Source organism: Pristis pectinata, chromosome 23, assembly GCF_009764475.1.
Source record: "Pristis pectinata isolate sPriPec2 chromosome 23, sPriPec2.1.pri, whole genome shotgun sequence".
NCBI classification, from domain to species: domain Eukaryota; kingdom Metazoa; phylum Chordata; class Chondrichthyes; order Rhinopristiformes; family Pristidae; genus Pristis; species Pristis pectinata.
In genome coordinates this window covers 14800417-15032182 of record NC_067427.1, presented here as the reverse complement: position 1 = coordinate 15032182, position 231766 = coordinate 14800417, and the positions used below count along the sequence as shown (strand labels likewise).

The 231766-nt window shown below is 41.6% G+C and overlaps 2 protein-coding genes across 2 annotated transcripts; both read left to right on the top strand.

Annotated features, from left to right (window-relative positions):
* The first annotated feature begins 9700 nt into the window (after positions 1–9700).
* On the top strand, positions 9701–71191 carry qsox2 (quiescin Q6 sulfhydryl oxidase 2). The gene is made up of 12 exons (XM_052037020.1): positions 9701–10024; positions 18683–18783; positions 20603–20651; positions 23447–23552; positions 25152–25242; positions 25920–26065; positions 28660–28803; positions 29496–29625; positions 41070–41192; positions 42797–42947; positions 56038–56226; positions 68110–71191. The coding sequence occupies exons 1-12, from the start codon at positions 9751–9753 to the stop codon at positions 68631–68633; spliced, it is 2028 nt and encodes a 675-aa protein (XP_051892980.1). The 5' UTR covers positions 9701–9750; the 3' UTR covers positions 68634–71191.
* A 17179-nt stretch (positions 71192–88370) lies between these two features.
* On the top strand, positions 88371–145604 carry LOC127582289 (LIM/homeobox protein Lhx3-like). The gene is given in 11 exon segments (XM_052037467.1): positions 88371–88375; positions 90130–90273; positions 93031–93164; positions 96091–96168; positions 97076–97247; positions 99501–99503; positions 121064–121148; positions 121150–121267; positions 122208–122359; positions 143446–143617; positions 145186–145604. Coding segments are annotated over 11 exon segments (1482 nt in total).
* The last annotated feature ends 86162 nt before the right edge of the window (positions 145605–231766 follow it).

The following is a 231766-nucleotide window of genomic DNA, read 5'->3' as shown; positions in this document are numbered from 1 at the left end:
CACATGGTAGGGGTATCAAAAACAAGAGAGTATAGGTTTAAGGTGGGAGGAAGCAGTTTTAAGGGCGATTTCAGGGGGAAGTTTTTTTTACACATGTAGTGGTTGTCATCCGGAACACGCTGCCAGAGGAAGTGGCAGAGTCGGATACAACAGTCAAGAGAAATTTAGACAGACACTTATACCGGCAAGGCATAGAAGGAGTATGGACCTAATGCTGGGAAATGGGATTAGTGCTGATGGGCAAAATGGTTGGTGTGGACTGGAAGGCACCTTTCTGTGCTGTACAACTCTATGACTCTATGAACTACTTGAGTTTACCAGCAAAATGTCAAAATATTCTACTACTAAGTCTAATAGCACAGAGCAAGATATTAAAATATACCCGAAGCAGCCTGAAAATGTTACAATTCCTTCCCCAGTATTACATTGGTAGGTTAGAAATGGGGTTCTAAATCACAGTCCATCTGCAGCCTCCTCCAGTAAAAATCAGCAGCCAGACATCAGCTGCAGGTGGACTTGCAGAATGGCTCAATCAGCTCTGCGCCCAAATGGAATGGCTTCAGATTATACCTCCTCAGCATGCAGCAGTCAGGGCGGTGGCAGAGTGACAAGGAAAGGGAATGAATGCTGGCTGGCATCCTTGGAATGGATGATAGGTCAATGTGAAATTGGGCTACTGCCAAATCCCATGTGATGCTTCAGCAACCTTTTGGGGAACATATGATGGTGTGTTGTGGACCTTTGCAAGCCCTTTAAGAGCTGGCATCCAGAACAATTGTAGGATCAGTCCAAACATGTGACTTTGGTCTTAGCTTCCACTGCAGCTGTCGAGGTCCTTTTGGGTCAGGCTCCTGACACTGTCTCTGCTCATATTGCTTTTCTTTATGTGTCTGGAGGGCCTCCTAGCCACTGTGAATATAGACTGTTTCTCCCATTTTCCAATATCCCCAGCATACCTTTCAGCCCAGCATTGGGGAACCATGGTGCCTGCCTTCTCCTATGTTCTTTCATTCTACTGTTTTCATTTCAGATTTCATTTGCATGGCGCTCTCAGCATCTGCTCCAGGTACAATGCATCTTGCAGTTCCTGAATCTGGGCTAGTTTTGTGCAATAATGACTGTATTGGTTAGAGCCAGCTGTCTGTCTGAGTGTCTCAATGTGGAGAGGGTAAAAAATAATTAAAGGAAGTCTCTTCCAGCTCCTTCCATGCTGCTGCCTTTTGGCTGCTGAGAAAGGTTACACTAAAGCTGTTTGAATGTCCATATTTAAATATATACCAGAGGTCCGTCAACCAGAAGGACAAGGCCAACACAGGGCCAGTGGAACTCCATCAGCTCTAAGTTGTTCATTAGCCTCACTCAGAAATACACCACAATTTCTTCACAGACACTCAGTTAAAATCCTAGAACTCACATACAACAGCAAGGTGCGAGTACCACACTACACTGATGGCAGGGACTGAAGAGCCTGTTCACCACCGTCTTCTGGAGGGCAGCGAGGGATGGGTGATGAATATTCATTGTGCCAGCAAAACAGACATCCCAAAAATGTTATTTTTAAATAATTTCTGCAAACAGATTCTTTATAATGCAGTAATTACTCAATTTATGAATGTTTGATTTATGAATTTTCACTGCAATGCCATTGACTCTTTGGGCCATGTGTCATTGATTTATGATACTATTTTTCACCATAATGATTAGTGCACCACTCTGTGTGTAGGGATACAAAATGCTTTAATACTTATATGCACTTTGCCCTGAATTTTCTCACTTAAAGAAAAATTTTCCAGTAACACATCAATTTAGCAAATTGTAATTGGCCTGTTATTTAAATTTTGTAAGCTCCCAGCAGTAACTTGGATCTATCAGAACCCTGAAAGCCAGCAGGAGCTGAGAAAATAGCTCCTTTGTAAGACAGGTACAAGACTTCAGATCACAAGAAAACATTGAGATGTTAAGTATGGCTGCAATAAGGGGGAAAACAGATAAATGCATATGAGAGAATGTAATAACAGAATGAACTGTTTTGGACTATTGGGACTAAACAAAGCAAGGCAGGAGGATGCTCTTTGATGTACATACAGCAACCCGGATCATTTGTGCCAAATGGCTTGTTTCTATTCCATATTTTATATGCAATTCAGCACGTTGGCAGTTGAAGGGTTAATGAAGAACTTGGAGAATTCGCAGGAAAGCAAATATAAGAAAGGGAGGAAGATGGAGATTTAGAAGAGGCAGGAGCTGTGTAACATTTCACCTATTTAAACTAATATATTAATTGAGTGTATAGCCCACCCAGTGGTACTGAAACTGGTCTTGGCTATTTCAATGGAACTGTAGTTCACTGGTACATTTTCAGCCAGCATGAGAATAATATGGATAGTACAGTTGACACAAGTTGTTGATGTAATGAAGTGTAATAAACCATGGAATGGGCAGAGAGATGAAAGATGGGATTTAATGCTGAGAAATCTGACATTTTGGTAGGAAAAGACTGAGAAGTGGCAATATAAAACTGGAGGGAATAATTCTGGAAAGGGTCAAAGAATACAGAGATCTGGGCATATTGTACACAATTTATTGGCGGGGCACATTGAGAAAATGGTTAAAAATGCAATGAGACCTTGAACTTTCTAAATGGAGGCAAAGACTAAAAGACCAATGAAGTCATGATGCACCTTTCTATAACCTGGTTTGCCCACAACTGGAATCCTGTGTTCAATTCTGTCACCATACTGCAGGAAAGGTGTGAAGGCTTTCAAGAGGGTGCTGAAGAAATTGATGAAAATAACTCCAGGTATAAAGGACTTAAATTATGTGAATGGACTGGAGAAGCTGGGGTTGTCCTCCATGCAACAGAGGAGGTTGCTAGAAGATCTATTGGAGATATTTAAACTCATGGAGGGAGTAGATCGGAAGAAACTTCTCCTATTGGCAGGGGACCAAGAATGAGAGGACATAGAATGAAAGTGTCATAAGAGATCTGAGGATTCTTGCTTTAACTGAGCATGTGGTTTGGATCTGATATATATTGCCTGACTTACTAGTAGAGGCAGATTCAATTGTGTCATTTAAAAGGGAGCTGGATACACATCTAAGAGGAAAGAATGTGCAAAGCTATGGGGAGAGCATGGGGGAGTGGGAGTACCCGGTTTGCCCTTGCATAGAACTGGTATGGACTTGACAGAGTAAATAGCCTCCTTCAGGCTGTAACCATTCTGTGATAGTCCATAGAAATAACCGCTGAGTGGATTATTCTTGTTCCTGAATCATTCACTCATGCATGAAATTAGCGTTACCAAAAGATGTGTTTTTGAGTGCTAATTTAGTCGTGTGGCTTACCTGAATTGTTCAGTCAAGCTAGTGTTCAGTGGTTGTTGTCTGTTCACAGGTGTTATATAATGTTCATTGTGGTGGAAAGTAAAATCAAAGAAACAGACGTGAACTCTGCTTGCACTCATGCTAGACTAGTATTAGATTCTTGTGTGTTTTATTTTAGATGGGTTTTAAACCAGTTAATATATGTTTATAGCACAGCAGATAATTAGTTTGGAATTTTCACGCTTAGCTTCTGAATACCTTCACAACTGTAAATGGTTCATCATTTTAGTATTTATTTGTATCCTTTATAACTTCACTATACTAACAGTAGCAAAGAATCTGATGTCCTTTCAATGGCCCTGTGCAGCTGTTTGGTATCCACTCAACGTATTCTCTGAAGGTTGTTATATTCAGATATGGCTCATGTCAGACTTTACACACCATATACATTCCTCAGTTGCAGTTTAAAGTGGTTACATATCTTTAAAGAAAATAATTTTCAGGTAATTTTTATTCCCCAGCATTTGCAGAAGACACAAGTAACTTGGACCTGGCTGTGCTTTGTTTTTCTCCCCCCTCTGTTTCCAAGACCAGGGATGCTGTTGCTATTACTAGCACCTCCCCTGTTGCTGTGACAGAGATCCACTCATTATAGCACATGTCTTTCGAGTCTGAAATTAAAACAGAAAATGCTGGAACTATTCAGCAGGTCAGGCCATGTCTGTGGGAAGAGAGGCCGAGCTAATGTGTCAGAATGAAAGATAATTAGAATTATACACGTGAAGTTACAACTCTAATTGTATGTCGTTATAACTATTAAACAATGATTTCACTGTAAATACTATTTTATAACAACTCAATTATTAAAATTATTCAGGTATAGAAAAGCAGTGACATTGGTCATGTTATGAGAATGGAGGGTTCATTCTGCATTTTGCTATTGATGACTTTTGGAAAGATGATCCTTTTCAGCTGCGGTGTTAACGGCCTCGTTACTCTGTCTGTTTCTCAATTTCAAAACAGAAAACTGACTTTCGTTGCACCTTATAACTTTGATACACAATGGCTGAACTATCAGGGTGATTAATGATTATGACAATGTCGTATCTTTATCCAGTTCAACAGAAATTAATATTCTATTATTCTTTCCTTTGAACTCAGCCTTCCTTGGTGCTGATTAGTGAAAGTTTAAAGACAAAGGTTAGATAAAACTGAGGTCAATCTTGGGCTTCCCAAGCACTGCTGAAACCTCTAACTTTCTGCAGCATTTCACTGCAAAAACCAAAGATAGCTTCTTGTTATTCTGCTCTGAGGCAAAAAATAATCAAGGTTAAATTTTAAATTCTTCACCATGTACTTCTGTCATTGAGTAATCTGTTGGCTGTTTTCCTGTTTTGCTATTCAGAGGTGATTTGCAGTGAGTTTGTATTTTATTTACATTATTCTTTTACTTTAACATTTTTAATTTTTAACAGAATTTTACTGTGATATATCTTATAATGGTAGTTCAGTTCATTTCTTCTGAGATCTTTTAAATGAGTCACTTAATTGCCTAAATCATAGTGAGGCGATTGTTGTATATAATGATAATGGAAACTTTTTAATTTAATGTATTTTCCTTGAAAAGTTCTTTTCACATTGTTTTTTTTAAACCATTTTTGTATTTTCATGAAATAAAGTTTGCAGTGTTTTGTTAACAGTTGGAAATAATTTTGTCCTTATTTTGTCCTGAGCTGGTTGAAAGATTGTTGCATTGGTAAAGTGAAAGGGTAAGACAAACAAAGGCATATCTTCTCTCTTAATTTGGTTGTAAACCTGTTGTCTCTCTTCTCATTCTCGTTAAATCAATTGGACCTCATTAAAAGAGCTTGAATGTGAGGGGAAAGAAGGAAACATTTTGGGTATCTTTTAAATAAATATCTGTATAGTCAACTTGGTTGAATCCTCAAACAAGGTCTATACACCCACAGGTTTCTCTTTTGTTCCCTGTCGCTATCAGTTCACGGTGGTTCTGATTGTGTAGTCTCAGATAAATGTTTTGTTGTCCAGAGAAAATGGATACTTCCACTTCACTAAGATAATTTTATTAAAATATGGTTCTGCGAACAATTTAAATGCATGATGGAATGATGACAACAGGCAGAGGCGCCAAGAAGTGTCTGCGTGGTTTTCCTCCGGGTTCTCCAGTTTCCTCCCACATTGCAAAGACATACGGGTAGGTTAATTTGGGTTTAAAAGAAAATGGGCAGCGCTGTAAATAAAATTAAAAAAAAAGAAAATGTAAGTTGCTTTGATTTGGTTTGGATATCAATCCTTTTAATTAAAATTATAGGAATAAGAAGCAGAAATAAAAAAAGTACCAATGTTATTGTTCAGCAAATTAGGAGCTCTGCTGGTCAGGATACAGTGGTCCTCCAAGACATGTAGGTGTTCAGTTAGGAAAAGGCAATTAGTTGTAAACTAAATTTATTTATCTGTAGAGATGCACAGGTAAACTGATAATCACCTCCCCCTGTGCAAAAGTTGCTATTCCTCTTTAAATCATAGAGTTAAATGGCAAATAAGACAGTCATTTAATTCATCATGCCTACGTGATCCATTAGAAATAACTATTTAGAATAGGTTAGATGCAACATTTCCCCACAGACCACCATGTATTTACCTTATTCCTTTATGCAAGTTCCTGTTGAATCTGTTTTGAAGAAATCTTTCACCTCTTCTGAAGAAGATGATGGTTCTGCTCTGGTCTGGCCAATGTTCATCCCACACTCAACATTATGAAAGAAAATGATTATCTGTTAGTCTATTGCATATTTTGGGAGTTTGCTGTGTACAAATATATTGTTTTTGTTTCAACATTATAATGAGTTATCACACCTCAAAAAGGTAGGTAGCTGGGGTCGGCGGGGGGGCCAGGTGGGAGATAAAAGGGAATGATGTGAGAAGCTGGGAGACTTCTCACCTTCCCCACCCACCTACCTACCTTCTACTCTTACCTGGACTCGCCTATCAACTGCTGGCTCGTGCTCCTCCCCCTACCCTTTTAATTCTGGCTACTGCCCTCTTCCTTTCCAGTCCTGATGAAGGGTCTCAGCCCGAAACGTCAACCATTCACTTCCCTCCATGGGTGCTGCCTGACCTACTGAGTTCCTCCAGCATTTTGCATGTGGTGCTCTGAATTTCCAGTATCTGCAGCCTCTCTCGTGTCTCAAAGTTACCAACATTTCTTTGTACCTGGATTGGGGAAAGGATCAGGATGACTGAAATATGTGAAGATAAAGTGTATTGAAGCAAAGCTCCATGTTATAATTGTTTCAGGTCAAGGGTCCAATCTGAAAGACTAGAATCAGCTATCAAAAATAAAGTTATATTAGGGACAGATTAAGAACACAAAGGAATAATCTGTATCAACTGTACTCGACAAGTATCCAATGAATTTCATGATGAACTTGTTAGCCTCTAAGCATAAAAGCTTTGTAGAATACAAGACCTCATTTCTTCAGAGCACGGCCTGTACCCTATCATACAAAGAAAATGTTGGAGAAAACCTAAAGCGATAACAAAGAAAGTATCTTTGAAATGGTGGAGTTTTCTGAATGGTTCTGATGTGAAGATAGCTGGCAACAGGAGTGGAGGATATAAATTAACAATAAACAGAGAATCAAAGGAAAATTAGAATCACTCAGCAGGTCTGCAGCATCTGTGGGAAGAGAAACAGAGTTAATATTTCAGGCTGAAGATGCTTCCTTTGGATATGGTAGATGCATATTCCAAGTGGATAGAAGCAGTTCCTATAGATACTTTTAATCTCAAGTGATGATTTCAAAGTTGAAAATGATATTTGTTACACATGTTCTTCCTGTATGGAGTTGCCTGTGATGGACAAGATAACAAATTCACAAGTGCTGAACTTGCTGATTTTCTCAGCAGGGTCACGCATGTGGCTGGATCTGCATGCTATCCAGCTTCAAACTGAGATATAAGCAGGAGTAGGTCATTCCTCCATTGTTGTCTTCTCTGCTTTTTGATAAAATGATGGCTGATTTTTCACCTGACTGCCACTTTCTTACACTAAAACCATACCATATGATCCTCATAACATTCAATAATCTATCAGTATGTCTTGAGGATATTCAGTGCCTTATCCTGCATAACCTTTTTGGGTAAATAATTCCAAAGATTCACTTCCATGGGAATGAAGACATTTATGATAAATGGTGGATAATAGCAGGATATTTAGAAAATTAAACAACCATCAAGAAGAGTCACAGTGGTTTAATGAAAGGGAAGTTGTGTTTGACAAGTTTGCTAGAATCCTTAGAGGATTTAACAAACTGGATAAATAAAGGGGACCAGTAATAGCAGTGTAGTTGGATTTCCAGATGGCATTTGATCAGGTGTCAAGTAAAAGATTACTGCACAAGCATGGGGTTGGGAGTAATGTTGTGGCACAATAGGGGAGTGGCCAACAGAAAACATAGTCTGGATAAATGGGCCATTTTCAAAAAGGCAATCCATAACAAGTGAGGTGTCACAAGATTCTTCACTGGGGCCTCAGCCATTTATAATTGATATTAAATTTTAATGACATTCATGGAGTGACTAAATTTGCTAATGACAGAAATATAGATGGATTAGCAAGTTGTGAGAAAGATGCAAGGAGCATGCAAAGGGATAGCTATAAGTCAAGTGAGCAAGAAGTAGGAGGAGGGAATACAGTGTGGGAAAATCTGAGGTGGTCCACTTTGGAAGGAAGAATAAAAATGCAAATTATTATTTAAATGCTGCAGTACAAAGGAATCTGGAGATCCTAGTACATGAAGCCCATGCAGGTTCAACAGGTAACTAGGAAGGCAAACTGAATATTGGCCTTTATGGCAAAGGGTATAGTGTATAAAAATAGGGATGTTTTGATGCAACTTTAGAGGGTTCTGGTGAGGCTGCAACTGGAGAAATGATCATTATTTTAGTCTCCCTATTTAAGGAATGATATACTTACATTGCATTGGTTCCTGGGATGAAGAGGTTGATAGATCATTTGAGGTTGGGCCTAAATTCACTGGAATTTAGAACAATGAGAAGTGATCTTATTTAAACATATAATCTTCTGAGTGGGATTGACTGAGTGGATGGTGAGAGGATATTTTCCTGAGTAGGGATTAGTAACAGTATGAGGTTGTCCATTTAAGATGGAGATGAAGAATTTCTTCTCTGAAGATTGTGACTTTTTGGAATTCTCTACCCCAGAGAGCAATAGGGACAGAGACACTGAATATATTCAAGGTAAAGACTGACAGATGTTTGAACTGCAAGAAAGTCCAGAGTAATAAGGAGAGACCAGGAAAGTGATGTTTTGGTCAAGATTGGATCAGTGATGAATTGTAGAGCAGGTATAAGGGGCTGCCTCCTCCTGATTCTTACATTCCAGGACTATGGGGAAAGAACATGGCATGGAATAAATTGCTTTTCAAGAATCTGGCATAGGTTTTATGGATGGAATGGCCTTTTTCCATGCAGTAACATTTCTATGAATGAGTCAGACGAGCTATGATTAACTGGCATTCATTTCCCCTTCTTCAAAAGATTTGAAAGCAAACATTTCACCTTATGAAGGGTCTCAACCCGAAATGCCGACTGTTCATTTCCCTCCATGGATGCTGCTTGACCTGCTGAGTTCCTCCAGCATCTTGTATGTGTTTCACCTGGGCAATCTTATCACAAGCATTCCCTTTGTTTTCTCCCCCACGCCCTCTCTGCAAACTTGCAACATGTTTGTTTTCTTGCATTTCCAGTTCTGGTGAAGGGTTATTAACCCCATCTCTCTTCCCACAGATGCTGCCTGACCTGCTGAGCATTTCCAGTTCTGGTGAAGGGTTATTAACTCCATCTCTCGTCCCACAGATGCTGCCTGACCTGCTGAGCATTTCCAGTTCTGGTGAAGGGTTATTAACCCCATCTCTCTTCCCACAGATGCTGCCTGACCTGCTGAGCATTTCCAGTTCTGGTGAAGGGTTATTAACCCCATCTCTCTTCCCACAGATGCTGCCTGACCTGCTGAGCATTTCCAGTTCTGGTGAAGGGTTATTAACCCCATCTCTCTTCCCACAGATGCTGCCTGACCTGCTGAGCATTTCCAGTTCTGGTGAAGGGTTATTAACTCCATCTCTCTTCCCACAGATGCTGCCTGACCTGCCGAGCATTTCCAGTTCAGATTGTTAGATTTCCAGCATCTTGCAGCTTCCAGCTTTTCAGGTTGCCATCTCTTTAAATGAAGCCACGCTTCGTGAGGTCACAGAGAGGGGGCGGGGGTGTCGACGGTTGCCTGGTGACGGACGCGCACGCCCCTTCGTGCAGCGTCACCCCGGCAGGGTCAGAGTTGAGCCTGCTCGGAGCGACTGGAGATCGTTGGCCGGCGCCGTTCAGACGATGGCCACGTTGTGCCGGGGGAAGCGCCTGAGCTGCCGCCGCGCTCTGCTCGCCCTCACCGCCGCGGCCACCTTCCTGGTGCAGCTGCTGCGCCACGGTCACGCCGCCCGCTTGTACAGCAGCCAGGACCCGGTGGTCATCCTGGAGGCCCAGGGAGTGAAGGCGCTGCTAGTGAACTCGTCCAGCGCCTGGGTTGTGGAGTTCTACTCCTCCTGGTGCGGCCACTGCGTCAACTTCGCCCCCATCTGGAAAGCGTTGGCCCGCGATGTCAAAGGTGAGTCCCACAGCACGGAGACCGACTCTGCTATTGTCCCGGCACCGGTTCTGAATGTGCCAGCCTCGTCCTCCTCTGCTTGTTGGATTACCAAAACCGCAAAGCACGTTTCAAGTTGGGGTTATTGCCATATGGAGAGGTATGGTGAGGCGCAGTTACAATGGAAAACTTGCCTGCGGCAGCATCGTGGGCTCAGACAACGCACAGAACATCAATTATACAAGATTGTGCAAGAAAATAACACAATCAGAGGGGAGTCCGTGGCGGTGCAAGAAGTGGTCCGTAGTGTTCCGTTTTGGAAGAGTTGTAATCTGCCCAATTGAGTGTTAGACAGACCAGAGTCATTGTCTTCAAGTTCTCAATACAAGCTCTGTCCTGATACACGGTTTTGACCCGAAATGTCGACAATTCCTTGCCTCTTACCCCCCCCCCCCCCCACAGATGCTGTTCGATCTGCTGCGTTCCTCCAGTAGATTGTTTGAAGCTCTGTACTCTTCTCATTAGCACTCCAGTCCTCTTTCCAGCCATATGTTGACCGTTGTCCATTTCTCATTCGCTTTTTTCTGATGGTATTTTGATTCGATTATAGTTATCACAATAATGACGAAGAATAAATGAATATTGTCTGCATCTGAATGGTTAGTTTCTTTGCTCCATACCTATTTGTTTACATTCTGTTTTTAGTTAGAGATGTTGAAACTAATGAGATGCATGAACATGAACTTCTGCATTCACCATTTAAAATAAGATTTCTTTTATGCTTTGGACTGCTTTTCTGAGAGATTGAAAATTTTCGACTAAAATGGGGGAGAAGAAGGTTTATATAATTGAAGCATTGTTGAGTTTTTTTTAATGGTACATCTCAGATCAATGCTGCTGTTTGTGTAGGAGGTTCCCTGAAAAAGGGAGGTAGAATAATAGGTCTACTTTTCTAGAATTTATCTATTATTCCTCAACTTTTTTTTTGGTCCTTGCCCGTGAATGAAATTGAGGGTTGCCTCTTCTTGGTTTTTATGATTGATGTTCATTTGAAGGCTAACATGCTTTTGCGGCAAATGTATTGAATGAGGACCTGGAATTTATATGCCAGAAATTTTATCTCCTTTGTGACTAACAAGTATGCAAAGTGTAGACTATGTATTTAAATGCAAATCGTTTCTTTTGTATTGTGTGGCAATCTCTTCATCTAGATCTTTATTCTTAGTGAGTTTGAGTTTAAAGTATTGTTACATGTTTGTTTTAGGCTTTGTAATCTGAGAAATTCATAAAAGCTTTTGGCATTGAGAGCTACGAATCTCTGGATGATGAGGTTGCTGATAAAATTGCTGCATACTCCCATTGTAGATAGTTTTGTCAACATTTGGTTATTGTACTGGCAGTATAGAAAATGTTGAAATGTTTTTTCATTGGTTGACTGCAATGTCACTGAAATACATGTTTATAATACTGAAAAATTGGGAATCATTATTGAAGAAGTACTAGCAGGATATTTGGAAATCTTAATGCAACTAAGCAGTATTGGTTTATGAATGGGAAATGACGTTTGACAAATTTATTAGAGTTCTTTGAGGATGTTAGAAACTGGTCGGATAAAGGGGAATATGCTGAATTTTGATTTTTGAAGGCACTTGATAAAATATAAAACATAACTCCATAGGTGGATTAGCTAACTAACAATAAACAGTTGGGATAAATGGGTGTGCATTTTTGGTTTGGCAAGCTGTAACTGTTGGGGTGCCACAGTGATCAGTGTTGAGACTTCGATTATTTGAACTCTTTATTGATGTCTTAAATAGAAGGGCCGAGACGATTTGTTTGGAAAAGTTAAATTGGTGGGCAAAAATATGGCAGGTGGAATATAATGTGAGGTTATCCACATAGAATAAAAGAGAGGCGAAATATTGATTAAATGAATGGAGATGATAAAATGCTGTTGAGCTGATGGCTCTCATAGAGTTGTACAGCATAGAAACACACCCTTCAGCCCATCGAGCACCCATCTACATTAATCCTATTCTGATCCCATTTTATTTTCCCTACATTCCCATCAACTCTTCCCAGATTCTCTCACTCACCTACACAATAGGGGTAATTTACAGTGGCCAATTACCCTATCAACATCACACCTTTGGGATGTAGGAGGAGACTGGAGCACCTGGAGAAACCCTTGCAGTTATTGAGAGAATGTGCAAACTCCACACAGTGCCAGAGGTCAGAACTGAACCTGGGACTTTGGAGCTGTGCAGCTGCATGTCTTCATATACATGTAGTAGAGCAAGTAATTAGGAAGGCAAGTGGGATATTGGCCTAATTTCAAGGGGCATGGATGTTATAGTCAGGAGGTCTGGCTACAACTGTATAGACCTTGGAGTGACCACCCCTGAAGTACTTTGTGCAGTTAAGAGTTCCTTATTTAAAGAAGGATAAACTTCCCTAGGAGGTATTTCAGTGTAAGCTCATAAGTTTAATTCTGTGCTGATGTGTTGTCTTTGAGCAAAAGTTGAACAGATTGTTCCTTTAATCATGGGAGTTCAGAAGAATGAGTGATCTTGTTGAAGCAATGGAGATTAATGCTGAGAAGATCTTTCCTTCATATGGGAATCTAGAATGAGGGGCATAGTATCTTTAATCTAGCTAAGTAACATTTAAGAGTTATTGGAGTGCTGGAATGAAATTGAAGGTCCTGGTGATTCTTAGTCTGGCTTTTTTAATCAGCATTTTTTTCTAGCAGTGGAGAGTATCTTGTATCTGGTGTCATTTGATGCTTGGTACTTGATGCCCAAACTATCGATGTAGTCAATTTAATAACAGGGACTCAGATTTTCTCTGCACAGACTGCTAACTTGTCACTTCTGTATGTTGGTTATATACACAGAGCATGTTGAAGATAAATTTCTTACTATACATTTGTAGCTGTACTACTAACTGGCAGTCAAGTGCTTAGAAGAATTATAATGATTATCTATAATGGTTGTCTTCACTTCCGGAGCTAGTGCTAAACAGAGATCCTGTTTCTTTCAGTTTGTGTTCAGGTGCTCTAATTTTTGTCAAACCTTATTGGTTGTATGCTGCCAGTGTTGCAAAAAATTGCAGTAGTGACAACATTAATTTTCTTCTGCATTCTCCCTCAAAAAAAATTCAATGTGACAGTTTGCTTGGGGATCAAGTTAATAAAAGCTGAAAGCATTGAAAGTGTACAGAAAGTACTCCATGAATTTTTTGGGATTTTCCATGCCCTCCCCACTGCAAAATATTGTTCCTTTTAAATCCCTAAAATTGTTTAAGGAATTTAAATTTCCCATTTATTTTGTACTTTAAATTAACTTGAAATGGTTACTTTCAATATAACTGGTATTTTCTTCAAAGTAACTTTCATTTAAATGATGAGCTGTGAAAATGCATTTTAAATGAAGAAGCAGATGTTGGATAAGCAGCTCTGGTTTTGCAAGCAGATGACTTAGAAGGATGCAATTTTTTTATTTTAGTTAAACAGGCTTGTATCGATTTTTTTTCCCCTGTGCATTCTCTGAAATTACTACTGACACTAAATTCCACAATTTTTTAAGTACATATATGGCCAGGGACAAGTGAAATTAAAGCAATGGAAGTTTTATGGACTTCAGCAGATATAGCAGCAGTTTTGTGCTTTAACTTCACTGTATTCAAAGTTTTCCTGAATTTAGTGTTCACTTACCCAGTGTACAATGATCCTGAACTTTGCAAGTACAGTCCACTTGTGAATATAAAAGAATTGTAGAAAATGAATTGAAATGTTTGAATTGAAGGTGTTTGGGGGGAGGGAATGCTGTGCTTTTTTTTGAATAAAATCTGGACATAATGCTAACACTGGGCTTTTGAAATATTGCCAGGCTCAAGAATTTTCAGATTTCTGATACTTGAGTCATGCAAAACTTTGGTAAATTCTGCACATCTCTCAAATGTTCAGAGACTCTGAATTTTATTAGCTTTGAGCATTTTTTTTGAGGGCAAAAACTTTTTCTTTCAAGTGTAACCCAATAGTAAACTCACTTGTATACTCCATAAATTTCTCTAAGTGAAAATTAAGTCCATTTTTGAACTTAAGCAATCTCATGCAACCTGCTCCATACATCCATTTCCCCTTTTCCCACTTCTCTTCCTCTTTCTCCCCACCCCCCCCCATTAAAAACTAAAGAGAAATCATTACTTTTGGTCTTTAGTTAGGAGTGGTTAAATTATACAAGCAAATTTGGCTACTGCTCATACAACAAAACTGTATCTTACCCTTGGCTTTCATTGTTGGGTGATATCCTATTTCTGTTCTCATGACTGTACCCTTATTTTTGCGGGCTTCTTTATACAGGTGGAAGAAGCAGTTGTTGGGGAGGCAGTTGCACTGAAATCGTGTTTTTCATTCCATTACAATTGTACAGAAGCTGTAACTGCCTTCCTCTCTTTTTATAAATGCATGTTCATCTGCTACAATGTGTAATTGAGGTTGATGTCTGTTTTGAGTCACTTGAATGGGGTGAATCTTATCCTCTTAAATGCTGTTAGTTGTACAGCAGATTACCAACAGGCTGTCCTATTCCTTTATTATGTTAACTTGATGTTTCAGTTTTGGTGGAAGTACTGAAAATTTCGGATGGTTCTGGCAACAAGAACTTTTGCAAGCACTTGCTTGATATCACAATCTGCGCCATTTGGCACAACTCTTACTCTACCATTTCCGTTAAGCAAGGGGACTGCTTCATAAGTTTAACTGGTGCTCCTCAAATGATGCAAGTCTTTTTATGTAATCCAGTCTTGTAGTTTGCCAATTATATAGATAGGGTTAAGCAATTTCACAACCAATGAATTGGATCCAAATTCTGTGGTCCTGCTAAATGAGTTGATTAGTAGTGGACAATTTAACTAAGTGGATGAGGAGGTTCCATGAATATGCCTATCTTCAAAGAGAACACAGCACATGATGTGAATGTAGAAAATAAAGTGGTAGCATTTGCAACCATCTTCAGCCACAACTGCTCGGTAGATGATCCACCTTTACTTTCTCCTGAGGTGCAAGGTGGTCTTCAGTCAATACACTGCACTTGAAAACAGAGATTTGTTCATGTACTTGGTGCAGCAGAGCTGAACCTGATTAGTATCCTGGCTGATATGCCGGAGAACTAGCTGTGTCTCAAATGTAACACATTCAAATCTGGCACCCACCCAGCAAAGTGGAAATTTGTTGAGGTATGCTCTATCCTCAATGCAAAGCCAAATCTGTTTTGAATCAATCATTTCCCTGTTTGTCTACTGTCATTCTTCAGTTCATTGACAGAAGATGTCACTCACCAACAACCTTGTGGATGCTTGGTTTGGACTTCCTGGAACCTTGATTTAAATGTGGATAAAAGAGCTAAATTACAGAAATTCATCAATGACTTCTGCATCCTTGTGCAGAACTCAACAATTTCATTACTTTTGCTGCTAATTCCACCCTGTCCTCTCCTTCATATGATCAACCTCTGACTCTTCCATTCGTTTTCTAGGTCTCTCTGTCTCCATCTCAGGAGATGAGATAAGCTACTAACATCTATTACAAGCCTATCGACTCCCATAGCTATTTTGACTACTCTTCATTCCATCCTCCCTCCTGTAAGAACCCTTTTCCATTCTCCCGGTTCCTCTGTCTCCATCGTATTTGCTCTGATGATGAGACTTTCTGTAACAGTGTCTCTGAAATGTCTTCCTCCTTCCTGAACTGCGGCTTCTCTACCATTGTTAAAAAAAAGTCCTTGACTGCATTTCATCCATCTCTCGCTCCTCTGCTGTTACCCCCCACACCTCTAGAACAAAACAAGGATAGAGTTCACTTGCTCCTCACTTTTCACCCCACCAGTCTCTGCATTCAACAGATCGTTCTCCACAATTTCTGCAACCTTTTGTGAGATTCCACCACCGGACACATCTTCCCCCTCTCCTACCCTTCCAGAATTTCAGACACCCATTAGAATGAAGCCTATTGCAAGCTTGAGGAGCGGTACTTCCTCTTCCATCTGGGCACATTACAGCCTTCTGGACTTAATATTAAATTCTACAACTTCGAGTAATTTGATTTCCCTGTCTGTATGAACTTCCCATCTGTGATACTGACTCAACATGTTTGTTTTTCCCCTCTGGGAGTGGTGGATGTGCCCAGCCTGACCTGCCATGCTTTTCTCAACTCCCTACATTCTTTTTTCTATGTTCTCACTCTCTAACCACTCCCATTTACTCACTGACCAGATAACCTCATTTACAGCTTATCCCCATGGTCACCCTGATTTTACCCCTTCAGAGATATCCTGCATCTTAACGAGTTTCCCTTGTCTCCTTCTCTGTTCTGAGGGAGGGGCTTCAACGTGAAATGTTAGCTCTGTTTCTCTTCCCACAGTTGTGGCCTGACTAGCTGAGCATTTCCAGCATTTTCCATTTTTATTTTAGATTTCCAGCCTGCAGTTCTTTGAGTATCAAAGTATCTTCCAGAGTATCTTTTGAGATCAAGATGTATTTGACCGTGTGTGGTATGATGGAGGCATAATAAGGGCAGGGTTGGTGGGGTGAGTAGCAGGTGGCAGAGGAATTTTTCATTATAATCTTGGATGTGAGAATGTTTGTTGATGATCCATTTATAGCTCCTTGAGTAATGAAGCAGTCTGTGTCTATGTGCGGGAGGACCCAGATAACATTCAGGGCCAGGCAATGACACTCTCCCCTCAACATTTAATGGGACTACTAACAGTGAACTTCCCATCATTTATCATCCTGAGGCTCCTCATTGACTAGATATTTAATTGGATCAGCCAGTCATATAAACGCTATGGCTACAAGGCATTCTAGGTATTCAAGGTATTATAGCTATAAGGCTGGGTATTTTGCATTGAGATTTATCTGCCATCCACAAGACGCAAGTCAGGACTGTAGTGAAGAATGTACTAGCCTGGATTGGTCAAAATAAAAAGTCAAAGTCAAGTTTGGAATTGGTTTTTTATTATCCGTGTATACCCTTCATCAGAACTAGGAAAAGGACAAAACAAGTTGCTGAGACTGGGAAAGGATTAACATCATCCAGGTTCACTGATGTTTGCTTGACACACACAGTCCCAAAGTGCCTGATTTCTACTGCCAGCACACCGAGACATCAATGTGATCTATCTATAAAATGCACTGCAGCAACTTGCCAAAACTACACAAACTCTCAAATCTCTATCGTCAAAGTAAAGAAGGATAATTGTACTTGAAAGCGTTTTTGTCTTTCCACATTGGGTCAAAGCCCCAAAATTCTCTCCCTAAGCTGCACTGTGTGCATACCTTCACGAGTTCCATGAAGTTGGCAGAGTACTACTACTTCCAGAGCAAATAAGATGGATAATAATTTGCAGATGACAACCAGAGCACATGCATGGAAAAAGTACAATGTGTTTTAATGTGCAAAAGACATATATGGAAGAACCTCCAATTTAATTTGGCGTTTTAATGCTTTCTCATCATTTGGAAAATAGCAGTAAACTCCACAGACTAGTTGAATATTCAGTACATTAGAAATACTACCATTGAAGGGGGAAAAATACTGCTTCGTAAACACATTCACAAGGTAACAATGCTATCTTGGGTTATTTAGATAACATATGCTAAGGCCACAAGAACAGGTTGGTGATATGAGTCAATTGTTACCTTTCAGCGAGCAGATTTTTTTATAGAAGATGCTGTTTACTAGTACATTGACCTTATTTCAACATTGTTGTATGAGAACATTGCAGTAGAAAGAAATGTGTAAAGCTAATATGCCCATTAATAGCTTTTGTAATTCTCTAGGTTAGTTTGGCAGTGAAAATTTTTAAATTGCTTTGTTCTCCCATCAAAAGAGAAGTGAAGCAAAATTACACTATGAAGTACTGTGCCTTTTTTTTCTGCTTTGTTTTCAGTTCAATTTAATATATAATTTGTGTTCTGTGATGTAAGCATTTTTAATGGAGTGCATTTGTTTTTCATCTTGGTTTTTATTTGAACCCCTATTTGACAAGGGCAAATTAATGCTTGTGTCCATATATGATAAACAATTTCCTTTTTATTGTTGCCTAATAATTATCCAATTATCTGTATCATTCATACACAAATACTTCATAGTTCCCTTAATTTTCATTCTCTACCAGAACAGCTCGAATCAAAGGGAATTGTGAAAAGCTGTCATCTTCCTGCTTTTGTAATATTGGAGTCTTTATTTCTTTTATACTTTTTTAAAGAAAACAAATAGACTATTTTTCTTTGCCTTCTAATCACTAAGTATCTTGTGAAAGAAGACCTGGAACACAGGGACTCTCACGGCAGTTAAATACCGTACACCAGTTAAATACCTCATTGATCTCTATCCGAATGGATGTAAGCCTAAACCATTTTATTTCTCTTCACCCCTGGTAACATTCTTGTGCATCTCCCCTGCATCCTCTCTTGAGCTATCACATCAATCTTGATTTGTGATGACCAGAGCTTCATTTATGGCCTAACTAATATTGTATACAGTAACCTGCTCTTTTCTATTCTATTCCCCATCTTACCTAAGTATCTCATTCACCTCTCTCAATGCCCTTATCTAGCTACTTTCAAAGATGAGGTTTATATCTGAGAAATAATGGAATGAACTTTTCTTTACAGATTGGGAATTGGCAATCAGGGTAGGTGTGATGGACTGTGCTGACGAGAAGAATTTTGCCACTTGTACAGAGTACGGTGTTCACTTCTATCCAACTTTTAGGGTAAGGGTATACCTATTGACTGAGCATGGCATTAGAGAGAAGTAGTGTCTTTGTGTAGTTAATCATTCTTGGCAAACTTGCATATTTTGAAATGAAAATGAGATTTTTATTAATCAGTCTTCAGTTCCTTGATGTGCTATTCTGAAATGTATCAATTTTATCTCATTGAGTGGGTGGACAAAAGCACTATGGCATTATAATTGAGAACCGACTTAACAATAAAATTTTCTTGCATTATAAAACCAGTGCATGTTACCTAGAACTGCCAAAGCAGCAATAATTGCCCTGTAAGTCGCACATGGCTTTGAAGTTTAAGTAAATACATTTTGTTTGTATGCTTCCTCTATGTTAAATCAGAACCTAATGTGTCCTTTATTTTTCCTCTCTCACACTGAATTTGTTTCTCCTTTGAAGCTTATTTGTTACTTTTAAGTTTTTTTTCCCTATTTCTTATTTCTAGCCAGAGCTATCGTAGAGCTGCACAGTTGGCCAGCATGTAACTAGCTAGTCTTCCTCAAGATATCTTCCCTGCAAGGTAGATTCCATCAGAGGGAAGTTGGATGCAGAATGTACCATAGAGAACAGAAGTTCCCTTGAACTGAAATTGTGCGACTGTTCTAAGCACTCCTTATTCAAGGGGGCAAAGTCATTGGTTCCTGATTGGCATCAGATAAAATAACCTTTTATGTATAAACATTGGGAAAGATTGGATCATACTGGACTATAATGCTCTGTAGCTATCATGCACCAGGCAAAAAAAAATCCAGAAACCTTTTTAAATGTAATAACTTTTATGATATTAATGAATTGTACAAAAATAAGTTTATTGCTGTTTTGAAATGTAAATTCTCAGTCAAGGTTCTCAATCTTTCTAACTTGATTTCCATTTGCTTTAGTTGAATAACAATAACTCTGCTTCATTGTGCAGCCTGGTCAGTGTTTACTAAATAAAACAGAGTTTTGCTCTTGTTTATGGAATAGTACTCAATTTATATCTTTTACTTCATGACTAAATTCCAAGTTTCATAGCAAGTTATTTGTCTTGGTTTTTCTTTAAGCAGGGTAGCTTTTAAATTATTTGGATTAATATGATAATAGTGTGGCTGTTGAGATTAAAACCATATGAATACATGGTCAACAAAGTTTTTAATTGTACAACCTCTTTCTTCAGGCAGAATTTAGCCTAAAGGTGCTTGACAATTTTTTTTAAACAAAGTAAAATGGCATGGAACATCCATTTTCCCTTTTAAAGCCCCTTGTGTAGAGTTTAGCATGATTTCTCTACAGCCTTGAGTTCAGAAATCAAGACACTAGTGAGTTGAGTGCAGTGGTTATTTTTTTTTCTTTGTTTGCTTTCTGGACTGACATGCTGCTGGTGCATTCTTGAGAAATTCTGGCTGGAACCTATACTAGCAATTTTCTTCATCTTTCAGGAATCTGGAACATTTAATTTGAGGTCTACATCACATTGCATTTTCTCACAGAGTCGTTAAGATAAATTTCTATTTTGATTTTCTTGAGAGCCCAACCACAATTCTGCAGAATAGCCTAGCGTGATTGGAAAATTGTAAGTTAACTATTGATAGTGGAAGTAAGTGGGTTTTTGAAGAAATATAGTTGCTAATCACAATTTGGGTGAGATTAATCCTGCAGGTAAATTTTTAGAACAAATGTGTTTTGACAGGTTTCTTCTGAATTTTCATAACAGCATGTGCTTTTTGGGTAAACATGAAATATAAAAAAACCACAACTCTCATATGCTTTCAGTAAGAAGTCTGTTATTAATAACATTAATTTTTATTTTGTTGTTCCCTTCCAGTACTTCAAAGCACTTGTTGGTCAGTTCACAACAGGAGAAGATTACAAAGGTATGGTATGAATGAGAGCGTTACAGGAAAAGTTCCATATTTAGCAGAAAATTGAAGAAAAGACATTTCATGTTTCCTTCCGTTTAAACATGTAATATCAATAGCCTAATACTAGTTAAATAATTCAAAATTTGTACTATTTAGATGTGGAAATAATAGCCCAGTGTTATTTGGTTGAAGCTTTGGATAGGTATTTAAGTTTGTAACTGCAATAAATGCGGTGCCTTGGGTATAAATACTGTACTTCCAGGTGGTTCCTGTTCAATAATTGTTTCCCTTTACTTTTTATTTGAAGATGGATGAGAGTAATTCTCGTATGTATCTACCAAACACCTAGGCTGTTAGAAATAAAATTTATCGTAAGCTTGTTACAGGTAATGGTTACCTGTTCCATCTGGAATCCTTGAATATTTTGCACTATTGTGCCAGATTCAAAAAGATTCCATCACCAAATGTGCATTCCCCACCCTTCTCTTATCAGCATTTTAATGGCATTTCTCCTTTGGAAACTCCCTGGTCCACTCTTCTGTCCCCACCTACCATTCCCTATATTATGGCACTTTCTCGTGCAAACACAGATGCAACACTTCTCCCTTTCACTTCTTCCCTTCCTGCCATACAGATACCCAAACAGTCTTTCCAGTTGAAGCCACTTTTGTCATCCATAAATTGTCCATTGTTTCCCTTCTAGTGTGCTTCATTTGGTGTTCACAGTGTGGTCTCTATATTGGAGAAACCAAAGACTGATTGCATGATCACTTTATGGAGCACATGCATTTGTCTGCAGGAGTAATCCTGAGCTTCCAGTTAAATTGCCTGCCACTTAAATTCTCTACCCCAATCACACACTGATCTCTCTATGGCTACCTGCAGTGAGTCCCAATTCAAGCTCACAGATTGATACTTATTTTTCTGGATGGGCACATTGCAGCCTTTTGAATTCAATATTAAATTTTCCAACTTCAGGTAATTTTCTTTCTACCTTCATCACAACTGACCATTTCTGCCAATCATGCATCTGTGATTTTTGACTTAATTTTTTTGTCACTATCAGTGTATCCAATATAGTCCTGCTAATAGCAACACATAATACAGTCAGTAAAGCATAATCTACTTCTAATTGCCACTTTAACTCATTTTGTCTTGCCTTACAATAAATATTTCCTTTCTCTTCTACCCATCCTTCCCCATGTCTCTGCTACTGAAAACTGATTTTTCTCTTTCCCATTTCTGACAAAGAATCTCAGACTTGAAACATTAACTCTTTATGTTCTTTCCACAGATGCTGCCTGACCTGCAGAATGTTTCCAGCATTTTCTATTTCAGATTTCCAGCATCTGCATTTTGTTTTGTATTTAAATGTGTATGTTTTGTTTATCTACCACACTTCCATTAGTACTGCGATCCTTTTTTCCTCCTTCTCATTTGAAGGAATAATGTTCATTGTCTACTTGATGGATGCCATAAATATTTCTATAACGCATTACCAATCCCCTTTCTTAATGGTTAACAATCCAACTCTGTTCAAAGGTCAATGGAATATAAATTCAACTGTCCCAATAAATCTGCACTGCATACTACTGGTGATGCGGTTGTTACTGATTAGTAAACAGTTGCCTGAATTTACTGATCTGGATTCATGAATTCAGTTTCCACCATGGTAGCTGGGGAATTTAAATTCAAGTAATTAAATATATTTGGAATAAAAAGCTATTACCAGTAATGATGACCAAAAAAACAACTGAATCATTATTTAAAAGCCAAACTAGTCCTTTCGTATTCTTCAGAAGGAATTAGTCATCTTTGCCTGCTCTGGTCTACCTTATCAATGAAGATGATTGACCCTTAGCACTTTCTGAATTGGGCTAGTAAGCCATTCTGTTTGGGGGCAGTTAGGGTTCGACAATAAATGCAGGCCTTCCTAGCCAAGTCCACTTACCATGAATATTTTTCATAAAGGAGGTAGGACTTTCTTCATTGGAGAGGAGGATGAGGGGAGACATGATAGAGGTATACAAACTATTAAGAGGAATAGATAGTGGACAGCCAGCGCCTCTTTTCCAGGGCACCAATGCTCAATACAAGAGGGCATGGCTTTAAGGTAATGGATGGGAAGTTCAAGGGAGACGTCAGAGGGAGGTTTTTCACCCAGAGAGTGGTTGGTGCATGGAATGTGCTGCTTGGGGTGGTGGTGGAGGCTGATACGTTGGTCAACTTCAAGAGATTGTTAGGTAAGCATATGGAGGAATTTAAGATAGAGGGATATGTGGGAGGAAGGGGCTAGAAAGTCTTAGGAGTGGTTTGAAGGTCGGCACAACATGGTGGGCTGAAGGGCCTGTATTGTGCTATATTGTTCTATAGTTCTATTAAACAATTGCTATCCTGTCAAAGGGAAAGGGTTTTAATTCATTTCATATAACTGAAAATATAGCACAACAGTTATGGAGAAAACACAAGGTATATGCAAAGTAAAGACTATTGGATTTTGATTGGTTTCATAGAGAATAGATGCTTTTGTCATCCACAAATTGGCCTTTTTTGTTCACATCATTGCAGATTTCCCACTTGATGATAATTTTATTGTCACGGTTCGGCATTTTGTTATACTTCAGAGGTATTCGGTGTTGGAATCAACCTTTTAAATCATTCATTTTAGGTACTGCCAAAACTTAGATCTGATATCTAATAAATGTTGGTGAAAGTTAAAGTTTAGACAGTTAGGCTTGCTTTTATGATGATGCTCATGAATAACGGCTGAAGGAACTTCTTAAAATTTCCAAACATTTGTTTTACAGGACCAAACAGAGAGTTGCAGACTTTACGACAGATAATGATTGACTTTCTGCAAAACAGTACAAATACTAACAAGCCCCCTGCTTGTCCTGTTCTGGAACCAGCCAGGTATTGTTTGAATTACAAGTTTTTAAGTAATAACATCATTGCCTCTTTTGGCTAATTAGTTTAACACTTGTTTGGAGAGATTTTGCTTGTGATGTATTTGAAGAGGGTGCCACCTACTGTCACTTAAATTTGTGGTAAGGGGTTCACATTTGAGGAGATGCTATTATTCCAACTTAGTTACATTTTATCTATTTTCTCTCATCACAAGGCAGCAAATTGATTACCAGCCTTCCCTTTGGCCTATTAGGAAATTAAAGAGCAATTCCTTTAACTATTTTTCTACTTTTTCCCTTGTGTCTTTCATGTGCAAAATTCTCTCATGTCTGTTTCACAAGATCACAAGACAAAGGAGCAGAAGTAGGCCATTTGGCCCATCGAGTCTGCTCTGCTACCTCACCATGTCAATAAATGTCGTGGAAAGAAGATTTGAGGATGATTCCCAGAATGAAAGGGCTTACGTACGACGAGCATTTGTCGGCTCTTGGACTGTACTCACTGGAGTACAGAAGAATGAGAGCCCTAATTCTCGGCTTTTTCCCCATATCCCTTGATACCTTGACTAATTAGATACCCATCAATCTCCTCCTTAAACACCCCCAGTGATTGGGCCTCCGCAGCTGTATGTGGCAATGAATTCCATAAATCCACGACCCTCTGGCTAAAGAAATTTCTTCTAATTTCTGTTCTAAATGGGTACCCTCTAATTCTAAGACTGTGCCCTCTAGTCCTGGACTCACCCACCAAGGGAAACAACTTAGCCACATCTACTCTGTCCATTCCTCTTAACATTCAAAATATTTCTATAAGGTCCCCTCTCATTCTTCTGTACTCCAGTGAGTACAGTCCAAGAGCTGACAAACGCTAATCGTATGTAAGCCCTTTCATTCCGGGAATCATCCTCGTAAATCTTCTTTCCACGACATTCATTGACTAAATTACTTGCATACAATCTTATTGATGTTGATTGGTCATAATATATTGAAGGGAACTGTCCTTTCCAGTATTAAGACATACAACACATTAGGTCATTGAGTCATTTCTCTGTGCTAATAGAGATCTCAGAGAACTTTTGACTTGGAAGAGAGTAATCAGTGTTCCTTTCCCTAATATGCAGCAAAGCCTGCTGGAAAGGTAAGAACGTTGACTATGTGAGGAGAAGATTTGGAGTTGGTGCTGAGCTCCAAGGGTTGCGTAATGTACAGGAGGTTACTGTTTGGGCATTTTTTTTTGTTGGGGAAGGCCGTGACGTTCTTAAAGACTGTCTGTCTGAACGTGCAAAGCCATGAGTAAGCAAGAGTGTCTTCAGAAGGTGAATGTAAAATTAGAAACCCTTCATATTTGAAATAAACTTTTATGGATGTGAAGCCCACTGTTTAGTTTGGTTTGCCGCCATTCTCAAACAAAAATTATGGAGGTTTACTAAATATATTATATACAGAAATCTGGAACTTCTAATTTATAAAATTAATTCTGGCATCCTTCTGAAGTTTTGTTCAAATGAAAATAAACAGTCACTTTGGGAGCTGCCTTTAGTGTACATTTTTTTTTCAAACTATCTTCCTCAAAAGTATGGTCTTTAAAATATGTTTCCTCTTTCAGCTCTTTTTCTATCCTATCAGACTTGGGTAAACACCAGAGGCATTATACTGCTGTTATCTTTGAAACAGAGTTGTCCTATATAGGTCGGGAGGTGAGTTTGTTTTTTTTTTTGCCAGTTTGTTCTCCTTTTCCTACATTGTGTTACAAATTATTCTTTTCTGCCCCTCCCCATTCACCAAAATGGAGGGCTTGTCTCCTACATCAAATTTTCTTTACAGAAGTGAAAATGAAGGAAGATATCTAGTAACTTTGTTAGTTTAAAAATTAATATGAAGATTCATTAATGATGAACTTATTTTTCAATGAACAGCCCACTGATGAGACCTAGCATGTTAACATGCATATATTAGAATCTGTAAGCAAAAATCTATGCAATCAATGTCTGGCTCCAATCCTGGCAAAAGCTAGAAACTGAAATAACACTGTGTACTGTAGCATCTTGAACGCAAGTTAAGTTCATTTACACCAAGTTGAATATTTTCATTTCAAGCACTTAAATTATGTTCTGTGGAACTGGTTTGAATAAAAGTTCCGATTTAGTTTGTTAGATTGCATTTTCTATTTGACTCATCTGTTTACCAGATGCTTAGCTCTTTATTTTAGGAGCTGAATTCCGACACTTTATGGCAATTTATCTGGACAACCTGTGATGGTATGCACTATGTTTAGAACAAATAGACCATTGATTATTTTTAAAGAATAAAATGTAATTCCATAATTAAATTAACCAGGCCACGATGTTTATAGGTGTTTGTTGTCTTCTAATAGGTGATACTTGATTTAATGCAGTATGAAAATATTGTGGTAAAACGAGCAATGAATATAGACAAAAAGTTGATGGAGAAACTAGATATTCATTCACTGCCATCTTGCTACCTATTCCATCCCAATGGCTCCCATGGATTGATTTACATGTGAGTGTACAAATTACTTTTTTGCACTGTAGAATAACTTAATCTTGGCATATCATACAAATTAGAATGGGGTGGGGAAGAAACAAAACCACAATGCATTTTGGGAGCCACTGTACAGTGCCACAAAAAGACTACACAGTGCATGCTTGATCTTCTGTGTTTGGAAAGAAGAAACTGTATTTGCCAGGTGGTGACTTTTACTGTTTGAGATGGGGAAAGCTTCTCTGGTCACACCCCATGCTCTGGAGCAAACAAAGAGGTATTGGAAAGTTTTTAAATTTTCTTTTAACCTGAAAATGGTTTTTAGAGATGGAAGGTGAAAGAAATGTATGCATATATGAGTTCAGTGTAATGCTCTTGATTTGGGGCTTGCAGATTTGTATCAATAAGCTTCCTGTTTCTGGCAATCACCTGTTAATTTAGTGGCCTGCATTTTCTTATTGTTGTGATTGCAAAACTGTTCACCATCATTACACTGTCCGTTCAATAAAAATATCTGGAGTGCTCTTAATAGTATGTCATTAAAGGTGAGGCATAAATGAGTGGACTCTCTTATTAATGGTCATTGCCTGGGGCTTTTGTGGCATAAATATTACCTGTCATCCATCAGCCTGTGCCTGGACTGTTGTCCCACTATTGGTTTACATAGATGTAGATAGCTTCATGTGCTGAGAAACGAGAAATGGAATTGAACATTGTGCAATCATCAGCAAATATTACCACTTTAACCTTGTGGTGAAGCAGCTGAGGATACCCAGGACATTGCCTCAAGGAACTCTTTCAGTGTTGTCCTGGGGCTGGAATGATTGACCACCAACAACCACAACCATCTTCCTTTGTTTGCACACACCTAGTGAGAAATTACTTTTGGAAACTTATTTTAATCTGAAAAAAATGAATAGGTCTCATTTTGTTTTCTTGTAGCATTCTTCTTAAGATATTTTACACTGCTATTGAATTATCTCACTTTTTTTTAAACTCTGTCCTTCGCCAGGTTAAATCCTTTAACTATCTCTCATATACTGTGGATTAGATATATTTCTACTAAACATTCTTTGCAATGAGTAGCAGAATCGTAAGAAAAAACTCCCTCTCTTATTGTCCAAATAATGAAATTAAATTAACAATATATCCCACTCAGTAATGCTAGATTGATGATACTAATTCCTGTTCTGAAGCAATGAAAACTTGAATCTAGTAGGATTTCATTGGAAATTTAGTAACCAGCGAAAAAATCCAAATGGCTTTTTCTGGTGGGTTTGCCAGTAAAATAGCTGTAAGTTACATTATACATTATGCTAGGGAATTCTCCCTGTAACTAATGGTTTAGTAAAATATTTTAAAGTCAAAATATCAGCAATAAAATCTGTTACTAGTCCTTAACATAAGCTGGCTGGCATTATTTTACTAGCATAACTGTCCTTGCCATGAGCTCGGGTAACTTCATGCAGAAAGGCAGCTTGCTATGCAGAAAATAAATGCTGATTGATCTCTAGCATTAATGCTTGCAGAATCACTAGTTTAATGTAACATGCAGCCCGTTTATTGCCTGTTTCAGCTTGGTAAAATGAATATCTTGAGTGGCTTGTCTGATGAATTGTGTACAGCCTTCTATCTGCACAAGATTATTGTTGTAATTCATAATTGCTTATAAAGAAACTGGAATGTTCTAGTAATCCATTTTTTGTTTTCTTGGCTTATGCTTTTTGCAATAATTGATGCAATTTAAACAGTTAATTTTTTGTAATGAATTTAAAAATAACCTAATTTTAGTATATCTTCATGGGCATAGAATAGTACAGTATGCATGAGCACTTTTCTCCTCACAGGCCACCTAGTCTAATTTTGCGCTCCTTCCAGCTACTGTAATTGTATTTAAAGGCAACCAGCTAATTACCTTTTAAACAGATGTTTTTTCACTTTTTTTTCTGCTGCAGTAGTTTGTGATAATGTTCCATTTAAAAACACCCTTCCTTCAATTTTTTTTTCTAATCTCTATAACTGATAGCATTTCATTTTGTTTTCCTTTTCACAATCTTTGTTCTATGAGAAATAATAACCTTGCTTAGATTTATTGAAGATTTTGGTCCTTCTACAAGGAAGGTGGTAAATTTAATTTGATTGCCATCTTCCTCTGGATGTATTGGCTATGGATTTTCATACTTGGGGACTTTATTAATGGTCCTAAATAGTTTTTTCTAGTTTCTACTTTTGAAGTCTAAGGGGAAAATTGCAGTTTGCTTGCTTAAGCTTCAGTAATTTGATAATTGTATAAGTTGCATTAGTACAGGTAGACCTTTTTTAACACTTGAATATGAAGTATAAAACAGAACTTAAATGATTATTTGAAGGAGTTTGCTCAGTGTATTTTATTTATCCATATGTGAAACTTTGAGTAGATGCCAAAGCCTGAATGACTTTGTAATTTAAGTGTAATAACGTGGACAAATCTTTTAGGAATATTTTGAAAATACTGAAGAATAATATCAAGCACAATGGGTAATGGCAAGATGAGAAGATTTCAGTGAATAAATATTATGAATATGCATTGCAGAGAATTTAATTTGATTATTCAAATTTTGTTTTCTAAACAGGCAAAAGCCTCTACGATCATTCTTTACTTCCTATTTAAAGTCTTTGTCAGGTGTAACCAAGAGACTGCCTTTCCAAAACATAGTGCCTGTGAGGCAGAGAGAAGAGGCAACAGTTGCATTAAAGCCCTGGAAGGATATAGATCAGTAAGTCTTTCTTTCAAAACTTGATATCTTTTAGGCCATGATCAAGTTGTGAATTTTTGGAAGCGTCTGCCCAAGAGGACTGTGGATGCTTAGACTGAAATAGATAGTTTTTGGATGTAGAGAATCAAGCAACATAGGAATAAGCCAGGATGGTGGAAGTGAAGGATCAACCATGACTTTAATGAATAGTTGAGCAAGGTTGAGGGTTTGTTTGGTTTACTTTACCTACTAATGTTCTTGAGTTACCTTTGGTCTGCTCAGTAGGAATCCCATCAATTCACTGTTTAGCATATCGGCAATGGCCACTTCCTAATTTTAGTGGTGCCTTTAGGAAATGTCCTGTAACATTACTGGTTGTGAAGCTTGAGAATTCTGTTCTTGTCTCGCCAGCTAGATGTCATAAAAACAAAGCTTATATTTGTAAGAACTTTTCATGACTATGTTATCCATGGTGTTTTGAGATTAAGAATAATTTGGGGAGGTCATGCAAGGGAAAATGGCTACTATTGCAGCTGGACTTCTGCTGGTCCATTGCGAGTTTGTGGAGTGGAAAATGGCAGATCCAATTTTTGCATAAACTGTGCTAAGAGAATGTGTATTGCCTGCTACTTTCCCGCTATGTATATGTGTCTATATGCAAATAATGCACAGCTATTTAAAATGTACATTTCTTAGCCTGTCTTTCTTTTCAGGAGTAAAGTGTATTTGGCTGATCTGGAGTCTGCTTTGCACTATCTGCTTCGAGTAGAACTTGCTAGCCACAAGATATTGGAGGGGCCTGAACTAACAACACTGAAGGACTTAATTACAGTTCTATCAAAGGTAACTGGAATATCTTTGTAGGGGAAATTTTAGTAGTAATTCCGATAAATTACCAACTATATTTCATTCTGTTCTGTTTGGTTGTCAATTAGGGAATGCTGTTGGGATCCTAAGAAAATGGTTGCCATGATTATTGTCAGGTATGTGTACCAGAGGGCAGTGATGTTTGGTGGCAGATGCAACCAATAGGATTGTGCCGGCTTCAATCACCATGGCATGCCCATTTTTGAGCAATGTAACTACAAAGATCCACATTTAAGGTGCTTCCAAGAAAGCATCCAACATTAGCCAATCACCCACTAGCCTTAATGGTAACCATTACCTTTCACAATTGAAGTTCCTCTCTGCTAATTATCTGTTAAGTATGTCCCTGCAAATGTCATTGTGGTGAAACTGCTCATTGGGTAAAGCGCTTACCAAGCAACCTGCTTCATTCAGTTTCTCATGCTTTCTTCTTAACTTATCAGGTACTGTACCTATGTACTGACCACAGAAAATAAGAGTCTGGTGCTGAGAAGAAATAAGTGTATGATATTTTGGCACAAAGGTGGAAGAATGTTATAAGGAATCACTGATGGATGGCTTGTCTTAATATTACTGTGATTCTTCTCATTGCTGCCACATACCAAAGCCTAGCAAATCTCTAAGCTTATGCTATTTATTTATATCCTGGTGTTCTTCATGAAATGCAAAGCCACCAGGTTAGTACTTAAACCCCACTTTGAGATAACTACTTCTGCTATATCTGTCATGCAATACAGCATGATAATAATAATAATGAGCAGAGTTTCAGAGTGTCCCAGCATTGCTGCTACTATTTTTATTTTTCGAGTAGATTTTAACAACTGTGACAAGTGTTCATATTTTTCCTTTCTCTGAAGTAACTAATTTGTCACCAGAGGACATTTTCTAAGCAGTTGGAATTGGTAAGTCAACACTTGGAAGACCATGGGCATAAAGTCTTTGTCCTACAGAGCTTGTTGCTTTTCTTGCTTGCTCCCCTACTATCCAAAATTCCCAACTTTGGAGATCTGTAGTATAAGAGTTAGAGAGGAATAATGCACTCAGCTTAGTTTCCAGAATTGTTGCTCAACTTTTTCATTCACAGGTATTTCAAAACTACAGTTTTAACTGATCTTTGCAACAAATAATTTGTGCAACAAAGAATTTAAGTTATCATTGTAGATAATTTCTTTAATTGCAGCAGTATTCACAAAGCCTGTATAGATCAACTACTGCAGTTTTAATGTGTGCACACACACAAGGATTAAAAAAAGTACAACCTATACAATATTTTAATCCTGTCGTGTCATTTATAAAAGGAGTTGGGCATTAAGAATGTCTAAAGCTGCCAATACAAACTAAAAGAAAAATGCATATTTGCCAGAGTCAACCTTGTGTTTTGCAAAGCAGGTGGAACAGTTTAAAAACGCTGGCTGTTAAATCCATTTAGTGCATGTAATTTGGAAAATGTAAAGCATTCTTGGTCAAACCACCAGATGGCACACCTAGCAACTCTAACATATTATTGTTGAAATTAAGAAGCATTGTGATGTTAGAATACTTCCTGCTGCCAGTTTGCAGGCCATTGTTTCTCCTTGTGCAACCTTCTGGTTAGTGAGCTAAGAAGCATTAAATTGTCCTTGAGGGACAGGCAAGAATGATGGTACAGGACTGAAAAAGGTTGTTGAACTATTGGCTTCGGCTTGGATGTTCCAACCACTGACTAAGAAAATATAAGTGTCTCTAAATTGAAGTAGACTTCGATCACATTTTGTGTTTACATTCTTCTTTCACATGGTAAAGACAATAAGTACAATTTAGATAGAGAAGTAAATAAGTCATTTTGAGAGTTGATTAAAATATTTGGTCAAATGTGGCAGTTTTCACCTCTATATTTTCCAAGGCTGCAATAAATTATAGAAAATAGTTTCCATTTATTAAGATCCAATAATGGCTAAAATATAGCATACATGATGCACCAATTCACTATTATTTAAATGAGCATAATTTGAAAATAGTAGCTGTGATAATTAGTGTCAATGCTAAAGAGCTTAAAGTTGCAAATAGGCTGTGGACTTGAACCTGATTAGTATTTCCACACTACATTGCACGGGGAGATGAAATGCAGAGGTTGTTTTATGTGTATGGGAAAGTCTCCCTAACAGAAGCATCTACGCATTTTGGTAATGGTTAACATTATACCTTTTTTTTCCTGATCTTCAGAGATTTTGTCATCATGGCTAATCATTGTCTCTGTCTCTTTTTCTTGACGAACACAAAATCAATATCACTAAAACAGACTGTCACTATCAAATTGCTGTTCATGGGAGCTTGCTGTGTGCATTTAAGAGTTCTGTGTTTCCCACATAAATAACTGTTCTTTAAAATAAATGTGTACTTAATTGGCTGTAAAACACTTTGAAGCATTCTGAAGTATGGTAGGGTGCAATACATTGCAAGTTGTTTTTGAGCACTAGTTATAGCTAAAAGACTAGGTGAACTACTTCGGAATTTTCATTTTTCAGCAATCCATGAGCAGTCCAGAAATCCCTTCTTATGCTATGTAAAATCTGCCAGATATTTTAGAGAACCAAAGGTCTCGTGAAAATGAGAAACTGAAAGAAATGAGTGTTAGTCAAAAAAAAATTATAGAAGTTGGTGAGCTGGAAAACTAAAATATCAAAGACCTGATGGTCTACGTCCCAGAGTTTTGGAAGAGGACGTTTCAAAGATGTGAATGGTCTAGTTATCATATTGCAAAGTTCTAATAAATTCTGGAATTACTCCTGTGGACTGGAGGGTAGCAAATGTGATTCCACTGCTTATGAAAAGAGGGGAAGAAAGAATGTAGTACTATCAACCTGTTAGCCGGGGGAAATGCTGGAATCTCAAAGGATGTAACAGCAGAACATCTTGAAAGGAATAATAGGATTGAACGGAACCAGCATGGAATTATGAAAAGTTACATTTCACCAATCTACTGGTGCTCCTTGAGGATGTGAGCAGTAGACTACAGTGGCTGTAATGTATGAGTTTTTGATAAGATTCGACGAGGTTTTTTAACAAGGTTAGAGCACATGGAATTGGGTTAAAATATTGACTTGGATTGATGATAGGTTATTGGATCAAACAAGGGATCATGGAAGAGAAAAAATAGAGTATTATGGGAAAAGTCGCAGGAAGATGATGCACCACAAAGGGATTTGGAGGTCCTTTTGCAGGAAATGTTTGTAGGAGCTTGCTGTGTGCATTTAAGAGTTCTGTGTTTCCCACATAAATAATTAAAGCCAGCACACAAGTGCAGCAGGTAATGGGGAAGGCGAGTAGAATGTTGGCCTTATCTCAAGTGGGTTGGAGAATAAAAGTGTTTTATTCCAATAACACAAGGCTCAAGTGAGACCACATTTAGAGTACTGAGGACAATTTTGTTTCTCTCCCACCCCACCATTCCCCATTTAAGGAAAGATATCCCTTCATTAAAGGTGATACAGAGAAAATTTGCCAGAATGGTTCCAGGTATGGAAGGATTGCCTGAAGAGGAAAGGTAAAACTGGTCAGAACTCACTGGAGTTCAGAAGAATGAGAAGCGATTTTATTGAAACGTATAAGAATCCTGAGAGGTTAGACAGGGCGGGTACTGAGAGAATATGTCCTGCAATGGGAGAGTTCAGAACCAGAGGGTATGTTCTCGTAAAAAGGGGTGTAGGACCCAATAAAGAACTTCTTCTCCAAGGGTCATGTGACTTCAGGATTCTTCCACAAAGAGCTGTTGGGGCAGAAACTGGGTTACATTTAAGGCTGAGGTAGATAAATTTCTAATCAGAGTATGGGGAAAGGGCAGGAAAGTAGATTTGGAATATTGAATCAGCTGTAATCTTATTGAATGGCGCAGCAGCCTTGTTCGTATTGAAAGGCTCTTGGGGCTTAATGGCCAAATCCTACTATAGACACTTTGAGCCTTGGCTATGCACAATGTACATCAGGAGTCTGACCAAGGGAAGGAAATGTATCTTGAAGTTTGCTGATGATACTAAACTAGGTGGGATTGTGATTGCAGAGAAGAATGTAAAGTCTTCAAGGAGAAATAGACAAGCCGAGAGAGTTGGGAAGAACATGCCATATGGAATATAATAAAAGTGAGTCATCCATCTTGATGCGATAGCAGATGAACAGAGTCATTATTAAATGGTGAGAGAGAGGGTAATGTTCAAAGGGGCCTGGATGTCCTTCTACAGGTGCTGCGTGAGATTCAGAGGGCAAATTGCATGTTAGTCTTGACGATGAGAGGATTTGAATAGAGGAATAAATGAGTCCTATTGCAATTGGATAGTACTGTGGTGACACTGCAACTGGAGTATTGCTTGCAATTTTGATTTCCTTACCCAAGGAAGCATGTTCTTTCCAAAGATAGTGCGAGAAAAATTCACTGGACAGTTTCCACATTTAATAGCTTGGCACTTGCGAAAGTAGCCTTGTGCCAATTGACGTGCACAAAAATATTGACTACACACTGATAAAGCTGGCACTCAAAGGGGTTTTTTATTCTGCTGTTAATTTATCAAATTATGGGCTGCATGCAGTATTTTTTCCATTTGATGTAACTGAATTTTCTGAATTGGAGAATGACAAAGAATTTCTTCTCGTGGCAGTTTTGTTTTGATCCTGAGGCTTTATAAGTGCAACCCCTGATTTTTTTCTAATAGTGCTCTACCAAAATGGCATCAGTTGGCCGAGTTAGTATGATGGTAAGATTAACACACCCCTTTCTTAAAGGAAAAGAGGACATCTATTGATTTGATCCTTTAACTGACTGTGCAGATTAGTTTTTAGATGGATGTATTCCATAATGCCAAACCCACCAAGATTATGTTGGGTTTAAATAGTCAAAGAAAGTAAAAGAATGCTGACCTAAAATTTTCAAATATTGTTGTTCGGCATTTGAAAACCTCATTTTATTTTTAACATTTTTGTTTATTGCTCAGAAATTTAAAGTGATAAATTCAGATGTTGAAATCTGTGGAGATTTTATATTTACCTGAGTACAATGAGCATGCTAAATGTTTCTTCCCCTTTTCAGATCTTTGGAGAAGCTTCTGTAAATGAGTTCTTCTGTAAAATCTAAAATATTTTCACTCAATGTTAAGTACAATCAACCAAAAGCTAATGTATTGAAGAAAATCCACATTTTGTATCTTGACTAATGAGGAAATGTCTAGAATTTGCTTCTCATTTACATTGCAGTATTATTACTATTGTGGTATTGAGGTTTACCTCTAAGGCCATCCTCAAGCAACTTATTACCAACGTTAGTAGTGCTTTGGAAGTGTAATTACTGCTATAATGTAGAAAATGATTGCTGCATATATTTCCCCATTACTGCTCAGAAAACCCAGTGCTGAAATCAGTATCTGGATATTGAAACTGGGCCTTCTGTTGTCATGACATTGCATCAAAATGCTGGACAAAAGACTTCGGTTCAAACCTGATGCAACACACTGTAAATGTCTGCTTTCTAAACATCCAGTCAAAGTAAATGTGTCTAACAATTTCATTTTATTCAACTGTAACTGCAGCTCTGCTCCTTGCTACATGTCGAGCAGCGCTATTTAATCCACATGCAGATAAGTGATGAACCTAGATTATGATTTCTGGTCTTGGTCAAATAAGGTATTGCAAGCCATTGTTTTTAGAAAAGATCACAAATGAAATAAACTATATTGCTTGCAATGCTCTTCTTTGAATTAAAATGTCATTTATTAATCTCGTAGTAGAAAATTGCACACAACAATTGACAGATGTGCCTCGGGGACAGAAGGCGATCTAATAGAGTAATGAATCATAGCATCTGTTATTGGTATTTAGAAAGATCAAGGTAGATTCTCCTCTGGGATCAAGGCATAGGATTGTGAGGGGTCGACTTGCTGCTTGTGTTTCAATACATAATGCACTGAGTAGACTTCCATTAGTCCAACTCTTCCATGTATCCTTGTGCATTTAGTCCTGTTTTACACTATGTTCCTTTAACCTCCTGAGCTAAGTCTGTTCCTGATTTCTTTAAAGGAACAGAAGTTCTAAAGATTAATATTAAATCCTACATTATTCTTTCGTAACTCTGACAAGCTTGGTGATTATTTAGTAGTTCCAGTGGCTCAACTGCCATTAAACTACATATGGCATTCTTCCTCTTTCTTTCATAATCCTCAGCTTTGTTTCTTGTGAGATCAGCTGGCTTTTGCTCAGACTATTGATCAAAATAACATTTACTAACATTTTAGGATTCTGTCCTCGAATGTCCGCTTCTGGACTCTCAAGAGTTTGCTAAGGGATTCGATACAAGAATAGTTTTCTTTCTATGAATAAAACCAAGCAATTAATTTTATTTGCATGACTCAGTTTTATTATTAATGTGGCATGTAGAACATTGTTTATTGTACATGTGTCATAATCCCATCTCCATATGCCTATTGTTTACAAGCTTCTCTTTGTTCCTTTTCTCTGAACCACATCTAAGAACATAATGTTATTACTTAAAATAAAGATGCGTGAGTTTAGGATAATATATTAGCATGCAGAAATGAGAATAGTATAAAACTTTTATTTAAGTTGGTGGGTGATTACAATTGGTACTGCGTCCTTTTTTTTCACAGTCTGTATTGATGATTTGGAAGAAAGGGAAGTGTATAATGTATCCTTTATACAATGCCATCTGGGAGGATGTGCAAAGAGTCTGTTGAAGGATTTGGCAGGTGGAGGGGCTAAGAAGTTGGAAATGGTATGTTGTAGTAGGAAGAATAGAAGAACAATATTTTCAAAATGGAAAGAAACTGATGTACAGTGCACACTAGGTGTGCTGGCTCATGAAACACAAAGTTAACTTTTGAGAGAGAACGCGGGTTTCTGGCCTTCTACATAAGATGTGGTTGGAGTACAAAGGAATGCTGCAGCGATTATAGTGTTTTGGTGCATCCACAACTGGGGTTATTGTATGTAGTTTTGATCTCTGTACCTAGTGAAATATAATCAATTCATTAACTAGGGTCTGGGGCGAGAGATTAAGTAGGAATGAATGAGATGATCACGTTAGTGCACAGAATTCTGAAAGCCCTCTGATACCACCTCATATGTTCCTTTAAAACGTGACCCTGCCACTGAATATCAGACTTTGTTTCCTGGAAAATCACTGAACTAATTTCCTTTTGGAGACCTTCCTTCTACAGCCTCTGGTTTCAAGTTCCCCCAGTCATGCATAGCCTACTTTGCTTTCAGTGAGCATATAGCCCATTAGTCCCATTGTTTCAGATTGTTCTGGTCTCATGGTGCTCATTTCTTCCTGTCCTAAATTTTCTTTCCGTATCCAGCTTCTTCCCACACATTCATGACCTCTGATGCCCTCTGCCTCTTTGATAATTTCCCGGCACAAAGTGTCTCATTTTCACATCAGGGGTTCATTCCACCTACATTTCTATCCCCTACCGGGATGCTTTTGCTGCTTCCTTGAATATTTGTTGCATTAGTGCCCTTCGCATTAAATAATTACCTTGAATTTGTTTGCCTCCTTCATGGGAGGGATGTTATGGGATCCCATGTGAGTCCAAGCTGTGCCTTTCCCTCTGGGGTATTCAGAACATTATTTCAGATCTACTCACCTCTCCTTTCAGTGTACTGCTGTTGCTGCTTGTTCTCACCAGGACCCAGAAAATGTCCTGACCTATTCTGCTAATTTCATCCTGCTGTCACCTTCATGTTGTTCACTTCCATTTCTTCCCATCAACTTCTTGATTTCCATTTCATACAACCGGCCAGTACTTACTACAGGCTGTCTGACTCGCACAGCTACCCATGATTATACACCCTTCTACCCAGCTTCTGGCAAGGACTTGATCCTGTTTTCCTAGTTTCTTTGTCTCTGTTGTACAAGTCCTAAAAATGCCACCTCTCATACCAGTGTTTCTAATATGTCTTCCTTTTTCCTTAACCTCCAGTTCCTCCAGTGTCATCCCACCAATTGGCTTGCCTTCTCTCTTCCCCCTTTTAACATTCTGAATGGACAGTTTCTGCCACAACACTTTGATTACAATGGTACTTTATATGAAACTCCAGGAGATGCAACATTTGCCCCTTCACCACGACCTCCCTCCTTACCATCCAAGTCCCAAACACACTGTTCACATGAAGCAGGATTTCCTTGTACCACATTCAATTTAACATACTATTTTGCTGCTCACTGTGGTTTACTGTACACTGAGGAGACCAAATGTAGATTCATTCTGTAAGCATGAACCAAAGTTTCCAGTCTTCTCTTAATTTAATTCTCCCTCATTCACACTCTGATTTCTCCACTTAGAGTCATAGTTATACGGCACAGAAACAGACTTTTTGGGCCAGCTCATCCATGCTGATCAAGCTGCCTACCTAAGCTATTCCCTTTTGCCTGTGTTTGGCCTATATCCTGCTAAACCTTTTCTATCCACATACCTGTCTAAATGCCTTTTAAATGTTGTAATTGTACCCACCTCTACCACTTCTGGCAGCTCATTCCATGTACCCACCACCCTGTGTGTGTGGGAGGGGGGAAGGGGGGGAAGAGAGCGGGGGGAAGTTAACCCTTGCATCCCCTAGAAATTTCTCCCCTCTCACCTTAAATCTATGTCCTCTAGTTTTAGAATCCCCTACCCTGGGAAAAAGACTGATTATTCACCCTATCTATGCCCCTCATGATTTTATATACCTCTATAAGGTAACCCCTCAGCCTCCTTTGCTCCAGGGAAGAAGAGCCCCAACCTATTACAGTTTCTTCTTGTAACTCAAGGATGTAACCAGACTCGAGGGCTAGTGAATCTTTTCTGCACCCTTTACAGTATAATGACGTCCTTGTTATAGCTCAGTGACCAGAACTGCACACAATACTCCAAAGTCGCCCACATCTTGTACAGTTGTAACATAATATCCCAACTCTTGTATTCACTAACCTGACCAATGAAGGCAAGCATACTGAATGCTGCCTTCACCACCCTATCTGTGTCACCACTTTCAGGGAAATATATACTTGTACCCTGAAGTCTCTGTCAACAAAACTCTCCATGGCCCTGCCACTTACTGTCCAGGTCCGGTGCTGGTTTAATTTCACAAAATGCAACACTTCACATTTGTCTGAGTTAAATTCCAATTGCCATTCCTTGGCTCTCTTCCCAGTTGTTCAAGAGCCTGTTGTAATCTTAAATAAATTTTACTGTCCACTATTCCACTAATTTTGGTGTCATCTGCAAATTTACTAACTGTGTTGATGACATTCTCATCCAAATTGTTAATGTAAATGACAAACAACGGTTTGCAGCTCCTGCATTGTTCCACTGAATCTCAATGCAAGCTGAATGAATAGTACCTGTTGACTGGATACATTAGTCTTAACAACTGGTTTGACAGTTTTAGATAACCAACATCATTTTTATCTTAGATTTCCGGCAGTCACTTAGCATTTCTCTGTAATCTTGGATCTTTAATTGTGCTTCCTCCAGAATTCTTTGTCCTCTTAAAAACCAATGCTCTGGTTTAAGTAGACATTTTCATTATATTCTCTCATCAGTAGATGAACTGTAGGAATGACTCAATGTTTTGGCCCATTAAGGCTAAAATAGAACATAGAAAGAAAAAGTAAATTGGGATATTAAGTTTTGGTGGTAACAAATTTTGGCTTTTAATAGTCTTCAGACTTTAGGATGAAAAAGATAATTCAAGGACTTGGGTGTAGCTCCTTTTACTGTCTCTATCCTTTTTTGCTCACTGTAAACTTGCGAAGTGAACATGTGCATTATATGCACAAACTAGTGTGAAGCTAAAAAGTCTGCTTATTAAGAGGTAGATTTTGGCAATATCTGCTTTCTCATGACTTGTTCAAACATAGCTAATCTGAATTACCCAAGCAGTCTCACCTAATTGGTAATTGATTTATTATTGTCACATATACTGAGATACAGTGAAAAGCTTTTGCTTGCATGCCATCCAGACACATCACTCCATATGCAAGTACATCAAGATAGTACAAAAGGGGAAAAAAAAACCAATGCAGAATATAGTTACAGAGAAAACTTAATGCAGGTGGATATATAATGTGCAAGGGCCATGACGAGGTGGATTGAGAGATCGAGTACATCTTTATTGTTTAAGAGGTCCATTCAAGATTCTTATAACTGTGGAATAGAAGCTGTTCTTGAGCCTGGTGGTATGTGTTCTCAAGCTTTTGTATCTTTTGCCTGATGGGAGAAGAGAGAATGATCAGGGTGGGAAGGGTCCTTGATTACGTTGACTGCTTTCCAGAGGGCAGTGTAGACAATCAATGAGGGGAGGCTGGTTTTTGTGGTGGACTAGGCTACATTGACAACTCTGCAATTTCTTGCCATCTTGGGCAGAGCAGTTGCTATACTAAACTGGTGCATCCAGATAGAATGCTTTCTGTGGTACATCTGTACAGAATTTCCTTGGCCTTCTGAGGAAGTATGTTAAGAATATTGAGAGAACCTAAGGCAATGCCTGGCTGCATCTTGTTGCCAGAGTATGAGTGGTAAAGGAGAGCAAACGTTTTTAAATTTTCTCTGCCCCTAAAGCAATTTGTGCAAGCATAGGTATGAGTTCTGACACTGTTTTAATTAACACTTCAACAATTCAGACAAACTGATTATGCTGTATGTAATTTTATGAAATGTATTACTTTAAAATGACATTTGCAGGCCATTAACTAATTTGGCCAATCAGTTTTGTCATTCAAACAAAACATTTAGTTTTGGGTATACAGCAAAACAAATTTAATTTTTTTTTATCTTTAAAAGGTTATAAAAATCCTTTAAAACAGTGGTACTCACAGGTATGTGATTCTGGAGCCACAATCACCACTGACCAAAAAAGCCACATAACTAGTTTGCCCTGTGCACCACTCCAGCAACACACACATACAGCAGTCCATAAGGGGAATGCACATGATCACAATGTTCAATGAATTCTAATTGTTTTTAACAGTTATCTAAGTGTTAGCAGTCTATAAGGGGAAACGCAATCTAGTGTAATAAAATGTCATGGTGTGAGGCAGACAGCTGCAGACTGCATGTCAGAGAGTCATGTGGCTCCAGAGCTACTGTTTAAGTATTGCTGCTTAAAGCAACAGCTTAGGTGGTGAAGAGATCAGAAGATTAGTGATTAGAGAAGTCACAATGTGGAATTTCCTGCAATATGCATTTCAAAATATAAATTCTGTGGTGACAGAGCATTTTGCTGATGGTGTTGCGATAGGAAGAGGGTTGGGCATCATTAATAGCATGTAGCTTCCATCAGCATTGTCTATAACAATTATTTAATGTGAAATATTATTAAAGTATATCCTAATTTAGTGGCCATGCTTAATTTTATGCTAGATTCTTGAGTGACAAGTTTTTTTTTCCCCTGTTTGGTAGCTGTTTCCTGGACCGCAGCCAGTAGTGAAGTTACTGGAAACATTACAAGAGTGGTTGGTGAGCCTTCCATTGGACAAAATTCCTTATGATGCAATTTTAGATCTGGTGAATAACAAAATGAGGGTAAGTGTTTTGTTGATCATTGATAATGCTGATTAGTATTCCTTGGCACTAAAGGGAGGAATTCTTTGTTTTGGCACCTAACTTTATCACAATTAGAGCTCCTCGTAGCGTCTTTTTGTGCAAATTGCTGTTGCGTGCATTGGTGTTGAATGTTTTGGACTCATAGCGGTGGGGTCATGAATGCTCAAACTAGTTGCGCTTCTGAGCCTTTGTAGCAGTAGGTTTTCATTCACCTGGCATGCAAACCTTCAAAGTAGGTTCACAATGAATGGTTTCAGAAAGCCATTGCTTTTATGTATTTCCCTTCCTATTCAAAATGTTAGGTCTATATTACTTTGCTTGTTTCTTTATTCTATTTCCTTGGACAATTTTTAAAAATAGTTAAACTGCAACATTCCATTCACGTAAATGATGAGGCTTCACTGAAATGGATTCTTATGCATTATTCCTGCTATATGGATAGATGGACAGGGATAAAAATTCTGAGATGCTGTTTTGAGCTGAGATCTAGAGAGTGTAAAGGAAAATACCCATAATGCGTACATGAAGTGAGCTAGCAATAAAGTTCACTGAAATGTATTTCCAGCCACCCTTTCTTCCAATTTCTTTCTTCCCAAGCAGTTTTTTTTCTCAGTTGAGTTAAGTAAAACACCCCTGGGATGAAAGGTCTTTGAATTACTGTTAGCATACTTCCATAATCAGTTCACAGAAAACATGTGGTGAAGTAATCACAATGTTAGATTTAATAAGAAGTTGATTGGTTATTCAAAGATGGGAAATAAACTTGTTAAAATGGTGGTTTCTCGAGCCCTTGACCAAGATGAGCAAAAATGGAGTGTTTAACTGCATCTGCCCTCTAAGATTTCACTAGGCACTAAACTAATTATCATATCAAAATATTACATTAAGATATTAAAATTTACCTCAGTTCTTGCTGCCCCTCCATATGCTGCCTGTGATCATTTTGTAGTTGTAAGTAAAAATACTTGTATTTTATGTACATTGTTCTTTTCTGTTATCATTTATTGCATCGTAATTATCTCTGGGATTGCTGCATTTTTATTTCAAAGCATTTGACGCTGGGTGCTCAAATATGGCATTCCTATTTTCTGTGTGCTGAGCTGCCTTTGTTGCACTTTTGTATGTAAAATCTGGGGTTAAAAAAACTGTTTTTGTTCAAGTGACAATGAGGCTGTCTGATGAATAAATTGTCTTATGAACCCAATGTTCTTCAGAAAAGAAAGCTTGCCACCCTTATCTAGTCTGACCTGTATATGGATACAGTTCCACAAAAACGTGCATGACTTTTTGAAATGGCCTAGCAAGCTACTGGTTGCATCTAGCCACAGTAGTGGTTCAAGAAGATGGCACAATTCACAAAACTTGAGATGGATAATTGTGCTAGTGTCACCCACACCCTAGCAATATATTTTTAGGAAATAGCAATTGTATTCACAATAAAGTAGTTATTCATTTAACTCTCCAGTGTTAATCCAAAAAGCACTTCTTCCAACACTTGGATAGAACTATTTTAAAGACTCCTATAAATAGTGAAGGCATAAATATACTTTTTAGGCATTTATTTGTGCATTCTTCTCTTGCAGATATCTGGAATGTTTCTTAGAAATACTGTTGAGTGGGTTGGCTGCCAGGGCAGTCAACCACAGTACAGAGGTTATCCATGTTCTCTCTGGACACTCTTCCATATCTTGACGGTACATGCTGAGACGCATCCTGAAATGCAGATCATTGCTGGTAAATCTTCTTTCCCCTAAAGCAATTATATTTCTGTAACCAAAAAGATTGACTGTACCTGATAAGCTATTAATACCAATAAGCAGAAACATAAAAATTAGGAGCAGTATTAGTCCACTTGAAACTTTGAACCTGCTCCACCATTCCAAGAAAATACTGGCTGATCAGATTGTAATCTCAAGTCCACTTTCTTGCAAGCTTCTGGTAACAAGCTTCTTGTCAAATATGTTCCAAAGACTTGCAGCCCTATGAGAGAAATTTTGCTTTGACTGTCTTAAGTGGATGACTCCCTTTTAAATAGAACCCAATCTCTAGACACTCCCAAAGGAAGAAACATCCTCTCCAGATCCACCCTATCAAGACCAGTCAGGATTTTGTATATCTCAATCATCTCCTCTCATGCTTCCAAATTGCAGCTCATACAGCCCACCCCATTCCAGGTATCAGTCTAGAAAACCTCAGAATAGTTTCCCACAAACATTCTTCCTTTAATCAGGAGAGCAGTAGTATCCACAGTGTTCCTGATGTGGTCTTACCAATGCTCTATATGACTGAAACATAGCCTCTCCAAATTTGTATTCATTTCCCTGAGCAATAGCTGATGGCGTTTATATTAGTTTGTCTAATTTCTTGCTGTACCTGCATATGAGCTTGCACAAGAACGAAAGAAAATCTGAGCTGGAGCAGGAGTAGCCCCAAGTTTCTTCAACACTTTATCCCTTGGGATTTTTCTAAGTTCTATTATGTTTTGTCAAATTAGCCTGTGCGATACATCGAGGATATTAGCATTGTTTTCCACAGTGAAAACTGATGCAAAAACTTATTCAACATATTTGCTATTTCTTTGTGGTTCACCAGCCTCATTCTCTAAAGACCCCACATTTACCTTAGCTGATCTCTTAGAAGAAATCTGCAGGATATTCTGTAGCAGTGGGGCCTGCTGAAAAATGCACACTGGGGACAGCATTAGACTGAGATCAGCATTAGATTTGACCTATAGTAGGGATGCTTGCATAAAGAAAGGTTGTTTAATGAGACTGTAGATAGGGTAACTTTTCTCAGAAATGAGTTACTGGAGAGGAGATGACAAAACCAGCAAAGTGTGCTTTATCATTTTGCTTCCTCACACCAGCTGGTGTTTGACATTTGTTCACTAATGAGATGAAACAGGTTGTGAGTTACTCTTGTAATGCTGTTTGAAGAATTGGGTCAGCTAAGACAGCTGGATTATCTATAGAATTTTTCCTCCTCATGACTTATCCACATCGTCTAGTGTAACCAGCGAAGATCTTTTAATCCTGCAACACAGGTAGGTTTATATTGTTGTACACTTTAAAGATTAGTATAAATTAAATTGCAGAGGTCAGGGGTGACTGTAGCTAGGACAAGGATAGGTGGATTACATGTAGAAAGTGGTGTGTTTTAATCAATTATAGATCTATCTCTTGGCTCACAAAGTCCAAGTAAGATGTTAGCTATACAGATGTCTATACTGTTGGAACACAGGTTATTGTACCATAATTTAGTGTTACAATTCTGTAAGTTGCATTTTGCAGTTTATTTGTACATCCTTTTTTAAAGCACTAATTGTTTTACAAGTTGGAGACAAGAGATTGCAGATACTGGAATCTGGAGCAAAAACCACACTGCTGGAGGAACTCTGTGGGGGTGGTGGGGAAGGAACTGTCAACATTTCGGGTCAGGACCCAACATCCAGGTGCTGATCAACCTGCTGAATTCCTCCAGCAGTTTGTTTTATATAAAGTAATAAATCACTTGGAGTGGTAAAATACAATAAAATGTTTAAATCAAGGTAATATAGAAACCAGTTATTAAATAACTTTGTCAGCTCTTCTAGCTGCTGATGTCATTTCTCTTCGGACCATTTCTATCCTCTGCCTAAACTAATGTCAGTCGATCATCATGTGTTAAATATGCTACTTTGATACTAGAGCTATTTGTAAATTGACCTATCCTTTTTTAAATGTAATAACTAAGTATTTTGTTTATTGAACGCTACAATGCAAAACAGTATATGCAGATGTATTTTGATTGTTGAATGCTTTACTTTCTGACCTGTTTAATTGTAAGTGAATTGAGCCACACTACTAAGAGTTCTTCGTTTTGTACCATTTCTACCACATGAGGGAGCTAGCTTGGTACAAGATCCCCTCCCAAAGCCCATGTGTTAGAAATGTTGTCAAGTCTCAAATTCCACTTGCCAGTATTTTCTTTATAAGTCTACTTGTACTTTTAAACAAGATTGCAATTTAGAATTTTTAAGGGAAGTTATTTCTATAAGTTGATGTTTTCTTTTGTTTTTGGTACTTTATGCAAAACAACCTGTTTTTCACTCCTCAAGGATTTTGAGGAATTTGCCACTTACTTTCCATTGACTATGCAAAGGTTTACAATAAATTACAAATTCATATAACATTTCAGAAGGCAGCTGTACAGTGACATAATAAATATTTTTGACTGAAGTTACTGGGAACTTGGATGAACTCAAGCCTGAATTCAGAAACATAGAATGGTTGCAGCATAGAAGCAGTCCATTTGGCTTGAAAAGACCATGATAACTTTCTGTAAGAGCAATTCAGTTAGTCCCACTCCCTGACCTTCTCCCCATAAACCTGCACATAGAACATATGCCTCTTAAGTGTTGCTATTGTATCTGCCTCCTCCACTTCCCTTGGCAGCATGTTCCAGGCACCTACCACACTCTGTTTCAAGAACTTGCCTCAAATCTCCTTTAAACTTCCCTCCTCTCACCTTAAAGCTATGCTCTCTAGTAGTTTTTTAGTATTTGTATACTAGTTTCTCAACCTGAGAAGCAGACTCTGACTACTTTGACTATCTACCCTATCGCTCATATTGTTTTATCTACTTCTGTCAGGTCGCACCTCAGGCTCCGACACTCCAGAGAAAACTATCCAAGTCTTTCTAACCTGTCCATGTAGCTAATACCCTCTAATCCAGGCAACATCCTGGTGAACTTCTGCACCCTCTCCAAAGCCTCCACATCCTGTAATGTGGTGACCAGAATGGCACACAATACTCCAAATGAAGCCTAACCACAGTTTTATACATCTGCAACTCCCATTTTAAATGGGATAATTGAATCTGACTCCACCACAACTTCAGCAGTGCATTCCCTAACTACTTGCTGCAAACAAGAAAAGTTTTTTCCTCATGTCACTTCTGGCTCTTTTGCTAATTACTTTCATTCTCTGCCCACTGGTCTCGACTCTTTTGTCAATAGCTTCTACCTACACTGACTTGATTCTTTATGATATTCAGTACCATTGTCAGATCCCATCAGCAGCACCTCCTCTATTCCAAGGAGAGCAACCCTAGCTTCTCCAGTCTATCCGTATAATTAAAGTCCCTCATCCCTGGAACAATTATAATAAATCTCTTCCACACCCTCAAGCCTGTACTTCTCTCTTAAAATGTGGTGCCCAGAACTTGGTGCAATATTCTATTGTGGCTGTACCAGTGTTTTATAGAGGTTGGTCCCAATAGCAAAAGTAGGGAACTGTGTTTATAATTATTCCCTGCAATGTGAAAAATAATATTTCACTGCTACACTGTTACTCCTTACCTAGCCAATCTTCCATTCATAATATTATAGTTCTTTGTATTTCCTGGGCTTTGATTTTAACAACAAGCCTACTGCACTTTATTAAATGTCTTTTGGAAGTCTACGCCTACTGCATTTCTCTCTGTTACTTCATAAAATTCTTATTACATTAGATATATGTCACATTTACTTGAAATGGAGAAGAGGTGAAAAGTGTGGAAGTTCTCAGGTGGTCTCAGAATATCAGGTTTATGGGGGAACTGGCTAACTATGGCAGTCAGGTATTTCATTGCACCCCAGTGGATATGACAATAAATTAATCTGAATCTGAGGAAACTGGTTAAAGTCACAAGCGGAGCCTGAGAGTAGCGTTATTGATGGCAGTGTGTGGGAAGAATTCAGGAGGCAACTTTGTTCACAAAATGCCATCTCTTTCACTGAGAGGAACGGATAAGGTCTGAAATAACAAAATGGGCATGTGAAGCCGTAAGTCACCATTACAAATCCAGATTGATCTAGCCAGAATAAGGGGGAACTCTTATTCTTGTGTAGATCAGCTGCCATGTTTGAAATACCGACCAATATACTTGAAAGTTTGGAGATATAATTTCTCTTCTGATTTGGATGAAAGTGAAGAGAGAATGGAAAGGTTGGTTCTCGCTAATGTGATTTAGTATGGTGTGAATCGTCATAGGCACTTAAATGGAATACTCATGTAAATACTCAGTTACAAGAGCAGAAGTTTGGGACTGCACTGGTGGCTCACCTGTATAAAATGATTTGCATACATGATCTGCTTTGCTTTGGGAGGTGACGGGCAAAAGTACTAGAATTGTTTTTGCATTTTCCATTAAACAATTTGAGACAATTTGAGGGCACTTTAGGGCAGCCTAAATATGGCTGACAGAAATATTGTGTGCATTTCAAGAAGTCTGCCTATGAAAATTGTCCATGATTACTGACTAAGTTGTTGGAGGCAAGTGGAGAAGAAAGGGAACCTTAATATCAGTGACCATTGATGGTTCAACAAACTGGTCTGCAGGTTCACACATTGTCCTCATCAATCAGAGTCATACAGCATGCCCCAATTCTGCCATCTAAGATGTCTGTTGGAGCTAGTCCCATTTGCCTGCATTTGGCCCATATCTCTCTAAACCTTTTCTATCCATGTACCTGTCCAAATGTCTTTTAAACATTGTAATTGTACCCACCTCCACAGCTTCCTCTGGCGGCTCGTTCCATATACCCACCACCTCCTGTATGGAAAAAGTTGTCCCTCAGATCCCTTCCATCTTATCAACACTGGTTATGATTTTATATACCTGTAAGGTCACCCCTCAGCCTTCTACACTCCAGGGAAAAAAACCCCAGCATATTCAGTTTCTCCTTGTAACTCAAGCCCTCCAGTCCCCATAACATCCTTGTGAATCTTTTCTGCACCCTTTACAGCTTAATGATATCCTTCCTATTGCTCAGCGACTAGAACTGCACACAATACTCCTGATGAGGTCTCACCAAAGACTTGTACAGTTGCAACATGACTACATCTCCTGTACTCACTGCCCTGTCTACCTTTTGGGGAATTATGTATCTATACTGCTAGGTCTCTCTGTTCTCCAACGTCCTACCATATACTGTGCAAGTCTTTCCCTGGTTTAACTTGCCAAAATGCAACACCTCACACTTGTCCAAGTTAACTTTCCATCTACCATTCCTTGGCACACTTCCCCAGTTCATTTGGATCCTGTTGTAATCTTGGGTAACCTTCTTCACTACACCACCAATTTTGGTGTCATTCTCAAACTTAGAAGTCATGTTAACAACATTGTCATCTATATTAATGATTTGGATGACAAATAACAGTGGACCCTGCACCAATCCCTGTACTACACCACTGGTCACTGACCTCCAATCTGAATAACAACCCTCCTTCCACCAAGCCAATTTTGTATCCATTTCAGCCCAGAACCTACAACCCCTTGCATAAAAAAAGAAATGCTTCTCAGCTGACATGATAGTTGATTGAAAAGGAGTGAGTAAATTTGGTGGGGGGGGGGGGGGTGAATGGGTATTATGTAATTGTGTAGAATTTTTCAGTTTTCAATCAACTTTTGCCTGTTTTCTCTCTTCCCCCCCACCCCCAAGTTGTTGTCTAAACTGAAGTTATAAGGCACTGTTTTCCTTAATAACTTGAGATGGGAATGTACATTAGAGCAAGGTTAGTCCCATCCTTTAGGATCTGATAACTTGCCGCAGGGATTAACTCAAAAGCTATTTGAGTTTGTTGCTAGGAGCCACAGAATAACATTTTCCAATTAACAGGTAGATTTTCCATGATAACATGATTGATTAGATGAATAGTGTATTTTTAAATTTCACTAGCTCAGAAACAATTGATTCATTTTTCAAACTATTGTGGCGACTCACCGTCTAGTCGGGCGAACCGGCTCGGCAGTCGGGTTGCGCGGCGTCGGAGCGACGAGGCCCAAGATGGCGGCGGGCCTCGTCTTTACGAGCGACGGGGAGAACCCGCGCGCGGGAAAGTCCTGATGACGTAGGACTTACGTCATTGCCGGTTTTTTTGGGCGGGAGTTTTTCTCCCTTAAAGGGCCCGCACAAGGCGGGAAAATAAACCAGTTCTGTTTGGCAATCATCCGAGTAGAGTCTTGTTTTATTCCGCGGTAGTAACCGCTACATTGGTGACCCCGACGGTCCAAACGGCTTTTGGACCCGCGAAATGGACGACAGCGCAGCAGCCAACGCAGTGGCCCTCAAGCTGCCCACCTTTTGGACACTTCGGCCCAGCGTCTGGTTTGACCAGGCCGAAGCGCAATTCCACCTTCGGCAGATCACCTCCGACTCCACGAAGTACTACCATGTGGTTAGCTCTCTGGACCAGGAGACAGCCGCCCAGGTTGGAGACTTCGTCCAGTCGCCTCCGGAGGAAGATAAGTACCCGGCTTTCAAAGATCTTTTGATCCGGACCTTCGGCCTCTCCCGTCGTGAGCGCGCCGCCTGCCTGCTTCATCTGGATGGCCTGGGGGACAGATCCCCATCCGCCCTAATGAATGAGATGCTGGCATTGGCCGAGGGACACAAGCCATGCCTGATGTTCGAACAGGCCTTCCTCGAACAGCTCCCCGATGACATCCACTTGTTGTTAGCTGATGCCGACTTCAGCAACCCCCGTGAGGTGGCCGCCCGGGCAGATGTCCTGTGGAGGGCCAAGCGCGAGAGCGGTTCGTCCGTCAGTCAAATCACCAGGCCGCGAGCCCAACGCCTGCCTCGCCCGGCCCCAGCAACCGAGCAGCCACGCCCCAGGAACGCAGACGACGACACGGGTGACCAGCTGTGCTTCTACCATCAGAGGTGGGGTGCGGAGGCCCGTCGATGCTGCCCACCCTGCAAGTTTCAGGGAAACGCCAGGGCCAGCCGCCGCTGATGGCTACGGCGGCTGGCCGCCGACAGAGCCTCCTCTTCGTTCAGGACAAGAAATCTGGACGGTGTTTCCTCATTGATACTGGAGCGGAGGTCAGTATTTTGCCCCCGACAGGCCGCGACACTCGTGACAGGCCACCAGGTCCTCTACTCAATGCCGCCAACGGTACAACGATACGGTCTTTCGGCACCCGTACGCTTCAATTACACTTTGGCGGCAGCCGTTTTACCTGGACCTTTACCCTTGCCGCCGTCGCCCGACCACTCCTAGGCGCCGATTTCCTTCGGGCCCACAACCTGTTAGTCGACCTGCGAAGGAAGCGGTTAGTCCACTCTAGCACTCTCCGGACCTATCCCCTGGGAGAAATCAGCCCACCAGCCCCGCGCCTGGACTCCATTACCCTTTCTGGCGACGATTTCGCCAAGCTCCTAGCCGAATTCCCATCGATTTTGGCACCTTCGTTTACAAATTCTCGGCCCGCACATGGGGTACGACACCACATCATTACCACAGGGCCACCCCTTCATGCCCGAGCACGACGATTACCTCCAGACAAGCTCCGCCTGGCAAAGGAAGAGTTCCATCACATGGAGGAGCTGGGGATTGTTCTCAGGTCAGACAGCCCCTGGGCCTCCCCCCTGCACATGGTCCCCAAAGCCACCGGAGGGTGGAGGCCCTGCGGCGACTACCGCAGGCTGAATGACGCCACCACCCCGGACCGCTATCCCATCCCTCACATCCAGGACTTCGCAGCGAACTTACACGGGGCCCGCATCTTTTCCAAAGTGGACCTCGTTAGGGGATACCACCAAATCCCGGTCCATCCGGATGACGTCCCCAAAACTGCGATTATCACCCCATTCGGCCTGTTCGAATTCCTTCGGATGCCATTCGGCCTTAAGAACGCCGCGCAGACCTTCCAGCGGCTGATGGACGTGGTAGGCCGAGACCTGGACTTCGTGTTCATTTACTTGGACGACATACTGATCGCCAGCCGTAACCGCCAGGAACACCTTTCCCACCTCCGCCAGCTGTATTCCCGCCTCCGCGATTTCGGCCTCACGATTAACCCGTCCAAGTGCCAATTCGGACTTGACCCTATCGATTTCCTCGGCCACAAAATCACCAGCGACGGGGCAACACCCCTACCCGCCAAGGTGGATGCTATCCGCCATTTTGCCCGCCCCGACACAGTCAAAGGCCTACAGGAATTCCTTGGGATGGTCAACTTTTACCATCGTTTCATCCCTGCAGCAGCCCGTATCATGCGCCCTCTGTTCTCGCTGCTGGCTGGTAAGGGCAAGGACATCACCTGGACTGACGAGGCTGCGGCTGCTTTCGTTAAGGCCAAAGACGCCCTGGCAGACGCCACGATGCTGGTACACCCTAGGACTGACGTCCCGACTGCCCTCACGGTAGACGCGTCCAACACCGCGGTGGGTGGGGTACTGGAACAGCTACTCGAAGGCCGCTGGCAACCCTTGGCATTTTTCAGCAAACACCTTAGACCGCCCGAACTGAAGTACAGCGCTTTTGATCGGGAACTTCTAGCGCTGTATCTGGCGGTCCGGCATTTCCGATACTTTCTAGAAGGCAGGCCTTTCACCGCTTTCACCGATCATAAGCCTCTGTCCTTTGCCTTCTCCAAAGTCTCCGATCCCTGGTCAGCTCGTCAGCAGAGACATTTATCCTACATTTCCGAGTTCACAACTGACATCCAACATGTCTCCGGAAAGGATAATGTCGTTGCTGATGCACTTTCCAGACCAACCATCCACAACCTATCCTTGGGTGTCGACTACACGGCCCTGGCTGACGCACAGCAAGCCGACGACGAACTGCCCAGCTACAGAACTGCAGTCTCGGGTCTGCAGCTCCGAGATTTCTGGGTTGGTCCAGGTCAGCGGACCCTACTTTGCGACGTTGCGACTGGTCAGCCCCGCCCTATTGTCCCTGCAGCCTGGCGGAGACGCGTTTTTGACTCGGTACATGGGTTGGCGCACCCGTCCATCAGATCTACTGTCCGACTGGTCGCCAGCAAGTTTGTCTGACATGGCCTGCGCAAACAGGTCAGTGAGTGGGCCAGGACTTGTCTGCACTGCCAGACGTCAAAAATCCAGCGACACACCAAGGTCCCACCACAGCAGTTCGAGCCTACCCGTAGGAGGTTCGACCACATACACGTCGACCTCGTGGGCCCTCTGCCGGTTTCAAGAGGAGCCCGGTACCTCCTTACCATCGTGGACCGGTTCACGAGGTGGCCTGAGGCAACCCCCCTGACTGACATCACAACTGATTCCTGCGCCCGAGCGCTGCTCACAACTTGGGTCTCACATTTTGGCGTTCCGGCCCACATCACTTCAGACAGAGGCACCCAATTCACTTCCAGTCTCTGGGCTGCATTAGCGAACCTGCTAGGGACGCAGCTGCACACCACCACGGCCTACCATCCTCAATCAAACGGGTTGGTGGAACGTTTTCACCGCCATCTAAAATCGGCCTTGATGGCCCGCCTGAAGGGTCCTAACTGGGTTGACGAGCTGCCTTGGGTCCTGCTCGGCATACGCACTGCCCCCAAAGAAGACCTCCGCACTTCGTCAGCTGAGCTTGTATACGGGGCGCCACTAGTTGTCCCCGGGGATTTCATACCTGCCCTTCAGGACCAAGGGGAACAACCCCCAGCAGTTCTACAAAGACTGCGCGAGAAGCTCGGCGCCTTGGCCCCGATTCCCACCTCACGGCACGGTCAAGCCCCATCCTGCCAGCCCAAGGAACTACGGGACTGTAAGTTTGTTTTCGTTCGCAGGGGCACACCTCGGGCGCCATTGCAACGACCATATGAGGGACCGTTCCGAGTCATACGGAATAACGGATCCACTTTTATTTTGGACATTGGAGGCAGGGAACAGGTTTTCACGGCGGACCGCCTCAAACCGGCCCATTTGGATCTGCAACAGCCTGTCGAGGTTGCCACGCCACGACGCAGAGGCCGCCCCCCTAAGCGGCAGCTGGCACAGCCCACGGACCTTGGGGACTGTCTCGCCGGTTCTGGGGGGGGTTGTGTGGCGACTCACCGTCTAGTCGGGCGAACCGGCTCGGCAGTCGGGTCGCGCGGCGTCGGAGCGACGAGGCCCAAGATGGCGGCGGGCCTCGTCTTTCCGAGCGACGGGGAGAACCCGCGCGCGGGAAAGTCCTGATGACGTAGGACTTATGTCATTGCCGTTTTTTTTGGGCGGGAGTTTTTCTCCCTTAAAGGGCCCGCACAAGGCGGGAAAATAAACCAGTTCTGTTTGGCAATCATCCGAGTAGAGTCTTGTTTTATTCCGCGGTAGCAACCGCTACACTATTCCATTTTCTGACTGTGGTTTTCAAGTATTTTTGTTAAATATTAGTTGTGTTAACGTTGATGAAGAGAAAGCTGATAGTACTTTTTGACAAAGCACTCCTTAATTGTTGATGAAATTTGCAATTACAATTGTTTGAAATGAGTGGCAGGAGTTTTCAAGGTCCTTTGATTATTTGGGGGAGAGTGTTGAGATAAAATAAGGCCCTATTAAATTAATAAAGCTATGATTAAAGGCCAAGTCATGACAGGTGAGCCAGGACTTGTGGCAAAATCCTCCTGTGCTACTTGTGAAATCAGGAATTCTTCCACAATTCCTGCTGATCACGTATGCCGGGAATGTATCCATGTGGTAATTGGTTTATTTACTGTCAGATGTACCGGGATACAGTGGAAAAACTTTATTTTGCATGCCATCCATACAGATCATTTCAAGACCTAAGTACATTGAGGTAGTACAAAGGAAAAAGTAATAACAGAAGGCCGAATATAATGTTATAGTTACAAAGAAAGTTCAGTGCAGGTAGACAATAAGGTGCAAGGGCCATGACAAGGTAGATTGAGAGATCAAGAGTTCATCTTTAACATAAAAGATGTGTCTTGAAGAATTTTAATACAGGATAGAAGCTGTCCTTGAGCATGATGGTGCATGTTTTCAAGCTCTAATATCTTCCCCCCAGTGGAAGGGGGGAGAAGAGAGAATGACTGGGTGGGAGGGGTCTTTGATTATGTTGGCTGCTTTCCTGAGGCAGCAAGAAGTGTAGACAGAGTCAATGGAGAGGAGGCCGATTTTCACGATGGACTGAGCTGTGTCCACAACACTCTGATTTCTTGCGGCCTTGGGCAGAGCAGTGGCCATACCAAACTGTGAATCCGGATGCTTTCTATAGTGCATCTATAAAAATTGGTGAGGGTCAACGGGGACGTGCCAGTGTAGGTACTGGTTAATGGGCATTACAGAACTAAAGCTGCAAATGGATTTATTATGAAGCAGGAAGGGAATGGGAAACTGCTAAGCACAGGAATATGTTGGATATACCGCTATGGATATTGTTAGGTGAAGTAGCTGATCAGGGCAAGATCACAGCAGCCAACTTCATGCACAGGAGTGGAAGAAAAAGAGCTGAAGGACGATGGTGATAAGGGATTCAATTGTAAGAGGAACATGCAGGTCCCCTAAAGTCAGAAACAGAATTTCTAATTGAGAACAAAAAAGTGAAAGATTTAATTGGACAAATACTTCTGTCTTCACAAAGGGAGACGCACATAACCTCCCAGCTATCTTAAGGAAGCTGGGGTCTAGTGAGAGGGAGGACTGAAGAAAATCAATATTAGGGAAACTGATAAGATTGCAGGAAGGCAGATTGTTACCTGAATAGTGATACATTAGGAAAAGGGGAGATGCAATGAGACCTGCAACAGTCATTGGAAAGTAAGCATGCAGGTGCAATAGCTGGTTAAGAAGGCGCGTGGGTTTCCTAGCAAGAGGAATTGAGTACAGGACAGGGATCTCTTACTACAGTCAGGCAGGGCCTTGGTGAGACCACACCATGGCTAATGTGTGCAGTTTAGTCTCCTTATCTGAGGAAGGATGTTCTGGTTGTGGAGAAGGTGCAGTGAAGTTTCACTAGACTAATTTATAGGATGACAGGACTCGTGTATGAAGAGAGATTGGGACAATTGGGTTTATATTCATTATAGTATAGAAGAATGAGAGGATAGATAAAGTAAGGATGTAGAGCTAGGGTTTTAAGCCTAAGGATACAGGGTAAGCAATTTAGTATTTGAGGTGAGGAGGAATTTCTTCACCCAAAGAGTGGTTTAACCCATGCAATTCTCTCTCACAGAAGGAAGTCGAGGTCAAATCATTAAATATATTCCAGAAGGAGTTAGATGTAGATCTGCGGGCTAAAGACATGGTGATATGGGGAGAAATTGGGAATGGATACTGAATTTGGATGATCAGCCATATTTGTATTAAGTACTGATGTTATATTAAATGGTTCTTTCCTGGCTCACTGTGTATCACAGAACTTTTATTTGGCTAAGAGGAGGTTACTCTTTAGGTTTGCCATAAAAATATTTAATTGATAGTTCATTTATCAGAAGCCTTTAATAACTATATTCGCAGCTCCTTATGTGTATGTTTTTGATTATGTACTAATGACTCTATCCAGATAGCAGCATAATGTCATTGAATGCTACTTTATGTGACTGCCTTTTGTATCTGTAATGTAGATAGTCCAATCATCCTGCTGAGAGTGGGTCATTTTGTCAAGAAGGGGACAGTTTCTGTTTTGTAGCTATACAATTCTTGTAGTTACAGAACAGGCAGTAAGGTGATAACAATGTATGGACTTCTGCTGTCCAGTTGGGATTTTACATAGAATTTGTCCTCTATGGGAAAAGTTTTGACTTACAGGTTTTCTCTTTGAATAGAATTGGATAAAGCCGAATTGGGAAAATACTTAATGATTAAGATTTTAAAAATAAGTTTTGAAATTGGTTTTCCAAGTGCAAAGAAAAGTTGAGCAGTACTTTCATTTAAAAAGTACCTGTCAGGGCAAATGAGTTTGAGGTTAGTAAATTTTAATTTTTCAGGAACAAAAGGATTACCGGTGTCGTGAGAAGGTAGTTAATCCTTTTGAAAGGATGCTCTTGTATTAGGTGCTTTGGGCTTTCCCTGCTCCTTAAAGAGGAAAGTTGATTTTTTTTTCCTGTCTAGGTTTTGACAATGGACCTCAAGTAGTTCTACAAGTTATCAGAAGGTACATTCATCATTTCTTCGGCTGCAGGAACTGTGCGCAACACTTCGAAGAAATGGCTAAAGAATCTATGGATGAAGTGGAAACACTAGATGGTGCCATTCTCTGGTTATGGAAAAAGCATAATGAAGTGAATAATAGACTCTCAGGTAAGAGAAGTTGATTTGATTTGTTTTAGGAGTAAGCGCCATAGATTATGTTGCCATAACGTTTAAAGATCGGCAGTGACCAGAAAGGTACATAATATATGTTCAAATATCTTCCTTTATTGCTGTATTGGAGCAGCTGAGTACCCACGCTATAAAAACAGGCCTTTGTTTTGGTCAATTGAGGGAAAAGGGCATTTGAAGATCAAGATCTCCAACCAGGCAGATAACTCATGGTCTAACAAGCATCACTGGTCCTTGTCCTCTTGTGTTCCTCTGAGACCTGGACTACCTGCAGTAGTCATCTCGGGGCACTGGAAAAATACCACAAATGCTGTCTCTGCAAAAGAATAAGCGAACTAACATCAGGGTGCTTTCCTAGGCTAACGTCCCCAGCACTGAGGCCCTAGTTACAGTACTATCTATGTTGGGCAGGCAACGCTGTTCACATGCCCAATTCCAGGCTCCCAAAATAGGCACTTTGTCATGGGAGGAGATTACTAGGTGGACAGAAAAAGATTCAAGGATGTGCTCAAAATTTCCTTGAAATGCAATATCCTTGGAAAGCTCCTGGGAATCTATGGCCCATTATCACTCAAAGGAGGAGTACATTATGTGCATTGAGAGCGTGCACAATTTGTGCATAAGCCCTTTCGATAGAATCTACTGTTTCCACATTGGCCTCATTAATTGCCTAAATTCCCACAAAGCCATAGTGGAAGCAAGTTATCTTCAGTCCCGAGGGACTGCCTAAGAAGATGCAAAGAGAATCTTGCACTATGCTGGATATCACAAAAGACATCAGATTTTCTGTTTTTGGTAATAGTTTAGAGATAAATTTTGAACACATCACAAGCAAAAGCTCCCTTTCTCTTTTTCAAAGTAGCACCATGCGATCTTTTGTATCACCTGAGAAGACAAACATGGCCTCTGTCTTGTATGGAAACAGTACCTCTTGATAGTGCACCATTCCCGGGTACTGTACTAGCGTGTTACCCTAACGTTAATGCCCAAATCTCCTGGAATGAGCATTGATTTTAGATTTAGATGAGAATGATCCAAATTTGAGCTAAAACTGACACACTTCTAACAAATATTGAGAAATTCTGAATGAACCAATTGGGGAACTCTGAAGGAACCATATGGGAAGCTTGCAATTCTCCAGTGTGGTGGTGCTGCGCATTAAATCTTCAAGAAGCAATGTGCAGAACAAATGACTCTGAGCTCATCTCTGGATTGCTGCAATTGTGTGAGGTTGCCACCCTCTGGTGGCCTCCAACAGTGTCAAGTGATGGTAATCTCACATTGCTGAGGCATGGAATGGCAATGTTGTGGATTTATGTCTGTCTTTGGAGATTTACATACAGATCTAGGTTGGTATTGGAACTCATCAATATTCACTGAAACATGCAAGAAAATGAACTTTAACATTAGTAGAACATGGGTTCTCTACCAATCTGCCCCTGCTGCACAGCACCACCCTCCAATAATACATTTCCATAACAAGACCCTGGAAAATGTGAACCAATTCCCCTGTTTTGGGGGCCACTTCTAATCGAAGGCAGGTATTAGTGATGAAATTCACCATCCCTTTCAATGCACCAGTACAGCCTTTGGGCATCCTGAAGAAAAGTGCACACTACACTCTCAGCTCTATTGCAGCTAGAGATCATCAGTGCATTGAAGAAACAATTCATGGATGTTCTCAAAACCTCCCTGAAAATGTGTAACATGCACACCAATTTGTTGGAATCTCTAGCCCATGACCATCCAAAGGGAGAAGGAATATTTGGAGCAGAAATAAACCCACCATAAGGGGTTGAAAGAGTGCACCACCTCCCAAACTGCTCACCCACCTGCCTCATCAAGCATCTCCTACCATACTAGTGGCAGAGTCTACAGGTCCCACATTAGCCTCATCAGTCACCTCAAAACCCACAAAACTTGAATTGAAGCAAGGTGATGACCTTGACTCTAGGGAGCTTCCTAAGAAGTGTTGAGGGACTGCTGCTTTGTCACATAATAGATGCTTTGTCTGTTTTCTGAACCAGAAATAAAAGATCCTGTGTAATTTTAAAGAATAGGTGGTTCTCTAGGTATCCTGGCCAATGCTTATTTCTCGATCAATCTCACAAGAACAGATTTTTAGTCATTATCACAATGCTGCTTGTGAAAGCCTGCTGTACGCACGTTGCGTTATACTTCAAGTAGCATTTCTTTGGCCATGGTCTCAGAACATCCCAAAAGAACTTTGTAAAGGCTGCTTTGGAAATAGAAGGTTTTTTAAAAAGAGAACTGCAACTAGGGAAAATGAATGGTTACCTCCACAATCAAACTGCACAATCCTGGTTTGGTATAACCAATTCTTTTTGTTTGGTTATAAATCTGGAATTCTTCACTGAGCATTATTCAGGAAGCATATTTGGCACAGGAATAGTGCTGGCTCGAGAAGAAGAAACTAAGGTGGCCTTACCAGTATTATTCACATCTTGAAGTTTTTGTTTTAACTGATTTAAGTTCTTTTTCTTGGGCAGTTCCTCAGGGTTGAGGATGACTTGCTTACACTCTTATTTTGTGGTTTCTGAGGTGAAAGCTGCAGATCTTTTCCACAGATGTGCAAGGAGGTACTTGACAGAAGTGAGTGGATGGTTTGAGAGATGTACTCCTTCTGTCGTTTCTGCATGGCTTTTGTGTGCTCACGTGTTCATGGACTTGAGATTATAAATACCACCCCAAATACTTTCTCCAATATGAGTTGTCATAGTTCAGGGGTTCCCAGGAGTAACTGACGATGTTGAATTTTTTTTTTTACATAGAACATAGAACAGTACAGCACAGTACAGGCCTTCCTGCCCACGATGTTGTGCCGTACTATATGAACACCTACTCCATGATCAATCCAACCCTTCCCTCCTGCACAGCCCATATCCCTCCATTTTTCTTACTTCCATGTGCCCACCTAAGAGACTTTTAAATGTCCCTATCGTATCAGCCTCTTCAACCAACCCCAGCAGTGCGTTCCAGGGACCCACCACTCTCTGTGTAAAGAACCTACCTCTGACATCTCCCCTGAACTTTCCTCCTCTGAACTTAAATGGATTTCCTCTTGTATTTTGTCCTTCTGTCCTGGGGAAAAGGTGCTGGCTGTCCATTCTACCTATGCCCCTCGTAATCTTGTACACCTCTATCAAGTTGCCTCTCATCCTGCATCACTCCAAAGAGAAGCCCTAGCTCACTCAACCTTTCCTCATAAGACATGTTCTCTAATCCAGGCAGCATCCTGGTAAACCTCCTCTGCACCCTCTCTAAAGCTTCCACATCCTTCCTATAATCAGGTGACCAGAACTGAACACAGTACTCTTAAGTGTGGTCTAACCAGAGTTTTATAGAGCTGCAACATTACCTCATGGCTCTTGAACTCAATCCCCTGACTAATGAAGGCCAGCACACCATACACCTTCTTAACCACCCTATCAACTTGTGTGGCAACTTTGAGGGATCTATGGACTTGGAACCCAAGATCTCTCTGTTCCTGCACACTGCTCAGAATCCTGCCATTAACCTTGTACTCTGCCTTCATATTCATTCTTCTAAAGTGTATCACTTCACACTTTACTGGATTGGGCGGCATGGTAGTGTAGCGGTTAGCGCGACGCTATTACAGCGCCAGCGATCGGTGTTCGATTCCTGTCGCTGTCTAGAAGGAGTTTGTACGTTCTCCCGTGTCTGCGTGGGTTTCCGCCGGGTGCTCCGGTTTCCTCCCACATTCTAAAGACATACGAGTAGGTTAATTTGGGGTTTAAAATGGGCGGCACGGACTCGTTGGGCCGGAAGGGCCTGTTACCATGCTGTGAATAAAATTTTTTTTTAAATTTAATTTAAAAACTCCATCTGCCACTTCCACACCCAACTCTGCATCCTGTCTATATCCCATTGTAACCTACAACAACCTTCTACACTATCCACAACACCTCCAACTTTCGTGTCATCTTCAAACTTACTAACACATCCCTCTACTTCCTCATCCAAGTCATTTACAAAAATCAGAGCCTGCGTGCCAGAACAGATCCCTGTGGAACACCACTAGTCACTGACCTCAAGGCAGAATATTCTTCATCTACTACCACCCTCTGCCTTCTGTGGGCAAGCCAATTCCAAATCCACACAGCCAAGTCTCTATGGATCCTATGCCTCATGACTTTCTGGATGAGCCTACCATGGGGAACCTTGTCAGCGCTTTCCTATGTCAACGCTTTACTGAAGTCCATATACACCACATCCACTGCTCTACCTTCATCTCTTTGTTTTGTCACCTCTTCAGAAAAACTCAATTAGGCTTGTGAGGCATGACCTGCCACTCTCAAAGTCATGCTGACTAACCCTAATAAGGCTATGCTTCTCCAAATGCTCATAAATCCTGTCCCTAAGAACCTTCTCCAATAGCTTGCCCACCACTGACGTAAGACTCACTGGTCTATAATTCCCAGGATTATCACTATTACCTTTCTTAAACAAGGGACCAACATTAGCCATCCTCCAATCCTCTGGTATCACTCCTGTGGCCAGGGAGGATGCAAATATCATTGTCAACACCCCAGCAATCTCTTCCCTTGCCTCCCATAGTAACCTGGGGTATTTCCTGTCCAGTCCCAGGGACTCGTCTATCCTAATGTTTTTCAGAAGCTCCAACACTACCTCTTTCTTAACCTAAACATGCTCCAGCACATTAGTCTGTTCTTCGCTGACCTCACATTCATCAAAGTCCCCCTCCACAGTGAACACTGAAGCAAAGTATTCATTAAGGACCTCCTCTGCCTCCGGGCACATGTTTCCCCCTTTATCCCTGAGTGGTCCTACCCTCATTCCGGTCATCCTCCTGTTCCTTGGGGTAGATGCCTTGGGATTTTCCTTAATTCTTCTCGCCAAGGCCACCTTTTCTTGCCTTCTAGCTCTCCTAAGTCCCTTAAGTTCCTTCCTGGCTACCTTTATAATTTTCAAAAGCCCTACCTGATTTTTGCTTCCTAAAGCTTAAGTATGCTTCCTCCTCCTTCTTGACTAAATATTTCACCTCTCTTGTCAACTATGGTTCCTCTACCCTACCATCCTTTCCCTGTCTCAGTGGGACAAACCTATCCAGAACCCCATGCAAGTGGTCCCTAAGCAGCCTCCACATTTCTTCTGTGCATTTCCCTGAGAACATCTGTTCCCAATTTATGCTCTCAAGGTCCTGCCTAATACCAGTGTAATTAGCCCTTCCCCAATTAAAAGCTTTCCCTTATCATCTGTTCCTATCCCTATCCATGGCTATGCAAAAGGTCAGGGAATTGTGGTCACTATCTCCAAAATGCTCGCCCACTGAGAGGTCTGTCACCTGACCAGGTTCATTGCCTAGTACTAGATCCAGTATGGCCTCTTTTCTGGTCAGCTTGTCCACATACTGTGTCAGGAATCCTTCCTGGACACACCTAACAAATTCTGCCTCATCTAGACCTTTTGCACTAAGGAGGTGCCAATCAATATTAGGGAAGTTGAAGTCTCCGATGACAACCCTGTTATTTTTGCACCTTTCCAAGATCTGCCTACTTAACCATTCAGTGTCCTGGAAGTTATTGGGGGGCCTATAGAATACGCCCAATAGTGATCGCTCCCTTCCTGTTTCTGACTTCCACCCACACTGACTCAGTAGACGATCCCTCCACGACATCCTTTCTGCAGCTGTGATTGTCCCTGATTAACAATGCCACTTCCCCCCCCCCACCACCTTTTACCTCTCTCCCTATCCCTTTTGAAACATCTAAACCCCAGAACATCAAGCAGCCAATCCTGCCTTTGCGACAGCCAAGTCTCTGTAATGGCCACAACATCATAATTCCACGTACTGATCCATGCTCTGAGTTCATCACCCTTATTCTTAATACTTCTCTCATTAAAGTAAAGACATTTCAACCCATCCAACTGACTGTGTTTATGACCTATCCACTGCCTATCCTTCCTCAGTCTCTCTGCATAATGCATCTACATTTTACAACAACTGCTCCACTGTCTGACCTAACACTCTGGTTCCCTTCCCCCTGCCAACCTAGTATAAATCCTCCCCAACAGCTTTAGCAAACCTGCCCGCAAGGACATTGGTCTCTCTCGAGTTCAGGTGTAATCCATCCTTTTTGTATAAGTCATACTTTCCCCAGAAGAGATCCACAAATCTGAAACCCTGCCTTCTGCACTAATTCTTCAGCCACACATTTGCCTGCCGTATCTTCCTATTCTTACCCTCACTGCCGCGTGGCACAGGCAGCAGTCCAGAGATTACCACCACTGAGGTCCTGCTTTTTAGCTTCCTTCCTAACTCCTTATATTCCATCTTCAGGACCTCATCCCTTTTCCTTCCAATGTTGTTGGTACCAATGTGTACCACGACTTCTGGCTGCTCTCCTGCTTAAGAATGCTATGGACTCTATCTGAGATGTCTCTGACTCTGGCAGCTGGGAGGCAACATTCTATCCAGGAGTCTCGTTCTCATCCACAAAATCTCCTATCTGTTCCCCTAACCAATGAATCCCCTATCACTACTGCAGTCCTCTCCCCCCCCCGCCCTTCAGTGCCACAGAGTCAGACTCTGTGCCAGACACCTGGCTGCTGTGGCTTTCCCCTGGCAAGTAGTTTTCTTCCCCCTTCCCCCCCCCCACCCCCAAACAGTATCCAAACCGATATACTTGTTATTGAGGGGAACAGCCACAGGGTTACCCTGCACTGACTGCCTATTCCCTTTCCCACCCTTGGCGGTCACTCAGCTACCTGCATCCTACGACCTGGGTGTAACTGCCTCCAGGTAACTCCTGTCTTATCTCAGTTTCCCAAATGATCCAGAGTTCATCCAGCTCCATCTAGCTGTTTGCCACTATGAACCTAGGCTCTGCGAACATCCTTGAATCTTTTAATCTATTTGTCTAGAAATTTCTTTCTGTGACAGAGCATGCAATAGAATAATTGTTTCAGGATTCTGGTGTCAGGAATGCAAATGACATTGCCTGCCCAGTGGAGCTAACTGACCCTAATTAGGGTCTCATTGCTGAGCATGTTGTTCTGGAAGAGGACACTCGACATTGGTTGGTTTGGAAGTGGCATTGGCAGTATCTTTCCAGTATATTGAGTCACCTGCTGTAAGAAGTCCAAATCTCAAAAAATACATTGGGCTGGTATCACTGCTACCTGGTAGGCCATGAGTTTTGTGCTCATTACCCTTTTGCTCAATTGGCTGTGCTGGCACGTTGAAGGTAATGGTGAATTTCATCATTAACGTGTGTTTTCATTCCTGTGGGGTCTCCTGAGGTGAGAACGTAATTCACTTTTGCAAGAGTCTGGTCATGGGCCTTTATTCTTGGAAGGCAGTGTTGTGCAGCAGGTGTAGGTTGGTAGAGGACCTTTTGTCTTGTGGATGTTGAGTGCAAGGCCCATCCTCCCATAATGCTTCAATGAATGGGTCAGTAATGGCCTCTAATGGCAAAGCACTGTTTGCAAGCACATACAAATGCAAGTGTAGTCTACATCTTGCAGTTAGACTACTGAGGTTTGGGCATTCTTAGTTCTCGAGTGTAGCTTGAACATTTTCCTATTAGTTCTGAAGATTAGCTCCATTCCTGCAGAAAGTTTATTGGAAGTGAGGTGGTAGCATTGTGGTGAGGAAGATCAAGAGAAGTGTCAGATCATTGATGCAACTTCGTTTGGCATCGATCTTCACTGAATTTGGCTCTGTTGTAGGCTCATTGGTTAGGATCATTGCTTGCATGCTGTCATGAAGCAAATGTAACATTGTGACAAATTTCTGTGGGTAGCTCAATTTGTGGAGGATGTTTGATAATCTCTCCTGATTATGGAGTCAAAGACTTAAATAAAGTTGAGAAAGTTCATGTATAGCAGTTGATACTGTCCCCTTTATTTTTGTTCTGGAGAGGTGGTGCAATGAAGATCATGTCCAGTGTGCCTCAAAATGGATGGAATTGATGCTGATCTTCAAACTGAGGTTGGGGTCTCCAAGAATCAATAGTCTGTTCAAAAGGCATTGTAGTTAGCCTCAATGCTCAGAGCTGGGATTTCAGACTGCAGTCCTCCTACTTCCAGTTAATCTGGATCCTCTCCCTTTCCCCGCTCTTTATTGGTCTGGAAATTCAACCCTCCCCTTGCCCTACCAATAATCCAGATCTTGTATCTGCCCAACTTTTATACAGATGCATTTGTCAACTGATAGTACAGGCACAGTCATTTGTTTGGTATATGGAGTACATCAGGAGTTAGGTGCATGTCATTTAATTTTATTGGGAGAGGCTCAGGAACAAAATGTTATACTTCAACAAATGCATATTGAGTTTGCACTGTTAACTTATTCCAACATTAGTTTCCTTGTAAGTAAATGTGAAAATTTCAGTTGGGGAATTGCAATGGTTAATTTAACCTGGTTTTGCATATCCTGTGGTGTTGTAAACATGTAGTATGTAAATTGCCTGTTTTGTTCTGCATCTCCATTGTTGAGAGGTCATTGTTTAGAAGTTGTATTCAATTACCACTTGAATGCAAGTGGACTGTTAAGTACTGTTTTGCTAATGTCAAAAAAGAAAGGAGAGGGCATCTTCTGAAGCACGTATTTTGAATTATTGCTCCCCAATATAGATGAATTGTCGCCTTTTTGTAAAGGGCCACCCTTAGAGGGCAGCGTAGCCTGTCTGATCAGGCTTTTTGCTGCATTTTATTCCATATATATTTTTCCCTATCTATACCATATACTGAATACCCAAGCCTGTCTAATGATCCATAAAATGGATCCCATTTACTAACACAAGGCCAAATGGCGAGGACAATGATTGATACTGACAAACGTACAATAACACCACAGCAGGGGTGTGCACAAATTAATTGTGCTCTGCAGCTGCAGCTACACTAGTCAACTTGTAGTGGCTACTTGTGTGCTTCAGCCGGTTTATCTGAATAGCAGTCTGCTTTTTTGTGTGGTGTGAAGGAAATATAGACTAAGGCTTACAGGACAGCTGTGTTCTATCGTTCAGTTTATTTTATTTTTCCACTATAAACAGCACAGGACTTGCGTGTCCATTGTGTTTTTGTAACTGACTGTTCAGAGGCATCAAGTAAGAGGTCACTGTGGCACCCAAGAGATGGTCACATTTGAAAATTCAGCCCTTTCCGCCCTACCCCCTCCCACCCCATCTTTGGAGAATTATGACACACAACCTGTCATCTGTCGACCAGTAACCAGTGAAAGGGAGAATCCTGCTGCATTCACAATTCACAAAGTAGGAGTCAGTTGGTTTTGTTTTGCTTGTGTTGTAATGAATTGTTAACCAGGCCCAAGGCCTATACAAAAAAGGCTTCAAAGAAACAGCTGGTAGAGGAGGCAGTTAAAACTGAATAATGCATCTGTCAGCGCGTACCTTTAGGCACTGTATGCTTAAAACTTTCAGAAGTTAACCTTGTTTTAGAGACCAAGACTGATTCCTTTAATTTTTCTACAATGATGCTGCAATATTTTAAATTAGCAGTTCCTGTGCACCCTTTGTGATAACAATTATGCACAGAAATGAGATTAGTTCAAGTCTCTCCTCAACTGGAAAAGTAGAAAATATGACATTACAATGTTGCAGACTGGGCATATTTTCTTATATAATAGGTACTGAACAGTTACCCCTAATGAATTACACTTATCACCACTTTGCTTATGCAACTGCAAGAGTGCTTCAATTTTCAGAAAATGAAGATTAATTTACACCTTCGAAGGTTGGGCATTTACTACCATTTTTTGGGTGAATTCTACAGTCAGAATTTGCCTTACCCAGCTGCTTATAAAATGCAGAAATATGGTCTTCGATCAGGCTTAAGTTAGTATAGAATCATTTTCACTGAAATTGAATTCTTTTCACACAGTGATCTATCCATGTACCCATAGTTTTCCTCACTTCTGCTTATAAAGACCATGTTCATCATGCGTCCCCTAATCAAAGCAAGGAATTGTACTACTGTTGGAACATTTTCCATAACTAATTTCAACAAAATGGTCTGTTTTCATGAAATAACAAGACAGGAAGTCATTGGCAAATTGGAAAAGACAGTTAAATTCAATGAGTAGTATCTGAAGTCTTCCAAGTGTTTATAGTAGGACAGCAATACAATACAGTGCTGTTCATACATTAAAATAGGAGAAGGTCATTCAATCCTTCTGGCCTGTTTGCCATAATTCAGTATTAAATTTCATCATAAAATGTGTGACTTCTCATATTTTTGGGACTAGTTTTAAGTATCAGAGCTTCGCTGTTTTGTTTAAATGTCACGCATCTTGGATTGGTAGGACACAACTTCTGGCTACATCAGGACATTGAAGAAAAAGAAACCATGCCTTTGGCTCACTCCAAAAACCCTACTCTTGACATTGACTCTGCCCCCTTTTCGACTACTTTGTAGAATTATTCTCTGAATCCTTTTTGACCTAATCTATTCATCACACAGCCTACCTACTTCTGTAACATGACTTGCCTCTATCCACCTGCTCCTGAAATGCTCATTGACCATTCATCTTGATTGTTTCAGTACTCAGTTGGTGGGCTTTTCACCAACCTTCAACTCATCGTGAATACTGCTGTCTCTTACTCCATCTTCTTGTACGTGGCCAGGTTGACTCTTTCCCTTTGCGATTTACTGATTCATGGTCCCATGTAGAATCAGATGTAACATTCTCTTGTTTACCTCCTGATATAATCTCCCTTTGCCCAGAACCCCCTTTTGATTTGTTTCAACTGCAAAGGACCCCTTGGTCTGGAATATCCTCCCTAATTCTGCCATACTGTCCACTACAGGTCCTTCATAAGACCTTTCTCAAAAGCCACCTCTGTGACCAAGCTTGTGTTTCTCCATCTGCCGCTGCTGCCCCCACCCCCCAATGCGTTTGCTCATATGTTGTGATAATCATTATGGATAGCTTGGGGTCAAAAGTCAGATGAACTGAAAGAGCTCTCTGAACTAGTCAACTTTAAGCACTACAAAAAAGAAAGGGTAACTTGTGCATCCATGGAGTTTTATCAACCTGTAATGCAAGCAACTCAGTGAGACAACCAGCAGCAAGTCCCTGAAACCAGGCACATGTATATTTTCAAAATATTGGTGTTCCATTGTGTAGTAAAAATGTGGATTTCTGTGTGCGGATGAAGGAAACCCCTAAGCACTAACAGGTACTAAAATCCTCCATTTAAGTGATTTTTTTTCAAAGTTAAATTTGAGAATTCATTCTTGTTCTCGGGTTGGGTAATATTATGACCATTCCAACAAACTTGTGATGCAATCAACATCAGAAATGAAGAGAAAATAACAATGAGAAGAAATATCTGTTTAATTCTGATCATTGACTGTAAATTTGAATCCAAGTGGCAGCCAGTTAGATGTTGGATCTGATTATTCTGCAAGTGGGTGATGGGAGTGAGATGGTAGAGGAATCAATAAAGTGCCCATTGACCAGGTGTTTATGCTTTTGTGCCCATGACTATTCTTACTCAAAATAGATACTTGTGAATTCCAATTTAAATTCATAATCCTACGTGGGTGTTAGATGCAGCCAGTGGAAATGCAGATTATGATGCTTGCATCTAACGCAAAGCCATTACTGCTTGATGAATTCAGCGTCTTTACCATCCAGATTGTGTATTATGATTGGATTACTCATCGGTGGTGCATGAGCATTAAAATAGTTAATTTGGTAGCTAAGATGCATATTTTTTTAAAAAAGGATGTGAATCTGAGCATAATTTAAATATTTACTCTTGTCTATTTCAAGAGTTATCTGTGGATAGGGCACTTCTAATGTTGTCTAACTGTTGACTTTTGCTGACTTAGGTGCTCCAAGTGAGGATCCAAGGTTCCCTAAAGTGGCATGGCCAACTCCTGACCGCTGTCCCGCTTGTCATGATGAAATCAAAGGCCTCCATATCTGGAAGGAAGAGGAGGTTCTGAAATTTTTGAAGTCTCATTACAGTGTGGATAATATTTCATATAAACATAGTGGACATGAACCTCAAACCCACTTGGCAGTCAATGAAGCTCAAAAAAATAATGGAAAGAAGGGTAAAGAACGAGGGCCACCCCAATTGATAAATGGCCAAAAGGAGCAAAAAGTCAACATCCCGAACATAGACCAAAACTCAAGATACAGTGCCTTGGTGAAGCGAGAACAGAACATAGCCAGCCACAAAAAAGAAATTAAGCAGGTTTCATTTTTTGGAATAGGCTTTTCCAATGCAGACATGAGTCTCTGTGTCATGCTGTATGCAGCTTCCTGTTTTTTCCTAATGATCATGTACTTCTACTTCCAAATGAGGTCAAAACGGTGGAAAAGCAGATATAACCGTCCTTGTGTTTAAGACTATTTTAAAATAAGTTCCAGAAAGAAAATGACTCATCTGTTTTGCATAGGTAGTCTTTCTGGAGAGGAGATTCACAGGCCTCTTCTTGCCCCAGGTCACACCTTCACTTTTAAGTATTTCAGTCTGGACAATGATGCAATGTTTAAGTTTAGGTCTAACGTGACTTATGTGACTATTTTCCAGAAATTCCACCTCCTTTAGACAATATGAAAAAAATATTTAAGTTGTTTGTGTGCCTTTTTAGAGGAATTTGCATGGTGCCCCACACATCATTCCTTTCCTCCCCATTTCTGATTGCTGAATTTGGTGTGATTTCCGTGGAATTGGAAACCCACTGATATCTCATCCGTGCACCCTTTTACACAATGCCTTGACAAATGTCAAATTCAATAGGATGAGGGGTGGATGTGTTGCATTATATCAATCTGTGTCTGATTTATTGTTAATATTCTGTTCCACCTCTCTCTCCTTTGTCGCCCTTTTTCTCCTTTTGAGGTCAACAAAATTGGAAGAGCTGGGCAGTGAACTTGGACTTTTATTGATATGTTTTGTTTTATTTTGGAGCAAGAGGTTGTGATCTTGCTCTAATCCCTCTGGTGCTCTAATTCTCCGTATATGGTGTTTGGTACCAGACTGACTGTCCCCAATGTACGTCACTGGACTAAATTCCAAACATCAGTCTCAAGTGGGAGACCTCCTAACCTCCACTACACTAATTAATTTAAATATCTTCTGATCCGACACTTCCAGTTCTAATTTCAAGTGATATTTAACTTTACCAAGCTAAAGTCCTTTCATTTATTCAATAATTGTGGCTGTTTTGGCATGGGCATCAGGGAGTTTGCAGACAATGTGCTAACTTAATATTATTTGAGTTGTGGAGCTTGCTCTTCACCATTTCATTTTCATCTAGTTCACACCAGAGATTAGCCTCCTTGTTGAATTTGTACTCTTGTGTGTACCACCTTCAGAACTGAATACACTAATTTGAGTTTCATGATCAGATCCTATACCATGTGGCATAACTGTTAGCATTTTGACTGTATCTCATTTAATATTCAAATAACTTTACTTCAGTGTTCAGGTATTAAAAATTTGAAAGAATCGTGCATTTCTCTCTGCTGAATTAATCATACTCATTGGAAATTTAGGAATAGTTTTGGTATGTTTTAATCACACACCAAGTGCAGTGCTTTCTTTGTGACGATACCAACCAGGAATGTTCTCCAAATTCGTTTTTGTTCAGACTCCTTGTACACCGAGTCAGTGAAAAATGTTATATTTTTGGAAGATGTATTTTTTCATTGATAAAATAATGATGTTTAACAGAATTTGCCTGAATGAAAGTCAATAAATATTTTAACAAATTGTTGTAGCGGTACCACTTTAAAGTAGAGCATGCACTAGTCAGAGCCTAGTGCTTACGTTTTTGTGGGAAAAGATTTGATGCCTTTTGCTAGTGGCAGTGTCACTTCACTTTAATGTAAAGGTGCTAAACGGGTAGCTGTTTGTTATCTATTGTCTGCAAGGAATCAAGGTTCCACTGACAGACAAGATTTGCTTAATTATTTATAAGCATGCAGAAATATTGCTGACCTCGTTTCACTGACCAAGGATCATTTATTCTGGCAAAGTGTCCTTTTGTTTTAAGTTCAATTTGAAAACAATCTTTGTTTAATAGAAAGATATTTTCCGGTGATACTAAAGAGATTGATTGCTGCCAGTTCTGAGCCCTTTTAATTTTTTTTAACAGATGGAATAGCCTGATCTTGTGAGGTTATAAAGATGTGTCAAATATTATCCCAGTGCAATAGTTAAATTGTGAATTTGGAGTCAAGTACATTCCCATGATGTTCTTCCAGCATATTTGTAGGGGAGAAGCTCATAATTCATCTTGTGCCACAAACAAGCCTGATGTTTTAGATATTTAACCTAAGGGATCTTGCTCATAACTTTTTGGTTACTTTTCTAGACTTTGCAATTAACTATCTTAAGCATGTGTTGAGACCAAATTCCTTTGTCTATGAACAGAAAATGAAAATGTTTTCATTGAATTGTAATGGTGTCTGCTTGTCCAGCTTTGATGAAGAGTCCAATTGTCTTGTATTTGCTTTCACAGCATTCCCTTCCTCAGCCACATAAACAGCATCTTTTTTTCAAAATGTAGCTATGCTTTAAAGGTCTAACTGATGTTCAGTAGGATTACCTGCAGTATTAATTGATGAATTATCATTCCATACCCAGCCTGAAACCTCAAGGTCCTGTTGCACAACAGGGAAAAATTCCATTCAGTATTTGATTCTGGTTTTAAATAAATTGAATACCATTTATTCATTCAGAAAGCTGCCATCACTTTGCAAATGTTTCTTAAAGATAATTGATGTCTGGTTTAATTTATTTATTTTATTCATGGCTGCCATGATTTTTCAGTTTGCTGAATTGTTCTTGATATAAAAATGTCAGTCAATGCTATATATTTTCATTAGAAGGAAATGTACACAATATTTTGTACTTTAAAAAAAACCTCAAGGAAGACTTATCCTCTTTGAAATAAATTATGCTGCAACAAACTTCCAAGTCTGGGTCAGCTTTTTATTGAATGTCATGAACCTGTGAAATTCCTGTTTTGTTTTATAATCTGCATTTCTGGTGCAATGATCGACTCCAGGTATCTGCTCCATATAATGCTCAATAAGAGGCAACTTGTTCTTACTATAGATAAAATATAAAGGCCACTACATTCCTTGAGCTATGCATGAACCTGTTTGTTGCATCTCCATCTGGCTAAAGACTAAACTTTGTGCATGAATGCTTTCACAACTGAATGGAACTGTACTTGCCAGCCACCTGAATATTGGCCAAATTTTACTCGCAAAGGACCAGCAAAGCTACTTGTTAACACAAATTAGGAACTGAAGTTAAATTGCAACTAATGTGAAGCTCAGATGGTAGGGGGCTCAGCTCTGTACGGTTTAATTAAATTCAATATTAAATGAATTGCAGTAAGAGGCTGTGCTGTTTGTGACTTCAGAGCATCCCAAAGTGTTTTATGATCAATGAAATACATTTGAACTGCAGTTGCCATAGTGGGCTGTTATATTTTAACATTTTGAGTTGTTTCTGATGTTGTTCCAGGGTGTAGAGCTCTCACCATGTTGCCAGTCCTGCCAAGAGAGGTAATGGGAATTGTTGGTATTGAAAGCAGGAAAAATTTACATTGGTGCTATAAATGAAGATGTAAGTGTTAAACTGGGGGAGTTTGTTGTTATGGTTGGGTGTTGCTATTAATTCTAGGAGATCAAACTATGAGAACATGTGAGTTCTTCATTGCTAATGTTCTTCGCAATGAACACAAAGTTCTCCCAAAATAATGAGACTTTGTGATATTGATTTAAAACTAACTAATTCCCCATGGCTTTGCACAAGAGTTGTGGAGATAAAAATTAGAAATAAGTTTTTGCCTTGGAGTCTTCAATTCCACCCCCCCCCCCCCCCCCCCCCCCCCCACCCATGTGGCAGATCTTTTCACCTCTTGTGTCCACACAGGGCTGTTATCTGTTTTTTCACCTTGTCTTTTGACAATATCCCTAGAAGTAAGAATACCCAGCGTAGGCTAGAAGCTGAGGCTTTTTGCATTAGAAATGTGTCACAACATAACTGAGGTTTTTAACATAATGAAAGTTCTGGGCTTGAATTATTATGCCATTTGAACTGTTATAGTTTTGGGAGGACCATTGAATTAGTGTAACCATTAATCATGATACTGGTTAATACCAATGTTTTTGACATTCAATCACATTCTTGTATAGTTTATCTGATAGCACTTGTCCAGGGAAAAAAATCTCACTTTCCAAAATTGGGTTGAGCTTTTGTGCCTTTCCCATGGATTTGGGTGGGTGGGGGAAAAGAGGCAGATGTAATTATTCAAATGTTAGGCTTAGAATCCTGTGCATGCTTAAGAGTCCCTAGCCAAATGTAATAATTTTTTTTGGAAGAGATGAGTCCAAATGAAGATCTTATAAAAGCAATAAAAGATGGATACAAAATTGAACTGATTTAAAGCTTTTGTGAAACGCCAAAATTTCATGTTTGAACCCTAATTTTATACATTAGATGCTTCTATTTCTAAGTATAGAAACTATAGCTTTTCCAGGAAGCATTTTGTCATTTATGAAAATGCACTAATAAGACTCTAATGATAACTGGATTCTGACAAGGCAATTTCTCAACATGAGTGTCTGGGAACAGCCATCTAACTAGGAGACTTGCCCCACATACTAGTCAAGCTACAGCCTAACATAGCTGATGTCCCAGACTCCTCCATTACAACTCCTGAGTTCATTATGCCAGACAGACCCAGCAGAAGTGACAGACTGTAGTGTTCAAGCAGGAGGAAGCAGCCCTGGGAATTTTCAACGGTGATTACAAACCCTATGCAACATGGACAAAGGAAACTTCTGATAACAACCAATCATCCAATGAAGCAGTAAACCCACCTGTATAATTCTTGAAAGAAGCACTGAGATTAGGAAGGACATAAACTGTAGACTGGGATTTGATGCCCTCCACTAACAGTGAATCAGTGGCACCACTGCTGAATGTCTCAGGGGTTAACCGTTTGAATTTGTATGTTGAGTAAACCAAAAGGGAATACATCTAACCAACCTTGTGCGATGTTCTTGATAGTATTACTGAGTCGCCATTGCATATCCTTGTGGAGGCAGGCTGAGGACATGACCACTGTTTTGTAGCACTACCCTTGTGCCAAATGGCATAGATTTGGGACACATCTGGCAGCACAAAGCTGAGTATCCATGTGTTGCTGTGGGTCATAAGCTGCAGCAGAATTGTACTCCAACATAACCTCATGGCCCAACTGTTAGTGAGTCAGGTATCAATAAGAAGTGCAGAATGGTGTGCCTGGGTGAAACTGCAACTTGTGTATGGTAAACCTTAAATACCCTGAGGTCTCTTGTTATCTGTTTCAGCTAGTTTGACAATGCCTCCTAAATCCTCAACCTCTTCCACAAGGTGAACAAGGGCAGTAGGCTCAGGTCAACACCATAACCTGCAGGTTCATAACTTGGATATAGATTCCCTTTCCTTATTTTTGAAACTCCCTACCTAACAGTGCTGTGAGAAGGACCTTGGCAGTTCAAGAAGGTAGCTACTTCTTCTTTCTCAAGGGCTATTAGGGATTGGTGGCCTTGCCAGCGGAACCCACATCCTTAAGTATTTTCTTTAAATGGTGGAGTAATGAGTTTGAAGCTTGAGAGATTTGTACTCGAGAAGGCAATTATTTTCTCTTTTTTTTTTCTGCCTCTGATGCAACATGAAGTTAACTTTGCACTTTCTCTTTCATGTAGTTCTATGGCAAGATGTTACCTACTGGAAAGGCATGTGGAAATATGCTGACAGTATTGACCATTGCTCCTTTGAGCAGCCTGAAAGATTCTCTAACTGTTCGGAAGAATCTGATTTGCAGCAGACAGACTGAAAGTGGATTATTTATGATTAGCTGGTTATCTGAAATGGTTCAAACATTTTCAGACAGACACATGTGAATAACAACAAAATTTGCTTCCATACACCACCATTAAGGGAGTGAAACTTCCCAAAATTTTCAGAATTGTATTAAGATGGCACTGAAACAAAGAAAGAAAGGGAACACATGACTAAACATTTTCTGAATTCGTAGGTTTTAAGCAGAATCTTAAATGGAGAGAGAGACTGGAAAGATTTGGGGAGGGAATTGCAGAACCTGAGGCTGAAGCCAAGTAGTCAATGGTATGTGAACGGAGTAACTAATGCACAAGAGCGCAGAGCTCCTCTAAAGTCACGGTGGGACGATGAGTGTGACCAACCAGAAACTTGAACTTGCTAACTCAGCTATAAAATGATCACACATACAGCCTAAAAGCAAGATCAGTTCCTCAACCAATTAGTGATTTAGGCCACTGCTTTCAAGAGCATTGCTCCTTGTGCGGCTTTAGGAATTTTGGCAGGAATACAGTCCATGTCATCAGCCTTCCCTTTCCTAGGCTTAGTGGTGAGGCTTCCCCTTCCTCCCATTACATTTTCATATTAAACAATTTACTGTGGAGTTTATCTCAATTCAATGAAATAAGTCCTTTTTAACCATGTGCTTGGTCTAATGCCAATTTGATACGGTGATCTCTCCACGCCGTACTTTGCTTGGAAGTCTAAACTAGAGAGGGTGCAGACAATATTAACAAGGATGTTCCAAGGGGTGGAGAATTATAGTTATGAAGAGAAACTGTACAGACTGGGTTGTTTTCTTTAAAATGGAAAGACTGAGGAGAGATTGTAATTAAGATGTATAAAATTATGCAAGGCTTAAGCAGAATAAACAGGAATGACCTATATCTCATAGTAGAGGGGAAAATAGCTAAGGAGCATAGACTTAAATTGATGAGTAGAAAGATCCTGGGGGAATTTTTCACTCAGTGAGTAGCAGGGATTAGAGAGGCAGAAGTTCATTAAAAAAATTTACCTGGATGACTATTTGAAGAGTCATAACCTGCAAGACAATGGAACAAGGTCTCATAAAAGGGATTAACCCCATCTATTTTTTTTTGGCCATCTTTGTTTCATTGTTTTCCATTGAAAATATACGAAATTCCAATGGAACTGGGCACCATGCATGATATTTCCCTTGGCTGAGGTGTCTAAAACCAGAGGTCAGTCATTCAGGACAGAAATGAGAAGAAATTTTTTTCACCCTCAGGATAGTGAATCATTGAAAATCTCTATCCAAGACAATGATGGAGGACCATTTCAAGACAGAGATTGATAGATTTTTGGGTAGTAAGGGAATCAAGGGATATATGGTAGTACAGGAAATTATCTTCCACAATCTTATTGAATGGCCTCTTCCAGCTTCTACTTTTTACATCCTGATTTATGAGTTCCTAATGTGGCTTGATTACGACTTGAAGGGAGGAAAAGCCAAGAAGTGACTTTCAACATCCCCATCTCCTCCTCCATGCATAACATGCAGAAAGATCTAAGAACGCACATACACTATACACACACTAAAATGCAAGCACACACCCATTGACATACACACACACAGATGCCAATACACCCAATATATGTACACTTATTTACACTCACTCACACTCCTCACTGACGTATACTCAGTCACATGTGCACTAATTGCTGCTCACACTCACTCATGCACACTTCCACAGTGATTCACATACACTCATTTTCACCTTCAGTCACAGCCTCATATTAAGCATACACACCTCACTAGCACACTCACACTTCCATGCACACCTTATTCACATACACTCATACACCGTTGATAAACACATTCACAAACGTACAGTTTAACAAATGCAATACGTTTAACAGTTATTTGAGCGATAACGGGGACGCGTGGCGTATTCACGTTCAGACGCTGGGTATAAAGTGGACGCGTCTGCCGGCCAGTGAGCGGGGAAAGCGAAGTCCATGAAGTCAGATGTGTCGGCCGACCAAAGGCCCGCTCTCCCACCGCAGCCAGGCCTTTAAGCGCCTCGCCCATCTCTTTATCACAGTGCCCCACAAAGCGCACGTGGTTGAATCGTGCTGTTGGCTTCTGGATCCCTCCTGCCTGTTTCTTCCAGTGTGTTAGGGGCAGGGTACTGCGGGCAAATAACATCAACCTGAGTCTAAATGGCAGCAGCGCCGGAATCAGCGGGAAAGGGCGCACGATGCAATTACATTTAGCTGTAATGTGGTGTGCCCAGGCTAAAGGGAAATGATTTATAACAAACTGTTCGATTCAAATTATAAATATCAAAATCCTACAATTGAAATACCTACAGGCCTCCTAGTTTGACGGGAAGAGACCAGCAACCGATGTAACAAGTATGATACTAGGACACAGCGTACTGTTTCTCACTTCCAGTGTTTTACTGTGTGAAAGGACCCAGACATATGTGCCTCCTCTGCCATCAAACGGAGTTTCTGCTCTGTCTACTAACTATAATCTTCTCACAGTGTCTGGTAAACGGATTAAACCTGAGAACACACTCGCTGTAACAAGCGTGATTATCAAAGGCAACCCTTTGCAATTAGACACGTGAGCCGACCTGAGCTCTTAACCTGAAATTTGATGTCGCTTTGAAGGGACTTTGGGGCTGAGTTAGTATGTATTTCGTTGAACAATTCATAATTTCCGCAACTTTGGATGGGGTTAAACAGGAATTCCAAGTCTCCAGGTCCAACTATTGAAAACTGGGAGGTTATTATTGACAAAGAAATATTTAAAGGATAATTATTCGATGCTTCATTGACAAATAAAAGGAATGTGGCAAACTAAACAGGTTAGATTTAACCCAAAGAGAGAAAACGTCCTTCTCCCAGCGTTTCAATGTCTTATGTGACTTGACCCCTGAAATGCACAAAGACCGTGGTGCATTGGACACGGTACATTAAAGGATGTCGACATGCTGTACCCACGCCCTAAAGAGCCACGTAATTGCACTTGCCGGCAATATTTCTATCTCTATAAACCGTTCTTTCTAAGTATATTTCACTGGCCCGTAGTTAGATTGTAACGATGGCCTTTGACTCGTCTTCTTCCTTGTTTTTGTCGAGGACCGACCTTGTCCGATTTTACCTGAGCAACTGCCACCCAAGTAGCCCGAAGAACCCACAGCACCTCCAATACCCACTTTCGGGTTCGTTAAACATACCCGATAATTTTGATCAACAATCTCAGTGTAGGGTTTAGGTGCTTGCTAATAATTCTGCAGATCCGTAATAATCATCTAAGAAAATATAGGAAACTGGGCACCGGGGGTATAACCCCAGTTGTCTGACTGGCCGGTTGCTATTACAGTGAGTCTATTGGCTGCGCAGATGAATTTGTCAATACTTGATCCCAGCCCCGTCAGTGAGAAGTCAGTGATTGTAATCTCTAGTTCGTGTAACAAATAGATTTCTGGATTCCTCAAGCGTTCCGCTTTGAAAAATATATTTTGAATTCCAGCTGCTTAGTCTAGGCTATGAATTCTTTTCAATATAAATCAGTACGATTACTCGAAAGTAAATCAAGTGAAAAATGTCCAGAATAAGGGACCTCATCATAAGAACTCGCCGCATCGACTCTTCCCGTATTTCAAGAATGAGTGAGATCCTGATGACTGAAAAGTGATCGTGATCACACGACTTGTTTCCAAAACGTTTCCCTTTGTGGTAATACGTGTTAATTATTGTCAGGGGCATTTCACCATCACTCGAAGTTACAGTACTTTCGTCGGTAATGTTTTTTTTGTTGCTGGTGGTCCTAAATGATTGTTACTTCACAGCCTAGCTAGAATCAAATGGAATTTTAAGGAGCACTGCAATTAACAATTCCTGAAATCTGTCTTCATGCTTGCTAACCCTTGAAGTGACTGACCCGGTCCCGATTAACGGATTAGTTCCACTGCTGTTTTTTTTAAAAAATAAAACAGAAAATACTGGGAGTACACGGCAGACCGTGAAGCTGTGGAGAGAAAAACAGTTTTTTTTTCGAACCTGGAAAAGTTGGAAGTCAAGCATAATTAAAGTTGCAAAGAATGGGTAAAGTGGCGTGAGCAAAGGGAATGTCCACCATAGGTGGAGGCCAAGGGAGACTGGATGGCGCAAGTGGTGGTGGTGCTGGCTGAGAGAGCAGCCGATCCGTCGGGAGGAAGTGTGAATAGAAAGAGGTGGATGAGAACGGGGGTGTTGGGGAGTGGATGTTTGAACCGTGAGATACAGAACATTACAGCTGCTGGAAATCGGAACTAACGGAGAATGCTGGAAATGCACAGCAGGTCGGGCAGCATCTGCGGAGAGAGAAAAATAGGAGGGAATGTTAGAGGTTGATGACATTTCATAAGAACTGGCAAGTTCTGATGCAAACTAGAAAGATGGGACATTTGAAATATGTCAGTAAACATGCCACAGCCCTCGGTGCTGAGTCCTGAGGGCTGTGACACGCTTAGCCAGACTCAGGTTGGGTTGTGTTGGAACAGTGTAAGGTGGCAAAGACAGCGAGACCAAGATAACAGGAACTGGAAGCACAGGGTCATCCTTGCTGACTGAACAGAGATGATCTGCAAAGTGGTCACTCAATCTGTGTTTGGTTTATTCAATATAGAAGGGACCACATTTGAGCATGGAATGCAGTATTCAAAATTGGAAGAAGTTGCCTCACTTGAAAAATGTGTTTGAATCTCTGAATGGTGGAAAGGAAAACGGTAGAAGGGCAGGAGATGCATGTTCTGCATCGCATGCTGAGCTGCCATGAGGAAACTCACAGAGTCATGGAGAGAACATGCAAACTCCACACAGATAGCAACCAAGTTCAAGATCCAATCTGGGTGTCCCTAAAGCTGTAAGCCAGCAGCACTAATTATATCATATTTAGATTTTCAGATAAGGAAATAGAATCTCACAGTCTGTGTGTCTCTGTGTGTGAAAATATAATTACTAGATAGAAGATTTGCTGGCTAACGGAAAGCAGAAGGTTGGCAAAAAGGGGTCTTTTTCTGGTTGACACTCACCAGTCTCCACATTCCATGCACCTTGTTGTGAATCCACCAGGATCAGTACTGGGGATTCAGGTCTTTACAACTTATATAAATCATTTGGCACCAAGGGTATGATTGATAAGTGAACTTGTAACACAAAGATCGAGAGGAAAGTAAGTTGTGAAGAAAATATAATGGACAACAGCGGCCCATAGATAGGTTATGGTCGTGGGCAAAGTCTGGCAAACGGAACATAATGTGTGACATTATGAAATTATGCATTTTGGCAGAAAAAAATTAAGAACAGAAGCATGATGGTACAGCAGTTAGTGCTGCTGACTCACAGCTCCAGAGTGCTCTAATTTCTCCCCAGATCCAAAAGACACGCTGGCAGATTAAATGGCCAATTACCCCTTAGTGTAGGTTAATGGCAAAAAGAATCTAACGGCAGTTAATGGGCATGTGTGAAATAGAATCAATAGCAGCGGGACAGGGAAATAAGGAAGGGGGTCTGGGATTGCTCACTAGGAGCTGATTGGCTGAATAGCCATCTTGTGTGTCTTTTGATTTCTCAATCTATCTCATCACGGTCTTTGCACTTCTCGTATCCGCCTGCACCACACTTTCTCTGTGACATTATATTCTGCATTCCGTTTTTTGTTTCCTTTTGTACTACTTCAATGTACTTATGTATGGAATGATCTGTCTGGATGGCACACACACCAATGCTTTTCACTGTACCTTGGTACATGTGACAATAATAAACCAATTTATCCATTGGATCCTTTGTTGTCTACAGCACGTTACTTTATCGAAGGACTCCAATAAATTGGTCAAATGTTATTTCCTCTTCAGACAGCCACGTTGACTTTGCCTGTTCACCTTGGTTTTTTCCCCCGAATGACCTGCTATAATATAATATAACATAACATAATATAATATAATATAATAGCTCCTAATGTTTACCCTATGACATATGTTAATCCAAATTGCCTGTAGTTTCCTGCTTTCTGCCTCCCTTCCTATTTTGAATAAAGAAGCTACATTTAATACCAGTTTAATTCACTTGCCATCTTCTTATTTATCATGATTAATTCCTCTTTAGAACCACACTCATGTTGTTAACTCCTTACTTTTTAGTAAGAACTGTAGGAACGCTTACTACCTGTTTTTACACTTCTGACTACTTTTCTCTCATTCTCCAATCATTCCTTATCTTTGCTTCCTTATTAATCTTACAGCCCTTATTTGCTGTTTTGTATATTAGGTCCAGTTTTCTGACATACCACCTGTCTTTGTACAATTATATGTTTTTTTTTGTAAGTTTGATACTCTCTTTAATGTTTTCAGTTAAGCACGGATGCTGGATTCTCCCTTTGGATTTTTTCCCTTTCTCATTGGAATGTGTTTATTATGGCATTCCAAACAGTTCCCTTAAATATCTAGAAACTGAATTGGGACTGATCATCCTTCACCCAAATTTGCCAGTTAACTTTAGATCTATCTGATTTCCTGACCTCAGAAATGACCTTGTTTAATTTTAAAATATTAGTCCTGGACTGATACTCTCCCTCAGACCGGATGGAAAATGCACTCTTTGTGGAGTGCCTTCACAATAATCCGGTCTCATCGCACAAGAGCAGAGCTGGTGTAGACTGCTCCCTGCTTGGCTCCAGAACCTTGGCTCTCTGACATCTCCAGGACTCCATTCCATTCTCCCAGTTTCTTGAGCTCCTTCATATCTGTTCTTCTAACTCCTTTCACATCAATGTTTCTGAGCTGTTTTCCTTTGTCCTCAGTCTTGGTTTCCCCTCCAAGAGGCTCTCAACCACCCTCCAATTTATGAAAATTCTGCTCTCACCCATTCCCTTCCCACCAAAACCAGGACAGGGCTTCCCTTATCCTCACTTCCACCGCACCAGCCTCCACTTTCAACCAATCACACTCTGTCATTTCAATGGGATGCCACCACAAGACACATTCCCTTGAGCATTCCGGGGTGGGGGGGGGGGGTGGTGGGGTGGGGGGGGGGGGATAGCCACTCCCCTTCTCATGGCACCTTCCTGTGCAGCCAAGGAAGATGCAATGGCTGTTTTGTTTTACCATTTCCCTTCCCATCGAGGGATCCAAACACTCTTTTCAGCTGAAGGAGTGATTCCCTTATACTTCTTCCGGTTTAGTTTTACTGCACTTGCTCTTCACAATGTGCTCCCCTCTCTATAGGAGAAACAAATGCAGAATGGGTGAATGATGCCTCTTGTTAGCAAAGGTAACTGAATCCCCAGTTTCCTGTAACTGTAATTCTCCGCCCCACTCCTGTTGTGGCTGCTCTATCTCTACATTATTCCAAAGAAGCCTCGAGATCTTGTCACAGATCATGTTACAGCCGCCAGGACTCAACATTGAATTCACAACTTCCAGATATCCAGAGTGAAAAGTTTAAAAAAAATTGTCAGATGCCGGAAATCTGAAATTTCAACAGAAGATGCTGGAAACACTCAGCAGGTCAGGCTGCTTCTGTGGAGAAACAACCGGGTTTAACATTTCAGGTCAATGATGTTCATCCACTGAAAGATCATCGACCTGTAAATGTCACTGTGATCATTGACAGCCAGTCCTGATGAAGGGTCTCGACCCGAAACGTTGACTGTTTATTTCTCTCCATAGATGCTGCCTGACCTGCTGAGTTCCTCCAGCACCTTCTGTGTGTGTTGCATTGACCTGCAATATTAACTCCAATGTCCTCTCTCCATAGATAGTCAGCATCTATGGAGAGAGGACATTGGAGATAATACTGCAGGTCCCCAGCAGTCTCCTCTATTTCAGATGCGACTGCGTTTTACAGTTTCAGCATTGTTTCGCTTTCCTCTGCTCTCATTTATCTCTTGCTTACACCTCCTCTGGATCAGTAGTGATTAACATGCTGTCACAGCCTCTGTCCGCCAGCATCGGCAACTCTTGTGTTATTCTGTCCCTCGTTGTCTCCCTCCTATCACAGATATTCCCTTTGTCCCCTCCGTCCATATCCCCGCTCTACAACTTAAAACGTGTCTGATTTCTAACTTATTCGAACTTTGATGAAAACTCATCCATATAACAAGTAAACTCTTCCTCTCCGCAGCTGCTGCCTGGCTGCTGACCTGAACTTCCTCTTCTTATTTCAGATTTCCAGCATCTGCAAGTTGTTTCTGTTTTGCTTCGCTTTACTGTAGGGTTAGACATTGTCTCATGCGCACATTATTTTCCTCCAAAAATCCACCAAGGCAGAATGTCACACACCTCTCCCAATTAAACTGAGATCCAAGGCGGCTGCTCAGGGTGTGATTTAGGACATGAATCGCCATTGTAAAGCGTCCCCAGTTCGGCCAATTTAAAACAAATCACAGGTTAAAAACTTACCTCCTTTTTTTGTCTGGAACATTCTGTTCTGGAACATTCCATAACGTTCAGGGTCGCTTTCCCGCACTCATCTGCACGGAAAATTGATAATAAGTCATATTGATTTTGGTATACTTCCCTTCATGTGGTGGGAGGTTAGTGCTCCGGATAACGTTTGGCTGCCCCAGTGCACGTTAAACACACGAGCTTTGTGTGCGAATGATGTGTCACAAACCACCCACATCCTGTAATATCTGCAGCACTATTCCAACCACCTTTGAACCCCATTGCAATGCTACCTTTAACCAGTTAATCCGCAAATCTTACTTTTACCTTAATGTCAACTGTTTGTGTTAATACTTGTATGCAATGAAGTGAAATGATTGACCACTAGAAAGACTGACGTTGTGTTCACTGACATTACCGCAAAAAACAGAAGTCAGTACCTCGAAGATGTGTCGATTGGTTCAAAGATAAAATCTCTTCTTCACAAATATAGAGAAAAAATAACATTTAAAGTCGGGGCATTTGGTTGTCTTCCATAGCAGTTCGCATTTTAACGGAAGTAGCCACTAACTTAAGAATACTCTTGGGGTTTAAATATTTCGAAGGCAGTGGGATGATTAGCAACAGCAGAAAGAGGAATTGGTCATGCTGGCCTCTGGCCTCTCCCCCGTCCCACATCACGACTGCTCCGGAGCGCCACTCCGTTCGTCCCACAGCACTGATGCTGTATGTAACCAGCATGTCCCCATTTCAGCGTTGGACGCTGAATTGCGCCTCTCCTAGAGAAAAGCTCCATACCCCATTGAGGAGCCAGTTCTACATCTACACTATGATCGAGCTCCCTGATTTCGCTCCTGGATGGTTTGGCTCGAATTTTAAGATTGTGCGTCTTATTCTCTATTTCTCCAGTAGTGGAGAAAGGTGGGGTTAGACCAAAACAAATCTTAGTTGTTATGGCGAGCTTTTCATGAGTTAGTTCAGATTTCCATTATTCGCAGCCGAAGAGAATGGGGTATTTAAAAGCAGGAGACCTGACAGTGTATCAGCAGCGAACACCACAAGTTTTACCCTAAGCAGAACCTGGGTTACACATCTATGTCTAAACAAAAAGTTTGTCGTACACACGTTGAGGGGCGGCACCTGCTACCGGCCGCTCAGTGGAAAGGCCCGAACTCAATTATTCTTCATCTGCCCAGCTACTGACTGGCCACCTGTGTGTTTCGGGAGCCCTTGGTGTTCAGTTCACTGACCTGCAATCCTGACATCTCAGATACTTATCTAATCTCTATTTGGAAGTTGAAATTTACCTGGAGTTTTATTTAAATCTCTGCATTAAAATGATGGCAGAACCTACAGTCTTTCGGACAGTTGAACCGTTGAAAATCTTATTCTAAAAATAAATTCTACGAAATTCTCGGCACCAGCACCGAATTATCATTGACAAAGTCACCCTTCGGTTAAGCACTGAGGTTTTCTTCCGTTACGGGCATTTTATAAACTCAAGTTATTGCCCTTGATAAAATAAAAGCGTTTTGTGAAGAAAAATGGTTCTCTCTCCGCCGCAGCATTTCCACAGGAAGACTGCTGTTTAAATGCTCAGGTCGTTATTTGAATGGAGGTTGGTTAACTGTATTAGTTGGAAACGAGCTATTTAAGTACTGTATCTGTGTGTGTGTGGTGTGTGCGTACATGTCGATTTATATGTCTCTCTGTGCATGTTTATGTGCATAGTTATGCGTGTAAATGTCTATACGCATTCATTGCAATGAGGGTATGGTTATTACACGAATCCAGATAGTTCGTAAGGACCAACATCCAAGGATAAAAATGTAATTTACATATTTTTTTAAGATTATAGTCTCCAACCTATTGATGTAAAAAAAACATGAAAGAAGTGGCATTGTGCTTGAATAAAAGCAACGTGAGAGGAGGCTGTCTCTCTGCACCGTTCCATTGTGAAAAAAACCAGCGACACGTGGATAGCCATGTAGTTGGCGACACGGGGTGAACACACCCGTCACTGAGACCAGCCTCCTTTATGCCAGTCCGAGCACAGCACAATTTGCAGCGGCATTTGTTATGCTAAAGAGTGAACCTCCCAGAGGCGACTTGAGGGTCAGCTGATTACTGGAATTCACATTCGTCCTCTCACAGACACCAGTAGCTTCGGCTGCGACTCCCTGCCGCGGTTATCCTGGAGGGATTACACACTCCAATTTGTCTTCTCCCCGTTATATACTTAAAGTATTATTTATGAAGAAAATTTCCGTCGGAACTCGAAATAAAATGCTGCTGGAACACCCCGGATCCACAAGCTGCACCAAATCGACAGATCGCCCACGGTTAAATGGCAGTGCAGGTAAGAGATCTCCAAATGAGAGTTTAGTCCGAGTTCCTTGACATTAAAATGTGCATTTCAGAGCTAGGTGAATTATACGACTCTGCCCGTTAAATAAAGGGGAAAGGGGTTCATTTTACGCCTGTTAGCCACCACTCCGCGCGCGCACGCACACACACACACACACACACACACACACACACACACACACACACACACACACACACACACACATTGAAGTTCCTCACATTCACCCACACCAGCGCATCCTTACTCAACGCCACAGCTTAGTCGGCGGTTGCTTCGTTTGAGCCAGCGGTGCTATCTGCCCCAGGATAAAATAGCAAAACATGCCTCGATATTCAAGTCAGTACGAAAAGAGGGGGCTTCCAAAAGAGAATAAGAAGGCATTTTAAAATGCATTTGCAAGAGTTTGACAGTCTTGTATGCTGTGTCCGAATCCCATTGTGATCGAACAAGCAAAATTAAAGCCTTCTGCCGTCCCAACTAATACTCACAATGAATATGTAACGATGCTAGTTTCTTCGTGCAAGGCGGTGTTTAATATAAAAGATATTTCGCACGAATTGATACTGTTTTCGTGCGACATTCTTGAGGTCTGTAAGCAATGCAAAGGAAGTGGAGTGTATTAACTTCATTTCGTTTTAAAAAGATAAATTGTAACTTTAACCACCCTTCTGTTCGCTGGTAAGCAACACACGTTATGAATATGTAATGAGGCTCATTGTTAGGAAATTCTATCAACAGATGTAGAGCGCGTGTCTGGTCTGGCTGTCAATACAGGGACATCATTCATTGTTCGGCATTGGGAGAGACAGGAATAGTTTTCTGTAACCCCCAACAGCAAGAAACGACCAGTTTTCTGCCCCCCCCACCCCCCGCACATTTGCCCCGGTCCCTCCAAACCCAAAGCGTATGTCGGTGATGCGGGATATTTCAGCCCCCGCGTCAGGTGCGTTTTCCCGAAAGTATCAATGTCGACGATATCAGCTTGTGTTTTCTTGTCGCCAGGAGTTTCCAAGCTCTCAGAGACACTGTAGCCCACCGCACCCATTTGTACCCCATCTCTACAAGCCTCTGTGGAGTGTGTAGGGTGGGCAGAGGGGCAGTTAGCGTTTCAGAGCTGCGAAGGCTGCGCGTGTTTTCTGAAATTCTATCCCGACTTGTACCAACTATCAACACCACCCTTGTCCGAGGAATATGATGATTTTTTTTGGGGGGGGGGGCGGTTAATTAGTTTCCAATGTTGTGCTCAAATTAAGGAGAAACAATATCGGTTATTTTCAGGAAATGCTCGATAAGAAATCCAACAAGAACATCTTAAGCGGGGACACACGAAACCGTGAATGTACCGCCTACAGTAAAGGGCAGCGGTTAATATGTGAATCCCAGCAATATTTGAGCACTGTTTACGGATAGCCCAGGCCGCCGACTTCACTGGGTCTATAATTTCCCCCCGTGTCCCCTGTAGCTTTTATTTTCACATTGCGCCTCCTTCACCGTTCCTTCATTATTACTTAGTCGCCAGTTTTGCTTACTCGAGGAATCTGCTACTGGTACACCGAGTGCACTGAGAGGGGACTCTGTTATTTAGAAAATCCCCAACCAGCAGATTGTGTAGTGTCAGTGTGTACGGACAGGCATCACAGGACAATATTGTGGTAATTCCTACACTTGGCAGTCTAAGCCAACATTAGGATCTACAGTGGGGGCTTCATCAGCTGCCGGAGCTGTGTTGGATTCAAACTGCGCCGAGGAACAATACGCGCTCGTTGTCATTAAAACAGTGCGCTCATCAGGTTTTCGTTCTCCTGTTGTGGGCGGGTTGAAGATGTATCGTATGTTATAAAGTTAAAAAAAACAAGTGAGAGTTCTAATGCGTTTATGTAGCTTGGGGCCTCGACAAAAAGAAATTATTTTATTTGGGAATTGCTGCATTCTGGAATTTGTAGCTTGCTTTCCGTATGAAACGAACTACAAAAGCTCAAAGTCAAATTTTATGTTAAATGAACTCGCCTGATTGTCGATTTCCTATCTTGTTATAACACGGAAATGAAAGCAGAAAACGCTGGAGATATTCAGCAGGTCAAGCAGCAGTAGAGAAAGAGTTAACGTTACAGCCGATGACATTTCATCAAAGGTTCTGATGGTGTTTTTTCTCTCCATAGATGCTGCCTGGCCTTTTGAGTGTTTTCAGAATTTCTGTTTTTTTTTAATTTCAGATTTCCATTGTCTGCAGCCTTTTGTTTTGCGTTTCCATGACATTTATAACACAGTTCCGCCGGCCTCACAACTTGTATTCACAAGTTGCGGAATTGTGTGTGTGTGTGTGTGTGTGTGTGTGTGTGTGTGTGTGTGTGTGTGAGAGAGAGAGAGAGAGAGAGAGAGAGAGAGAGAGAGAGTGAGTGCGTGCGCCTGCGGGTGGGCGGGGGGGGGGGGGGTTGACATTAACCCCTAGAAGGCACTTAGATGTTGGATTTCCAGTTTCTAAGCACACACCATTCCAACTTTATGCGCTTTTCTCCCTTCCTCCCTCCCTCCTTCTCCCTTCATGGCCGAAGCCCGGCGGATCGGGCGTGTGCCTTCCCCTCCGTCCTTTGTGGCCCTGGCTCAAGGCATCACCCTCACGCCAAGTTTTATCCCAATCGCGACTACCTTTTATGCGAGCGATCAATAGGGCGTAAAAATATTTATCAGAGCTTCACAAAGTTGGAAATAATCATTGAAGCACGGTACACCTTTCACCAAAGTGTGTTTGATATACTCTGAGAGGGCAAACAAATGGGCCATTGATTTTGAATTCATCAGAAGATACATCAGTAGTGCTGCGTTTGATTTCCCAAGGCACCGCTTGGCTTTAAAGATCAGTGTCAATAAAATTTATCAGAGTGTTACTTAAGATTTTTTTGAGCGCCGGCATTTTCCAATATAAACAGCAGATCCTTAAGTTTTTAACACCTAATTTACCTTTGGAAAATGCAATAGGATTTTATTTTTATGTAATAAAGCGCGGGTCTTGTTTATGAATATGAAAGCTCGTGTGGCTTTAATGGTGAGGATTCTGCTGTGAGTTTCCACTCCCGTCCTGCAAACAAGTGAATCTTACCGGGTCCTAAAGGGAGCGCCTCTGTGTGATCCGTCAGTAGATGTATTGTCAAAATCTGTGAGTAGGCTTCGAGATCGGGTCTCTGAGTGGACCCTTCAGCCTGAGAATGCCTGTATTATTCTGAAGGATAACACAACACAGAAAGGAAGGGTGAGTGTGGACCATTAACGAGATGCCGAATCGAACCGAAGCTTTCTGTTGGATTATCCCGCAGGTGATTTCTTTTTTTCCCCTCCACGAGAGTTGGTTACACAGCCCCCACGTGTTCCTTGTCATTCACACTCCCTACATTGTGCATTACTTTGTTATTTGATCGATACATTTAAGAGGGACAACTGATGTATTTAATTCGAACACATCTTAAATCTAACATGGCGTAGGTTATGCAAAGATGCCTCTTAATTATCTGACATACAGATATAGCGGATCGGTTGTTCATTGCACCGGTGCTACAAAACATAGAATTCGTGTATAATTACCCAAACACATCAAGCTCGCATTAGAGTGTGGGTCATAAAAATAGGAAAGGTACTCATGTGTTGCCGGACTAGGCATATCCTGTACGTTCTCTCTCAGTCGCACGCATATAAAGGCGAGATCCAGTAAGATGACTTCCTGCAGCTTCCCCTTTGTAATTATGTTTGGATAACTCAGGGGTTTCTGCTCCGCTCGTTCCCCGCCAAACACCTGCATTGGGCATTTCTCGTTTCGTTGAACGAAGATGAGAGAGAAAGTGAGACATTTCCCTCCTGCAGGACGAGACTCTCAACCAGCAGACTTTGTGTAAGATTGTCTGGTTTTACATGGAAAGAAATAGAGCCAACGTTATGGAACAGAACTACAAATATACAAGCACGTCGTGCTTCCTGACATTATTTAGCTATACCTTCACGTGAACTCTATAAAGGAAGAAACAATGATAGCACAATGTCAGTGTTCTCAAGCAAGCACATCTACAAATACTTCAGTCCTCCTGAACCATGTATAAATTATTTGAATATGTAAGCTTACAAAGTTAATTTGACGTAACACATTTATAAACAGCAATATACTTTACACATACATGTTATGTTGCACATGGTTACACGTTTGTGGTATTAGAATAGCGATGTGTCCATATATCCATAGTGTGATTTTAGTATATAATCCTCTTCAAGAGTAGGTCTAGATTGTAGCACTGAAGAGTTAGAAAAAATATTCGCAGGCAGGTCAGTCACCCACTCCTCAGCTAAATCGCCAAATCCACCCCTCCCCGCCTTTTTCCATCCCTGTAGACAACTTCCTCTGCCCTTTCACGGGGAGTGCGTCGTTCTCAACTCTTCAAAGGTTGCACGTTGTTTGGAAAACTTAAACGTAAAATAAATTAAACTACAAACGACATAACATTCAACTAAAAATTATATTTAAACCGCAAAACACAAATGTAAGTAATTTACCTTAAAAGTGGAAGAAGAGTCTATATTTATCCAGTTGTTTACATTTAAGCGATTAAGGGATTCGAGTTGACGGGTGTCTGAGTGGGGGAGTGGGGACGCAGAAACTGGAAACAGTTATCCCAATCCCCTCATCCCACGGGAGCTTCCCACCTGGACGGACTCTGGTGGACCTGGGATCACACTGTTTCCTTCCTTCATTTAATCTTCAGTGGTCGGCGTTACTGGTGGTCTGTGTGCCTGTGGATCGTTTTATGAATGCAGGTGGCTGTGTGTGTAGATGTCTCGGCATATACTTGGATGCGTGTGTGTGTGCGCGCGCGCGCGTATCTTCAGTATGGTGTTTGTTTTTGAGTAAGTGTCCGGGCTCCGTGTTTGTATTTCCATATATGAGTGTCTTGGTGTGCTTAAGTGTCTGTTTTCACGTCTGTTTGTATGTATCTCTATGTATACCTGTGGGTCTGTGTGTCTGTGTCTATGCGTGTTTGTATATGTGCATTTCATGTTTGTGTTCGAGTTTCTGTGTGTTTTGCACATGAGGATGAATACTTGTGTTACGTGTTTGTGTGTGTCTGGGTATATGAGAGAATATTGTACATGTTTTATTTGTGTGTGTGCGTGTGTGTGTAGTGTATACATCGGTGATTCTGTGTGTTTATGCGTGATATACAAGCTCTGTATCCAACCCCGTTCGCAGTTCCAACTTGCTGGTTGTTCACGCAGTAACTCATCAGCCCGGCAAGTCATTCTGGGTTTGTGTAAACGGGCGAGCTTTACCAAGGGGACAGGTGCAGCCTTTCCTGCTGAAGACATCGACACATGAAATTCAGGGCGAGTTCGAGTCAGTGCATTTGGCATAGGAGACAGCGCAAGATAAAGAACTAAACACGGCAAAAGAGAAATCAGACATGGAAGCACTGCTGGCCTGTCTGGCAGCGGTCTGCCGATCAGAGCCGGTTCTCAGATCACCCTGCACAGAGACATCGGATCCTGCGTGGGATCACCCTGTGCAGAGATATCGGGTCCTGCATGGGATCACCCTGTGCAGAGTCATGGGATTTTGCATCCTGTAACGACCCCAGCCAAATAAGCCTTCCTAACAGTAACCCTGGAGAACAGCTCACTGTTCCTCACCATACAGGTTGATGGATTTTGTTTTCCCAGTATTAGACGCCGTGTTATGAGAACTCTCCGATACGAGGAGCCAGTCATAACCAGAATTTACATTAAAAAGTATTTCAATTCAGATGTGTATCCAGTATTCGAACGCAAGTCATACGTAACCAGTTGTCTAATTGGGTGATATTTCCATGACAACAATTTACATTTTTAAATAGTGTCTTATTTTAAATGTGCAGTTGGTGAGACACCACCCACCCGACCGCAGTTCGAATGATTTTGTTTTAGATTTTATTTACTCAGCGTTGTGGTGAGGCTTCCTATTTATGACTGGATTTATTATGATAATTACTTTTTCCCTAGCCACACAGAAACAGTGGCTACACGGTGCTTTATTTTAATCGGCCATATCTGGGATTTTGCCGAGGGTATAATTATACAAGTATTTTTGAAATGAAAATATCAAATTAGTTATTAACGTTGCAATATGATTTTTTAATTTAACATTATTGAAGATTGAGAGACTCAATCTTGTATGTGGAGATTTTTTTTCCTTTTGTCATTAAATCTTGGTTCTTATCTCGGTAATGCTTCGGATTAATCGTTAAAACAGACAGCGGATTAAGGACATGCGAATGTTTTTGGGCTGACATATGCCTCGTCTTCACTTCTCGTCCTCCCCTCACCCTCCACTCCCCACCATCCTAACCATCCTCAAGCCCTTTATATCCCTAATAACAAGGAGATTCTTTTAGCCGCACCTACATGTTCGGAAGAAAAAATATTTATTAATAATAGTTCTTCAATGGTGAAAAGTTCAGCATGTGGAATATTCAAGTATATAAATTTTTAAGTGGCATGCTATAAGTAGAAAGGTTTCACTAGTCGACTATTTGTTTAATGGGAAGAAGAGAGATACTTTAAACAATGATGTTACATTCCACTGTTGTCAGATGAATCACGTGCCCAGTTTTATATTAAAAACCAACTGACAGAGAGAAACGCAGAAAGATCGCGTCAGCAATCTTTAAACTTCAGTCCTGGTGTTACAACCTTTGTTTACTGAACGCGGCCATTCATTCCAATCGGCCAACATTTCAGGAAATGGGCCAATTCTGTCATGGAAAGGTTGGTCTCTTGCAACAATGATTCGGGGATTCAACAGTGAGCACTTTTGTGTTTTGGGGATGATGGTGTTTGCCCCTCCATCTCACACAGAATGTAGCATTGATTGAAATCGATTCTACTCGCGTTTTACTGAGGCGAGCGGACAGAAAACAACCAAGTCTGGAAGTAGTGATCGCGAGTGGCTGCGTCCATTCACCACAAACGGGGGTGGGGGGACCGAACAAAGTCAAACCAGTGGAAGTGTATTCGTAAACGCATGGGTAACAATAATTCACATTTAGTTAAAGCAGTTCACGGAAACATCATCAAACACTTCCCAGTGTATTCTATGAGTTCAGGTAACATTCTCAACACTTTGTGCACTGACCTCCACTCTAACCAAAAGGAAACGCAGTCTTTCTGAACGCATGGTCTAAAATCCAGTGGTCCTCTGTAAAATATAAATACCTTCCGACACAGTGCATTCTGGCTTTACTTTCTCTTTGTGCAAGAAAATTTATATTTGCATTCTGTATAAGACCTGTTGCTTCATAGCTTTTGTTATGTATTGTGTGTGTGTGTGTGCGTGTGTGTGTGTGTGTGTGTGTGTGTACGTTCGTGTATGTGAGTGTGTGCGTGTATGCGTTCCTGTGGGGATGTGTGTGTGAGAGAGAGTTTGTGTATGTGTGTTTCTATGTGTGCCTCTGTGCATGTGCTTGTCTGTATATGTTCGTGTGTGGATGTGCGTGTGTGTGTGTGTGCGTATGTGTGTGTGTGTGCGTGTGTGTGTTTGTGTGTGTATGTGTGTGTGTGCGTGTGTGTATGTGTGTTTTTGTGTGTATGTGTGTTTGTGTGTGTATGTGTATGTGTGTGTATGTGTGTGCATATGTGTGTGTGTATGTGTGTGCGTATGTGTGTGTGCGTGTGTGTATGTGTGCGTATGTGTGTGTGTGCGTATGTGTGTGTGTGCGTGTGTGTATGTGTATGTGTGTGTTTGTGTGTGTGTGTGCGTGTGTGTGTATGTGTGTTTGTGTGTGTGTATGTGTATGTGTGTGTATGTGTGTGCATATGTGTGTGTCTATGTGTGTGTGCGTATGTGTGCGTGTGCTGTGTGCGTGTGTGTATATGTGTGTGTATGTGTGTGTGCGTGTGTGTGTGTGCGTGCGTGTGTGTATTATTAATACCGTTTTCATTCCCAACTTTGCAGTTTTAATGTGACTCGTGTTCTTACATTTCGAGCACATTGCTCGGACCTGACATGTATACCCGTGTTTCTAGTTTGCCCTCCTCTCTCGTTAGGGAAACCAACTCAGTTTCTGGTCGTCACTATCCATTAGTTCTGTTTATTTCGCCGTTATCACTTTACTCTCAGTCTCGGTGACATTATTGGATTTCACCGGGCGCCAGTTTCTTGCTGCATTATTGATGATCTAGCCCGGATCATTCCCATGCTTTCCAAGGGCACCTGCGTTATTTATCTGTCCCCACCTCCAGCATCCAGCGCATGTCAGCAGGCCGTATCCGGAATACACTGAGGGAAAAAAAAATCCCCTGCAAGGTACTTTTTGTAAACACCAAATTAGTACAGCGGAAAGAAATAGTACAACACGTTTAAATGGGCGAATTTATCAAATAAATGTCAAAAGAAGAACCATATTTTTATCGATATTTCATGAGCTATCCTCTGGTTATATGGTATCGTTAATATTAATATCAATATTTATTACGGAATAAAGTAAAACAGGTGAAAATTATTTCCCTCAGCGAGTGGTGGGGGCCTTGAACCCACCGCAGAGAGGGGCGCTGGGGGTCGAGGTCCTCAACACGTTTAAAGGCACGCGCGAATGAGCACCTGAAGGGCCGTAAACCGTGGGCGAATATCTTCCTTCTTGGCCGCAGTCCTCTGTGACATCCCCTCCCCACTGCATTTGAGTTAGTCCGATTATTACTGTTGCCGGGAATGGCATCAGTTAACAATTTCAATACCGAAAGGGTAGAATTGTCTCTTTTCTATGCAAGAAGAGAAGCGCAGTTCAGAACCGCCGGGTTCGCCTATAAACCGGACCATTTACCACCCTTCCTTGAGTGATGTGTGTAACTTTCACAGGAAGGAATTTTGGCCCCGCGGGCTTTGTGGTGGGAGGGTGATGTGTGCGCGCACAACCGACGGGGGGCGCACCCCGCTGCCAGTGAATCCGGACAACCTGTCAGGGACCAGCCTTTCAACACAAACCTGTCTGGTGCAGGATTTCTGCTGCCCGATTCGCAATCCCGGGACCAGCACCAACCATTATAAACACCAAGCTCACCATAGCAAAATAACAGATGTTTTTTTTTCAAATTAAGCAAAAGAAAATAAGCTGGAAGTGAGAGGTAAAATTAGGAAAAGTAACCAAACAAAAACGACCCCGAGTCTTAGCCAGTTCTCTAATACTCTTTTGTTTTTGGGGAAGGGGTGGGGGGGGGGGGGGGGGGGGGGGGGAGGAATATGCCGTCCTGACCAGTGCTGGGTTACATCTAAATCCTGTCCCATAATAACTGAATTGCCTGTTTTTGGCTTGACTGTTCTTTAAAGTGGTCGAACAAACCATTCGTTTCCATCGAAACACCCGTCCACGGCAACAGGAGATGGGCAAGGCATGAACTCTTGCCAGCGACGGCCATGCCCAAGCATTAATTAAATTATGTATGGGTGTGTATATAACGTATGGTTAAAAGGTGATTAACATATTTGTTATGGAAACATGAAGATAATCAATAAACCAACTTCAGTGGAAGGCAGAGAGCGATCGTACATTTTAGACTAACCCGTTCTATGTCACTTCTAGCCGATCTATTATGTAGCAAGGGATACCGCACCCGACCAAAGCCCCCATCAATAAATTCTGCGTGCCAGTAACGAGAAGGGGATTGGACATTAACCTGATAAAGGAGTTGGGGCTGTTTTTAACTTCTTTCCCCATCATTATAACATGTATGCCTTTAACGAGAAGAGCAGTATGTAAAGCTGGTATATTTATTCACATTTGATGCCAATAATTCCTGTTTTTTGATCGGAGTTGTTCTGCATAAAAATCAGGCTAGTGTGAATAATTTCAGAGATAGAGCATCGCTCAACGGTTCCTTATTCCTAAATATGGTCGTATTTAGAAGAAAGAACAACCGAGCATTTCTTTAAATATTTTTACATCATGTAGAATGTAATTTCGCAAGCCGTTTATATTTCATGATTGCTCTTGTACGGGCAAACGGACCAAAGGATTAACAATGCACTTGTGAAAGCCGGTGTTCGCGGGTTGGTGCGGATCCGAAACTTCCTTTGGAAATAAGACCTGCTGCCATCGGCGCGGTCGCATCTCCCCTATACCACAGAAAGCGATTACATAGATAATTAAACCCCACGTTCATTTTAAACCCAGTTTAATCTCTTGGAAACAGCTGTTCAAGCTTTCCACACCGGACGGTTAGAAGAATCGGTACCGTATGCCGAAAGGCCTAAGTGCAAGGATTTGTCACCATGCAGTTTAGGTTAAACCCACTTTAGGTTCGAACCCGCCGAGAAGAGATGTTTCTGCACATTATTATCATGTGCGCCTTGGCACAATGTAAGCCTTCTGTCAATATCCTTGATACTGAATTTGAACCGGAATCAAAATCCGCATCAATGTCCCTTTGATTAATTTTGTGTCTCTAGGAAGGTGGTGAGCCAACAAGTATTTTTAATTCAGCAATTCCTATGTTTCTATGCTTTAAAAAATCAACATAGTAACAAATACATTTTATTTGGTTAAAATCTGTAAGTATTGTAATTAGGATGTTAAGATCAGGTTCACTTGTTTGGAAGCTGGAAACAAAGGAAAGTTTTTTATTTGTCGTCAGAATATCATTTTCGAACTCGCTCTGGCGCCTGTTAATGCTGTACGGACATCATCAGAAATAGCCATGTCTGTAGATTTCACCTGGCGCTATTTGACCCGACATTGACACAGGTGGTGAGAACAGGTGCTCAGGGGAAATTTGCTCGGAAAGGATGCGGAGTTAGCGCGCATCCGACAAGGAGTTGTTTACCTGCAGGGATGGCTGACCGCTCTTCCATTTTCTGATTGGCTGGTACGCGAGATTGGCAGCAACCGGCGACATGACCCCACCCTTCCGCTGCCCTGATTTCTGACCATCCAATTAGTTGAGTTTTGTCGGAACTCGGTATCATCAAGAACTTTCCTGAATGGGAGAGGGCGGGGTGGCCGGGAGCGTCTCTGTGTGAGCGCTGTAAATCCCTGTTGGGTGAAAGAGCTGGGTTGGGGTTTTACAAGGGACTCGTTTCTCGCATCCTCCCCCTCTTATCCTTCTACTTTCACTTTCCGCTGTCCTCCCCAATACCCCACCCCATCATAACATAAATAGTTAAATGTAATGCGTCTTGCTTTGAAAGCGAAGTTACTCAAACCAGGATATACCACTCAGAGGATTCCGCTCGGTTTCCGTAAATCTCTGGAGGTTACTATGCAACGTAAGTCTTCTACGTCTCAAGTTTCCACGTTCGGAGAATCAGGAATCAGATATTACGGTGCTGGGATTTGTCTTGTGGAAGCTGAGGTGGATGGCGATGTGAGAGGAGTCTCTATCCCCACCCACTTTAGGCAAAGGGATAATCTCAAATCTGCAAATCAGAGGCAAGTAAATACTCATTTTTAAAACATAAAGATGGCGGTAAAACAAAATAAGGCGTCTTGGTTCTGGGCGGAAGTTTTTACAACAGATATTACAAAGGCTAGTCACAAGTGTGTGTGTGTGTGTGTGTGTGTGTGTGTGTGTGTGTGTGTGTGTGTGTGTGTGTGTGTCTAATGTGTGGACATGGGGTGCCAACCATGGAACCTCACGTTGGCTGGCAAGTTGAATTTCTTATTAAAATAGAAGAAGGCAGTTTACTTGTTTAAGTGATCCAGTAGCTAAAATAAGTATCTGGGATTGACTGAGTTCATGACTTACACGGCTTCAAGGAAATGGCTAAATAAACCACTCTTGTTCCAATTAATATCGTTTGAATAATTTAATATAGTCAGCTATAAACATTGATTTAAATAATGGTTTAAATATTTCAGCATATTTGCGTTTACGTTTATATAATTCGTTGCACTATTTATAGAGACACTTACAATAATATTTGCGTATTTTCTCATACGTCGAACCTCAATGTGCGAATACAATATGAAGGATCCTGACGTTAAGTTTGCAAGGTGTTCTCCTTAGAATTGAACGAGCTAGTTGGTTCTCCCTGTTCTGGGAATTTATTGATCCACCACAAAGTACCCCAAAATACATGAGGTGCTTCAGAATATTTTAAATTTGACTTTTGTACAAAATCCTGTTTGTGTTTTGTGCCTTTGCTTGTGTTTAACTGGGTGCTGTGTATGCAGATATCCCGCTTTGTGCCGGCTGCAATCAACACATCGTTGACAGGTTCATTCTGAAGGTTCTGGACCGTCACTGGCATGGGAAATGCTTGAAATGCAGCGACTGTCAGAAGCAACTGACTGAGAAATGCTTCAGCCGAGGAGAGAGTGTCTACTGTAAAGAGGATTTCTTCAAGTGAGTTCAGCTTATCTATCCCCTCCTACCTGCCTGTCTTTCCATCAGTTTATCAATCCGTTCACCACAATTATATATGGAAATACAAAAGGAAAGATTGGGAAATCTCAGACTGAGGCCAAAACTGAAAGCAAATAACACCTATGCCTCTAAATTGTTTGTTTTTTTTAACTACAAACACGCATCAATGGAAGCAGGTGTTATACTTGTTTCATTCAAGGTCGCTGACCAAATTTTTAATTCGTTCCAATCTGACCCACAGTATTTCAGACTCGTTTTATTTAAGTAGAAAGATTTTCAAAAAAGAGGCTGAGAAGTAATCCTCCTGAGGTATTTCTCATTTAATTTATATTTTTTAAAAAAATATATAATGCAGATCGGTCGCCGATTTGGACTGAACTGACAGCACTGAATTGGACCATACGCCTAACGCGTGCATGGTTCAGTTCAGGGACTTGCTTGTTTACTTATACATTTACATTTAGTGTAAGGGTGCTGGTGTTAGTGGGCTGTGGCTCAGTGGAATCAATCCCTCCCCCATCTCTACCCTCCCCACCTCCAACCCTGTACCCCTCGAGTCGGAAGAAAAGTTGTGGGGTCGATGCCTGCCTCGAGGACTTGGGCAGAAATCGAGACTGCTACTCGAGTTGTTTACCGCCGTACTATTAGAAGGACTGACATTCGATGAGTCATTAGGCCGAATCGGGTGGACATCAAGCATCCCATGAGACTATTTCGGGGAGGGGCGGGGAAGTTCTCGCGGGTGCCATGGTCAATATTAATCCCTCAACCTATGACCCAAACCCAGAGGACCCTGGTGGTAATCGCACTGTTTGCGGCTCTCTCTGAAAAATCATTGGCTGCAGAGTTTTCTATAATGCATAAACTCTAGATTCCCTCTACGTAGGAATTCAAAAGCACTTGACTCTAGCGCGCAACCGCCTGCCTTGATGTTTTAAAAGGTGCTCTAATGCTTTACTTAAAAAAATCCGAAACAGCCGATTTAAAATTTAACTTTAGAGTGAAAAAAGTCTTTAAAAACAACAAGACTCAAAAATTGCAAAGGAATAAATAAACTCGAGGTCTGCCGTTGGAAAAACTTAAACAGGTTTGATGCTGAAGATGTCCGATTTTTAATTTGGTAGTTTTAGCTAAAGAACTCAGCCATCAGGGATGGCCTTTCCCGAGGAAGAATAAGCGAGCCTTTCATACTAAACTGTTTAAATATTGCGTCAGATGCATCGAAAAATAAGTTTCTCTGATTTTAAAATATGGCCTCACTTGGAACAAAATGTACTTGTTTGTGAGTTACAGTTGTCTATTTTCTGTACCAGATAGAAACTAATCGCTGGCGTCGCTCTTTATACAGAATGACAATATACTATATTTATATTTGAAACGGATATTACACTTTCATGGGCGCTTACATACAGGATAAGTAACATAATGATTTTGTAAAATGATAGAAGGGGCTACTATTTATTTTGGGTCTTAAATTCGTTCTTTCCCCTTTCGGATAAAATATACCCTTACAAGATCGTTACCAAGAGTTTAGCACTCCTGCATCTTTAAATTAAATTTAGACAGCAAAACAGTTTAACAACGGTGTGAATGGACACACACACCACAGTGGCACTCACATCCAACCAAGAAACTAAGCCTCTTATTTGTCTTTATTTTTTTTTCTTATTTTTATTTTCTGATCTCGGATGATTAATATCTCTCTGCTATCTTCTTGCTTAAGCAAGAGATTGAAAGGCAAGGATTAGACCATCCAAATCCCCCAGCCGCTGAACTGGGTCATTGCACTGACGAGGCGGGCTGGACGCAAGGTGGAGTCCGGACTCCGAATCAGGTTTCAGGGGCCTTTAATGGGAGCCTTTTGTTACGACTGATGAACTAGTAAGAGGAGATTTAATACAGGACTACACCCAAAGTTTAGAATCCCGCGTAATTACGCACATATAATTAATATGTAACTTTCGTACAATGAATATAAACTATTTATTAATGGATACGTTACATTTAATTTTATAAATAATTTTTTGAGTGCTGGGAACTTTATTTTTGAACTCAATTTTTTTTAAAAAAGGACTTGGATTTTAAAATGATACGATGGTTGATGCACGATAGCCCAAACAACTAATCAAATTTTATGCCTTTTAACAAAATTAAAATCATTGACAACATTATGAATGTCTAATCAAAGAAATTGGCTTCTCCATTGAGGCAACGAAACTAATTCTCAATCAGGAGGTTGTATTAGATGAGATAGTTGGTTGGACTCAGAACTTCAGTTCAGCCCTGCCATCTCCCCATTCACTGACGAGGAGAGCCGTCCCAGTCTCCATAGCCGACCTATCGGCTATTTCATTGTCGATCAATCTCGTCAGAGGCAGTAATGTGTGTCCGTGTGCAGCCTTTTACCAAAGGAACACCTGGGCTTAAACCATGATTGAAAATGTTTCCAACAAGAACACCACCCCCCCCCCCCCCCCCCACACACACACACAACACTCAAATGCACACTTGATTCCTCTTTAATTTATAGTAATGTCCATTTACAGCGTTTTACTGTATCGAGATTATACCCTTGCAGTTTACAATTCATTGAAATTTAGGTCTTCGAAATTCTATATGGACGGTTAATTCAGATTTTGGATTAATTAAGACAATAACTAATTAAGGCAATAAATAAGGCCTTTAGAAAATCTTCCTACCGACCTGCCTCGGCGGATTGACTCTCTCACAAAGGAAACAGCATCAGTCCTAAAAATACTGCTCACGTTCCGTGCTTCGCGGCACTGCTGTAAGGTACCCCGATACAAATAAAAACAATTAATCCCTAAACGTCACTGCACTGTTAAAATATTTCGAACGGCAACACGGACAACGCCACTGCACGAAGTCATCAAATCATCAAATAAAATGGAACATATTCTGGAGCGATCATATTCCCCAGCCGATCAAATTCTGGAGCGGGCGATACTTTGGTTTCGGGCGCCAGATTCTACCCAGACAGGTCCGGACTCATCCGTCACCTATTTCCTGCCTTCTTTCAAATTTCCACTTGTTATTCTAGTTTAGAACTCCGTTGTAAATTTCCCATTGAAGAATTGCTCTGCGGACAATTCCGTGAAGCGCAGCGAGGGATTATTCTGGGAGATTTAAGAGTCCATTTCTTTGGTACCTCGTTTCATTTGTAAGCAATCCACTTTAAATTAAACTGCCATCAGAACGATTTCTTTTTTTATATAACTGACTTCAATTTTGATAATAAAGAGGCGACCAAGGTACGGCATTTCTGTAAACCCGACCCTGTAGCAACATCCTACTCCGATTCATCCAGTGTAAGATTTCGTAAGTCTTTGAGATTCGATTTTTTCTGTTAAACTTTTCCGAAGGGAACTTGCCGCAAGAGCCAGTATCCGTGCTGGGATACATGGAGTTAACGTTACAGACCTTGCGACAAGACGGGGGAAAGCAGAAAGGATCTGCTTTTATTGTTCTTCCCAGTCCTTACTTTAAACGTCCATTTTACTTACCGACCTTGTTTAAGGTGACGGTAGTCTGGGTTTATCTTATTTCCGTTCCAAGTTCTGCACATAATATTTTATATTAAATCAAAATGCCTTTTTATCCAGGGGCTATGGAAAGACTCCGAGACTCCCCGAATTACAAAACATGTAGCACGCTTTATTAACTTCCTGCATTTCCCGATCCTGCAGGATTCCAGTGCGAATAACCGTCGGGCGCGCTTCACATCACCTCTGCGCCGACTGAAATTAAGTATGACTGTACTCTTTGATTAATCATTGTCGCCACTTCTTATTATAATGCAACTGGCTGCATTCGTTTATTCGCGTTTTTTTCCCCTTGTTAGTGCATCTAATTTAAATACGACTGGTTCGCATAAACAAGCTAGAGAACTGATTTTTAACTCTTGTTGCGTCTTCATTTGGTTGCAATATATAATGAAGGAAATAATTTGAGGCCTAAACAAACCATGGGCACTGGGGTGTATGTGTAGGGGAAGGTAACAGATTACCCAGCACTACAAATACTGCACCTTTATGGACTGTATTTATTATTACCATATACTATTTACTTTCTGGGCTTCACGGGAGCAAGGAATTTCATTGCACCCTGGTGTATTTGACAATAAACTAAACTAACTAACTAACTAACTAACTAACTAACTAACTAACTAACTAACTAACTAACTAACTAACTAACTAACTAACTAACAGGAAATACAGAGTCATAGCCTAAGAAGAATTTGCATTTAAGGTAGAAACGCTCCATCGCAGCGTGAATCCCGCGCTTCATGTCAAACACACATTTATTTGCCAATATTAAGTATTTTATTTAACTGTTTAAAATATTGATAATGGGAAAAAAAAAGTGGCCAGGATACGTTTCGGCCTGAAGAAGAAGAATAAACGACAGGAGGTGTCAGAGATCAAACATATCGTTCACTCAACATACACTGAGCACATTCTACAATACAGCTCATTCTTCCTGTACACTCTGTGCACTTTGTGGGGCTGTAACCAAAATCAAATCGTTTCCGTGGTGCTATCTGCCGTGCTCTGTGTCTCAGTAGCTCAGGATATGCATGCTCCAACTATCTGGAAGAATAACGGGTTGCCCGTAACTTTCTAACAGTTGTTCCTCACACACCTAACACTTGAAATGACAAGAAGCAACGGCGGGCAGTTGGCGCAGCAGCCCGCGGCACCGGTATCTCTGAAGTAACTCTGCGCCCTGACCTTTGGTTTGGGTGGAGTGGGAGCAGGTTGTGTTTGTCGACTGAACGGCCGATTCGTGTATGTTACTCCGAATGAATAATGTGATGATATTTCGGGTGGGAACTGTGTTAACAGTTTTATTACCCTCTGATATCAAGGAGCCATCCGAACCATGAAGCGTTTCTCTCGCTCCATGGGCTCAGACACTCTCGGTTTGATATCACAGGATTTTATTTCCACGTTCTTTCACAAATTTTGCCTTCAATACAGCTGGAAGTGATTACTTTCCAGCTTCATGGTCGCAGTTAATGTTCTGCTGAAGAAAGGAAAGAATCACCCACATCCATTCTGCCACATTGCCAGAGGTAAACACCTAATGCCATCATCTCTCTGTCGCCGGTTGATTGAATTGACAGAACCCCCCGTTTCGTTTGCAACTCGTATCTGCCGCCCTTCTGCAGGCGAGGTGTGTTATGTTCACGCCTGCCGACGTTGTCCCGGTGGCTGGTAGCGGGGCTGGCCACCACGACCCTCTGAGTTGTGTGGGGAGCTCAGGGGCGCAGCGAGGTCCCCGGGCGAACGGCGGTGGGCTTCTGACTAGGAAAGGCGGTAAGTTCTGGACGTTCGGGTGGTAACTGCTGGCTGGCCTGCGGGACACCTGGCACACGTATACGCCCGGTAACGCTGTTTGTTTACAGGCAACATCTATTTGTCTAAGGTATATCGAGAACGTAAGAACATGGAGTGGTAATTCAGCTGTATACCCACGCCTGTTCTTCCATTTCATTAGATCATGGCAGACTTTTGACCCGATTCCCGGACACCTGCATATGTTCTACATTCCACATTTCCTTTGAAGAAACAAAAAGATTTAAAATTAACATTTGCCTTGGCATTGCAACCTTCACCCACCACTTATTCATACAAGTTTCCAAACTTAAATCTGGAGAGGCCGGGGTGTATTTGTTAAAATCTTTTCCTTGGTCCAAGATTCCCTCAGCGTTCCAAGGCCTTGTAGCCTTGGGATAACTTCTTCTTCCGTGTATTCTTACCAGTTAAAGACTATCTTTCCACCTGCCACTTTGATTACTTTCTGAACCTTTCCGCCACATTTTAATGATCTTATGCACTTAGATCCCAGAATTTCTTTCATCGCCACTCCCTCTTGCGTTTCCTGATTTTCTAGTTTTTTCGTTATTCTACCTGGCTTTTATATCCACATCATTCCAAGTCTTCCTGGCTGGAGAAGTGGTGCCAGTGTATTCAAGGGCTGCCAGCCTTGTACCAGTAGTTTTTCAGACAGAAAGGGCTAAACCAAGTGATTACACACAGTTGGTTTCCCTGCAGTGACGGACAGATTATTGGAACCGGTCTGAGTGACAGTATAGACCTTTGTTCAAAAGACACAGCTTAATCCAGGACAGCCGGCAGGCATTTGTAAATGGAAGGTCATGACGGAGTAACAATTGAATTTTTGAGGAGGTAACATAGAGGGTCAATAAGGGAAGTATATTTGATGTCTTCCACAAGGATTTTAGCAAGGCTTTTTTACAGGGTAGGAAAATCAAAAAGCTAGGCCAGGGGATCCAAAATTGGCTCAAAAGTAGGAAGCAACGTGTAATTGGATTATTGGGCATTTTTGTGATCAGAAGGCTGTTATCAATGGGATTTCACAGGGTTCACTTCTTGGTCCCTGACATACTATGGTATACCTTACACTGATGGAACAATGGTAGAACATTTGGACATAAGGAGCAGGAATGGGCCAATCAGCCCCTTGAACCTGTTCCACCATTCAATAAGATCATTGCTGATGCCATCTTTGTTTCAATACCACTTTTCCACACATGATTTCCTTATAGTTTAAATGTCTGCCTGTGTCTGTCAATCTCTGCCTTCAATGTATTCAGTGATTCCATCTCCACAGCTCTCTGGGGTAGAGAATGTCAGAGACACAACTCTGAGAGATGAAATTCCTCCTCATCCTTGTCTGATTTTTACAGATTGCCAATCTGAAAATGATGCATTTATCCTGACTTGCTGTTTTCCATTAATTATTCAATCCTCTATCCATCACAATACGTTAATCCCAACCCCATGCACTTGTATCTGGTGCAGTAACCTTTGTGTGGTACCATAGAACATAGAACAGTACAGCACAATACAGGCCCTTCGGCCCACAATGTTGTGCCAACCTTTAAACCTCACCTAAGACGATCTAACCCCTTCCTCCCACATATCCCCCTATTTTAAATTCCTCCATTTGCCTATCTAGTAATCTCTAGAATTTGACCAATGTACCTGCCTCCATCACTTCCCCAGGCAACGCATTCTGTGCCCCAACCACTCACCGGATAAAAAACCTTCCTCTGATATCTCCCTTGAACTTCCCACCCATTACTTTAAAGCTATGCCCTCTTGTATTAAGCATTGGTGCCCTGGGAGAGAGGCGCCGGCTGTCCACTCTATCTATTGCTCTTAATATTTTGTACACCTGTATCATGTCTCCTCTCATCCTCCTTCTCTCCAAAGAGTAAAGCCCCAGCTCCCTTAGTCCCTCCTTAGTCTATCCATCCAACACTTCCTGCAGTCCATGTTGTGGAATACTTCCTTTGCTTTGTAAACTGAAGATATTTTCCCAGTTCAAGATGGTCTTTTCCAGCCAATCTTGCCCCAGTAATGTAGGTCTGTTTCCCCTCCTCACTACTACCAGGGAAGGTGCCCCCATTTTTCACTGGAACTTGAATCTCTCTCACAACAGGAATCCTGTTTCCTTCATATTACAAGAGATGCACTTGTGACATTGCAAGGGGCATGTCATTAGCACCTCTTTTATTTGTATTGTGCTACAAGTGTCACAGATGCCCTGGTGGCTAGCTGCATGCTCAATGATTTTTCTGGCAAATCCATCTGGAGCTCAATTGCCTTCCAGTAATCCACATACACTAACATCTTCTGGTTTCCCCTTATCCATCCTGTTTGTTACATCTTCAAACAACTAACAGATCTGTCAATTTCCCTTTCATAAAACCATGTGGATTCTGCTTGGTTATCTTAAGATTTTCTAGATGTTCTGCAATTACTTCCTTAATAATTTTCCCAATGACAGACGTTAGGCTAACTGGCCCTTGGTTTCCTGACCTCAGCTCTTCTCTTTTCTGAAGTAGTAGCATTACATGTTATCTTCCAATCCCCTGCGACCCCTCCAGAATTAAGAAAGTTTCAGCAGATTACAGTCAACACATCCACTATCTCTGCCACCACTTCCTTTTAAGAACCTTTGGTAGTAGAGATCATGGGTTCATTTTTTGCGAGGTGTTGTTATAGAAGCCTTGCTGAGTTGCTGCAATGCATCTTTTAGATGGCGCACATTGCCACAAAGGTACGTGAGTGGTGAGGGGAATGAATATTTAGCTTGATGGCTTGGGTACTAAAGAATTGTTGGCAGTGTCAGATGACTTTTTTTGAATGTTATTGGAATGCACTCATCCAGGAAAATGGAGATAGTTCCAGCACTCTCCTGACTTGTGTGTCATTGTTGGTGGAAAGGCTCTGGGGAGTCAAAAGGTGAGTCAGTCCTCCAGTCTTTGACCTGCACTTGTAGCCATGGTATTTATGTGGCTTATCTAGTTAAGTTCATAGTTATGGGATGTTAATTGTAGGGATTTGTTGCTGCTAATGTTTCAAGGAGAGGAGATTGGATGCTTTCTTTTGGAGATGGTCATTGCCTGGAACTTGTGCAGGACCAACTCCATTTATCAGCTCTAACCTGTCCAATCTTGCACTTGTGATACATGGACTGTTTCATTATACTTGCGAAAGGAGCTGAAGGCTGCATATTCATCAGCAAGCATCCCTACATCTGACTCTAAGATAGAGGGAGGCCAATGGTGAAGCAGTCACGGATGCTTTGGGAAATGCTGGTGATGGTATCTATTAATTTATCTAGATATGGGATCTATTTTCTGTGCCGATTTATCTACCGTATGCGATTATCCATGTGTAAGAGATTATTTTAGCTATTTGCATACAATATAAATTAACCTATCAGAAAGTGCTCCAGAGCTGCCTGACTGGATACTGTTTCTATTTAACTGTCTAAAGTATCTTTTTATATCTCTGGATAGGGTGTCGCTTTTGTGTCTGGGTAAAGTATATCTCTATCTGGGAAACTTTCTCTTTGTCTTTGTTCAATGACTTTAGCTATCTGGCGAGAGTATTCCACTATATCCTTACGTGAATACATTATCTTTTTATCTCTCTGGTTATTGTATCTCTTATTCTGTCTGGGGTACAGTATTATTTAATCTATCTGTGTGGGTATATCTTTATAAATTTGTGTAAGGTACTTCTTTATCTGTCTGGCCCAGTACTCCTTTATTATGTGATCCAGGAGTTCCCTCTATCTGTGTTGGTCAGTTTATGATCTGTCTGATGACAGTGTCGCTTCCTATCTGGGTATGGAACCACTTTACCTATCTGTGCAGAGTACGTCTCCATCAGAAGCAAAATGTCGCTTGGATTTCTGAAATATAAGCAGGAAATGTTAGGTATTGTAGATCCAGCATGTGAAGAGAAAAACAGACTTAATGTTTCAGATTGATAATCTTTCATAAAAATTTATCCAGGTGCAGTATTTCCTTGTTTGTTTTGTAGGGTGACCATTTGTGTATCTAAATGGAACATTTCTGTCAGTCTGGATACAGATAGATTCAGAGGTAATGTCCTCAGATCTGTCTGGGCCATAAATCTTTCTGTGTGTGGACAGTATTATTTTTATCTATCTGGGTACAATATCTCTCCATCTGTCTGTTTGCAATAATCCTTAATCTGCCTGAGTGTAGAACCTCTTTTTATATCTGGTAAATTATTTCCTTATTGATTGATCTATTGGAATACAATATCTCTTTATCTGTCTGGCCTTGCTATCTCTTTATCTGTCAGCATATGTTATTTCTTTATTTGTCTGGGTTCAGTTTCCCCTTATACATCTGGGTAGAATATCTCTTCATCTATCAGAGTAACTTTTCCCTTTATCTATCTCTGTACAGTATGTCTTTATACATTGTGATAAATTTCTCTTTTTCTGGGTAAAATTTGTACTTAGGTAAAAGATTAGATTAGTTTAATGTCATATTCACCAGGTTGCTATGAAATTCCTTGCTCGCATTCCTTGCTCACAGAGTAAACAGTCTACATGGTAATAATAAATACAACAATAAATACAACGACAAGTGCAAACTAGCAGAATGGTGCAAATATTGTAGTGCAATCTAAAGTAGAGGGTAAATATTCCTTTATTTCTTTTTTATTGCCTTATGGATCAGCATCTTTTGCTTGGTAACGGTATTGCTTCATTTACCTGATTACAGTATTTATTTTCCTGCCTGGGTATGGTAGCTCATTATATGTCTGGGAAAAGTATCACTTTATATAGCTAAGGTGTCTTTTCATGTATTTTCGTGAGTTGTCTTAAAGAATGAACTAGAAATGGAGTGGACGAGAGCTCCAGTGAGGGAATCCTAGTCTTGGTATCTCAGGAACTGAAGGGATGACAACTAATGGTGGAGCCTGATATTTGAGGATGCATCAACACAGGTTATAAGTTATAAGGCTGAAGGAGATCATAGAATACAGAACAGCAAGGCACAGACAAGTTTGAAAGGAAAGATGAGTATATTATATCTCTATCTGTCTATGTAGTCTATCCCTTGTACTGTCTTTTTCTGTCTGCATACATATGGCTTCGTCAAACTGAATCAAGTATCTTTATCCATTCAGACGTGTTATCCCTTTGCCTTTCCAGGCATGGTATCACTTATAAGTCCAGGAGCAGTATCTGTCAATCTGTAGACTGTTCTGAAAATGTAACTAGCAGAGTGGTTAAGGGAGGAATCAGTAGATTTAGTATATCTGGATGTTCAAAAAACATTTGCTTGAGTGCTATAAAAAGGTTATTATTACATTATATAATGGCTCACAGGGCTGAGTTAATAGTGTTAACCTAGGAGCAACAACCCTGATGCAGGGTTTTGACATGAACGTCAACAATTCCTTTCCTCCCACAGATGCTGCTCGACCCACTGAGTTCCCCCAGCAGATTGTTTGTCGCTCCAGATTCCAGAGTCTGCAGTCTCTTGTGTTTCCAGTATTAACCTGGAGCTGGTTAAAGGGTATAACATGCACATTTGGAATAAATCGGCCATTTTTAGGTTGACGGGCTGTTTCCTGTGTGATTTCATAACGATCATACTTTCCTGACGTCATAAAGGCAGGTGGAAAATTGCGGTGTACAGAGGAAGAGAAGTGTCTGCAGTGGGACGTAGTAAGTGGGCTAGAATATAATGTGAAGTTTTGTGAGGCTATTAACTTTGGTAAAAAGGATAACAAGAGAAAAAGTGAGGAGAAATTAGTAACATTAAGTGGTGCATGAAATGCAGAAGGTTAACGTGCAGGTATAGCGAACAATTACGAAGGCAAGTGGTATGTTAGCTTCTGGTGAAAGGGGCTGTAGCACAAGGTCAAGGTAGTCTTCCTAAAGCTATACAGGGATATGACAATACCACATCTGCAGTACTTCACGTAGGTTTGATCTCTGTTGCTTAGGAAGTATTTACCTTCACAGATACTGTCCAAGCTATAATCTCTTTGAGATGAAGGGAATTACCTGTGGGAGAGATCGAGTAGAATTGATCTCGTCTCATTAGAGTTTAGAGGAACGAGGGTTGCTCACACTGAAGCATGTAGAGTATTTTGAGAAAGCTTGGCAGAGTGCTTGAGAGGCTTTGGCTGCAGTCTAAAATGAAAGGTTATATTCCCAAGATGAGGCATAATCATGTTGGACTGGGATCTGTCAGAATTTCTTCACTCAGAGGATTATGAGTTCTCTATTCCAAAAGGATGCTCAGATTGACAGGTTTTGGATACTAGGGAATGGAAGGAAAGGAGGATCATGTGGGATGAGGTAGAGATTAATCTTAATAATGGACAACATCTTTAAGGGTCTCCTCCTGTTTGTATTCCTGAGAGTTTCTCTTTATCTTTTTTTTGTCATTATCGAGCTGGGTGCATTATCTCTTAACCTTTCTGGATTTGTTCTCTCAGATTGGGTTACTAACCTCTTGGCTTTCTTTTGAAGAAGGAAAAGAGGTCTGTCGTATAAGAGTAAGGTAGTCTTCTTGCAACTATACAGGGTATGACAAGACTACACCTGGAGTACTTTCTATAGCTTTGGTTTCTGTACCTGAGGAAGAACTTACATGACTTGGATCCAATCCAGGGTATACTTACTGAGTTGATTGCAGAGACAGGGGGATTCCTTGCAGGAGAGATCAAATAGGATTGACCTTCACTCAATAATGTGCAGAAGGATGCAACTGCAGCTCATGATGTGGTCTTCTGTGCACTGGGGAGATGCTCATTCCCTGACTGCTTGTTATCCCTTCAACAATCTGGGTACTTTGTCTTTATCTCTTTGGGTAGAGTGTTAATTGGTTACCTGCAAAGAACCTTTATCTTTTGCTGTAGTATCTTTCCATCTCTCTGGGTGGAATGAATCTTTATCTGACTGCCTGATTGGGTACAGTCACTCCCTTTACTTATTTGTAGGATCCGAGCATCACTGGCAAAACCAGCATTTGTTCTCCATCCCTAATTATCCTTTAGGTGGAGTTCTGCTGCTACCTTGAACTTTCTGTTGAAGTTGCTCCCACATGCTAATGGATATTAAATTTCAGAATTTAGACCCAGCAATGATAAATGGCAATATATTTCTGAACCAGGATGGTGTATGATCTGGGGAACCTGTAGCTGGTGGTGATCACATGCACATTCTGGCCTTGTCTTTCTTAGTGGGAGAAGGCTCAGATCTGGGAGGAGCTGTTGGAATAGGCAAGTCCGATGGTGCATTTTATAGCTGATGGTACACACTGCAGCCATAGACTACTGGTGATGGAGGAAGTGAATGCTTTGGATGGTGGATGGAATCTCAATAAGCATCTGCTGTGGTTACTGGTGCTTTAAATGTTGGAAAGACTTTGGGGATTCAGGAGATAAGATGCACGCCACAGAATACCCAGGCTCTGTACTTATGGAGTTGGTTCATCAGTTGTGGCCCACCAAGGATGTTGGGAAACTTGACAGTTATAATACCATTGTCTTGAGAGAGACTCGTATACTGTGAATGTTACTTCTCATTTCTGAGTGTGGCCCTGGTCTGGCTATATGTAGGAGTTGTGACAGGTATTAAACATTGTACAATCATCAACAAACTTTGTCACTGAGGCAGCTGAAGATGGGCCTAAAACACTGCCCTGAGAGACTCCTGAGGTGATGTCCTGGGGTTGAATGATTGACCTCCACCAACCACACCTATCTTCCTCTGATGGTATTATAGCATTTACCACTGGAGTGCTTTTCTTGTTGACTTCAGTTTTAGCAGGGTTCCTTGATGCCACACTCAGTCAGGTGTTATCTATATGTCAAGGACGACTCTGGAATTCATTTCTGGGCCTTGATTATATCTGGAGCAGATGAGAAAGGGCAAAACCCAAAATGAACAACAGTGAGCAGGTTGTGGAGAGTAAATGCCTCCCAACAACACTGTCAACATCACCTTTAGTCACTTCCCTGATGACTGAGTAGATTTATTGGATGGTAATGTGGGGTTGCATTTGACCTGCTTTTTGGAGACAAGACATATCTGGGTAATTTTTCGCACTGTCAGATTGATGGAAGTTTTTTAACTGTGCTGGAATTGTTTGAATAGAGGCATGGCTGGTTCTGGAGTGTTATTCTATATCAATGTAGCCAGAATAATGCCTGGTCCCATAGTTTTTGTTGTATCTGGCACTGTTCGCTGCTTACAGCAATATCTATGGGACCAGGTATTATTCCAGTCACTGTTGGCTGTCGGTCTGTCTATTGCACGTCACCTTTTGCACTTAACTTGCATGTAGTCCTGTGTTGCAATTTTGCCAGGTTGATAACTTATTTTTACACACCTTGTACTACTTATGGTGTGCCTTTCCCCACTTATTGAACCAAGATTGTCCCCTCCCTGATAGTAACAACAGAGTGAGAGGTAAACCAGGCAACTGTACCCTGGTTGCCCTTTCCACATTCTAAGGCGACATGTTTTTCTTCAACTTTCCCTTTCTCAGTACATTTATTATTAATTTGTTACCTTGATTGAGCCATTGATCCTTTTATTACCTTTTTTTAAACCTGGCCCTCCTTGCTTTGAAAAGTTTTTATTCAATTGGTTACTTATATATTTTTTAATCTAGTTAATGATCTTGTTTGAATTACTAATTTCAGTTTTTCACTTCATGCTGACAGTTGTAATTTATCTTGGTTGCTTTATTATTTATTAAAAATTATTTTAAATAATTCTATTCTGATATATTATATTTCTTTTTGACAGCCAGCCGCACCTCTTTTCTGCTCTTCACCAAATTCCCATTTTTCACCTCTGCACTCTGTTGAAACTGCACACTGGGTGACCACTCCTCTTTCATCGTCTGGTCCATTGTCTATTTCTGTACCGTTTTGCTTATGTGAACCATTTAGAGCACGTCGTTGTCTGGATAGAGTATCTACTTATCCATCTGAGTAGAGTATTTTTCTGTCTGGGTATAGTACCGTTCAAGGTCTGTATCCTTTTATCCATGTGGGAAAAACATATTTCTATTTGTGTCTATTTATTTGTATGTATATATTTATTTATCGATTTGGATTAAAATATCTATTTATATCTTAACTCATTGATTATTTATCTCTCTGGATAAGGTGTCTCTTTATCTGTCTGGATAGAGTATATTTTTATCCAGTATCTCTTTATCTTCCTGAGCAGAGTATCTCACTGTCAATCATGATTGATGAATTCTTTATCTTACTGGGTACCTTGGCTTGATATCTGTGCATGCTCTCTCTTTATCCACCTGGGTACAGCAGCTCACCTTGTGGTTAGTGTATCCCTTATTGTATACCTGAATAACAATATTCTTCTCAGACAGGTAATGGGATACTTTACCAGACAGTCGGTGATACTGAAGATGGATAAATGGATATCTTATGCTGTCCGCAGCATCCTTTCTTTACTATTGCAAACCCAGCCCTCTCTTAGTCACCTGGGTCTGCATCATTTGTTTGATCCCTTTCCATCTTCTGCCCAACCCACTGATTATCTGCCGTCCACCCAACCTTAACATCTGCCTCATGACCCACTCATTAACTCCATTATCAGCATAGCTCCACTCCTGGACACCCTGTCTGGTTTACCTCTCCCCAACACCTCCTCCAGAATCTTCTAGTGGGAGATCATGAAATCCTGCCAAGTGAGCCTGTGAGCTTTGTGCACAGTAGGGTATTGAAGCCAGAGTGCTCCCCTTTGGTGGGCCAAGCCAAGAGTTGGTCAAAATTTGGTCTGACAAAAGTTGAGCATCCCAGATTGTTGGAGGTACAGCAACCACAGAGATGAGGACATAATCTACTTCAGTGCTTACTTATTTCAATGCAGAAGGACCTGCTTGAGCACATGCTGGCTTTCAACTGAACAATCCCATCAGTCCCATTTCCCCCTTCCTACTTTCCTGTAGCCCCGTAACAGTTACAGAAACTCTACACACTGACATAATTATTGTAAATAGATGGATAAAGAATAATTGTATGGATACAGATAAAGAAATACTTTATCCAGACAGATAAATTTTACCCAAATAATTTTAAAGTATTGGATAGATGGATAATCGATCTAGTCAAATTATATATGTATTCTTTCTTTTAACCACAGATATGTTTTCCAGGTTTGTGCAGATGGATAAGTAGACATTTTCCACAGATGAATATAATAGATTATCTGGATACATAGGTGCCCTCTTCAAATAGACTTAGGTACAGTACCCAGGTAGATACTCCAAAAAGAGAGGTAGAGAGATATTATATTTGGACAAGTAAGGAGACATTTTATCTGGGTTAGTGAAGTAATCCAATACTTACCTAGCTATATTAACCCAGATGCTCAAGGAAATACAGCATCAAACTAGATAAACAGATGCTGTTAACAGATAGATAAAGTGACGGTAACCCAGACAGGTGAAGCAGTAAGCAGAGACTAACTGTAACCATCAGATAAAGAGGTGCTATCCAGACACATAAATTCATGCTCTACTCATTTAGATATAGAAATACTGTCCCTCAACAGGTAAAGAGAAATACCCCTTTTAGAGCCAAATAGTCTCCATCTGAGTTTTTCTTTGTCTGTTTATGTATTGTATTTGGCATCAACCTGCGTAGAGTATTTTGTTACATGTCTTGTACCATATCTATTTATTGTAAGAGGTTAGTAACTAGTTACTATTACCATTTACACTCAGATTCAGTATCTACTTATGTAGATCTATTGATCTATCTGGTTAAATAATCTAATTATTCATGCACATAAAATATCTCTTTCTGGATATAATGTATTTTTATCTGCATGATTTATCTCTTTATCTGACAATACATTACCATTATCTAAATGGTAGAGTACCTCTCTATGTGCTTGGACACAATTTCTCCCTAGCTATCTGGGTATAACTTCTTTTTCTACTGTACTTTGAACTACCTCTGATCATCTAACCACAGTACTTAGTTATCTGTCTGCCATTAGTATATCTTTATCTGTTGTCTGCAGCTCCAGTCTCACCATCTGAGACCAGCAGCTCTTTATTAGATGTAGTTTTAGTTTAGGAATGGTATCTCTTTATTGAGAACAATGTCAGTTTGACTGTTTGGGTACTGTACATGTTATTGGTTTACTTTTTTGGGAACTATATCCAGTTTTTAGCTGCACTGACTTTCTCATAGCATTCCTGGATAGAGTACTCCTTGTGTCTGGATAGGGTGTCTCTTTAATTATCCCTTTAAGATATTTCAGTCTATTTGGTGTGCAGTATTTACCTGTCTGATGTTGGGAGTCTCATCACATTATCTGCTCAGGTGCAAAGTCTCAATATCTACCCTTTATTTGTCTGAATGCAATATCATGCAGGCCAAGTACTAACTGGCACTGCCTATACTTGCTGTACCTCCATGCATAGAGTCCACACTCAATTGTGCAGACTTTCAAGTAGGGAAACCGCTGCCTTTTCTCAGGAAAATCCTGGCCATCAACTGCTTAGCTGCTTTACTTGTCCAATTGCAATAGTGTATGAAGGGTGCAATTCTAAAAGAGATACAGGGATAAAAAATCTGATTGTATATGTCCATGAGTCTTTGAAGGTGGCAGAATAAGCTGAGAAAGCATTTTTAAAAATACATGTGGAGTCCTACACAGCAGCAACGGTTTGTTGAGACATTAACAGATGGTGCCATTTATGGCTGGAAAGCATGTTAAACCTCTACAAAGCAAAGGCTCAATAACAATTGAAGTATTGTCCCTAATTCTGATTTCTACTGCATAAGAAGGAAGTGAAATCCGCAGGGAAGATGCCAAAAGTGGTTCCAGGAATGAGAAATGTTACATTTGTGGATAGATGTATTGGTATTTGTATTGGTTTATTATTGTCACTTGTACCAAGGTACAGTGAAAAACGTGTCTTGCATACCATTCGTACAGATTAATTCATTACACAGTGCAGATACATTGAGTTAGTACAGAGTGCATCGAGGTAGTACAGGTAAAAACAATAACAGAGATCAGAGTAAAATATCACAGCTACAGGGAAGTGCAGTGCAGGTAGACAATAAGGTGCAAGGTCATAACAAGGTAGATTGTGAGGACAAGAGTCCATCTCATCATATAAGGGAACCGTTCAATAGTCTTATCACAGTGGGATAGAAGCTGCCCTTGAGCCTGGTTGTATGTGCCCTCAGGCTCCTGTATCTTCTGCCTGATGGAAGAGGAGAGAAGAGAGAATATCCTGGGTGGGTGGGGTCTTTAATTATGTTGGCTGCTTCACCAAGGCAGCGAGAGGTATAGACAGATTTATTCTCTTTTAAACAGAGAAGGTAAAGATGGTCTGATGGAGGAGTTCAAAATTATCCAGACTGTAGGCCAGGGAAAACCTAAACAATGGTGCTTAGAAGATATTTCTGATGATAATGTTTGGTTTAGTTTGGTGAAGAGGGTATTCCAACATTTGGCCCAGGGCCTTTCCTCCATCTCCCACCATTGTGGATATTGGAAATCAACTAAGGGAGATGGTGATGAAAGAAAATAAAAAGAAAACTTCTGATGTTGAAACTTCTGAAATAAAAATAGAAAATGCTGCAAACACTCAGCAGGTTAGACAGTGTCTGTGGAAAGATTAACAATGTTAACGTTTCAGGTTGAAGACTACGGGCCTTCTGATGAAGGGTCTTCAAGCTGAAACATTAACTCTGTTTCCCTGCTGAGCAGTTCCTGCATTTTATGTTATTATTTGAGTGAGATGGTGAAATCACAGAAAATCTGGATATGACCTCTCTACCTCCCACAGTTCAATATCACTTTATCTATTTAGATACGTCCTCTTGCTGCCAGGATGTTGTATCTTGCTATTCAAGTCAATCCTCTCTTTAACTGCTTGAGTGCAATATTCCTTTATTTTTCTGAGTATTTTCTCTACTTCAGCTGTCTGAATGCAGAATCTCTATTCTGTTCCTGCCTTTCTTTAAATCTGACTGCAGTTACTGCAGCCCTTCACTTGTCCAGTGCTGTATCCTGTTTTCTGACTGAATGGAGTTTTTTTTCTTTAACTAACCTGTCTGGATTTTGCACCTATTTCTCTACCTGCTTACAGTTTCTCTTTTTCTATCCAAATGCTTCAAGCTGTATTGAATGTTGTATTTATTTTGCAGTCTGAATGTTATTTATTTGTTTATCTGAATAGTGTATCCATATGGTGAACAGCTTAAAAACTCTCAGCTTATCAAGGTTAGCTACCTTTCATTTGTAAACAGTAATGAATACCTGATGAATACGATTGAATTTTTTGAAGGGGGGTTGCTTAAATGAACAGGAAAATGTTTATGGATGTTATTTATGTGAGCTTTCAGAAGTCATTTATCCCATAATAGAGTGTTAAATTAAAGCTCATAGAATTGAACGTAAGTTATTGACCATGTTAGAACATTATCTGAGAAGTAGGAGACAGACTAGGGATAATTAACAGTTACTGAAAATGGCAAGATGAGACTGGTGCATGTCATGAGGATTTCTCTTGGGGTTATGTCTTTTCACACTATTTATAAATGGCCTAGATAGTGGGATAGAGGTTCCAAGTTTGCTAAAGACAGAAAGAAAGGCAATATGGAAACCAGTGCAAATGGGAGCATTAAATTACGATGTTAAGTTAATAGATTCAGTGAATAGGTAAAACTGTGGCAAATAGAGTTCAATGTAGGGAAATACCTAAATGGAATAGAAAGGCAAAAAGATAGAAGTAGTGAAAGCCCGAAGATACATAAGGGTCTATGTACATGAGATAACCAAAATTACTTGTAGAGGTACAGTAAATAGTTAATATAACCAATACAATGCTGGCCTAGTTATAGAAGAGTGTGTCCAGCAGATAAAAGTTTCCATGCAGTCATACACAATCTTGACTGGACTGTACCCAAAGAACAACACTTAATTGGAAATGATATTAGTCTTGGTGGGAGGACAACACAGATTTGCCAGAATTATGACAGGACTCCTTCAAATTAAGGATAAATTATTCAAAAAAGGCCTGTGATCCCTGGAATTTAGGGTGAAGGGTGAATAAACTTCTCAGAGTGCCATGGGGAACTGACAAGGTGGATGAAATCTATATCTGTTGATTGGGGATCTAGGATCAGGAAATCGGGGGTAAAGTTAAGACAAACAGCAATCGGTGTAGGTCAATTGTTAATTTTAAACATGATGTTTTGAAGACTTTTATTAACCAAATATGTTTAAGGATATGGAAAAAAGCTAATATAAGCAGCTGGGGCACAAATCAGCTATGATAGCCTGAAGGGACAAAATGGAATTCCTTTGTGTGTATTTTCATTTTTGTCCATCTAGGTGTTGGATCTTTGTATCTGCCTATGTGCACTACCTATTTGACTGTCCAGATGGTGTATCATTTAATCTTTTATCTGGCTGCAGTAGGAATACTTTATCCAGATCCTATATCTTCTCGTGCAACAAACGATCTGTAGGAGGAACTCAGTGGGTTGAGCAGTGTTCAGCATCGATTCCTGCATCTGCAGTCTCTTGTGTCTCCTATATCTTATCCACCCAGGAGCAATATACATCTAAACATGGTGACTATGCAGTTGTAGCATTGTTGTTTGGGCACTTTGGATGTTGATTTATTATTAATTTGCAGCATGATTTAATATTGCAATTTGAGCTGTCCATCAGGGCTGTAGAAAGCAATACTTGCATATGCCAGAGATACTCAGAATAGACAAATAGTGATGTTAGTCAGGATGCAACACTAATTTGACATGAATTGGCCCTCATCAATTTCAAGATGTGTTTATACATGGTGATTTGCACTTCACAAGTGAGGGGAAGCAGAGATTGTTTTCAGGAGCAAAAAGGTAGAAGCAGTGAAGATCCAAAGATACTTAAGGGTCTATGTACATTTGATAATTAAAATTACTTGTAAAGGTAAAGAGTTCAAATGGGAAGGTGTAGGATGCTCTAAGCTTTACCCAGCAGGATGCAGGTGCTCCATTCAGAGGCCATCAACAAAAAGATGGTCATTTGAGCAGCAGCAGAGAATGTGTGACGTGTGGGAGACATCCATACTTGATTACAGAAAATTGGCAGAGTTGGTCTCAAGCATGAGTAGCATATTAAAGAGGTTTTTAGAAAGGCATTGATGGTAGAAGTGTGGAATGCAAGAGCTCAAAGTGTGTAAAATACCAGGTAATCCACAGTTATGTTGTTGTGGCAAACAGAACTCTGCACAGTATTGGAAGGATGTGTGAACAGCAGAGCAGATACAAAGGAGGATCTTGTCAAGGCTGGAAAATTTTTGTTATGATAAAAGATTAGCTAGTCTGGAATAGAGGAAGCTCAGATTTATTTGAGATGTGTTAAATCATGAAAGACCCAGGGAGAGTGAATATGAAAGGCTTTTTTCTGTGCTGACATGTTCCATGATGACAAAAACTTCCTCTCCCTGTAGGAACAATATCCAGAGCATCATGATGGCTGGTGTTTGGTACCCAGAATAATCGTTATTTTAATAGACAAGCAATACAAAGTTGGAAATACAATTCCAAATCCTACTGTCGTAGGTAGAAATTTAACTTCAATTAATTTCAGTTTATTGTTCTAAATTTAATGTAATTGGTATTATTGTAAAAACCCAGCTGGTCCACTGGTGTTCTTTGGAGATGGAAGTCTATAATATTATATGTGACTCCAAACCCACAGCAGCATGGTTGACTTTTATCTGCCCTCTGACATGGCCAAGCAAACTGTTCAATTCAGGGGTAGTCATGGCAACAAATTTGCCTGGAATGTCCTTGTCCTGTGGATAAAAAATATTGTCATAACTATTCTATCTAGTTTCTCTATCTGACTTCAGTATGTCTGTTCAGGTGTTGTGTCTGTTTAGCGTAACGGTTAGTCTGACACTATTACAGCGCCAGTGATCAGGGTTCAATTCTGGCCACGGTCTGTAAGGAGTTTGTACGTTCTCCCCGTGACTGCGTGTGTTTCGTCCGGGTGCTCCGGTTTCCTCCTACATTCCAAAGACATACGGGTCGGGTAACATGGGTTTAAATGGGCGGTGCGGACTCGTTGGGCTGGAAGGGCCTGTTACCATGCTGTATAAATAAGTTTTTGTTTAAAGATCTGTAGGAGTATTTTATTATATGTATCCTTCTTTGATTTCTGAATCTGGTTACAGTATCTATTTTCAATCTGGGTATTTACCTATTTATCTATCAGGATTCCATAGCCATTTATGTATCAGAGTACCCTGTCCATTTAACTAACCGGAGAGAATATCAATTTTTCGTTATACACCTGAGAGTTATCTATCTGAGTACAACATCTATAGATCTCTCAGGATATTTTATAAATCTATCTTTCTGTAATAATACTCTTTAACTATTTGGATGTGGTATCCATCAGTCTGTGTCAGGATCCATTCACTTATCAAGGTTTTGTTTCTGTTTTTCTGTGTGGAAGTACTATTTATTTATCCACTGGATACAGTGTCCATCTATCAGTGCACTGCCTCAACTTATCAATCAGGATATTCCTTCAATTAAACTATCTGGGTACGTTATCTATATCCATCGGGTCCTTGTTTCTATTGGTGTGTCATGTTACTTACACATATTCCCACCTGGCTATTCATTCTATTTATGTATTGGAATACGGTATCAATTTTTCTACCTATTTTAACTCCATATGTTGTATCTATTTATTTATTAAGATAATATGTTTTGCTATATGAGTAATGTACTTCATGCCCTTCTGGGGAAAGTACCTTTTTATTTCTCAGGATGGTATATTTTCTGTTCTGTTTGCTTGCTACATGTTATTATCCATCAGCAGACTATATATTATCTCTTTAGATTCTGTTTCGAGTGTCCAGTTATTTGTTTATGTTTATCTATTTGATCAATTAATACATTTATCAGCATTCTGTGTCTACGCATCTACACGGATCCACTTTTAAATTTGCATGCAGTGCCTATTTATTTGTATGGACACTGCATCTTTTTATCTAGAAACTGTATCTAGTTACTATCAGGATATTGTTTTTATTTATTTAAATCCTATCTAGCTCTCCGAATGTTGTGTTTTGTTTTCAGAGACTGTACCTGTTAAGACAGGTACCTGAAAACAGAAAATGCTGTCAATACTCAGCGAGCATCCATGGAACTAGAAACAGTTGATACTTCACGTCGGCGAGACCTTCCTTAATGTTCCGACCAACGGTCTCAGACCTTAAAGATTAACTGTTTAATCCCCACAGATGCTGCCTCTCCTGTTGAGTGTTTCCAGCATTTTCTGTTTTTATTTCAGATTTCCAGCATCTGTAGTTTTTTTTTCTTTTTTGGGGGATTGTGTAATTTTGTCCGTAAAGTATCGTACGATATCTTATCTATCTATTTGCGTATATTAGTTTGAGTGTTAGCTGTGATTCGGTTGGCAGCACTCACCGTTCTGTGTCAGAAAGTCATGGGTTGAGATTATAATATTTATCCATCAATAAGCACCACTAAAGCTGACAATCTGGTTGTGATCAGGTTATGTGTAAATTGGCCGCCAGGTTCTCTGCTGTACAACAGTGAAAATATTTCATGAAGCGCCTTGCTGGCTGTGACACACTTCTGAGGCGTCAAAGATCACGAAATGCACTCCCAAATATTTCTCAATATCCATTTTCTATCCAGATGTTGTTTAAATTCCAAGCTGGATATTAATTATTGAACAGTATTTCTGTGTGCCCATTCATAACAAAATAGCCACATTAGTTTTCTAATCTTCCATTTATTGCACAACTGTTTTGTGTGAAACATGACGCCACTCACTGTTTTCTTATTTATAAGCTCAGATGTATATTTATACAAAATAATACCCTCTCAGTTATCACCACCTGTCACGATTACGGGGCATCCCAAACAGCTGAGCAGTTAGGTGAGCAATTGTGAAGCGGAGTCAAAGTTGTAGTACCACTGGGTATGATGTTTGTCTAGCTGTCTTTCTCTGTGCAACGTCTATATATCTACCAACAATCTCCGGGAAGCAAATTCATAATATCTCACGATGTGCAGTAGTTGTCTAGCTGTTTACAGTTTCTGTCAAGTTGATCTTTGTGTATCCGTTTGCAGTAAGTGTGCAATATACAGAGACATATACTGTGTGTGGGTCTGACGAAGCATGGGTAGTATGTGTGCAGGTGTATCTCTAGGTGAGTGATCGGTACCTCTTTAACTAGCAAACCTTTATTAATCAGGGAGCATGAGCGCGATCTCTGTCGTGGCAGTTGTCACCAGCGCAGCTGTGGGAATGAAGCCGCCGCAAAGCTGCTGCCGTTCTCCAGCCACGGCCGCCGTCGACTGTACTGACACCGCTTCCCGCTGTGTTCACATTTGCAGGCGATTCGGAACGAAATGCGCCGCTTGTCAGCAGGGGATCCCCCCCACCCAGGTGGTCCGCAGGGCTCAGGACTTTGTCTACCACCATGCAGTGTTTCGCCTGCATCGTTTGCAAAGCGGCAGCTGGCCACGGGCGATGAATTTACCTCATGGAGGACAGTAGACTGGTGTGTAAGGGAGACTACGAGGCAGCCAAACAAAGAGGTCAGTGATACCAACCGAATGTATAAAACACACAGGACCATCCCATCGGCGCACAACCTCCAAACATTTAAGTAACACGGATATTTAATTTCTTGCTGGAATTATTAGGTCCGCCGTCAAACCATGTTTAATTACAAGAATTGACTAATAAAATGGAAGTAATCAATGATGCCCGCAATTGGTCAGGGAAGCAAGCACTAGACTCGGATCACATTGCGAAAGTTAGTTCTTTTACCCTCAAATAAAAAATTTTAAAATCTGCAATTACAAGACATCTGAAATAAAATCAGAAACGCTGAAAACACTCCGCAGGTCAGGCAGCGTCGGTGGAAAGAGGAACAGAGTTAAGTCTCAGCTCCGAGACTCTTCCAGTGTTTCCAGCTCTTTCTGTATCAATGAAATGTAACCCGGTCCGCACTCTCACATCTCTGGTCCGTTCTTCGTTCTTTTTGACGGGACGTTGTCTGTGAACCGTGAGCTCTCACACAAAGCCCGAATGCGCCCCTTTTGTGTGTATGTATCTATAATTCCGTGATGTGAATGGTAATATCTGTACACAATATGTACAATAAATGCGTGTAAAAAGGTACACACACAACCACATAGCTACACATACAAACATCTTTATGAATATATACAAACGGACGTGTGCGCCACGCACACATTCATCAGACGCACTGGTGTCTAGGGACCCGTGCACCCAGCCACACTCTCAGACACACCCCACAGATGCAGGGACGCAGCCTGTACTCAATGCATGTACTCAGTTTCTTCAGACAAAGACTTGGCGCACTCAGGAGGGCATTTTTTATTCTCTCCCCACCCCCTTTTACTGAGGGTATCGGGTACTCGTGCAGATCGTCAAAGGACACTGGAAGAAGGCTGCCTGTTCCTGATCAGTTGGTTAGATCACATCAAGGGGTCTTCTATTTCCTTTCAGAAGCAGAAACCAATGCCAAGAGGCCACGGACCACGATCACTGCCAAACAGTTGGAGACCTTGAAGAACGCCTACAACAACTCGCCTAAACCAGCTCGCCATGTGCGGGAGCAGCTTTCGTCCGAGACGGGGCTGGACATGCGCGTGGTCCAGGTACGGACATACAGCCGGTGCCTTCTCTTAGACATAATGTGGAGGCTGGCACTCGGAGCAGGAGCATTGCAGGAGATACAACCCAGGTCTGCCAGCATTCAGAGAGGCCAGTAATTAGACTAGGACTGAATTTAACATGTCTGTCCGACACTTATTAACAAGTCCTTCATCTCAAAATTTAAAAAAAATGCAGATGCTTGAAATCTAAAATGAAAACCAGAAAATGCTGGAAGTACTCAGCAGGTCAGGCAGCATCTGCGGAAAGGGAAATAGAGTTAATGTTTCAGGTGGAAGACTTTTTGTCAGAAACGGGAAGGAGACAAAAGAAGCCCATTCAGTTGCAGGGAGGGTGGGACGGGATGTCTCTAACAGGGTAAAACCGGGGTGATCACGGGGATACGCTGTAAACAAGGTGGTCTGGTCAGTGAGTGAATGGGAGCGGTTAGAGAGTGAGAACAGAGACAGAAAGATGTAGGAGTTGGGAGAGGCGGAACAGGAAGTCATGGCCAGCAGGTCAGACTGTGCACGCCCTCCACTCCCAAGGGGACCGGGGGGTGGGGGAACAAACAAAAAGCAAACTGAACCAACATCACAGATGGATGACTGATCCAGACAGAGAGCAAGTTGCCTGAAGTTGTAGAATAAGTCCAGAAGGCTGCAGTGTTCCCAAAGAGATGAGATGATGTTTCCCAAGCTTGCATTGGGTCTCATTGTAACAGTACAGGAGGCCACACACCAATAGGTCAGGGTCGGAGTGGGATGGAGAATTCAGGTGGCAGGCAACTGGAAGCTCAGGGTCACCCCTGCGGACTAAAGGCAAATGCTCTGCAAAGTGATCACCCAATCTCCAATGTAGAGGAGACCACATTGGTTGGAAGGGAAGAAGTGTTGCATCACCTGTGGTTGCAGGGAAAGTGCTGTGAGAAGGGAAGGGTTGGTGGGAATGGAAGAGTGGACCAGGAAGTCATGAAGAGAACAATTCCTGGAAAATGCTGAGGGGTCGGGGGTGGGGGGGGGGGGGAGACAGGCTGGTGGAATCCGTTTGAAGGTGCCTGAAATTGCAGAGAATGATCTGTTGAGTGGGTGGAAGGTGAGGACCAAGGGCATTCTATACCTGTTCTGTCCCAGAGGGGAAGGGTTGAGAACAGAGGCACAGGAAATGGATGAGATGTGGTCAAGGGCTTTGTTAACAATGGTAGAGGGGAAGTCATGGTTCAGTAACATGGAAGAAATTTCGAAGGCAACTGTATGGAAAGTTTCACCATTGGAGCAAATACAACAGAGACAGAGGAACTGGGAAAATGGAACTGAATTCTTACCGTAGGCAGTGTGGAGTGAAGAGCAGCTGAAATAGCCGTGGGAGGCCTGTTATGGATGTTAGCAGCTAAGCCCATCTCCTGAGATGGAGACAGTGAGATGCAGAAAAAGAAAGGAAAAGTCAGAGATTGGCCACATGGTGATGAGAGCAGGGTGGAAGTTGGCAACAAAAGTAATGAAATTGTTGACATTTGCATGGGTGCAGGAGGCAGCAGCCATACAGTCATTGATGTACCCTTGAGCGAGTCGGCTTGGGTACCCTTGAGGGAATTGGCCTGGGTACCCTTGAGGGAGTTGGCCTGGGTGCCCTTGAGGGAGTTGGCCTGGGTATCCTTGAGGGAGTTGGCCTGGGTAGGACTGGAACAACGACTGTTCCATGTATCCCACGAAAAGACAGGCATTAGCTGGACCCATGCAGGTGTTGATCTGGAGAAAGTAGGTGGAGTGAGAAGAAGTTCAGCCAGGCAAACAAGTGTGTTGCTGGAGGGGAACTGGTTGGGCCTCTGCTCAGGAAGGAAGCAGAAGGATCTCTGACCATCCTGATGTGGGGACAGAGGTGTAAAGGGATTTTACATCCATGGTAAGGTGGACCTGTTGGAACCAGGGAATTGGAAATGGTCAAAGTGGCAGGTCCTCCACCATCTTATATCAGAGGCATCGGGGACATAAGTGGGAAGGGACTGGACCAGAGGAGAAAGAATGGTGTCAGGGCAGGGAGAACTAAGTTTGTTAGGGCAAGAGCAGGTGGAAACAATGGGTCTGCCAGGGCAGTCCTGTATGTCAGTTTTGGGCAGGAGATACAAGTGGGCTGTATGGGGCTGGGACACCAGATACAAGGCTGGAAGTTCTGTAAGAAAGATCTGAGGATTGAGGTGGGTGACCTTCTGGGAGACCATGGTCTGATGTTCGAGAGTGGGTCATGGTGCAAAGGGAGGTATGAGAAGGTGTCTGAGAGCTGACATCAGACTGATGGCTGACCTCTGTCAGACTGAGGTCAATTCACCAGGTTACAACAGCACTGCCCTTGTCAGTGGGTTCGATGGTGGTATCCAATGTTGAAAGGACTGGACAGAATAGATGTGGCTAAGTTGTTTTCCTTGGTGGGCGAGTCCAGGACCAGAGGGCACAGTCTTAGAATTAGAGGGTACCTATTTAAGAGCAGATATGAGGAGAAATTTCTTTAGCCAGAGGGTCGTGGATTTATGGAATTCGTTGCCACATACAGCTGTGGAGGCCCGATCATTGGGGTGTTTAAGGAGGAGATTGATAGGTATCTAATTAGTCAGGGTATCAAGGGATATGGGGAAAAGCCCGAAAATTGGGACCAGATGGGAGGATAGTTTAGCTCATGGTGAAGTGACGGAGCAGACTCGATGGGCCGAATGGCCTACTTCTGCTCCTTTGTCTTGTGATCCGGGTTGGTTCTCAGTGAATAGAGTGCTGCAAGTTCAGAAGTGGGTAGGTTGGAGCGTGACAGTAGAGTGGAGAAGTTAAGCGGTCAGTGGTCCGCATTTAGCAATGAATCGGTCCAGAGGGGATACGCGGACAGATGGAGAGGCCCCCGTGGATCGGGAGTACTGGAGCCGGGTGAAAGGCTCCACGGGTTGGGGGTGAATGGTCCTGGGTAACGAACTGGGCACGTAGGTGGAGGAGGCGGGAGTACAGTTCAAGGTCCGGTCGAGCTCGGGTTTCATTGAGATGGGGAGGTAGGGGGAAGAAGCTAGGGCTTCTCCGAAGTCTGTTCGTTCGTGGTCAGAGGGGGGAAGGTGAGAACGATGGTATAAACACGACAGTGGGTGGGAGGGGGGAGGAAGCGATGGGAGAGATAACTCTGAGACTGTTTAAATGTTTCTCTGGAAATCCCGATAAACGAAAGAGGAATTAATGTGCCTGATCCAGAGAATAATTAACCAGCACCGCAGTCCCCAAACCCCTTCAAACCCCAAAGGTAAAAGGATGGGTAAAGCCCCTGGTTTGTTCTGCATTGATTCTGAGACGTTGGCGGCTCTCCGGAACCAGGTCAATGATTTGAAATATTTTAAACAGAAAATCCCAGCCAGCGGCAAGTTAGCGTCCTTTGGCCGGGGTTCAAAGAGGTTGACTGCCGTGGTCGGTCCAAACAGAGAGAAGCCTTGCTTCGTCTCCACTGCAGGGGTCAGCTCCATCCGTCGGGAACTGGCTTCACAAACTCCAAGCCCCTGGGCAGGAGTTTGCCCATTTGACCAGCTCATGGTCAAAGCGGATCACCCCTGCACCTCAAGCGGGCGCACAGTGTACAGGGACACCCCAGACCACAGCAGATACTACCGAGACAGGAAACTAAAACAGTGAATGCTGGTCAGGTCAGGCAGCAGCTGCCCATCGAGTTAACTTTTCAGATCAACGAGCTTTCCTGAAAGCTAACATTGACCTGAAAAGTTAACCCTGTCGCTCTCCGTGCCGCCCAATGGTCTCAGGGTGACCGTTGCCTCCAGTGACAGTACTTTGGCGTTCCCTACAGTTTCTACCCTGAGTAGTAGGACATGGTAACTGCTTCATAATCTCTCCAAATCCACCGTGACAACGACACAAGCCCAAGTCGGCATCTTTATCACAGGAGTTGTAAACACCATGGAATCAAATCGCTCTCGTCGCCTTGCGATGTTTTCGAAGTAGTGTCAAAGAGTTGCTTTTAAACAAGAGGAGGAAGAAAGTGGAGGTGGTGCGTTAGGTGTTCACACGGTAACATCAGGGGGACTGAGGCCACAGGAACAGAAAGGGACTCGTGGAAATTTGAAGCTCAGAGGCAGGTCCTGCGAAGGGTGGCTGTGTGCAGTGGGGACGTTTTGGAGCCACTACCCCTGGAGGAACGAGTGCAGGTTTAGTCTATTTAAGGATGCACTTGGTTTGAAGTGGGGAGGCGAGGTGACGGGGTGGGGTGAGGCGGTAAATAAATGTTTAATTGGATGATTGCAGGGATGAGAGGGGTTCCCAGGAAGAGAAACTAATTAGAATGGGTTTATAATCTCTGGATGAAAAACGCTATGATGCTGGAGGAACTCAGCAGTTTTTCATCTAGATTCCAGCATCTGCAGTCCTTTGTTTCTCTTATAATCTCTGGAGTTTAGAACAATGAACGGGGATCTTTTTAAACAAAATACCTTAATTTCAGAAGTCTTGGGAAGACATTCAGCCCGTGACTCTGCCCCAAAGTTAGGTAATATCATGCTTTATATCCCATATATTCCCAAACTATTTCCTGCTCTGTGAATCTTCTGATGCCCAAACATCTAGCGATCTTTGGTCTAAATCTCATCTGAATATTCCCAGCGCCCTGATTTGGAATGAAGAAACTTCTTCACCTAACTCCTAAATACTCTTCTACTAAGACAGTGATACCTGGTTATAGATCACCCAGCCAGCAACCATGCTGGCAAACTCCTTAATCATTTTATATGCTTCAGTGAAATTATATCCTGACAACAATACAAGTGACTGTCGGCATCTTCATACCTATCAAATCTAGGCTATTCCAGCCCAGTCCATTCAATCTTTCCACAGGGACAATCCCATTCACAATGCCCAACCCTCCGCCCACCATCCCAGTCAGGCGAAGTTTTGTTGCACTCCCTTTAAAGTAGGTATATCCCTTCTTGGTAAGCAGACCAAAATTTTCCTCATAGTCAGGGTGTGGTCTCATTAAGGTTCTTTTTCCTCCAGTCCATCCATGAAAGTGGATAGTGTAACATTTGTTTTCCTAATTGCTTCCCATACCTGATTTTCTGGGTTTCATGTCCCAAGTCCCCAAAGTCCCTCTGAATCCTCACGTTTCCCAGTCTCTCACCACTTAAAAACTACTTCCCCTTTCTATTTTACCTATGAAAGGGGATAACCTTACACTCAGATGGAATATTATGTGGAGAATGCTTTTACCCTTTCACTTGCCCCTTTGCCGCCTCTTTACTGTTTACCTTACTGTTTACTTTCCCTATCAACACTGCATCATCACCAAACTAGGATTCATTATAACAAGTCCACCTGTCGGGGATACAATTTGTAAGTAACTGAGATCCAAGTACTGAGTTTTGCATTGCCAAACCAGCAACAAACATGAACATGAAACAGTAACTTCCAAACATGAACAGTTAATCCTTACACTCTGTTTCCAGTCCATGATCAGTCATCAGTCTGCGCTAATACATTACCAACCAATACAAAAGCCAACAAACCTGATGTAGTGCAATAATCTCTGCATGATACCCTATTGAAAACATTTTCCATTGGTTCCCCATTACTTACCTTGCCAATTGGAACATCAAAACTCTCTATTTCTCTTTCGTCTGTTCCATTTGACTCTGCCTTATCATAATGGCCCACAATTTACAGTTTGTGACAAAGTGATACGGTCCACAAAAAATAGTTCTTTCCCAAGATCTAATGACCTATATGCTAAAAGCATTCCTTTTCTAATGACTTTGACTATGAGGCATTAATTCAATGTTGATCCCTGACCTCCAGCAGCTCTGATGTAATTGTTGGCTGTACAACCAATCACATTAAAGAATCTTCATAGACTGGAAACCAGGGATCAACTTTTACTCAAATTTTTAAACACTTTGTGGATTACTAAATATATATGTTAAGCCAGAAGCTGAAACATAAATCTTTTAGAAAATAAAACAATGTATTTTTAATCCATTATAACTGTAGTTAGAAATATTCACAAGAGGGAAAAGCAATTTACATGCACAATATTTGTTTATCATGGCCAAATGGCAATTCTAGCTTAGTGCAACAGTGCCTTTTTAAATTAGATTTTGAAGCCAGTTTATTGTGAGATTGTTCAGTAATACTGTATACCTGAAAGTCGCATCAGCTCAAGTGATTTCAGCTTGATTGTTGTGGAGAAGGCTAAAAACAGTGCATCTTGTGAGGTCTCACTGGATCACTGAAAGAAACTTCGGGATTTCAGGACTGATTACACAAGTGCAGAAAGCCATACATTTTGTCAGTTTTGTGGGTCACGACAGTGACCACTAGTGGTTTTGCCCCTATTACAGGCCATTGAATTTTTCAAAGATAAATCCTGCCATTTTCCTGTTGCTCAGATGGGGGTAATTTATTTCTTCAGTAATGTTTCTTTACCTTCACTACTTTGTTTAAGATCCTTTGCTTTCACCACTTCCCTGGTTCCCAACTATTCTGGAACTTTTTTATGCAACTTCCAGTATTTATTTAATGTCTCTGTACTTTCTTGGTGTACGTGACAAGGTAGATGCTGAAAGGCTTGTTTCCCTCAGCTGGAGAGTCTAGAATCAGAGGTTATGTTCTCAGAGAAAAGGATTGGCCAAATGAGATTAAAAAATTTCTTCAGTTCTGAATCTTTGTAATTTTCCACCCTTGAGGACTGTAGGAGCTTCAATGTTAACAGTAATCAAAATTGAGACTGACAGATTTGTTTTTTAGATTGTTGAGGGAAAGGAGAAATTTGGGGATTGTACTGGAATTGATGTAGAATTTCAACCTTGATTTTATTGAATGAGGAACAGACTCAAGGGCCATCCAGCTGGCTTCTGCTTCGAGTTATTACATTTGCATTCAAGGCCACAGAAGACTCTGCCCACTCTATTTCATCTCATGCTATCAACAATGTGTCGTTTGAGGACTGTACATATCAGCTCAGGTAGCTGGGTTAGGCAAACTACTTTTCTGGAGTCTGGCAACAGACATTTGTTCTAGTCAAACATCTCAAGACACTTTACAGGAGCATAATCAGCCAAATATTGACTCCAAGACACAATACATCAAATGACCAAAGGGTTGGAAAAAGAGGATAGTTTTAAGCAGCATCTTAAAAGCAGGAGACAGCAGTACAGAAGTCAGTGGAGAAATTCCAAACCTTAGGGCATATTTGCTGGGGGTACAGTCACCAGTGATTAGATACAAGAAGAGCATGGGATTTATGCACAGAAAGTGATATAGATTCATTGAGTCCAAAAATTCCTGTAGTAAACAGAAAGCAAAGAGAAACTGGTAACATTAGAGCTGAAACTATTGCCTCTCCTCCTCACAGAAATCATCCTTCATCACACTGGGGCATATTGTTTCATTAGTACAACTTAATGAACATATTGGAACTTTTTACTTGCTTTCTGTGAAACAGCTTGAAAATAAAGCAGTTTCAGAGAAACAAGCTTTTCCCTTATTCATTCTCTCTGGGATACCCTTCAGAGCACGTCTCAAGTGTGGAAGTTAGACATATATTGTAGAACCAAGGCACTTTTGCATAAACTGGTTAAGCAATTTGCAGTTGTTCTGGGAAAGCAGTTCATCTTGTGATCCAAGTAGAGCAATGAATTGGGGAGCATGAATTGTCACAGATGGAATGATTGGTTTCTATAGATGAGGTTGGCAGAGTGAGTGGCTTCCCTCATTTGTCCTTAAGTTAGTGTAAGGGCTGTCAGATAAACGTACAAGACTATGCTCAGTGTACCTCTCTTCCAACCGAAGTTTTGTAAATTCTCTGATGCAAGACAATTATTTTTAAAAGGCTTGACTGACCTTTTTTTAATGTTATGTATTTTGATGCCATTATTTAAAACTGCATGACAATTCATTAATGGTAGTTCAAATGTAATCTCAGGAGGACTTGGTATTATTAGCAGTCATATAAGACCACATCTCCCAGGTGTTTTTGAGCATTACCACACCAAGTTTAGCTGAACAGAGAACGTAAGTAAAGATTGACTGTAGCAATACTCAGTTAACAGATGCAAATTTCTGATCTGCAGCATCAAACACATTGACTCCCATGATACAGAACAGCTGGCATCAGGATAGGCAGGGAAGCAAGTTAACAGTTCAGTAATGATAATGTTATCACTTGGTCAAGAAATTCTCAGCAGTTATTCAAAGAATAACCTCTCTGATGCTCCAAAGTTCCAGCAACTTGCTGACAACTTCATTTCAAATACTAGGTTTTCCAATATTTGGTGAAAGTGTTCTGTGCCAACTTGCTGCACTACCTAGATACTTCAGTGCACTAAATTCCCAAGGTGCCAAGGCAAGTGGAGCTGCCTCACAGCTCCAGTGACCTGGATTTGATTCTGACCTCAGGTGCTGTCTGTGCAGTGTTTGTACATATTCCCTGTGACCGCATGGATTTCTGGTTTCCTCCCTTATCCCAAAGAGCTGCTGGTAGGTTAACCCGCTACTGTAAATTACCCTTGAGAACAGGAGGATGGCAGGAGAATTGGAGAGAATTGATGGTCACATGAGAGAAAATAGGTTATAGGGAAATATGAGAGAACAGGATTGATGGAATTGCATAGACTCCATGATTGCAAACAACCTCCTTCCATGTTGTAAGGAAATATTCATGATATGAAATATGGATCAGATTGAGAATGGCTGTGCAGTACCAATTGTCTCCACAAACCCAAAGCAAACGTGGATATGGTAAAACAATACCAAAATAAGTTGCAATTATTTAGGGCCTCCACCTTAGCAAAACATTTCAAAGTTCTACTGGAGTGTAATCAAACAAAGAGGGGTAAGTAAACATTGAGTCAGTGAGGTATTGGTATTGGAATTAGTGTAATATTGTCACTTGTACCGAGGTACAGTGAAAAACTTGTCTTGCATACCGGTCATACAGATCAATTCATTACACAGTGCAGTTACATTGAGCTGGTACAGAGTGCATTGAAATGGGTTTTAAGGTGGGTTTGAAGAAAGGAGAAGGAGTTAGAGAAGTGGAGAGGTTTATGGAATGCCAGATGGGGCAAAGGTCGTGATGGCTACACAATAAGCCAATGTTGGGGGAAAACAGTGTTCTTGAAGGATTGTAGGCCGAGCAGCGGTGACAGGGATATCAAAGTGTGAATGCAAGAAGTGATTTAAATACAAAGATAATTTTAAATTTGATGGCTGAGGAATCAAGTAAGATAATGAAGACAGGGGTGTTGAGTCAGTGGAGTGTGCATAGGCTGCAACAGCAGAGTGTTGGGTGGGCTGGAGCTGGTGGAGCACTGGGACAGAAGGCCCAAACTTGACACAATTCAGATCAAAAACTTGGAAGTTTGTATTTCTCTGTGTGCTGTGAGATATGAAATCAAGCAAGCACACTCACCTACTTTTCATTCTACATGTTCACCCAAGAAGAAAATTCGGGCCTCAGTTTAGGATCTTGTGCAAAAGGTGGTTCCTCCTGCAGTGCAGCACACCCTCAATTATACATTGGAGTGTCAGTATGGGTTATGTGCTCAAGTCTCTGGAGTGAGGATTGTACTGTGCCCCTTGACTCAGAGTGAGAATAAGCTGCAGTTCTTAAGGTGACCCACCATTATGAGAAGTTTCAGATCAAATTTATCAAACATTAGCACCAACTTTCAGTCTAATTATTTTGATCTGATCAATGAACTGTATCGTTAATTTTCTTAGAACTAGGTGACATCCAATAATTCATAAGGAACAGTCATTTAACTCTCCAAGTAAGCCTTGGAGCATGAAAACAGTAACACAATACACAGAGTTGGAATAAACAGATTATTTTCAGGCTGGTGGTTGTGACTGGTGAGGTGCCACGGAGATCAGTGCTGGAGCCCAGCTGTTCACAATCTGTATCAATGATTCGGATAAGGACACCAAGTGTAATATATCCAAGCTTGCTGACATTACAAAGGTGGAGTGCCAGTGTGGATTGTGAGGAGGAAGCAGAGAGGCTTCAGTGAAAAATAAACAGTCCAAGTGAATGGAGAGAAAATAACAGGCAGAATATAATGTGGAAAAATGTCAAGTTTGAAAACAAAAGAGTATTTTTAAATGGTGAGAGATTAAAAGTTTTAATATTCACAGGGGCTTGAGTGTCTTTGCACAATGATTACTCAATGTTAACATGCAAGCATTGCAAGCAATTAAGAAAGCAAACAATATGTCAAGAGGATTTGAATACAAGACTAAAGATGTCTTATTGAAATTATGCAAGGTCCTGATGAAACTGTACCTGCAATGCTGTGTACAGGCCTTGTCTTCCTGCCTAGGGAAGGATATATATGACAGAGAGAGTGCAACAAAATATTACCAGCTTGATTCCTGGGATAGGGAAGGGGTAGTGGGTGGTTTATCCTCTGAGAGGAGATTAAGCAGACTGTGCCTGTACCTCTAGAGTTCAGAAGAATGAGAGGTGGTCTCTTTGAAGCATACAACAGTCTCACAATGCTTGACAGGATGGATGCAGCGACGATGCTTTCCCTGGCTGAGGTTTCTGGGATCAAGGGTCACATCTCAAAATAAGTGGATAGCAACTCGGGATTGAGAGGAGAAGAAATGTCTTCACCCAAAGGGTAGTGAATCTTTGGAATGCTGTATCCAGGAGGGCTGTGGAGGCTCAGTGACTGAATATATTCAAAACATGGATTTTTTGATGATAAGGAAATTAAAGGATTTGGGTTACCGCTGAAGCAAAATATCAACCATTATTTTATTGAATGGCTGTGCAAGCAGGAGGAGTCAAAACGCCTACTCCTGCTCCTTTTGCTAAGTTTTATATACTGTATCATTGATCTAATCTGCTTGAATTTAAGAAGAAATGCATAAAATAATTTTTGGAAATTTTGCTTTATGTTGCTAGAGCATAGAAAACAAAACCGGTCCCTACATCCCCAAAAAATCAAACCCGTTTAATATAGCTGGTAGAGCTCAGAGCTCCAGTGATCTAAACTCCATCCTGACCCATGGTGCTGTCTGTGTGGAGTTTGCATGCTCTCCCTGAAACCCTGTTGGTCTCCCCTGGGTGGTCTAGTTTCCTCCCACATCCCAAAGACGTAAACGTCGATGGGTTAATTGGCCACTGTAAATTGACCCTTGTGTGTAGGTGAGTGACAGAGTCTAATGGGAGTTAACAAGAATGTGGAGAGAATGAAATGGAGTTAGCATAGGATTAGTGGAAATGAATGCTTAATAGATGGCAGTGCTCAGTATGCCAAGGCTCTGTTTTCATGCTGCCTGACTCTGACAGTCTATGAAATAAACCTTCAGTTACAGCTCAGCCATGAAAACGACTACATTGCAGCATTGGCTGCCTTTGAATTATTGCTCTGCTTCAGAGTTACTGCTGATTTAACTGGACACAAGAGAACATGCTGCCATCACAACTTTGTTTCACTGTCGAAATGCGATGAAATGGTCCAACTGCTTCAACATAATCTGCAACTTTGCAATTACCTTGTCTCAGAATTGTACAATCCTCAGAGTAATTGGATTCAATTTAATATATAATTACTCAAATCAAGGGTTTAGGATTAATATATATGTCCTATTATATTAAAATTATATGGAGTATAATTTATCTGCTAACTTTTGTCAAAAGCAGTTCAGTCTTCAACTGTCCTGATTCCTCCTCCACTGTGACATTCCTATAATATTCTTTACAGGTTTGTCATTCATCTTCTGTTTCTTGTTTCTGGTCCATAATTTAAGTATGGACCAGATTTAAGTATGGACCAAATTTAAGTAAGACAGAACAAGTATTGAATGATTCTGTTCCACACCCCCGGATTATATCTTCAGTCTGTTCCAGTCTTTCAACATACCCCTCCATACTCTCCAAATATACTCCTTAGAGTCAAACTTCTGTCAATCAACCAATCTACAGTTAAGGAAAACACTTTTCCTTTTATCTGTCGGTAGTCGGACTATGAGGCGTGTCATCGTTTCGCACTATATTAGATCTTAGATTTAGAAAAAAACTCAATTTATGTTATTCTCCAAGTCGCTGCAAAGACTCAGGTATGTCAATTTGTTAATGAATGTCACACAAAGGATAATTTGTATGAAGAAAGTTTTGGCTTGTCTATTGTTAAAAAACAGAAGTAAAAGTAAAATGTTGTGTCTGACTCACACTCAGAACTCTGCTGCAAATCAGGGGAAAAGTGGAACAGTGGAATAGACGTATTTTTTGGTAATATTGTAATGATGCAGCTTTCTTTACAAATTATCTCAAATATACCATTTAGTAGCTTATTCATCCTTAAACATGTCTCGCCACCACTGTCTGCAGGGGATTCAGGATGATCAGTAAATGCTGTCCCTATAAGCATCAGGTAAAACCTAAAAAATGAATGTGAAACAGGTCATTTCAAGATCACAATCTTTACAAGGAATGCTTCTGATCAGAGACAAAAAGCAGTCCCTAACTTATAAAATTAAAAACTTTGTAAGACTTAATAAGTCACAGTGGAGGAGGAATCAGGACAGTTGAAGACTGCTTTTGACAAAAGTTAGCAGATAAGTTATACTCCATATAATTTTAATATAATAGGACATATATTTCTTTTTAATTATTTAATGCTTTATATTATTACAGAACACATTTGATTGAATACAAGCAATTTTTGATAGACACTAACAATAATTATTGAACTGTGATTTTATGCAATAAAGCAACAGAAATGCAGTGACACCCAGTGCCTTTCGCTGGACATTGAGTTCAATTTAGTTCCCCTGTGGATATGCATTCCTTTCTCAGCATCTTGGTAAGGTAACAAAATAAGCCCAAGCTGCTGCTGCCTTAATCAGATCAGGTAACACACTGTGAAAGTTAACATGTTGCAGATGCTGGAAAACTGTAATAAAAACAGAATCTGTAAGAAAAACATAAATCTGTAATAAAAACAGAAAATGCTGGCAACACTCATTGGGTCAGGCAGCATCTGTGGAGAGAGAAACAGAGTTAACGTTTCAGGTTGGAGATCTTTCCATCAGACTCTGGAAAGGCCTCTTTCTCACTTCTGTTGCCAGCATTTTTCATTCACACAGTACACCTCGGCACAGATTAAACTACATATCATCTCCACTCATGCATATCTGGTGGAAACTCCTGGGATGCTACTTCTGAGGCCATGGTTACAGGCTACTTGCAAACAGAATGAAAGACTTGTCTACAAATTCTTAAGTCTTTGCAGGTAACTTTATTCCCTTCTTCCACTTTAAATCTTCAATTGCTTTCTCTCCAAGTTTTTTTAACACCTGAGGAGGACTTGGTTGAACCACTAGATTCTCAGCTCCTCCAAGTTGACCGGGACTTTGTGGGGGCAGGAACAGAGTCCACTGGATCCACAGCTCCTCAATAGGTCCTCATCAGCATGGATGAGGTGGGGATCTGGTGCCTGTGATCTGACTGACCATACCACCACTGGACTGATTATTGCAGTGGCAAAGGAATGGCATGCTCAAGGGGTCTGATATACTTTGCATCTGGCCCCTCATCTTTATGCTATTTGAATGGAGCCACCGACCCAATGGAAAAAGATAAGTGCTTGAGCCATTTTTTAACATTATTTTACTTAATATTATTAATTGTTAGTGTTTTATGGTTTTTACATTTCTAATATATATTTTTTAATTAATTAAATCTATCTGACTAGCTTTGCAAACTAAACAGACGTTTGAACTGTTCATAACTGTTTAGCTGCACAGGTTGACTCTGTGGTCAAGAAGGCATATGGTGTATTGTCCTTCATCAATCGTGGAATTGAATTTAGGAGCCGAGAGGTATTGTTGCAGCTATATAGGACCCTGGTCAGACCCCACTTGGAGTACTGTGCTCAGTTCTGGTCGCCTCACTACCGGAAGGATGTGGAAGCCATAGAAAGGGTGCAGAGGAGATTTACAAGGATGCTGCCTGGATTGCAGAGCATGCCATATGAAAGCAGGTTGAGAGAACTCAGCCTTTTCTCCTTGGCATGACGGAGATGAGGGGGGACCTGATAGAGGTAATAAAGATGATGAGAGGTATTGATCGGGTAGATAGTCAGAGCTTTTCCCCAGGGCTGAAATAGTTGCCACAAGAGGACACAGGTTTAAGGTTGCTGGGGAGTAGGTATAGAGGAGATGTCAGGGGTAAGTTTTTTTACTCAGAGAGTGGTGAGTGTGTGGAATGGGCTGCCGGCAACGGTGGTGGAGGCGGAAATGATAGGGTCTTTTAAGAAACTTTTGGATAGGTACATGGAGCTGAGAAGAATAGAGGGCTATAGGTAAGCCTAGTAATTTCTAAAGTAGGGACATGTTCGGCACAGCTTTGTGGGCCGAAGGGCTTGAATTGTGCTGTAGCTTTTCTAAGTTTCTATGTTTCTATAAAACTTTGACACCTGGCAAAGTATCACCAGGACATTGCAGGGGCTGAGCTTCAGGATGTAATACTTCAAGCCTGATCACTTTACAGAACTCACTGTATCTCGTGAGCTGACTCTGGGTTCTGGAGAGTCAACCCCTTCAGCTGTCCTTATCTGGAAAAAGTAAATCCAGACAGCAGGCTGGGTCCAGAATAATGGGGCCCTGTGAGAGGGATAGGAGGACTCTCTGTCAGAGGATCTCATGCTCATGCTCCCTCACCCCTGGGGGCTGCTGGTGTTATCTGAGTAATTTTCTGTGGCACAGCAACTTTGAATAATCTGGCATGATGACTTCATGATACTGCCTCTCAACTGCTATCAATCAAGGCTTGCTGTTTCTATTAAGGTAAGTGGCAAATTATGGATCATGGATCGTGACTTTACCTTGCCAAGTGCAGGGATGTTTGGAGATTAAGAAGTTATAAAAGCATTGGCAGTACAGAACCAGTCCAGCATTCCTGTCAGCTTATGCTCCATTTATCTTCCGTGTGCCCTTCTTTATCTGATCTCATCCATGTACCCCCCTATTCCTTCTCTCTTATTTGTTTATTTAGCTTCCTTTTAAATATATCCATGCTACTCTTCTCGAGTACTTCCTATGGTAGCAAGTTCCACACTCTCTGGGTGAAGAAATTTCTCCCAAATTCCCTAATTGAAATCTATTAGCAACTTTCTTAATTTATATTCACCTGTTCTTGTCTCAGGCAAAGATGGAAATATTTTCTGTACGGCTACCTTATCAAATCTTTCTATAATCTTAGGCCTTTATGGTGTGTAGATATTTGTTAGAATGTACGTTGCCTGTGGAAAGAAGCCAACTCCATGGGATCAGTGCCCCTGCTCATCATATGTTTGATGCTGAGTTACCCAGTTCTGACAATAGTGCCAACAGTAAGTACTTAGTCACAGTGATTGTTCACAGTTTATACTGAAGGTCATCTTTGCTGTAAGGCTTGGAGCTCTCTGCACACACTGCTCATGATTGAACATACAGTTGTAATCACTCAGCATGGATAGCCAAATATACAAAATAAAAGAAATTCCATTCTTTTTGAGGATTGTTCACTGAAAGGCGATTAATTGAAATCTGGCAAACTGATCGAAAACAATAAATGAAAGAATTAACCTGTTAGTCATGGCACATCATGAAACACTTCTTTTTAGACCACCTAGTTTAGAAAATAAAACCATTCTGAATAAAAGCTAAGGGAAAAGGTGACTTTCATTATCTTTGCCGATCTGGTGCCAAAGGACCACTCGGATGAACAGAGTTAGATGTTGAATGGGTAGTTTTCTGCTAAGTTCATGGTAGAGAGAAAAAAAACTGTTGACTGCATGCGACCGTAACCATGACAACCTAAAGGAAGGATTAGGATAATGCAATGGTTTTCAGCTTTGCTAGGACACTAATGCTGCAATGTAATACTGGCAGCAGGACTCTGACCTGACTTCAGAGAGTTGCTGTGTGAGACGCAAGCTGATACTTTGAATGAAAATTGATGTTGTGCTGCTTATAAAATGCAGGAAAATTTGTCCAGGCCATTGCTAGTGTTCAATGCCTTCACCATTCAGTTAAGAGTGATATGCTGCCAAGAACTTGTAGTTACTTAACCACATGGGTTCAGAAATGATATAAATGTTACAGGATTTGAGATACCAGTTCTCAACTGGTTTGAACTGGTTGATCATCTTATATTTAAAATTCCATAAAGAATAACACTGTTTAGTGTGAAACCTGGTTTGGAGAGTGTAGACAGATGTCTTGGATACATTGAGCATACTTGAAATGCTCCTGGAGCTGATTTAGATGTTTACAGAGTGTGAAGCTTCCAGCTCCTGCTCATTCCATATTAAATACAGAGATCTTCTAGATGGGAGAGCTGCATCTTGGGCTGAGTAGTACAACTGAGGCATTGGCTGGCTGGAATCCATTTTGCTGGTAATGATGATATAAATTTGATCAAATGCTCCTGATTCACAGACATTTCAAGGGCAGTTATGCTCCATTTCCTGTCTCGATGTGATAGTATTCTCAAAATGCAGAACTAGGTCACTGTGATCTTTATTACTTTATTATTTTTAGTTTTGCACCAATTATGATTCACATTCAAAACCATCACTTTTTTATTTATATTAAGTATCTCACTGGCACTCTGACCTCAAGAAACCTGAGCACAGTTACAGTAAAACTCGTTAATCTGGCATGCTCGGGACTTTGGTTTTGCCAGACAAGTAGCTTTTTTGGAATTTCAGGTGTTATTTTAGTAATACTCCAATGCACTTTAAAAAAAAACAAAATCATGTTGCACAGAAACCTTTCAGTGAGCCCAGTAAGTTTCAAGGGAGCATGGGAACTGGGGCTCCATTAAGTGAGGGGAACACAGCAACCGTGACTGATAGGAAGTGGAGGAACCAAGGCCCCAGCAAATGACAGAGACCATGGCAACCAGGGCAAGCTGAGTGGAGAGAAGCACAGAAACTGTGGCCCTGGTGAGCAGACGGGAAAAGTGGCAAACAAAACCTGGAGACCCAGGTGCCGAACCATCAGGAGCTCCAAATGGTCAAATAGCAGATGATCGGACTTTAACTGTTTGTAGAATGGACAGTATAACTGGCGCTATAGCAACCCTGCTCTATAATGGCACATTGACGCAATGTATTATTCCATAGGTTGAAAATTGCACTCTCAGTTTCATCCCCAGCAGCTTTGAGTGATAGAACTAAGACCTCTAAAATTTGTTGGGATGCCAATGAAATATCCAGAGGCATCTTCTCATTCAGGTATCATCAGTTTATTCACATTACATACCTGTACTGATGCCTTAAACATGTTCTTGGGATGGTGGCAACCCTGATAAGTCTACAATTACTGCCCATTCATAGGTGCCCTAAGAAAACAATGGTTGGCTTCCTCCATGAAACCCTTCAGTTCATGTGTAGATGATGATCCCAGAATGGTTTGGGGAATGGGTCTATTACCATATTCTGTGGTTTGAAGTTCTTGTTAGAGGAGGCTACAGGGGAACCTGATTGAGAGTATATGTAGATTGGATAGAGAGAAACATTTCACTATCAAAGGTGTCCATAATCAGAGGCCACGGGTTTAAGGCAAGGTGCAAGAGAGGATCGGGGAAGTTCTTTTTCACCCAGAGAATGGTTGAAATCAGGACCACACTGCCTGAGGGGTTGGTGGAGGCAGGTACTCTCACAACATTTAAGAAGTATTTAGATAAGCACATGAAACACCTTGGCATAGAAGGCTAAGGGCTGAGTGTTGGAAAATGAGGATTAGTATAGTCAGGTGTTTGATGGTCAGCATGAACATAGTGGGCTGAAGGGCCAGTTTCCATGCTGTATGATTCTATGAGTCTTTGATAACATTTCATGTTGGGATTGAAAGTGATTTCATTCAAACTGAGGCCAAAATCTAAATAGAGTCTAAGTCTAAAAGAGGCAAGCCATGAAGGTATGAGGCCTGATTCAGCTACAGTAGAGTGAAGAACCAAAATTTTTTAAAAAGGTAGCAAAGGAAAGATTTTCGAATCTATGAACTTTGAAAGTCCATAGATTCTAGTATAGTCCCCCAATATTTAAGAAAGGCAGGAGAAAGAAAGCTGGGCACTGTAGACCAGTTAATCTGACATCAGTAGGAGGGTAAATACTCGAATCCATCATTGTTAGTGATAGCAGGACATTTAGAAAATGATATTAGGATTGGGCAGGGTCGACATGGATTTATAAAGGGGAATCGAGTTTGACAAACCTGAGAGTGTTTTGAGGTTTTAGCTAGTAGATTAGATATGGGAGAACCAGTGAATGTGGTGTATTTGGACTTCCAGAAAACCATTAAGGTGTAACACAAGGTTATTAAACAAAATTGGAGCACATAGATGTTGGGGTAGTGTACCAGCATGAATTGTGGATCATAATGGACAGAAAACAAAGAGGAGCAATAAAAGGTTTGTGAGATTTTGACTAGTGGGTTGCCCTAGGGATCAGTGCCAGGTCTTCAGTTGTACATGTTATATATATCCATGATTTGAATGGGAGAATCAAGTGTGTTATATACAAGTTTTCTGACAATACAAATCTGTGTACCGGTGTGGTTTGTGAGGAGGATGCAGAGAGATTTTCAGGGACATATGAACAAGCTATATGAATGAATGAAGACATAGCAGATAGAATACAACGCGGACAAGTGTAACATCATCCAATTTGGTAGAAAAGAAAGAAAATAAGTTTTTTAATGATGACAGATTTAAAGGTTGGTGTTCAGAGGGACCTGAATGTCCTTGTACATGAATCACATAAACTAAAGTGCAAATACAGAAAATAATTTAAAAACCAAATAGTATGTTGACCTGTATTGCAAGAAGATTTGAACACACAAGTGAAGACTGGAAATATATAGGGCTCTCTCAAGACAGAATCTGGAATTTTATGTACAGGTCTCATCTCCCTTTCTGAAGAAGGATATATGTGTTTCAGAGGGAGTGCAATGAAGGTTTACCAGATTAATTCCCAGGATGGAGGGGCTCATTGTATGAGGAGAGATTAAGCAGACTGGCACTATCTTCACTTGAGTTTAGCAGAATTGAGAGTGATCTCATTGAAGTATACAAAATTCTTTCAGGGTTTGACAGGGTAGATACAGGGTTGATGATCAATATGCTGATAGATCTTTAGATATTAGAGGAATCAACAGATATGGAGCAAATGCAGAAAAGTGTCATTGAGGTAGGAGATCAGCCATGACTTTATTGAATGGTGGAGCATGCACAATGGGCAGGTTGACCTACTTCTGCTTCTATTTCTTATGCTCTCATATCTTCTCCATTCAATGCTTTACCAAACCACTTGTCAAGGGACATAATTAGAAGCTGCAAACAAAACATGGCTAAGTACTATTTTGGAAGCAACAAACTGCTGTTGACTTTCTTCTGCCATGAAATGCCTGGCACCATGTCCATTCTTGAATTACTTTTCATGGCCACTGCTGCCTTGGTTATCTGGCAAGAACAGTAGAATCTGTCACCTCTCCCATCAATTTGTTTAGCTGGATTAAAAACAAGCTGCTTGGGGAACTCAGCATGTCAGGCAACATCTGTGAAGGCAGAGGGACAGTCGATGTTTTGGATCAAGACCCTGCATCAGGTTTAGCTCGATACACTGCCAAGAACTTAGATTTACTTAACCATGGGTTAGCCTTGATCCATTTGAGTGTCAGACCAGTCTCAAGGAGCTGAATAGCCTACTTCTGTTCCTTAGTAATTGTGAAATGTAGGATACCAGCCCTCAACTAACATAGAACATAGAAAAACTACAGCACAATTCAGGCCCTTCGGCCCACAAAGCTGTGCCGAACATGTCCCTACCTTAGAAATTACTAGGTTTACCCAGAGCCCTCTATTTTCTCAGCTCCATGTACTATCTAACAGTTTCTTAAAAGACTCTATCATATCCACCTCCACCACTGTTGCTGGCAGCCCATTCCATGCACTCACCACTCTCTGAGTAAAAGACTTACCCCTGACAACTCCTCTATACCTACTCCCCAGCACCTTAAACTTATGTCATCTTGTGGCCACCATTTCAGCCCTGCATGTTCTAGTTGAATGTTTTGACACTACTCTGGTGCTGTGGGGCTGCCTGTGAGCAACAACAGATGGTAGGTGAGTACGTTTGAAGGATGAGGACAAAGTGTTCCTCTGCCTCTCTGAGTAGGACATTTAGACTGAAAATGTCAAGATGTTAATGATAGGGACAATCCTTGCTTCAAGTGTGAACCATTGTACTGTGAGGTAGTAGGGTGGACTTTACACTTACCAAGCTTGGAAATCTTCCATTTCTGTTGATATTTCAAGGGGAACATGAAGAACTCAGAATTTTACCAAGCTTTAAATGTAAGGTGGTATGATCCCTGGGGCTGCCAGATTATGAGCGCTAAACTCGTGGCAATAGTTGGAGAATAAACAATCTACATTTATATTGTGTCTTTGATGGCTCAATTTAATTTAAGAAATCACAAAACACTGCACAGCCAATGAAGGACAACATATAGGGGTCTTTGAATATAGGAGGGGAAAGAGCTATTGACTTTATATGTTTATATATATGACTATAACGTATATGGTCTTTGAAGATAGGAAATGCCATGGTCAATTTGCCCAAAGCAAGGCCCCACAATGAGCTATGTGGCAATGACATGATAATCCACGTTGGTTATATTTCTGACCAGAACACAGGGGACTATTTGCTCGCTCCAATGGGTCCTCAGTTTAACGTCACATCTGATATGTGCCATCTCTGACAGTGCAATGCTCCCCTAGTATTGTGGTTGAGTGTCAGCCTGGATTAATCCCTCACGTCTCTGGAGTGTGATTCAGAGGTGAGAATGCTACTAATCATGCCACAGGCGACAAGCTGGGTACATTCCGGTGGCCTATAAGTCATTCATTGAACCGTTGTCATCACTACCACATAGCACTGCCCTTTGAAGCAGTGACGCTGACTTTTATATTTCAAGGAGTGAAACTGTCATCCAACTAACTTCACAGATTGGTGAGTCAAAATGATTTGACACTTTGGATGTAATTCACCTCTTTGTCTCTCTAATAGGTTTGGTTTCAGAACAGGAGAGCGAAGGAGAAACGATTGAAGAAAGATGCTGGCAGACAGAGATGGGGTCAGTATTTCAGGAACATCAAGAGATCCAGAGCAAGCTCCAAATCAGATAAAGACAGCGCCCAAGATGATGGCGTGGCCAGCGATGCTGAAGTGTCCTTCATAGGTTTGTACCTGACAGCAGCGGAGAACTGGAGCTGAGTTTTTCTCATAACAAACCCAGCAGTGAGCTCCTCAGGGCCATCACAGCACTGGTGAAATGTTTAAAGGCTGGAATTGTTCTAGTTTGAACAGAAGAGGTTAAAGGGAGATCTATTAAAGGTGTTCGGAATTGTGAGGGATTTTAACATGGAAAATAGGAGAGAAATATCTATTGATATCCATCTACAGATCTGAGGTGATTGGCCAAAGAGTGAGAGGTGTGTGACAGAGAATTTTATTAGTTACTCCATGAGTTTTTAAAACCTAGAATGCATTGCCAGAAAGACTGGTGGAAGCATATTCCATAGTAACCTTCAAAATTGAATTGGAAATTTTGTTGGGCTGCAGGGAAAGAGATGAGGGAGAGTGAGATTGATCAGACAGATCTTCTAAAGTTGTAGACACAAGAGACCGCAGATGCTGGAAGGGTTTTGACCTGAAACATTGACATTCCTTCCCCCCTCCCCTCCCCCACAGATGCTGCTCCACCCACTGAGTTCCTCCAGCAGACTGTTGCTGTCCTAAAGGTGAGATGACTCCAAAAGCCTCCATTAGGTTCTCCACACAATCTCCAAACGGACAATGAAGGGATAGAAAGTTTAATAACGCAAGTATCTATTTACAAAGTTTCCCCATCCCTGAATCCCAGCACCTCACAGCCCAACCCTCTGACTTGAGGGTCTTCACTCAAAATGAATTAGTGTGAGATGAAGGAGCATCCTGCAGGGGGTGGTGAGTGGGAGCATGAGAATGTGGCTAGTACACCCCAGAGAAATGCTTCCAGTCCCAGTTGCCTTGGTTCTCCTTTCAGGAGCTCTCCTCCCTGACTACAGTGTTCATCCAACTCCTTATCTTGAAGCGTCGGGAACCCCTTGACGTGTCGGCTTCCTACCCTTTGGTAATTTAAATTTGAAACTCCCAATCCCAAAAAGGTTTCATTCACATGGGTTTAATTAGCAGTAATATTTATCACTGCTTGTAATGAACTTTTGGAATCAACCCCGGCAACAGACCCCAGTAAATGAAACACTTGTGTGCTTGGAACAACCGATGGTCTGATGGATGACTGCCTGGAAACGGAAGCAAAATAATGTGGAGACTAGAAATCTGAATACAGAAAATGTGGGAAACCCTCGACGGGACAGGGAACATCTGTGGGTACAGAGACAGAGTTAACGTTTCAGGTCGAGGCCCTTTATCGGTTCAGACCAGAGGCAATGCCTGGGTCATTTGAGGAATGTTTTCTTGCCACCTGTGGAAGCTGATGCTGGATTTGGATCGCAGCTCTTGAATCCTCTCTCGGGTTATGTCTGTTGAGCTCTCTCAGAGCGGCAGCAGGAGCACGGGCGAGGTAAGATCTTCCGGGCAAGCGAACGGACCGGCTCTTAGGCACTGGGAGATCAGGCGAGATCTGGTGTTGAGTTTTCTGGGAGTCGGGGCGAAACTGCTCCATCCCACGTGGGTAGAATGATCCGGCTATCAGAAGAGTTGCATCTTAATGTGCTTTTGTTCATTCTTTGTCTGCACATATAGACGAACATTCAATGTCAGACATGGGACATCCGAATGGAATGTATAGCAGCATGAACGACGCCTCTCCAGGTCTGGGCAGACAGACTGCGAGCAACGGGGGTTTCTCCATAGACGGGGCGCTGCCCCAGGACCAATATCACGACCTGAGATCCAACAGTCCTTATGGCATCCCGCAGTCGCCCGCGTCACTACAAACCATTCCTCCCCACCAGCCTCTTATTTCAGGACTGGTGTACCAGGACGCTGGCTTAGGCCTTATCGCTCCAGGAGGAGGAGGACAAGGTATGAGCCAGGCCATGCATGTTTTGGGAGCAAACGGACCCAGTTCGGATATCTCGACTGACAGCAGCGGAGGGTACCCCGATTTCCCGGCTAGTCCGGCATCCTGGCTGGACGAGGTGGAACATGCACAGTTTTAACACACCTTGTTTTAAAACAATACTCTTCGATCAAACAAGGTAACAACCCTGTAGCGTTTTACAGCTTCATTAGCCGGGACCTCGAGGACCGACCACTCATCGTGTGACGGCGAAGATCTCCCAGTGACACTGACGACAGCGACTACAGCCCCTCCCCAATTCTTGTTTCGTTGTTTGAACAAAAAACTTTCTGTGCGTGGCACCAAGTTACTGTTTTTCCAAAACACACTGACAGACCGTGTTAAATATGTTGAGTTGCCAAGCAACACTCATTGCAACCGAAGTGGTCTGTATTTTTACTTTATATCTGATTATGTGTAAATCCTATAGCCCGTAGTTAATGTGATTCTGTTGTGATCCTGGCTGTGCATTTCAAAGCATCACCCCTTAACAGCGGTGATACGAACGATCTTTGTTTAAAAAGTGTCGAAACAATGATTGAACAGAACGGCATATTAGAAAATTGTCTGAAGTTAAACGCCCGATATTGTCCATAGTCCTTCATTTGATCTTAACTATCTTTACAGCCTAGAGACTAGTGTTGGCCACGGCGTGTAAGGGAGAGGGGAACCTTTTTGCATTTATTAACCAATTGGTTATCCCCGTTGGTGGGATCTTCCCGTGCGCACATTGGATGTCCAGTGTTCCTAATGGCAACGGTGCGTTTGCACTTAATGAGTTGTGAGTCGTGTTGGGATGTCCCGCGGCCCGAAAACAGCGCGATGTCTTTGCATGTTATTTCCTTTTAACGCCCACAGTTTTAATGCCAGTCTTTGGGGAGCGGAGCGCGGCGAAAGTGACCGCTGTAGAACTGCTCCGCGTGAGGCCAACAGTAATTTCTAAGCTTGATTCATATTTTTTGGACCGACGTCTAATATACCGATTGCACTTTGCAATGTCTGTTTATTGCCAAATATCTCCCAGCCGGGAAGGGAAACGAGGAGAAATCACTCTGTATTTCTGTTGTGTATTTTTACTGTGGCTAAAGGAAAACAGTCTGTTTAGCGGTATTTTTAGGATGGAGATTAGTGATGCAATTTTAGAGAAAAATACTTTTGGGGGGAAAAGCAAAAAAAAAGACACGCTTCTTTTCACCACTTGACTTTCTGGGTTTCTCGGTGGTTGGTACGACTATGCATTTTGTCAACCAGAGGTATAAAATGTAACGTGTTTTACGTATACAGATCGGATATGGAAGTCGTTGTGGGTCAAGTGTAAATGTTTTATCGTCTTTTATTTATTCTCTCTAAACGATCAGTAAGACAAATCTTTAATAAATTTATCAACTAAAGTAAGATGACATGTGTGGAGAACTTTTCTTTATCTGGTGCCCAGCGGTGACTCCAATCACGGAGACTTTTCCCTTGTGATACCGGACTTCACTGATCCTACGCGGAAAAGATTTGGCGAATTCGTCGTTCGAGTTACACTTTAAACCTGATGTCACAACAGCACTGCGGTCTGCTGTTTCGTCATCTCGGGGTATGATCGGGTCACTGGAAGTTGTGATAGCGTTGGATAGTTGGATAGCGATAGGTCAACGCGTGGTGAACCGGAACACTTGTTCGACCCAAGAACTTCGACAGAAAGAGCTCACGTAAAACCACACATTGTCCAGAACAAGCAGCAGGAAGCACAGGGCACGGAAGGTCACTCGGGCCATCGTCCATTTCCAGGTTAAATCCAGACAGGTCTGCGTTTTCCCTTCAAGTTTCTTCCTCCCTGACGGAAAGTTGCTACTGACTCCGCTTCCGCTGTCAGACAGCGCATTCCAGAAACTCTTCATTGGCTCTTTTGCACATCACATCACATCACATCACACATTTCTCCCCTGAAAAGAGTTTTCCCTTTCTCCACCGAAACCTCTCAATGTTGGGGACCTCAATTCATTTCCTCTGATCGAAGGAGAACTTCCCTCATCTTTTCACAAAGCTGAACCTTCGTATAACTCCAGAAAATCTCCACTAGGGAACACCCTGCGGAAAGAATGCTAGAAACGATGCCGAGTTGTCCTTCAAAAAGTTCCAGAAAGTTTTTGCTGATCTGATAAGGTGGATGCGTTGGACATCTGACCAGAATGCGGGATCATGGCAGCTAAAGCATAGTTTTAATCAAACTCAGATGACATAACGAAACATTCACCATATCAAAGGATAGAACGAGTTGAGTTTTCCTTGGATTTTGCCCCATCGCCAGGAATGTTGCCACAGCTGGGAGACTAATGAACAAAATTGAAGGGATATTTTATCTGCAACCGGGAGCTCTGCAGCGACCAGTAAATGTATATTTCTTTACGACAGAGAAGGCCATTTGGCCCATCACGTCCATGTCAGTTCTAAGATCAATCGGATAGTTCTCTTTCCCCGACTTTTTCCCTGTAACCTCGTCTCGCTTGCGTGCCTACTAATTCCCTGCTGGTTCTCCCAGCACCCACGTATACTAGCGCTGGTTTACGGCAGCCAATTAGGTAGATATATAGCTAGACCACCAGCATGTATTTGGGATGTGGGAGGAAACCAGAGCACACAGGGGAAACCTACAAAGTCATTGGGAATATGTGCAAAATCCATACAGACAGCACTGGAGGTCAAGTTCAAACCGAAGTCACTGGAGCGGTGAGGCAGCAGCTCAACCTGCTACTGTGTCTCCCTCTTTAGAACACAATAGCAGCTGGTAGGTGTAATTTAATAGCGGCTAAGGTGTTTAAAGAAACTAGTTAGGAGCCTGCCTTCCGGAAAAAGTGGAGACATTCAAGTCAGTTTTGCATAAACATGAAAAGATTGTTTGAACTGCTGTAATAATTACATTTTGCATCACTGCAGGTCATAAGAACTTTGTGGGTAGGGTCAAAGTAGTGCAAATTCAGAGTGACTTTGAAATCAATAGCCATAGAGACATAGAAGTTATTGATGAAACATTCCCTGTTCACGTTCTCCCATCCTGGCAGTTGGCAGTGACACACTGATACTACAGTAGTTGATTATAGTAGTCAATCTCTCGGAATTAATCGACAACAGGCCCAAACATGACTCAAGACAACCCCTCATACTGGCGCGCTTAAGGAACCAGACCCATCTATTTCCTTCTAAGCATACTCAATACTCATCTGCAGAATCTGCAATATTGGAGTCCTCTTGGTCTGTTGATGTTGTATTGGTGCTAGCAGTTTCTGAAGCACAAGTACAATCACATAATTGGTTTTGATCTGACTCCACACTTTGTTGACGTTAATTTCTGAGAAAATAAATGCGGTGGGTCGATTTCCACAGACAATCCACACTGGGTAAAGTAAATTGTGGGGTGCAGGCATGGTTTGATCACTCAGTACATCTCCTTATTGTTTGTTAATTGTTAGTATTTATGCTTCATATGTATTATTGTCATACGAACAAGAAACCATCTAAAGAGTTGAATGCGCATTACTTTGTTGCTATAATGCAACTCTCAGTATAACTTCAGTCCAACTATTTATCAATGCACAACTGTTTAAAATAGGCAGTGTACATTTGCAATAACCCGCAGAATGAAGTCCAGTTGCCTTCCATGGATGAGAATTAACAAACAATTGAGAACATTATAATTAACAGATCCAATCATGTCCTTGCAGACAAGGAGTATTTTAGGATGGTATTTGTTGTCATGTTGATTTGTGAGGCCAATAAACACCAGAGCAGCGACCTACTGTACTTGCAACCTGTAACCCCACGAGGCCCAAGAGGCGTGGCACCCATACGTCAGAAATAGAAAGGGCTCAAGAGAAAACTGCAGTGGCAGATATTGGTATTGGTATTGGTTTAATATTGTCACTTGTACCGAGGTACAGTGAAAAGCTTGTTTTACAAACCGATCGTACAGGTCAATTCATTACACACTGCAGTTACATTGAGTTAGTACAAAGTGCATTGATGTAGTACAGGTAAAAACAGTAACAGTACAGAGTAAAGCGTCACAGCTACAGAGAAAGTGCAGTGCAATAAGGTGTAAGGTCACAACAAGATAGATCATGAGGTCATAGTCCATCTCATTGTATAAGGGAACCGTTCAATAGTCTTATCACAGTGGGGTAGAAGCTGTCCTTAAGTCTGGTGGTACGTGCCCTCAGGCTCCTGTATCTTCTGCCCGAGGGAAGAGGAGAGAAGAGAGAATGTCCTGGGTGGGTGGGGTCTTTGATTATGCTGGCTGATACACCAAGACAACGAGAGGTAAAGACAGAGTCCAAGGAGGGGAGGCTGGTGTCCGTGATGCGCTGGGCTGTGTCTACAACTCTCTGCAGCTTCTTATGGTCCTGGGTGAAGCAGTTGCTGTACCAAGCCATGACATATCCAGATAGGATGCTTTCTATGGTGCATCAGTAAAAGTTGGTGAGAGTCAAAGGGGACAAACTAAATTTCTTTAGCCTCCTGAGGAAGTAGAGGCACTGGTGAGCTTTCTTGGCCATGGCTTCTACGTGATTTGACCAGAACAGGCTGTTGGTGATGTTCACTCCCAGGAACTTGAAGCTGTCAACCCTCTCGACCTCAGCACCATTGATGTAGACAGGTGCACATATACCGCCCCCTTTCCTGAAGTCAATGACCAGCTCTTTAGTTTTGTTGGCATTGAGGGAAAGGTTGTTGTCATGACACCATTCCACTAAGCTCTCTATCTCCTTCCTGTACTCCGACTCATTGCTGTTTGAGATACGGCCTACAACGGTGGTATCATCTGCAAACTTGTAGATGGAGTTAGAGCAGAATATGGCCACACAGTCATGAGTGCATAGGGAGTAGAGTAGAGGGCTGAGGACGCAGCCTTGTGGGGCACCAGTGTTGAGAATAATCATGCTGGAGGTATTGCTGCCTATCCTCACTGATTGCAGTCTGTTTGTTAGAAAGTCAAGGATCCAGTTACAGAGGGAGGTGTTGAGTCCTAGGTCTCGGAGTTTGGTGACAAGCTTGCTCGGAATTATTGTATTGAAGGCAGAGCTGTAGTCAATAAACAATAGTCTAACATATGTGTCTTTACTGTCCAGATGCTCCAGAGCTGAGTGTAGGGCCAGGGAGATGGCATCTGCTGTAGACCTGTTTCACCGATAGGCGAATTGCAATGGGTCCAGGTTGTCTGGGAGGCTGGAGTTGATGTGTGCCATGACCAACCTCTCAAAGCATTTCATGATGGTGGATGTCAGAGCCACTGGTCGGTAGTCATTGAGACATGTTACCTTACTTTTCTTTGGTACCGGGATGATAGTGGTCTTCTTAAAACAGGAGGGAACCTGAGATTGAAGCAGGGAGAGGTTGAATATGTCCGCAAATACTTCTGCCAGCTGATCAGCACAAGATCTGAGCACGCAGCCCGGGACACCATCTGGGCCAGGTGCTTTCCTCGTGTTCACTCTCCTGAAGACTGATCTTACGTCCTCCACTGTGATCACAGGTTCAGCTGCGTTGGTGGCTGTCAGGGTGGATGGTGACAATCCACTTCCCTTTTGTTCAAAACGTGCATAGAATGCATTAAGTTCATCAGGAAGGGATGCGCTGTTGTTAGCTGTGCAGGCTGACTTCATCTTGTAGCCTGTTATGGCGTGTAAGCCCTGCCATAACTGGCGGCTGGTCAGGGACTCTACTTTGAGTCGGTATTGCCTCTTGGCATCCCTGATAGCTTTTTGAAGGTCATACCTCGATTTCTTATACGGATCAGGATCACCAGATTTGTGTGCAGCAGTCCTCTCCTTCGGTAGGGAGTGGATCTCCCAGTTCATCCATGGTATCCTGTTTGGGAAACACCCGTATTGTCATCTTTGGTGCACAGTCCTCCACACACTTGCTGATAAAATCCGTGATGGTGGTGACATACTCATCAAGATAGGAGGAGGGGTGAAATCCTCCCCTCCTTCCCCCATCCTATTGCTGTCCATCCGCTGCCCATCCATGGCTGCGCCTCGAATCCCACATATTCCCTGGATCAGAGACTTGATCAAGCCCTGTACCACAGACTCAACTGGGCCTGGATTCAGGAACCAAGGGATGAGATACCCATGGTCAGATGACTCATTGGGCCCAGTTCCCGATCCAGGACCACATCTAGGTCTGGACACAGATGGACGCAGCCACATCTCTGTATAGCAGCGGGCTTCAGTACTGATAAGGCTTTCAATGTATAACCCAGAGGTACTATACTGGTGGGCACAGTTCTATCACCATATAACACTTGTGGATACAAGTTTCTCACCGGCTCTAACCGAAAATTTGAAAGAGCTCTTTCAAACACAAGGCGCAATGGGTTGGGAGATTCTTTGTATTACCATCATTGCTGTGGCCTCCCTCCCAAACTTTCCTCTTGTACATGAACCTGACATGAAGCTGCTGCTGCAATGTATGGTGGCTGGTGAGGATGGTCAGACAGAAATGTAGCTGGCTTCCTGGCTAAGGGGAGAGGGAAAAGCGTGGCCTCAGAGGAGGATGTGAACTGCCAACTTCTGAAACAAAAATTTAACTTTGATGATTTCTTTTTATTCTGACTGGTTTGGCGTGTTGCCTTTAGAGTTTGCCTCTGGGTGTATTTTACCTCTGCTTGGTCCTAGTGACTGTTGACTTTTGATTGGACTGTCCAAATAAAAATCCTGGTCCTACAACAGAGGGAAGGTCACTTGCTTTAAACCCAATCATAGGAGATGTTGAAAAGCAAAATACCGCAGAAGCTGGACATCTGAGATAAGACGGAGACCGCTGGAAATACTCAGCAGTATCTGTGGAGAGAGAAACACAGAGTGATCTCTCAGGTCGACGATCCTTCACCAGCTCTGATGTTGCTCGCCCACCGAAACATTGCCGTTCATGCTCTCCACCGTGCTGCCTGACCTGCCGAGTGTTTCCTCCGCCTTCGGTCCAGTGGGAGATGTTGAGGTTGTTAGCGTGGGGGAGAAGGAGCATTGGCAGGCGGCCTGTGGAGGTGTGAGGACTCAATGGGTGGAGCAGCCAGAGCTCAGCAAGTTATGTCTGGTTATCTATGGTTAAATATCTGGTTAGCTATGGTTAAAATATAACCAGCTTCTGGCGAGTGACCGCAGAAGTGGGTTGGATTCTAAATCTGGCTCCCGCTGCAAAAACAAAATTGGGCGCCACTTATCCAGAGAGTGCTAACTCTCTGGCTTGCTATTCAATCATCACTTCAGGGGCTGCAGACAACGGGCTTCTTGAGATGGTGCGGGAAATGCTCATGTTATTCGGGTAGTCCATCTCTCGGCTGAACCCATGAGAAATTCCGCATTTCCCTACAGATACAGGATTCGCAGAAGGATAGTGCATGATTCCAATGTGTGCGGAGATTTTCAGGACGTTTACCGTATTCGGAACCCTCACTGTTTCACCTGAAACAGTTTCCTTTCATTTTCAGTCAGATACTGGCGTAGGGAGTAAAACTGAAAATGAATTAATAGCAAATGAAATTATATTCACAACCTCGTTACTAATTTGTTTTCTAATTCGTAATGAGCATTGGATTTCGCGTGGTAACTAAACTGACGGTTGAACGCACCATTTCATCACCGTCCCAGCACCCAGGGCACAAGTTTTATTGGGTAAATCCCGGTCCTGGCGTTACCCAGCGAAACATTTCAATCCAAGAGAGGTAAAGCATCAGTTTGAAAAAAACGCCTCAATCGCCGGATCTGGAGCAAAGCAAGATAATCGGGTTAGTTCAATAAAAGTGCACCGCGGTTTGAGGAATGTTTCGAGATTCAAATTTAACCGCTTTTGCAGAGCACGATGCTTTCAATGATTAGTGGGGGCTGTTGGCGTCTCCCCACACACGCCCCGAATTTTTAATGCAGGGGATCTGGAGCTCAACGGTCTGATATGTTCACAGGTAACGGAATTAATTATACATTCAACAGTGGGATATATGACCCACCACCTGGCTCTCCCCGCAGAACAACTAGAAGGACCCCTTTTGGAGTGAATTGAGGGACACTCGTTTGACGAAATCTATCGAATTTTTCAGATTGAACGCTGCTTTCAGTGTAGGGACCCCAACGTTTTTGAAAGGCATGTCTTAGAACCCCTGCAACGTCTGAGATATTCGTGGACTTGATCAATTTCCGTCCGGTTCTGCAGAGATTCCTCAGTCCAGTTTGTCAGGCTCGGCTTGAATTTCGACGATGCAAAGGTGCTCTCCTTCCCCTCCTCCCCTTCCCACACACCTTACCCTTAGCCTTCTCTTTCCCTCGCCTCTTCCGCTTGCCTTTCTCCCCCTCCCCAACTCTCCTACATCCCCTCCCCTCTAATATTGTCTCCTCCTCCTGTGCCCCTCCTCTTCCTCCTCTCCCCTCCTCTTTTCCGCCTTTCCTCTTCCCCTGCTCCTCTGCCCTCTCATCCTCTTCTCTCTTCCCCTCTGCCTCTCCCCTCCCCTCTCCTCCCCCTCCCTTCCCCCTCCCCTCCCTCTCCACTCCCCCTCCCCTCGTTCTCCACTCCCCTCCCCCTCCCCTTTCCCACTCTCCCTCTCCACTCCCCCTCCCTTCGTTCTCCACTCCCCTCCCCCTCCCCTTTCCCACTCTCCCTCTCCACTCCCCCTCCCTTCGTTCTCCACTCCCCTCCCACTCTCCCTCTCCACTTCCTTCTCTTCCTCCCCTCCACCCCGCTCCCTCTCCTCATGTACATACCTTGACCCTGACATCCCTCTGTGACGCCCTGTTTCAGGACAAAAGGTGAAACGGTCTTACCTGTACGTGTTCGTTCCACGGACAAAAGTATTTGGGAAAACTCTCTAATGAACAGCTTTAGACGGGAAAATTTAAATGCACGTTGTTAAATAAACCTTTACTCATTACCCCAGTGTCTGGTTATTAGAGTAAAGACCGTCTCCTATTTCAGGAGAGCGGTCACTCGATCTCCCAAAGTCTGTATACTCAGCCCCCTCTCTGATACAGTGTGTCCTGGAGTCGGATTTACAGGGCTCAAACATAACATTTAAAGTCAGTCAGGTAAAGCCTTGTTCTAATCGAGTTATTCCGCCCCAGAGAGTTTAAACTGTAATCATTCTCTCCCGGATAACGCAGGTGGTCAAAGCTGACTTTTGCGAATCACACAGTGCGTAATAGGAAACCAAATGAATGTGAGGAGACAAGGCGCCCAGCCAGTGGGTGACAAGGCGCCCAGTCAGTGGGAGACAAGGCGCCCAGTCAGTGGGAGACAAGGCACCCAGCCAATGGGTGACAAGGCGCCCAGTCAGTGGAAGACAAGGCGCCCAGTCAGTGGAAGACAAGGCACCCAGTCAGTGGGAGACAAGGCACCCATCCAGTGGGTGACAAGGCGCCCAGTCAGTGGGAGACACGCCCAGCCATTGGGTGACAAGGCGCCCAGCCAGTGGGTGACAAGGCGCCCAGTCAGTGGGAGACAAGGCGCCCAGTCAGTGGGAGACAAGGAGCCCAACCATTGGGAGAGAAGGCGCCCAGCCAGTGGACCCCTTAAGTTCCCACACCTTCTTGCCCGGGAAAGGGAGTCCATGCAGGAGGTAAATTCTACAAGCCTCGGCAGGGCATCACCACTGGGTTGCAGAAAGTATATTTAACCAGAGCTTCCGTAAAGAACCACACTTGCTCCCATGGCTGGCCACTGTTGCCTTAAGATGGTGCTGTAATATTGGCGGAATGACGGCGGAACAAGTACAGACAGAAACATTAATAACCAGAGATAGAGACAGACGTGTGAAAGATGAAACAAAACAGCAGATGCTGGAAAACTGATATAAAAAACAAAAAAAAACGCTGTAAACACTCAGCGGGTCAGGCAGCATTTGTGGACAGAGTGAGTGAGTGAGTGAGTGAGTGAGAGAGAGAGAGAGAGAGAGAGAAACCAGGTTAACGTTTCAGGCCCAAACCTTCGTCCGAACTGGAGGGGAGTCGGACTTGAAACGTTAACGCTCTTTCTCTCGCTACAGATGCTACTTGACCTGCTGAGTGTTTGCAGCATTTTCTGTTTTAATTACAAACAACGTATGACCAGACACGCAATGATGTAAACGTGCACCGACAGGTGTTAGTCACAGATCGATCGGCATAACCATGTGGATCTACAAGTGGATGTGTGAACGTGTGCACAGAAACAGGCGCACACATTGCATACACAAACACAGAAATATGCAAAAAGGCACAGCAATAGACGGCAACGGGACACACATATGTTCATGGTCACCTTCCACTGAAACAATCTTACACAGAGATACGCAACGTGTCAGAAATAGAAATACAGAGAAAGGAAATACGAAAAATTTGCCAGACTGAGAGGAGGGGGTGGGTGCAGATCGGCAGTCTCAACATTCCGAATGGAAATGATAAAAAATCAACATTTATGCAAAATGTACGAAATAACCGCGTTGGAACATCGCGAGGTCGTGAAAAGGGCTATTTTTTTGTCTGTGGACAAATGCACAGACAGAACGGGCGAAAGGAGTTGGTGTGGTGGGCGGACTGCGGCAGTAACAGCAGTTCATGGCCATCGTCCGAGCGCTGGTTAATTCCTTTTGTTCGTGGAGTTTTATGAACATTATTCACTGAACGAAGCTTTATTCTGCTTGAGGTCCCAACGAGCGCACGGGGCTGGGCGAATGGGGAAGTGGGATGTGCCTGTTCATTCCTCACCAACCCGGGAAGGCAAGTGACCTTTGCTCTGGTTTTGTCTGCACAGATGTTGCTTGGCCTGTAATATATTTCCAGCATTTTCTGTTTTATTTCAGGTTTCCAGCCTCTGCAGCTCTTTTTTTTGGTTTACTTTTAGTTGGTAGAAGGATTGTGGGGTGTGGAGGAGAACTAAGGAAACCTTTTCTTAACCCAGGAAGTGCCAATGGTCTGGAACTCACTGCCCGAGGGAGTGGCAGAGACATCTCATCACATTGCAACTGTAAGTGTGTACTTGACGAGCTGTGACCCGCAGGGCTACGGACCAGCCGCTGCAATGTGAGATTAGGCTGGGTAGGTCTTTTCTGACTCGCTAATGGGCCGAACCGCTACTTCCTCCTGTGTCAGAACATTTCTATGATTTCAGTGATCATTAACTACTTTAAGGATGTACACACATGTGCGAATTATGTGTGAAATGTGCGTTCAAAGTTCCAATTAAGTATATGTGCACATCCCAATTAATTAGCTGGGAAACGAATTTATATAGGCCACTGGCCGCCTGAAGAACGAACTCAAGTGGTGTCCTCTCCCATGTATGAACAGGTTCACCTCTCTCGTACCCAATAGTGCACGTAAATAAATTCACTCACAGATGCAGATTGGCGTAACCAAAATTACACATAACCAGAACTACAAACATATTTACAACACATTAAGATAGATCTACACAGGCACCCACAATCACTAAGCACACACACACACACACACACACACACACACACACACACAAATGGGAAAGCGCAATCAACAAATAAAGTACAGTCTAAAACCGTACGTTATTTATAGAAATGCTGTAGGTTAAATTATTCTTCAAATTGGTACACTGCAGTCAATTTCCGCAATTAATGTTTTCAAGACGAATTTGATTTATTTTACTCCACCGATTTGTAACATTTGTCTGGGATTTTTATTATCAAATAATCTTAAATCCTAAATTCAATCAAACCAAACGCGCTACGGCCACACATTATCTCTGCGTGTGCCTAGCCCGCTCAGCCCGATTAATCGCAGAGAGGTCCTCGAAATAGGGAATCGGTCAGCAAGTTTAATAGATTGAAATCTGTACAATGATGGAGTAAGGATATGTGGAACGGAACCTGAGACATTTTTCTTGATGTACATGCTACAGGTGCTCTTTTAAATACTTTTTTCTCAATGCCAAATATTCACTGACACCTTTGCACTGCATCTCAGACCCATCTCCCGCCCATTATTGAATCCTTAAAACGAGCACCCTGCTGTTAATCGCATTCTCAAACAAACAGTTTTTTTTCTAGTTTGCGAGACAAAAACTATCTGCAGGTTAGAAATCCTTCTGCAAAATTTGTTTTTTTAACACAGAATAATTATTATATATTTTGTTACGGGTATTGGTGTTGGAATTCGCGCCTTTCTTAGAGTTAGTGACTACACTAAAATAAGTACATCCTTGTCTGTGGGGGACTGGAACAGTGAAAGGAACTTTTCAGTTCGAGTAGTTTTGATGCACTATTGCTCTCTCTTTCTACCTCGACCTTTATTTCTGACACGCTCTCATTTATTTCCCACCCTCCCTTTCCTGTCGATGTTTTCCAATACTCCCCAGGTGTGGTGTCTACTGTCTGGTTGTAGTTGCTTCACGTGACCCAGCAGCACATCTATGTTGTAATTAAGTTGCGAGTGAAAAGTGCTTTGCAAATATTCCAGGATTCATTATTTATATAACGGGTGGTATTTATCATCTTATTATCAACAGTTCACCAAAGTAATGCATGGCACGCGTGCAGCCCCTGAGAGTGTTGGTTTAACAAAAAGAGCGAGGAGACGGCGAGTAGGCGGTCTCTGTGAACTCGGGAGCCCTGGTTTGCGGGAGCTGATTTCCTCGGGGATTGGGGGAGGAGGGGTGGATGCTACGATGAGAAGGACTGGGGGGTGTGGGGGCGAGATCAGACGGTGGGGACTCGAGGGGGCAACGGCTGTTGATTAAAATGAATATGCAGAAAGGTAATCTGCATTGTTTGAAAAATGTAAAAGGATTTGATTTTCGGGGGGATGTCTGGTTAAAGGAAAACATTCCTATAGAAATTATTTTAGAAGGGGGAATCGAAGATTGGAACCATGTGTTAACCTTGCCACTATTTATATAAAGGATGTTGTGATTCGGCCAAGTGTGCAGAAGAAATTGAGGCGGCAAGAGCCAACGTGGTGAAATGGGACAATGAGTCTGACTCCTGACCTGTAACCGTAGCGAGGGTTAGACCGTGCAAACCTACTTCGCCGGATGGTATCTTCACGGCTTGTAGTCCAGATGATCTCGACCCGAAACGTCAACCGTCAACTTCCCTCTACCGACGCTGCCTGACCCGCTGAATTCCTCCAGCAGCTCGTTTTTTTCTTGCTCCAGTTTCCAGTATCCACAGTCTCTTGAATCTCAATATTGAAATGTGCCTGTCACTGGAAAGAAATATGAATATTGTGAATGGATAGAAAGGTAGAATAAGAGGGGACTTATTTCGCAAACTGAACCTTTCTGTGCTGGTATAACTGCGTGCAGGAATAAAAGATCTTAAAATACAAATTAGGTTTCCTCAGTCCCATCCCATGGGATTTTCTTTAGGAAAATCACGGTAAATTGCTCAAGAGCACTGGTCCTGGCGAAAACTCACCAACTTGATCCATGTAGAGCTGAGGAAAATGCACCATCCCGGAATAGTCTTTAACACGCATTTCCTCCCAATATAGAACACTTTAATTAACTCTCCCCTCAGCCTTCGTTTCAAACAAACAGACCCCCACTGTCCAATGTCTCCCTATCTCGTGGACTATCAGTGTACCATGAAGATTCATTTGACCAATATTATATCAGAGAGTTAAATGTATTAATAGCTTGGCTCAAACAAGATGACTAACTATTGCCCCATTTCATAAACATTGTTGACAGTCTGTGCATATTTAAAGTTGGGTTCTCCTGTTTAACAAATCTACCAAGTATTCTGCTAATATCATCAGCAACTCGCAGTTATGTTGGACCCATAACAAATTAAAATGCTTGAAGCCGCTTCACGGGGATGTTATTAATCAAAATTTGACACTGAGCCACAATGGGGAGGGTGCAGAGGAGAATTGTGAGGATTTTGCCATTACTGACAAATTGGATAAGCTGGGGTTGTTTAGCTTGGAACAGAGGAGGCTGAGGGAAGACTTATTTGAGGGCTGAAAATGAAGTAGGACCTGAATTGAGTAATTATTGGTTTAAAACGTTTCCAGGATGGTGTGTTGCCTCCGTGGTCCCAGGATCAAGGGTATATCAAGGGTAGAACATTCTGAAGTGGGAGGGTAAATAGCCAGAGGTTGTGGACCATATCAATATGAACAACTTAAGTGGAAAAAAGGGATAAGTTCCCTCAGACAGATTTTAAGGAGTTAAGAAAGAGATTTAAGAGGCAGGACCTCAAAGACAGAATCCCTAGATTACTCCTGGTGCCACATACCATGAATATAGAAATAGGAGGATAGTAGAATTGACTTGATAGAGGTGTACAAGATGATAAGAGGCATAGATTGAGTGGACAGTCAGAGACTTTTTTCCAGTACGACAATGGCTAACATGAGAGGACATAATTTTAGGGTGATTGGAGGAAGGTATAAGGGGGATGTCAGGGGTAAGTTTTTTACGCAGAGAGTGGTGGGTGTGTGGAATGCACTGCCTGCAGAGGTTGTGGGGGCAGATACATTGGGGGCATTTAAGAGACTCTTAGATTGACACATGAATGATAGAAAAATAGGGGGCTTTGTGGGAGGGAAGGGTTAGATAGATCTTAGAGCAGGATAAAATGTCGGCACAACATTGTGGGCTGAAGGGCCTGTACTGTGCTGTAGTGTTCTATGTTCTATGACTGCATGGCTGGAGAGGTTGTGCTAGAGGGAGAGCTTTAGTTCGGGGGCAGTGGGTGGATGAGACCTGTACAGAGCAGGCGGCTTGCAAGTCAACAGGGCTAGAACAATATATCTGCTGGTCGATTGTCATTTCTGTCGGGGAGGTTTTAAGCTAGCTTGGCAGTGGGTTGGTAAGTTAAATATAGATTTAGAAGGGTGAAAAGCAGACTTGAAATGCAAGTTAGTGACCACGTTTGAAAAGTAGATGAAACAAAGATTAGAAAACAGAACAAAAAAATAATCTTGATGTCCTTAATGGTATTTATCCATATGCAAGTGTAGTGAATAAGACAAGTGAGAGAGGGCACTAACAGTTGTATGGAGGCACACTATTATAGATATAATGCAACCATATCTTTACGTATATACTAGCCCAGCCTCTACTGGAGTATTCTGTTAAATTCTAGTTCCACATTATAGGAAAGGTGTTAGAGAGGGCCCAGAAAAGATTTACAAGAATGATTCTGGGGTGACAGACTACAATGCAAAGGATAAACTCTAGACTAGCACTGTTTCTTCCAAGAAAATGAAAGTGAGGAGAGATTTGACCAAACTACATAAAATGATGCAGGGTTTGGACAGAATGGATAGTGGGAGGCTGTGGCTGTAGGTGGCTGGTTTGAGGATCGGAGGTCATATGTGTGAAATAATGGTGGAGAGAATTAAGAGTGACATGAGGAAAAACAGTGAGTGAACGGAATTCAGAAAGCACTGCCTGCAGATCTGGTGGAGGCAAGTTCCATTGTGGTCTTCAAAAGGGAACTGGATAAGTATATACATCCGAGAATCCCAGAATCATACAGCACAGACATGACCTTTCTGCCCACCTCACCCATCTGGACTGTAATGTCTATCTATGCTAATCCCATTTGCTTGCATTAGGCCTGTATTCATCTATACCTTTCCTATTTAAGTATCTGTCCAAATGTCTTTTAAGTGTTGAAACTGTGCCCACCTCTACCAATTCCTCTGGCAGCTCATTCGACACACCTATAATACTCTGTGTGAAAAGATTGTCCCTCAGATCACCTTTAAATGTCTCCCCTCTCACCTGAAACCTGTGTCCTTTAGTTCTTGACTTCCTGCCCTAGGAAAAAGAATCTATCTATTCTAGCAATGCCCCTCAATCTTATAAATGTCTATAAGGTTAAAATAGTGAAGAAAAATTTGTAAAGCTATGGAGAAGGGCCAGGGGGTCGAACTAGTGATTGTGGATACAATGGCCCAAGTTATCTCCTGTGCCATAACCATTCTATGATTCTACATGGGACAGTACTGTACACAATGTTCCCAGTTACATGGTTTTCAGAGAAGATAGAGAGGGGATGAACCTTGTGATGTCTGGAGGTGAGCCACCTGCTGCAGATACCCAGCCTCTGATCTGCTATTGCAGCTACAATGTTTAGCTGCTGATCCAGTTGAGTTTCTGGTCTATGGTGACCTCCAGGATATTGTTGGTGGAGGAATCAGCAGTGGTAATGCTATTGAATGTCAAGGGTAAGCCATTTGATTCTCTCTTGTTGGAAATGGTCACTGCCTGGCACTTCTGTGGTGCAAATGTCACTTACCTCTTATCCTGATTGTTGTCTGGGTCTTGCTGCATGGGTTTCTTTATTTGCTGAGGAGTTGCAAATGGAATTGAACATCGTGCAATCATCAACAAATATCCTCACTTCTGACCTTATCATGGAAGGAAGGTCATCACTAAAGCAGTTGGAGATACTTAGGCCTAAGACACCAGCCCGTGGAGCTCCCGAGTGATGTCCTGAGGCTGAGGTGATTGAGCTCTCACAACCACAACCATCTTCCTCTGGGCAAGGTGTGGTTACAGCCATTGCGGTGCTTTCCCTTCAAAGACAATTGATTTCAGATTTACCAGAGCACCTCATGCCACACTAAGACTTGCCCCAGAGTGAAGACTGGTGCTAGGGATGTCAGGGTTGCTTTATGGGGAGAGACTGAGCGGACTGGGGCTGTATTCTCTAGCATTTAGAAGAAGGAGCGGAGTTTTCATTAATATGTATAATGTTTGACAGGCTTAATAGGCCAGGCACAGGGAGAACGTTGCCTGGCTGAGGGACACAGTTTTAGACTAAGGGGTAATTTTGGACTAGGAAGGGGAGATATTTTTCATTCAAAGGGAGGTGAACATTTGGAATTGTCTACCTGAGGAGGACTGTGGATACTTTGTGAGTGTGTTCATTCAAAACAGAAGTCAGTGGAATATTGGACGTGAAGGAATATGAGGATAGTGCTGGAAAATGGTGTTGAGGCAGGTTCACCCTTGATCTTGGTGGAGCCTGCTGCCGTGTCTGGATGGCCTGTTCCTGTGGGTCACTTCTGATCCAGTGATCCATTCTCTCTTTCCCAAGTCAGTGCATTGCTTCAGGTTTTCTGGTTTTAATATTTCTTCACTTTGTGCTCTTATTTCATTTATCAGCCCCGCCTCTTGTCTAATCTCAACCAAAGAAATCTTTGTTTCAACAGTCTTTGAGAATTATTTTCCTATCGCTGTCCTATAATTCCAGCGAAGTCACTCTCTGGACATGTCGTGGTTTATAAACAGATTGCAGGACTAAGCTTCTATAAATGGATCCATTTATAAATTGTGGCAGGATTCTGGGATGGGGGGGTGGTTAGATGAATAAAAAACATTTCCCTACACAGAACCTTTTACCACATGCCTCAGAAGTGTCATACAGTGTTTCCCACACACACCTCAAGTCTGGGAAGCAAATGTAAGGAAAATTTAAAATACAATTATTACGTTTTTGGATTTCCGAGCTGGTGTAGAAGTATTAAACAAAAGGAAAAAATAGAATATTTGCTTAGCTTTGTCTATGATGCTCTCAACTTTCTAGGCTATATGCCTTTAATTTATGCAGGCATTTTTCACTAATATGAACAGTGTGCTGCTCTCTACAGGTAGGATTGGTACCAAAATGCCTGTAATATTTTTAGCCCAGCCTTTGCAATTTACAGAATTTTTCATAACGAAATGTTTTTCGAAACACATCTATTTGGTAAATGGGGGAATGGGGCTTTCACAGAGCATGTGATGTGGCATCGCCCACGGGAGGCAGTGAAGTCCTGTCTGAACTGAAGCCACTGCAGGAATGAAGGAAAACATCATTGGTGAAGTATTTTCCTTTAGGGGTTCATATTATTGCCCCGTTCAATAACAAAAAAACCCAAAAGATTTGGAACTACTCGGCAAGCCAGGCAGCTTTCAGCATGTTTTGCTTTTACTTCACATTCTATCATCTTCATCTGGAAGGTCGACTGTTCATTTCCCTCCACAAATGCTGCCTGAGCTGCTGAGTTCCTCCAGCAGCTTTTTTTTTGTTGCATGGTTGTACTTCTTGTTCACTTGGGACTTTATAATTAACTTCACTGCGAGTCAGCACTGCCAGTCAGGACCCAACAAGTGTCTAACCCACTGGGCTGCTTAATCAATGAAGTTATACTATTGTGAGCTTAATGAATGTTAATGTATGTGGTCCACTTTGTTGCGTTTGGTTAGAATAAATAAACCTTTATGTATGTCCTTTCCCAACACCTGGAATTCCAATAGATACATTACTACAACAACAAAAGCTGTGATGGCTGTTTAACGTTGCTTTGGGGAAAAGTATACAGGGTCCATGTAGGCCATAGGTTTCATAGTGATTCTGTGGATCCAAGGGAGTTCATGAAAGGATATCAGAGGTTCTGCTTCTTCAATAGATTTCTGTCCATTAGGGAAAGGTACATAATGCAGTGCAGGCAAATGCCCTGAAAACTCCACTCTGTTTCTTTTGTATTTGTCTGCTCCAGTGTTATTTATTTTGTTGCATATCAATGAAATTGCAATTTGGTCTTCAAGTGGATGGCTGAACATGCTTTTGAGAAGTGAAGGTGGTGCATTAATATTTGCACCATATGACCAGGGGACTGCCAGTGAACATGCATCAGTTCTTGTAATCTTCCCTGCATTGTTTTGGTATTTGAAATATCCTCAGGAGTGTGGCAGCATGTACACAGTGACAAAGTGGTGTGCCACGGTGTGTCAGTATGTGACAGTGACACAGGTGTTCCAGGAGTGTGCAGTACATACCTAGTGACACAGGGGTGTGCCAGGAGTGTGTCAGTATGTGCACAGTGACACGGGTGTGTGCCAGGAGTGTGTCAGTGTGTATGCAGTGACACAGGGGTGTGCCAGGAGTGTGTCAGTATGTGCACAGTGACACGGGTGTGTGCCAGGAGTGTGTCAGTATGTGCACAGTGACATGGGTGTGTGCCAGGAGTGTGTCAGTGTGTATGCAGTGACACAGGGGTGTGCCAGGAGTGCGTCAGTGTGTTGCAGTGACACAGGGGTGTGCCAAGGGTGGGTGAGTATGTATGCAGTGACACAGGGGTGCGCCAGGGGTGTGTCAGTGTGTATGCAGTGACACAGGTGTGTGCCAGGAGTGTGTCCATATGTGTACAGTGACACGGGTGTGTGCCATCTTGGCAGTTTCCAAATGCAGTGCCAACGCTTGCATTGGGGCTGCCAGTGGTGCCATTTTCTGCTACATCCCGAGGAGCATCCCACACACAAACATCTATGAAATATTGTTTTCAACTGTGCCAAACGTTCGAGTATAATTGAGAGTTAGAGTGACCATTGGTACATTTTGGAGATGCCAAACCTTAATATACAGAACACATCTGTGGGAATAATGGTGTAAACTGGAGTACTGCAGTAGTGTGGGTGAACACTGGGGTACAGGGGTGAGTGTGGGTGTACGCTGGGGTACAAGGGTGTGTGGGTATACACTGGGGTATAGTGGTGAGATTGGGTGTACCCAGGAGTGCTGCGGTCAGTGGGTGTTTGGATAAACCTGCGACGTCCGAGTAAGCACACGCTCTGAATAAGCAACTGTTGTCTTCACGAAGAAATTATCCAGGCAATGCAGCTGCAAAAAAAACCCCATGAAAACAATCGATACCGCATTATTTTCGTTGCTCATTTATGTAAATGTTCTCTGGCTGCTCCTCTGTCCTTCCCGGGGGAGCTTCAGCCGGCCTATCGCCTTCTCAGAGACTTACCCGCAGGCACTAATCCCAGTGAAGGCACCTGCCCGTTCGACTGTCCCCGGAGCTCCTGGTGGCGGTCACCCAACCAGGAGGACGGGTGTAAATCATTCCTGACAGTTACGGTTCCCCGGAGACACCCGAATTAATGTAACAGTTTTGTGGCTGGAAAGTCAGTCCCAGAGGAGCTTCAGCAGCAGCAGGTGGTTTGACCTCTGCCCGGGACCCCTCCCACCGTGTGTTAACGCTGAGGCTGGCCTGAGAGGCCGGGATAACATTGGGCATCAGAGGCTGTCGCAGAGAACTGCAATTCACCCAGCAAAACTATTCACCTCCTCTTTTAATCCCACTCCTGATTTTCTATTCTTTAAGCCTTGTGTTTTGCATTTCATTCCAGTCCGTGAAAACAATGTACGTTAGTGCAGAGGCTGTGCGGGTTAATTCGTACAATCGGAATTCATGTTGTGTTGTTCTTTGGGTTGAGACGGCCATTGGCTGCTGAAACCATTACCCGTGCCCATGTTACCAACAGACAAGCGCATCCCAACATGTTCCACGACGGACAAGCTCAGTCAACCTCCCTTTCCCACCTGGGACCGACTCACCTGCTGAACCTCAGCCCTGAACTATAGTGGCTCCTCGCGTTCTCTTCAAATCCATGATCTGGTCTCCGTGTGACCACCCTCCGAGACACCATCACTACTCCACTTCCAGCCACGTTCATCCTCTATCTTCTTCCCCCATGCACAGTACTTCCCCCCTCTGCGCCTGCTCTATATCTCTGCACCTTATCGTTTCAAGTCTCTCCTTAAAGACTTTCCTTAAAAAAACTGTCTCCTTAACAACCCTCTTGTTACCGTGATATAATTAGTAAACATTCAGCTTCTGAGCCAAAAGATGCTTCAACAGTCACACCTCTCGTTCACTCTCTCTCTCTCTGTCTCCCCTCTGTCTGTCCCACACACACAAAGTTGACCACATAATTTGGCACTTCAATTCAGTAGGTCAGTAGTTTTTTTTATTTCAGATTTTCTGTAATTCCTTATTGTTTGTAATTATTAATATAACAACATTTGTCACACCTTTGCAATGAGCCTTCATACTTCATGTCTGGTGGAGTACTTCTGATGTGTGGTCACTGTCATGTTGTAGGAAATGCAGTCATTTGTTGCTCACAGTAAACCCCCATAAACAGCAATGGATTAAATGACCAGATAACCAGTTTTTTTCTGCTGAGTTGAGTAATAATTATCGGTCAAAGCATTGTGAGATGGCCTGCTGTTTGGATGGTACCATGGGATATTTTACGTCTGAGTTGAAGGTCCAGCATTACCGGACTTCCTTGGTACTGCACTGGACTGTCAGTGTAGATTGGATGCAGACACCTCTGGAATAGGCGAAAAGTTCAGAGGTGAGAGTACTATCGTCCATCCAAGTCCAACACCATTTTTGAATAACTATTTTCCCTTCCTTTTGTAAAATATTGAGATAGATATTTTTACTTCCAATTCAATGGCAGATTTATATAAATTACATCATAACTGGAAGGATTAAAGGCAGAAACTATAATGGTGATTTTTGACTGAAGTTAACAGTTGAGAAAATGCACTTCAAAGCTTCATGTAACATTGGCTGCTTTGACATATATCAGTTGGTGCATCTTAGTGGTTTATTGTTTAGCAGATATCAAGGGATGAATTTTTAACCAGACCAATTAAAACAGTATATTTTATGAAATTAGAAACTAGCTTTGATTCTGTTTCTTGTTCTTCCTGCAGGATGCCTAACTCTGTTTTTACTTAAATACAATTTATTTGTTTTTCAACTTTCAAAATAGAACAAGAATCTTTTAAATATGACACTGCACTTGACATTATTTTACTTGCAGATGGGATTACAGTAAACAGAAAAATAATTCTAGTGGAGCCAATTCCCAGGGTGTTTGTTGGGTCGAGATCCCAATAGTATTGTCTTGTAAAACTCTATAATCCTTAGCACTGTGGTCTTGACAGGTTTATAAACTGTAGTGTCCCTCCGGGATTCTAAATCTCTTTGCAAGTTCAATCAGTCATGAGTCACTCTGCTCATATATAAGAGGGAGAGGTAATCCAAATTAATTCTGGAAATGGGGTCTTTTTTTATCTCTGAAATGATTAAAAGATCTTTATTATGAATACATTCTTAACAACTGTACGGCTTTCCCCAGATTGGATACAAAAAAAATCACCCTTATTGTTGCTACACAGAAAAGATATTTTTGCCCAGGTTGTTCAAAAATTTATGCTGACTTTCCCTGTGCAGAACTAAGGGAGTGTTGCATGGTTAGAAGTGCTGACTTTAAGCCCAGATCTGAGAACAGTGTGAAAGGCATTATTTCATGGAAAATCCAGGGAGTTTCTCCCTGGTTTCTGATAATGTTTTTCTTTCAACAAATATAATTAAAAACAAATTTGTTACTATGTTATTAGAATATTGCCCTTTATGGGGCCTTGTGCACAAATTATTTGCTACATTTCCCTTACCACAACAATGGGAACATTTAAAAGTTCTTTGTCTGTAAAGTGCTTCAGGACATCCTGAAATCATGACAGGAATTATATAAATGCACACTCTTCTTCTACTCCTTCTTCTCGAAGCATAGTTTTTTGATTCCAATGGAGAATTTAGCCACAGATGTGAAGCTCAAAATGTGGACATCTGCTGCCTATCATTTTTATAATATTTACTGATCTAAAGCAATCCCACTAGACCAGAGCTAATATAAAGACCCTAAAGAGCATTTTCTAACTTTGCACTCCTGTTAGCTAATTTATTTCACTGCAATTGTAGAGTCAGAAAAACCTTCTTTTGATTTTCTGTTTTAGCTGTGGCCTAGACAAGAAAGGAAGCTGTGTAGAATTATGTTTTTGGAGGATTAATCATACTGAAACCCAATTAAAAACAAAAGGCAAATACTATTCCTGAAATTTATGGAAGGTTCTCCTTGTTCTTGTATCATAACTGGAAAACTTCCATAACACCAAGAAGTTTGGTGTGAATGGCTGAAAAAAGTTGATTCACCATTTTCTATGCAGGACGTGGGTTGGAGTATTGGGAGATGCAATGGGGAGGGTGGATCACGTCGGTCTCCTGTCACAGGTTGTATGTGACTGGCAGAAATGCTCAGGTCCCATTCTCTTACTGATTCCACCAAAAGTATTTAGTCCAACAGATTTCCTTTGTCATTATTGATGGCAAGTAAGATGATTGATTTCTTGGGTGTTATACTGTGCAGCATGCAATGTATTATTCTGCCGCTAAAATAAATTAACTCTCTTTAAGAGTCAGAACTAAGAGATAATTTAACTGCTGGATGGCTTACTTAAAACAAATGCTTTTCTATTTAGACTGAGGATCAGAACTTTGGTATTATCCAATTCCAAAATTCGAGATTTTGTGGCACTTATCATAAAATGTTTACTTTCATGGAGAAGTTCTCCTCATCTTTGTACTATTCGAGAAAAGGTGATACAGAAATACGCACCTGAAACCTGACAGGCAGGAATTACATGCTGGTTGCTGTGGGTAAAATGTTAAGTGATGAAGAACTGGTGAGTAGACTAGCTATGTACTACCTTAAGTGTCAAGGATTAAGGGGCAATCCAGTTGAAATGTTTATGATGATTAAAAAATTTCATAGAACAGATAGAGAGTAACAATTTTCTCTGGTGGTGAAGTCAAGAACAAGGGAGCTTGACTTTAATATTAATATAGGAATGAAGTAAGGAAGCGTTCATTCACACAGAGTTTAGGAAATCTCAAACTCTCTTCACCATAAACCTATTGAGGTTTGGGGCCAATTGGTAAACAGTTTGGTAGCTTTTAGTTGGGCAAAAGATATCAGGAGATACTGACCAAAGAGAACTGATTTAATTGAATTGTACAATGGGCTTCAGGACCTGACCTTGCATTTCTGTTTTAAAATTCTAAGGATATTTTGTTTTGACCTGATCCAAGTCACATGAGTTCACAGGACAAAACTGACTGAAAGTTGCTAATCTCATCTAAAGTGTCCATGAATGATATAAAAAATGGAAGAAAAGAATGTTTATAGGCACTGTAAAAGCAAGGTTGTGGGTTCATCAAGAAAAACTATACATCAGGCCCATGTTAAGATCTGGTCAGGTTTTACACCAATGAGCTTCAAAAATGGAAACATATCCACATGAGCAGTGATAATCCTTATCTTTAGTATTAGATAAAGTTCTGAAAATTTAGATAGCTTGCCTTTGTTTAGTACTGTAAAATTGATTGTTTTTCTGGAGTGGAACACAAATACAGCAGTTTCCAGAATGAAGGACAACACTACAGAAATCTGACCAGATATTTACGGTTGAGATTCATCCTTGCATGTTAGAAGTGATTTGTGCATGGGTTGATCCATTCCCAATACTATGCTCCTTTCAGGGAGCGAACATCACTGGGCATTCCAGGGGAACCCTCCCCTTCACAACAAGTTGTTGGATTGGCCCTCTTGCAAGGTAAATCCAAAACTTACCTTTGAATCTTCAGGCCTTACGAAATTCCCACAAAGAACCAAACAAATCCTTCCCCTGCCTCAGTCAATCTTGCTTCCTCATTCCCCAGGCCTCAATCCTTGGCCCACTGCCACTCGCCTTTACCCCCAGACTCACTCTCAGTTCAGATGCCTCATGTTTATGGATAATAGAATGCTCCCCCCAAAGCAAGCCAGCGGCAAGAATGGTCACTGGAGGGTTGCTACTTGCCCAGCCATTAGGTATCCTGTGAAAGGTCAAGGCCTTTTATTATCTGCATCAGAGCCTTTATGCCTGTTGACCTTATTATATCTCACCCCCAGTGTTTCAGCCTCTGTAAAACACTAATGGATAAACAAGTTGATTATATACATGTGAGTGAATGTTTATTCACTGATGTTGTGCTTTCAGGTAAGCTGGTGATCCATGGCAAGATCTCATCATGGACTGCTGTAAGAAGCTGTTGTCAATTACTGTTTAAGATTGCATTTCCAATAACTGAGCCATTGATGAGTGAGCTTGAAACAATTAACAATACGACACTGATTCATTTTTCCTGCTTACATCAGTGGCACTGGTGGAACAGCTGTCCTTTACCAGGCATTGAACCAGATGGGAGAGGGTTTGGCAGGTGGGGTGCAGGATGGTTGGGATGTCATGGTTCCCAGTGCTGGTCTTCGATTCGGCCCCATTGATGGTGCCTTGTTGTGCAGACATGGTTTCCATGCACGACTAATCGCATAATGACACACACCTGACTTCCATCAGGAGAATAGTATAAGAACCCTGGTTTCACTAGCACTGGTTTCCAGAGTATTGGTCAATTTTTGGGTATACTTTGTCTTCTGGTTGCTTAGAGCTGTCAACTCCAGAGCAGTCCTGGTTTCGCTGTTTTTTCCTAGGATATCCTGTTTCTGTGTTGGGACTCTGCCTCAGAGCCCCGAGGCAAGATTACTCCTGGTCGCCGCCTGTGTTCAGTCCGAGGAAGCATCCCAACTCCTGTCTCGTACCTGTGTTCTGCATTTGGGTTCTCCATGAGCTCACTCTTTGTTTGACATTGTGACGTGGGATGGTGGCAGTACAAACCTTTTTTGTTTTTCCCTTGCCTATATCTCCAACAGAAGTAGGGAGAAAATTACATGTTACAAACCCAGACATCTGCAGTATTGGGATCTGCCCATGGACCAGTGCCTTTAGCTACCGGTACTTAAAAATTACAGCAACAAGCCCATGAATAAAACAGTCACTAGCATACCACTGCTACCAACATCTCTTTATGCATCCTTCTCTGAACCTCCCTAAACACTTCTTTGAAGCGCTCCCCCCACCTCTTTAAAACTGACACTTTTGTCTGAAAATCTGTTATTTTGTCATGCCATAATTTTATTACATCTCTGTGATGTGACTGAGATGTATCTCCATTAAAGCCACAATAATAATAGGATAATACCAACAAGAAAAAGGAAGCATATGTAAGGTTTAGGAAGCCGAAACCAGACAAGGCTTGTGAGGAATATAAAGGAAGCAGGAAAGAACTTAAACAAGGAGTTAGGAGGGCTAAAGGGTACCATGAAATGTCCTTGGTAAACATAATAGGAGTAAGAGGGTAGCTTGGGAAAGGGTAGGCACATTCAAGGACAGCGGAGGGAATTTATGTCTGGAACCAGAGAAAGTGGCTGAGGTTCTTAATGAGTACTTTGCATCAGTATTCACTAGGAGAAGGCCATAGATGATGGTGAGATTAGGGGTGGGGTGCTGATATTCTAGGGTATGTTGATATTAAGAAGGAGGAGGTGTTGTGTGTATTGAGAAATATTAAGGTGGATAAATCCCCAGGGCCTGATGGAATGTATCACATGATACTGTGGGACGCAAGGCAGAAAATTGCTGTGGCCTTTACAAAGATTTTTATATCCTCTTTAGCCACAAGCGAGGTTCCAGAAAATTAGAGAACAGCCAATGTTTTTCCTTTGTTTAAGAAGGGTAGCAGGGACAAACCAGGACATTGTAGGCTGATGAGCCTTACATCAGTATTAGGGAAATTATTGGAGAATATTCTTAGGGACATGATTTAATCGCATTTGGAAAAGCATGGACTTGTTAGGGATAGTCAGTGTGAAGGAGGTCCTGTCTCATAAATTTGTTTGAGTTTTTTGAGGTGGTGATGCAGATAATTGATGAGAGTAAGGCAGTGAATGCAGTCTGCATGTACTTTAGTACAGCACTTGACAAGATCCTTCATGATAGGCTGGTCCAGAACATTAAGTCACATGGGATTCACGCCGAGTTGGTAAGCTGGATACAAAAGTGACTTGGTCATAGAAAGCAGAGGGAAGTGGTGGAGGGGTGTTTCTCTGACTGGAGGTTTGTGACCAGTGGTGTTCTGCAAGGATCAGTGTTGGGATCTCTGTTGTTTGTGAGATATATATATATAAATGAACTAACTGGATGAAAAAGTAGCTGGTCTGATTAGTAAGTTTGCAAATTGGTGGCGTTGTGGGTAGTGAGGAAGGTTGTCAAATGATATGGCAGGGTATAGATCAGTTGAAAATTTGAGTGGAGGAATGGCAGATGGAGTTTTATCCAGACAAGTGTAAGGTGTCGTACTTTGGAAGGTCAAATGAAAGAGGAAAGTATATAGTAAATGGCGGGATGTTTAGGAGCATTGATGTACAGAGGGATCTTGGGATGCAAGTCCATAGGTGCCTGAAAGTGGCAACACAAGTGTATATTGGTGGTAAAGAAGGTGTATGGCATGCTTGCCTTCATCAGTCAGGGCACTGTGTATAAAAATCGGGAAGTCATGTTGCAGCTGTGTAAAACTTGAGTTAGGCCACATTTGGAGTATCGTGTGCACTCCTGGTCACCGCACTACAGGAAGGATGAGACAGCTTTGAAGAGGGTGCAGGAGAGCTTCAGCAGGATTTTGCATGGATTGGAGTGTACAGGATACAAGAAGAGGTTGGACAAACTTGGATAGTTTTCTCTGGAGTGTTGGAGGCTGAAGGGCAACCTGCCAGAGGTAAATAAAATTATGAAAGACATAGATAGGGTAGATAGCCAGAGTCTCTTTCCCAGAATGGAAGGGTGAATGCTAGAGGGCATAGGTTTAAGTTGAGAAGGGGATGTTTTAAAGGAGATGTGTGAGGCAAGTATTTTTTACAAAGAGGAGGTGGTAGAAGCCAGGCCAACTTTGGATCCATTTTGCCAACACACCTTGGATCCCATGTGCCCTAACCTTTTGGACTAGCCTACCATGCAGGATTTTGTGAAAAGCCTTGCTGAAGTCCATATAACCCACATCTACCACACTGCCTTCATCAATTTGCTTAGTTACCTCCTCAAAATACTCAATCAGGTTTGTGAAACAGGATTTCCCCTAATCAGTCCCTGATAATTAAATTTTCTCTACAGTGATGGAATCCACAAGAATATCATCTGATCAAGCCAATGTTTTTACTGATAATTAATGGAGGAGAAGGTTAAAATAGACATTGAGTTTTGCGCAATTAACTTTGATTGTCTGTATAACATTTTCTTGCCCAGATGAAATGGATTTGTGCTGGAGTTGTTACAGACCGAATTGCTGATGGGTTGAGGGAGTTTGATGGATGCATGCATGAAATAGAAGGAAACAGATGAAAATAGGGGCACAATGATGAGAAGTAGTTAGAATTAATACTATGAACATTATTATGGACCATTTTAGTTGAAGGCTAGCTTCTGCTCTGTTGATACCATTGCAACTCCCTCGGTTGCCTCAAGGAATTAGGGTGGACTTGGACATTGTTTGTGACAAAGTTGGATTACTCCAAAACTTTCCTAATTTCTGATGCAAACTGATTCTGTTGTCTTGGGTTTTGGGATTTACTGCTATTGAAAGTAAGCAGATTCCCAACAGCAAATGCACCCCTGAGGACATTTGCAGTTTCTTTTCGTAAAGTTAATTCATTTGTTTATACACCAGCCACTTTCTAAACATGAATATATCATTTTGAGCACATCATTCCCTCTGCTTTAACTGGAAAGATAATCAAACAAAAGATGCATTGAATTGGTCATGCATTATTTAATACATCTGTTAACTGTAGAAACCTATGTTACAAAGCTGATAAAAACATTAAACATGAACTCTATCAATACATTCCATCTACATTAGGTAAACTGTTTAAAATAGGAGCCTTGGTGATCATCAGGTGATTTTATTTAAAATTACTTTTTAAATTACATTTTGGAATTATTTCAATAACATTTCTTCAAACATCTTAGTAAGTACAAGTGATGCCCAAAGAGATCTATCAAACGTGGTTTCCTTATATGCAACTTCAAAGGTTGCAATATGGCCCATTCCTTGTGAAAATGGAAGAAAGGCTGGTATTTTAGTCATCAAGTGGTACAACATGGATGGTGCTCGGGCCATCTCACTGGACATTGCCAGATCTAAGAGAGGTGATCAAAGATTTCATTAACATATTTGTCAGTGCGTTTGTGGTGACGTTGGAAGGAAGGAGAAAGAATTGTCATGAAAAAGAAGAGTTTGAGAAAAGAATTCTAGATTGGTGATAGAAGGATTGCTAGCAGAAAGCCATTGCCGAAGTTCTACCTAAGAATCATCTCTTGCATAAGCAAACCTTCTGTGATGGATGTACAATGCCTGAGATGAACAGCTGAATTGTTTGTAAACCTCTATCAACAACATTTGAAGTCCGTTAATAGATATTAATTACAATGATTAGTCAATGACTTTCAATAGTAATGACTGGAGGGACCTTGGTCTTTTTTATCTAGCAATTCCTATCCAATTATCAGTTTCTTCAGCTTACCTAGCCTCTGTTTATTATAACATGCACCATGTTTGACTGGGATCCTTTTTAGAAGTCTTATTCACCTTTTATTCACATTTTACCTAAAACACTTATTTCTCCCCTATTATGTTCAATGTAACTGCACTGTGTAATGAATTGACCTGTATGATCAGTATGCAAGACAAGTTTTTCACTGTACCTCTGTACAAGTGAAACTAATAAACCAATACCAATACCATATTTTGTTTCAGATTTTGATGCATTTACCAATCAAAATCTTCATGTTTTAATACCCAACATCATAAATGTTGTGGACAATTTCATTACAATCCAGAAATTTACAAGTAAAAGAAGACTTAGAACGTATTCATTTCATCGGTGGATTTTGAGACATTTCAATGTGATAATGCACTCTAGATATGCAAGTTCTCTTTTGGTTTGTGGTCTGGCAATTGTACAATGAATGGGCCTCTCAATTAGGGCTGCAGTTTTCCTCTGGGCTTGCATTGCTGCTATTGATCAAGCACTAAAGAGGACAGTACTTAGAGCAGTCGAGCTCTGCTGAATTGCTCCCAATGGATCATCTGGTTAACTCACTACATTGCTGAAATGAACCAAAGTCCTGGATTTGAACTCCAGTCTATGTGGGAATGAGAGGGTGAAATTTAGCTCGCAATCCAATGACATCAGCCAGCTCATGAAAGTGAGGGTTTATGGAGTCAGGTAAGAACTTTCCTGTGACTTATACATGAACATTCTGTTGACTCATTGGCTTCCCACATGAATAACTATGAAATATTTGGTGGGAATTTGATGCCATTGAAACATATCCTTGGTTTAGGCATTATCTTCAGGGAAAGCATTTGGAGCGTGAAATTAATGAAAATAACATTTTCTAGATTTAGAATCATACAAAAAAAAGGAAGAACTTGGATTTCCATAGAACCTTTTATGACCACAGAATACTCCTTGAAAATTGATGAAGTGTATGCATTTTTGTATCGTAGTAAATATTGCAACCACTACACACAAGGTTTAACAAAAAGCATTGTGATAATGTCAGAAAAGCTGTTTTATCGATGTTGGTTTAAAGTAAGCATTGACCATGATACAACAGAGAGCATCAGTGCTCATCCTTAAATAGAATTTTACCTCCATCCGAGAGGGCTGATCGGAATTCATTTTAATGTTTCATCTGAAGGGCAACGCTGCATTCCTTCAGTACTGCACTGGGGCATTGGCTGCAGTTAGATGCTCAAGTGTCTGAAGTGAAACTTAAATCAAATCCTTCCATGTATAAGGTGAGAGTACAACACAGCCAAGGCCAATCAGTTCGCTGTACTATCTTTACAAGTAAGGGTTAATACTTTTTACTTTTGTAGTCTATGAAGCATTGAGCAAGGTTAATTGAAGAGAAAATATATGGGCAACTAATTGTCTGATAAATACTCAAGCAACATTATTCCACACAACCCTTCAGTATGACAGCACCAGCAGACTTTAATTAATTAGCAGAATACTATTACCGCATAGCAGGTGTACAGTACCATCTACGAGACAAGTCAATAAATCTAGCAGAGTTCGCATTTTCAGTTTATTCAGAGGATGTATTTGGCGAATGCTATTAATCAGGGCCTTTGCAGTATGTTCTGTTTAAATTCCCCATCCATCTGCAGAATATTAACCATAACATGTCTATAAACTGCAACTACAGTATGACATGTGGGGCCAAGATATCCTGTAAAGTATTTGTTCAGCTGATAATGGCACAAGGTGTTGAATGCCCTTGAGTGAAGGAAAGGGTTGCTTCAACTGTCCAGGGAGAGGGTCAAATATAATTTACTGTGTTTATTTAATAGAAGGAAACTTGCTTCCATATATGTAACCTCAGGGCATCCCAGAGCATTTTACTACAAAATAATTTTAGATATCTAGTCGTTGTTATAATCAACAAGATTTAATATCATTGAAAAAAAATGAGGTGGACAGAATATAAGAAGACATTGTTTCAGAGAAATGAGTTGTAAGCATCTGTACTGCACAGCCTGAAGGGAACACAGACAGGCTCAATAGTGACTTTTGAAAAGGAATTGGACGATTACTTAGTAAAAGAGAAATTTGCAGAGCCACTGAAAAGGAGCAGACAAGGAACCTCTTGGGAAGACTCCTTGTAAAAACCAATACAGATTTGATGGGCCTTGTCCTGCACAACATCATTCTAGAATGGAGACACAAGAGACTGCGGATGCTGGAATCTGGAGCAACAAAAAATCTGCTGGTGAGACTCAATGGGTCAAGTAGCATTTGTGGGTGAAAAAGAATTGTTGAAATTTCGAGTTGAAACCCTACATTATATGGTCCTGATACAGGGCTATGACCCAAAACATCGACAATTCCTCCCCCCCCCCCCCCCACAGATGCTGCTTGACCCGCTGAGTTCCTCCAGCAGATTGTTGGTTGCTCCATCATTCTACAACTCAGGTGCTTCCCCAAGTTTCACAAGAGGACAGATTGTTTGCATTTGTTGAATTACATTGAGATCCACTGGACACCTGAAGAGTTTTTATCGATGGCAAGTCATTTTGTTGAAATAAAGTGTGCCTGGTTTTTGTGGAAGGAACAGATTTGATGAAGAGTGGGTGGCCTCTTACTGATATTCTTAAATATAAACTTTAGAAAGACAAACAATCGAAAAAGCATCTTGGCTTTTTCAAGTCATTGGAATGACATTTTCCTTGAAAGTATCCAATGGAAAGGATGTGTGTTGAGAAAATGGAGTCACCAGATGTGGGTGGGAGATTTGTAAGCAGAATTGAGAAACCCAGATCTGGCAATGACCGTCGGAAAGACCAAAGGTCACTGGATAAGAAGAAGGAGCCAGCAAGGAACTGTCTGCAACAATTCACGATCACTACATAGGGGAATGGAGAGTGCCAAACATGGTAACAGCCCCTGCTATATCAATGCCTGTGATCACTTTAAGCATAGATAAATCCTTATTAACGTCCTGGAATGCTGCTTATTACAAAGATTGGTGAAAATCACAAGAGTGGACATAAATCCACAGTTCACAGCACCCATGACCCCGTGGCCTCAGTGACATAATTACAGATAGAATAATGGATGGGTTAGTGTTTGGTTATGGATGTGATGCTCACACACTTCTGTACAGATCCCAGCAAATAATGGGATCGATACATGCCTGAAGTTCAACTTATGTCCATCCATTTTGTAGAACAGGAAGTGCAAGTTGTTCTACCACCTACCACACCTCACCCTATCTCCTTAATTATTGTTCATGAGGATTACTCAATTGGCCAGAGAGAGTTGATTAAAAGTAACGGCAGTATTTTGCAATGGCACAGTGATAGAATAAACCAAGTAGTGACATAACAATCCAAATAAAAGGGGACATAGCACAGAAACAGTCCCATGTAAGAGCAGCAAATAAAATGACGTCTACTTCAGAATGAATGGGGAAAGAGGAAAATAAAATGTGCCACTACACCTCTCAGTTGATGAATGATTGGTTTGCATAGGTCTCCTTCAATCCCAGGACTGAATTGTACCCCCCCCCCGCCCCCGTAGCCATACTTTTTGAAAATATGAAATGAAATTTAGCAAATGTTAGAAACAGTTGCGATTTTAAACAGAAAACTGGATAAGAGTAATTAAAGGTTACTGGACATTGATTGAATCTGATCTTCCCAGGAAGGATTTGGCCAAACCTCATTACTACACTTCAGAGCTGCCGGTTACTCCTTATTGCATGGAATGTGCTAAACCAGCAAGACAGCTGCAGTGTCCGTTCAACGTACAAGGTTCCGACCGTGGAACTCACAGGTTTTCTCCGCTCTGTGAACATACTCTACAAACTTTATGTTGCTAACCTGCGTTGGTAGAGAAAGGTCAACATCAGGCCAACCACTTTGACATTCATTGCATTATTTATTTCAATAGTACCTCATAATTTGCAGGGTGGCTGACAGGCTAGATGCCAATTGGACTGATTATTAATCATAATACAGGTACAATTCTGCTATCATGACTTCAACCATAAAATAAGCAGGATTTTTAATCATTCAAACAGATATTTATGCAAAATGGTTACTGCCAGAACACAAAATGTATATATTTTTTATTCATTAAAAAATCTATTAGCACAGGATTTATTTTAATCATTCATTAGCTAATGTTTCAGCACACCACATCACTCTTCCCATCCCTTCTGAATATATGAACGTCTTACCTCCAAGCTTGAGTGTGAAGCTACAGTCCTAGTGAATGGGTATTGTGGCATTTTATTCAAGTGGCTTCCCATCAGAGTCTAGCAGTGAATGTTGCTGCCTATTTGACCACAAAGGCATCGCAGTCAGCCCAAATCCCGTCTGCAATCCAATAGCCAAATTGATGTCCTGACTGGGATCAGACTGTTTAGCTGCCTTATGATTTGCTCAACATCTTTCCAGCTGATGTAGTCCGCCCTGTCACTGCCGGTGCCTTTGTCCGCAAGCCTATCAGTAAATTTGACCTGGACGATAGCACTCATTATACATTTAACAGCTAAGGAATACAGCAACACAACAGGTCATTCTACCCACCGTGCTTGTGCCAGCTCTTTGAAAGAAGTGTCCAATTCATTCCCACCTCCCGTTTTGTACCCCCCCTTCTGCAATCTTGAGAGGTGAGGAGGAATTTCTTTAGCCAGTGGGTGGTGAATTTGTGGAATCCATTTCAACAGACGGCTGTGGAGGCCAAGTCATTGGGTATATTTAAAGAGGAGGTTGATAGGTTCTTGATTAGTAAGGGCGTCAAAGGTTACGGGGAGAAGGCAGGAGAATGGGATTGAGAGGGAAAAATAAATTGGCCGTGATTGAATGGTGGAGCAGACTCGATGGGCTGAATGGCCTAATTCTGCTCCTACACCTTATGGTCTTATGGTCTAATCTTCTCCCTTCAAGCATTTATCCAGATCCCCTTTAGTAAATTGGTCCATCACCCTTTCAGGCAGTGTGTTGCAAATCATGGTATTACCTTTGCTTTTGAAATAAATTGGGTGTGGGATTGATGGGATTATTCTGGGAGCTGGCACAGACTCAATGGGGCAAATGGCCCTTGTCTATGTCATGGGAAATATGAAATGAGCATAGATTGTTTCATCATCGCACCCATAGCTCTTTTTGCAAAAATATCTTGACTCTGTGTCCTCTGATGATTCACAATCCAGTCCCCACCCCCACACAAATACTGCCAGTGGAACAAGTTTCTCCTTACTTACCCAACATAAAGGGCCAGAACACGCCGGCCAACTTGGTGCAGCAGACACAGTAGGTAATTCAGAATGCTGAATGAATGTGTGCCCTTGTTACTAGGGGTATGGAGTACAAACAGAAGTAAGTTTTGTGCAGATTTATAGGGCTCTGATGAAACTGCACCTGAATACTTTTGGTCTCCATATATTAGGAATGATATACTTGCCTTAGAAGCAAAGTAGAGAAGTTTCATTAGGCTGATCCTGCGATGAAGGTTTAATGTATGAAGGGAGTTTGAGCAGATTGGATCAATGCTCATGGGCATCTAGAAGGATGAGAGGTAGCTTCTGTACTTGAATTTTCAGAAAGCCTTTGACAAAGTCCTGAATGGAAGATTAGTGTGTAATATTAAAGTGCATGGTAACAGAAGGGCGGCGTAATATGTAAATAGTGTTAGATTAGGAAGTGTTGATGTACAAAGTGGCCTGGGTATTCTTGTACATCAATCACTAAAAGCAAACATGCAGGTGCATTTGAAGGCACAAAGACAAATGGTATGTTGGCCTTCATGGCAGGAAGGTTTGAGAAAAGGAAGAAAGATATCTTGCTAAAAATTCACAGGGCTTTGGTGAGATCATACTTGAAGTATTGTGTGCAGCTTTAGTCTCCTTACCCAAAAAAGGGCATACTTGTTGAAGAGAAAGAACAATGAAGGTTCACCAGACTGACTTCTTGGATTGAAGAACTGCTGTATGAACACAAGAGCATAAGAAAATAGGAGCAGGAGTAGACAACCCAGCCTCTCAAACCTGCCCTGCCATTCAATATGATTATTGCTGAGATCCACTGGCTTCAAATCTTCTGTACCAGTTCCCCATAACCCTCAATTCCTCAGTCTTTCAAATGAGAAGAGAATAGGCCAATGAGGTTTGTATTCACCAGGGTCTAGCGAATGAGAGGGGATCTAACTGTAACTTACAAAATTCTGACAGGGCGAGACAGACTGGGTGCAGGGAGGATGTTTCTCCTGGCTGAGGGGTTTAGAACAAAAGGTCACAGTCTCAAGTTATTGGGTGAAATTTAGGACTGAGGTAAGGAAACTCTTTACCTTAAAGACAGTGAACCTGTGGAGCTTACTAGCACCAAGGGCTGTGGAGGCCAAGTTGCTGAATATATTTAAGAAGGAGACAGATAAATATCCAGACACAAACACATCAAAGGGTCCAGAGAGAGATCAAAAATATGCTATTGAGATGGATGATCAGGTATGATCGTAGATGATAGGTCTTAGATGGTGTTGCTCCTATTTTCTTTGTTTCTATGCCTTATTAAAACATTTAAGATTCTGAGAGGGATTGACAGGGTGGATTCTGAGAGGGTGTTTCCCTGATTGGGATATCTGCAACTGGGGGCATAGTTTTGGAATAAGGTGTCACCCATTTCAGAGGAGATGAGGAGGTTCTTCTCTCAGAGAGTCATGAAGTTAGATCCCCTCTCATTCTCTACCCCAGAAAGCCGAGGAAGCAGAATCATTGAATATTGACAGACTCTAAAATGCAAGGGAGTCTGGGGAAATGGGGAGACAGCTGGAAATTGGTACTGAGGCCAAGACTGGATCAGTCATGATCTTATTGAGCAGTGGAGCAGTCTTGATTGCCCTACCTCTGCCCCTGTTGTGTTGTTATGTTCTAAATAATGTTACAGTAGGATAGTATAGTGGATGGAGGAAACAGCAGTCTAGTGGGATCAATGAACAGAAAGTGGATTTCATGGACAAGATGAGCTTGGAGAGGGAATGAGGGATGGTGGGAGTTAAAAGTGGAGAAAGATTCAAGATCAATGTCAACAAGGTTGGATGACAAGAGCAACGAGGGAGGAGAAGGAGCAGATGGAGTTGAACAATCTTAATGAGTTCATCTGCTCCACTGTTGTTAGTAGTGGAGAGATGAGGAGAAGGAATTAAAGAGACAGTAGGCAATGGAAATGACACAAAATTCTTTCACAGATCATATCATACTCTTCTTTTCACCTTTTAACTTTTTGTTTACCATCATAGCCTCTTGTGCTTTAGCTGTACTTGCAAAAATTTGGATTGTTTCATAACAATATTCAGCTGTCAGAAGCTTCCAATTGCAGGCAGGTCCACCTTGTGTTTTTGAGGTTAAATACCAAATCCCTCTGTAATACTGCTGCCCAAGGATATAACTCACACCTCTTCAAAATGTTGATGGCTTTACAATTGGCTTTACCATAGAAGGACCCCAAGTTTTTGATGCACTGTTATCCTGTTATCCATTCAGTAGTTTTAATCTATGCATGTGCATGCCTATGTCTGTGCATGTGCATCCATGCATGCCTCTGTGTGTGTGTGCGCGCACGTGTGTGTGTGTGTGTGTGTGTGTGTGTGTGTGTGTGTGTGTGTGTGTGTGTGTGTGTGTGTGTGTGTGTGTGTGTGTGTGTGTGTGTGAGAGAGAGAGAGAGAGATACTGATCATATTTGTTACAGGTATAAACCAATCTTGAAATACCAAAACCTAGTCAGTTGATGAAAGCCAGTGACCATCACCAGGAACTCAAATTTCAGAAAGATTTTCAAATCAGCAAGATTCCTCAGTGAACAATAGGTAATCAGAAACATGTTTCTAAAAGGTGCAGAACTTTATTGTAGCAGCAGAGGAATATTGTGTACATTACATTTATAACAGTCTGTCCTTTATAAAGTATGGCATAACCCCACATGCTGTAAGACATGGCACAAGAACTCCATTACTATTTACGAAACTTTTAATATCCTGTCTCCTGAGGCACTGAATCCAGCTGGTTCATGGATGTTCTCTGGACCACATCAGGTCCCTTATCCAATATCTCATATAGTGGGCCAAATCTGTGAGCACTGGAAGGCTGTCCATCTGTGGGATTACAGCCATTACAGTTCACTTGGGCTTTCTTTTAACCTGTACTCTATTTCCACACAGGGAGCCCACTTTCATCAAGTAAGCTGCACAGTAGAAAAAAATAGCCAACTTCGACACACTGCATCTAACGCTGAAGTATAGCAGATAAATGAACTTGTGCTCTTAGCTTGCATCATATTAAGTAGACAACAGATGTATGAATAAGATAGGAACATACCTGTGACCTTGAGCAATTGTGAATCTCTTGTTACCAACACCTGCTTTCCTGAGACCTGAGATTATAACTCAGCATAAGACTCAACAAGGGAATAGCTGAGAGTGGTGTCAGTGAAGGAAGTTGGGAACAGAGACTCTAACAACATCTAGACGAGCACTTGAATCACCAAGGCATAGAAGGCTATGGACCAGGTGTTGATAAATGGGATTGGCGTCGATGAGTGCTTGATGGTCAGCAATGACATGCTGGGCTGGAGTGGCTGTTTCTGTGCTGTACACCACTATATAACTCTAGTATAACCTTTTACAATAGTACCTTTCATGATTGGAGTTTCTGTCAAATCTGAATCAACACTGCCCCTTATCATTAATTAATCATCTTTTGACCAGGTGAGTTTAAAGGAAATGGATACCTGGTGCAGGGCAAAATACATTAAAGTAGTATTTAAACATCTCACAACATAAATAAACCAGAATAGAAAACATAGCCAAATTGTACAATAGTTTGAGGTTAAATACAATTGTCACAATGTTCCTACAGCAACTTTTGTTCAAAGGTTGGAGGAGAGGTGGGCTGTGTCTTTCCTGGTCCCTCCTCATCCCACTTGCAGCAGGTCTAAGGCTGCTGCTCCCTGCTCCTTCCTTCTTAAAGTCACTGCAGTGGAATTAAAAAGTAGGAGGGATGTAAACAGGACTGGGAACTCAGATTCATTTCACAAGACTGCACTAAATTCAGATCTTGCCCAGTGCATTGTTGTTGCAAAATAAAAGACACATTTATTGCTCAGAGACTGCTGGAAATTCTAGAGTAACGTCAACAGACAAAATAACACAATGCTCAAATTAAAGAGAAAAACTCCAGCAAAATTGTAACTGTTGATAAAATGTATGAATATACCCCAGTGCTATTAATATTGTAAAATTTATTGACTACATAAATGATATTATTCATAGCTGTCAGGTAGACTATATTGTCAGGCATATGTTTATGAGAAAAATGAGGGACAGCTCTTGAAGCTATTTCAATATATTGAGATTTTCCATCAGCAGAATTGGAGAGGGATAAAAATAGGAAAGATAAGCGCTTGCAGGCCATGTAATGATATCTCCGAATTTCTGTTCACCTGTTGTACAGGAATGAAAACATACTTCTCACCTTGTCTAAAAATGGCTACTGTTGGAGTTCTGTTGCCAACCATCTGGTAATTCACCCAAGTGACCAATTGTCATGCACAATGGGCTTCAGTAAGCTACTGGAAAATGGAGGGCAGTTACAGCCTTGTCTTCACTAGTAACTACGCAAAGCACTTTCTGCTGGGGATCACTGGATGTACATAGGTAACAATGAGAATATAGAGGAAGTACTGCTAATTGTTTTTCTTCCTTCAAATAAATCAGAAATATTACCACAATTGTTGCACCTACATACTTTTGGTCAGCTTAAAAAATAGCAGTGTGAGTTTCTAATTCTGAATTACCAGCCTCAGTTATAATCAGGGACTTATCCTTATTGCTTGATATTTAGCTGAATGGTGTCATGAAGGGAGATTAGAACAAGGAAATCTCTCCCTGACTGATCTGAGTACAGAAATCATTGCACTTGATTCTCATCACCAGCAGGGCAATTTTGCTATCTTGAGGTCCAAAATTTATACCTAAAACATCTGGAATGCACTGCCTCGTAGTGTGGTCAAAATAGGTTCAATAACAGCTTTCAACAAGGAAATAGAAAAATATTTAAAGGGAAGGATGTAGGATTGTGGGAAATGGGGATAAGGCAACTGTTGAAGTGTTTGAAAGAGTGACACACAGGCACAGTATTTCTTTGCTGTAACACTTCTGTACTTTTTCAGGATCATTGAATTCAAAGTCTAGACCTAATGTCCTTTCTCTCAGCTGCTTTGTGATGGGTTATTATACACCACACACAACACAGTGTTTAACTAATATTCATGTTATGCTTCTGCTACCCGACCTTAAAGGTGAAGATGGTGTTGGAGGTGCTGTTGAATAAGATTTGGCTAACTGCTATAGTACATTTTGTAGATGGCATACGGTGCAGCACTAAAACACTGGTGTTGAAGAGAATAAATGCTCAGAGTGAAAGAGGGAATGCCAATGTTCTGGATAGCATCAAGTTTTTTTTAGTATTTTTGGAAATGTGCTCTATCACATTCCAGACTTGTACCTGGTGAATGAGGGATAGCTTTAGAGTTGTTGTGCACAACCTTTTAGCAGTGAGAGTCAGATTGACAGTGTGAAATTGTTACACAATTGCAGAATTCTTGAACATCCATTGAGGTGTTTGCCACTGCCGTTCTAACTCCACTGTTGAAAGGACTCCGGAAGTCCAGAAGCACACACCAAGTTTCTCTGGTTCCTCTGTTGTTCCTTACCGAGCCTGCACTTGGAAGGCCAGTGATCCCACTGATTTTCATGGAGAGGAAGGAAGGTTTGAGAGAAAAGATTGAAAGATTCAAGTCAACGATGGACTTCCTCACTCACTCCTATTCCTCCTGTATTATAGAGCAGCATCTCAGGGGAACAGCAGGCACAACTTCTGGCTCCTGGTATCAGTCTCCCCTCCCACTCCACTCTCTGCCACCCAGCCCGCAGTTTCCAGTTGAAATAAGGGATCAGCATTTAAATGAGATGAAGACTCTGATGCAGGATTACTTCCCCATTCCAAGGGCCTTCCACTTGGAATTAAAATCAGGCCTAATTAGATAGGAAGTGATGGCAGTATGTCCAGTCACTGATTGGATATGGGTGGGGTAGTGCAGTGTGGAGTGAGAAGTAACACGGTGACACGAAATGAGAAGCTACCCTGTCGGGAGGAGCTTGAACATTCTAAACACTCCCCTGTCTACATCCATCAAGAAGTTTACTTCATGTGCCGGAGTTAAAATATGTTAGTGAAATGAGATCTGGATCCAACATTGAATGGCAGGTGAACTTCAAAAAAACTGCAGATGATGGAAATCTGAAATAAAAACAGAAAATGCTGGTAACACTCGGCAGGTCCGGCTGCTCCTGTGGGAAGGGAAACAGTTAATGTTTCAGGTCAACAACCTTGGGTCAGAACTGGAAAGGAGAGAAAAGGAGTTCATTAAGCTGCAGGGAGGGGAGGGGAGGGGAGTGTCTCTGATACGGTAAAACTTGGGTTGACCATGGGGATAAGCTGTAAACAAAGTTAGCTGCTCAGTGAGTGAATGGGAGCAGTTAGAGAGTGAGAACAGAGACAAAAGAATGTACGAGATGAGAAATGCCGAGTAGGAAGAGATGCCTGGCAGGTCAGGCTGGGGGTGTCCTCCACTCCCAGAGAGAGAAAAAGAAACAAAAGGGGAAAAAACAAACAAGCTGAAACAATAGCACAGATGGATGACTGATGCAGACAGAGATCAAGTTAGCTGAAGTTGGAGAATACAATACTGAGTCCAGAAGGCTGCAGTGTGCCCAGATGGAAGGAAGGGTTCTGTTTCTCAGGCTTGTGTTGGGCCTCATTGTGACAGTGCAGGAGGTCACAGACAGAGGGGTCAGAGTGGGAGCGGCATAAACATAGAACATAGAACAGTACAGCACAATACAGGCCCTTCGGCCCACAATGTTATGCCGACCTTTACACCTCGCCTAAGGCTGTCTAACCCCTTCTTCCCACATATCCCTCTATTTTAAATTCCTCCATATGCTTATCTAGTTATCTCTTGAATTTGACCAATGTACCTGCCTCCACCGCTGCCCCAGGCAGCGTATTCCATGCCCCAACCACCCTCTGGGTAAAAGACCTTCCTCTGATATCTCCCTTGAACTTCCCACCCATTACTTTAAAGCCATGCCCTCTTGTATTGAGCATTGGGCATGGGCAATTACAGTGGCAGGCATCGGGAAGCTCAGGGTCACCCCTACAGACTGCAGGCTGGTATTTCGCAAAGTGATCACCCAACCTGGGTTTGGTTTCTCCAATGCAGAGGAGACCCCATTGTGAACACCAAATGCTGCAGCCTAGACTGGGAGAAGTGCAGAGTTGTTGGAGTATTGTGTACAGTTCAGCATGCCTCACTACAGGAAGGATGTGGTAGCAGTGGAAAGAATACAGAAGAGATTTACCAGGATGTTGCTTGGAACAGAGGGCTGTAGTTATAAACGGGGTTTATTCTCATCAGAATCTAGGAGACTGAGGGGCATAGATAGAATAGATGGTCAGAATCTTATCCCCAGGGCAGAGGAGTCTAGAACTAGAGGCACAAGTTTAAGGTGAAAGGGGAGAATTTTAACGGAGATCTGAAGGGCAAGTTTTTCACACAGGAGGCAGATACAATCATAATGTTTAAAAGGCGTTAGGACAGATACTTGGATTGGAAAGGTGTAGAGGGATATAGGTCTAATGCTGGCAAATGGGATTAGTGAAGATAGACATCACAGTCAACATGGACAAGGTGGGCCAAGAGGGCCTGTTTCTGTACTGTACGTTTCTATCATCCTCTAATCATATTAAACCATGTGAGAGTGCCTGCAGTGCAGATTTGAACTGTTTCTCTAAGCAGCTGCACTTAACTGTGTCATGTCTCAAATTGTTCATGTACTATGTCCCAAAACGTTATTTCCTCAAAGTAATCAACTAATTTGCATTTTACTGACTCAATAGCTGGGACCATAAAATACAAGACAGTTAGCAATGAATCCAATAGGGAGATATAGTGAGAAGCTTTCATTCAGTGATTTAGAATGAGCATTCTAAATCTACTACAGGAAGAGGCTGAGGCAAACAGTTTTGATCCTTTTTAAAAGGAAACTAGGTGGCAGAAGGATGAACAGAAAGATGCATGAGAGGTTTGAGATGAGGTGGATGGAAAGTGAAAAGATCTGTGCGAAGTGTAAACACCACCACTATCACTACTGTACAATATACAATTCAATATTAATTGCTTCCCCCGTCTCCATAGGGAGAAGTTCAATCTTGCAAAGTGTATCATTTCACACTTTTCTGGATTGAACTCCATCTGCCACTTCTCCGCCCAACTCTGCATCCTGTCTATATCCCGTTGTAACCTATGACAAACTTCTACACTATCCATGACACCTCCGACTTTCATGTCATCTGCAAATTTACTAACCCATCCCTCCACTTCCTCATCCAAGTCATTTATAAAACTCACAAAGAGCAGGGGTCCCAGAACAGATCCCTGCAGAACACCACTGGTCACTGACCTCCAGGCAGAATACTCTCCATCTACTACCACCCTCTGCCTTCTGTGGGCAAGCCAATTCCAAATCCATGCAGCCAAGTCTCCATGGATCCCATACCTCATGACTTTCTGTATAAGCCTACCATGGGGAACCTTGTCAATGCTTTACTATGTCAACGCTTTACTGAAGTCCATATACACCACATCCACTGCTCTACCTTCATCTATTTGTCTTGTTACCTCTTCAAGAAACTCAATTAGGCTCTTGAGGCACAACCTGCCCCCCACAAACTCATGCTGACTCTCCCTAATAAGACTATGTTTCTCCAAATGCTCATAAATCCTTTCCCTAAGAATCCTCTCCAATAACTTGTCCACCGCTGATGTAAGACTCACTGGTGTATAATTCCCAGGATTATCCCTATTACCTTTCTCGAACAACGGAACAACATTTGCCATCCTCCAATCCTCTAGTACCACTTGTGTGATGCAAAGATCATCGTCAATGCCCCAGCAATCTCTTCCCTCACCTCCCATAGTAACCTAGGGCATATCCAGTCCGATCCCGGGGACTTATCTATCCTAATGTTTTTCAGAAGCTCCAACACTACCTCTTTCTTAACCTCAACATGCTCCAGCACATTAGTCTGTTCTATACTGACCTCACATTCATTAAAGTCCCTTTCCACAGTGAACACTGAAGCAAAGTATTCATTACGGACCTCCCCTACCTCTTCTGCCTCCAGGCACATGTTTCCCCCTTTATCTCTGAGCAGCCCTACCCTCACTCTAGTCATCCTCCTGTTCCTCATGTATGTGTAGAATGCCTTGGGGTTTTACTTAATTCTACTCACCAAGACCTTCTCATGTTCCCTTCTAGCTCTCCTAAGTCCCTTCTTCAGCTCCTTCCTGGCTACCTTACAATTCTTGAGAACCCTGCCTGATTTTTGCTTCCTAAACCTTTAGTATGCTTCCTCTTGATTGTTTCACATCTCTTGTCAACCATGGTTCTTTTACCCTACCATCCTTTCCCTGTCTCTGTGGGACAAACCTATCCAGAACCCCATGCAAGTGGTCCCTAAACAGCCTCCACATTTCTTCTGTGCATTTCCCTGAGAACATCTATTCCCAATTTATGTTCCCAAGTTCCTCCCCAATACCAGTGTAACTAGCCCTCCCCCAGTTAAAAGCTTTCCCATATCATCTGCTCCTATCCTTATCCATGGCTATGTGAAAGGTCAGGGAGTTGTGGTCACTATCTCCAAAATGCTCGCCCACCAAGAGGTCTGTCACCTGGCCAGGTTCATTGTCTAGTACTAGATGCAATATGGCCTCTCCTCTGGTCGGCTTGTCCACATACTGTGTCAGGAATCCTTCCTGGACACACCTAATGAATTCTGCCTCATCTAAACCTTTTGCACTAAGGAGGCGCCAATGATATTAGGGAAGTTGAAGTCACCCATGACAACAACCCTGTTATTTTTGCACCTTTCCAAAATCTGCCTGCTTATCTGCTCTTCGGTGTCCCAGTGGCTATTTTGAGGGCCTGTAGAATACGCCCAATAGTGATCGCTCCCTTCCTGTTTCTAACTTCCACCCACACTGACTCAGTAGACAATCCTGCCACGACATCCTTTTTGCAGCTGTGATTGTCCCTGATTAGCAATGCTAATTCCCCACCACCACCTTTTACCTCTCTCCCTATCCCTTTTGAAACATCTAAACCCCAGAACATCAAGCAGCCAATCCTGCCTTTGCGACAGCCGAGTCTTTGTAATGGCCACAACATCGTAATTCCACGTACTGATCCATACTCTGAGTTCATCACCCTTATTCTTAATACTTCTCACATTAAAGACATTTCAACCCATCCAACTGACTGTGTTTATGACCTATCCACTGTCTATCCTTCCTCACAGTCTCTCCACATAATGCATCTACCTTTTACAACAACTGCTCCACTGTCTGACCTAACACTCTGGTTCCCTTCCCCCTGCCAACCTAGTTTAAACCCTCCCCAACAGCTCTAGCAAACCTGCCCACAAGGACATTGGTCCCTCTTGAGCTCAGGTGTAATCTGTCCCTTTTATACAAATCGTACCTTCCCCAGAAGAGATCCCAGTGATCCACAAATCTGAAACCCTGCCCCCTGCAACAACTCTTCAGCCACACATTCGTCTGCCATATCTTCCCATTCTTACCCTCACTGGTGCGTGCCACAGGCAGCAATCCAGAGATTACCACTGCTGAGGTCCTGCTTTTCAGCTTCCTTCCTAACTCCCTATATTCTTTCTACAGGATCGCATCCCTTTTCCTATCTATGTCATTGGTACCAATGTGTACCATGACTTCTGGCTGCTCACCCTCCCCCTTAAGAATGCTGTGGACTTGATCCAAGATGTCTCTGAACCTGGCACCTGGGAGGCAACATACCATCCGGGAGTCTCGTTCTTGTCCACAGAATCTGCTATCTGTTCCCCTGACCAATGAATCCCCTACTGAAGGAGGAGCTCTTAGAATTTGACACTTCATTCTGGGCGATGTGCATAACTTTTACGTATCCAACATATTCAGGAATGTGTTGCTACTACAGTGTTAGTGCCTTCAGACTCCTTACAGATTGTCTGAAATAGTCCTCTGGCAGGAAATAGAATGTCCACAAGCCTGCAGAGGGTGCAAATTCCTGTGTTCTTGTTCTCAGTGATCCTGATAATCCGGCCATGAAGCAAATATCCAGTGCAGAAGAATGAGCAACTCAGACATAAGTAGGTTATACAGATAATTATGTACTCCCTTATTTCCTTGATCTTGTATATCCATCCACTGATCTCTGAACGCAAATATGTTTGAGCTCTGGTTGGTTTCTCAGCCCATTGGTTAAGGGTCCATCAATGTTTAATCCCTGTGATGGCTCAAAATGTTTTATACTTGCTGGCTCTGTTGAAGCTAAATGATCTTTTGGCTCAGCTGGTAGCACTCTCAGCTCTGAATTAGATGCTTATAGATTCAAGGATCTGACCACCTTATTTGGACTAATACCTATTTGCAGAGAACGGTGTGGTATGTTTCGGATGAGCCATTTTCCTCCAGAAGCTTTGGATTCAGAAAATACTTTTTTTTTCTTTTTGTATTGTTCTCCATCTGCTGGAGTGAGTGAGGGAACTGGACCTGGTTCCAGTGCCTCCCAAAGTCAGTTATCATCCAGTAGTAATTGGCTGCTTTATATTTAAAATAAGTAGGGATAACTGGTGCCTGTGAACTGCTGCCGGGAGGTGTCTGAATTACTGGGGGAGTAAAGAAACCCAAAGAAGAAACAAACCCAAATCATTATATCAGCAGCGGGTCTCCACCTCCTTGTAGAGAATTACACAGAACATACCGGGAGGAGGGAAAGGTGAGGAGAGCACAGCTGGCAGACTGTGTGTAATTTTCACCTCCTTGTTAATGACCTTGTAGAAGATTAGAGTGGCCTTGTTCATATGCCAATAGATTATGCTCCCAGGCAGCTGGTATTGGTGCCTGAAACCAGGGATGTTTTCATTAGAGGCTGACACGGGTGTGCCCTGTCTGTCGTCAATTCTCCACTGTCAAGCCCTTGCGAAGAGGAAGACTTGCAGTGATTTATTGAAGGACCAACAATTTTTTGTTCCTGGAAAATAAAGCGAAGGCCTGGAAAGATTATTGCAGAACTATGGCTCAATTATGTGAATGCTCAACACTCAGTCTGTCAAATCTTCATTTAAAAAAAAACTATTATATAGAAAAATGAGAGAAAAAGTAAACGTGAGGTACATTTACCTTGCTGCACCTCCCTCAAATTCTAAACCCTTTCTCTTTGGAATCTACTGCTGAAAGTCTCTAACACTCAATGTTTTGGAGACTCTGGGAATTAATTTCTACCATATTGCTGCAAGAAATGCACAGGAGATAATTATGGGACTTTTTCATACCCACTTTGCTTCATTGCATTTTTGTATGTTTTAAAAGCATTGGAGATCAGAATCAGAATCAGACTCAGGTTTATTATCACTGACTTATGTCATGAAATTTGTTGTTTTGCGGCAGCAGTACAGTGAAAGACATAAAGACATAAAAATTACTATAAGTTACAAAATAAATAAATAGTGCAAATGAGGAATAATGAGGTAGCGTTCATGGGTTCATGGACCATTCAGAAATCTGATGACAGAGGGGAAGAAGCTGTTCCTGAAACATTGAGTGTGGGTCTTTGTACCTCCTCCCCAATGGTAGTAACATGAAGAAGGCATGTCCCCGGTGGTGAGGGTCCTTAATGATGGATGCTGCCTTCTTGAGGCACCGCCTCTTGATGATGTCCTCAATGACTGAGGGGGTTGTGTCCATGATGGAGCTGGCTGAGTCTATAAACCTCTACAGCCTCTTGCGATCCTGTGCTTTGGAGCCTCCATACCAGGCGGTGATGCAACCAGTCAGAATGCTCTCCACCATACATCTGTAGAAATTTGCAAGATTCTTTGGTGACATACCAAATCTCCTCAAACTCCTAATGAAGCAGAGCCACTGGTGTGCCTTCTTTGTGATTGCATCAATGTGTTGGACCCAAGATAGATCCTCTGAGATGTTAACATCCAGGAACTTGAAGCTGCTCACACTTTCCACCACTGACCCCTCAATGAGGACTGGTGTGTGTTTTCCTGACTCCCTCTCCTGAAATCCACAATCAATTCCTTCGTCTTGCTGACGTTGAGTGCGAGGTATTGTTGCAAAACCACTCAACCAGCCGATCTATCTCATTCCTGTATGCCTCTTCGTCGCCATCTAAGATTCTGCTAACAATAGTAATGTCATCGGCAAATTTATAGATGGCATTTGAGCTATGCCTAGCCACAGTGATGAGTGTAGAGAGCGTATAGCAGTGGGCTAAGCACGTACCCTTGAGATGTACCTGTGCTGATTGTCAGCGAGGAGGAGATGTTATTACGATCTGCACTGACTGTGGTCTCCCGATAAGGCAGTCCAGGATCCAGTTGCAGAGGGAGGTACAGAGGCCCAGGTTTTGAAGCTTGTTGATTAGTACTGAGGGGATGATGGTGTTGAACACTGAGCTGTAATCGATAAACAGCAGCCTGATGTATGTTTTGTGATAGATTGAAAGAAGTTGTTTGAGTGGGTGGGGCTCTGAGACAGGAGGCCATTGATAAAAGCTCCAGGAACCAACTAGAACTGGTGGGTAAATGGTTACATGCTGACACAAACAGCTTCATGTGCAAGTGTAGATGCTCGATTTTTCCAGTCGGTAGTGACAAATGCTGATGCTTCACATTCAAAATGAATCGAATAATTTCAGTGTACAGAGGTTGTGTTCCTGTGACAGAGAGAGGATGGACACAAAGTCTGTGTTTGTGTTTGTGCAATGTTTGACTGGATTTGGCTGGCCCGGGCATCTTGCAGTGCACAGAGTCCAACAAAAAAAATAACGGAATTTCCTGGAGGCACAAACTGGTGATGGGTACGGCAAAGGAAAAGGGACCCCTGGGACCCAACTGAAGAGTGAGTCCAACTGTCCATTTCCATAAACAATGAGGCTGAAAGATAAATAGGTGTGGTGGCACAATAGCACAGCTTCTAGAGCTGCTGCCTCTCAGCACCAACAGTCCAAGTTCAATCCTGACCTCGGATGGCCTGTGTGGAGTTTGCACATTCTGCCTGTAACTGTGTGGATTCTCTGCTTTCCTGCCACATCCCAAAGACACACGGGTTGGTAGGTTAATTCTCCACTGTAAATTATCCTGACTATGTAAGTGAGACAGAATCTGGATGAAATGGTTGGAATTATAGGGAGAATGGGTTCCAGACTCCATGGGCTGACTAGCCTCCTCCGATGTTGTAAGGAAGCTTGGAAGTAACAAGGAAGCAACTAAAGTGAATTAAATTCAAATCATAGGCAGAAGGGAAAATGAGAGAGATTAAGAAAGAGAAAAAAATTGAGTGTAGAAGGAAAAGTAATTCTTTAGAACATTGTCCTTCATAATACTCTAATGACAGTTTTCCATATGCATATACAGTATGAGACTCAACAGTTTAACATATTTACTGAGTCAGAGAGATGGAAAGGCATTGCACTAACAGCGATCACAATATTAAATAGGGATGGGCTATTAACCACGAGCTTTAACTTTCTGCAGTGTTTAATGGACAGTTAACATATAAATCCAGCAAATTCTTGAAAATTATGGGAGACCAAGGGAAAAATACCTTGTTATTCCTCTTTTGCACTGCTTATTTATTTTTGTAGCTTATAGTAATTTTTATGTCTTGCACTGTACTGCTGCCGCAAAGCAACAAATTTCACGACATACATCAGTGATAATAAACCTGATTCTGATTCTGAGATGTCATGTACAAAGATTGTGAAAGACATAATAAAAGTGCAAATCTTTTGTTCCTTTAAATCACTTCGCCATTGCCAAATATCAGGTGAATACTCCGTCTTGTGTTTCTGCTGGTTCTGAGACATCAATAGAAAATGATGATTTACTGTAGTACACTTCTAGTTGAGCTCTTTTGGATGAGATGCCAAATTGAGACCAGCCCACCCTTGCTATTTGCTCTTTTTGGTGCATTTAGAAGATTCTGTTGTATTATTTTGAAGTTTAACAGGGGAGTTCCTCTTGGTATCATTTCTTAAAAGAAATATTCATTTTTCAGGATCTGACCATCATCAGCAAGACCAGAATTTATTGCCTTTTCTTAGTTGGTCTTGAGAAGGTGGTGGTGAGCTGCCTTTCTGAACTGCTGGAAATCTAGGGACCAAAGATATAATGAGAGGGAAGAACTGAAGAAAATCAGTATTGGTGAAAAAAATAGTGTTAGGACAATTAGTCTGCTAAGGGCTGACAAATCCCCATGGGCCTGATAAACCCAGGGTACTAAAGGAAGTGGATTGGACATGCTGTACGTATTGGTCTTCCAAAATCTCTTACACTACGGAGCACTTCCTACAGATCAAACGGTGGCAAATGTAACCCTACTAATTAAGAAAAGCAAAGAGAAGAAAAAGCAGGAAATTACAGACTAGTCAGATGTGTGGAAATAGCTAAAGTCTTTTAAAAAATGTAATAATGACACAATTGGAAAGCATTAATGTGTTTGAACAAAGTTAGCATGGGTTTATTGAAAGAGAAATTACATTTAACAAATCTATTGAATTTTTATGAGGATGTAACTGGTAGAATAGCAGATGTGGTGTATTTAGACTTTCCAAAGCTTTTGATAAGGTCTGGCATAAGAGATCTGTGTACAAAAATAAAACACCAGATTGGGGGTAATATCGAGACATGGATTAAAAATTGGTTGTCAGTCAGGAGACAGAATAGAAATAAATGGGAGGCAAGTAGTGACTAGTGAGGTATCCCAGGAATCAATGCTTGTGCCTCAGCAATTCACAATAGATATCCGTGATCTGCGTGAGGGAAATGAATGTAGAACCTTTTTTGTGCAGCTAACACAGATGTTGGGAGGTGGGGGAAGGAGTTGTAGAATGTGAGTCTTGGGGAGAATGGCAAGAAGCTCCAATATGGTTAGGACAAGTTGGGCAAGTGTTCAGATGCAGTTTAATGTGGATAAATGTGAGGTTATCACTTTAGTTCTAAAAAAAACAGGAAGATTATTATCCGAATGCTGATCTATTAGTAAAAAGGAAGGAGCAACAATATCACAAGACAAAGGAGCAGAAGTAGACCATTCGGCCCATCGAGTCTGCTCCATGAGCTAAACTAAACTATTCCTATCTAGCCCCAATTTTTGGCCTTATCCCCATATCCCTTGATACCTTGACTAATTAGATACCTATCTATCTCCTCCTTAAGCGCACCCCAATGATTGGGCCTCCACAGCAGTACGTGGCAAACAATTCCATAATTTCACTACCCTCTGGCTAAAGAAATTTCTCCTCATCTCTGTTTTAAACTGGTACCCTCTAATTCTAAGATTGTGCCTTCTGGTCCTGGACTCACCCACCAAGGGAAACAGCTTAACCACATCTACTCTGTCCAGTCCTTTCAATATTTGAAATGTTTCTATGAGGTCCCCTCTCATTCTTCTGTACTCCAGTGAGTACAGTCCAAGAGCCGACAAACGCTCATCATATGTAAGCCTTTCATTCTGGGAATCATCCTCGTAAATCTCCTCTGAACCCTCTCCAACATCAGCACATCCTTCCTAAGATATGGGGCCTAAAACTGCACACAGTACTCCAAATGAGGCCTCACCAGTGCCCCATAGAGCCTCATCAACACTTCCTTACTTTTGTACACTATACCTCTCGAAATGAATGCCAACATAGCATTCGCTTTCCTTACCGCCGATCCGACCTGGTGGTTAATCTTTAGGGTATCCTGCACGAGTACCCCGGGCACTTTTAAAAACAATCAGTGACCTCTCAAATGACCCATTACAGTGGCTTTACCTAGTAAGGACACATAATAGAGATTAGGAAAATATGAAAGCAGGGCCAAAAATAATACACAGGAACCATTTTAAACCAAGATGGCAATAACAGCATCTGGACAGCACTGAGAATGACTACCTTGAAACCAGATATGGAAAGAAAGGTCATTCAAGAACAGTGGGTAAACATCGTCACCATGGAATCGGCACACTGTTTTAAAACCGATGTTTGTGACGTTATTCTTCTTTAAAGGGGTAATGTCTCTGAGGTGATAAGCACAATAAATGGGGAAAAAAGCTTATGGTGGTAGTTTACTGCAGGATAAAAGATCAGGAGTGATCATTTTATGAGGAAGATATCATCTGGTTTAGAAACGAGAATCACTCTAGAATATATAGAGCTGTTGAGATACAACAGAGGAGGACATTTAGACCTTCATGCCTTTGTTGAGTCTGAAAGAGAAATCCCATGTCCTCTACTTTATTCCCAAAGCACTGAGAAATTTTCTTTTTCAAGTGAACATCCACTTTCCCTTTTGAAAGGTCCTCCTCCGAGTCTGTTTCTGCTGGACAGTCAGGCAATATATTTCACATTGCAACCATTTGTTGTGTAAAAACTTGTTCTCCTCTTCACTCTGAGCTTCTAAAGTCTGTGCTCTCTGCTCGTTGACTCTCCTGTCAATAGAAGTTTATTTGTTCTAACAAAACCCATCATAATTTTCAGCACTGCTCTTAAACCTCTCCTGCTTAAGAATAGGGGAAGGTAAGGATTATTCCACAGCACATTTAGAAAATGAACATATTTTCCATTGAAATTGAGTTGCGTGCTTTCTTTATATTTCAGATTTCTAGTATCTACAGGTTGTTTTTGCTGCTAGTGCTGGGGACAACCTGTTTGATGACATGGTGATTTTAATATTATCATCTTTGTTTTCTGATCCCTCTGTGGGTTTGCCCCTCCCTTTCTGTACAATCTCATGCCGACTGCAACCCTCTGAGATACCTACACTCCTCCAAAGCTGTCCCTTTTCTTCTCCTTAATTTTCTTCGCCCCTCCAAAGATAACATCGCCTATGGATATTAAAGCTCTAAGGTCTGGAATCCCTTTCCTAATCCTCTACACATGTCTTTCTGCTTTCAAACCACTCTGTCCTAAAAGCTTGCATTGAAGGCAATGATGAAGTAATGGCCCTCACCTCTGACTTCAAAGAAAACGCTCCAGAAAGATCTAGAGATCTTTGGGGCATGGATTTTTCCTTTCCTGACTTCTGTTGCTGGCAAGGGTCAGTTGAAGTAGATCCCTGGTAATAGGAAGCTGAACAGCCAATCTCATTTGAACATTCTCAGACTGCAGATCCCAACCAGTAATCAACACAGTTTATCAAATCATTACCAACTTTTTTTTAAACATATAAATGGATTTTAACAGCTATTTTTTATTTTAAGATACTTATTTGAGGGAATTACAATGTGCACGTGTTTTTTTCCCCAGATTAGCAGTAATTAATGCAAGCTTGGCTGAATATGTCAATTGTCCCTCATACAGTAAAGAGGAATGTTTTCAGGGTATTTTTCCTGAGAGAATAGTCCATAAACGCCTAGACCACTGGGTTAATTCACTGAATGTTCTAGGAGAAGGTTGCAAAGCAGTGGCAGAACAAGGGATTGGTACAACAACTTCTAGATTGCACCATTTAACTGCACATGTCAGCTTCATGCTGTGATGATGACAAGTGTTGCTTTTCACCTTCATTACAAACACAAAATCTGGGCCAACGTCTCTCTGCATGACTTGCTGAAGTTTGATAAGACTCCCATGAAAGGCCTGAGAAGTTTCTGTCTATTGAAGTTGCTATGTAAATACAAATTGGTCCCACCATTAATTCAAGTGCAGGATTAAAATTAACAAGACAGATTCTACTGTTGTGATCATTAAGTTTATTTTGCTTGGGGTGGGTATGATCCACTAACGCAATAATTAAAGTATTAAAACATGCTTTTCCAAACTGTGTCAAGCCATGGCCTCTTTCACCAGCTAAGGAAAGAACGGCAACTTGTCACTAAGACACGAGAGGATTAGAATAATCACACTGACCCAAATAAAGAATCCGACAAGGACCTTGCATTTGGTTTATCAGTTTAATAAGTATTTACATGAATTTATTATAATGCCTTTGGGCTTTATTTCCTGAATACATTGGTATATGTATTTTAGTAATGCACTTGCTTAAGTACCACAATTGACAGTGGATCTCGTTAAGCAATCCAGCATCGTTTTAAACTGCTGGCTTGCTCTGATTGAAAGTGCACGCTTTGATTCCAGTGGTGAGTTCACTGGATTGATTGTAGATTAAAGAAATATATCAGGAGTCTAATCTCAAAGCTGAAGGCTATAATTTGCCATGCTTTGTCCAGGGGTCAGGCTACTTGTGTATTACAGAAAAGTTATTGTTTTATAACTGGCTTACAGCTTTAAATGGAAAATCATTTTTATTTTTAATTTTATACAGTTGTACAGATTATCTGAGATGCTGAGGTCAGGAGAGCATGACATCAGGATTTGTATCGCGATCTGAACTCTAGAAGCAGGCCATTTTGAGATTTTTCTTTCTTTTTTAAAAAGGGAACTAAAAAGGAACTTGCTACAGTAGTAACAATGCAATCTGGATTTTCCAACATCACCATCCACCTCACTCACCCCCAACAACCACCTCTCCCAGCCCCAGTCCCAGCCTTTTGATATATAGGCCACAGGATGTAATGCTGGCCAGGTGTCTGTTAGGTAAGGCACTCACTGATTTTTGTGCATGTCCTGTCTTGCACCAACCTCGTCGATTCCAGTGGCCTTAGCAGATGACCTGTTGACAATGAGTAAAGCATTTAAATGAGGTGGGGAGGAAGTGGGGAGTTCTTTCTCACTCATGTTGTTTCCTTATTGCTCCATTAGGCTCCCACGCAATCTTCCTCCAAACTCAAAGGCTCCCAGCATGGTTCAGACTGGCTTAAGGCCACTGTCACGATGGAGGCCTCCAGCTGATGCCTTTTGAGTGGCAGTCCACTCCAGGCAGAGCAACAAAGCAAGGAAGGAATGCAGGTGTGGATAGAGGACATTTCCTGCTCACGCAAGTGCTGTAAGTCATCCCACCATCTGCACCTGCATTCAGTGGTCTCCCCACCATCCCTTTTTAAAAGCATAAACAGTGACACCTGGGTTTGTCCCAACCCTTCAGTCAAAATTCGAGACATTTCCCTTTCTCTGTGATTGGAAGGCTTGCTTGCTCCTATGACTTTAAGAGCTACATTATAGATCTTGCCAAGGCCAACCATACCAGATAGGTCCAAAGGTAGAAAGTGTGAGATTAAAGGGATTCCTTCACTTTTCCTGGATGGGAGGACCTACCCAGATACAAATAACCTGTGATCAGAGCAACTCAGGAAGGTTCATTTCTGCTTGTGTGATAATGCGTTGGCAGTCTACTGAATTTAACAGAAGTAAAAACTTGAGAGAGTTGTCAAATGAAGAGCGTTTATACGGTACACATCATGACCTTACGGTGTTTCACAGCATTTTATAACTAAGTAATTATTTTCTGTGGTGGCTGTGGGAAATGCAGCAATTAGTCTGTGCCCTGGATTGCCAACCAATTTCAAGATCAGATAACTCAGTGCAGACCTAGGGATTAAATCTGCAACCTTTCTCACATGCAATTCATCATTGGCCTAGGCTACATAATTATGAAGTGCGTCACTGGCACAGCATTGGACAGGTTAAATACAAATGGTTAATGAGCATCTATCACAGTATGGAGTAACATTTGTAGCATCCGGGAAATCAAGACTACATCAATATTTGATTCTATTTACATGTATAGGCCCAACCATGTCTATGCAACTCTTTAATCATTTCACTGGGCCATAGACCTAAGGAACTGGTTAACTGTATTCTTGAATTTTTATTATTCATTTTGAAGGAAGCTTAGATATTAATTTAGAAAATTACACTTCTTTGTTTCTTTGAGCAGTTAATCCACGGTCCAGAATTTATCTGCAGATTATTGTTTTGAATTTATATTGTCCAGAAAGTAGTTTGGGAGTGAATTGTAAGGTCTCTGTAAGAGGCTCACAAGAGATTTTTAGGTCAGTGAAAGAGATCTCTGTAGTCCTTTAGCCCTCATTATGATTTGACACGGAACTGAATGTTTAGAATTTTAATAGATTCATAATTACTTGCATCTTGCTGAGGAAACATTTTGCACCATCAAGTATCTAAAGAGTATTCCACACAGCAAGAGTGGCATGGTTAATTGTGCCAATGCTATGCCTTGTGTGACAGGGAGACGCTAGTCAAGAGAGCAGCAACTCCAAGGCCTAGAGGAAGGTATAAAGGGGATGTCAGGGGTAAGTTTTTTTACACAGAGGGTGGTGGGTGCATGGAACGCATTGCCTGCAGAGGTTGTGGGGGCAGATACATTAGGGACATTTAAGAGTCTCTTAGATAGACACATGAATGATAGAGGAATGGGGAGCTATGTAGGAGGGAAGGGTTAGATAGATCGTAGAGCAGGATAAAATGTCAGCACAACATTATGGGCCGAAGGGCCAGTACTGTGCTGTAGTGTTCTATGTTCTATGTTCTATAATCTGTGAACGGATCCTCAGCTGGAGTGAGGGCAAGTGACATTGGAACTATTCCAAGATTAGGAAAGAAGAGGGAAAGAGTCATTTGTAGGAACAGGAGTACAACTCCCATCCCCTCAAGCGTGTCTTGACATGCAGAGATCCTTCCTAATCATCCTGATCTCCATCTGCCTGGGGTGGCTGCATTGCCTTTAATATCCTTGTCCAGAGAAAATGCGATGATCTGAACATGTGCAGTTATTCACTGAGTGAGCATCTCCTGCTTTTGTGGGGCAGAGGTCCACACTTCCGCTGCCTTTTGCACTGATCGTTAAATTTTTTCATTTGGGCAAAGCATCTCAGGATGACATCACTGTGTCAAACGGTGGAGAGGAGGAAGTTAGAAAGGGTGTGGATAAATTATTCAGATATATAGATGTTGGAGACCCAGTGGATCATGGAACAGAACAACATGGAAGGGAATGTAGTCTCCAGATGCACAATGAGCAGATTGCCCAGCCACCATCTGAGCCATTGATCTTTATGAACATTTCCCATGTGGAACTGTGTTCCAACCTATAAATCTTCACTCATTTCTAGCTTTCACTCTCTCTTTGTTACATTCTTCTATGAATTATTCTTCCTTAACTCCAGATACAACATGCCACACATTCTCCCTTTCTACCTTTCCTCCCTGCTGAAATGGAGATTCATTGCTGCCCCTCAGAATGTCCACTCTTCCTCTGACAATTGGCATCCTCAGTTCTTCTGCTGCTGAAACTTCCGCAGTACCTTTGCTACCTCTACACTCGACCATTGCAAAGCTCTCCCAGCCGATCTCCTATCTGCTACTCTGTATAAACCTATGATCATCAGAAACTCTGCTGCCTGTGTCTTACCTCAACCCAAGATTTGTTCACCCATTAGACCTGCGTTTGCAGAGTTATACTGTCTCCTGCTACAAGAATGCCTCAATTTTGAAATCCTCATCCTTGTTTTCAAAAGCCCCCAGTGTCCACTCCACCCCACCTCTGCAACCACTTTCAGCCACACATACATTCTGAATCATTGCTGTGCTGTAATTTGGGCCTTTTGAGGACTCCTGATCTTAACTGGACCATCACTGATAGTCAGAAACCTGTGCATATCCCAACAAACCAACCTGTTATTGTAGAGAGCAAAAAGGCAATGTTATCATCAGGTCAATGGCAACGAGAAAAGGCAGAAAGAAGGAAGAAAAATGCCATAAAAAGGAATTTGAAGTAACCACACAACAACCAATTTAAACACAGCAGGATCCATTTATAGTAATTTTAAGTAACTTTAAGTAAACCCCACACCCCCACCACGCTTCTTCTCTTCTTCCCTTTCCTAACCTCCTTTTTTTCTCTACCTTTTTCTCCCCTTTCTCTCCCTCTCCTTACCTTTGACCCATCCCCCAGTGGATCTGCTCTCCCCTCCTTCCCCCCACCTGCCTGTCACTATCTCTTACCTGCATCTACCTATCACCACCTTGTGCCCACCTCACCTCCCCTCTTTTGTCCACCTATCACTGCTCTGCTTTTCCCTCCTATATATTGGGCTTCCCCTTTTCCTATCTTCAGTCCTGAAGAAGGGTCCTGATTTGAAACGTTTACTGCCTGCTGTTCATCTAGATTCCAGCATCTGCAGTCTTTTGTTTCTCCATTTATAACAGTAATGAAATAATAGAGAAACAAAGGACTGCAGACGCTGGAATCTAGATGAAAAACATGATGATGCTGGAGGAACTCAGCAGGCCAGGCAGCATCCGTGGAGAAAAGCAGGTGGTCAACGTGAAATAATAACCTGTTTTAGGAGTTGGCTGTAGGATAATTATTAGTCCAGAACAGTGTGGCAAATTGTGTTTTGTTCTGCAAAAAATCCCATAGGATCTTTTACATCCTCCTAAATGAACAAATAGGGCCTCCATTTAACATCACAGCTGAGGATGGCTTGCCCAACAGTGAGGAGCATCAGCAAGATTTAGTGTTTGTGCTTCATTTGTTAGACTCAGAACAAGAGTGCCACTCTCTGAGCCATGGTTTGTCCAAATAGTGCAGATACTCAATTCAACCCTTCAGGCTAAAAATGCAATTTAACACTCAAGGGTTAAGTTGCAGTTCATCATTAATTAATTAAACAAACTAATAAAATGATAGATAAAAGGATATTTCTTCACTGGTGTCTTCATTCCCTGATGAAATTAGTATAAAATGCACTATGTTGTTCCAAGCTTTCAAGGAGAGTTGAATCCTGCAAAATCCCAAACATAAATGCTGCTGGATTGCTGCCCCACTGGATCCATTTATGTCTCTGCTCTGAAAGGGACCATCTCCACTGGAGTGTGAAATTTTACAATGTATTTGGATTTATGTTTTTTTTAATGAATAAAGGCCTGAATGCCTCAGATGCCCCAAAGACTCTACAACCAATCAAATTATAGTTGGTGTTTAGTCACTGTTACAGGATAAGAAACCCAGCAGCCAATTTGTGCACAACAAGCCTCCACAATGAGATAATTTCCCAGGTCATCTGCTTTTTAATGTTAGTTAAGGGATAAATATTGGGGAAGATCACCAGTGATTAACATGATCAAAACTTTATCAATTAAGGTAAGGCTAATATTTTGCAATATCATGCCTCTGAATCTGAAGATTGTGTTTTTAAGCCACATTTGTGATGTGCAGAGAATCTAAGCTGCTGCACCAAGGGAAAGATGCATGATTGGAGATGCGAGAAACCAAATGAAATGTTGAACTCAAATGTCCCATCTGCCCTCTCAGAAAGAGGCAAAAAACAATGGTCTCATTCTGAAGAAGAACAATGGAGTTTCTCCTATGATGCTAGTCAATGTTAATTGGCTAATCAACAATGCAATGATGTGCAGTTTGGTGATTTATCACCTTGTTGTTTGTGCTGCCTTCCTATGCTCAAACTGACAGCCACATTTTCCTCTCAAGTACACAGTGAAATAGTTGTACTGTGCTTTGGGATATTGTATGACTGAAAGTTTCCCTTTTTTGCACATGCCACCCAAAATAAATTAATGGAGTAAGTCACTTGTTATTAGATAATGAATAGATCTCAGTAGTTCGGATGTATAGAAGACCAGTAATGACAGAATAGTCATCAGAGATTGCACTAAAATGAGACCTGTTTGAAGGGATAACATTTAAATTATCAGCTGAAAGGGAAAACTGAGATTAATATTTACCCCAACAAAAGAAAGCCTGATAAAATTGGGAGTGCTTAGAGCATTGCTTGATGTCAGGGAACGTTGGAGAGCAACACAAGAAGACAGCTGAAGGGATGACAAGACAGGGTCTGATGGAACAAGATGGCCAATTCTCCAGTGCTCAGTCCAAAAAATCAGCAGTTAGTTTTGGTTTTGACACCATGAAACACAGCCTAGTTATTCTGTTATCTGCTTATTTCTCCAGCCAAATAGACAGTGATGACAACCTTGTTCCCCATATATCACTGTCAGGTTGTAGTCTGGGGGTTCATGGTAATTCTGGGCACATTGCATGTCTAATAACTTAGGCCACAGCTACAATAGAAGCCAGAATTGCTAACTTTAATTGAATACATTCCTGGAGGTTTTATTATACAACCTAATGCTTCAACTATGGGCTGAATGCTCTTATACTGTGCTTTAAACTCCTAGGATTCTATAGATATTATTTAAAAAATTCTCCTGACCAGTGCCTTACAACATTTATTAGATGTCATATGTGAAGAACTGAGACATTACATTGAGGCTAATTATCTTTAAGCTCAAAATGATTTCCTAAGCATATTGCACAGGCTGTTGTTAGTAGGTACAATACATGCTTGCAGCAATTAATTTCAAAAAACAAATGGTCTTCATTGCTTATTTTGTACCGTGGCCTTTGAACTTCCCTTTCATGTTTTTTCAGGCACAATTATTAAAAATGGTTTGTGCATGTAATAAATATAATGTTAATTTACATGTCTTGGGTACCTAAAATTTTAATATTCCTTTGCCTATCTCCATAAAGAAATTGCATCCAAGGTCATTGAGTATGTGCAGATGCTTTTCATAAACTAATGGAATTACTGCTTCAACCTGGAGAGATTAGTCTGGGCAAAAAGTGCATCTCTGTCAGGGTAAGAGAGCAAAGTTCAAAGTTCAATCCTTATACGTATTATTCATCTGCCTAATAACATAATAGCATGCATATATTACACGGCCATGACCTTGATCTTGGAGAATATGAGACAGAACCCTATTCTGTCAGTGAAGGCAAGTTTCAGAGCAGATATTCAGTCCTGTTGTGATTCAGTGATTTCAAAATGTTTCATAAACAATAATAGGCAGCTAATACAAAGCAATGATGGCAGCTGATAGATAAGACCAATAGAATGTGTACTGCAATTAAAATAATTGTCACATTCTCTCTACTTATCTACTGATACAGACAAATATGTGTTTGTGTGTGTGCATGTATGTGTATATATATATATATATATATATAATATGTATGTATGTGTGTGTGTGTGTAAGAAGAAAGAATTTGCATTTATATAGCACCTTTTTACAGCTGTGTGGTATCCCAAAAGCTTAATGACAATTGCAAAGAAATTGGGTTGCATTACACTGTTTTTACTTCAGTGCTATGCTATCCAAATCAATTTAGCCTGGAATCAACCACATTGGCATCATTTCAGAGTGAAATCATGCCAATCACAAATTGGACCAGGTGCTTCTGGTCAGCTCCATGAAGTGTTGTTGCACACTTGTTTAGAATCCAATTTGACCAGGATATCACACACAATGATGGTTCTGTGCACCAAAATAGGTGAACTCAAGACTTTTGGCCCAATATTTCAGTCACTTCACCACTGGTGACAGTGACCATGCCTCCAGTTGGCTCAATACTAAATTATGGAATTTCTTCTCTAAATCTTTTTGTTTTCTTCCCTCTTTGAGACACCTGCATAAAATATAACTCTTTGATGAAGCTTTTCATTTCTTGTCCTGAACATAACTCAGAATTAAATTCTGTTAATAGTAATCAAAATCAAAAAATTGAGCCTGCTTGAAATAGAACATAGAACATTACAGCACAGTACAGGCCCTTCGGCCCACAATGTTGTGCTGACATTTTATCCTGCTCTAAGATCTATCTAACCCTTCCCTCCCACATAGCCCTCCATTTTTCTATCATTCATGTGGCTATCTAAGAGTCTCTTAAATGTCCCTAATGTACCTGCCTCCACCACCTCTGCCAGCAGTGCGGTCCATGCACCCACGACTCCCCGTGTCAAAAAACTTGCCTCTTGCATCCCCCCATGCCTTCCTCCAATCATCTTAAAATTATGCCCCCTCATGTGAGCCATTTTCGCCCTGGGAAAAATCTCTGACAATCCACTCGCTCTATGCCTCTTATCATCTTGTACACCTCTATCAAGTCACCTCTCACCCTCCTTATCTCCACAAAGAGAAAAGCCCTAACTCGCTCAACCTATCCTCATAAGACATGCTCTCCAATCCAGGCAGCATCCTGGTAAATCTCCTCGGCACCCTCTCTAAAGCTTCCACATCCTTCCTATAATGAGGCGACCAGAACTGAACACAATACTTCAAGTGTGGTCCAACCAGAGCTTTATAGAGCTGCAACATTACCTGTCAGCTCTTGAACTCAATACCCCGACTAATGAAGGCCAACACACCATATGCCTTTTTTAACAACCCTATCAATCTCCACGGCAACCTTGAAGGATCTATGGACGTGGACCCCAAGATCCCTCTGGTTCCTCCACACTGCTAAGAGTCCTGCCATTAACCTTGAATTGTATTCTGCCTTCAAATTCGATCTTCCAAAGTGTATCACTCAAAAATAAAAGCAGAAAATGCTGGAAGTACTCAGTAGGTCAGGCTGAATCTGTGGAGGGAGAAACCGAGTTACCATTTCAGTTTGATGTGCATCCATAACTTCAGGAAGCAGAGTGGAGGCTACAGTTCTTGTTCACAAACTTTGCTGGTTTTCTGCTGAATGGAATTCATTCACCTTGGAAATGTGTAGAGCCAGGGACAGGTATGGGAGTAGTTGAGGGGGGGAGGGTGACTGTTGAATGGTTGGTGGGGTGAATGGTTTATAATGGAGAAGTGGATGACCAGGTCAGTCTGCACTAATGGACATGTACTAAGTGGGCAATGTCGTGGTGTGAGGATAAAGGAATGAGGAATCAACTTACTGCTATTTCAGGAAGCAGAGTCCTTTCCCCCATAATTAAAATGGAAAATGTCAGAAATACTCAGGAGGTCAGTCAGCATCAGTGGAGATGGACACAGTGTTAATGTTTCAGGTAACTTTTCGTCAGAGCCGATCCATAGTGTATGTTGTGTTTACTTTGTTAATGGAGCTAGTCAACCACAAAAGTTAGATAGGAATGAGTTGTCGGATTTATTGTGGTGTTGTCTAACGTGGATTCATAAAATGATGCAACTAGAAGGTAATTGTTTTTCTAATAAATAAATACAGTGTAGTACCTGTAAAAAGTCCAGTATTAGGGACATACTGATAAAAACAGGAAAAAATCCCATTTAAAGAAATCAAGGGATGTGGGCTTAGCACGGGGAAGTGTGCTGAGGTGAAAGGTCTTCCATGATCTAATTGAACTGAGGGCCACGTGACCTTCTCCTGCTTCTTTATCCAATGGTCTTGTCAAACTTCTGTCAGCAAAGCAAAATGCGAATGTAACTGATTTAAATATGCTGGTATCTCAAGGGGGGCGTCTGCTATAAATAGACGATTTCGTTCACCACGTCCCCACTGTAGCCTCAAACTTACTGAAGAAAAGCCAGCGATGCAAGAGAAAGCCTCGTAAACAGTCTTAATCTTGTGTGCATGAGTGTTTGAGTGTGTGCGTGTGTGTTTCTGTGTCTGTATGCGTGTTTCTGTGAGTGCATACTAACTCCTTTGGTGGAGAGTTCACTCTCAGCTCACCTTTCATTTCCCAGTCACTAGTTAGCAGCAGTCCCTGTTTTTTGATTGTATTTATGACCACTTAATCCATGCCACCAGCCAAGGATCAAATATATCTCCAAATATTGATCAGGTTTGGCCTCTGGGAAGTTCAGACTAAAGAGGCCCTGGACTTTGACCCTTAAATAGGAAATGAATTTCAATCCAATAGACTGACGAGGAGAGACTGGCTGCCTGGGCTGTTGGCAGCACAAAAAAAAATCAATGGACTGTGTTAATGATGCACAATTTATTGGGCTGTAGCCATTTTAATATTGTAATGAATGCTGCCGGTGATGGGGACGTACCATGGTGTGTGCACAGGGATGCTGCAGTATATCAAGAAGTGCAGCATCCATCTTGATGTGTTCATTTTTCATTTAACAATAATCACCTGCATACTATTTCTGGGTATCACTCTTTCTTTCTTTTCAATATAAGCCGCAGAGCAGTGTGAGATTTATAAACCTAAAAGCACGGGGGAGGAGGAGGGGGAGGGGGAGGGGAGTCCGTGCAACAATATGCTCTGCGGTGCCCAGAGCCCATTCTTCATCCCCGATCAACATTCGCACGCACTGTGGCACAGGTCGTCTGCTGAAAAAGAAAAGCTGGAAGGGTTGACCTGATAGAGGTCTTTAAGATTATGAAAGGGTTTGATAAGGATAGATGTAGAGAAGATTGGGTGGAAATTAGGCCTCTGTTACGTGTGTTAAATGAGTGATATGGCAATGTATGTGCACTGAACTCTGCTTCTGAGATTATAGTAATAGTTACACGTCGATATTCTTCAGGGAACTGAAATTCAGCAACAGAGCTCACTGTGCATACATTACAATACCATACAGATAGTGCTTACAAGAGAGGACACATTTCTACCTCAATGTTTCTACTTGACAGGAAACCAGAACTATGGGCCATCATTTTGATGGTCACTAATAAATCCAGCAAAGAATTCCAGAGAAACTTCCTTTTTCCATGTGAAAGAAAGGAATAGAAGGTTATGCTGATGAAGAGGACTGAGGAAATGTATGTGGGGGCATAAACACTGGGATATGATGCAGCACACACCATCCTCATCACTGCCAACATTCACTACAATACTAAAATGGCTACAGCCAATAAATTGTACGTCACTAACACAGTCCACTGTTGGACCAAATGGTCTGATACTGCAAATGCTATGAAGGTGGTGATTGCTGACATGAATGCAGAGCTGAGTTACATACCTGCCCCAACATGTGGGTGCAGCAGATGCTTTCTATATTTGCTTAATTAAACCAACAGCAACAATTATTTCTGTGAAAATTACATCCTTTGGCCGGGATCTATCGGTTCAGCAGTGTAGGAGCTCATTTGTAGTGTGTTTTAAATCAATAATTGCGGGACCATAAGGAAGAGCGGGACTGATTGGACAACTTTAGCAAAGACCCAGCACGGGTATGATGGGTTGAATGGTCTCCTTGTGCTATAAGATTTCGGGAAAGGCACATTATTTTCTTGGAAAGTAAAATTCTCAAAGGGCAAATCAATGAAAGTAATTGACATTGTTCAGATGTCATCCAATTATGTCATCCAATTATGTCATCCTGTAAATTAAATGGTTAGGAAAGCAAACTCTGAACAGGGCTGGCCAAAAAAGTATTTATTGAGGAGAAGCTTTGCACCTCAAATCAGTGTCTGAAATTGCACTTGAAAGATCTGCAAATATTTTAAATCTTCTACAGTATTTTCTCTGGAAAACAGATTTCCCCCCAAAGGGGGAAATACCCACTGCAATTGTACTCTAGATGTGTCCTGTGTGGCACATTAAGCTGACAAGTCATGAGAACTGACCAGCTTACTGGAACATTAATGTGACAGATTGTTCCAGCTACTAGTTAGAGAAAGAACAAAATGCAACGCGTTGTCCATGGCAGACCGCAGGAAGAAGGGCATGCAACCTGCACTGCTGCTTGGTCAAGGTATAGCAAAGGATGTGTCTGGCCATGAGGCTGCAGAATGCTCCATCCAATTAGGCTGGGTTGTATCAAATTTTGAATAGTTTGTTCAAAGAAACATATTTCATTGTAAGTAAATCAGGCGGCCATCTGCATGGAGTAGGAAAGGGAGATGATGGATCCTGTCAGAAGGTTCTGTCAAAGGCACTCCTGGTAATGAGCCACTCTGCCAACTTTCATGTAAGCACCAATGATAGTGTAAGCAAATTCTATAAATAATGCGTATACTTATTTTGGAAAAAGCGGAGGCTGGATCAGTGCCAGGATGGGTATGAGATTGGAGGGAATGGGTTTATGGATGTTGGCTGTGATGATCATGTTTTGCTGAATTTTTGAGGAAATACCATGAAGTGTTTGCCCCCTCTATTTTCTCTACAATGATATTTTTCTACTTAAAAATATGGTTTTGAAATGGGAACAATATCAAGGCAAGTCCTGCAGCATTTCCTTAAGGCATTTGCATTCTTAGCACACAGGCCTTTCACAAAAGAACTTTTCGCATAAGTGGAGATAACTTCATTAAGTGGAAGAAAAACAAGCCGTGGTTAGTTTGCCCAATGTGCCCACTATCCTTCAGCATTGCCTCACCATGTGACTTGTCATTATTTCCTGCTTGTTTGCCCAACTTGCCCTTCTCCCAGAGGGAACTGGTAACAATGGACAATCTTCAGGCTTTTGTTCCTTCACCCAAACTCACTTTGGGTTTGTGACCTGGCCTTAGTTTAATTTCTAGATGACTGGTTATATTAGAGGGCTCACAATCACAAAGCTGGAAAATAAAACATGATTTATATTTACTGGACTCTTATGCTTTATGTTAATGAATCTGGAGATTTATGGGAATAATTAAGGAATGTCCACATTACCATATAATCCAAGCTAAACGATGTTTAAAGATTATTCACTTGCTGTTATGTTAAGGGAGCTCTAACGATAACGATTTATAGGAAGTGAAGTGGGAAGTTTAAATATTTACTTGGAATTAGAGTTACCCAATTACATCAGTGGTTGACTTTATTGTCTTATTATTTAAAAATTAGTTATTTTAACAGTTTTCTTTCAAATATTAATTTAATCTATTTTAATTAATGTTGATTTATATGAATGTATTTATAACCATGAGTGGCTTTTTATGGTTTCTGAAAGCCTTTCAAAATACAAGAGGCCGCAGATGCTGGAATCCAGAGCAACAAACAATCTGCTGGTGGAACTGAGCAGGTCGAGCAGCGTCTGTGGGGGAGGGAGGAATTCTGCATGACATGCTGAGTTCCTCCAGCAGATTGTTTACTAGGCAGCGGCGCTGGACTCCAGTGCTCTGCTACACATCCAGCTCTGACTGATGGGATGCTGCCTGTGATGATTTCACGTGGAATGAATGTGGACCAACTCAATCTAACCCCTGGTCAATTCAGAATTGTCTTTCAGTCCCAAGTAGTCAACACTATATTTCTTATCACACTCAAAGGGGCCGACATTGGCCAGTGAAGGAAATGGAAAAATATTTGACCAACGCACCATTTGTCTTCAAAGATTGGGGCTAAGGCAGGTTGATGGAGGAGCACCATACATGCTATATGTAATTTTGGACACAATATCGATGAGTGTCTGAGGTGGGTTAATTGCATCACCTTTTTGACTCAGAAAACTTCAGTTTGAAGTTCCACTCCAGGACACACAATCTATACCAATGTATCAGTGCAACACTGAAGGAGTGCCACACTGTTGGAAGTGCTGCTCTCTGGATGTGATGTTATTCTGAGTCAATCTGTATTTCCCTACATTTCCCTGCACTTACATAATACTTGAGTGATTGCAAACTACTTGGGACCATTAGGTCAAAGCCCCAGTATGTCCCAGTGTACTGCCCGCGATGATTTCCGAGAAACCCTTGTGTTGGTGATTTTTTTTTAAGCCAGGAGTCTCCATTTTGATGTGGTCCATAGCTCATGTTAACCAAGACCAGCATACCGAATCCCACAGCCTTTCCATCGTTACCATCTCAAGGAATGGGCATACCACAGCAGAAGACAAAGCAAAAGAGTCTGATTCTCCTAAATGGAGTGGAAGGCACTCCATTAATTCCTTGATGAGATCATTACATCGTCTTGGAGAAAATAATCAATATAACACTGCAAATGATGTTGTAAAGAAAAGTTAAACCTTTCAATAATTTGCTTATAAAATCCATAAAATGCTTAATGGGTTTCCCACAGTCGATGGCTTAAAAAGGCCCTCAGCTTCTCAATGAAAGACTGTCCATTACAATTGGTTGTATTGTGAGAATTAAATATCAGATTCGTACTGAGCTGCTTACAAGAATGAATGAAAGATTCTCATAGGATTGCTCCAAACCCACTCAGCAAACATAAGGAGCTTACCTCCGTTTGTTTTTGGGACAAATGATGGAAGGCATATCAAATACTGATTCATAAACTGAGAGAGAACTGTGCAATTGACCATGTTGTCTTTAGTTTGAGATATTAAACCAAGGTCATGTTCATCCTCTCCAATGAACATAAATAATACTATTACTGAAGGAGAACATGTCACTTTGTTCCAGTATCCTGGCCTACATTTCTCCCTCAACCAAGATTATTGATGCTGTTCCTGGGATCTTGCTGTGCGAACACTGGCTCCCACAGTGGCGCAGCGAGTAGAGCTGTTGCCTCACCATGCCAGAGACCCAGGTTCAATCCTGACTATGTGGAGTTTGCACGTTCTCCCTGTGACTGGAGGGGTTTCCCCTGGGTGCCCTGGTTTTCTCCCACATCCCAAAGACCTGGGTTGGTGGGTTAATTGGCTGCTGTAAATTGCCCCTGGTGTGAGGGTAAATGGTAGAACCTGGGGGGAGCTGACGGAGAATAAAGAAAAATGTAAGATGAGCGTCATGAGTGGTCAATGGTGAGTGTGGATTTGTTGGGCCAGAGGGCCTAATTCTGTGCTGTCTCTCCCTATGACCAAAGATTACCATTCAGGAACTACTTAAGTGGTTGGAAAGCATTTTTAGGACATCCTGGGATCTTTCTAGGATTTATTACTAGCGGGATGGAATACAAAAGTAGGGAGGTTATGATTCCGTTATACAGGGCATTTGATGAGACCACTTCTGGAGGAATGTGTCCTCTAGTGTCCTTCTAATTTAAGGAAGGATAGTAACGTGTTGGAACTGATGTCTGGAGAGGGCATGTTATCCTATGGGGAAAGGACAGGCTGGCCTTTTATCCACTGAAGGTTAGAAAAGTGAGAGGTGACTTGATTGAAACATATAAGATCCTGAGGGGTGCAGACATGCTGGATGTGGAGAGGATGTTTCTTGTGGGGAAGTCCAGAACTAGGGTGTCACTGTTCAAGATAAACTGTTGCCCATTTAAAACTGAGAAGAAGCAATTTCTTTTTCTATCAGAGGGCATTGAGCCTTTGGGACTTTCTCCCTCAAAAGAGTGATGGAAGCAGTGTCTTTGAGTAGTTTTCAGGCAGAGGTAGATAGATATTTGATAAGTAATTGGGGAAAAGTTTATTGTGTGCAGTCTAGAATTCAGGGATGAGGTTACAGTCAGATCAGCCATTTTTTTTACACAGCAGAGCACGTTTAAGGGGTAGAAAGGCCTACTCCTGATTCTAACTTGGAGGTTTGTGTTCCTATGCTTACATGAAAGGTGTGTTTCAAAGGTCAGTCCATCTTTCTTAATGCCAAGGGAAATTGGCTTGATATGCAATGTGGCAATCCTGATGTGAAGTTATTGTTTGACTTGGCATAAAGGTCAAATAAAGTCCCAATTTCAATTCTCTGTATTCAGTTGATTCCAGCCTCTCTGAGACAAATATCCAGCAACTTGTGCTGGACAAAGAACATGGGTGTTGGATGAGAACACATCTTATTCAGTTTTCATTGCTTTCAATGCATGGACAATTAACCTGCCTACACTGACCCATGAAATTAAATCCTGTTGATTATATACTGTATGTGGATTACTGTTTAAATTTTGTGGATTTGAAGTCTACAAAATGGAGAGGAAGCAGAGGATCAATTTTATTACTTTAACTTAACAAAGATCTCAAGGCACAAGAATAAGTGCAGAAGGAATTCACTAATGTGTTAGAGATGGAAGGCTTCATTTGTGTGGAAAGATCAGAGGAGCCAGGCTACATCTGACAAGAAAGCAACAATGAAGAAACCTGACAGAACTGCCCAAATTGTTCCTTCAGACAGCTTACACCATTCCTCTCAGGATTTCTGTCATTCTACCCCTGATGTAACAGCAAGAGATCTAGAGATGCTGTAAGCTCTACCTCATCCACTAGTATATTTTCTACAACTTGTTTTTTTCTCCATCTGTAAGTTTTAACTTGTGGCTGTAGATGTGTCCACACATTTCAATTAGTATGAGACAAACACTCATTCCAACTTTGTATCAACAAGAGCATAAGAAATAGAAGCAAGAGTAGGCCATGCAATAAAATCATGACTGATCTTTCATTTCTGTCACTTTCCTGCACTAATCACGTATCCCTTGATTCCCTTAATATTTAAAAATCTATCTGCTTCTATCTTACATATACTCAGCGACTAAACCTTTACAATCCTCTTGGGTTGAGGAAATTCAAAGATTCACTACGCTCTGGGTGACAAAATTTCATCCTGTCTCTGTTTTGAAAAACGACCCTGCATTTTGAGACTCTGACCACTGGTTCAAGACACCCAAGAAGTGACATTACTTTTTGGGTGTTATGGCAGTGGCTGGATTTTGGCATTTAACCTGGTGGTATATAGGCCTAGATGATTTAAACACCTACATGTCTGTGTAGAGCATCAGTGACCTTGGGAATGTTCCCTATGGCATTAAACTAATTGGGGTTGAATTCGAATTTGAGTGAACTTTTTACTCAGTTGTCTCCTGCCCCCATGCCCACAGATCAAACACAGATATCAGGGGACTTGTGATGAGTTGCAATCCCTCTATTCATATGCAACAGTGGGTAAAGTAACGTGGTGGAGAGCCCACAGTGATGCAGATTGTATCCAATCTGTTGGGGGCAATGGACCCAATGGGGCAAATAACCTTCTCAAACACATTTCTGGCTGAAGCAGGACCAGAGAAAGGCCCATGAGACTTCCATCATTAAAGAGGACACTTGGAAGATTTGAGCTCTTTCTTTCCCTTTGCATGTGAAGTGCTCTGAGACCAGGCCTAGGTCACTGCCTTCTACATTACTGTAATGTCCATCAGAATGGAAGCAATCAAATCTGTCAGAAGGGGAGACTCGTAAAACTGCCGAGCCTTTCGCACACTCATTTTTAAAATGTCACTGGCATGTTTGACTTTTATTTAATGCATTTTACCATTTAAAATCATAAATGTGAGACAGGTGGCCTAAAGCTCATAACCAGTCTCTTTACGTAATGGACTGAATAGAACTCTCATGTTATTATACGCAACTGAGAGTTATGGCAGAACATTGTGCGCATTTAACATAAAATTCAGATTGCAGGCTGATGCTTGCATATTTACATTTCCCAATGTATTAAAGAAATGAAGGGTGTGCTTCAAAGGTCGCTGAGCCCATGCAGTCAATTTACATCCTGCAAGGCTGTAAATTTTATAGCCTTGTGATTTGTTACACTTCACCGTCTATAAATTCAAGACTTCTTGATAAAAAGGGTGGTGGTGGTATCAATCTTTGGATAGGTCAGGGTAACGTGGACAGATGTGCAGTCCAACTTGTGGGTGGGGACTGGGTATGCAAATTACACATAGATTTAAATGAAGGGTTTGATACAGTGAAGAGTGGAAACTGCATCCAACAGGAGGATACGCAGAATTCACATCATTGTCAAAAGTGAGAGAATTACGTTGTCTTCACTTAGTGAGTTATTGTGATCTGGATTTCATTAACTGAAAAGGTGGTGGGAGTAGGTACCAGTGTAATTTTCATAAGGGAATTGATGAATACTTGAAGAAGATTAAAAATATTGGAGGGTTATGGAAAAGGCAAAGCACTGGGAGTAAAGAGCTAGCAAAGACATGTTGGGCCAAATGGCTTGTCCCACATTGCAGAACATTCTGATTCTAAGGAACATAACTATTAATTGGGACTGAAAGTGAGAAGTGCTTTGAGGGGTCTTCCTCTGTTTCAAAAACAATGAGTGTCAGCTGAAGTATAATTATTTAATTTATCTGAAGTTCATTTTAAATCAGTTAAGTTCTTTATTATTTATAAATGTAAATAAATCCATTTGTAACATTCTGTCTGATTCGTAGATGTAAGAGCTTTCAGTGGCCAGAGTATGTTACAAGCATTCACTTCCCACTCCACTCCATCTAACTCGTTGTTGGCATCAGACTCCACAGGAACTGGCAGCTCCCCAATTCCTCACACTTGTCTTCTGAGTGCCGAAACATCAAGCCTGGCACTTATTTCAATACGTGCAACAATATAACTAAGTGCTATAGATTTACAGAGTACCAATGAAGGCTATTCAGCCCCACATACCTGTGGTAGCTAAGTGAAAGAGCCATTCAATTTGTCCCATGGCCATCTGTGTCCCACAACCTGTCTTTCTGCATGGTCCTATAATATTCTCCTTCCAAATATTTATCCAAATCTCTTTTGAAAGTTATTTTTGAGTCCACTTACACCATTCTTTCAAGCAGTACGTTCCGTATCATGCGCAGTCGTTGGGTTAAAAAATTACCATAAATTTACACCATGACTCAATGTTATCTCTTGGCTAGTTGTTCTTTGTATTGGTCAGGAACTGTCAGTGATCTGCACACAGTAACACCAGGAACACTATCTCTCCAAACCACTTTCAATATTGTTTCTCATAAATGACATTTTTGTGAATCTAGCAGCATGATGACACTACATTTAGCCAGGTTGAATGTCATTTGCCATTGTTTGGCCAATTCCCCAAGCACCTCTCCATTAGATTGCAAGCTTGTGCCTTGTGAGGTACCTCATTTAATGTTCACTGGAAGTCCAGGTAGATAATGTCTATTGAATGTCTCGAATCTAATAGTTAACAAATTCTTCAAAAATTTCATTCAAGTTTGTATGGCATGACTTTCTTTTGATGAAGCTGTTCTGAGCTTTAGATTCCAGTCACGATCCAGATCACATTGCATTGCTCCTGCAGGAAGGGTTGACGATGTAAGACAACTTAGTGTTTTGAAGAGGATACAACCCACTATAACTGAATCTGCTTCCACCACTTTTTCAGGCAGAAGATTCTAGGTCACAACATCTCTCTGGGTAAAATAGTTTCTCCTCCTATTCTCCCTGGACTGAATTGTCAATAAACTTAAATCTTACTGAGCTTCCTGCTCTACAGGAGAGACAACACCTTGAAATAATCCGTTGATGGTGAGGAACTTTGGGATGTTGTTGTGAAAAGGACAAGTTCCTTCCTTTCTTTTCTGTTTATTGATCCCTCGATCCTGGCTCACCCCAGTCCCCCTGACCCCCACCTCCCACTCTAGTGTCAGCTCAGCTGCTAACTCCAAAGTTACACTGCAAATTTACTCTGAATGAGGAGGGGAGATCATTCTACTTCCATGTTGAAGTTGCAGTGCAAATGCACTCCAAATTGTACAAAGTAAAACTTGACTTGATAAACTGAGACACCGATATAATTATAGTTGTATCCCATGCAGAAGGTGGTGGTAGCAGGAGTATGGGAGATCAGATCAGATTGATCACTGGCCCTGCAATGTGCGCTTGTTTGTTCTCCTGATTAAAGGGTTTCTATCCAAGTCCACTATATAACCTTAAGGGAATATCAGTGGGATCCTAGTATAGATTACTTCAGTATTCTGTAAAGGATTGACAATGTGCTGTAAATTAGCACAAAACCCAAGCCAGCCAGGATTTTAAATTAGGGCTGAAGATTGGTGGTCCAGGAATGAAGGAGTGAATGGAATCAGATCATTAGAAAAGTTGAGAGATACCTTTCAAACAAATATTTGTTCTTTTTAATAGTGGCAACCTCTGGCACATTTTGCCTCTGATATTATTCGTGATAATGTTAGTTATGGTTCATTTTGGTTTGCTCTATTTATTAATGACCAGGAAACATGTCATGTACTTGGGCATTGAGATAGATAATCTCTACCGTCAGTGTCTGATCTTGGATTTTAAACACAAGATAAGAATTCTCTGTAAATGGATTCCGTCGCAGGCAGAGTTCGTTTGCAATGTACTTAATAATTTTCATATATCCGCCAGCTAAGCAAATTATTCATTACTGATGTCTTCTGGAATATATTTTGCAGGAAAATGGGAATTATTTTAAGGTATATTTGTGATGCATTAATTTAGTCTCAAGTCCAGAACTGGATGGGACAGAATCCATCTGATGACAAAGGACCAGAATCAAGGAAATTAAATGGGACGCTATTCTACCCACTGTGGTTGTGTTGTTCTTAAAATGGAGCTGGCTATTGTTTTTTTGACTGCCCCGCGTCCTTTTGATTTGCTTTTTGCAACTACTTATCTCACTTGTTTTCAATTATGGTCTCAATGACCACTGATGCTAAGGCATTCTATATTTAAAAGCTCACCCTTGTAATGTGGGTGGGACTGGGAAGACTGCCCTTTGTTACACATCCTTAGTTGATCCAGGACAGGGGCAGTAGGCCTCATGAATGACTATAGACTGTGGATTGAAGTTGTACCCAACCTCTCTCCAACATTGATACTTCTAGTTTTACTGGGAGCAGGACCAAGGGTGAGCAACCAAACAGGTCCCAGGCTGTATCCTCTGATTTAACCTGTTGTACAAGTTGAACATTAACAGACACTGAGAAACCTGGCAGCTGAATGAAGTATAGGAAAATACATCTTGTTATGTAGAGCGGAGGTTCCCAATAGTCATTCTTGTGCCTCTTTTCAGGGAGATCTTTTATTCTTCTCCCAATTTACCATCTTAATTATAAGAATTGAATTAACAGCATTTAATTTTATAATTGTGCCACCCCAGGAACACCCCCAACATCACACCACCCCTCCTGGGGGCTGAAACCCATGTTTGAAAATCCAGGGGCTAATGGAAGCAGAAGTGATTTTTTTTCCAAGCTTCCTAAACTCCCCCACCATCTAATGTTCCAGCACATTCCTATTCCTGTCCATTGAAAGATCCTAGAGTAGGGGACGGGAATTCAGCCCCCATCCCTCAATATTTTGGTTCCCTCTCGGCATCGGATTCATTCTTGGGATTTGGATCTTTCCCCTGGGGTCAGGGTTTGGGCACTGTCAGTCCTGAAGGCCACTGTCAATGCCTTCCTGCCTGACCGCAAGCCAAGCCTCTCAACAATGAAAAAAAACTCACTTGCAGCTAAAATACCACAGTACGCAGAGAAAAGTGGTTTCTGGAATTCCTATCCAAAGCTCTGCATCCATTCACACAACCCAATTAATATCTAGGCTGTTATACTTTGGCATCCTGACGATATATCAAATACAAGTTCTTTTGTTCCCCAAGGTAGAGTTCCAGTTTCCATTCTTGCTTCACTTTCACCATTTTTGGGGCTTCAGCCTTGACTGACTCCTGGTGTCATCCTTTGACATAGACATTCACTTTATCAACTTTCAGCTAAACTGACTTTTTAATTCTTTTTTGGGATCTGGGCATTTCTGCAAGGCCAGTATTTATTGCCTATCCTGAATTGTTCCAGAGAAGTTGCCTTCTTGAACTGCTGCAGTCCTTCTGGGGAAGGTAGTCACACAATGCTGTTGGGTAGGGAGTTCCAGGATTTGGATCCATTCCTGGTGAGGATTGGACGATATTTTTCCAAGTTGGGGTGGTGTGCAACTGTTCCCAACCTTTAATGTTTGGTTCAATTCCGCCACCTGAACTCGGCATGGCACTCCTACCAAAGGAAGAACATGTTACCTGGTCACAAAGCTTTAAATGGCGTGCTGTAAAGAGCCAGCCATCTGTGACAGAGTGGAGGGCAACCACCTTCCACTCTCCATCTTCACCCCACTCTCATGGGTTTACTGTGGTGGTAGGGCCTTTACAACATTAGTAAATTAAATGGCACATTCAGCAGAACTGAATACCCAGTGACAACAGATTGGAGCAACTATCTGCAGGAATGAAATGACCGTCCTTTTTTCCCCTTTGCCACCTGGAATTGTGAGGTTTTGGCAGGTGACAGAAGAGATTTAACATCCAATAATGTCACTGTTTTACTGACTTCGAAACAATGTGCCTGCATTAACCTTTATACTGATTTACACAGTGGGATTTTCAAACTCATTACATTGGGATTAGTCCTGTTGCTTTGCTTATCTTCTGTAAGTGAATTCATTGCAAAAATTTGCAGGCAGGCAAAGGTGAATCAGTGCTTTGTGAACAAAAGAAAGCCAGTGACTTTATTCTGTGGGTGAAAGTGCTCAATGGAAATTTAACAAATTAGCCTTCTGTTTACTCATTAAGGTGAAGGTCATTCCATTCATTCCATTATGGATCAGGTGCCACACAGTGAGCAAGAAACCTGCACCCCTCATTATGTTTATCTGATCTTAGGAATTTACTGCCTTACTGTCTACCTGCTTTCTTCATCTATGTGACCCTCCCATTGACTGTACTCTGGCAGCTGAAACTTTCACAGTAGCCCTGAAGATCAGCAAAATCAGGTGACCCAGACTCAAAGCATAATTAAATTAAGTTGGCATTGTCAGAAATTCAATTAAACACCATCACTGAGAGGAAGTTTGACAATGCTCAGTGTTCAAACTGAGCTCCCAGTAGTGATGGGAAAAAATCTAGAAGTGAAGGGAGGAATTAATCACCATTGTTCCTTTAGAGCCCATATTTAGACAAAAGCAGAAAAACATAGGGTTGTTTTATTAATGAGTTGCTTACTTAAAACTACTTAACAATTGTACTTTAGCAACCTAAAGACACAAATCGACTGAACATGCATTTAATATCTTTTGTGAAGTGCTGAATCATTCCCATTTCGAAGTATCTCAGAAGCTGTTCTATTGTACGGCAAGGCGTGACAGAGCAGCACGCAGTGTCTGTGCACAGGTGCTGGTAACTTGCATGTATTTCCTTCAACTGACTCACGGTTCTTGGTGTGAGGTGAAAAATTCTTTTTGCACTGCTGGAATGTGTGTGCTGTTATATTGGTCATTACTGGTCATTACTGAATAATGTTTGTGACAGTTTGTGTTGGCTATTACTGTAATGACTTGTGTTGGCTGACACTATATTTTATATTGTAATGGTTTAACCTTTACAATATGACATAGGATGGGTGTTATGTTTATGCTGGATAATACATGTGGTATTATATTGTAACGGTTTGTATGGAGAATGTATGTGGAGTTACATTGAATTGGGTGAGTTAACGTGCCTAACAGTGGATACCTGGTATATGTTACTTCCCCAATGCCCGTGCATGGAAATGTTAAACTGAATACTCAGCTTAGCATAGGAGCTGATACACGAGAACAGGACAAGCTGTGTTGATGATTTGAAGAGTCAGTATTTAGTGGTATAGAATTCAAGAGCAACCATGTAAACAGAACAAATCGTCCTTATAAACAATGTTCCTCCATACAGGACTAATCCCATTTTGTGGCTACTTTATAGCCCTTTTTGCAAATGTGCCTCTGCCACGTGAGTCTGTATTACAAACAGTGCACTGGGGATAGTCATCAAATCATCTTAGAATTTGCAGCTAAACCTGTAAAAACATGTTAATACCCATGAAGATGCTGGGAAAAGAAATATATGTGCGATAAATGTTGATACGACAGTTAATTAGAACTACAGTGAATGTACAGCACTACCATATAGCCCAGCAAGGTCATGTGGTGTCTAAGTTATGCACAAGCCTCCTCCTCCCTTACTTTATTTAATTCCTATACAGCCATCCTTTGAACCCTTTCTTCTTCAGATACTTATGCAACCACTTCTGCTACTCCTTGTGGAAACAAGTTCCCCAAACTCATCATTCATTGAATAAAGAAATTCCTTGCACTATCATTTCTATCATTCAAAGCAGGACTTGACTGGACAGCACGGGGCACTGTTGGGATCAACGAATTCAAACCATGATGCAATGATTTGTAATCTGGAGTTTGGATTTTAAATGCCTGTGGTCTGTACGAGGAGAGAATCTTGGGATAAAGAATGTTGTAGCTTTGAACTCCCAGGAAACAGCAAATTAAATAAGAAACCACGAAGGGAGGCTTGAAGATCAGAAAAGAAGCATAAGAGTAAATAAATGGGTAGACAGAAAGTGAAGTCTAATGTTTGAAGATGGATCAAAAAGCAATTAATAATACAAATGGGATTTTGGACTTTATGAATGGAACTGTAATTTTTGTTTAAAAAGAAGTTAGAAGTTTTACTAATCTATATAAAACACTAGATCAACCCTATTGGAGAATTGTGCTTAATTCTGGGCACTACTCTTTAGGAAAGTCATATAGGCTTTGGAGTAGATATGGAAGATATTTCATTGAATAATGAAATCAGGGAAGAGGACTTTGAGTGATAAGGATTACTGGAGAAACTGGCATTGCTGTCTACAGAACTGAGAAAGCTGTGAGGAAATTCAATTCAGGTGTTAAAATATTGAAGGATTTTGACAGAGTCAGTGAAGAGAAATTCTTTCCAGTGGTTGGAGGATTGATGATCAGATTTAAGGTAATTGATTGGAACAAGAATTGGCATAAGAAAATTGTACTTTAAGTGGCAAATGGTTAAGACTTAGAATGTTCTGCCCAGTGAGGTGTGCCCAGATGAATCTGCCCAGATTCAAAGCTGGTTTTCCAAAAGGGAATTGCATAAGTCAATTATTGGGGAAAAGTAAGTGAGGGACATGGGAAAGGAGTGGGGGAAATGGACCAGCTAGATTTGGAATCTATGGGCCAAATGTGGTATTCTAAGAGTATTATAAACGCCCATTTCCAGTCAGTAATACAAACTCATAAATGAATAATGTTTGGAAAATATCTCTGAATTCACAGTTTGTAAACAGTTTATGATGAATAGTTTTATTTTGTTGGTGAGGATATTGAGGGACAGAGATCCAACTTGGATGAATGGAGCTGAGTTACTGATTATCTTAAGTTTGTGTCCTCTGTTTACCACTCTCTGCCAAGGTAAGGGTTTGGACTTACCCTATCAAAACCCTTCATAATAGATCTAAACTCCTCTGTTACATCTCCTCTAAACTTACTCTGCTCTTTGGAAATGATCCCAGCATCTCCTACTCTTTCCACTGAACTAAAATCCTGGTATTGTTCTGGTATAAATCTCCTCACCACCATCTCCAATACCTTGCCATCTTTATTCATAGATGGCCAAAGAGGACTACTGAACAGAAATCAACTCTACTCCCATAATGTCCCCCCAACCCACATTTAATGTTATTGTTACCTCAAATTTTTTTGTTTTTTCATATTTTGTTGATATTTTTTCATACACCTTCACCAAGATTATAATCTGTTTAGTAGATTGAACATCTCTAAACATTAGCATTCTCTCTCCCTGACTACAGTCAGTGGTGCTTTTCTCCATTTTAAAATCTTAATGAGGAGCTTGTTTTTCTTTCAGTTTTCAGCTCTAATGGAAGAATATGCCCAAAATGTTCAGCTACCTTTTTTCTTTTGTTATTCATTCTGCAGAAACAGGCATAGCTCAACAAGCCACGCCATAAGTTGTCCTGAGTTTAATACCACTTGGCTTGTTGGGCCACTTCAGTTAAACGCCCACACTATAGATGTGGGACTGGTCCTGTATATGAACCAGAGGAAGCAGACGTGACACATTTCCTTCCCTGAAGGACTGTAGTAAACCAGTTGGGTTTTTACGGGAAACAGACTAGTTTATGATCACGTTTTCTGGTACCATACTTCTGAAAGGTTTGTTTCAAAATATAATTGAAATTGCAAAACTGAGATTTAAGCTCACATTTCTGTAGATTGTAAACCAGTCCTCTGCATTATTAGTCAAGTAACTTCCCTCCTGCATTACCACACTCATATTCTTTCTAGATAGTGATTGAGCTGCTGTATCTTCTGAGCACTTCTTACACTGAAAGATTGTAGGAAGCTGACTTATAGTTCATCTCATTTCAATCTGCTGTTTCAAAGGGAAAATAAACCTCAAAAATCTTAGGTTTCTCTCCCCTCCTCTGGTACTGTCTCCAAGACTCTACTGCCCTCTGTTGTCAAGCTGGTGCTGTTACCTTGTAGTTGAAGGCTCAGCAACAATAAGTCCTGACTGGAATTTGACAGTTCTCCTGCCTCCTCACTAAGACTATAGATGTTAGGCCAAGTCTTATTGATCAGACCATAAATTACCCATGAATACTCCATTCTCAGGCCCAAACCCAGGGATTTTAAAACAGGTTCACCAAATTGTCAATTAAGTGCAAATCAATCCTTAGCCATTTATCACCAGTGTTAATCTGGCCATGCAGTCCGAGGCAAAAAATCAATAGCACCTGCCACAAGGGAGCAATTGGGGAGAGCGATAGGACCAACATCTGCTGTATAAGGGCAACAACTGAAATTTATATTTGCTGAAAATGGCACAAGGGCAACGGAAAAAGCTGCAAACTTCATCCAGCTAGATATTCGGGAAAATTAGTTTCTTTTCTTCCCGTGTCCAAAAGGCATCAGCCCCTTTATCCTATTTGTCCAATGCTCCCTTGCCACCCCCTACCCCTTCCCCCTAACCACTCCATCTTCACAATCCAACTCAGAAAGAACATTTTAACTAAGGTTACTCCTGCTAGTTCCTTTCATTAGTGTCTTCTGAAAGAAAATAACACACCACAAAATTTAAACACTGCTGCCTGTGATGGTGAAGGTCAATTAACATCAATTTAAAATGACTCTCACCCCTAATTTTCCCCTCTTGCTGTCTCTCTCTGCCACCTCAGTCAAGAGGGAACAACTGGAGTAGAGGGACACGACCTTAAGTTTAGAGCCAGGCTGTACAGAGGCACTTTCTCACACAAAGGGCAGTGTAACTCAGAAACCCTCTTCCTGTGAGCCTTGGGGCTTCAGCTGAATATTTCAGAAGTGATTGATTTTTGTTAGGTGAAGAGAATTTAAGGAAATGTAGAACAAAAATACACTGCTGGAAGAATTCAGCAGGTCGAGCAGCATCTGTGGAGGCAAAAAGATGACAGATGTTTCGGGACTGATGCAGGGTCTTGACCCAAAATGCTGACCATTCCTTTGCCTTGACAGATGCTGCTCGACCTGTTGAGTTCTTCCAGCAGTTTAGTTTTTGCTCCAGGTTCCGGCATCTGTAGTCTTTTGTGTCTCCATTAAAGGAAATGTAACAAAAGGCAGATAGACAGACTTAAGCTATAGATCAGCCATGGCGGAATAGGTTTGAGGGGCTGAATGGCCTACTCCTTTCCCTAAATCCCCTACATTCTTCATATTATGGCACAGCCATGTGCTCTCTAAGAGTGTGAGGGATGCCTGACATAGTCATCATCTGAAAACTACACAGTGACACTTTGTGGCAGGAACTCGTTGGCAATAACTATGATGCTTTTCCACCCACCCTCACACAGCCCATGTCACCTAGAACAATGACAGCACTTTGCCTCATTCCCTGGTTAAGATTAACCAACTCAGCCAACAATATTAAAACAACTGCTTGCATTTATTTAGAACCTTTAATGTAGGAAATTGTGCCAAAAGTCCTCAGTCCACACAAATTATTGTGTGGGTTTGAAAAAAATTGGACAAAGGGTAAGATTTTAGGAAGCCTTTCGATGGTGTAGATGGAAGGGGAGGAGTTTGAAGAGGGCACTTATTCCTGATCCATTCATTGGTTTGCTCAGACACTTATAATAATTTCCCAGTGGAAGCTTTTCTGGGACCACAGGAAGGATGTGATTAAGCTAGGAAGGGTGCAGAAAGATTCACGAGGACTGCAAGACTTGAGTTATGAGGAGCTTGGCTGGGACTGTTTTCTCGAGAGCAAAGAACATTGAGGAGTGACCTTACAGAGGTGTATAAAATCATGAGGCATAGATGAGGCGGATAATCACAGTCATTTTCCCAGGGTAGGGGGAAGGTTTAAGGTGAGTGGGGAAAGGTTTAAGGTGAGCGGGTAAAGATGTAAAGGGGACCTAAGGGGCAAATTTTTCACACAGAGGATGGTGGGTATATTGACCAAGCTGCCAGAGGAAGTACAATTACAGTGTTTGAAAGACACTTGGACAGATTCATAGATAGGAAAGCTTTCGAGGGAGACGGGCCAACGCAGGCAAATGGGGCTAGCTCAGAATGTTGCCTTGGTTGGCGTGGACGAGTTGGGCTGAAGGTCTGTTTCAGTGCTCCATGACTCTATGACTATGGGCACATACCACTGCCTGGAGCTGAACAGGACAATAATGAGGCAAAACTGCTCCTACCTGACCTTGCTCCATGGTTGCTCTCTGAATTTGAAGGCTCACCCATGGCCTCCCTGACCATACCCACACAAAAATTCTTGGGGGTTAGGCTGTGAGCTAGCACAATTGAAAGTCCTGTTGAGTTGGTCCAGGACTCCTGTCCAGGCTTCATAGCAATGATCAATAGCTTTCTCTAGATAACAGGAAGCTGTTTGCTTATCGTCTGTTGCTTTTGGCAAAGAGACCCAAAACATGGATTGGCATCTTTGCATGAAAAAGGGGCCTAACCCGACATTTTTGGTGGCAGCCTCCAACACTTGTAGATCAGTGTTCAGAGTCATTTTGCGACCAGGCACAGAGTATTGTTACAAAGTCTGCCCTCTTAGACCCATTTCCTCCTGAAACATAGCTATAGCAAAAACCAAATTCTAACCCAACAGACTTTTTAATGATAAAACATGTGTATTTATGTAGCAAGTTGTCCTAGAGGGATATAGTACCCACCTGCCCACCAAATCCATGCCAACCATCAACTGTCCATTTATGCTAATCTTATGTTAACCCTACTTATTATCTCCCCACATTCTCATCAACTCCACTCGATTCTGCCACTCACCTACACACTAGGGGCAATTTACAGCAGCCAATGATCCAACCAACCTGCACACCTTTGAGATGTGGGAGGAAAGTGGAGCACCCAGGGGAAACTCACACAGTCACAGGGAGAACTTGCAATTCCGCACAGAGAGCACCCAAGGTCGGGACTGAACCTGGGTCTCTGGAGCTGTAAGTCAATGGTCCTACCAGCTATGCCACTGTGCCACCCAATGTTGGCATGCCTCAAAAGACCTTTAGAGAATGAATACTTCTTGGAGTGCGGTGACTATTTACATGTAGGGTATAGCATGTATTTGGAATTTCTTTTTGAACTGAAGATCAGTCATGTTAGATATAATATAAAGCCAATGAGCAAGACTTCCTGTAGTGTAAACATTAATGATTGATTCCTTGTTAAAATTTTGAAATAAAAACCTGATATAAACAGAAAATGCTGGACGAATTCAGAAGTTCAGGTAGTAGCTGAGATGAAAGCAAAAAAGTCAATTTTTCAGGTCAATGAGCTTTCTTCGGAACATTTTGGCTGGGAATGAGAGATGGCTACAGATATGGAAAGGGTGCATCGGTTTCCGTGCTCTGTCATAGTGAGACTGTCTCCTGTTGTCTGGGGTTTCATTGTGAAGGGTGGGTGAATATTCTGGAGTACCACTGGTTACCATTGAGCATCACAGACCATTTATGTGTTGACCATATGAGCCCCAGGCCTTCCTCCACTGCTAAAGTTTCTTCAAGCTGGTGCCTTTTCTGGACCATTTCAGTTCATAGATCTGGACCTGCATTTTTCAGCCTGAGTTTGCTCAGCCTTTCGTTGTTAGAAGTGAAAACTGGTAGATGTAAAAGTGGATAACTGGTGGATGCGACAGACTGGTGGATGTGTCAGGCAACTGGTTCCCTTTTGTCCTCTGGACCAGAACTGGAGATAGGACACAAACTTTCAGCTGGACAGTTTAAGGGAAACTTTCTCTCATTAGGAAGACTGGAAAAACATAGGTCAACTTCCCATTCTGTGTGTGAGATTAAATGACCTTTCCGCCAATCATGTTCTTGTAAAGTTGCATCACATTTCATGGAGATAAATTGGGCCCTTACAGACAATACAACTGAGAATGTAAAACAGAGGCTTATCTCATCAGTACATCCTAGATGGAGCTATGGGCCAGATTTTGCCTAGAAATGCTGGCATTTACCAACGTAAGGACCCGCTCCCAAGGATGCCTGAGTATTGGGCTGTCCCCCTTTTCATGAGAGGCTGTAGGCACCAAGCACTTAATAATGAGGTCTTGAGATTCTTTAGGTAGCCTCCAGGGGAAAATGGGCTCTCCTGATCTTGTTCTGCTCAGGGTCTCCTGACTAGGATGGGCCTTAGTACGTGACTGAACCCTAAAACAGCCAATTTTTGTGTTTGATGTGGAACCAGGGCAATGGGGAGAGTGCAGTGCGAAGATCCCAGCTGCATCTCTGCAACAGCCTAAAAGAACTGTAGGTATTTCTTCATTTACTTTACATCCTAAGCTCTGTCTATCATACGTGTTTTGAATTACTTGTAAGACCCGTGCTGTTTGATGTATCTTAGAAATATGGAGTGTCATCCTTCCCTCTGAGGATACTTGCAAGGTGTTTTAAAAGAAAAAAAATCTATAAGCCCAGTTCTGTAAATCAGAACACAATCAGCTAACATCACCTTGTTTTCTGTGAACAAATCTCAGAATCTTTCAGCGAATGAGAACCTTACTCGGATACAAATAAATCTTCCTGTTTCTGACAAATCCAGAAAATGGAATCCCTTGGTGATTCCCTCCAGCTGCTGTTTATTGAAAATAGTCAGTGGGGATAAACGGCAGGACGATCAATAATTATCTGTCCAATATAATCAGGAGGGTTTTCAAAGGGAGATTGGCCCGAGGAACACCTCCAGCCTTTGAGATGCGGCAGAGATTGAGCTGCTACAGGACCCTGATGGAATGCTAATGAGGTGGAGGGAAGAATATTCAGTACCTGAGTGACTCTAAAATGACTGCTCTACAATTCAGCAATCCATCCACCGCAACATACAGCATAAATAAACAAAACGCCCCGGTCAGATACCATTGTTACCACTTTTTTTTTGATGAACTTACATTGTTGAATTTGAATCCTTAATAATCAAAAGGGTTGGCGTTCTCTGAGATTTTGGCCTTTGTAAACTTCAAGTGAATGGAGGGGATTTGCTTGCATTCTGACTGCTAGACTAGTGATCGAAGGGCCAGGACTGATGAGCCAGAGAATCCAAATCCCAACATAGCAGCTGAGAAATTTAAATTCATCTTAAATTAATTAAGCCTGGATGAAGTTTTTTTTCAAGAAATGCCGGTAAGAGAAGCAGCGACTAAAAACTTATCTGGTTGATTGATGACCTTTCTGGAAGGAAATCTGCCATCTTTATCTAGCCTTGCCCATATGAATTGTACAAAATTCTTGCCTTGGTGGGGTAGATGTGGAGTTGATGTTTCTACTGACTGAGGTGCCTAGAACCAAAACTCTCAATCCTAAAGTGAGGGGTTGACTGTTCAGGATGAGCAGAAACTTCTTCCCCCAGGTAGTGACTGTGGAGACTCAGTTACTAAACATATTCAAGAAAGAAAGCAATAGATGTTTAGATATAAAGGGGATCCAGAGACATGGGGTTAGTACATGATCTTATTGAATGGCAGAGCTGCACAAGAGGCCTACTCTTATTTCTTGTGTCTTATGTGACTCCAGCCACATAATAATAAAGTTGATGGTTAACTTCCCCTAGTTGTCAAACCATTCACTTTACAAAAACCAGCTCCCAACCAATTCGGGGCGAACGTTCCATGCTGGTCTCACCGGAACTTCCCACGTGCCAGGATTGAATTGGTCCACTGTAGTACCCATGGGGAGAAATCACCATTTGGATGGCAGATGGTACATCACTTACAAATATCAGTTCACATGCACACCCTCATATTTAAACAGTAACTGGCCATGAATGGGATTCTTCAGAATTCAGAAGAGATGGAGCATTCACCTATGGATAAGAAGGATATGTTCATGAACCCCTTCTATTCCTGAATCAGCAAAATTTCAGAATTGGTACAGGAGTTTAACCTGTTGCAATATGGTCAGTATTACACTGTAGAGAAGTGAAGCAGCCAGTTTGCAGATAGTAATGCCTCACAAACAACAGCAAGGTAATCTGTTACTTAAGGAATTTGGGCGGATGTTGGACGGGATGTGAAGGAGAACTTCACTGCTCCTCAATTAGTTCTACAATACATTGAAAACCCATCTGATATGGTATTTAAGTTTAAAGTCTCATTTGTAAAGTAGCACCAATACTTTTGCTGGGAGTGACAGCCTAGCTAATGTGCTCAGGTTTTTAGAGTGAAGCTTGGCCCCAGGCCTTCTGACCCACAAGGTGAAAGGGTCACCCACTGAGCCAGCACAGTAGGTGATGCGTCAAACGTTTCAGTCCATTCCTGTGGTCACTGGGCAAGGAACACAGAAGGTCTCAAATTAGATTTAAGTGCAGGATTCCATTCTCACTGCACAGGAAATCACACAAAGAAAGAAGCAAAATGGCTACTGCAATTGGCTTAATGACTGATTTGAAAATGATTCCCTCCATTACAAAAGCAAAATACTGCAGATGATGAAATCTAAAATAAGAACTGAAAAAAACATGGTGTCTTACAGTACAGAAACAGGCCACTCGGCCCGTGAGTCTGCACCAATCATGAAACACTAATCCTATACTAATTCCATTTCAATCTTCCTACTTTCCCACAGATGCCACCATTCATCCACACACTTGGGGCAATTTGCAGTGGCCAATTAATCTACCAACCTGCAAGTTTTTGCAATGTGGGAGGAAACCGGAGAACCTGAAGGAAACCCATGTCATGACAGGGAGAACATGCAAGCTCCATACAGCGAGCACTCGAGGTCAGGATTGAATCCAGACCCCTGGAGCTGTTCCACTGTGCCGCCTACAGATGCAAAAAGTACTCAGCAGGTCAGGCAGCAGAGATGGGAGAAAGAAACTGAGTTAATGGTATGCGCCCTTGGCCTTTTTTCTGACTTCTCTGGTTGGTTGATGGCTACTTTGATCAGCTCTCTGTCGGTTTTGCCCTGTAGCTGGGGTTTGTTATAATTACAGCTGCAATACAGTTAGCCCTGAGTATTGCCTTAGCTGAGAATTTATCTGATTTTATAACCTGTAATAACTAATTAACTGGCTGAATTGTCCAGAAATGCGAGCTCTTCTGTCAAAAGCATTCTGTTTGGATAGTTTATCTAGTTCTGCTAATGGTGGAAAGCTCACTGTGCAGTATAAGGTCACTTTGACTGAACAATGTACCATAATATTCTATGTAAAAGAATGCTATCTTAAAATGATCTAGAATAAGTCCTTGCTATGTTATGAAGTTTGAGGAATAAGGGAATTGTATGCAATAAAGATTGTGGGCCATGTAAAGCACTAACTGCCTGAAGGGCGCCTGTTAACCTTATCAGTAATCCCTCCCTTGCATTTCTCATTTGATTAATCATTGCTTTGTACTAAGGTTGC

What these genes read in the sequence shown, in the direction of transcription:
- qsox2 (XM_052037020.1), top strand. Translation starts at nt 9,751, where the DNA reads ATGGCCACGTTGTGCCGGGGGAAGCGCCTGAGCTGCCGCCGCGCTCTG. An exon ending in GTTGGCCCGCGATGTCAAAG is followed by an intron (nt 10,025 to 18,682) that starts GTGAGTCCCACA and finishes TTTTCTTTACAG; the next exon opens with ATTGGGAATTGGCAATCAGG. An exon ending in TGTCCTATATAGGTCGGGAG is followed by an intron (nt 25,243 to 25,919) that starts GTGAGTTTGTTT and finishes GTCTTCTAATAG; the next exon opens with GTGATACTTGATTTAATGCA.